Source organism: Bufo bufo, chromosome 8, assembly GCF_905171765.1.
Source record: "Bufo bufo chromosome 8, aBufBuf1.1, whole genome shotgun sequence".
Taxonomy (NCBI): Eukaryota; Metazoa; Chordata; class Amphibia; order Anura; family Bufonidae; genus Bufo; species Bufo bufo.
The window spans coordinates 168,614,097-168,902,454 of NC_053396.1; the positions used below are offsets into that span (position 1 = coordinate 168,614,097).

The following is a 288,358-nucleotide window of genomic DNA, read 5'->3' on the forward strand; positions in this document are numbered from 1 at the left end:
TGGACATAATTCACCAGTTGGACTGTCGAAAGACATCCATACTTAAAACCAACTCTTTTAGACGTGATATCGATATTTTAAATCTCAGTTGAAATAAATGCCTAATTTTACCTTTATTAAAAAATATATATTATGTAGCAACCAGATAAAGAGTGCCTGCCTATCTATTGTTTACATATTTAAAGTCTGGAGGTGGCAGCAGTATGAGGAGGCCACCGAGTGGCACAATGACAGAGTCTGGAGGTGGCGGCAGCAGCAGCATCAGTAGGATGCCACCGAGTGGCACAATGACAGAGTCTGGAGGCAGCAGCAGTATGAGGAGGCCAACAAGTGGCACAATGACAGAGTCTGGAGGTGGCGGCAGCAGCATCAGTAGAAGGCCACCGAGTGGCACAATGACAGAGTCTGGAGACAGCAGCAGTATGAGGAGGCCAACGAGTGGCACAATGACAGAGTCTGGAGTTTGCAGCAGTATGAGGAGGCCACCGAGGGGCACAATGACAGAGTGTGGAGGTGGCAGCAGCATCAGGAGACCACAGAGTGGCACAATCACAGAGCCTGCAGGTGGCGGCAGCAGCAGTAGCAGCATCAGAAGAAGGCCACCGAGTGGCACAATGACAGAGTCTGGAGTTGGCAGCAGTATGAGGAGGTCACCGAGTGGCAAAATGACCGAGTGTGGATGTGGCAGCAGCATAATGAAGTCACAGAGTGGCACAATGACAGAGTGTGGAGGTGACGGCAGCAGCAGTAGCAATATCAGGAAGGCCACCGAGTGGCACAATGACAGACTCTGGAGGTGGCAGCAGCAGTATCAGGAGAAGGCCACTGAGTGGCACAATGACACTGTGTGGAGGTGGCGGCAGCATTAGGAGACCACAGAGTAGCACAATGACAGAGCCCGGAGGTGGTGGCGGCAGCAGCAGTAGCAGCATCAGGAGAAGACCACCGAGTGGCACAATGACAGAGTCTGGAGGCAGCAGTAGTATGAGGAGGCGAACAAGTGGCACAATGACAGAGTCTGGAGGTGGCGGCAGCATCAGTAGGAGGCCACTGAGTGGCACAATGACAGAATCTGGAGGTGGCAGCAGTATGAGGAAGCCACCGAGTGGCACAATGACAGAGTGTGGAGGTGGTGGCAGCAGCAGTAGCAGCATCAGGAGAAGGCCAAAAAGTGGCACAATGACAGATTCTGGAGGTGGCAGCAGCATGAGGAGGCCACCGAGTGGCACAGTGACCAAGTGTGGATGTGACAGCAGCATGAGGAAATCAATTAGATAAATGATAACAGCTGTTATCACCTGTACCTTGATAAAGACACAGACTAGTGTCGAAACGCGCGTCACATATGGGTGACGAATAAAGAAACCTTCTTTCATCACTGGAATTACGGAGTGCTGGTCTTTCTATTGCAAGCAGCATGAGGAAGTCACAGAGTGGCAAGGTGACATAGTGTAGAGGCAGCCGGATGAGGAGGCCACAGCATGAGGAGGCCATAGAGTGGCACGACAACGTGAGATTGCTTAGGTGGCAGCAGCATGAGGGGGCCACAGAGTGGCACGACGACGAGAGATTGTGGACGTGGCAGCAGCATGAGGAGGCCACAGAGTGGTCGCTTCGTCTATTCATTTATAGGGAATATGGATCAGAACAGAAGGTTAAAATTTCTCAACTTTATAAAGTGTTTGTTAAAACACGATTTATTAATACACGTTCTCCGGCACAAAAGGCTTGGCAAATTGATTGTCCGTGAATTTCCCTCGAAGATTGGGATAATATATTGGTGAATTTAAGTTTACTTTCTTATAATTTTAAAACACATATAACTGCAGAGGGAACTGCATATATATTTTTCTTGTTTGAAAAGATATAAGCCACTAAAGGCTTTTCAACATAGCACTTGCACCCCAAGAACAAATTGCTGGAATGACAGAGCTGTATAATGGCTATTTGGATCCCCAAATAATCTTTACCTGCACTTGTAAATCGCTTTTCTAGCACTGTCCCTAGAGCCTTCTGACATCTCTCCCTGCATTAAAATTCTGTGAAATGATTCCTCCCTATCCTTTCCCTGCACTTATAAATCGTTTTTTCTGGGGGGGTTTTCACAAGGAGGTTTTTCTAATTGCTGTCCCTAGCGCCTTCTCACGTCTGTCCCTGCACTCTGAACGCTGGAAAATGTCTAAATCTAAGATGGCCGCTGTATTTATAGAGCTGTGACATCACAGGGCTGGCTGGCTGCTGATTGGCTGCATGCATGGCATTATGGGTCAGCCCGCCTTCCCAGAGTTCCTTGCCCCATGTCCTTACACGTATAGCCGCCATTTTAGGAAAAATTGCGTTTCGTTACCACAAAGAGCGAGGAAATTTGCATTCGTTGAGAATCAAATTTTTCCGGAAATTCGGATTGAATTCCACTTCATCTGATTTGATGAAGTCACTAACTTTTTACATAACTTTGCAAAAATCAATAGTACAAGAGACTACAAGAAACTATAGGGTTTGTATGTTCTCTCCGTGTTTATGTGGGTTTCCTGCGGGTACTCCGGTTTCCTCCCACACTCCAAAGTCATACTGATAGGGACCTTAGATTGTGAGCCCCATTGGGGACAGCTTGATGGTAAAGCATTGTGGAATATAGTAGCGTTATAAGTGCATAAAATAAATAAAGATAAATAAATAAAACTGTATTTTATCAGTGAGAAATGTCTAGTTCTCAGGTTAAATCTCCTTTCCTGTCATCAAAAATGTCTAGTTTACTGTCCAACTTTTCTCTCGTTTCATTTCAAGGTAATACCAGAATTGCTTGTAAATTACATATAAAAATGAGATCAGCAATAAAAGTTATAAATTGCTGGACAAGAGCCGCTTCCTGTCATTTATGCTTCCAGGGGTGTGTGCTTCCTGCCGACCAGCATGGCCTCTGGGCAGGGTTAAAAGGTTAAATTGCAGCTTCCTCTTCCAGGAAGTTGCCTGAGCATTCAGTTACTATCAGTAATAGCAAAGGTGTTCTGTTCTGATCTTCTGTGCTTGACCCAGCCTGTTTAACCATTCTGTTTGCCTGCTGCCTGCATCGACTACTAGTCCTGTCTGACCCTGGGCCTGCCTGATCCTCTGTGCCACGCTACTGTCTGATACTGGCTTCTGACCTCTGGCTTGTCTCTGATCACGCTTCAGCCTTTGTGAGTCAGATGTCAACCATATTAGCTAATCCTGTAGGTAAGGGTTCAATTTCTCTCTTGCTACATTCTGTCCTGTTTCCTGTGAGAGTGCTGAATAACACCCTAGGGGTTAGTGGTTGTCATCCCTTGGTTGACAGAGAACCCACACTCTCTGGTATTGTGATATTGTGATTTGTCCATATTGCCTCTTTTGCTGGCTTGACTCATTTTTCCATTACACTATACACCGCTCGTTCCCATGGTTATGACCACCCTTAACTTAACTTCCTAGGAATGCATTTGGCGCATGCACAGTAAAGAGATAGAGACCGCCAGACAGGTGGGTGATCTCTGCCGCTTTACTGCGCATGTGCTGAACGTGCTCCCACGAGACTTCAGGACTAGGCGTAATTATGTTTTCACTGCTTGGCCTGCCTGGCACAGCAGTGGGGGTGCAGCATAGCAGACATGGAGCAGAGCTTTTTGGTGCAACCAATCTACAGTGGCCGACTGTTTCACCTGCTGGTATGTGATGACAGGTAGGCCTTTTTAAAGCGCCATTTATTCCACAGCGCAGTACATGTGAAAAGGGGTCTGCATATATGAAGCAAAACAAGTACAATACATATGAACAAGGCAAGTAAACTGGTAAAGAAGGAGAGAGGACCCTGCCCACAAGGGCTTACAATCTACACATGACTCTGCTCTTCTACCAATTTCTGGACTGGTGTTAGGATTGTGGGCTTTTTGAGGAATTCAGCTCATCAATGATACCAGGGACTGGTCTGGGTGTTGTTGGATGGTGTGATCGCTGTTCTGGAACAGAAATATGTGTGAGGGATGAAAAAAAGTATCCAGAACGGTAGGGGACATTTTGTTATAGAACACACCAGTAGATTGTTCAATGAGGTAGAAAGAAATCACATGATTTAAGAAGGTCTCAGACATTCACACGGCATGTTTACCACTGGATGCCCCATTGTGTTTCCTACGTCTCCTTCTATATGGACACGATGTACTGTTCTCATACTGTTACCCACAGTAAATAAGGTACAACATATGTTTAATGTTTTCTAATGACAGAAATCCCAGCAAGATGTTTATAAAGCCCATTAAGCCCACAAGAGGTTAAACTAATATTCTAATTAATTCTGCAAGTCTTACTGCCAGCATGAGAGAACATTTTATTAGGAGAGAAAGTGCTTGTCTCTCTTGTATACAAGAATTTATTCTCGGTCTTGTCATGTGATTACTCAATAGTCCAGATGCCAAACTTTGGACAAGAGTGCTGAACACTAAAAATGTGCTCCTGGGGGAAATCACATAGGACTTATCGGACATTCACCAGCGATGCTTAGAAGCAGGGAATGTGAGTTTATATATAAAATGTGAACCCCATAAATATACCATTGCAATGGCCCTAAAATATGCTACAAGGCTCAGTCCTGAGAAGGTGGAGTGAGAGACACTATTTAGGCTACTTTCACACTTGCGTTCGGGGTTCCGCTTGTGAGTTTCGTTTGAAGGCTCTCACAAGCGGCCCCGAACGGATCCGTACAGCCCCAATGCATTCTGAGTGGATGCGGATCCGCTCAGAATGCATCAGTTTGGCACCGTTTGGCCTCCGTTCCGCTCAGCAGGCGGACACCCGAACGCAGCTTGCAGCGTTCGGGTGTCCGCCTGGCCGTGCGGAGCCAAACGGATCCGTCCAGACTTACAATGCAAGTTAATGGGGACGGATCCGTTTGACATTGACACAATATGGCGCAATTTCAAACGGATCCGTCCCCCATTGACTTTCAATGTAAAGTCAGGAGTCCCTATTAATATACCATCAGATCGGAGTTTTCTCCAATCCGATGGTATATTTTAACTTGAAGCGTCCCCATCACCATGGGAACGCCTCTATGTTAGAATATACCATCGGATTTGAGTAAGATCGTGAAACTCAGATCCGACAGTATATTCTAACACAGAGGCGTTCCCATGGTGATGGGGACGCTTCAAATTAGAATATACTAAAATAACTGTGTACATGACTGCCCCCTGCTGCCTGGCAGGTGCTGCCAGGCAGCAGGGGGCAGACCCCCCCTCCCTCCCCCCCCCCTGTTTTTAACTCATTGGTGGCCAGTGCAGCCGGCCCCCCCTCCCCCCCCTGTTTTTAACTCATTGGTGGCCAGTGCGGCCGGCCCCCCTCCCCCCCACTGTTTTTAACTCATTGGTGGCCAGTGCGGCCGGCCCCCCGGCGCTCCTCCTACTGGTAAGTGAAAGGTCTGTGCTATAAGCAATGCGCCGCATGGACCTGTCACTTACCAGTAGGAGGAGCGCCCGGCCGGTCACAGACATCGCAGGTAAGTATAATGCTTCTAAAATTGCTAAGTAACCATGGCAGCCAGGAATGCAGTAGCGTCCTGCTTGCCATGGTTACCGATCGGAGTCCCAGCGATTAAACTGGGACTCCGATCGGAACTCTCCGCAGCCACCAATGATGGGGGGTCGTCATTTTAATTAGGGGGGGAGGGGGGGCCGGCCGCACTGTCCACCAATGAGTTAAAAACAGGGGGGGGGGGGGCGGCCGCACTGGCCACCAATGAATTAAAAACAGGGGAGGGAGGGGGCAAGGGGGGGCAGCCGCACTGGCCACCAATGAGTTAAAAACAGGGGGGAGGGAGGGCCAGCCGCACTTGCCACCAATGAGTTAAAAACAGGGGGGGGGGGGGCCGGCCGCACTGGCCACCATTGAGTTAAATATAGGGGAGGGAGGGAGGGGGGGCCGCACTGGCCACCAATGAGTTAAATACAGGGGAGGGAGGGAGGAGGGGGGGTCTGCCCCCTGCTGCCTGGCAGCACCTGCCAGGCAGCAGGGGGCAGTCATGTACACAGTTCTTTTAGTATATTCTAACTTGAAGCGTCCCCATCACCATGGGAACGCCTCTGTGTTAGAATATACTGTCGGATCTGAGTTTTCACGTTCTGAACGGATACAAGCGTTTGCTTTATAGGAGCGGATCCGTCTGTACAGACACCAGACGGATCCGCTCCGAACGCAAGTGTGAAAGTAGCCTTATGTGGAATGATGGCCAAGATGGCTATTCTGAACTTAAACATTTCTAACTATAATCGAGTTTCTAGATGTTTCAAAATAAATTTTTAAGCTCATATCAAAATAATATAAAGTGGCGGGAAAGGAAAAAAAAAGTGGTCCACCAACCGGAGAACCTGCAGCAATGGTCTTGTTAGCAACTGGCACCAGAGACACATACTTGGGTCTTTTTCCTGGGTTCTCTTGCTGCCAGTGATCACCACATCCAAGTTCATCTGTGTCTTCCTTTGATGCCCCAGTTTTCTTTGGAGTCTACCGACACCCCCAGTCTGAAGCCATCTTGTTCAAATGGCATATTCTTTCAGTAGCTCAAATTCTGGTTTATCAAGAATTTAGTAGGTTAAAATTTTGGCTCAAGATCTACAAAACGATTGAATTAAACCATCTGGTAGACGATGAGCACTCCTTTTTGTTGTCAATGATAGTATTGAATAGTTGTATTATAGGCAACAGTGGTGTATCTATAGGTGGTGCAGAGGTAACGGTTGCTTACTGCCCCTCGACCACATAAGATGAAACAAGCAGCATATGGTACAGTGGGTGGGGGGGGGGGGTCAGATTATGCATTGGGGCTCAAGAGCCTTATGTTACACCTCTGAGAAGCGATATTGGCTAAGCAAATGAAATTGGATTATTTTTAGTAAATACAGTGGTCCCTCAAGTTACAATGGCCTCGGGATACAATATTTCCAACTTACAATGGTCTTTCCTTACCATCGTAAGTTAAAACTGGACTCAACATACAATGCTTCAGACTCAGATCCAACCTTTCAAAATAGTAATTTCTCTGGTAAAACACCTGTTTTCTAGTAGCGCCTATCTACAGTACAGTTTGGTACTACATGTTCAGTACTGCCCCGATCTGTGTCAGATGAGCTCCTCCTTTGGAGAGCCGGTGAAGACGGCGCCATTTTTTTTTTTTTGTTTACTGTGTACTATACAGGATGCCGAAGACGCTCCTGTCCTGATCATAAAAAGTTATTTACAGCTTCCAGCATCTGTTCCTGACTGTTATATGTAAGGACTTGCTTTATCATAATTATCTGCTTTTTTTTCCTGAATGTTAATGTTTGCTTATCTTGGGATGACATTTTGGAGGCTTTGAACCCAATTAGTAGTTTTCCATAGACTTATGGACTCAAGTTACAATGGTTTAAACTAGAGATGAGCGAATTTATTGAAAATTTGATTCTGTTCCTTCACCGAATTTTACCCAAAAATTTTCTTCGGAAGTAGGGGGTGCAATAACAGGGAGCTGCAATAGTGCCGCCCCCGTCATTGTACCCCTCAGATGCCACGTTCATACATGATCACGGCATCTGAGTGTAAAATTAACGATAATTCAAACCTACAAAATAGAACTTACCGCCTCCATTTGCTCGCAACAGATCTTCAAGCAAGATGGAGGCTGGCGGCCCGGCGCGAGCAAATGGAGAAGGTAAGTTTGAATTTGTATGTTTTTTATACTATTTCAGGTTAAATCGATCTGCTGACACGAAGCACGAGGAAATTCAGCTTCTAGGCAAATCGAATTTATCCTGAAATTCAGATCGAATTCCACTTCGTGGGATTCGATTTGCTCATCTCTAGTTTTAATATTGTAACTTGAGGGATCACTGTACATAATCCAATTAGGCCTCCAATAATATTTTTTGTTCTATGGGAACAAGAACAAGCTAAAATTAGACATACTATAATATAACATTTAATTAAAACCATGTTTAAGTACATGACAAAATGTGTACTCAAGGCTAGATTTGTTGTCTGCACATTTGTACAAGATGTGCTGAAATATGTTTAGGAGGAAGGTTTCTACTCCTAACATCAGCCATTTTTTCACATAAACCATATAATGAAGAGATAAAAAATTTCACATGATGTAATATTTCAAATTCACTAGGTTTGTACTTCTCATTACAAAAGTCAACCTGCCAGTTTTTAGGTGTTGTTAGAGGAAGATGAGATTTCTGATAAGAACATGCAATATGCTTTTTTTTTTTTGCTGCAGCCAATCTGTTAAGACCACACCAGTATTTTATGGTGGTCCATATCTGACTGCTGGGCCTGGTGCATGAATCAGACTAGTACAGTAGGGAAGATCGAGGCAAGGAAACCATGGTATGGGCCCTAGGGCTCATAAAAGAAGCAAGGATTAAAATGCCGGTGTAAACGGGCCTGTAAATGGGGGGACGGTTGCCTTTATCTCTGTGACCCCAGTTGGTCATGACTGACCTTCAGATCAAACCCAACCATGATACCATCCAGATCTACCCACAACACATACTCTGAAACCCTTCTTGTTCTATTGAAAATAAAATTGCTAATTGATGAGATACTGATCTGATGATAAATCATAGTTACATGTCAGAAGATTAAGTTGGTGATTGCAGATTACCACTGATTTTTAGGACAAGAAACGTCTATAGATATTTAAATGAAGAACAGTCATCTGCCTTCATAACATTTTAATCCCAGGAATATTTTAAATCCCTGCATTGTGTTGTAATTCCTAAATTAATTGCATGAAAAACAACTGGGAGCTATCACTCCCCTTGTCAATAGGATGCATCCCTATACAATCTCATACTGTCCAATCAGATCTGATAGTCCCACATTGTTTAGGAACACGGTTTCTCCATAATGAGGGTGGTAACAGCCATTTTGTCAATTTACTCATACTTTTCTGGGAGAAGGCAAAGCAAAACAGAGAATTTCTAGGCAGAAATATTCCAGAATTGGTATTTGATAAGCCATAAAAGTGTTTACTACAAGAGAGATGTCAAGAGAGAGGATGTCTCTTTTTTTAATCCCTTTGGCCCTGCTCAGAGATTTCTGTGAATCTGATACAACATAATAAGCAAAGAGCCACCGATTAGAATTTGATTTGTGTCCGATTCCCCAGTCTGTGAGCAGTGCCAAAGGGGTCTGTTTTTTTTATAGAGGTCACAAATTTCACTAATATGCTCTTCTAATATTTTTCCAAAGATGTATCAAAGCCAACTTGACACGTAAGATATTAAATACATTGCATCAAAATGTAACTTGACTTTTTCAATGGCTTTCGTTGTGCTATATGCCAAGTTTAAGTTTACCGAAACAGCATATTTAGTGTAGTAAGTGTAAAGTTAATGTTTGCTACATCTGTAAATCAGAACAAAACTTTGACTAGATTTTCTCTTTACAGCAGCTGGCACAAACAATAATTAAGACATCCATGCAAATACACAGAACCATACATAAACATATGTATTTCTTTCAGCTTCCTCAAGAACAACTCGAGGGAAGTCATTCTATACATAACAAGTCTAAAAACAATGTCATAGTAGACCTACACCGAAGACAAAGTGGCCTACAATTAGAAGTGTTACAAGGGTTGAATGAACAGCTAATACTGGAGCAGAATCTAAGGAGCTCTCCAGGCATGTGTCATCCTCATCCATGTCATCTTGGAAGCAAACCACACCATTGTGGGTGAAGACCTCTGAGGTTGTCCTGTAGGTCAATGCAAAGATGCAGTTCAAGCCTTGGATCGTTCCTTTGTAAGTTACCATCCAGTTGGCAATCCACGCCATGCTACACTCACAGCTCCACGGGTTATAGGAAAGGAAGACGCCTTTCAGCTTGGGCATACGTGAGAACAAATAGTGAGGGAGAGAGGTCAGATTATTTTTATTCAGTTGAAGGAACTGAAGCTGCTTTAAGGATGAAAACGCGTTATGTCTGATGTGCGTTATACGATTGTTATTAAGATGTAATTTTTTCAAGCGTACGAGTCCATTAAAGGAGCAGTTAATTTTATCAATCTTGTTAGCTTGTAGGTACATAATCCTTAACTGGTCTAATCCACTAAAAAGCTGATTAGGCAAATGGGATATGAAGTTATGTCCTAAATTTAGCACACTCAGCTTGTTCAGATGGTTGAAGGCTTCTTCATGAATGGCCCAAATCCGGTTTCTTTGTAGATTAAGATCTTCCAAGGCTTGTTGACATTTGAAAGAATTTTTTCCGATGGCTGCTATGTGATTATTTTCCATAGATAACCTGGTCACGTTGTGGAGTTTCCTCAGCGCCTGTGGTATGTAATTCATCTTATTGGAGCTTAAATCAAGAAATTCCAAAGATGACACATATAAGAACACAAGAGGATGGATGTCAAACACGTTGCAGTGAGACAGATCCAAAGAGATGAGGGTAACGAGGCCACGGAAGGTGTGGGCATGGAGGTAAGTCAATCTTGGGTTCCAGCTAAGATTCAATTCTTTTAGGTTGCCAAGAGCAATAAAAGCACCAGGATACAGGAACGTGAGATTGTTCTGATTGAGCCATAAGACTTGAAGAGCAGGCACATCGCGAAAAGCGTTGAAAGGAAGGATCCTTATTACATTCCCTGCAAGGTTCAGTAGCATGGATGAGGCAGGCAGATCTGGAGGTAGATTTTTAATCCCAACTTTATAGCAAAAAACTTCATCATCAGAAGAACACTTGCAGACAGCAGGGCAGGTAGCATTGCTTACATCATTGCTTGCCTTGGCAAAACACCCACAGAGGATGACAGAAATGATGGAAATTCTAGAATAGACCATAGTAAGGACCACTGGCTTGAAGGCTGGCAGCATAGTTGGGATTTGAATGTGATGTTTGGCATTTAGATAAATGTGACTGGACCACCACAAAACCACAGGTGACCAATCAAGTTGTTTGGACAGTCATAAGCAGATTACATGTCACAACGTACCCACTTGTGCGTCGCTTCCCTGTAATGTGCTGGTGACAACTTTAGGGATCATAAAACAAATGCATATTGATCCTGGATCTATGAATATATTCCTATTATATACTTTTTTGCCCCTCCGGTAAGCCCTGACAGCACCATTTGCAGTGCACTCTATAGAATGGGCACATATCATAGTCAGTCAGACTGAGAGGATGCTATGTGGCCCCCGGCTGGTGTCAATCCCTTTGCTATTGGGTGGTGAGAACCTGTACAAGACGTCCCTCTCAAGAGGACAAGGGGGTGGTGGACCAAGAGGCATGGAAATGGCAAACATACACCATGCCCTTCTGTCCTGGCTGTCAAAACCGGGTGCCATAATAGAGCCCTCTTCTATGTACCCCACTGCAAGTATGCCAGCCATTTTGTAGGTGAATAGTATGTTTTAGATGTTTCCTGTGAACAGGTTCAATAGTCATTACAATTTTAAAGGGATAGTTGAGCAATGTTAAAGGGCTATTCCCATGTCCACAGGATGTGTCATTAATGTCTGATAGGTGTGAGTCCCACCTCTTGGATCCCCTTGAGACACAGTGAAAGGTGAGGTGCCTGTGCGTGCGTTCTCTTCTTAACTTTTATGGGAGTACTGAAAATATCTGTGTTATCCCCCTGTTCTCTAGATAGGAGCGGGTGGCAGAGGTGGCAGTGGATGTGCCATATGTTCAGATGGGAATACAGCTTTAAACCGGTGGGGTTCTGACCAGGGGTGCACCACCAATGAGGCCAGGTGAGGCGATCGCCTCAGGCAGCACCAAGTAGGGGCAAGAGGGGGGTAGCCAAAGGGCCATGGGCTGAAGGGAAGGGGTTAGGTTGAGAAATTGGCATTGGGGAGAGGGGGCGCTGTTTCAGTTTTTGCCTCAGGCAGCAGAAAGGCTAGGTGCACCCCTGGGTATGACCAGATAGTCGTCTGCTTTTCCGTTCCAAATTCTCCACAGTCTAATGGTGAGAGGGTGCCCAGTAGTCAGATCCCCACCAATTTAATTTTTACCACCTATTCAGCGATGAAATGTTTGGGGCTGGAATACCTCTTGTAACCAAAAATGTTAAAGGGGAGATTTATCAAACTGGGGTAAAGTAGAACTGGCTTAGTTGCCCAAAGCAACCAATCAGATTCCACCTTTAATTTTTCAAGGCTCCTTTGGAAAATGAAAGGTAGAATCTGATTGGTTGCTATGGGCAACTAAGCCAGTTCTACTTTACACCAGTTTGATAAATGACCCCAGGGGGCAGATTTAGCTAAACTGGTGTAATGGAAAACTGGCTTAGTTGCCCATAGCAACCAATCAGATTCCACCTTAAATTTTCCAAAAGTGCTCTGAAAAATTAAAGATGAATTGTGATTGGTTGCTATGGGCATCTAAGCCAGTTATCCATTACACCAGTTTTGATAAATCTCCCCCTTAATATGTTTTTATCTCTTCGTCTACATTTCCAGCTAGTCTGATATGATAGGGAACTACTATATAATAATGTTCATCTTGATCTTCATGGTTTATGAATAAAATGCATAAACTACAGTAGAGACTGACACGCAATCAAGGCAGAAGAAGACAGAGGTGGGAATGTTACTGCATAACATAAGAATACAGATCTATATCACATAATTGTGGGATGCTGGCTGTTGATGATGATGATAGGTGGTGGTTAGTGTTGGGCGAGCATGCTCGGCCGTACACCAGTTCGGCTCGAGCATCTTTATGCTCGGCACATCACAGTGTTCGGCCGAACATCGTGTGTGCTCCAGCACGATGCTCGAGTCTCGTCCCCGCACGTTTGTTGGCTGCTACGCAGCCAATAAACATGCAGGTAAGTACTGCCCTTCACTGTAATGTCGTAGCCATGTTGGCTACTGGCATTACAGTGATTGGCTGGCCGGAACGCGTCATCGGGTGCTATATAGCACCCGATGAAACGTGCTCGGCGCAGTCTTAGGGTCCATTCACACGTCCGCAATTTTGTTCCGCATTTTGCGGAACGGAATTGCGGACCCATTCATTTCTATGGGGCAGCACGATGTGCTGCCCGGATCCGGAATTGCGGATCCGCACTTCCGGGTCCGCAATTCCGATCCCGAAAAATATAGAACATGTCCTATTCTTTTCCGCGATTGCGGACAAGAATAGGCATTTTTCTATTCGGTGACGGCGATGTGCGGTCCGCAAAATGCGGAACGCACATCGCCGATGTCCGTGTTTTGCGGATCCACACACACGGACGTGTGCATGGACCCTTAGTCAGAGAGAGCTGTGCTGAAGAAGGGACAGATAGTGTAGGGAGTGAAATAGTAATATTTTATTGAAAAAACTTGTTAGAGACCCAAAAGTCCTTTTAAGGACTATTGTTGTATCTGGCAGCAATATATATTTTTAGCGCAACATGCGCAAAATAGCTTTCAATTGTTTTGCCGCTGCAGATAGCGACATTATCTGCGCTACATCTCCTGTGTAACGTGTGCGCAGTCTAGAAATATCTGTGACATCCAGCGTACTTTTCCCGTAGACGGTGCCCGCTGCGGACAGTTACATTACCTGCGCTACATCTCCTGTATAACGTTTGCATATCCGAAATATCAGTGACATTCAGTCAAATTTTTTTGCTGCTGGTGGCAGCGACATTACCTGCACTGCATCTCTAGTATAACATTAGCGCATCCGAAATATCAGTGACATTCAGTGTAATTTTTTTTGCTGCTGGTGACAGCGACATTATCTGCGCTACATCTCCTGTGCAACCTGTGCGCAGCCTAAAAATATCTGTGACATCCAGTGTACTTTTTCCGTAGACGGTGTACATTACCTGTGCTACATCTCCTGTATAACGTTTGCCCATCCAAAATATCAGTGACATTCAGTGTAATTTTTTATTAGCTGCTGGTGGCAGCGACATTACTTGCGCTATACCTCCTGTATAACGTTTGCGCCTCCTAAATATCAGTGACATTAATTCAGTGTCATTTGTTATTAGCCACTGCGGACAGCGATATTATCGGTGCTACATCTCCAGTTTAACGTGTGCGCATCCTCAAAATATCTGTGACATTCTGTGTACTTTATTTGCGCATACACTTACAAAACCTGCGCTACTGTACGTGTGACATACAGTACAGACCAAAAGTTTGGACACACCTTCTCATTCAAAGAGTTTTCTTTATTTTCATGACTATGAAGGCATCAAAACTATGAATTAACACATGTGGAATTATATACATAACAAACAAGTGTGAAACAACTGAAAATATGTCATATTCTAGGTTCTTCAAAGTAGCCACCTTTTGCTTTGATTACTGCTTTGCACACGCTTGGCATTCTCTTGATGAGCTTCAAGAGGTAGTCCCCTGAAATGGTCTTCCAACAGTCTTGAAGGAGTTCCCAGAGATGCTTAGCACTTGTTGGCCCTTTTGCCTTCACTCTGCGGCCCAGCTCACCCCAAACCATCTCGATTGGGTTCAGGTCCGGTGACTGTGGAGGCCAGGTCATCTGGCGCAGCACCCCATCACTCTCCTTCATGGTCAAATAGCCCTTACTTTCAAAGTTTTCCCAATTTTTCGGCTGACTGACTGACCTTCATTTCTTAAAGTAATGATGGCCACTCGTTTTTCTTTACTTAGCTGCTTTTTTCTTGACATATTACAAATTCTAACAGTCTATTCAGTAGGACTATCAGCTGTGTATCCACCTGACTTCTCCTCAACGCAACTGATGGTCCCAACCCCATTTATAAGGCAAGAAATCCCACTTATTAATCCTGACAGGGCACACCTGTGAAGTGAAAAACATTTCAGGGGACTACCTCTTGAAGCTCATCAAGAGAATGCCAAGAGTGTGCAAAGCAGTAATCAAAGCAAAAGGTGGCTACTTTGAAGAACCTAGAATATGACATATTTTCAGTTGTTTCACGCTTGTTTGTTATGTATATAATTCCACATGTGTTAATTCATAGTTTTGATGCCTTCAGTTTGAATCTACAATTTTCATAGTTATGAAAATAAAGAAAACTCTTTGAATGAGAAGGTGTGTCCAAACTTTTGGTCTGTACTGTACTTGCAAGCATATATACCATTTAATATGCGCAAGGCGAGCAGTAAGGGACGGGGAAGTGACCGTGCTGCTGATGGTGCACGTAGAGGCTGTGGTCCTGGGCTCTGTGAAACAGTGCCTGCTGCCAGAGCACAAGAAACACACTCATCCACGATACCTAGCTTCATGTCCCAGTTTCCACAGCGGCACAGGACACCACTCTCGAAGTCAGTCCAGTGCGACCTGGTGGTCGGTTGGATTGCAGCAGATAATGCTTCCAGTCGGTTAAGCACCACCCTGTCTTCCACAAAGTCCAGACTCAGTAGCCAAGAGTCTGGTCAACAGAATCCTCACCCCCTGATATTCCTTCCTCCCACCATGGAGAGTCTTGGCAAACAAGTGTTCCTACACTCGGATATTCAGAGGAGCTCTTTTCATCGCCATTCTTTGATTTGGGCCTCTCGACAAGTCCCCTTGAAGAGGGACATAAGAAGATATTGTGCCCTGATACCCAAACTCTTGAGCATCCACAGTCACAAGAAGATGACGGTGGGGAATGGCAATTAGTGTTTCACGAGGTGGATGATGATGATGAGACACAGTCGCCAATAAGTCAACGGCAATTAGTGTCTCAAGAGGTTGATGATGAGGATGAGACACAGATGTCAATAACTGAGGTTGTTGTTAGGTCAACAAGTCAGGAGGATAACCAGAGTGAGGAAGTGGAAGAGGAGGTGGTGGACGATGAAGTCACTGACAGAACCTGGGAAGCCGAGCGAGGACAGCAGTACAGAGGGGGAGGGATCCGCAGCACCACAACAGGCTGAAAGAGGCAGTGGGGTGGCAAAGGAAGAAGGTGGGCTACACCAAACAGGTCCGCAACTGTTCCCCCGGAGCACCCCCTTGCGGCAATCTCCCTTGACAAGAGGTAGGTGTTCCGCAGTCTGTCGCTTTTTTGAGGAAAGTGTGGACGATAAAAGAATTGTTATTTTGAACCTGTGCCGTACCAAAATGAGCAGGGGCATGAACACTAGCAACCTCACCACCACCAGCATGATCTGCCACATGGCATCAAAGCCAGGGGCGTAACTAGAACTGACTGGGCCCCACAGCAAATTTTTTACAGGGCCCCCCTCCCTTAGGGTCCATTCAGATGTCCGCAAGTGTTTTGCGGTCCACAAAATGTCCGCAAAACATGGATACCAGCTGCGTGCGTTTCGCATTTTGATAGTTCCCTATGATAGAAATGCCTATTCTTGTCCACAATTGCAGACAAGAATAGGCCATGTTCCATCTTATTTTGCGGGGGCCGCGGAATGGAACTACGGATGCTGACAGCACACGGTGTGCTGTCCGCATCTTTTGCGGCCCTATTGAAATGAATGGGTTTGCACCTGTTCCGCAAAATTGTGGGACGGATGCGGACCCAGAACAACAGACGTGTGAATGGACCCTTACTTAAAATAAAACCTTTCAAAAAACCTCTCTTTCTCTTTGTATCACTTTTTTGACAGCTAAAACTTTTTTTTAGATTTCTGCCTAAAGAGCTGAAGCTTTTCTTCAGGTGGATGAATTGTAGTTTTTATTGGTACCCTTTTTGAATAAAAATTATTTATATTTTTTAATAGTGAAGGCATTTTTGGACATAGCAATGTTTTTTTTTATGTTTATTTACCTATATTTAAAACACTGTGAAAGGGGGTGATTGGAACTTTCATCCCAACCTCTGCCCACTCCTTCCTCTGCCAGCCTCCTGTACTATAGCATGCGGTACGTGGCAGCCTCCCTTCTCTGCCTCCGCTGCTCTGCCATGTACTAGTGCTTATTATGGCACACATATGCATGCACCCGATGCCAGCCCAGAACCATCCTGGCATCACATTTGTGTATATGTAACTTAAGAGAAAGCCATAATAAGCACTAGTACATGGCAGAGCAGTGGAGGCAGAGAGGGGAGGCTGCCATGTCCCGCATGCTATAGTACAGGAGGCTGGCAGAGGAAGCGTGGGCAGAGGTTGTGATCTGGCTACCTGGCAGCTACATGCTGAAGGCTTCAGCATGCAGCTGCCAGGGGGCGATCCCAGCATCTGCCAGCCTCCTGTACTATAACAGAAGCAGATGAATGCATTTTATTATATAGGAGGCTGGTGGGACTGGGATGGCAGCCTGTGGCAGCTATATGCTGCAGCTTGCCATGGCTGCACACTCAGAACTTTGCCTGCTGCTGTACCTGGTCTTACCTCCCCTCCTCTCCCAGTCTGTGAACTTGACAGACTGGGAGAGGAGGAAAGGGTTAACTACTTTGACTCTGCCCTGCCCTCCTCTTTCCTCATGCCCAGAGAGGCCCCAGAACCACTGTGCACTAGTGCAGGTGCAGCTGCAGCAGGCAAGGGGGGGAGGGGGGGAACATGGGGGCCCAGGCACATACCTGAAAAAACGAGTGCTGTGCATGCCTGCTGTGCCTCCCTCCGCCCTCTGCTGTGCTTCTTCTCCCAGCCTCCCCGCCCCTTGGGGAGGACTTCATTTGGGGGCGGGCTGCCACTGTGCTGCCTGAAGAGATTCATTTGCATAGTGTGCTGCCGACTTGTTCTCTGGCAAGTGTCACACTATGCAGGCAGAAGAGGCAGCGAGTCAGCAGATAATCATGGACGGAGTCGCCCGCCGAAGCAGGCCCTGTGTTAATGAATGGGGAAGTAGGATGGATGGGAGGGGGGCGGGCCCCTATGTGACCGCACCAAATGTAAAGGGGAGGGGATTTGGAGGTGTTGTTTTCGGGGGTGGGGCCGGCCTGAAAACGTAAAATGATGTACACACAGTAAGTGTGTGTGTATGAGACACTGCTCCCGGGCCCCTTGTCAGCCCGGGCCCCGAAGCAGCCGCTTCCCCTGCTTCCCTGGTAGTTACGCCACTGATCAAAGCACCCTAATAGGTTGGCCGAACACCTGGGTCCACAATCAGTGTCTGCGAGTAACACCACACCTTGTGTTACGTGCTGGCCAATCCCCTGTCCAAGACGCAGGCCCGGATGCCTCCCGCCATGCACCTGGACCTTTGCAAGCACCATCAGCTAGCACATCCACTTCTGTGTCCCAGCGCAGCGTACAGATGTCTATACCCCAGGCCTTTGAACGAAAGCGCAAATACCCAGCCACCCACCCACAGGCCATAGCACTAAATGTGCACCTTTCTAAATTGCTGGCCCTGGAAATGTTGCCATTTAGACTTGAGGACACTGAGGCTTTCCGCAGCCTGATGGCAGGGGCCGTCCCGCGTTACTCTGCCCCTTGCCGCCAATATTTTTCAAGGTGTGCAGTCCCAGCCTTACACCAGCATGTGTCCCGTAACATCACCCGTGCCCTGACCAACACAGTTATTGGGAAGGTCCACTTAGAGACTGACACATCGACGTGCTTTTGAAAGTGCTTTTGGACAGGGACGCTACATTTCCCTAACATGCACACTGGGTGAATGTTGTGGAGGTCGGGAGTGAGTCGTACCCTGGGATGGCACAGGTGCTACCGACGCCAAGGATTGCGGGCCCTACTTCTATTAGGGTTTCCGCCACCAGCTACGTTAGTGGCTGCAACTCCCCCTTTTCCTCCTCCGCCTCCTCCTCCACTTCTACCTCTGAATTATCATCTTGCAGCACCAGTCAGACATCAGTCAGTAGCTGCAAGCAGTGCAGTGGGGAAGCAGCAACAATATAAAAATATATTTAGACGGCACTCCTCTATTTCTTTTTACGGTGCTGAGCGGTAATTGCAGTAATAGAATAATAGGAATGACCACGGCACTCGTTTTATAGTTGAATCGATAATGCTTCTTTATTATCCATCCAGGAAGTAATAATTAATAAATACTGGCAGGGCCGTCTTTAATATTGATTGGACCCTGGGCAAAAATTTACTTGGGCCCCCTGGATCCCGCCTTCCCACACCTTAGCAGGCAATCACGCCCTTCACCACAACACACACACAAAAAATCAACACATCTGGTAGAGTACAGTGAATGACTGTAAATACTTCCAGTTCTGAAGACTCCAGCGGCTCAGGATCAGTGCTCTGGCCAGCTGGGCTCAGGCTGGAAGTGGGCACCGCTCTGCAGGAAGGAGACCAGGGCTCGACTCACCCTAGTCTTACAGTGCACCCCAGCACCCCACAGTATGCAGTATAGCACCCTATAGTATACAGCAACCCACAGTATGCAGTATAGCACCCTATAGTATACAGCACCACACAGTATGCAGTATAGCACCCCACACTATACAGTACCCCACAGTATATAGTAGAGCAGTATAGCAGCGCACAGTATACAGCACCTTACAGTATACAACACCTCACAGTATACAGTAGAGCAGTATAGCACCTCACCGTATACAGCACCCCAAACTATACACGATACAGCACCCCACACTATACAGCCCCAAACACTATACAGTACAGCAGTATAGCACTCCACAATATACAGCACCCACAGTATACAGCCCCCCACAGAATACAGCCCCCCACAGTATACAGCCCCCCACAGTATACAGTACAGCAGTATAGCACTCCACAATATACAGCACCCACAGTATACAGCCCCCCACAGTATACAGTACAGCAGTATAGCACTCCACAATATACAGCACCCATAGTATACAGTATACATCCCCCCACAGTATACACCCCCTCCCCCCCACAGTATACAGCCCCCCACAGTATACAGTACAGCAGTATAGCACTCCACAATATACAGCACCCACAGTATACACTATACAGCTCTCCACACTATACAGTACAGCAGTATAGCACTCTACAGTATACAGCACCCACAGTATACAGTATACAGCTCCCCACACTATACAGTACAGCAGTATAGCACTCCACAATATACAGCACCCACAGTATACAGTCCCCCACAGTATACAGGCCCCCACACTATACAGCCCCCCACAGTATACAGGCCCCCACACTATACAGCACCCCACTATACAGTAGTTTACAGTATATTAGCATAACAGCCCTTGTCACCTTTTTCTGATGTAATCTTCACAAAAAAAGCTCCACAGTTAAGGCAAACTTCTACAGCAACACTCCTGGTAGAAAGGACCTTGATGACCTCATAGCCATGTGACCAGTAATATTGCTAGGTTACTGGTCACATGGTGATGATGTCATCTAAGGTCCTAGAGAATCATAGCTCTCAAAGTAAGCTGCCTGGAGTGCCGGCAGGCATGGCATGGCAGCACCCCCTGTGTAGCTGACAGCCTGACACCCGGGGCAGTGGCTATCAGGGCTCAAGAGGCAGCTGCCTTGGGCCCCCCAGGAGCAACTGGGCCCGGGGCAGCTGCCCCTTTTGCCCCTTGTTAAAGACGGCCCTGAATACTGGCCAACATTTCGGTCTTATCACAAGACCTTGTGCACGGCCTTAGTATTAGGAACATCTTATTTGCTGGATGGCATGGCATGGGAAGCAGCAACAGGCCATGCTTAAACTGATCTGCTTAGGTGACAAACAGCACACCGCCGCAGGATAAGGGACCAGACTGAGCTGTGGCTCTCGCCACTCAACCTAGAACCAGGCATGGTTGTGTCTGATAATGGCCGTAACTTAGTGGTGGCTTTGGAGCTCGGAAAGCTCACACACATACCATGTCTAGCCCACGTGTTCAACCTAGTGGTTCAGCAGTTTCTCAAAACCTACCCCAATTTGCCTGAGCTACTGGTGAAGGTGCGCCGCGTGTGTGCCTATTTCCGAAAGTCATCGACAGCTTCCGCTGGTCTGGCAACGCTGCAGCAGCGCTTGCAATTTCCAGCTCACCGACTGTTGTGCGACGTGAGCACGCACTGGAACTCCACGTTACAAATGTTGGCCAGGCTTTGTGAGCAGCAGAGGGCAGTAGTGGAATACCAGCTGCAAAATGGTCATCGCCTTTCCAATCAGCTTCCGCTCTTCACAAGCGATGAGTGGGCATTAATGTCTGACCTCTGTGAGGTTTTACGCAACTTTGAGGAATCAACACAGATGGTGAACAGCGATAACGCAATTATCAACGTAACCATCCCACTTGTGTCTACTCAAACGCTCACTGCTCACAATTAAGGCTGACGCTTTGCATGTGGAAGAGGTGGAAATGGGGGAAGATAGTACACAGGGTAATAGCCAGACCACCCTCAGTTCGTCTTCTCAGCGTGAATTGGATAATAAGGAGGAGGAGGAGGATCAGGAGACGGTTGCCTCCGCTACAGAGGGTAGTACCCATGGAAGTTTTATTCTGTCTGTTCAGCGTGGATGGGTAGAAGAGGATGAGGAGATTGATAGTCATCCTCCTGAAGAGGACAGCGAAGTCTTGTCTGTTGGGACTCTGGCACACATGGTTGACTTTATGTTATGCTGCCTTTCCCGTGGCCCTCGCGTTGTACGCATTTTGGCCAACACCGATTACTGGTTGTTCACCCTTCTCGACCCCACTACAAAGAGAACTTCTCATCTCTCATTCCTGTGGTGGAGAGGACAAGCAAAATGGTGCAATACCAGAAGGTCCTTGTGGAAAAATTGCTCCAAAAATTTTCCAGCTGACAACTCAGGCTACAGAGTATGTAGTTCCTTGGCCAACCGAGGAGGGGGGGGGGAGGGGAACACACAGCAGTTCCAACAGAGGCAAGGCAACGCTCTCCAAGGACTGGGACAGTTTTATGACACCTCGCCAGCACCCTCAACCTGATGTGCGGCCTAGTGTCACAAGGAGGGAAAATTTTTGGAAGATGGTGAAGGAGTACGTAGCAGACCGTGTCAGCGTCATAAGTGATCACTCTGTGTCTTACAACTTTTGGGTGTCCAAGCTAGACACATGGCACGAACTGGCGTTCTACGCCTTGGAGGTGGTGGCCTTCCCCGCCGCCAGTGTTTTGTCAGAGCGTGTATTTAGTGCTGCTGGGGGAATAATAACCGATAAGCGCATCCGCCTGTCAACTGAAAATTATTATTTTTATTATTATTTATTATTAAAGAGCCATTCATTCCATAGCGCTGTACATATGAAAAGGGGTATGCATACATAATACAGACAATTGTACTAAGCATAAACAAGACGAGTTACAAACTGGTACAGAAGGAGAAAGGGCCCTGCCTGTGAGGGCTTACAATCTACATGGTATGGGAGAAGGACACAGTAGGTGAGGATGAAGTCAGTCAAGGCGGTATAGAGGCAGCAGGGTCACTGGTTGTAGGCTTGTCTGAAAAGGTGGGTTTTCAGGTTTCTTTTGAAGCATTCCACTGTAGGTGAGAGTCTGATATGTTGGAGTAGCGAGTTCCAGAGTGTGGGATGCACGGGAGAAATCTTGGAGGCAGTTGTGGGAAGAGGTGATAAAAGGAGAGGAGAGAAGGAAATCTTGTGAGGATCGGAGCGTGCATGTGGGGATGTATCGGGAAAGTAGCTCAGAGATGTAGGGAGGGGACAGGTTGTGGACGGCCTTGTATATATATGTTAGTATTTTGAAGTTAATTCGCTGGGCAATGGGGAGCCAGTGAAGGGATTGGCAGAGGGAAGAGGCAGAGGAGTAACAGGGTGAGAGGTGGATTAGTCGGGCAGCATAGTTGAGGATAGATTGGAGGGGTGTCAGAGTGCTAGATGGAAGGCCACAGAGGAGAATGTTTCAGTAGTCTAGGTGGGGGATGATGAGGGCATGTACAGCATTTTTGCAGATTCTAAGTTAAGGAAAGTGCGGATGCAGGAGATGTTTTTGAGTTGGAGGTGGCAGGTGGTGGAAAGGGCTTGGATGTGCGGTCGGAAGGAGAGGGCAGAATCCAAGGTTACTCCAAGGCAGTGGACTTGGTTGACCGGGGAGAGTGTGCAGCCATTGATAGATAGGTCTGTTGGGAGGGTTGAGCAAGATGGGGGAAAGATGATGAATTCTGTTTTATCCATGTTAAGTTTTAGAAAGCGAAGGGAGAAGAAGGATGATATAGAAGATAGACATTGTGGGATTCTGGATAGTAAGGTGTCGATGTCTGGACCAGAGAGGTAGATTTGTGTGTCGTCAGCATAAGAGTAATACTGAAAGCCATGGGACTCTATGAGATGTCCCAGGCCAAAAGTGTAGATGGAGAAGAGCAGGGGTCCTAGGACAGAGCCTTGCGGGACACCAACAGAGAGGGAATGAGACAAGGAGGTGGTGCGAGAGTGGGAGACGCTTAACGTCCGGTCTGTGAGGTATGATGTGATCCAGGAGAGGGCCAGGTCAGTGATGCCAAGAGATGAGAGAGTTAGCAACAGAAGGGAGTGGTCGACAGTGTCGAAGGCAGAGCACAGATCAAGGAAAAGGAGGACAGAGTAATGTTTTTTAGTTTTGGCTGTTTGGTTGTTAGTAGGTCATTGGTGACTTTGGTAAGGGCAGTCTCAGTCGAGTGGTGGGGTTGGAAGCCAGATTGTAGCCGGTCAAAGAGCGAGCAGGAGGAGAGGTGGGAGGACTGTTCCGAATCTACATGTTGTTCAAGTAGCTTTGAGGCATACGGAAGAAGTGATATGGGGCGATAACTGGACAAAGCAGATGGGTCAAGTGAAGGCTTTTTGAGGATGGGTGAAATGGTAGCATGTTTAAAAGCAGAGGGGAAGACACCAGATGCTGACCAGTTGACTCTTATAAAAATGAACAAGGCCTAGATTGCCCCTGACTTCTCTACTCCACCAGAGGAAAGCGGCTGAACATAAAGGCACTCTAAATGTGGCTTTTATGGTGTATTGAATACACTGTATTTCCATGCACCCCTTCCACCACTAAAAAGGGTATATGGTTCAATCTCCCTTTTCTCGTCGTCGTCCTCCTCCATCATATCAACATGCTTATTAGGCGAAAAAGATGGGGGGCACTCAATAACTAGCAATACATGGACCTCAATATACACTCACCTAAAGAATTATTAGGAACACCATACTAATACGGTGTTGGACCCCCTTTTGCCTTCAGAACTGCCTTAATTCTACGTGGCATTGATTCAACAAGGTGCTGATAGCATTCTTTAGAAATGTTGGCCCATATTGATAGGATAGCATCTTGCAGTTGATGGAGATTTTAGGGATGCACATCCAGGGCACGAAGCTCCCGTTCCACCACATCCCAAAGATGCTCTATTGGGTTGAGATCTGGTGACTGTGGGGGCCATTTTAGTACAGTGAACTCATTGTCATGTTCAAGAAACCAATTTGAAATGATTCGAGCTTTGTGACATGGTGCATTATCCTGCTGGAAGTAGCCATCAGAGGATGGATACATGTTCTCATTCTGTTTACGCCAAATTCGGACTCTACCATTTGAATGTCTCAACAGAAATAGAGACTCATCAGACCAGGCAACATTTTTCCAGTCTTCAACAGTCCAATTTTGGTGAGCTTGTGCAAATTGTAGCCTCTTTTTCCTATTTGTAGTGGAGATGAGTGGTACCCAGTGGGGTCTTCTGCTGTTGTAGCCCATCCGCCTCAAGGTTGTGCGTGTTGTGGCTTCACAAATGCTTTGCTGCATACCTCGGTTGTAACGAGTGGTTATTTCAGTCAACGTTGCTCTTCTATCAGCTTGAATCAGTTGGCCCATTCTCCTCTGACCTCTAGCATCCACAAGGCATTTTTGCCCACAGGACTGCCGCATACTGGATGTTTTTCCCTTTTCACACCATTCTTTGTAAACCTTAGAAATGGTTGTGCGTGAAAATCCCAGTAACTGAGCAGATTGTGAAATACTCAGACCGGCCCGTCTGGCACCAACAACCATGCCACGCTTAAAATTGCTTAAATCACTTTTCTTTCCCATTCTGACATTCAGTTTGGAGTTCAGGAGATTGTCTTGACCAGGACCACCCCCCTAAATGCATTGAAGCAACTGCCATGTGATTGGTTGACTAGATAATTGCATTAATGAGAAATAGAACAGGTGTTCCTAATAATTCTTTAGGTGAGTGTATATATCAATGGCATAAAACCCTTTTATTCTCAATAGAAAGTGAATAATATATAAAATGAAATAATAAAACTATAAAACAAATAAGAACAATTGAATGCGTAATCTCTACCAGACAATCCCCTATATAGAGGTATTATGAGTACTGCACAGTATAGTCCCAATTGTGTAAATGGACCCCTATTGTTGGGATATAGTCCTCCCGTAAATCTATATAGAAATTGGGGGTGCTGGACTATGCGGACTCCGGTTGAATATATAAAGAAAGTCTCAATTAGGTAAGTACCCCTTTTTTCTCGGTGTATAATCTTCCAGCGAGGTTGTCCACCTTTGTACTGCTTGAAGAAATCACTTAATGCAACAATGTACCAGGTAAGGGCTCTTTCACACTTGCGTTCTTTTCTTCCGGCATAGAGTTCCGTCGTCGGGGCTCTATGCCGGAAGAATCCTGATCAGTTTTATCCTAATGCATTCTGAATGGAGAGAAATCCGTTCAGGATGCATCAGGATGTCTTCAGTTCCGGACCGGAACGTTTTTTGACCGGAGAAAATACCGCAGCATGCTGCGCTTTTTGCTCCGGTCAAAAATCCTGAACACTTGCCGCAAGTGAAAGGCATTGATCCGGATCCGGCCTTAAGCTAAACGTCGTTTCGGCGCATTGCCGGATCCGACGTTTAGCTTTTTTAGAGTGGTTACCATGGCTGCCGGGACGCTAAAGTCCTGGCAGCCATGGTAAAGTGTAGTGGGGAGCGGGGGAGCAGTATACTTACCGTCCGTGCGGCTCCCCGGGCGCTCCAGAATGACGTCAGGGCGCCCCGCACGCATGGATGACGTGATCGCATGGACACGTCATCCATGCGCATGGGGCGCTCTGACGTCATTCTGGAGCGTCCCAGGAACCGCACGGACTGTAAGTATACTGCTCCCCCGCTCCCCACTACTACTATGGCAACCAGGACTTTAATAGCGTCCTGGGTGCCATAGTAACACTGAACGCATTTTGAAGACGGATCAGTCTTCAAATGCTTTCAGTTCACTTGCGTTTTTCCTGGTCCGGCGGGCACCTCCGGCAAATGGAGTGCACGGCGGATCCGGACAACGCAAGTGTGAAAGAGCCCTTAAATATAATATTTCTGTCCCTTGTGAGTAGGAGTAACACGTAAACCAATTGACCCTTGTGTAGTGCCCACGCCTACCTAGTGGGACACTACATATACACTATAAACAATAGGACTGTAGTAACGTGTCTCAGGCCTATAATAAAGCTCCACAAGGGCCGGAGATTGATGTTTAATGATCCGGTTTATTTATTCTCGTAAAACTGAACCTTAAACAAGTTGGAGCACTTCATTGTACTTCTGACACTTAGCGATGGGCGTAGTTTGGCTGCACCTCTGTCCTCTGGTGATTGTGAAACAGGTTTGGCAGAACACCCTGAGGAGAGACATCCGTACACAAGAATGCACGGCCGCGGACAAAAGACTGAACTGCTGAAGGAGCGCACAATACAACTCCAGAAAAATACCACTTGTGCGTTCCTTCTCAGGCTAATGTCACACACGCGGGTTTTCCATCGGGATGCGATGCGTGTTGTGAACTGAGTCCTGACCCTTTCACCTCAATGGCTCTGTGCACGTTTTTTACGCGTCATCTCTGCATTCAGGAAAAATCGTAGCATGTTCTAAATTGTGTGTTTTTTACGTGGCTCTGATCCCTTAGAAATAAATGAAGCTTGCGTGAAAAACAGAAGGCATCTGAATGAAATGCATTTTCACTAATGGTTGCTAAGAGATGGTGAGTGTTATTCTTCAGGTTTTTTTTTTACGCATCAAAAACTGATTTAATCGGTGAACGCAATGCAGACAAAACAGAATCAACCATCAGTTTTTCCCTAAAGAGTTCCTGACACAATTCGTATAGCTTGTGTGAAAGAGGCCTTAAAGGGATTATCCGGTAATTAATATTGATCACCTATCCTCAGATCTGAGGGGGTCTGATAACCCCATTACACAATTTTGGGGAATGCTACACTCTGCCAGTGATTGGTTCCAACATGGTGTTGTGAATATATGGCGTTATCTGTTGATTTCTCAGTACTAATTCACCCCCACAACCACTATATTCAGAGGTGTATATAGGTCTAACAATTGGTATAGACCTCCCACCTCTGACCGAAACACCCTGCAGCCTGATTAGTAGTTATACGTTTGGGCTACAGAAGGGGTGGCCAACCCACGGCTTGCGAGCCGCATGAGTCTCCTCGCACCTTCATTTGCGGCTCGCAGAGGAGCGCGCTCTCCTCTACATATGCGGCTCGCAGGGGAGCGGGCCAGCTATTCCTGTACTAGGGATGTCGCAGCAGGTATCGAAATATCAGCAGCACAGGGGAGAAGGAAGAAGTCCTCCCCTGTGCTGTCACCAATGAGATCACAGAGGGGTGGAGGAGGGGAGGGGCTGTGGCCACTGCCACCAAAGAAGTTAACTCACTCATTTATTCAAATACAGGAGGCGGGTGCTGGCTGCAGAATCATATAGCCCGCACCCGACCTCTATGAGAGGTAGCTGAGCATGGGCGGTCATCTGAGCAAGGGCGGTCATCTGAGCATGGGGCGGTCATCTGAGCATGGGGCGGTCATCTGAGCATGGGGCGGTCATCTGAGCATGGGGCGGTCATCTGAGCATGGGGCGGTCATCTGAGCATAGAGCAGTTATCTGAGCAAGGGCGGTCATCTGAGCATAGAGCAGTTATCTGAGCATGGGGGGTCATCTGAGCATGGGGGGTCATCTGAGCATAGAGCAGTTATCTGAGCATAGAGCAGTTATCTGAGCATAGAGCAGTTACCTGAGCAAGGGCGGTCATCTGAGCATAGAGCAGTTATCTGAGCATAGAGCAGTTATCTGAGCATGGGGGGTCATCTGAGCATAGGGCAGTTATCTGAGCATAGGGCAGTTATCTGAGCATAGGGCAGTTATCTGAGCATAGGGCAGTTATCTGAGCATGGGCGGTCATCTGAGCATGGGCAGTCATTTGAGCATGGGCGGTCATTTGAGCATAGGGCGGTCATCTGAGCATAGGGCGGTCATCTGAGCATAGGGCAGTCATCTGAGCATGAGGGTGTCATCTGTGCATGGGCGGTCATCTGAGAAATCTTGAAACACATTGTGAAAAACAAAGATTGCCAGAAGTCTCACTAAAGCTGTCTACATTACAGGTAGAAAGGTGGTTTAAATGCACTTTTGAATGTTTCATAACTCAATTGCAGTAATACTGTCGTGTGCACGCATATTTGTGTAAATGTATAGCTTGTGGCTCCTGGCAATCATACGTTTTTTTTTTTCTGGCTCTTTGTGTCTGTAAGGTTGGCCACCCCTGGGCTAAGGCCCCAGTTTTATTATAGAGAGTGGGCCATTTATATGGATACACCTTAATAAAATGGGAATGGTTGGTGATATTAACTTCCTGTTTGTGGCACATTAGTATATGTGAGGGGGAAAACTTTTCAAGATGGGTGGTGACCATGGCGGCCATTTTGAATCCAACTTTTGTTTTTTCAATAGGAAGAGGGTCATGTGACACATCAAACTTATTGGGAATTTCACACAAAAAACAATGGTGTGCTTAGTTTTAACGTAACTTTATTCTTTTATGAGTTATTTACAAGTTTCTCTTTGTTTACAGCCATTGACATGTCGCCGAGGTTAACACGTGAGGAGCGGATAGAAATTGTGTTGATGTCTGGTGAACGCAGTAACCGGGTCATTGCATCAGATTTCAATGGAAGACACCCTACGATACCACCCATCTCCCATGCTACAGTTAGCAAACTGCTTGCTAAGTTTCGTGAAACTGGTTCAGTGTTGGATTTGCCAAAATGTGGACGCATGAAATCTGTCTCTAATGAAGAAACATCAGTGGCTGTCCTAGCTTCATTCAGCAAGAGCCCACAGCGTAGCACTCGCCGCATATCACTGGAGAGTGGCATTAGTCGAACATCCCTTCGACGGATATTAGCTACTCACAAATGGCACCCTTACAAACTCCAGCTACTGCAGCATCTCAGAAGATTTAGTTCAGTGATGAGGCAAACTTTTATGTGAATGGTTAGGTTAACAAACAAAACCACCGCTATTGGTCTGACACTAACCCACATTGGATAGATCCCTCCAAGACTGTTGGAACAAAAAAATTGATGGTATGGTGTGGTATATGGGGTACAAAGATAGTGGGGCCATTCTTCATCAATGGAAACCTCAAGGCCACTGGATATGCAAAATTGCTACATGATAATGTGTTTCCCTCTTTATGCACTGAAGCTGGCACGTTCCCTGAGTTTTTCCAGCAAGATGGTGCACCACCACATTATGGGTGTCAGGTCCGAGCATTCCTAGATGAACAGTTTCCTGGAAAGTGGATTGGTCGTCGTGGGCCAGTTGAATGGCCCCCAAGGTCTCCCGATCTGACCCCCTTAGCATTTTATCTCTGGGGTCATCTGAAGGCAATTGTCTATGCTGTGAAGATACGAGATGTGCAGCACCTGAAACTACGGATACTGGAAGCCTGTGCTAGCATTTCTCCTGCGGTGTTGCTATCAGTGTGTGAAGAGTGGGAGAAGAGGGTTGCATTGACAATCCAACACAATGGGCAGCACATTGAACACATTTTATAAGTGGTCAGAAACTTGTAAATAACTCATGAAAGAATAAAGTTACGTTAAAACCAAGCACACCATTGTTTTTCTTGTGAAATTCCCAATAAGTTTGATGTGTCACATGACCCTCTTCCTATTGAAAAAACAAAAGTTGGATTCAAAATGGCCGCCATGGTCATCACCCATCTTGAAAAGTTTCCCCCCTCACATATACTAATGTGCCACAAACAGGAAGTTAATATCACCAACCATTCCCATTTTATTAAGGTGTATCCATATAAATGGCCCACCCTGTACTGTAAATTCAAACAGGGACGTCTACCTATATTTACTATATTTTCGTTTATAGGTCTGATACCCAGGACCCCCACTGATCAGTTGTTAGAAGAGGCTGGCTCTTTGTGAGTGCCGCAACTTCTTCCTAGGCCATGTGACATCAATATACATCAGTCACGTGGCCTAGTTGCACCTCAGTCCCATTGAAGTTAATGGGGCTGAGCTGCAATACCAAGCACAGCCACTTTACAATGTACAGCGCTGTGCTTGGAAAGATGGCGGGAGGCGGCAGAGCTCTGGTGAGCAAGGCAGCTCCCTGTAACAGCTGATTGGCGATGCCGGGAATTGGATCCCTGCCGGTCATCATTATCCATTCCTGGATAGCCCGTTTAAAGTCCCAGAGTTGTGGGTAATAGCTGCTTGATGAAATCTAGTAAAGAGGCCATAATGAGAGTCATACTGATTCCCACAGATTCTGAGCGGCAGAGATGATAATAATAATAATAATAATAATTATTATTATTGTTTATTTTTAAAGGGGCTGTCTCATTATAGACAATGGGGGCATATCGCTAGGATATGCTCCCATTGTCTTATACCACCTTTATTGGGAATGGAGCCCCGGAAGTGAAAGGGAGAGTACCGCGCATGAACAGCCACCAAATCCATTCACTTCTATGGGCTCTACAGAAATAGCCGAGGGCCCTACAGAAAATGATTGGAGGGTGGCTGCGCATGCACAGTGTGCCCTCCACCACTTTCGGGGCTCCGTTCTCGATACAGGTGCAGGTCCTAGCGGTGGGACCCGGACCTTTAAGACAATAGGGGCCTATCCTAGTGATATGCCCCCATTGTCTGTCATGAGACAACCCTTTTAAGAACAAATCCTAAAATCCTAAGCCTAATAATAGGTTCCTCTTCTTTGTCTGTGCATATCACATTTCAGCAGTCATTTCATTATTTCAGGCAAGATTAGAATGACATAACACAGAATCCACCATTCACAATAGGTGATATCACAGCTTATCTACTCCCTCCTGACCTCTGCACAGGTCACAAAGCATGCCTAGAAAATGGGGCACTATCAAGTCCATTGTGTTTATGGTCCATGATGGCTGCTGTAAAGCATATGTCAAAATGCTGTTAAGAACAGCTCGGGCAAGATGGCCGCCCCCCATAAGCCTGTTCAGGAAATAGAATAAAAAATCTGCAATAAGAAAATAAAAAATGTTTAGAAAAAAGGATATCTGTCATTTCTATTGTTTTAACTGGCAGAAAAAACTATGGGTGACACATTCCCTTTAAGAGAGAAAGTTTGGTGTGAAATATTACATATTGAGTTGCTAGCTTTTCTGTTTAAAGCGGTTGGAACATCTCGTATTTTGGTGGCATATCGCTAGGATAGGCTGTCAATGTAGTCCAGTAGGTGCAGGTCCCCTCTGGGACCCCCATCTATCTCTAGAATGGGACCCTCAAAGTAAATGAGGGCGCACTGCAAAAGCGCTGGTACCCTCCATTCCCTTCTTTGGGAATGCAGGCTCCGCTATTTCTGGAACTCCCAGAGAGGTGAATGGAGAGGTTGCCGCTCTTGTGAGGTGCACTCTCCATTCACTTCTATACCAGAAGTTCTATGGGAGTTGCGGAAATAGGCTTGACTCTGTGAACGGAGAGTACAGCACACATGCGTTCTACTTCGCTTTTGGGGTCCCGTTCTGGAGATAGGTGTGGGTCTCTGAGGTGGGACTCGCACTCACCTATTGGAAATTGGTGGCAAATCCTAGCGATATGCCATCAAAGTGCGAGATGGACCAACCCCTTTAATATCCAAGCAATTACCAGCTGTAAACTTAGGAGGAACATCCATGGAATAGTCAGTTAAGATTGTCACATTTTTGTCTTTTTTCTTTTCTTAAAAAAAAAAGGAGGTCCTCCTGGCTCGGCTTCGATACTTTAAGCTCGGCCTGCTCTGTGCTAACGGTGGAAAGTTACGCAATTATTAGAGTTTTACCGTCTCTTTGAGAAGGTAGTTCCAGGTTCTGCATCAGCAGAGTCGAGGAATGCTACTAGAAACATTTTTATTTAGGAGAAATCTCTCGAGGGTAAGACAATTCAAAGCCCTTGTACCAATATGAAGAGAGCAAGAACATTGTGTGCAGTAAACAATGCAAGGGGAGAATACTAAACATAGGCCGGATGACACCCAGAACGTCCTCAGATGGTGCGGGGTGAGGCGCCAGCTCAGATGAATCACGATGCAGGGGCTTCGCACGGGGAGCTGGAGAGTTTTCATAGCTTGTCAACAAGTAAAACCTTTAGTGCAAGTTGTAATCCACGAATGATGATGACGTATACTGTTGAGCGAATCGAAGTTAAACTAATTGACTTAATTTCAGGAAAAATTAGATTCGCCACAAATCCGAATTTTCTGGCGCTTTGTGGTAATGAATCTATTTTCCCTGAAATGGCGGTTAAAAACAAACAAAAACATACTCACCTCATCCATCATACTCACCTTGCCATCATGATTGAAGAAAACGCTTCAAATCTCTAGCGTGATGATGTGGTGAAGTCATCACATCAGCGTGTGCGAGATTTGGTGCGTTTTCTTCAATCAAAATGGCCGCGAGGACGTCTCTGGGAGCAAATGGATGAGGTATGTTTTTTTTAACCCCTGATTGACCCCTGAAAGGCCTCAATGTGACCCTCCGATGCCGCGATCAGCATCTGAGGAGTTCAATGACGGGAGGTGGCGCGATTGCCGTTCCCTATCATTTCGCCTGCTACATACAGTGAAATGCGAGTCTAATTTCTTGTCGAAGTTCGGCGAAGCAGACGAATCGAACTTTTTAAAACTTCACTCATCACTAATTAAGGGTACTTTCACACTTGCGTTGTTGGAGCCCGGCAGGCAGTTCCGTCGCCAAAACTGCCTGCTGGATCCGCCAATCTGTATGCAAACAGATACCCTTTGTAGACGGATCCAGATGCGGATCCATCTCACAAATGCATTGCAATAGCGGATCCAGCTCTCCGGTTGTCATCCGGAAAAACAGATCCAGTATTTATCTTTTTCACATTTTTAAAGGTCTGCGCATGTGCAGACCGCAAAACCGGATCCATTTTTCCGGAACACTTGGGGCCTGATCCGGCATTAATGCCGTCCAAAAACCGTACAGTGATTGAACTGAAGACATCCTGATGCATCCTGAACGGATTGCTCTCCATTCAGAATGCATTAGGATAAAACTGATCAGTTCTTTTCCGGTACTGAGCCCCTAGGACGGAACTCAATACTGTAAAAGTTTAACGCAAGTGTGAAAGTACCCTTAGTACTTAGCGTTCATGCACACGAACATATTTTTTGGTCTGTGTCTGTTTTTTTGTGGCCTGTATGCAGAACTATTCACTTCATTGGGTCCTCCATTCCGTTTCTGTTTGTTCGCATGGCCGTTCCGCAAAAAAAATAGAACATGTCCTATTCTTGTCTGTTTTGCAGACAAGGATAGACATGGTTATAATAGATCCGCAAAAAAAAATAAAACAGAAGTAATACGGACGTCACACAGATGTCATCCATTTTTTTTGCAGATCCGTGTTTTGTGGACCACAAAATACATACGGCTGTCTGCATGAGCCCTTATTAATATATTAGGGAGATTTGGAAAACATGGCTGCATACTTGATGATACATCTATTGACATTTTCATTCCCAGTCTTTTTGATGAATGAAGCCATTGTTCCCGGTGATCCGATAGATCAGGCTGAGTACAGTGTTTATTCATGGGATTACAGGCAGGAAGTTCAGAAAATTCCTGTCCACGACTTTATGTCACATATTTCCAGTTCTGAGACTCTCCAGAACATTTGCATACTTATGTGTGACAGATAGCAGCAGCCATGGGAGTAACTACAGGAGTAGCAGTCACATCAGCCATTGGGGGCCCTAATGCTAAAGAAGGCCATCTCAATTCTGAGGTAAGGTAGAAAATTGAACGGGGGCCCATGCCAAGTTCTGCTATGGAGCCTCATGGTTACATATTAGGTACCTGCTGTTTGCATTATGCCTCCCTTCTGTGGCATCACTTTTGGTGATATTTTTGTGTTGTGACATCACTATAAGCATTATCCCTGTCCTGTGACATCATTGTGTTCATTATTGTTATAATGACATCATTTTGTGCATTATCCCTGTACCATGACATCACTATAAACATTATTCCTATACAGTGACATCGCTGTAAGCATTATCCCTGTATCCTGACATCACTATGAGCATTATTCCTGCACAGTGGCATCGCTGTAAGCATAATCAATGTACTGTGACATCACTGTGCACATTTTCCCTGTACTGTGACATCACTATAAGCATTATTCCTGTACTGTGACATCACTATAAGCATTATTCCTGTACTGTGACATCACTATAAACATTATTCCTGTACTGTGACATCACTATAAACATTATTCCTGTACTGTGACATCACTATAAGCATTATTCCTGTACTGTGACATCACTATAAACATTATTCCTGTACTGTGACATCACTATAAACATTATTCCTGTACTGTGACATCACTATAAACATTATTCCTGTACTGTGACATCACTATACGCATTATTCCTGTATTGTGACATCACTGTGCACATTATCCCTGTACAGTGGCATCACTGTAATAATCCATGTACTGTGACATCACTATAAGCATTATTCCTGCACAGTGGCATCACTGTAAGCATAATCAATGTACTGTGACATCACTGTGCACATTATCCCTGTACTGTGACATCACTATAAGCATTATTCCTGTACTGTGACATCACTATAAGCATTATTCCTGTACTGTGACATCACTATAAGCATTATTCCTGTACGGTGAGATCACTATAAGCATTATCCCTGTCCTGTGACATCATTGTGTTCATTATTGTTATAATATGACATCATTTTGTGCATTATCCCTGTACCATGACATCACTATAAACATTATTCCTATACAGTGACATCGCTGTAAGCATATCCCTGTATCCTGACATCACTATGAGCATTATCCATGTACTGTGACATCACTATAAGAATTATCCCTGTACCTTGACATCACTGTGCACATTATCCCTGTACCGTGACATCACTATAAGCATTATTCCTGTACAGTGGCATCGCTGTAAGCATTATCCCTGTATCCTGACATCACTATGAGCGATATCCCTGTACTGTGACATCACTGTGCACATTATCCCTGTACTGTGACATCACTATAAACATTATTCCTGTACAGTGGCATCACTGTAATAATCCATGTACTGTGACATCACTATAAACATTATAGTTTATAAAATGGCCATGGCCATGTGAATGCACCCTTAAAGGGGTTATCCTGCAAAAGATAATGATGACTTGTCCTCAGGATAGGTCATCATTATTACATCAGTGGGGGTCCAAGTCCCAGCACCCCCACCGATCAGCTGTTTCAGGGAACCGCTGCGCTAACCAGAGCTCTGGTGAGTAATGTAGGACCCCAGCAACTTTCTAAGCACAGCGCTGTACATCGTATAGTGGCAGTGCTTGGTATTGCAGCTCCGCCCCATTGACTTGAACAGAGCTGAGCTGCAACTAGGCCATGTGACCAATGTACGGTGACATCAAGACCTCTTCTAACAGCTGATCGGCAGGTGTCCAGGGTGTCTCAACCCTGCAGATCTGATACTGATGATCTATCCTGAGTTGTAAATATCTTTTCCTAGATGACCCCTTTAAATTAAGCTTCCAGTGGATCAGTTTGTGTCGCACCACATAATGGGAAGAATACAGTGATGGGAGTGACTTCCAATGAGGCTGGCTCATTAGGGTACAACTACCCGGGAATGAGAGCATACTGAAAATGGTGCAACTGAATAAAAACATGCGTTGATAAACAGGATCCTGTAATAAAAAAGGTCGGAGCAGGACGTCAAGAATCTTTCTAAGGCCTCTTGCAAACGACCATATGTATTTTGCAGTCCGCAAAAAAAACGGATCTGCAAAAGATACGCTGGCCCCTAAAAGAACAGTACTATCCTTGTCCGTAATGTGGACAATAATAGGACATGTTCTATTTTTTTTGCGGCACGGAAATACGGAATGCACACGGAGTACCTTCTTTTTTTTTTTTTTTTTTTTTGCGGACTGTATACAGAACCATTCATTTCAATGGGTCCTCAAAAAAAACGGAACGGACACGGAAAGAACATACGTTTGTGTGCAAGAGGCCTAACAGGCGGTGCTTAGTCAATTAAACTGCAGCCAAATACAACACTGGTTTTCCAACTAACGTTGTTCCTTAGAACGGATGGTCTATAACTGTGGACGACCAGGTCAAGGTCCATTGTTGTATATGGGGAACAGAAGGGCAAGAGTTCAGGGTGCGAAAACGACATCACCGAGCAGTGGAAAAACATCGCCTGGTCAGATGGATCCAGATTTCTGTTGCCGCATGCTTGTGGAAGGGTCAGAACTTAGTACAGGCAGCATAAATCAATGAAGCTTTCCTTCAGGCCCCTTGCAGACGAGCGAGTATTCCGCGCGGGTGCAATGTGTGATGCGAACGCATTGCGCCCGCACAGAATCCGGACCCATTCATTTCAATGGGTCTGTGTACATGTGCGTTGTTTTTCACAAATCACTTGTGCGTTTGCGTGAAAATAGCAGCACGTTCTATATTCTGCGATTTTCACGCAACGCTGGCCCCATAGAAGTGAATGGGGCTGCATGAAAATCGCATCGCATCCGCAAGCAAGTGCAATTTTCACGGATGGTTGCTATGAAATGTTTGTAAATATTCAGTTTTTTATCACGCGCATGCAAAACACAGTACATCCAATTGCACCTGCGCGATAAAAAACTGAACAACTGAACGCAATCGCAGACAAAACTGAATGAACATTTTTCACTGAACGCATCCGGACCTATTCCGCTCACGCTCGTCTGCAAGGGGCCTTAAGGTGTCCACAGTCCAGGCTGCTGGAGGAATGGTTGGATTCATATTTACATCGCCTAGACTCCAACTTATGTAGGGGCACTCAACATTCATTTTTACAATTAGTCTAAGGCCTCATGCACACGGCCGTTGTTTTGGTCCGCATGCGAGCCGCAGTTTTGGCGGCTCGGATGCGGACCCATTCACTTCAATGGGGCCGCAAAAGATGCGGACAGCACCTTGTGTGCTGTCCGCATCCGTTGCGCGCAAAAAATTAATAAATAACCTGTCCTATTCTTGTGCGCGTTTTGCAAGAATAGGCAGTTATGTTAATGGTCGTCAATGCCGTTCCGCAAATTGCGGAACGCACACGGATGCCACCTGTGTTTTTTGCGGACCGCAAAACACACAACGGTCGTGTGCATGAGGCCTAAGACTACTGAATTGCTCTACTTCAACATATGTCTAATTTGGACTTCTAAAACTTAACTTTTACTGTCACCATTAATATTTCATTAAACACCTTGTTGCCCATTTGTTTATTTTGTGTTTTAGCAGCCCTGTACACTTGTTTCTTCTTGATCTAAGGAGGACTGCTGGTAGCCACGCGCTGGCTCTAGATTTTTCCCTAAACCCCCTTTACAACTGCCAATGTTAGCTAAGGCATCACTCCTGTCTCTAAAAACTACCCCAAACACTGCCCCCGACATGTTTCGCCAGATACCCTGGCGTCTGCCCTATCCCCTGAAGACACCAGGGTATCTGGCGAAACATGTCGGGGCTGCTAAAACACAAAATAAACAAATAGGCAAAAAGGTGTTTAATGGTCAATGAAATATTAATGGTGACCGTAAAAGTTAAGTTTTAGAAGTCAAAATAAGACATATGTTGAAGTAGGGCAATTTAGTAGTCTTAGACACTTCCGCAAAATGGGTCCGCATCCATTCCGCAATTGCGAACAAGAAAAGGCATTTTCTATGAGAGTGCCGGCGATGTGCGGTCCGCAAAATGCAGAACGCACATTGCCGGTGTCCGTGTTTTGCAGATCCGCAAAACACATACAGACGTGTGAATGGACCCCAATTGTAAAAATTAAGGGAATGTTTGGATTGGCTCTAGGACCATGACAACGAGCTTCCCTCGCTCCCCGGCTTTCACAGTCCCCAGATCTTAATCCTATAGAGCAGGAATGGCTAACCTGCGGCTCTCCAGCTGTTGTAAAACTACAATTCCCACCATGCCCTGCCATAGGCTGATAGCTGTAGGCTGTCTGGGCAGGCTGGGAGTTGTAGTTTTGCAACAGCTGGAGGGCCGCAGGTTGGCCATCCCTGCTTTAGAGCAGGGGTCATCAACCTCCTGCACTCCAGGTGTTGTCAAGCTACATCTCCCATCGTGCACACTTGCTTGGCTGTTCTCTGAGCTCCCACAGAAGTGAATGGAGCATACTGGGAGTTGTAGTTTCACAACAGCTGGAGTGACGAAGTTTGCGGATCCCTGCTATACAGTATCTCTGGGACGGTCAGTACCTCCATCTAATTTGTGGAAACCGTGAGAAGGTCTCCTGTCCACATGGGGCAATACTCCTGCAGAACAATTCCAACACTGAGTGGCATCTGACACGATGAATTGCTGCGGTTCTGAGGTCCAACAACACGAGTAGATGGGTGTCTTTATCAAAGTGTAACGGGGCACAGAGTGAAGACCAAACATGCATTTTGTTTTCTGAACACATTGCTGCGCCGTCAGCCCCAACGTTACTTTTTACACCTCTATCTCCACCTTTCTAAGATGTTGAGGTTTAGCAACCCTTGTGTAGTGTAGAGAGCAGACTATAAATTGTAGATTGTATCTCCAGGAAAAAAAAATTAAGTGACATGTGAATGGTCGCCAGATGTCTTGAATGAGTTGTCGTGTTTTAGGTCCGGGGGTGAAATATACTGGCTACCAACATGCTGGTCTGGTCAGAACGTGGACGTGTCTCAGCTGCACGTTACATGGCGATTGTGACATAACTACTGTTTATTTAGGAGTTGCGCTGTGTGGTCTCAGGTTATGATGGCAGCAATGGAGATCTCTCAGCAGCAGAGTTATGTTACCATCTGCTGCCATCTGCTGGTCATAGTGAAGAACACAGCCCAAATGCCAACTGATTAAGAATGCAGCAGTATTATTGTTAACACTTTGTATAGAGGCAAAAATCAACTGAACTAAATTAAAGGAACATTCTGTCTGTTATACTTAACGCAGACCCTACACACAAGAATTTTGCGTCATGAATCCCCCCTCCCGCCCATGCCTTTCATTAGTCATAACATTTGCCCAAAATATTCATTTAAAGGGAGTGTGCCATCAGGAAATGACTTATTGATTAAATGTACAATGAGCTCTGCACAGGTCACAGGGCGTGCCTAGAGAACTGTACCATAGAAGTAACTTAGGTCCCCTCCTGTCCGTGGTGTCCATGGACCATTGGGCTGCCGTAAAGCAATTTTTTTTAAAGCCCTATAATGCCCCCCAAATGCCAGCTGGGGTTCCGGCCACGGCATCTCCCTGACACGCGGGGGTTTAGCCAATAGTGGGCTGCGATGGGAACAAGCCTCCCTATCATGGGTGACGCTAGGGAGTCTTGTTCTCTTCACGGCCTGCTATTGGCTGCCCCAACACGGGGAGATGCAGCGGCGGCCGTGCAGGCATCAGAATCAACACGGGTGCCGGGGAGCGAGGGAAGTACAATCTGTGTGAGGGGTCCGGGCATTTGGGGGGCATTGTAGGGGTTGCATAACTCCTTTAATGCTTTGAACAGAAGAATAGCTCAGGCAAGATGGCCGCCCCCCATAATCATGTCTAGGAAACAGAATTAAAATGATAATAAAAAATAAATAAAAAAATGTATCAGACAATAAAAGTAGATTGGAATAAAAAGGAGATGTGTTGCTATCTGGTTTTAACGGGCAGATAAAAATTTTGGTGACAAATTTCCTTTAAACGCATTGCTACAAAGCATCAGAGTAAGTATGTCTTTGACTGGAGGTCAGGGCTCCAGATGGCGACCAAATGCGACCTAGAATTGCTAAATGGCGACAAGACTTTGTAGTCTTGTCGCCATTTGCGCCTAGACCCGCCGCTTTCACATTACTGACATGGAACGCGCTGCTGTCAGCACCTGCCATGTTCTTCTCAACAACACAGGGGAGACGGAGGCAGTCCCTCCCCCCCTGTACTGCTGCTGCCACCATTGGGCTGATAACAGGAGGAGGAGGGGAGGGGCTATGGCCACTGCGCCACCAATGAATATCATTTATGCCGCACCTGAGGGGTTAATAGTGGCGGATCGCAGCGCGCAGTCATAGAAGCTGGGTGCCGGGTATGGGATATGTCCGGCACCCGCAGCCTGCGTTTGTATTAAGCATAAACATTCATTGGTGGCCTAGTGCACTGAAACCCCCCCAACCCCAGTATTATAAATCAGAATCATTGGTGGCGCAGTGCGCCCCCAACCCCCCAAGAATTATCATTGGTGGCAGTTCTGATCGGAGCCCCAGCAGTGTAATCCTGGGGTTCCGATCGGTTACCATGGCAGCCAGGACGCTATTGAAGCCCTGGCTGCCATGGTCAGCTCTCTGCTGCTGTGTGCAGGGAGAGGGAAGTCCTATTCACCCTGATAGAGATCTATCAGGGTGAATAGGACAAGGGATGAAAGATCCCAGGTTCTAGCCCCTAAATAAAAAAATAAAAATAAAAAAAGGTTAAAAAAAAAAAAAAAAACAACACCAAAATATTAAGTTTAAATCACCCCCTTGCCCAATTTTACATATAAAGTATATAAACAATAAAAAAAAAATACATATCTCCACACCCAAAAAAGTGAGAACTATTAAAATATTTAAAAATATCTCCTATGCGGTGAACGCTGTAACAGAAAAAAAAAAAAAAAAAATGTGCAATTTGCCATTTTTTAGTCACCTTGTCCCGACAAAAATACTTCAATTACTCTTACCGGTAATATGTTTTCCATGAGCCCATGACAGCACCTGTGAGAGATCCTCCTCCTTCCGGACAGGAAACAGGAACTTCCCAGATCTTTAAATTGGTCCCATGCCTTCCACCTTCAGTATTTGACAAGATTCCTGGGACCAGCAACGCACCTATATATAGTAAAAACTAACATAGGCGAGAAAACATAATAGAAAAAACTCTGCGCCAAATATATGCCAGGCATATCTCTTCTTTGGCACTATACTAAAGAGTAAGTTTCTCCTTCTCTCTTTTTTTTTTTTTTTTTTCTTTTTTCCCATCATCATTCTTTATAAATAAAAGTCTTATTATTATTATATATATATATATTTTTTTTTTTTTTTTTTTAAATAAGGGAGGGAATTATGTAGGTGCTGTCATGGGCTCATGGAAAACATATTACCGGTAAGAGTAATTGAAGTATTTCCATTACGCCCCATGACAGCACCTGTGAGAGACTAGACTAGATAATTATTAGGGAGGGACTACAGCCTGCAGCACCTTTCTCCCAAAAAGACATATCCTGCACAGATGAAAGGTCCAACCTGTAGTGCTTGTAAAACGTAGAGGGAGAACTCCACGTTGCAGCCCTACAGATCTGTTCTATAGTAGCACACCCTTTTTCTGCCCAGGAAGAGGCTACTGCCCTGGTAGAATGGGCTGAAAAATCTGAAGGGACCTGACACTCTGATAGTGAATATGCCAAACCTATCGCTCTCTTGATCCATCTGGCTAAGGTACGGCTTGTAACCTTTGAGCCCCTGTTCTGACCCTGAAATTGAACAAAGAGTTGCGGGGTCTTTCTAAAGTCCTTTGTAGACTCTAAATACTCACAGACACACCTTCTAACGTCTAAAGTATGAAAAGATCTTTCTCCCTCATTCTTTGGGTCCTGACAAAAGGAAGGGAGAACTATCTCCTGAGACTTATGGAATACAGACACTACTTTGGGCAGGAATGCAGGGTCTGGTTTGAAAACAATCCTATCCTCCAGAATCTGAGTATATGGTGGGGAAGAGGACAAGGCGGACAGCTCTCCTACTCGTCTGGCAGATGTAATGGCCACTAAAAATACGGTCTTATAGGACAACATCTTTAAGGGGATGTCCCCCAGAGGCTCAAACGGAGCCTTGGTAAGAGCAGAAAGAACCAGGTTAAGGTCCCAGGGGGCTGACTTAGATCTAACTATAGGACATAGTCTAGAGGACCCCCTAATAAACCTCTTGACCCAAGGATGAGTAGCCAATCGAAAGTCAAACAGGACACTCAGAGCTGAGACCTGCACCTTGAGAGTGCTGGGTTTAAGCTTTTTGTTAAGGCCTTCCTGCAAAAAGTTCAAAATTAACGGGATGTTGGGTGAGCTCAAGTCTAAGCCTGGACCTGCAAACCGAAGGAAGGTTTTCCATACTCTCAGATAGATTTCGGAGGTGACTTTCTTCCTACTAGCTAGGAGAGTCCCGATGACCTGTTCTGATAGGCCTCTAGACCTGAAGAATGTCCTCTCAAAATCCAAGCCGTCAGGTGGAGGTTCTTGACTTCCGGATGATGTAGAGGGCCCTGATATAATAGGTCCTGTCTTTCCGGAAGCACCCAAGGATCGGCTATTGATAGTCTCCTCAACCAAGCAAACCAGACTCTTCTTGGCCAGAATGGTGCTATTAGTATCACCGTCGCCTGCTCCCCTCTGATCTTCTGGATCACTCTGGGCAATAGACTGATGGGAGGAAACGCATAGACTAGGCCTTTCCCCCACGACTGTGAGAGCGCATCTGTGCCTATCGACTGATCCTCCCTGCTGAGAGAAAAGAACTTTTTGCACTTTTTGTTTTCCACTGAGGCGAATAGATCTATCGTAGGGGATCCCCATAGGGCCTGTATTTGGTGAAACACTTCCTGATTCAGACACCAATTCGCCTGACTGAATCTGTGTCTGCTGAGAAAGTCCGCCTGGTGATTCTCTGAGCCTTTCAGGTGCACCGCTGAGAGGGACAGAACTTTCCTCTGTATCAACAAGAAAATCCTGGATGCCAGCTCCATTAGTCGATAGGATCTTGTCCCCCCTTGTTTGTTTATATAAGCCACCACCGAGGCGTTGTCTGATAGGATCCTGACATGCTTTTGGGACAAAAAAGGGAGACTTTTCTCTAGTGCGCACAGGACTGCTCTTAATTCCCTGGCATTTTGGGACTGAGCACTCTGGTCTCTTGACCAAGGACCTTGGAAAAACCCCAAAACTGAATGGGCCCCCCATCCCCAAGGGCTTGCGTCGGTGGTAATTATCAAGGAATCGTGTCTCACCCACTCTACCCCCTGACCGAGGTTCGAAGCCTTTAGCCACCAAGCTAGGGACCGGGTTACTGAACCCGGGACCACAATCTTGTGATCCAGGGATAGCGACCTCCCATCCCATCTGGATAGAATGAGCCGTTGCAGTATTCTGGACCTGAATTGGGCCCACCTCACAGCCGGAATACAAGCCGTCATCAGACCCAGAATAGACATAGCTTTTCTTAAGGGGACTTCCTTGACCTTGCTGAAAGACCTGATCTTCTGCTGAATCCCCTCCTTCTTGTCTGCTGGAAGATAAGATTTCTGAGTCTGAGAGTCTAACAGGATGCCGAGGAAAACGCATCTGGATGTTGGAATCAGGGATGATTTGTCCCAATTTATTAACCAGCCCAGGCTCATGAGGATCCCCAGGACCTTCTGTATGTGAGATTTCAACTGCTCTGGGGACTGCCCTACCAGGAGAAGGTCGTCCAGGTATGAGACTATAATGATATCCGACCTCCTTACTTCCGCCATTACCTCCGCCATCAGCTTTGTGAAGAGCCTCGGCGCCTGTGATACCCCAAAAGGAAGTGCTCTGAACTGTAAATGGACGATTGATTCCCCCATCTTCACTGCCACCCTCAGGTATTTTTGGGACGAGGGATGGATGGGCACGTGGTAGTAGGCGTCCTTTATGTCTATTGAGGCCATCACGCAGTTGGGAAACAGATGGAGGACCGTGGAGGAGATGGACTCCATCCTGAACTTCTGGTAGGACAGATACTGGTTGAGACCTTTTAAATTTATAATCAGTCTGAACGTACCGTTGGGCTTGGGGACCAGAAATAGGGTTGAATAGAAACCCTCTCCTTGTTCGTCCATGGGGACTGGGACAAGGACTGCCTTTCCCAGGAGGTTGTTTATTTCCTCCGAAAGTGCCACCTGTTTTGGAGAATTTTGATTTAAAGAAGTAACTCTGAATGTCCTGGGTGGTAGTCTCTTGAAGTCTAGGCGATAGCCTTCCTTTATAATATCCTTTACCCAGGCGCTTGCGGTAATATTTCGCCAGGCTGGAAAAAACAAAGAAAGACGACCGCCCACCTGGGGTCTGGCGTCATTGTTGAGTGGAACCTGATGTTTGAGGTCTGGGTTTAAACAGGACACTTTTTGATCTATCAGATCTCCACTCCCTCCTTTTCTTTGGATCCCCAAAAGCCTTCCTTCTTTCATTATTCCGAAATGGCTTCCCCTGTTTAGGAAAGGACGGTGCTGGAAATCCTTTCTTTTTATCGGATGCCTTATCTAAAATGTCATCTAAGGCTGATCCAAATAAAAAATCTCCTTGGCAAGGCAAGGCGCAAAGCTTAGATTTTGAAGCTACGTCGCCCCTCCACCCTTTCAACCATAAGGACCTTCTGGCTGAATTGGATAGGGCAGCCGCCCTAGCGGAAAGCCTCAATGCATCAGCAGAGGCATCAGAAATAAAGTCCACTGCCCTGGACATAGTTGGTATTGCCTCAAGCAGCTGATCCCTAGGAGTCTTATTCTCTATATGAGACTCTAATTCCTCCAACCAGAGCTTTAATGACCTAGCCACCGAGGTAGTTGCTATATTTGGCTTAAAGGCAGAGGTGGAAGCTTCCCAATTCTTCCTTAAGTATGCGTCAGCCCTTTTGTCCATGGGATCCTTAAGGGACCCTAGATCCTCAAACGGAAGGGCTGACTTTTTATTTATTTTAGCTACAGGAGCGTCTACCCTTGGTACCTCCTGCCAAGCTGAGACCTCCTGATCATCAAAGGGGTACTTTCTCTTGACCGCTCTAGGGATAAAGAATTTTTTATCGGGCTTCTCCCATTCACGTTTAATCAGGTCCTTTATACAGTCCTGAATGGGGAAAACTCTAGACCTTTTGGGCTTAAGGCTCTCAAACATCAGCTCTGGTCTAGACCTGGACTCCTTTTCCTCCCCCAGCTCCATCGTGGATCTAACCGCCTTCAATAATAGGTCCGTATCTTCAGCTCTAAACAACGGCTTCCCTGTCAAATCCCCGGAAGAGGAATCTGAGTCTACAATAGCGCCCTCCTCAGACTCGGAGTCCGTAGTATCCTCCGCTACCGCCTGGGCCTTCTTATGCCTGGATGAGCTAGGCAGGGATTTTCTAAGCTCCTCTACGGACGAACGGACTTCATTTTTTACTAAATTCTGGATACTCTGTAATAAAGATGGCGACTCCTCTGCCACTAACTTATCCAGACATGGCTGACAACATGTCTTGGAGTAAGATGAATCCAACTTCCTCTTGCAGATTCCACACTCCTTAGCTCTTTTGTGGGAAGCTTTCCTTGGGGCCTCTTTAGCCTGCATTTAATAAAACATCCCATCAGTTTAACCTGGCCAAAATAATAACTCCCCAAAGGGAGATGGTGGGGGTTAACCCCTCTTACCCCCAGGAGTACCATGCTGGGTTCCAAAAGCTGCTCCTGTCTGTCGGTGCGCTGTTGTACATCCCCTTCTTCCTGCATTATCGTGCTGTGTAAAGGGGGGCAATCGAGGGCTGTAGGTGCCGCTTGTGCCAGTCGATCCTGCTGCTACTCCCTCGACGCTGGCTGGCCGGCGTTCCCTTTTTCAAATGGGCCGCGCAGCGCCCGCCATGTTTTAGCTCCTCCCCTTCCGGCCGGTGGAACGCACGCGTCACTTCCGGCGCGACGCGCGCGTCCAGCACAGCCAGCCTCAATGAGAGGGAAGACGCAGCTCCCCCCTCATGCCGCGACTTCGCCGGCAGGCAGGGACACGAGGCAGCCCAGGCATCCCCCCATGGCTCCGAAGAAGGGAAGAAAATGCAGACGCCGGACTTCTCAGCGGCTCCTAGTGGAGACTTACGCCGACAGGTACCTCCACTAGGTTTCGTCTTAACCCTAGAGGTCCTGCAGCCACAAAATAGACCTGGAAAGAAATCCTCCTGTCCCTGGACAGGAAACAGGAAAGAACTGAAGGTGGAAGGCATGGGACCAATTTAAAGATCTGGGAAGTTCCTGTTTCCTGTCCGGAAGGAGGAGGATCTCTCACAGGTGCTGTCATGGGGCGTAATGGAAATTAGGTTAGGACTGTTGTATTATGGTCCAGACGTTCCATAAAATGTGGAATGCACGCAGCTTTTTTGGCGTTTTATTTTTTTCACGTGGTATTGAGTATCACAATACTTTTTTATGGTATCGAAATAGAGTCAAAATTTTGGTATCGACATGAGTTTTTATTTATTATACCATAATTATATGTATTTTAAATTTGGCGACTAAAAATTTTAATTTGGCTGCTAAATTTTTCAGGTTAGGAGCCAATGGCTCCTTGATATTTTTTTTTTTAGTCTGGAGCCCTGACGGAGGTACTTTACAGGGCATTCCTAAATAATCTTAAACGTAAAAGGCACAACTAAGCCCCTAGATATGTTTTGCACCTCCACCCCAAAAATACACTATGGGGGACATTTATTAAGAAATATATGCCAGTTTTTAGCGTATTTAAGGCGCAGATTTTGTTGCAAAGAGGTTTTGCAGCAAAATGAGTGACTTTTCCCCACTCATGCCACTTTTCCAAGGTGATGAAAAAAGGGGGGATAGCGTGTGAGGGGGAGAAGGCGGGCCGCCCCGTCCCATTTACCATTTTCTACGGCAGTTTATAGCATGAAAAATGGTCTTAAACTACATCAGCAATTTAAACCATGTCGCACGGCTGCGCAAGGGTATTAAGACCGGAGTATAATTCGCTGGTCTTAAAAAATTACCGCCCATATGTCTTAAGGAAACTTTTAAAACAGCAGGCTTACCTATGTGTATACCTATATATGATCGTATATATCTATATCATGAAGTCATCAAATAAGAGATACAATTTCTACGTAATGAACAGTGATCTCAGTGCAGTTACATTCAGTGGCTCACAGGTGAGGTATATTCCTTCCTCTTATTGTAGTTGTCTGCTTTTCTTTTTCTTCTCCATCTAGTCCCAGACCTCCATGAAGACTTCTTCCAGTTACGACCCATCTCTGCTGGTACCTCCCAAGCCACTACACAGAGCCCCCTTTGGTGCTTCATATAATACTAGTGCCACAAAGTTTTAGTGCCCCACACAATCATTTCCCCATTATACATACCACAAAATAATAAAGCCCTACGCACTAAAAATCCTGCTCAGTCAATATCAGATTGATGGGGGTCAAACTCCCGGCACCACTACCGAAGGGGCTGCAGTGTTTAGAAAAGCGTTGTGGTTTCTTTATAGCATACAGTGCACACCCTATAGGGGCTGCCCTGGTACTGCAGCTCAAACGCATTCTTTTTAATGGGACTTAACGGAAGAAATGCCATGTAACATAGAATGTGTCGGCAGATAAGAACCATTTGGCCCATCTGGTCTGCCCAAGATGTAACCAATGAATGCAATGTCAAAGGATGAAGAAGAGACCATAGTGCTCGCCCAAAACCATGGCTCCACAGCTGGGGGTGCTGAGTGTAGGAAAACCAGAGGTACCATATTGATAACCTATACTATGGATAGAGCACCAATATTTAAAAGGGCATCTGTCAGCAGATTTGTTTCCATTACACCCAGAGGCTCTGCTCTCTCTGCAACTGCTGCACCCTCTGCACTGATTGACAAAACCAGGCAGTGAAAACATCATGTCTGGCCTTGAGTTTTCCTAAAGTCAATCAAAGTGCAGAGGGCACAGCAGTTGCAGAGAGAGCAGAGCCTCCGGGTGTAACGGAAACACCTTGTTGCTCCTAGGGGCTCATTTGTATATATTAAAACATATTTTTTCTTAGCAATTCGGGCACATATACTCATGGGACCAACAAAGATGTCTTCAGCTGCCAAGTATGCATGCAAGTTTTCTAGGTAGAAATCTGCTGACAGATGCCCTTTAAATATTGATGCTCTATCCATAGTATAGGTTATCCATATGGTACCTCTGGTTTTCCTACTTTCAGCACCCCCAGCTGTGGAGCCATGGTTTTGTTCATAAAGGCTAATTTGCATATATTGAAACATCATTTTTCTGGCACATATGAACATGGGACCAACACAGATGCCTTTAGCTGCCAATCGCACATGTAACAGGTCAGCCAGGTTCATAGGTGGAAATCTGCTGACAGATGCCCTTTAAGTCCCAGAAAACCCCTTTAAAGGAGCTACCTAATAACCCTGGAGGAAAAGGAAAAAGCCCTGCTCTTCAATCCTTGCAGATCCAAAGCAGAAGTGCAGATGCTCCAGTGGTTCCTTGCCAGCCAATAACGTCCCACTTCAGCAAGTGATTGCAGCAATCAGTGGACTTAGTGGTCACGCACAGTGCTACAGACATCATTACAGAGGACGACCACGAGAGAATATGCGATGGATTGCAGGGGATTGAAGAGGCTGAAAAAAATGTACTGTGTTGGTGGTGGTAGATGTCAATTAGAGAATCTTGGTTTCTGTTTAAAAAGAAAAAAAAAAAATATGAAAAAAATTACACAAAAAAGCGAAGTGCCAAAACATTTTCTTTATTTGAATTCTGCTTTACCTCCATATTATCTTCATCCACAGCATAAAACAGCAGCATGATCTTAAAAGTCTAGCAAACAGTTTGCCAAAGCGATATCCTAAGTATATGTCAATAGAGATGTTAACGTAGATGTTAATTCTTTGGCCCTTCCGTCCACTTTTCCTTGATGCGAACATGTCGAACATACCGCTTATGTGCAGTGTGTGGTCTCTGGCACAAATGAACCCAGCATTTCCAGATAAAACAAGTCGGTTTTTAGAGCAGATAGAATTTTTTTAAATAAAAATTGTTACAAAAAAAATAAATGTTCATGCAGGCCTTATACAAAAAAAAAGGGAAAAAAATATTCTTTATGGTAATGCTTGAAGTTTAAACCAAGATGCAGACAAAAATGCATTCAATATTAACCAGGAATAACAGAAGGAGATGACGGCTGAGATGAAAACATACTGATGCTTTCGCCATGTATGGATCCTGATAATAAAAGGGCTTTCATAGCCAAGAATGTTCTAAGATATTTTCTGACGTAAACTCTCAGGCATCACACGGGTGTGATGTGTGCAGTTTTAGTATGGAATGAAGTTATGCCCATTGGGCACAATATGACCGCCATAGTGGGCAACGCTCTATATTTCAGTAGACAAGCCTGCTAGCGGCATGCAACATCTTATGTGATGTTCATTATTATGGTGTAGGTGGTTAAGACTGCATTGTATATAAAATAAGTCATATTGCTTGGAATTACTATGAAGGAAGATCTAAGAGTAACAGGAGGTCACAAGTGGTCCAAGGATGAATGCATTTTGGTGTGATCTTGACAGTTCAGCTTGGAAAGAGAGCACTTGAGGCGTACAGCGCTTCTTCCTGAGAACTGTTTTTTTGTTTTTTAATGTTGCAAAGCAAAACTTTGCCACCGCTAAAAAGTTCTCAACAGTGCGAAAAGGCCCCGAACTGTCAGGATTTGTAAGCCACTCTCCCTTTGGTGGATGTCACACCCCTCAGATGTCAATGTGACATTTACACCTTTTTCATTCCTCGACCCATCAAGCAAGCAAACACAGTCATGACCATTTTGGGCTTCACTTCCACGAGGTCATCAGGCAAGGCGTATACTCTTGCTCCAATTCGTCTGGCCATTGACACGGCATATCTAGAGAAGAACCGAAGAACTGACATTAGACCTCAAACACCAGGGTGACTGCAAACCGAGTGGGGGAGATTTACTAAGCTACTGTAAATGCACCAAAAAACTGACGTATGTGCCTTGCACCACATTTTATTATGCGTTTTAGACCTTTTTTGGGGCTCATTCGACAATGGCTTGTGGCCTTGTGGAAAATGGTGCAGTTTCACATAAAAGGTTGTGTGGTGTAAAGTTAGACAAAAATGTGTAAGGATGGACCAAACTTATCATCCAGAATGAGCCAATTTAATAAATCTGGTGCATCTTTAGACTTCCCGTTGTCATTTCAGATAGGATTAGTAAATCTGTCCCCATGTGACTGAGTACAATACATTCATGTATAAATGTCTGACACCCATTACTGAATATCAAAAATGAAGAAGAGACACAACCTGTATTCCCTGACTTTCTTTGCATTTAAATGGCATCTTTCAGCAGAATCAACCCAACCAAACCAGACATAATGCCTCGAAGGGTAGACCATGTTGCTAAAATAAAAAACAACATACTTTTCCCCCCGTTATTGCTGGTAAGAGAATAAGGTTTTTATAAAAATATGCAAATGAGGGCTTAGGTGCACCAAGGATGGGCCTAACGACTTGGTGCACCTTAGCGCCTCCATTCGGCTACCCTGGACACATTCACCTCTACATTAAAGCCTGGCCCTATCAATCAAGTAGTGTGGAAAAAGAAAGCAGAGCAGCGCAATTCGGTAGGACCATAAGATGGGTGGTTGTGTTTGTAGGTTGGAGAGGCTCACCTGAGAGGGTTGTACACCCAAAGCCGTAGTGTAATTATACTGAAGATGAGGGTGCAGCCAGGCTTTATCCCTCAAGACATGGCAGGTCGAGAAACAGAAGTGAAGAAGATGCGGGATAGGGGGCGTCTCACACAGGTAAGTTCCAAAACGTGGTTCTTTGAATTATCTCTTTATTGAAATAGTCTCTTTACAGGTAATGCATTTCAGGTACTATTTCTTGGACTAAAGAAGGGGGCCGGGCTTGAAACGTGTTACCTGTAAAGATCCTATTTCAATAAAGATATCATTCAAAGAACCACATTTTGGAACTTGCCTGGTTGTGCCGCTGCCTATCGCCCATCTTCTTCACTTCTAAATAAAGTAGTGTGGGGAGTGTCCAGGGAAGCGCACAGTTAGGCCCACTTTGAGTGCACTTACACCGTAATTTACATATTTTTAAAAACTATTATTTGTTCAAAACATAGCAACAGATCGGGAGAAAAAAGGTATGGATTTATTACGACTACCAGGCATTATGGCTGGTCCTGCTGACAGAAGCACATCAAAAGGGAATCGGTCACCAGTTTTTGCTTCTGTAACCAAGGGCAGCATAAACTAGTGACAGATCCCCTCAGCAAAGCGTTTAAAGCGTTCCTAAAATGACTGGGCCATTTTGCTAAAACCTTGTATTGAACAGCAACAGCGCTGGAGCTGTTCAATGCACAGCGTGAGCCAACCAGTCCAGATATCATGAAGACCCGGCGTCCCTGCTCTGCCACTGACGGCTGTATGAAAAATATGCAAATCAAAGATTGCAAATCAACTTTTTCAATATGGCACAATATTATAGTATAGGATTTTGCACTCCCTCCCCTCAATAATACTTACGTTGCATTCTCATGTTTGTCCTCATCAGAAAGGGTACCAGACTTCACCAGGTCATAATTAATACTGCCCGGCTGGATGGCATCTATCAGATCTACTACAGGAAGACTAGTGCTGATCGATTTGTCCTGAAGAACAGAAATAACGTGTGATAAGATACAGGCTTTGAGGTGGGATACATATTACATGTGAAAACAGATTTAGGCAGTGCATCCCTCCAGTTCAACTAGGACTACATGTTAACCAGATGAAGGGGACAGTTTGAGCCCCGAAACGCGTTGTTCTACACACATTTGCTTATTATGTAAATAAAGAGATCCATCTACAGAGACGTATTGCAACCAGTGATTTTGCGCCTGATCAGAATTTATTTTACTCCAGTTCAACTAGGACATCAGAATCTGCTTAGACTGATAACCAACCATAGCCTGGTGTTGAGGGAGTAAGGGTCTTTACAATACTCAATCTGAGCAGAATCCAATGGCTCAATATCTATATTAACCCATTTACAACACCAAGCATACATGTACGCCCAATGCCAGGTCTTTAAAGGGATTCTGTCATCAAGATTTTCGATATGGAGCTGTTCATATCATCCTCTCAGTCTCCATTATCTAATTAAAAATATACTAGTTTTACCCCCACCTGTCCTTTCATTTTGGATAAAAATCTGTTTTATTAATATGCTATTTACCCTACTAGCGTGCCCAAGGGGCTGTCCCTCCGGCCGTTTGTGCCCAGCCACGCCCCTTATAACGTAGCCCAGCGCCACCACACTGGTAATTATGCACTCCTCTCATCGCCGATGGTGTGCCGTAATCTCGCGCATACGCCCTAAATCCACTGGTCAGCGCCCGCGGGCGAAGTGCGCAGACAGGTGGTGCATGCGCGCTTCGTTCGCTGAGGCTGCTGCCAGGACACCACGCGGGCGCTGACCCGTGGATTTAGGGCGCATGCGCGAGATTACGGCGCACCATCGGCGATGAGACGAGTGCATAATTAGCAGTGGGGCAGCGCTGGGCTACGATATAAGGGTCGTGGCTGGGCATAAACGGCCGGAGGGACAGCCCCTTGGGCACGCTAGTAAGGTAATTAGCATATTAATAAAACTGATTTTTATCCAAAATGAAAGGACAGGTGGGGGTAAAACTAATATATTTTTAATTAGATAATGGAGACTGAGAGGATGATATGAACAGCTCCGTATCGAAAATCTTGTTGACAGAATCCCTTTAAAGATGGTCCCGCTCAGCAGCTGAGCAGGCACCACAGCTGCCAAGTGTCTACCGTTTCACATAGCAGACCTCTGGTGGAAGAGTCTGTAATCGGCGATAACATTGATCACAGACTTTTAACCTCTCAGATGACGTGGTCAATTGTGGTTATTCACCACCTGCTGTTTGCTCTTTTTCTAATTTCTCTATCCACCTCACTGAAGAATGGATGCAAATGCTCAGGTCCATCCTTCAAATGCTACCAGCTGCAGCAAACATGACGTGCCCCCGTGAGAAAGGGCACAACCCCTGAGCGGTCAGCTCGAAATAAATCTAGCAGAACAATTGGAGCAATGAATGGGGGATCTCTGGATCCATGTGAGTTTCTAGTTTTGTTAGAAAGATATTCTCATGTACTATATGATGTCCGTTTTTCATTTTTTTACGTCAATATTGGCATAATCCATTTCAAGACTCTGTGACATAGGAGTAGGAAGGTCTACTCAACATAAAGTGGTAACCATGGCTTGCAAGATGACTCTTGGACACCACTAGAGCCAAGCTTTAGGTGGGCTGAGGTAACGTGACTAGGGGTGATCTGAAAGCAGACCACCCATAAATACAGTACAGTCTAAATAAATGGGCATTACCTTAAAGTTCTGAATGGAGGAGGACTTGCCAGCTTCTGCCAAAGTTCTGTTCACCCAATTGACAATGATGTCATCATTAGCTTTCTGTCCATCTCCAAGGCCCTCCATGAGATTGAGAGTATACCTAGTGAAAAATCATTGACATAATAAATCTGGTATATATAGATCAAGGTAAAAACCATACTATGTTCTATCGGGGGCAGCCTACTTTGTATAAGGTTCACCTGACGTTATTATGATGGCAGGGTGTAACAATGCTAAAACCCCAGCAATCAGCAATACCCTGCATAGGAACCTGGCAGCAAGTGTTCAATTTCCCTGCAGCACCACCGCAGGAGAAACTAACCATTACACAGTTGTATTTGAAAACACTCTCCCGCACTGGACGACCCGTCATCTGTATGCATTGCAGGCAGACAGACAGACTCTTTGTAGCTGCTCTCTACTCTAGCTAACCCCAGCTGCTAAATCCCATGTGCAGTAGAAAAGAACAGCTCCATGACTATGGCGAATGCCCATAGACTTCTATAGACCTGCTGAAAAGCGACTATGCACATACTCCCTTTAAAAAAGTCTCACTAGAGAGTGCGCAAGCGAGGTCATCACTACCGGACTGGGGCAGTGGTTTGTCACCAATAGCAATGGCTAAAATACACAGATGAGGACACAGGGTGGAGAAGAAGTAAGATATACAGAACAGTACACAGTTTGGATTTCTAAGATGGGACTACCCCTTTACATCACAACTCTAACAGAATTTGAAGAGGAGTTTTCCAAACCAGACAACTCCTTTAAAAAGGCACCCGTCAAAAAGATCAACCGTATTAAACCAGATATACTACCTGAAAGGGTTGAAGCTGCTGTTTGAAATGATACCGGTCTTGTGAAAATCAGATGCAGCATTCTCGACAAAAAATACCTTTGTTCTTCATACAACTGAGGGTTTCAGTACACCAAGGGGTGTGGCCGACACTGGAAAGTGGAGAAGCACTGTGTGCTTAGGCCACGCCCCTCAGTGCTCCAAAGTCCTCATTTGTATAAAGAAAAAAAAGTCTCTTTCTCAGGATCTCCACAACCAATTGCCACAAGACAGGTATCATTTTAGTCACAAGGATCGACCCTACCAGATAGTATACCTGACATAATGGAGTCGCTCCTGCTGACAAGTGCTCTTTTTATAGGAAAAGCTCACACTCACTTTCTCATCAATTGCCAGACTAGCGCAAGGGTCAGTGTTGGGTTGCAATCATTCAGGTCTTGCCCACCGATACCCACGAGGGAGAACTTAGCAGTGTTTTTTCCCAAATCCACTGCATAATTACAGTTCTCAAGCTAGAAGAACAAAGAAAACCAAAGATTAGTGGGCGTCTCATCATAAAAGTAATCCCATTGTACATCTGGCTTCTACTTACTTTTTTCATGTTTGCCCCAAGTTTAGGATATGGGGGCTTGTTTACTTTGTTCCAGTCAACAGGCACTTTAATCCTTTCATACAGCTGTAGGATTACTAGGGCATCTTGTAGGTCACTGCGAAAAAAATGAAAAAAATCTTAAAGGGAACCTGTCACATTGAACTTGGTGTTTGAGCTGAAGGCAGCATGTTATAGAGCAGGAGGAGCTGAGCAGACCGAGATTATATATATATATATATATATATAAATAAATTATATATTTCATTCATATAATTTCCTGCACATTCTGGGCTTTGAAGTCCAGGAGAAGGTCATATCAGTGATTGCCACCCTGCCCTCTGACTGTGTATACAGAGATAGCTGTCAATCTCTTAGGGGTAATTTATTAAGACCCATCCCCTTCCCCGCCGCGCCCACTTTTTTAGACCTGGCATGAGCAGGGAAAAGTCGCAGCTTGCAGCGCAAACATTTGCACCGCAATCTGCACCATAAATACACCTAATATAGGTGTATTTCTGGATAGTAAATGACCAACTCCATTTTTTTGAGGCAGAGGGTAACTTCTGTCCTACGTACAACTGTTTATAGTATAGAAGAAGAGGTCCAGCAGTGTATGAAGACATGCAAATTAGAGACTCCTCCAAAAGGAAGAGACATCCATCTGCAGAAAGCTGTTCCGGGGTTCTTGCACTTTGGATTTACTAATCCTATAGATGGCGTAACCCTAGACCGGCTGTCTAGATCTGCACTAGATCTATCACAGGGCCTCAGGCTGGAAGATGAATGTGCTGCAGTACAGACACACTGACTCTATACCAACTATTGGACGGATTACTTTGAGATAGAATTTTATGCCAGAATTTTGGCACAAAACAGTGCATATTAGGCCATACCCCTTTCCAGCAAAGCCACTCCCCTTCTCGTTAAAGGGATTTTTTGGAGACTTTAATTCTGATGACCTATCCTCTGGGGGTCAGACAGGATCGCCAGTGCCTTCTCAAACAGCTGATCGTTGTGGGTCCCAGGTCTCTCACTGACCAGATACTGATGACCAATCCAGAGGACAGGTCATCAGTATTAAAGTCTTGAAAAGCCCTTTTACCTTCCCACCATTGAGAGAGTTGGGAAAAAAATCTAATCGGAGAAGCCATAGTTGTGCCACTTTTGGACAAGTTCTAAGCCCAGACACATCAGTAAATGTAGGCCACTGTCTTTAGGAGCTTGAAGAAGAAGAAGAAGGATGCAAACGGAGCAGGTAATGGTTGGGATGTGGTATCACTGGTCTGTAGAACCACCGCTGGAATGTAGGATCATATATACCGCTGAGCTCACACATGTGTATACCACATATGATCTGGCAGGCACACAATGATGGAGCTGGTTACCATACTTTTGCCACCAACTTTGCTTTTACCAGAGATATATGGACATGTGTGTTTCTAGCATTAGAACACATTGAATGACCACAGACACGTACTTGTAAATGTGATTCACATGGGGGTTCACACCAAGTGAGTTCATCCAGTTACGGAATGTCCTTTCCTCTCGAGTTTCTCCTGAAAAGGGGAAGGAAAATAAAATGTATTCCTTTTTAAGTCATTAAACCATTTACAGATCATGTAGTCTGACAACTGAATTAATAATCCTGCATATGTCCATGTTGAAAACAAAAAAAAGGAATGCATTAAATATCAAATAGACATTAATTGGCTTTTTTAATTTTTTTTTTTTACTTCTAGCACTTTTGACTTAAGCCGTAAGACAAAAGCACATGGGTTTTTGATCTACCTGGCTGGTCTATCGGAAAAAAATGAGGACCATACAGTACCAGAAGCTTCCAATAGATCGCACCAAAAGGCAAGTATGTTTGAAGCACCAATCAATGCTCTCATTGATGTTTTTTTTTCCCACAGCAATAGTCCTGCAATTAATTACAGTAGCTCTAAAGAAGCAGTGCCCTACTTTATCTGGTGTTCATATTTCAACATAAAAAGGTTCCTCGGGATTTTACATTAATAGGCTATCCTTAGGATAATCGACCAGAAAAATCAGCAAAGTTAAGGGGCAGCGGCAACGTGCAGCCTCTTCTGTTCAGTACCAGAGTTAGCTGGCACATCAACGTTTGTATAGCTCTGTCCAGTACTGCAGTGAAAAAACTACTGACGTGCATTTATCAGAATGTTGTGGCGGAAGAAAGTTGCAAACTATGCCATATTGTGACTATTGTGACTGTCAGGGCCTATCACAGTCTACTGGATTGACTACAACATAAGTCATTGCTCAACCCTAGGCCAGCCCCTAGCTGGCGCAGATTTGCATTTCTGGTACATGGAGTGCCCGAGATTGCGCCTAATACATTAAGAGACATCTGCTTCTTAGTAGTGCATCTCACTCCAGCGCAGGGCGATCAAGACTGACATATGGGAACTCCAGTCTTGACAAATCTCCCCCATTGAGTATCCGTTCTGCAGATTGGTGAGGGTCCGTGGGTGAGAGAGTTGGAACCCCAAGCAATCATACATTAAAAGGGTTGGCCTCAATTAGAAAAACACAAAGTTTTTACCGGATCCGCGCTGCCCCTTTTCTTTGACAGAAGTATTCCAAAAAGGAGAACTGCACAATCTCCTTCCTGCAGTAACTTCTGCTTGAGCAAAGATTTCTTCGTAGTCGATCACTATGGCCCCTGAGCCAACTTCTTCCAAACAGATCCCCTTCTAGATCTTAGCTCAAAGATTATAAACTCTTTCAAGCACATCTAACAAACGGTAATGCACGTTAGGGCAGTTTAATGTCATCATAACTAACTAACTTTATTATGGATGTTGCAGTTTCTGATGGTCAGAAAATAAAGTTTGTATGATATGCTAATAAGCCTACTAAGTGCCAAGTGGAGTGTGATTAAAGGTTGATGGAGCCCAAGTCCCTCTCCAAGAAGAGCCCAGGTCCACCTCTACACAAGGTCCTAGTCCCACCGTTGCTTATCCTGTGTCTCTCCAAAATCTGCCAGTCAACTGCTCTTAATGTCTGCATGCCTAACAAAATACAGAGCACCTGCCCCGATAGGGGCAACCCCGTCAGGAACCTGTCCCTATATGGGGCCTAAACCTCAATCTGTCGCTCACTTATGTCCCGACATGCAATGTTTCGTCCCACAGGGGGACTCTTCAGGGGCAATAAAAGTGAAGAGTGCACTTTAAAAAAGGACAAAAAGTAACAAAAACAAAAATGGGTTCAAAGATGCCCAAATGGGCCAAACTGTCTGCTCATATGTATAAAGCCAAAGACAGTACCACTAGGAATGTGAGGATTTTTGATCTAACAAACACTTCCTAGATAGAGAAAAACAGGAGAGTGGTCATATCAAAAGCAAAGTAACAGTGGTCCAGAAATATCCCCACCAAACCAGTCTCGCCACCAGTAGTAACAACACAGTCCACTGTCATGTTTTGCTCTCTCTGGTAAGATCTTTCCATTTACTATTCTGGAATTACTGGCTTTGAGGTGCATTTGGTTATGTCGTAGTATTCGTTTTGGCATATCTCACCGCGTTGCTAACAGTAATGTGTACACTCAATTATATTGAGTAAAAGTTATGTTTTAGAATAATAGCCCAGGTCTTTTTGGGATAATTTGTTAATATGACCGTTCATGAGTTTTGAGTGAGGAAAGGGGGCGGTATTTAAAGGATTAATGCCAGATGGACAGTTATGCCCTTGAGAAAGAAGTGCAAAACCCAGGTCTGGAGGTCTTTGGAGTGAAAAGCCTATTTTGATGGTTTTAGTGACAATCGCATGACATGTTATTCTTTGTGAATGTAATAAATCGTGTGTCTTTTAACCTGGAGTTTATAGTACGGTACGTAACTATTAGATTTCCAAACTTTTGTATTTGAGCCAAGATCTAGAAGGGGATTGTTTGGAAAAAGTTGGCTTGAGCTGAAGCACAGTAATTGACTGAGACTTGTGTGAATTTTGCTCAAGTAGAAGTTACCGCAGGAAGGAAATCATGCAGATCTCCTTTTTAGAAGTAAACAGAGTGGACCTGGTAAAAACTTTCTTGGTATAATTATTGAAGACCTACTTCAATTGGATTCTGCAGCCTTATTCAAGAGGACTACAAAAAGGATAGTGCTTTTTATAATTAGAAAAACATGGCTGCTTTCTTCCAAAAACCGTGCCACACCAGTCCATGGGTTGTGTCTGATATTGCAGCTCAACTCCATTTAATAAGAATAAAGCTTATATTAGATGTGAAGATAATTTGTACAGATCATCGCTAACAGGCGTTCTTATGAGCGCTCGTTAACAATTATCAGGCAAAGTAAATGCAGAGCAAACGCTCATTCATCAGGTAATTAGAATCTTTTAAGAGGTTTAAAAGTAATCTTTTGCCGGTGGCAGATCGTGCTGTGTATGGGGATGAGCAATGTCATTAGCGATCGCTCCTCCCCATACTGTGGAGGAGACCGCTGCATGTAAAAGCAGCGGTCTCCCCCGCTGACGAGCAGGAGATTGTCGGGAAGGAAGCATTCCTTCCTGACAATCGCCTGGATGATCTACACATCTAATATAAGCCTTAGGCTTATATCGGGTCTGGTACTGAGACTAGGACCTTTCATTCTGATAACATTGCTCACCTTCGAGGAGGGACCAGTCAATGTCCTGGTTCTCAGGCTTAGTGAGCGCTGGGTACTTATTGAACAAGTTAGCCACAAAGGCCATGTTTAATTTCGGATTTCCGCTCACAACGTCAGCAGGAGTAACAAACTGCCTGCAGCCCAGTCTATCTGCTTGCTGGAGCATGTACTCAGCCCTCTTCAGATCGTCCTTCTCCTGTTGGAACAAGAGTGACAAAAAGATTGCAACGTCAAAGCTGTATCCAGCAACGCATGTGTCTCCATGATTCACATTCAGGAGTGTGAAGCGTAACTAGGCCATCTGGACCTACTTATTTTTATACTACTGTCGCACTTCCTACCCATTTGTGGTTAAAGACACCTTTACATGGGCAAATGATTAGGGCAATTATTAGAATGGTGCATCCCTAGGAACATTCACTCCCAATAACTGCCCTGCGTAAAGGTACAGTGCAGAAACAATTAATGTGTATGGGAACGAACGATCAATCTAGCGGAGATGACTGCTGCATATAAATACGGCCGTCATCTCCTGTACAGAGCAAGCAATTATTGGGAATATACAATTTTCTTCTTGTTAATTGCCTGCTGTGCCAGCTCATAAAAAAGGGGCCTTAAAAGGGTTGGCCCACCTAGGACATTGATGGCATATTACTAGAATATACCATCAATATCATATAGGTGCTGGTCCCACCTCTGGGACCTGCTCCCATCTAAAGAGCAGGCAGTTATTGGGAATATACAATTTTCTTCTTGTTAACCACTTGCTGTGCCGGCTCATACAAAGGGGCCTTAAAAGGGACCCGCTGCCATCTCCAGAACAGGGCTCTCAAAATTAACAGAGTAGTGCGGCATGCATGGCCACATTCCATTCACCACTATGGGAGTTCTGAAAAATAGCAGAGCACTGGCTCGGCTATTTCTGGTAGTCTCATAGCAGTCAATTAAGAGGTGTCTTCACTTGCGCAGTGCACTCTCCATAAACCGTTATGGAACTCCCGAAAACAGCCGAGCATGCTCACTTCACTACTTTTGGAACTCCAATAGCAATTAATGAAGAGCAGCATGCCCTCCTTCACTTCAGGGAGGCCCAGTTCTGGAGACAGGAGCGAGTCCCAGAGGTGAGACCTGCACCTATCTGACATTGATGGCCTATCCTAGCGACATGCCACCCATGTCCCAGATGGGCCAACCCTTTTAAAGGAAAACCCAGAAATGTCCCTAAGAATAAAATAAAAAAATAAATAAATAAATGTATATTATATATATATATATATATATATATATATATATATATATATATATATCTATCTATATCTATATCTCAAGTTAATATATATATATATATCTCAAGTTAATTTAAGCAGCAGTATCTTAGTTAAAATGGTTTCAGGGAAAGCTGGGCGATACCAATATGGCTGTTATTGCAGCGCTGTGTAACAAGGCTTGTCGATCAGAACTCTAGGAAAGATAAACGGGTAACAACCCTGGTTTGGCTACTGTCACACTTGTGGCAGAGGATCCGGCAATCCGGATGCAAACGGATGGCACTTGTCAGACGGATCTGGATGCAGATCCGTCTGACAAATGCATTGAAATACCGGATCCGTTTCTCCGGTGTCACCTGGAAAAAAGGATCAGATTTTTTTTTTTTTCACAGATTTAAAGGTCTGCGCATGCGCGGACCGGAAAAACGGATCAGTCAATGCGGCAATTTTAAATGCCGGCACTAATACATTTCAATGGAAATTAACGCTGGATCCGGCATTCCTGCAAGTGTTCAGGATTTTTGGCCGGAGAGAAAACTGCAGCATGCTGCGGTATCTTCTCTGGCCAGAAAACGTAAGAGGGACTGAACTGATGCATCCTGAACGGAATGCTCCCCATTCAGAATGCATTAGGATAAAACTGATCAGTTTTTTTCCGGTATTGAGCCCAGAGGACGGAACTCAATACCAGAAAAGAAAAATGCTAGTGTGAAAGTACCCTTCGCCTGCTTTCCACGAAACTGGTGGAAAGGAGTTGTGTGAAGAAGATCCAGATGCCCTATTATGACATGACATTATAGAGAGAGTGCCTGCCCCTATTAGCTAGGGCTGAGCCGATAAGTGGACTTGCACAGCCATGTACCATTCGTTAGTATGGGCGTCATCTAACACTGCACGTGTGGCCATCCATGATTGACATCTACATTTCTGGATCTGGACCTGCAGATGATCAGCTGAGCAAGTAGGTGGTTTCTTTTCTTTTTTTTTGGGGAGGGTGGAGGGGGAAATGTCCCCTTTAACTAAGAAATTGTTGAATTTGTTCACTGGTAAGTTTTCTACTTTGCAGGAAGTACTACAATAGAATCAATTTTTTTTTTGCATTTTACATGTCTGGCCCCAAAATGGGTATTGTTTTCAAAGTAAGCTATTCCTATCCGATGAGTATATTTCCTGCCATGCCCAGAAGGTGATTACTATCCGGCATATCTACTGACCACTAACAAGCTCCCACTCCAGGAGTGCTGGAGAAGAAGCCAGCTATGAGTCACTGCCCTGCAGAGCAAGAGTTATGATAAATGCTTCCTTAGAGTGGAGTCTGCAAAAACAATTCAGTGCTTTTGATGCTGACAAAGAGGGATTTCAGCGACACGGATATGACATTAGGAACAATTCAGAAATTACATGTTTCATTTTATGCTTCCAGACAGGAGTCAGGTTAAAATACATTAAAAGGGGTTGTCCCATCAAAAAAAATATTCTACACTTTTCAAACCTGCACCTAGATCTGAATACTTTTGTAATTACATGTAATTAAAATTTTTGTATAGACCTTGAGTTATTCAATAAAATGTATCTGTATGGCGCCACCTGCTGTTTATTTTTTTCTTATTTCTTTGTCCTGCTCACTGAGATGGCCGCACATGCTCAGTTTCATCCTTCAACTGCCTCCTGAGCTGTGATAGGTAGAGCTGAGACACGCCCCCTTAACTACAGCAGAAAGGATGCTCCCCTTGAGCTGCCAGCTTGAAATAAATCTAGCAGAGCAATGAATGTGGAGATCTCTGCATCCATGTGAGGTACAGGGCTGGTTCTAGCTTTGTTAGAAAGAGCTGTCATGTACTATCGGATTTTTATTTTTTACACCAATTATGGGATAACCCTTTTAAGGGATTTTTCATAGTGAAAGTTGACTCGGAGGCCTAAGAAGATTAATAATAACAAAGCATCCCCCAGCATGAGCTACGTAACACTGCAGGAGCAAACTTACACTGAATCCAGACATGTTCATATCAATTCTCTCTTCACCTTCCTTCTGCCCTTTGGGTGCAATCTGGTTGAGCAGATGGAAATAGGCTCTTGAGTCCTGCAAAAAAAAAAAATAATAATAATAATTCTCAGTCATTTTAAAAATCCACAATTTAATAAAGAATAAGATAAGAAAAAAAAAATATTGCATATTATGGCGGTTTTCTTTTCTAGTAGCATTGCATGTGAAGTGACATAAGGGTCAGATTCCCTTTGCTTTGCAAAAAAAAAAAAATAGAGGGCACAAAATTCTGTGAAATGTGCGTATGTGCAGAAGAAAAAATGCCAGAAGCCAATTTTAGCCGCCTGGCACTCATTCAGGGCTATGGGGCGATAATCTTACCATCTTAATTATAAAACTCATTACTAAAATGGAGACTGCTGCTAACGCCTTCCACCCATCACCATGACATCAGACTTCACGTTAGCGACCCAACAAGTTCATTGTTGACTTCAAACTCTACAAAACCTGAAGGGGAACCGAGTGCACATCTTACATTTATGTGAGCCTAGGTCGGGCCCCTATGTGTTTCTGGCGCACCATATGAGCTCCTCTCTATCAATCATATACATAGGGTTTAAATTGTACCTTTACAGAGTTACCAAAGTCAGTGAGCTGAAGAGAGAGGAGCAGAAGAGACAGGCGCGAGAATCCATATGAAGCATTCAGGGAGAGACAGGCGGAATTAATTAGAGAACATCAAGAAAACCGCAATCACCAGTGCATAGCAGTCATGCCAGCATTAACACAGGAAATATGAGCATCTAGAAGCTAAGTCAACACATACAAGCACCTTAAAGGGGCTTTGCAGCCTCTTTGTATTGATGACCTATCCTCAGGATAGGTTATCAATATCTGATCGGAGGGGGTGGACACACCCGGTACCCCTGCCGATCAGCTGTCTGAAGAGGACGCGGCGCTCACATGGACATTACATTACACTTGTAATGACACTGTGCCACCACTACTAATTGTAACGTAATGAAGAGATAGCAGCGCTCACATGGAGTGCTCGCATCAGCAGGGGTGCCGGGTGTCGAGAATAGGTCATCAATATAAAAAGGTTGCAGAAATGAGGCATCTTCAAAGGTTTGAGATGTAAACTTCACGAGATTCTCCACCGATACACTCTTCTACTTCTGTTAATATCTATTATATAGCACTTATCGTGTAATAATCAGAAGCACTCCCATTAGTGGTCAATGTTCTCGTAATAACCTGGATTGTAAAATCTCCATGTCTGCACATGGACTGCAGACTGCACTATATCATCAGGTACTCAGATCAAGCATGGATTATTAAAAATTGCTTAAAAAGGTGGAACTTTACTTAAAAGCTATAAACACCATTGGGAGCAAATTTTTTATGATTGCATTTTAGTAATTTTGGGCTAAAAATCATTTTTTCAATTGGCCTTTATTAAAAATATTGATCTGTTCTGTCACAAAGGGATAACTGTTTTCCTGGCTGCGTGACTGGTACTTTTTTCAGTTGGTCTTTATTAAAGATTTTCAGCAGTTTTTGTCATAAAGGGTTAAGATTCAGCCTACATAGCTGTGAGCATCTTACTTTCACTTGGAGATGTCATCTAATGGCTACTGTACTCATTATATCTGAACTCCTGACAGCTCATAAACACTTATTTAAGCCATATTCTTATCAGTTTGAGAAGAATTGCACTATAATGAGTGTTATACCTATGAAACACAGTGTAAACAGACATGTTGCTACTAGAGAATCTCAACACTGAACAGAGAAAGGGGCTGAACATTTTTAATAAGGACCAACTGAAAAAAAAAAAAAAAGATTTTTACCTCAAAATGAGTACAATGCAATTATAAAAAGTGTTCATAGCCTTTAAGATATTAATAAAAGGAAGTGTTTGTGCTTACAAGCACTTTTTGTACATATTGGAGCATGTTCATTTCAAGGGGCCCATTCTCATTAGAGATGAGCGAATTTCAGGTTATGAAATTCATTCACGCTTCGTTTACTGGTAAAAGGTGAATTGCGTTATGGATTCCGTTACCACGGACCATAACGCAATTCTATGACGGAATGCATAATAATGCATAATGAATTCCGTCATAATAGAAGTCCATGGGCTGCAAAACGGCTCCGTCCCGTTTCCGTCACGCAGGGGAGTCCACTCCTGCATAACGGAAACAGGACAGATCCGTTTTGCAGCCCTATAGACTTCTATTATGACGGAATGAATAACGGAATGCCTCTAAAGGCATTCCGTTATGCATTCAGTCATAGAATTGCGTTATGGTCCGTGGTAACGAATCTATAACGCAATTCACCTTTTACCGGTAAACGAAGCGTGAGCGAATTTCATAACCTGAAATTCGCTCATCTCTAATTCTCATGATCAGTGGGCATCCCACTGTTAGGACCTCCATCTAACAGTTATCCCCTATCGCATCGACCAGCAGAATAAAGTTAACATATCAATTATATCGCATGGTGAATGCCATAAAACAATTGCTGAAAAGTATTTGCAGAAGTTAGGCTAGTTCCGCGCTAGCGTAAGAGATCCAGCTTGCAAATCTCTGTGCACTATGGCATTGCTGGAGGTTTGTAAGGCTCCGTCTAACCCCATTCACTATAATGGGGACTGGCGGAGATCCAGCCGCATTCTGGCAAATATGCCGAGAATAGGCTGGAAGAGAACCGTTGCACCAGTCCCCATTATAGTATATGGGGCCGGACGGAGCCTTTCAAGCCTTCGGCAATGCCAGAGTGTGCAGAGATCCAGCAAGCTGTTCCCTGCCGCAACAGCCAGCCAAATCTTTAATGCTAGTGTACAATTAGCGGAAGTCAGTTATATGTACTGTACACCAAAATAGTGCCATTGAAAAATAAATCTCAAAAATAGCACAAGAAACCAGCCCTCATATGGTTATGATAAAAAAAAAAATGTAAAAAAATTAAGGCTGGAAGGTGGGAATGAAAGACGAAAGAAATAGCCACGTCAAAGTTGAAAACTAACTGCAGTGGTAAGGGGTTAAAAAGCAATGCTGAGAACGGGAGTATAAACTTAGAGGCCTTGGCTGAAAGACACAACATGAACGAAAAATCAGTAAATGAGGCTGCATTAACGAGCTTGTGTAATGCTGACTTTCCCCAGGAGACAGAACGAGAACACATGATACATTATTAAAGAGACCTCATCCTTTATGTTGTGTCACTTATCAATGTCGCCATTTATTGGTACCTTAATATCGGAGCTGAAGTTATTGATTTTCTGCCAGCCAGCGCACTCCAGATGGAAGTTGGCCCATCTCAGGAGCAGCTCTTCTGGGGACAATTTCATCATATCTTCCAGCGTTTCTCCATCACGAAGTAATGCAGCCAAGGCTGGAAGACATCAATCAAAGCTGGAGATGAATGGAGCCGTCAAAGTGTTTTTTTTATGTTTCTTGTTAAGAACCGCTCAAGGGCAATAACAGAAAACGGGACACATGTGGGTCTGCATCATGAAATATACACTATAAGGAAACAACTCAATTAGCAATTACTTAAAGGCTATGGACACCCCTCGGACACATTTTTTATGATTGCATTTTACTCATTTTAGGCTAATAATTTTTTCAATTGGTCTTTGTTAAAAATTTCTGCAGTTTTTGTGATAAAATAACAAAATCAATCTAACTGCAGACTATCCCTCCTGAGTTCTGTCAGCTGACAATTCATTTGAAGCCTCATCTCTGATCTCCGGACTTCATAAACACTCATTTAAAGAGAAGGGGTTATCTGACCCTTTTTAACTGATGACCTACCCATCAGCATCTGATCGGTGGGGGTCCAACACCCGGAACCCCTGCCGATAATCAGTTTCAGAAAGCCCTGGCACTCCTATCAGTTTAATAAGACTTTAGCTATAATGAGCGTTTATGAGGTCAAGAGATCAGAGATCAGGCTTCACCTGAGCCATCAGCTGATGGAACTCAGGAGGGATAGTCTGCAATTCTGCAAATAGACTGACTTTTGTCTGCATGCATCACAAAAACTGCTAAAAAGTATTAATAGAGATCAATTGAAAAAATGATTTTTAGCCTAAAAAGAGTAAGGGTACTTTTACACTTGAGTTAAAGTTTCCCGATATTGAGTTCCATCACAGGGGCTCAATACCGGAAAAAAAAGGATCAGTTTTATCCTAATGCATTCTGAATGGAGAGCAATCCGTTCAGTATGCATCAGGATGTCTTCAGTTCAGTCACTCTTACGGTATTTGACCTCAGAAAATACCGGAACACTTGCTGAAATGCCGGATGCGGCATTATTTTCCGTTGAAATGCATTAATGCAGACCTTTAAAAATGCCAAAAAATAAAATAAATACCGGAACCGTTTTCCCGTCGGAGAGACGGATGCGGTGTTTCAATGCATTTGTTAGATGGATGCGCATCCATTTGCACACGGATTTCCGGATCCGGCAGGCAGTTCCAGCGACGGAACTGCCTGCCGGATCTTCACAAAGCAAGTGTGAAAGTACCCTAAAATAAAATCATAAAAAACTGCCCTAAAGGTGTCCTTAGCCTTTACTATACAAGAAATACCCGTTTTAGCAGGAAAGGAGCAGTTTGAGCCATCACCACCTAGATGATTCGATATTGATTTGCTTGGACTGGGATGAATTAATGTCCCTAGCTTCTAGTGAATTTAGATGATTAAATGCAATAAATATTTGCTTTAAAAAACAAAAGTGTACATATATATTTTTAGTCAACATTTCTTACCTTCATTCCTGCTGAGTTCAATATCTGCAAACAAACCAATCTTTATAACCTGCCACAGGAGCCCCAACGCCAGATGAGGTTTTCCAGCCTTAAGATCTTCTGCGCCAATGTTAACTACATGGCAGCCAATAGCAGAGGCAGAGTTTAACGCCAAGTTCAGATTTTCCTAAAAACAGGAGATATTGTCAGCATAAAAAAATAAAAATTAAAAAAGAGAGGAATTCCCTAAATACTATTCCATATTCTTAAGAGGGGTTGGAAATGTTTTATTTTTATTTTAAATGCATCCCATTCACTTTAATTAGAACTGAGTTGCAGTACCTAAGAACGGACACTACACTTTGTACAGAGCTTCGTACATTGATAACAGCGACTGCTGTTAACAGATGATCTGTGGGGGGTGCCTAGTGTCGGACTCCCACCGATCTGATAATGATAACCCATTCTACAGATAGGTCATCAATATGTTAGTGCTCGAAAACCCCTTTTAATGGCACTTCACTAAAATGCTGCCTATAGCCACCACTCAATTTTAAAACTGTATGCACTAAGCTCCCCCTAGTGGCAGCTGCAGGGCACCAGAATTTGATCATTTAAAGGTTCTTTCTGGCATTAAAATATTGATCTATTCTCAAGACAGGTCATCAATCTCTGATCAGTGGGAGTCTGACTTCCGGCACCCATGTCAATCAGCTCTTTGAAGTGGTGAGCACTGTGGCCTCTTCCTAGCATCATGTTCATCGGTCACATGGCCTATGTGCGGTGAATGGGCCTGGGCTGCAATACCAAGCACAAATGCTATACTATGTATGGCGCTGTCCTCATTGGAGCAGCTGCCTCTTCAAAAAGTTGATCGGAGGGGGTGCCAGGTGTTGGACCCCCACCAATGACCCCAGGTCATCAATACAGGAGTCCTGGAAAAACCCTTTAATTATATGTCCATGCTCAGCAGCTTGCCTGCCCAATGACAGCATTTCATTCACAATGTTACTCAAGCATACAATTCAATCTACAGTAAAAAAATAATAATAAAAAAATGTATTAAAAAAAAAAAGACCGCATATAGACAGTCCTACTGAAATACAAAACACATTATACAGTAGAGGTATACATATTTTATGTAGAACACATTGATTTATGCTACAGTGTGGAAATGGCTGGAAGATTAGGACCTTGTGAGTCGGGGAAGCTGACTCAGTGTGTGACAAATACATTTCCAAAACATTATAAAGCACACCTTCACTAAGTTGCCAGGGCTTGGGTGCACACATTAAATCCTCTTTGTGACTCACCTGGATAGTGAAGGGAGTCAGTTTCTTCTTGTTTATTGCCCTTTCATCAATTGTGTCAGGTACAGAGAGGTTAATCATTTTGCTGCGAATAAAGAACATTAATAATTACATTACAAAACCTTAGAACTGTGAGACACCAGGATGTGTCCACCTATGGGCTAAAACTGGTTTTCAATCTGGAATACAGGTCAGATGAGCGGGCCAATAAAGACAGTGGTGACCTGCTCGTTCATATGAACTAGTTGTACAGTAAAATTCCTTTATTACATACAGCTTACTCTTTTTATTTTACAGTCAAAATATTTTTATTGAAGTCACTCTTTTTATTTTATACCATTACAATACCGATCCCTTTCTAATTATTCCCTGAACCGAAACTCCCACCCCCACCAACACCTGTTTATCTGTTCACCAAACTCCAGCAATGTCATGTTGACACTACACATCAATGACTGGATGTAGTATTACCTCTGTGGTGTTGAGAAGTTACCGCTACAACCAGTGATTGCCTATAGTGGTGACCTCAGGGGGTCAATACATTGCTTCTACACCCAGTGATTGCCTATAGTGGTGACCTCAGGGGGTCAATACATTACTTCTATAGCCAATGACTGGCCATAGTGGTGACCTCCAGGGTGTCAATACGTTGCTTCTACAACCAGTGATTAGCCATAGTGGTGACCTCAGAAGTGTCAATACGTTACTTCTACAGCCAGTAATTGGCTGATTAGGTGACTGATGACCTCAGTGGGGGCAATACGTTACTGCTACAACCAGTGACTGGCCATAGTGGTGTTCTGAGGGGTTTCAATACGTTACTTCTAAAGCCAGTGATTGGCTGCATAGGTGACCAGTGCACTCAGTGGTGTCAATAAGTTACTTCTATGGCCAGTGATTGACCATAAGTGGTGGCCTCAGAAGTGTCAATACATTACTTCTACAGTCAGTAATTGGCTGAATAGGTGACCTTAGCGGGGGCAACACGTTATTGCTACAGCTATTGACTGGCTGAAGTCGTGACTTCTGTGGTGTCATCATCACTGGAGCTATGCAAATAGAGACAGTTGAAGAAATGGCGAAGTGTCAACATGGGAGTGGCTAGAGATTGGGAAATTATTACTCCTTTTGCTGTTTATACTATTGTGAGCTGTAGTATGGTTTCTAATCTTAAGAATATCAGGCAGTCACAAAAGTATTCATGTTTGTTTGCTGAAGGACAACTATCTATGGAATGGATCAACTGCTTTGAAAAGCTGTTTGACGACCTCTCACCAATGCGGGTGTTACATCACTGTTGTATTGCATAAATATGAGGAGATGACAACAATGCACGCCGTCACCCTCCAATATAGTCTATTTGTGAAACAAAAAGAGCCAGAAGACACGCTTGTTCTTAATAGCAACGAGTGTCCCAGTGGTCAGGTCTTCATCGCCACTTACCACAGCACAATGCCATCTCCTACAGCCCGGAATAAGTCATTGGTATTTGGATTCATGGGGAGCACATGCTTGGTGTCTGGATCGTTCTCCAATGCCTTATTTATCCAGTTGACAAAAGCATATTTTTCCTCCTCTAAAAAAAAAATAAAAAAAAAATACAAGCTTGTGAGCAACTATATTTAACAGTGACGCATACATGGTATGACTATATAAATGGGTTAATCTCTGTCTGTAATGGAAAGTCTCCGCCTTTAGTTTCTACCCAACTGAAGAAAAACATTACTCAATTTACTCACCTCAAGGCCTCAGTGCTAGATCGGGGTCCATGAGGCCACAACTGTCAAGAAGCGTACAGAAAGTTTTTCGGTCCCATTCTATTAGATTCACACATAAAAAATAAAAAAAATCCTGGCAGGCTCTACCATCCATACACTTGAAGCCATTCTCCTCTAGAAGCATTCTTCTGGAGTTTGTATAGTGTGGCTATGCTCCATGTACATGGGCTCTGCATAAGCTCAAAATAACATCAAAAATTCTATACCTCTCATGACGGCGATGCAGTGACATCATGGGGAGACTTTGATTATCTGTTTAAACAGCGATATTGTGCCATGGCCGTCTTCATTTCTCCCGAGACTAAAACCTGACATATAGAACCCGGTTAGGCTGGGTTCACACGGGCGTTGCGGGAAAATGTGCGGGTGCGTTGCAGGAACACCCGCGATTTTTCCGCGTGAGTGCAAAACATTGTAATGCGTTTTGCACTCACGTGAGAAAAATTGCGCATGTTTGGTACCCAAACCCGAACTTCTTCACAGAAGTTCGGGCTTGGCATCGGTGTTCTGTAGATTGTATTATTTCCCCTTATAACATAGTTATAAGGGAAAATAATAGCATTCTGAATACAGACTGCATAGTAAACTAGCGCTGGAGGGGTTAAAAAAAATAAAAAATAATTTAACTCACCTTAGTCCAGTTGATCGCGTAGCCCGGCATCTCCTTCTGTCTCCTTTGCTGAACAGGACCTGTGGTGAGCATTAACTACAGGTAAAGGACCTTTGGTGGCATCACTCTGGTCATCACATGATCCATCACCATGGTAAAAGATCATCTGATGGATCATGTGATGACCGGAGTGACGTCACCAAAAGGTCCTTTAACTGTAATTAATGCTCACCACAGGTCCTGTTCAGCAAAGGAGACAGAAGGAGATGCCGGGCCGCGATCAAGTGGACTAAGGTGAGTTAAATTATTATTATTATTATTTTTAACCCCTCCAGCGCTGTTTTACTATGCATTCTGTATTCAGAATGCTATTATTTTCCCTTATAACCATGTTATAAGGGAAAATAATAATGATCGGGTCTCCATCCCGATCGTCTCCTAGCAACCGTGCGTGAAAATCGCACCGCATCCGCACTTGCTTGCGGATGCTTGCGATTTTCACGCAGCCCCATTCACTTCTATGGGGCCTGCGTTGCGTGAAAAACGCAGAATACAGAGCATGCTGCGATTTTCACGGAACGCACAAGTGATGCGTGAAAATCACCGCTCATGTGAACAGCCCCATAGAAATGAATAGGTCGGTATTCAGAGCGGGTGCAATGCGTTCACCTCACGCATCGCATCCGCGCGGAATACTCGCCCGTGTGAAAGGGGCCTTAGGCTTTTAACCCTTAGTAGGCTTCAGGATAGCAGATGTCTTGGTATTACAGCTCAGCCGCACTCACTTGAATGAGCTGCAGAAAGGCTGAAACCAAATCACAGCTTCCAAAGAAGCCAGCGATTGGCTGCAATGGACAGGTATTGTCGACGTGACATCACCGCTGCAGCCAAGTAAACCAACCCAGGCTGGGAGAACTGGAGCGGTGATGGAGGATCTGCCAGGTACAGTAAATATATATTTTTTTTTATTTATTAAAGCGCCATTCATTCCATGGCACTGTACATATGATAAGGGGTATACATACATAATACAGACAATTGCACTAAGCATGAACAAGATGAGTTACAGACTGGTAAAGAAGGAGAGAGGGCCCTGCCCATGAGAGCTTACAATCTAATGATCACTTCTTTATTGCAAGCAGATCCCTTGTGTTATACAGTTTCCTCCTAAAACTGGACAACCCCTTTAAAGGACTTGTCTACCTTCAGGGGCCTTTCGATCAGACTTTAATCCAACCCCACCCCCTGCATACTTTCCTGCGCCCCACCAGCAAACTTCCTGCAGCCAATGACTGACCACAGCGGTGATGTGTCCCCCACGCATCACATGACCAAGTGACATGACGCATCTGTGGCCAGTCACTAGCCGAAAATGCCATGTGATCCCTGTAAAAGAGGAAGCAACCAGGCGGGGACCAGAGGGTGGCAGCAGCGGCAGGGGACCAAAGGAGTTGGAATCCAGAGCGGGGAGCAGGTAAGTATGCTTCCCTCCACTGGTCCTGGAATGTGTAGGGGATCTGGCAAAAAAAAACTTGAAGGTGGACAACCCCTTAAATGTGTGGTACTTTATTTCTGCACAATACAATATATTTTGCACAGGTTACACAAGCAACAAAATTCACACTTCAGTGCTGGGAAGCATTCCAGTGAAGTGCAGGGGGTTAAAAATGTGCAGATGTTTCAGTACAAGCCCTTCAGCTCCATAACTGGTTGCACTATTTGACCTCTCTAGAAATCTGGTGGTCAAGCTGGGCCACCTAATGACAGCACCCACTTTCTGAAATACATCCTTATAAATAAGCACACTGACCTACTGATCTTCACTGCAATGTCTACCTAAAGGTTTGGATGGATTGATGGGTTCAGCTTGAGCATTTAAAGATTAGATGAATAATGTTCCTGGTCTTCAAATATTTTAGTGGCCGCCCAGAGAGATTTTTGTCTGCCACTCAGACCATTATCTTTCCACAAACATACCTGAATAGGAGTGCTGGGTGCCCTCACTAGACAGTTCTGAGGTGCCTCCGATGGCACAAATTCCCTGTTTGCGGTTGATTGCTTTCCGAAAGGTTTTGGCAATGTCACTACTTTTCAACTCTTGTACAAGCTGCAGGGAAAGAAATAATGGATGAAAGGACTGAACTCTAAGCACAAAGAGGACCGCAGTGTAGCACGTTCGTGGGGACTAATGGATATTACGTCAACCTCTATATGACTTATCCCATCTGTATAAGCTCTGCTGCGAATAAGAGCCCAAGGCCAAAAATCTCCAGAATGACCATTATTCGGCCTTTTATTTGCAGAAGACATTATAAGAAGACAATTGTGAAGTGCCCCAATGTGCATGTTCGTACATACAAAGCTTTACCCACCTTCATTATATGTGTGTATACAGTGTAAATACATCTACAAATGACATTCTGCTTGGTTGCAATTTTCGGATACAAACGGAACACATCTTTGCATCCTACATATATCGCTCTATGTATATTAAGCATCTCCATGTGCATAAGTACCACCAGGGTAGGCATAAAGCAACAGTCTGCAAAGGCAAGAACCTGGGAAGAGACTGTATACTAAATGAAACTTCTTCCTTGTAGGTCTGCCACATAAAATGCTTTTATAAAAGATACTTGACTGCATCATTGTGTTTTCAAGTTCGGCGTACAAGTTTCGGGTTATCTAAGAATTCCGTTACGAATTCCGCTACCACGGAGCACAAGTTATGGTCCGTGGTAGGGGAATCCATAACGGAATGCTTAGATTACCTGAACCTTGTACGCCGAAGTTGAAAACACAAGTTCGCTCAACACTAGACATGACCAATCTGGATGTCACATCTGGGTAGTTTGGTGAGGTGGGCATGAGGAGACATCAGTGCAGTTCATGCACCCGTGTCCAATAGGTTCTATAGCTTTAGCCAATGGGAAGGGGGGTTATCAGATCTCTAACCAAAAAAAATATATAAATAAAGGTGCAAATGTTTAGTTCCCTGTCGATCCAGAGTAGATGCTAGACCACATCTAATCAGAGGTCACATGCCAATACGATTGACAACTCTGCTCACCAATGAGCCATGATCTCATTATGTATGACACACGACCGCAGAGGCCAGGGACTGGATGCAGCATTCATGTGTCCATCATCACAGAGAGATCATAAGTTTGGTTGAGCGAACCAAAGTATCTGAAGGGGACTTTGATACAAATTTCAGGGGAAATTCGATTCACCGCAAAGCCAAATTTCTTTTGTGCTTCAGGAAATCTCATGACGTATGCCGTCACCACGTTGGCCAGAGTGACACGCACCATGCTAGATTTCACGCGGGATCTTCATTCAAGATGGCAGCAGCAACCATTTCGCTCTCAAATGGATAAGGGGAATATATTTTTTTTTTAACCCCTCAAGGCCCTCGCTATTCTCAGATGCCGCGATTTAATGAACGCAGCATCTGAGGGGTTTAATAAGGGGTGGTAGGGGCCGCAATCGGCATTGCCAGTCATTGCTTCCGCTAATTAAAAAGAAATGCTCTTCGTGACGAAGTTATTCGTAATGAAGTGAATTTCTTTGTAAAATTCGGCAAAGCAGCCAAATCGAAGTTCTCATAACTTCGCTCAAACTCATCATAAGCAAACACTGGTGGAGGACCATCAGAATATTTGTGCTGATCAGCAGAGAACTGAAGAGTTAATTTGCATTTTTTTTTATTGTCTTTTTTTTATGTATCAGAGATATGGTTATTAACTTTTTACAGTTTCATCTTTATAAGAAGCTGATCACTGGGGGTCCTACTGATGGTAACCTTATGATTGGCTGCGATCTGCAAGGCAACCGTTAGGAAGTGTTTAATCTCCCTGCAGTGCCACCACAGGACAAATGAGGCATTACATGGTTCTAATTAATATGAATAAGCACGGTGTGCACTGCACAATCATGCTGGGTCCTCCAGAGAGAGACACGCTCCTTGTAACCAGTCTCTGGTCTGGTTAATTGATTTAGTCGTTTCTAAAATAGGCAACTCTTTAAACTTAAAAACTACATTACGATGATGATAATGAGTATTAGACAGGAATGTTTAATTTTATTGTACTAGGATTTTTTTTTTTTTCTACACTGATTCCTCGAAAACCACAATTAAAGCAAACCGCAACATATTTCCCTCTGAAAACCTACATATTCTGTGTTTGTTTCCACTCGAGACAAAAGAGGTCATTCCATGGAATATTCCACAAGCATTGCAGACAGAGGCCATGCTTATGCAGTCAGCAAAAGCACAATGCCAGCCAATTGTCACTGGTGGCTGAGAGGGGCAACGAACCCTGTGAGCCCTTCTGCTGGTATCTAAAGTCTCTGATCCCAGGAGGCTGAACACGATGGATTACTGTACCTGCCATATGTGCTGCACAACTAATTCCACGGGTTACATTATTTAACACCTGTAACAAAAGGGCGTACAGTCCTTTTCTTTTATTTAAGCGTTACATACAAATAAAAACTGTGCTCGTTTTATTGGGTGCCGGCTCCGCATAGTGGAGCTTATTTATGGATCATTAGTACAGATTAGGCTACATGTAGACCTTTGTCGTTCTAGGACTTCACTTCCACCAATCAGGCTACCTTCACACCTGCGTTAGGCGCGGATCCGTCTGGTATCTGCACAGACGGATCCGTACCTGTAATGCAAACGCTTGTATCCGTTCAGAACGGATCAGTTTGCATTATTCTAAAAAAAAAAAAATCTAAGTCAAAACGGATCAGTTTTGACTTACAATGAAAGTCAATGGGGGACGGATCAGTTTTCAACTGCACCATATTGTGTCAGTGAAAACGGATCCGTCCCCATTGACTTACATTGTAAGTCAGGACGGATCCGTTTGGCTCCGCATCGCCAGACGGACAACAAAATGCTGCAAGCAGCGTTTTGATGTCCGTATACAGAGCGGAGCGGAGCCAAACTGATGCATTCTGAACGTATCCTTATCCATTCAGAATGCATTGGGGCTGAACTGATCCGTTTTGGGCCGCTTGTGAGATCCCTGAAACGGATCTCACAAACGGAATTCAAAACGCCAGTGTGAAACTAGCCTCAGCTGTAACCTGTGGGGAAACCTTGCACTAAGGGTACTTTCACACTAGCGTTTTTCATTTTCGGCGCCGAGTTCCGTCCTAGGGGCTCAAAAATCCGGAAAAGAACTGATCAGTTTTATCCTAATGCATTCTGAATGGAGAGTAATCCGTTCAGGATGCATCAGGAAGTCTTCAGTTCAGTCTTTTTGACTGATCAGGCTTTTCAGAAAAACGTAGCATGTTGTATTTTTACCTCCGGCCAAAAATCCTGAAAACTTTGACTGAACGCCGGATCCGGTCTTTTTCCCATTGACTTGCATTAACGCCGGATCCGGCGCTGTGTGTTCAGTCAAACCGGATCTGCCTTTTGCATGTTAAACCCGAAAAATGTGAAAAAAAAGTTAAAGTCCATAAATGGCGGATCCGTTTTTTCCAATGCATTTTTTCATTGTGATCAAAATTCTGATCAGGATTCAAATGTAATCCGTTTTCACATGTTTTTCCGGATCCGGCGGGCAGTTCCGGTGTCGGAATTGAACGCCGGATTAAAACAACGCTAGTGTGAAAGTAGCCTAAGTGTTCCATTCCTCAGCAGCGCCACCACAGGAGAAGTTAAGAATTACACAATATTCATTTAATTCAATTGGTCGTCAGGGTGGCAAAGGATAGGGCATTCAGAGAAAAAGATGCCGGTTCTCCACTCTGACCAATAAATGAGGACCCCTCTATTATTTCAGAATTCTATAACAGAATAAATGAACATTATTTTTATGACCTGCACAACCCCAGTCAAAAGTGCATTACGGGAAAATGGGGGGAAATTTTTTTATAAATTAATTTAAAAAAATAAACCCTTAGATGGAATGTGAACTACTGTTTGAATCAAGTTTTAGGATTTTTTTTTCCACATCACTATATTATATATAATAAATAAATTGTGAACTGGTCACTAGGCCTAAAAAAAAAAAAAAAAAGTTGGAGGGGACCTCAGGCTTCTATGGGAGAGTTTTCTAGACATGCTCTGTGATCTGTGCAATGGAGGCACAAACTGTTGTGCCTGGTGCTGCTGGTCATCCCAATTCACTCCATCATTGTAGTGGGATCCAATCCTAAGACACTCCCCTGCAGGCCCCATCTAAATGCCATATTGTGCTCAGAGATGCACCCCCAAGACTATTATCCGTGGGGCTTATGTCTTATGAGGTTTTTTTGCCTTCACCTGGGTCAATGGTGGAAACCCCTGGTTGAACTTGACAGACATACAACCTTTTAAAACCATGCTATACAATTATATAACAATTCAAACCAGGTCGGTTGTAGATCTAGTTGCATTAGGGTTAGTTCCGTCTTCCTTAGGTTTGCACGACAACTCTGTGCCTGACTGAAATCACAATGTTGTCACCAGAATCTCACAGTAGTGAAGCCTCAGGCTTTGGGCCTACTAGTTCAATTAAGCATGAATCTTTTAAAAAGTACCATTTTACCCCATCACTGCAAGTGCAATGCAGGAATGAAATCCATTGTGACAAACGCCAGTGAAGACAATGAGGTAGACAAACCCTCCATTCAGCCACTAAACGCCTTGATGCAATTCTTTATATCACAGGCAATAACACATGCTCCGTGACTAAACTCACACACAAGTGCTCCAGACAGTAACACAGGTGTGTGCCTGTAGAATGGTAAGATGTCTTAATCATCCGCCAGCTTAGGTGCCTCTATGTTAAAATCTCAATACAGTCTAAGGCATTATTCACAAGTCACTGATTCACAGACGTGTGCTGTCCGTGTTCTCCACGGACAGCACACATACCAATTCATTTTAATGTGTGTATTCATACATCTGTGTTTTAGCACGGAAGCATGCCCTATTTTTGTCCATTTTTACGGATCCCTCACGCCTATTATATAGTCTATGGGTCAGTGAAAAAAAAAAAACGTTCCCAACACAGGCGCTAACCGTGTTTCAAGTACCATATATAGGAGATGCTCTAAAAAAAAAATTTTCAGCTATGCAATCTCTGTGGCACACGGATGACACATGGAGAGCAAAAAACGGACACAAAAGACCAAACACGGATTCTTAACATAAATCTTCACGGATGAATCACTGACCATCTTATCACAGATTTCATGACAGAAACGAAAGTGTGAATGAAGTCTAATACTGCAGTTACGTTGCCATTTTTCTACCCCCTACCTTTTGCTAATCTACCAACTATGGGTTGCTAAGAAGTTTGGACAAAGAAGGGAGTATGTATGAGTGCAGGATCTGACTACACAACTTGCAGTCTGTTACCATGGGGACACAAGTCAACAGAGGAGGTGTAGATAAAATAGATCACATAAAAATGTATCACAGGTCCTGACACTGTCTGAAAATCAAACAAAATAATGGTATTTTGAGAAGGTGAAGTAGAAAGGAATCCCTTTATGTGCGGTTACACCTACTGCAGCGGATATATTCCTGTGTGTCAGACACACAGAATGTGCAATGATAAGGGCATGTTCCATACATCTGAATGGGGTGGTTTCTGTAGAATGTGCAAGGTTTTCTGCAAGCACTATTCAGATGAATGTCCGAAACAAATCTGTTGCATGCAAATAAGTGCTCAGTGTGCAAAGTAATACAACAGGTGATGGTGCCGACCACACAGGAGTCACATCCAACTTACAAGGTAACTCAGAATTCAAACCCAATAGGTGAGGAACAGAATAAATAATCCAAAGGAAAATTAAAAAATAAAAATGAAGCTGTAAGATAAAAAGAAAATGCATAAAAATAACCAATACACCAAATGTGGGGCTATAAACAATGAATATATGAAACACTATGCAAACTACAATGAGAAAAACACATGGATAAAGGGTACTTTCACACTAGCGTTTTTCTTTTCTGGCACCGAGTTCCGTTAAAATGCCGGAAAAGAACTGATCAATTTTATCCCCATGCATTCTGAATGGAGAGCAATCCGTTCAGGATGCACCAGGAGGTCTTCAGTTCAGTCATTTTGACTGATCAGGCAAAAGAGAAAACCGTAGCATGTTACGGTTTTATCTCCAGCGAAAAAAAACGAAAGACTTGCCTGAATGCCGGCATTTTTTCCATAGAAGTGTACTAGTGCCGAATCCGGCATTCAAAATACCGGAATGCCGGATCCATCCTTCCGGTCTGGGGATGCACAGAACAAAAAAATGTGGGAAAAAAAATGCCAGATCTGTTTTGCCGGATGACACCGGAAAGACGGATCCGGCATTTCAATGCATTTTTTTGACTGATCAGGCATTTTTAAGACTGATCAGGATCCTGACCAGTCTTACTAATGCCATCAGTTGGCATACGTTTTACCATATCCGGCAGGCAGTTCCGGCGACGGAACTGCTTGCCGAATCACTCTGCCGCAAGTGTGAAAGTAGCCTAATACAAGCAGGCACAGCAGTAGGGTTAAACTCTTTTGGCAGAACTTTGATGTCCAGAGTTTAAAGATGGCCGCACAACTTTGGCTGAATACTTGCTGCCTGACAGCTATTCCTTCTGACCCCTCCATACACAGGTACACAGGACCCATCTCCCCCTTCTCTCAGTAAGGAGAGAAGGAATATGCCCGATTACTGTCTCTGGTGGATAGCGTTCATCAAATGTGTGTAGACACCTTAAAATTGGTTGTGTCAAGTTTAAAAGTAATCCCCTAGGATATAACCGATTGGTTAGGGTATGACTGCTGGAACCCCCACCAATCTACAGAATAAGGGCCTCATTCCCCCATATGAATATATCGCAGGTTCAACATGTACTGTACTTTATCTCCCCAGGTCCCACAGAAAATGAATAGAGTAGCAATGCCCAAAATTGACCTACGAGTTCATTCGGACAAGAGAACACGACCTACACTAATCAGATACTTATCCTGTAGATAGGGAATACGTTTTAATCTTGGCAGCATCCCTTAAAGATTGGAGCAGAAGATTTCTGCTCTGTAATTCTATAAAGGAACATATGGGGGGGGGGGGGGGGGATTATTATAGCTATACACCAGTTTTCTTGCATGGAAATGTTTGATGTTTTTCCGACACCCGCAGCACTTTTCTGTAAAGTGGGCGGAAAGAGTAGGAAAATGCAGGTTGTGGGCAGGACCAATGCACCCACCTCATTTAAAGGTAACATTTCACCATGAAAATGCAATGTAAGCTACAGGCTACGTGCTATAGAGCTGGAGGAGCTGAACAGATTGATAAATAGTTTTGTGGGAAAAGATTCAGTCTAACCTATATTTCATTCATTTAATTTCCTGCTCTTTCTGGGCTTTGAAGTCCAGGAGGCGGTCCTATCAGTGATTGACAGCCTTCCCTCTATGACTGTGTATACAGAGATAGCTGTCAGTCACTGATAGGACCGCCTCCTGGATGAATGAAATACAGGTTAGCCTGAATCTTTTCCCATAAAACTATATCAATCTGCTCAGTTCCTACTGCTCTAACGTGCTTCCTTCAGCTCAGACCCCATGTTCAATGTGACAGGTTCCCTTTAACACATACACCAGAAATGTATTCAAGCCCCTGACTGGAGTAGATTTCAGTTCTGACGCACGGCACCGCAATTATTTAGACGCAAGATTCTCTCGGTGTCACACCACCGCAGGGCTAAATAAGACCAACATACACAACATTGTTCTTAAAAAATCTGCCCCCAGAAAGTGATATAATCTTATTTAAAGGGGCTGTCTCATCACAGACAATCGGGGCATATCGCTAGGATGTGCCCTCATTGTCTTAAAAGTGCGGGTCCCAGCGGTGGGTCCCGCACCTTTATTGGGAATGGAGCCAGAGAGGTGGTGGCTGGAGGACCCCGGTCAGGCCACCACCAAGCCAACTCCCCATAGAATTGAATGGGAGCGTACCTCGCATGACCGGCCACCAAATCCATTCACTTCTATGGGCTCGACGGAAATAGCCGAAGGGCCCTATAGAAAATGATTGGAGGGTGGCTGCGCATGCAGAGTGTGCCCTCCACAACTTTCGGGGCTCCGTTCTCGATATAGGTGCGGATCCCAGCACCCATAAGACAATGGGGGCATATCCTAGCTATATTCCCCCATTGTCTATGATAAGACACCCCTTTAACTGCAGAAAAGTGCAGTCACTCATGTGAGCACCATATTGCCAAAGTCAGGAGCTGTATTGGAGGTTTCCTGACTTAGATAAGTAAACATGTTATATTTCATTGAGAAGCAACATAATAAAATGATTCTCGACAGGCAGTAAAAGTATTCATCATATATACCATTCATCACTATGGACGCATTATTAGCAATTGTTTCGGACCATCAACTACTTGGCTTTTGGCCCTGTCTGAATATGAAGCGTTAAAGCCTTGTAAAGGACAATTTCCCAGCTCAAAACCAAATACTTGGCCATGATACAGATCTCCTGCAAGGTTTACTAACCCAGAAAATAAACTCCAAGATGTACTATAAGATTACTGGAGTACACAATACCAGCACACGCCAACAGTAACCACAACACCTAAGTGAGCCTAAGGTATGCCTCACATAATAATAGTGATCATCATTCTGAGGGATCTCCAGTTAGACATTTGCATCGGCCCAAAGGGTTTGTACAGACACTCTCCTTTCCGATAAGACATTGGTCGAAGAGAGAGACACAACTGCAAGCTGGGCGGGATAGAGGTAACGTGCATGGTTCCTACTCTAGTTAATGGGACCCATACATGATAATAGCTGCTTTTGGACTGTTGCCAACATGCAGTTGTAGCTCTCCCATGCCTAATGTCACTATCGGGTAGGAGAGTATTCCAACACTTGTGGGCGAGGGGGATATATTAAGACCGTATCAGAGTTACACTGGGGACTGATGCTCATCTCAGGAAGTTTGTGCGTCAGAGCTGAAGTCTACGCCAACTCCTACTTGACGTAGATTTCAGGTATAATTTGTGGCAGTTCTTGCTGTGAAAATACCCCACAAGTAGGGCTTGTGTGAAAACGTGCAACTATTTGAAGCCAGAAAACTGGAGTAAACAGTTTAATAAATTCCCCCCTTTGGCTCCCTGCATTGCAGAGCATGCAGTTATGGATGGTTGTGGTTGATCATGAATGGTCAAATCCTACTGTTCAAACCCTGTAGAATAGAACAGCAGAGGCCTCCTTCCTCCATCACATAAATAGGAGGAAGATGCAGAGTAAGACACAATGCTCTGTTTTTAAAGCACAGAGGAAGGCAGCGGGTGACAAGGAAAATACAAGGTATGTAATCCGTCATACTCACAAAAACAAACTCTTCAAAGCAAATCTTTCCATCTTTATTCTTATCGCCATCACTCATCAGCTTCTGAATGATCTCTCGCACTTTGTATCCGGGAAGAGGAAGGTTGGCTTCTTTAAATAGATCATGGAGCTCATAATCTGATATGTATCCATTGCTGTCCAGATCTACAACCGGAACAAACAATTAATGAGAAGATGATAAAACGTCCCTCAGAACACAATGACTGAAATGGACATGTTAAAGAAGTCCATGTAATTGTTGTACATGCACAGCACATACAAAACTGTGGGAACACAAAAATTATAATTATAATAATCTCATAATATTGTGTTATGAACCTGAGCTGACAAGCCCAGAGGTCTTGCTGTGTGATGCAACTTGTATTCTAATCAATCCATAAATATCTTCCACCGCTATGCATGTCAAATTCTTGAAGTCTATTGGATGGAAATGTTATGAAACAATCACAAGTCATACAAAAAGGTGCAGTCCGCTGTAAGATTTGCTAAATGACGTTGCTTTGAGTCACACACATTGAATCAGCCCAACCTTCTGTGACATGGCTCGAACACCACAGATATCAAGTCAAACCTAAGCATATCACATAACGTACTTCAAAGGAAGTTACTTTTCGTGGTTCAAGAGACTTCATGGAAATCTCACACGAACATTCACGTGTACACTGCGCCTTGATTTAACTATGTATCCCTACGGATCATGGTCAAGCAATTGCAGAAGTCATGATACAGCGGACTACACAACAGAATGCCGAGCCGGTATGTGACCGAGCTGCCCAACTCTTGATGTCGGGCATTTATGTCAAGATAATTGCATCCCTAGAAGCCAAACTACAGCCACATGGACTAGTCATCATCTACATTGGAAGTGGAACTCCATGTATATCAGTAATGATGATCAACTAGAATGACAAGGGGTGGACAAATCCTAGCAAACTTATAACTAGATATTTGCTACTGACACCCACATTTCTGGAAAGTTTCTACTGATGTCTATGAAAGGTAACGTTGATTGGCTGCTAAAAAATTTCAAGGGTCTAAATGGCCCTTAAACTATAAACAACCATTAATAATCATTAACTAGACTACATTCGTTCAGAAGCCTAGTTTATAGTAGACTCTACAATACTTAGTAGTTAAATACTGTATGAGACATCTGAACCTTTTGGAGGAAGGAGGGTTTACAGTGGGTCACTCGTGCACCTTCTTGAGTGCAAACACATGTTCCTTGTCTGGAAAAATATTTTCCTTCTTCTCTTCAGTGAAAAAAATCTAGACACCCCAGTCCATTCTCACAGTGTCAAATGCTGGGCACCGTGCTCAAATGTAACGTTCCTTTAGAACAGACAGGGTTAAAAGTCAAACTAGTTTGAAGGGGACTGTACAGGTGGCATAAGCGGAAAACAGCGCCATGGCTTGGCTTCCTTCAAAAATGGACTTGAAATAGCTTGAAAAAACAGGATGTGAGAAAAAGTTCCATAAAAAGCTGTTCCTCCTGATCCTGATTCAGCAATGTGCAGAATACATTATGTAAATAGCATTACTAAATGCTAGTAATGTCTTTTCCAGTGAAGGAGTCACTGGGCCTACAATTGTCTCCATGAAATTATTTAGCAAAATGTTCTCATTAAAGGCCTGGATGTTCATCCTGCCGTGAACACTCGACACATTAAACATTTATGTCTCCAATGCCAAATAATGACGTATGGTCTTAGACGAAGCTGTTCTTGTACTTGCAAATAATACATATATAATGCAAAAGGCACATCATAGGACAATAATCCCCTGAAGAACACGTTCTTTCTGTTTGAGATTTGTGAACGATTATGTGGCATCATCAACCAGAACATGCTAAGGAATCATTTTTTAGTTGTTCATCATTGCCTATCTACACAGAGCAATATATGAATGCTGAGATGGATTGAACAGCAGTTTCACTGTGAATGTTGGATTCATCGTAATAAACAAAAAAAATTGCAGGTATGACATACACTCACCTAAAGAATTATTAGGAACACCATACTAATATGGTGTTGGACCCCCTTTTGCCTTCAGAATTGCCTTAATTCTACGTGGCATTGATTCAACAAGGTGCTGATGGCATTCTTTAGAAATGTTGGCCCATATTGATAGGATAGCATCTTGCAGTTGATGGAGATTTGAGGGATGCACATCCAGGGCACGAAGATCCCATTCCACCACATCCCAAAGATGCTCTATTGGGTTGAGATCTGGTGACTGTGGGGCCCATTTTACTACAGTGAACTCATTGTCATGTTCAAGAAACCAATTTGAAATGATTCGAGCTTTGTGACATGGTGCATTATCCTGCTGGAAGTAACCATCAGAGGATGGATACATGTTCTCATTCTGTTTACGCCAAATTCGGACTCTACCATTTGAATGTCTCAACAGAAATCGAGACTCATCAGACCAGGCAACATTTTTCCAGTCTTCAACAGTCCAATTTTGGTGAGCTCGTGCAAATTGTAGCCTCTTTCCTATTTGTAGTGGAGATGAGTGGTACCCGGTGGGGTCTTCTGCTGTTGTAGCCCATCCGCCTCAAGGTTGTGCGTGTCGTGGCTTCACAAATGCTTTGCTGCATACCTCGGTTGTAACGAGTGGTTATTTCAGTCAACGTTGCTCTTCTATCAGCTTGAATCAGTCGGCCCATTCTCCTCTGACCTCTAGCACCCACAAGGCATTTTTGCCCACAGGACTGCCGCATACTGGATGTTTTTCCCTTTTTACACCATTCTTTGTAAACCCTAGAAATGGTTGTGCGTGAAAATCCCAGTAACTGAGCAGATTGTGAAATACTCAGACCGGCCCATCTGGCACCAACAACCATGCCACGCTCAAAATTGCTTAAATCACCTTTCTTTCCCATTCTGACATTCAGTTTGGAGTTCAGGAGATTGTCTTGACCAGGACCACCCCCCTAAATGCATTGAATGCCCTATTACACCTCCATACAAAACTGGCATACCATCTCTGGCATCAAAAGGAACCGGCACTTGCAAATCTGGCTGACCAATTTCTCAACTGCAGACCAAAAGTGGACAGGTCCACCAAATATGCTTAAGATATGCTTAGGATCCAGTCTCTTTGTGGCATCTCCAACATTCCTGATCTAAGGACAAAACCATACGATATGACATTTTAACTGCAAAAACTGTGGTGTAGGGCTGTGATGGCTAACCTCCAGCACTCCAGCTGTGATAAAACTACAAGTTGTAGTTTCACCACAGCTGGAGTGCCGGAGGTTAGCCATCACTGGTGTAACGGAATGATGAATTTCACTCTATATGGTTAGAGGTGTACGTTAGAAAAACCTTCTCAACATCTACTGCTGATGAAGAACTCAGACACAGTCTTCACATGGCCCTAGCAATCTGCTAATTTATACTCTACATTTTTAACATTTCCCAGTAGGAAAAAAAAGTTGCAGTAAAATCCAAAATTGTCTAGGTGATGCCACATTGATAATGGACAGGAAAGTATAATTTCTGCAAAGTGAGAGTTGCTGCCTTCAGTCATTCTTGGAACGCTCCTATTTCTCAAAGGCACTGTGCTATTTAGTGGATTGCTAACAGAACACTTGAGCGCCGATTCAGATGGCAAGTGGTGAACAGAAGCACTTGGATGATCACTGAAATTCTTTATCGTTCAGGTAGCAAACGTATATTAGGATACAGTGCGACTCCATCTACAGAACCCTTCCTGAGCCCTGAAAAGAAGGAACCACGGCCTCCATTATTCACTGGGGGAGCTAGAATGCAGCAATACTGTATAACAATTTATAGTTTCCTCAATTTTTGCCAAGAGACAAAAAGTGGTCTGTAAAAATATACAAAACATTTATAATAATATTTTCCATTATTTGAAGATTTGGCCCGGCTATATTTTGAGAGAGGTTTTATGCTTCAGAAACTCCATTCAGAATTCTTAAATGAATAAAGGGAGAGTTGTCCCTTATACAGCACCTTCAACTATTAGCCAGCGTGAAGAGTGGTTACATCTCATTACATGAACAACCCGCTGATTTCAAATAGGGCTGGACAAATAATTGAGAGGAAAACAAAACAGACCATCAGCCCGATTAACCAACGGCACTTTGCCTATGGTTTTTTTTTTCCGGTTTGGTTTTTGTCTCCTTAAATGTGCGCCGTGTAGGAACATACTGGGGCGCTTCCTCTGCTAGTAGTCCCAGCTCTGTGGCATTTTTAAACTCCTGTGCGCGCTCTCTCACAAGTGCGGGCCCGTCATTGCCGCCGCCTCTGGGAACGCAAAGTGCATTCTAGCGCCAGGGTAAGAAGCCAAGCACTGCAAATATGGAGTCATTAGACACTAATTCATATATTAATAATTAAGACATTAATGTCAATATATAACCTCAAACAGCTCTTCTGTGTTTTTACTTCCGTTATTTTAACATCCTTAAAATATGCACAATTCCATTAGAAAAAAATATCACAGATTTCATATTTTAATCAAACACTATAAACTGCGCCCCCCCCCCCTCCCATATATGCCGAGCCCCTCACAGGGAATATACTTACCCCACTCCCCTCCTGCACCACCGCTTCTCCCCATGCGCCGATGAAAACATCCTGTGTCGGGGGGATTGCAGGTGGAGAATGATTAGTGATCTAAGGCTACTTTCACACTATGTCGGATCTCAATAGCAGAAAAAAACGCTACGGTTTTGTTACCATTCATTGTCAATAAGGACAAAACGTAACTGAACAGAACGGAATGCTCCAAAATGCATTCCGTTCCATTCTCAGAGCAAACCGCAACATGCTGAGGTTTTCTTTCCGTTATGGGATGCGGAGCAAGACGGATCCGTCATGACCCACAATGCAAGTCAATGGGGACGGATCAGTTTTCTCTGACACAATAGAAAACGGACCCGCCCCCCATTGACTTTCAATGGAGTTCATGACAGATGTGTCTTGGGTATGTTAAAGACATTACAACTGGATCCGTTCATAACGGATGCAGATGGTTGTATTATTAGTAACTGAAGCGGTTTTGCTGAGCCCTGCCGGATCCAGCAAAAACGTTAGGGTAAATGTAGTCTAAGACATTGATGGCATAGCACTAGGATATTTCAATGTCAGGTAGATGTGGGTCCCACCTCTGAGCCATCAATGTCAGAGGTGAGAAAACCACTTTAAGTTCTAAGAATGATTTTACGTAAGTGATGTAGCTTTGAGCCAAAGAGTTAGTACTCCATATGGATACCTACCTTCTTTACAGGTAGTCTGCAGTTTTTGAGATTGGGAGAAAGGTGGTGGTCTGATTAAACTCCAGAGACAGGTCCAGAAATTGAAATTTTTTGATGTTATACTGGATATGGTAGGACTACTAAGTTATTGTTCTGCCAAGCAGAAACTCCAAGCATGCCATGATATGACACTTGCGGCCTCTCATTCTTTTTAGTCGGTTCCTGCTATGCCACAGACCAAGAAACTGCTTGCATGTGTTTCCATTTATGTTGTGTTCGTCTCGCGTTACACCCTTACTTTGTCTCAGGACAATGGAGGCAGTCTGAATAATGTGTGTGCAGCAAGTTAATTTCCTATGCACAAGCATGTTAAAGCAACATGACGATTCGTTCATTGACTTTATACACAGGAAATTACAGAATTGTTATTCAGTGACTCACCCAAAATGACAGATATGCTGAAACTTGCTCAAAACCGAAGGTATGGTAATATAAAGCATGAAGAGTAATGAAGCGACCAGCATGAAGTAATGAAGCTACCAATTCTTATTTCTCAAAAGGGAAATTCTACATGAGATTCCCCATATCAGACAATGAGATTTGGGTAACAGGACATGAAAGAACCACTATAAATATACCACAATTAAGACAAGCTTTGATGCCAACATACAAACTCCTACGAGATTCCATGTGTCCAAGAAGGGAGTTGCTTGAACAGGGCAAACATCTACTGGACAATGCCCAAAATAGCTCAAGATCAATATTAAATGGGTACTCCGGTTAGATTAAGTTACTCACTATCCAAAAGACAGGGGGTAACTAATAGATCAGTGGGGGTCCTACCGCTGGGACCCCTTACCCCCTGCAGGCCCCCTGAAATGAACGGATCAGCCTGTCACACACTCGTGTGGCTGCTCCATTCATTCGTAAGGGAGTTCCGGAGATATACCCAAGTACAGCTCTTGACTATCTCCAGGATTCCCAGAAATGAATGGAGCGGCTGCACTAATTCCCCAATCGGCTGCTCTGATCATTTCAGGGGGCTGCAGGGGCCATAGGGCCCCCATTCTCAGGATCAGTGGGGTCACAGCAGTAGGACAACCACCAATCTAATCTAATTGAAATACTCCTTTAAAGAGTATTTCTGGTTGTAGATATTGATGACCTATACTCAAGATAGGTCATCAATGCCTGATCAGTGGAGGTTTGACACCTGGTGTAGGTTCTGTGTGTCGCCGCTTTTCACATAATGGCTGCAGGCCCTCCTGCAAACTCTGATGCAGCCATCAATGGCAAACAATAGAGTTAAATGATGGCCACATCAAAGTTCTCAGAAGGGCGGGAGAGCACCTACTACCATCATGCATAGTCTGGAGACACATAGAACGAACACAAGGTGCCATGATCTGTGGCGCCATTAGCTACCATGGCCATTCCCGTTTGGTATTCATGGAGGGAACACTGAACACGGTATGTCCAAGACATTGTAGAAACAGTCCTACTCTTTGACTTGAGAGAGGTAGTGTTCCAACAAGTTAACGCCCAACCACATACTGCCTGTTCTATACAATGTGCAGGACCCCCCTTGGTCAATCCAATCGTCAGCTCTCTCCCCCATCAAGAATATCTAGGACTGGATGGGGAGGCAGATCTCCCATGCACAGGAGCTAACAACCGCCTTGGCTGAATTACCGATCCACGTTGGAAGAGCTTGGAATGACCTACCACAGAAGGATAGCCAGCATGTGTATGACAGTTACCATGCCAGAGTGACAGAATATATAACAAGTAGGGGAGATGTCATCCAGTATTAATGTGACACTGCCTCAACATATACCCTGCTGCAGAACCCAAAATAAAGGGTGCACCACCTTGGTTATGTGAACATTGACCAAGCACCACTGGCAGTTTATACTAAACCCATGAATAGTCACTCAAATCAACAATGAAGCAGATTGTAACTCTTCCTTTACATAAGAGGCCTTGTTTAAAATATAGAATCAACCATCTTGTGTCTAAAAGTGTCTAAATCTGAAACTGTAAGAAAAAAAACACATAATGCAACAGCACTCTGCAAACGAAATAAAATACAATAATGCCATAGTAATAGAAAATATTCTGGTGCTAATCCTACGCTTATTTTGTAAATTTTAGATTCTTGGCAAATACACTTTGTACAAAATTATTTGGGCCCGTCTGCCAAACATCAAGGCCACCATAAAATGATAAAAAGCAGAGTGGACCCAGCATGCATGTGGAACCTGCACTCCCTGAATTTTATGGTGGTCGTTATGGCACATAACAGGTAGCATTTAGTGTTAAGTTCCTCCCGTCTTACAAAGATCGCCTTGACGTGTGGCAGACAGGACCAAATCATTTTGTACAAAATGTATTTGCCACGAATCTCAAATTTACAAAATACGGGTAGCATTAGCACCAGAATGTTTTCTATTACTATGGCATTATTGTACTTTATTTGGTTTGCAGAGTGCTGTTGCATTGTGTGTTTTTTTTTCTTTGTTTCTAGCCATGGCAGCGCGCACCTGCGCATTGGGATGTGGTGACTGACCCCTTTTTCTTTGCAGTAAATCTGAAACTGTGCCAGCACCAACTCATCCAGTGCAGGTTGCTGACTGAACTTGTCAGAGACACTCCTCTTCAAACTACTGGTGCAATGTAGCAATAAAGAGTTACAAGTGTCACCTAAAAAGGAGCACAGAAAACAGGTTGAGATTGACAAGAACAGAAGTTTAGATACTGCCATTCTTTCGTTTTTCCTAAGGGTCTCTGCATCACAGCACGTTCCATTTTGGAATGTTATCAGACGTGAAGAGCTTTTGAAGCCAGCTTCTAATTTACATGAGGAGAACAAATGCTGCACTAAAAAACAGAACACTCCAACAATAGAAAACACTGATAAAAACTGGAACCTGAACTACTCACCAACTCTACCAAATGCTTCCCTTAACTCTTCCAGTTCATCTTTGGAGATTTGTGTCGTGTGTGCCATCATTGGCGGCTGCAGTTTCCTACAAGACAAATAAATCTCAAAATCTGCTACACGTTAAATGAAACGTTTCCCAGCAACAGTAAAAATACAAAAATAACTTACCACTCATCTTCCCTCCAGTGTTATGCCCGGTCCTCCCTGCAGTGACGTCCCGTACACACTACATCACCAGTACAACCAATCACTGGCCTCAGCCGTCAGGTGTCGCATACTGCTAAAGTCATCGATTGGCTTCACAGTGAGCTAGTGTGTACAGGACGTCACTGCTGCAGCTAGGAAGTTAACGTTAGTGCTGCCGGAGCGTGATGCTGGAGGCAGCAGGAGAGAAAAGAGGAGAGTATAACTTCCTCTGATATTTTAGTACATTTACTACTTATGGGAAACTTTATAGGGGTTTTCCAGGGTACAGATATTGATGACCTAACCTGAGGATAAAGTCGGTGCGGATCCAGTACTCCCACTGATCAGCTTCTTCAGGCAGCTGCGGCACCAGTAATTATACAGTGTAGAAAGCTCGTACAGGGTGTAGTTTCTGGAGCCGCAGTTCTGCAGCTCATCTCCCATTCACTTGAATGGGTGCTGAGCTGCACTACAAAGTGGACGGAAACTACACTGTAAAGTTTCTTGTGCCCCAGCTGCCCAAAACAGCTGATCGGTGGGGGGGGGGGGGGGGGCGGGAACACTACTGATTTGATATTGATGACCTGTCTTGAGGATAGGTTAGCAATATCTGTAGCCTGAAAAACTTTCTAAGCCTATTTATCCACTCATTTTTTCTAAAAATACTTTTTAATACATTAATAATGATATTAAAATCAATTCTGAACGAACTATCAGTTCAGAGAAAAACCTAAAATAAATGTTCCCGCCATATATGTAAATGAACCTTAGATGAGTCCTGTCTCCTCCATGCTTCAGAGATGAGTCCAGCGTTCACTGACTCTTAGCCCAGCCACGTTCACTGTGAAGGAGCCCAGCACCGCCCCGCATCCTCCGAATCTCCTCCTTGCTCCCCGACGTCACAAAGCTAGAGCACTGTAATCTCGCGATGCGCGAGCTTACGCATGCACAGTTCTCTCCCTGAGGCTGATGCCAGCACAGGGAAGGAATACTATGCCGACACTGCGCATGAGCTAGCTCGCGCATCGCAAGATTACGGCGCTCTAGCTTTGTGCCGTCGGGGAGTAAGGAGGAGACTCGGCGGATGCGGGGCGGTGCTGGGCTCCTTCACAGTGGGCGTGCCTGGGCTCTGGAAACATTAGTTACAGCTCCTTGGGCTTCTTACTTACTTCATTTACATATATAAAATCGTTTTTTTGACACAATAAAAGCACAGAGAGCTATGGGGACTGGATATTGCAGATGTGCTAGCGGCCATCTAGCAGTCTATGTCTTCAGCTCTATACCCAAAATCCATGTGACAGGTTCCCTTTAAGGATGAGCCTCATTTTGTAATGGGAAACAAATAAACTAAAAAAAAATATTAATCATAATTGTTTTTTGAGGGGGGGAGGGAACTAATTAAATAAAAATGCAAATCCACCTCTTTTACACCATGCACAGTGATATATAAATAATAATAAAGCAGGATGGTTTTGAGGGATGGGTGAGCCTTATTTTAATGAACTTTATTTAACTTAACCTTTGTGTCTACCCAAGCAGCGATCAAGCATCTAGTATTTCAAAGAATTATTGCCGGTCTGTGTTACATCAGGCAATCTACTGTATTACCCCACGTCTCTGGCATAGCCTAAAAGGGGTTACCTAACCCCTATAATGACCCCAAAATGCCCGGCACCACATACAGGTTATACTTACCCTGCTCCCTGAAACTCGTGTTACTCCTGATGCCCACACAACAGCCGCTGTGGGTGACGCTAGGAAGGTTCATCCCCGTCGCGGAATGCTATTGGCTGCTCTTCCTGTCGCTGGATGTTTTGGGAGACTTAGCGGTGGTCATGCGAGCATCAGGAGCGACGCGGGTGTCGGGGAAAAGTATAACCTGTATGAGTTGCAAGAGCATTTTGGGAGGAATTATAGGAGGTTGGATAACCTCTTTAAAGGCCATGTATACCATTGGATGCATTTTTTTTTTTATGATGGCATTTAACTTATTTTGGGCTAAAAAAATCATATTTTCAAATTGCCTTTATTAAAAATATGAAGCTGTTCTGTCAGAAAGTTTTTCTGTGCCGGTCATCTAAGAAGCCTCATCTCTAAACTACTAAGAGGTCATAAAGACCTATTTAAGCCACAGTCTTATCAGTAACTGAGCTATAATGAGTGTTTATTAGAGATGAGCGAATTTCATATTTTGAAATTCGTTCACACTTCATTTGTTGGTTAAAGGTGTATTGAGTTATGGATTCCGTTACCACGGAATATAACACAATTCTATAACGGAATGCCTTTAGAGCAGGGATGCTCAACCTGCGGCCCTCCAGCTGTTGTAAAACTACAACTCCCACAATGCCCTGCTGTAGGCTGTGCAGGCATGCTGGGAGTTGTCGTTTTGCAACATCTGAAGGGCCGCAGGTTGGGCATCCCTGCTTTAGAGGCATTCCGTTATTCAGTCATAATAGAAGTCTATGAGCTGCAAAAGGGATCCGTCCCGTTTCCGTTATGCAGGGGAGTCCTCTCCTGCATAACGGAAACGGAATGGAACCATTCAGTTATGCATTCTGTCATAGAATTGCGTTATAGTTCGTGGTAACGGAATCCATAACGCAATTCATCTTTAACCAACAAACGAAGTGTGAACGAATTTCATAAGCGGAAATTCGCTCATCTCTAGTGTTTATAATGTGAGAGAGCAGAGATAAGAAGTCTGTCTGCTCCTCAGATGACTGAAAAGACAAAAAATAAATAAAAAAAATAAAATCGAAAAAGGTAGCTCTGTACACAAAAAAGGATTTCCTATTGTTAATAAAGATAAACTGAAAAAATTATTTTTAGCTCAAAATAAGTACAATGCAATCATTTTTAAAAATTTTCCCCAAAGGTGTACATAGCCTTTAAGACAGATTACTACAGCAGATCTGGCTAGGCCGCCGACTACTTTGGTAACCTATTGGTGCCTTTTGGGATGGCAATAAGCTGACAGAGCTGGATTCACTGCTGGACTGAAGGGGTACAACACCCAGGCCACTAGAGAGAGGTTGATTACATGGGCACAGCTACGGAGGATAGGCCATCAATATCAAAATCCCGGACAATGCCTTTAAACGTCGGACCATTCCCTATATACAAAACTGCTGAAAATACTGACGTGCTAGCTTGAGAGTTTAACAGAGAAACACATTTCCAGGAGTCTAGGGTTAATATAGGGGAATACTCTGTTCTTCACCTCTTTGAGAGTGACTATAAAAGGGGTCTATCGGGAGGTCCTGTCCTTCAAAAGGACAGATTTAAATACCTCTGGATAGGTCATCAGTATCTGATTGTGAGGGTCCGACACCTGGGACCCCCACAAATCAGCTGTTTGAGAAGACTCCGGCGCTGCTGTGGGCACCGTGGCCTTCTCCCTGCTCACCTAGTGTAGAAGATAGTTCATTAGTATTTAAGTATCGGAAAACCAGTTTAATTAGATCAATAACACATTTTAGGAATGGAAAGCGTCCAATTGTTAACGTCCCCTGTGGGGGCGCTGCATAGAAACCGTACACTGATAGGTTTCAAAATGGATTACAACTGATCTCTGGGGGTCACAGAAGGACAATTTCGGGTCCGCTTAATATAAATAGCCTTCTAACAAGTAGGGACTGGTTCCAGTGCAGAATCCCTTTAACAAGACAGTGATTGCAAGAATCAGCAAGAGACACCCAGTAAAGGCCACATACAGTACCTTCTATACAAATACAACTTACAATCAACTGTGGTAACGGAATAAAAAACTTACCCTTGTCAAAGACTTCTTATAAAAGCGCTCCCTTCAGTGTAGCTTCACACCTAGAAAAAAACAAAACTATATATATGAAAAACTCAATCGTGAACAGTTAATTTCCATAAATCTCCATACAATTTAAATACACCCAGCTTTACATTAAACAATATTATTTATGTACATGATTACATAAAAAGAGCGATTAAGAGGGTTGTCCCCATCAGGACAACCTATATCCACACGCCCTATCGGAATATGTAGAAATGGTGGACAGTCCCCAACTTGGTACCCCTTCCTTTACGAAGAGAGTGGCGCTTGCTTGGCCATACTTCGGCCATCTACACATAATTTGGACAGCCCTTTAAAGGGAATCTGTCACCTCCGGCAATCCCTAATAAGAACGCTGATACATGTATAGATCAGTCATTTGTATGTCGATACTCACCCCCATTTCCTTGCTGTGCACCTGCAAACCAACCATGTGATGCACCGAGAGGACTCCTGTGCACAAGTACAAAGCATTTCACAGCCGGTTAGTGGTCCCATCGCGGGGGATTGGGAGGTTTTGGCAGAACACGCTCATAATTCAAGCCGCATGAAAGGCAACCCCTTTACCATCTCGTGCCTCATCTATCACACCCATGTGTGCACCCAAGTAAAATTCTATGCAGTCATAAAAAGCTATAAAATGTAGTCAGTCATTCTCCTAGTTCGCCACAGTGTGATTTAAAAGCACAAACATGTAGGTGGGAAAATAAAGAAAAAAAAAAAAGTTTCCCAAAGTCTGCATAAGAAAACAAAATCTACCCACCCACACGAATACAGATTTACCGAAGGGAGGCTAAGCATTGTCTACCTGCCAAACCATCTAGATGCAACCAAGCAAAGACTGTATTTCAGGCCTTGGACACTAATTACCCAGTATCTCCCGTTTATATCCCATTTTAGCTCTTACGCCACACAGTAACAGTCAATTTACTCTCTGATTACAGCCGTGACTGGCAACGGCCATATATCTCTGGAAGATTAGCAGCTCATTTTACGAATGCAGCAACCTACAGCAACTATCAGGCTCTCCATACTTCTCGAAACATGTATCTTCACGTTCAGGCTTATACAAGCCACATTCCACACATGACGATAGAAAGAACTGTATGTAAAAGGCTCACACACCTTACAACTCAGCGTAAATTGGTCAGACATAAGACCTTTAAATCGGGTTTTCCAATTATTATTATTTTTTTTTACCAATGAACCTATCCTCTGGATAGGTCATCAGTATTTGACCGGTAGGAATCGGACACCTGGGACCCCCGCTGATCAGCTGTTTGAGAAGGCACTGGAGCTCGCAGATTACCCTAGGTCGTGTCACGTCACGTTCATCCACCGCATGGCATAGGTGCAGCTCAGCCCCACTGAAGTGAATGGGGCTGAGCTGCGATACTAGGTACAGCCGCTCCAACCTTGGGCACTCCAGCTGTTGTGAAACTACAATCCCTAGCATGCTGTAGTCATTTCCATGAGAGTTCATAGAAGAGCACAGCAAGTATGCATGCTGGGAGCTGTAGTTTCACAAAAGTTGGGGTGCCCAAGATTGCCTACGCCTGTGATACACAATGTACGGTGCTGTGCTTTGTGAGCTGAGAGAAGGACACGGTGCTACTGCGAGCTTACTAGGATCAGTAAAAAAAAAAAAACACAACTTGGAAAACCCCTTTAACAAAAATTGGAAATTACAAGGCAAAACATCACTACACTTTTGGATACGAAGGCCTTAATTGCATCCTCGCAGCCTAGAATAAAATCAGTCAGTTACACTAGTGAATTGGTTCGTAGAGCTACGTACGTACAAATCCTATCTGTTCACAGTAATTTATTTCTGGCAGGCGGACTGTCCCTCTACTGCCAGTAAATTGTATTTTTCATGAGAAAATCATCATCTCCACATGCGCTGTTAAAGTGAGAATATACTCATTAACTAATCCAAATGTGGATTCTTAATTGATTGTGGTGCTCGTCACAATTCTGGGTCTAAGTTCCTTATTATTTTCATGCATGCGCCGCTACTCACAGTAATGGCGCATGTGCAAGAGTAAGCTTTTCTCTCAAGACTTGGGACAGTTCTTCTGCCACTTGTAAATTAATGTGATGAACGAATCGGATGTAGCAGTGTGAACCGATTTGCTCATCACTAGTGTACACCAAACACCAAAAAACTGGTATAAATGATAAAATCCGGTGGAGCCAATGGCCCTGTCCACACAACGCCTTTACCATGTTCCAATTTTGGAAAGTGCCAAGAGCAAAAAAAAAAAAGCCATCTGTGAAAAAAATGTTGAAAACATGATGTTTTAAAAGTCACAAACTCAGATTTTTAAATGACACTCAATGTCCTGACACCTCATGGAATCAGGAACCAGCGCAGCTTCTCATCTGGGTTCTGAATTCAAGGGAATCGGTCAGCTCCAAAACACTTCCCAAACTAGAGTAAGCAGTGTATAGTGTAAGTGACACCAAGTCCGGTTAGGTCATTTTTATCTTCATGCTCACTTGCATTCTGACGCTGTGCTTCTACAAACCAGCAATAAAATGCATTGAGAGGACTCCTCTCCATTACGTGCACGAACTTGGAAGTCCTCTTAGTGCACTTTACTGCTGGTCAGCACACTATACACTGCTTACTCTAGTTTTGGAGTTGAAAAAATCCCTTTAAGTTAGGGGTCTGGCTTAGGTCTGATACAAATACACAGTCTGAATAGGAATGATGATATTTATACTGGGTCTGCTCTGGGGTCCGATATTAATGCAGGGGTCTGGTCCAAGATGTAATAATATGAGGCATTCTGAATATACTTAGGAGGTCTGGTCTAGGGTATGATAATACACTGGTCAAAAAAATAAAGGGAACACTTAAACAACACAATGTAACTCCAAGTCAATCCCACTTCTGTGAAATCAAACTGTCCACTTAGGAAGCAACACTGAGTGACAATCAATTTCACATGCTGTTGTGCAAATGGGATAGACAACAGGTGGAAATTATAGGCAATTAGCAAGACACCCCCAATAAAGGAGTGGTTCTGCAGCTGGTGACCACAGACAACTTCTCAGTTCCTATGCTTCCTGGCTGATGTTTTGGTCACTTTTGAATGCTGGCGGTGCTTTCACTCTAGTGGTAGCATGAGACGGAGTCTACAACCCACACAAGTGGCTCAGGTAGTGCAGCTTATCCAGGATGGCACATCAATGCGAGCTGTGGCAAGAAGGTTTGCTGTGTCTGTCAGCGTAGTGTCCAGAGCATGGAGGCGCTACCAGGAGACAGGCCAGTACATCAGGAGACGTGGAGGAGGCCGTAGGAGGGCAACAACCCAGCAGCAGGACCGCTACCTCCGCCTTTGTGCAAGGAGGAACAGGAGGAGCACTGCCAGAGCCCTGCAAAATGACCTCCAGCAGGCCACAAATGTGCATGTGTCTGCTCAAACGGTCAGAAACAGACTCCATGAGGGTGATATGAGGGCCCGACGTCCACAGGTGGGGGTTGTGCTTACAGCCCAACACCGTGCAGGACTTTTGGCATTTGCCAGAGAACACCAAGATTGGCAAATTCGCCACTGGCGCCCTGTGCTCTTCACAGATTAAAGCAGGTTCACACTGAGCACATGTGACAGACGTGACAGAGTCTGGAGACGCCGTGGAGAATGTTCTGCTGCCTGCAACATCCTCCAGCATGACCGGTTTGGCATTGGGTCAGTAATGGTGTGGGGTGGCATTTCTTTGGAGGGTCGCACAGCCCTCCATGTGCTCGCCAGAGGTAGCCTGACTGCCATTAGGTACCGAGATGAGATCCTCAGACCCCTTGTGAGACCATATGCTGGTGCGGTTGGCCCTGGGTTCCTCCTAATGCAAGACAATGCTAGACCTCATGTGGCTGGAGTGTGTCAGCAGTTCCTGCAAGACGAAGGCATTGATGCTATGGACTGGCCCGCCCGTTCCCCAGACCTGAATCCAATTGAGCACATCTGGGACATCACGTCTCGCTCTATCCACCAACGTCAAGTTGCACCACAGACTGTCCAGGAGTTGGCAGATGCTTTAGTCCAGGTCTGGGAGGAGATCCCTCCGGAGACAGTCCGCCACCTCATCAGGAGCATGCACAGGCGTTGTAGGGAGGTCATACAGGCACGTGGAGGCCACACACACTACTGAGCCTCATTTTGACTTGTTTTAAGGACATTACATCAAAGTTGGATCAGCCTGTAGTGTGTTTTTCCACTTTCATTTTAAGTGTGACTCCAATCCAGACCTCCATGGGTTGAAAAATTTGATTTCCATTTTTTAATTTTTGTGCGATTTTGTTGTCAACACATTCAACTATGTAAAGAACTAAGTATTTCAGAAGAATATTTAATTAATTCAGATCTAGAGATGTGTTATTTTGGTGTCCTTTATTTTTTTGAGCAGTGTATATGGGTTTGGTCTGGGGTGGAAAATTAATAAATGGGTTGTAAATAAATTTAGCCATACCATTTTCAATGAGCCTAACCCCTCATAAGAAAAATCTGCACTTCCAGATTAACACCTCATTATAAAATTCTAAAAGTTCCTCTAAAAAAAAAAAAACTAACATATTCAAGTTCTTCCTACTTCCAATGGGGAAAGATGCTTGAGTGCTGTCTTTGGACTCCCGGTCACCTCTACAACTTACAAGGACACCTAAAATCTTCCCTGTGTCTTCTCCCATTTCTCTGACTGATCTCATAGGAAAGCCCCATATGTTTGCGCTACTTTATTAGTAAGCAAGGGACAGGAGTTGGCACAGCCCACATTCACGCTGGGAGGCAGAAACACAAACTTAACACTCCCCTTAAAATTTACGTTTCAACATAGGTCACATCCTGGATGACGACATTTCACAGGGATAGGCAGCAGGAAATACACTTCTTTGTAATAGGGAGTGTGACAGAGGAAGGGAAAAATGTACTATCTGCACAGCTAAACCCCATCAGTACACTAGAGTTTATCATTTTATGTGTGCCATGTCTTATAGCCAACAAATACAAGTCTGGGACTACATCCTGAGGACTGCACATTGCCCTGCACTACACTGTAATCATGGCTATCGCATTTCAGTTATAATTATATGGAAATTATAGAACAAGTTTTACATAGTTTTGCAACTAAAGAGGTGGAGTAAGAATAGGGTTTTTAGCAAACCCTCCCACTTGGCCAGACCTTTAAAGGAAAAAGATTGCTTACCTGCTTCCCAGCGCTGGGACCTCGCTCCTTCTCCAGGCCTATGGTGCTCCTCTGGGCTACCTCAATGTCAACATCTGGTTTGACATCACCGCAGCCAATCACTGGACACGGCAGAGACCGGCTCCCTTTGCATTATGCGGCCAGTGATTGGGTGCAACGACGTCAAACTGGATGTTGACATCGAGAGAGCCCAGAGCAGCATTGCAGGCCTGTAGAAGAAGGAGCGGGAAGCCAGCATGTAATCTTTCCTTTACAGGTCCGGCCAAGTGGGGGTGGTTTGCCAAACAAAAAAGACAAACATTCTTTCACAACCTCTTTAAGGAGACTCCAGTGAGGTTCTATGCAAGCTCTATGACCTGTGCAGAGGTCAGGAGGGAGTAGATAAGCTATGTTATCACCTATTGTGAATAGTGAACTCTGTGTTATTTATATAAAAGGTGATAACTTTTCATCATTATCATTACAGGCAGGATTAGAATTACAGTTATCTGTACAGACCAGGAAGTGGAGCTTATTATTAGACTTCGTGGCCAGTACGCAAGCGGCAAGATTTATTTTTTTGTTTTTTATTAAATATAGATATTGCGATGGAAAATTTAAAATACCAATACAAATTCTTTAAAAATAGGTTTAACATAAGCCATGATTTAAACAATAGGTCATTTCCTGGTGACATTTCCTTTTAAAGGGCATCTACCTCCTGACACATCCTTTCGGTTTAGGTACCTACTAGACAGAACGAACCCACCAAATTCCCTTGATCTCCTGACGAGGGGACCAAAAATGGGCTCAGGCCCTCTCATTTACATACAACATGCAGAGTCCTGTGGTCTATTGGGGTATGCTCAGATACGCTGCAGATTATCCATTACGGAAAAGTGGGATTTTACCAAATTTTATCCACAGCAAAAACCATGGTGGAAAATTTCACCCCATGAGGCTGAACCCTTAGCTGGCCATACTTTATTGGGGTATCTAACACATGCCCTAAAAATAAAAGGAACTGAAAAGCAAAGGTTAAATTTTTTTAAATGAATGGAAGGTTTCAACAATTAAGAGGACGACACAATGACAAAACATAAAATACAGTAATAAAGACACCTAACGAACAGAGGAATTATAAAAGTGCATGCTGCTACACGATCAGAAATACAAAAGTTACCTCTTCTATGCTCACCACTTATGCCCTCTATATTCTCCTTCTCTGCCGACCAAGCAATGACAATGGAATACCTGAATGTGAGACACGAGTGACTGCTTCTCCACCTCTACCAGTAAAGAATGCAGTAAATGACAAATTTAGCAAAAACACACATGGTTAGCCCAGGGTGTGTCCTGTGTGAAATCACGTCACTGAACAAACTAGATCGGAATTACTGAAAACGAGGAGCATAAGGTTTGCAGACAAGCTGCAATAGTACATAGTGTACTATAATAGTCTGAGCTTATAGAGGTGGGACCATAGCCTGTTAGCCAACATGGTAAGTGGCTGTGAAGAGTGTCTCTCTGGAGGAATGAGACTGTGTAATGCCTCTATTGTCCTGGGGAGGTGCTGTAGGCAAGCAAAGTACAGGATGCCCGATTCACTCACAAATTATTGCAGATTCCAAGGGGGCCATGTTATTAGTTGAAAACAATTTGTCCATTGTAGACCACCAGTCCGTTTTTACAATCTGTACCAGCTTGCGACCGCTCCGGGCCAATCACTGGGGTTATCGAAATTTTAAAAAAAATATTCACACATTGAGCTGTGGCGACATGTCATACCCAATGTTTCCATGTTATGTCAAAGATCTCCTATTGAAATCAGACTGTATTGTATATGTTCTATACAAAAGAGGCTAATTTATACAACTTCAGATGCCCCAACCTTCGACTTGTATCAAAAGGGTATGAAGCTCGGTGATCAGTGGCGTCTTATCTCAAAGATCCTCACAAAGATCTCACTTGTCAGCATTTAAGGAGAACCTTAACTTAACACCCATACAAAAGGTATGTCTGATCACACCTATGATAATAAGTGTCCAGAAGATGTCCTAGGGTTTCAGCAGCAGAACAAGCTCCAGGCCTTATGATTTCTGCTCTGAGGATCTTTAATACAGTATACTTTACAGTGACTCATCATTTGCTTTCATCTTAACATAGGAATCTGGCAGCATACTACCCAAGCCCGTGCCTTCCCTGTGCTTACAGAAGATATAGTATCATAAAGGCAGCATTCACACGACCGTAAAAAAAAAAGCTGTCAAAAAAATGGCCATGTGAATAGTCCAATAGACCTCAATGGGTCTGAAAATGGCTGTGTGACGGGCACAAAATATGCGCATTATGAGGAGGCTAGAACACATTTCAGTGAATTGCCTGCAGAAGAATGTAAATATGGATATTTTCTATATAATGGGTAGGCCAACTGCAAAAATAACTACTGGTGACCACCTATATTATACAGAGGGTTGGTCATACAGGAGGGGAACAAGAGGCCAAACGACAGAAAAGAGGTTTTGCACATGAAACTGGCTTTAAAGGAAATGTGTCACCAAAAACGTGTTCTGTCAGTTAAATCCAGATAGCGGCACATATCTGTTTTTCCTTTTCTGATTACAGATTTTTAAAATTCAGTTTGAACATGATTATGAGGGCGGCCATCTTGCCACAGCTGTTCTTAACAGCATTTAGAAAATTGCTTTACGGCAGCTCCATGGTCCATAGACACAGTGGTCAGGAAGGGGCATCAGTGACTTCTATAGGAGAGTTTTCTGGGCATGCTCTGTGACCTGTGCAGAGGTCATTGTACAAGGAAGGAATAGATAACCTCTGACAATCACCTATTGTGAATGGCGGATCCCGTCTTATATACCTATGTTGAATATCTACTAGCCCCTGCTGTTGCCTCTTGGTGACCACAGTCTCTAATTTTCACAGGCCAGGTGTATTTGGCATGAGGCCAACTGATATACGTGCCGAGGTCTGGAGCTGGACCCGTTATTGGGAGTCTAAGCTTGCCACTGGTGAATACTGGTGGTGGTCATAAATCTGTAGCATCGTGCGTTGTATACTATATGCACTTTCTCTCCACAGGTATCTATACGGGAATCGACCTAAAAATCTACCTCGGACCCTAACACACGTCTATTCATGCATCTCTGTCTGTGACTATATGTGACATCATGCCGCAGCGCACCCCTCCCCTTAATATCTTCTATCTATCTTATTTATCTGGATAGGATCATGCAAGAGTGATTGCTGGGAATCGTGGCATTCACTTACAGTGCACCATGTATCTATAGGTGGATTCAGATGTCACGATCAGGAATCACTGTATTCAGGGACATCCACAGATTGGTCTACTGTATACGTCATTAGGACATCATCAGATGGAGTCTAGATAATAATTTTTGTTATACCTACCCCCTGATGATCCCACAGCGTGGGGGAAACGCGTCTGGGTATTATTCTAATTGTAGACCCTTTTTTCATCATTAGGGTAATTTTGGGGTATTATTCTAATTGTAGACCCTTTTTTCATCATTAGGGTAATTTTGGGGTATTATTCTAATTGTAGACCCTTTTTTCATCATTAGGGTAATTTTGGGGTAATATTCTAATTGTAGACCCCTTATTCATCAATAGGGTAATTTTGTGTGTCTTGGAGTGTTATCGGTATAATGTACGGTGTACCTAACTGGCTATAATTAGCAGTCCAAGGGTTGTATACAGAGTCCATTTTTATGCGTGTCCTTGTCGTTAATATTGTTTTACTGTCTACCATACAGCACCTATAGTATTCATCATTAACCCCTTAATTCATTTAACATTGGTTGATGAGGGACAGGCCAGGGATAGTCCAGTCTAGGTTCGAGGACAGGGAGTCCCCACCATCAGGGGGTGTCCCTGGGCTGAGTAAGACCAGGGTGAGAAAATAGGGATATCTTTCCCTCATCCCCTAGTCTCTTTCTTTTTGTCTTGGTGCGGTTGGTGACAGACTGAGTTCACTCTCAGTAAGTGTTGTCCGCAATTGATTGAATTTTTAACAAGTACTATTACAATTTATGAGTATTAATGGGTTAAATATTGCTGGAAGCTTCTGTCTTCTATATATACAATGAGGTGGTATTATTACAGGCAGGATTAGAATGATTGATGAGCAGATAACTGCAGTAAAGTGATCTGTACAGTCCAAGAAGTGGGGGGCATTATTAGGCCTAGTGGCCAGGGTGAAAACTGCAGGAATTATGTTTTTTGTTTAAAAACAGATATTAACATGGAAGATTAAAAATAACATTAAAAAAACTCTTTTAAAGTATATTAAACATAAAAATGTGATAAACAAATAATATTTTCTGATGGCACATTCCCTTTAAAGACATTTTCTCACCATGAACCTTTAATGCATAATCAATCATTCATTGTAAGAAAAAGCAGCCTTAAAAAGGGTTACCCAGGATAACAAAAATAAAAAATAAAAAAGTGTCTGCACCATACCTATCCGCAGGTTTGTGTGGTATTGCAGCTCAACCTCATTCACTTTAAAAGAGGTGAGCAGTAATACGAGACAGACGAGTGTGGTGCCACTTCTGGAAGAAAGCAGCCATGTTTTTCTAATCCTAGACATGCCCTTTTAGGCCCCTTGCAGACGAGCGTGTCCGCATGCGTCCCGATGCATTGCGGCAAACCCGCGCGAGTAGGTACGCAATTGCATTTAGTTTTGACTGCGATTGCGTTCCGATGTTTAGTTTTTATCGCGCAGATGCAATGTGTTTTGCACGCGTGTAATAAAAAACTGACTGTGGTACCCAGACCCGAACTTCTTCACAGAAGTTCAGGTTTGGGTTAGTTGTTGTATAGATTGTATTATTTCCCCTTATAACATGGTTATAAGAGAAAATAATAGCATTCTGAATACAGAATGCATAGTACAATAGGGCTGGAGGGGTTAAAAAATAATTTAACTCACCTTAATCCACTTGTTCGCGCAGCCGGCATCTCTTCTGTCTTGTTCTGTGAGGAATAGGACCTTTGATGACGTCACTACGCTCATCACATGGTCCGTCACATGACCCATCACTATGGTGATGCATGCCACCATTTATTTTATAACGTCTGTAGAAATGTCCTATCCTTGTTTGTAAAATGGAGAAGAATAGGACATGTTCTATTTTTTGGGGCAAAAAATGCGGATCGGTTGCGTGCAAAAACTACGGTCGTGTGCATAAGCCCTTACAAACTATGTGACTATGTGCATACTTGCCTGGCCCGTCTCATAAATTCAGTGTACTTCAATAGAAAGTGTCACGCCCATGGACGGACACCTCTTTAGTAATTCCCAGCATGGAAGCGAAAGAGAAATTATGCCATATCGGAGTCATAGTAAATTTTTCCGTATGAAACGTTTATCTCACCTGTTTGCAAGTCAGGTGCCATGAGGTGTCACAGCAATCTGACTTACAAATATGCCGACACAGTCATCAGCTTAAGGCTACATGCACACGACCGTGCCGTTTTTTGCGGTCCGCAATTTGCGGAACGGGCGGCCCATTGTAGACATGCCTATTCTTGTCCGCAAAACGAACAAGAATAGGACATGCTATATATTTTTTTGCAGGGCCACGGAACGGTGCAACAGATGCAGACAGCACACGGAGTGCTGTCCGCATCTTTTGCGGCCCCATTGAAGTGAATGGGTCCGCATCCAGGCCGCAAAAATGGCGGCTCGGATGCGGACCCAAACAACGGCCATGTGCATGAGGCCTAACGCTGGCAGCAGAATTGAGATGATACAAGGACATGTAAGAAGCGAAGAACATGGTGAAATCACATCCCCCTTGCAAGCAGCTTAGGGATTATCAGATATCGGCAAACGAACATCAGATCATTCATCGCTGAGTGCCAGGAATGTGGAAAATTGCGTGGTGAGCCCTCTAAAAGGGCTCTTTTTACTGCTTGTTCACTTATCCACATTAGAAAGTAATGTATTCAGAGGCCAATCGCAGCATACATAGACGGGGTTAAAAATATCCAAGTAAGATTTGGCAACAATTTAAAGGAAAACTCTATTTTCTTCTAAATAAAGGATGGACCACAAGATCTACAAATACACAGGACAAGGTAGGGGGTGCTGGTATGTATCTCATCCACAGATACAAGGAGGCTCAGGTATACAAACTGGCTTACAAAAATGAATTTGTTGCCCTTAGCAACCTCTTCAAAATGCAGAGAAAGCTGATCGCCGATTGGCTGCTTTCTAGGCCAGTACGTAAATAACACAGCTGTAACCATTCACTTTTAACTCTTTCATGACTAAGGCCTTTAATACCTTCTGCACAAGTAAAATTTCAACTTTTGGTACCACATACTCTAGGAGGGAACCTCTTTTTTGCAACCTATCCTCTGGATAGCTCATCAGAATCTGATTGGTGGGAGTCCAACACCCAGGACCCCCGCTGATCAGCTGTTTGAGAAGGCACAGATGCTCACCGTGGTCTTCTCTCAGCTCACCAAGCACAGTGCTTGGTATCGCGCTCACTCCCATTCTTCTATGGGGCTGAGCCGCACCTAGGCCATGTGGCCGATGAATGTGTCATCACTGGCCTAGGAAAAGCTGCGAGAAGGCCGCGGCGCTACCCCGAACGCCGCTGCCTTCTCAAAGAGCTGATCAGCGGGGGTCCAGGGTGCCAGACTCCTATTGATCAGATATTGATGACTAGGGATGAGCGAATCGACTCCAGATGAAAGATCCGAAGTCGATTCGCATAGAACTTTGTTCTAATATTGTACGGAGCAGGATCTCCGTACAGTATTAGAATGTATTGGCTCCGATGAGCCAAAGTAATTGCTTCGCGAAGTCTCACGAGACTTCACGCAATAACTTCATAAATTAATTTGTACAGTAAAAGAACATTTCCCGAACTCGGGAGCCAATACATCGTCATACTGTACGGAGTATTAGAACAACGTTTTATGCAAATCGACTTAGGAGGTTTCATCCGAAGTTGATTCGCTCATCTCTACTGATGACCTACTGAGGATAGGTCATCAGTATTAAAATCTCAGAAAACCCCTTTAAAAGTAAATCAATATATTAATTAGCTGAGCCTGTGCCACTCTTACTTTAGAAACCAAAGTTAAAAACTGAAAATCTGCTTCTTTACTGCCAATGGCTCAAAAATTACAACATCTTTAAGTGCCATATACTTATCATTCATGTAAGCCCCTTCTACTCATGGCTTTGAAACTGATTCTCAGAATACCCGGACATCTTCACTCTAGCAATCCTTAAGGGTCCTCGAGCCCAGACCACTAGAGATGCCAACTTTTTACTAGACAAAGATGTACATGCTATTTAAACGGAGTCTGTCACCAGGATATACACTCACCTAAAGAATTATTAGGAACACCATACTAATACGGTGTTGGACCCCCTTTTGCCTTCAGAACTGCCTTAATTCTACGTTGCATTGATTCAACAAGGTGCTGATAGCATTCTTTAGAAATGTTGGCCCATATTGATAGGATAGCATCTTGCAGTTGGAGATTTGAGGGATGTACATCCAGGGCACGAAGCTCCCGTTCCACCACATCCCAAAGATGCTCTATTGGGTTGAGATCTGGTGACTGTGGGGGCCATTTTAGTACAGTGAACTCATTGTCATGTTCAAGAAACCAATTTGAAATGATTCGAGCTTTGTGACATGGTGCATTATCCTGCTGGAAGTAGCCATCAGAGGATGGATACATGTTCTCATACTGTTTACGCCAAATTCGGACTCTACCATTTGAATGTCTCAACAGAAATCGAGACTCATCAGATCAGGCAACATTTTTCCAGTCTTCAACAGTCCAATTTTGGTGAGCTCGTGCAAATTGTAGCCTCTTTTTCCTATTTGTAGTGGAGATGAGTGGTACCCGGTGGGGTCTTCTGCTGTTGTAGCCCATTCGCCTCAAGGTTGTGAGTGTTGTGGCTTCACAAATGCTTTGCTGCATACCTCGGTTGTAACGAGTGGTTATTTCAGTCAACGTTGCTCTTCTATCAGCTTGAATCAGTCGGCCCATTCTCCTCTGACCTCTAGCATCCACAAGGCATTTTTGCCCACAGGACTGCCGCATACTGGATGTTTTTCCCTTTTCACACCGATCTTTGTAAACCCTAGAAATGGTTGTGCATGAAAATCCCAGTAACTGAGCAGATTGTGAAATACTCAGACCGGCCCGTCTGGCACCAACAACCATGCCACGCTCAAAATTGCTTAAATCACCTTTCTTTCCCATTCTGACATTCAGTTTGGAGTTCAGCAGATTGTCTTGACCAGGACCACCCCCCTAAATGCATTGAAGCAACTGCCATGTGATTGGTTGACTAGATAATTGCATTAATGAGAAATAGAACAGGTGTTCCTAATAATTCTTTATGTTAAAGGCGTTGTACTTTTACTTAGCCATCTCTAGCAGTGCCATAGAGTTAAATGGAACAGTGGACATATATTGGCGTATCTGCCTTTCAATTCAAACTAGGCGCAAGGGCCCCCATTATGGTATTATACCAGCAGTTGGGCCCCAGCCCTCGAGGTTTAACAAGAAATTTCCTGCTGACAAACTCTCTTTAAAAACTTAGAGCCAATTAAACCTGACTTTACTGCTAAAGAGAAATGTGTGGATAAAGCCACACTGAGGCCAAGTGAACGCAGCAGTTTCCAGGAACAGAGCTTCTTCAGTAAGCGCTACAGCTGGATACGTCTGTAGTTACTGATAATCTCTTCTTATAGAGGAGAGGAAGAAGTCATTAAAAATAGATCAGGAAACACAAGGCATTCTCCATCTCTGCAGTGAACCAGGCAGACCATACATTGTCCAGTAAAATGAAAGCCACCGATTTCTGGAGCATTACGTAAAATTACTTCTGGACACTGCCCCATCATTTGTTGCCTAAGGCAGTTCCCTGGGTTTAACATTTGTACAATTCATATATTAAATGTACTAGACCTGGTAAAATAAATCACTTACCAATAAGCTTTAAAGGCACACAATGCAATATTGTGGACATGGGGTGCAGGATTCAGTGAGGACAATCAGTACAATTACTCACTGGTCAGTGAGGCAGCAGTGGGTGTGGAACTACTGGGTCAACCAACTGGTTTGACTCTGGGCTAAACCTAAAGTTGTTATCCTCGCAGTCCCCTGGTATTCACCGTATAAACCCCATAGAGGGATATGGACTTCACTGCAGCGAATGCCATCTCCCGGTATGGCATTCAGCTGACCAACGGGGTCAGAGACACAGATGAAGAGCAGCAAAACTCAGTCAATAACAGGCCGAGGTCGGGGCAGGCAGAGTACATGTGAACACAGGAAACAGGTCCGAGGTCAGGATAGGCAGCAAAGGATCAGGATGGTAAACAGGCACTGGTCAGTATACGGGCAAGACAACACAGAACAAAAATGCCTCATCACCACACAAATCAAGTGTGCCACCTTTCTAAGGCTACTTTCACACTGCCGTTTCTGGGTCCGCTTGTGAGATCCGTTTCAGGGCTCTCACAATCAGCCCAAAACGGATCAGTTCAGCCCTAATGCATTCTGAATGGATAAGGATCCGTTCCATGTGTTCCCTAGCTGTAACCAGGCTATCAATTACTCTGAGGGCCCCACATTACCTTACAAGCTCTCTTCATTCTGCTTTAAAGTGTGTAAAAAAAAATCCATTATAGAAAAAAAATCTGACTGATCAATGTACCATCATGCTATTCTTTGTCTGTGATACAGTCGTTGACTTTTAGGGCATCCTGGCCCTCATGCTGGTACTTTACACTAACGAGAACAGGCTGAGGAACAAGTTGTAACTCTATTTCATTATTCATTTTACTTGCAGGACTTTATGTCTAAAAAAAACAGATCTCAGGTGGAAATGGCTAAAACTGATGCCAAATGTGCATAACTGATGTATAGGATCACAAGAACGGAAAAATAACGGTGATGTGAACTCTCCCTTAGGGTACTTTTACACTAGCGTTAAAGTTTTCCGGTGTTGAGTTCCATCACAGGGGCTCAATACTGGGGAAAAAAAACGCTTCAGTTTTATCCTAATGCATTCTGAATGGAGAGCATTCCGTTCAGGATGCATCAGGATGTCTTCAGTTCAGTCCCTCTTACGGTATTTGACCGGAGAAAATACTACAGCATGCGCAGACCTTTAAAAATGTGTAGAAAATAAATACCGGATCCGTTTTTTCCAGATGACACCGGAGAGACGGATCCAGTATTTCAATGCATTTGTCATCCGGATCTGGAAACAAATGCTATCCGTTTGCATACGGATTTCCAGATCCGGAATCCTCTAACGCAAGTATGAAAGTACCCTTACTCCACATTTTATAAGGGCAACAGGCAAAGGATGAAGGTCTTTCAAAGTTCTTTCTAATGAAGGATCATTCCTGGACCATCGACTAATGAAAGAAAAAAAATGAAAATATTTCATAATTTTAAGTGAAATTATCAATTTTTATCAACTTTACACAGTGTAAGGTGCAGAGGCAACAACCTCCTCGGCAAGCATTGTATAATGTAATCCACGTCATCTACTAGAAATGTGCAACATCCATAGTCCTAAAAGATGCCATGTGGTAAGGTTCCGAGGGGTATTCCCATCTCAGACAATGGGGGCATAACGCTAGGATATGCCCCCATTGTCCGATAGGTGCGGGTCCCACCTACAATGAGAACGAAGCAGGGAGCACTGTGGCTGGAGGACCCCGGATTTTCCAGGGTCCGTCCACCACCCAGCGCTGCTCCCATAGAAGTGAATGGGAGCGCACCACGCATGCGCGGCCCATTTTCCTATTCATTTCTATAGGGCAGATGGAAATAGCCGAGCCAGCGCTCTGCCATTTTCGGCGGCGCCATAGAAATGAATGGTGGGCGGCTGCGCATGCGCAGTGCGCCCTCCGTTCATTTCCCCATTCCGTTCTCAGCTGTGACCCGCACCTATCAGACAATGGGGGCATATCCTATAGATACGCTCCCATTGTCCGAGATGGGAAAACCCCATTAAGCATTCTGTGCATGATCAGACGAGTATGGAAGATGCCAAGCCACCAGCCCACAGATAAGGTACTGATATTGGTGTTAATACTAAGATTTGTTTGCCGGAAACAATCGTGCATGTTATAGGGATCTCTCTGTGGTTGAGAATTTAACTCTTCAAAACTGTCGGACGTCATAGGATAAAATAAATGATCTGTAAAAATGTTTGTCCTGTATTTAAATAAAGAAAATAAAAAATTCCATTACGCCAGGACCTTGTGCAAGGTATACATATATACAGCTTTTTGTTTTCCATGCTCTCTAGCTTGCTTTACATGCACTTTGCATTGCAGACAGGGTGTGGCGATTCACCTATGTGCGTCCGATAGTGTATGCCTCTCATACAAGAGACGTCATGATGAGCGCCCTGGACCAATGGAGATCACTCCTCTCGAAGGCATGTGCAAAACAAGCACTAGCATGAAAAGCCATGATAACAATGACCCTCAACAGTGCACGAAAAAAACCTTGGCAGGCGTCCCTGCTGCCCTCCAACTCATGCAACCTTCGCAGAAACCAGTTCATTCTAGAAAGGCAGATGATCCAGTTCAAGCGCAAACTGCAGCTGTCATCGAGTTCCAATATCACTGCAATAATACAAGAGTCTAGACGGAGATTATTTCTATGAATCTTAACGAAGTGGCTTCACTTCACGTTTCTAGAAATTTCAAGTTTGACTAGATCATCTCATGTTTGTCCACTGTACACCTGACTCATTCAGACGAGTGATGCCCTCGTCTGTGTGCTGTCCGAGTGTAGGAAGGACTGGACATAGACATGTTATGGTCAATAGGCCAATTCACATGTCCAATTTTCCACCGGACCATCGACTGTGCAGAGAAAATTGCAGCAGGCATTATTTGGTCCGATGTTTGCCCCAGAAGAGCTCATTTAACCGAACGGAATCGCGAAGACATCGGCACCACAAAAAATCTGTGTGCAGCCCATTAAAAAATTGTCAGTTTTCAGTGGCCGGATCATGAACGAGTTCGAAGCCTTAGGTCCCATTCACACGACAGTATTTTTGCTGCAGAACGGAAGCGGACCAATTTATTTCAATAGGGCCGCAAAAAATGTGGACAGCACACCATGTGCTGTCCACATCCGTATGTCTGTTCCACAGAGCCACAAAAAAGATAGAACATATCCTATTCTTGTCCATTGTGTGGACAAGAATAGGTATTGTTACGACGGGTCCGCAAAAATAAACAATGCAACACGGCCTATCTCAGACATTGATGGCATATCACTAGGCTATGCGATCAATGTCAGATAGATGTGGTTCCCACCCCAGGAACTCTCTCCTATCTCCAGAACTGGCCCCTCGAAGTGAAGGGAGAGCGGCCATGCTTGGGTGGTCACCCTCTGTTACCCGGTATGGGAGGTCTGAAAATAGCCGACCCATAGCTGTGAACAGAGAGGTGGTTGTGCATGCACGGGGCCCTCTCCATGATCTCTTTGGGCCTTCCAAAAATACCCAAGCCCACTCACTCAGCTGTTCTGGAACTTCCATAGCAGTGAATGAAGAGAACGCTGTGCATGCGCGGTGCTTTCCTTTACTTCAGGGGCCCTGTTCTATAGATAGGAGCGGGCCCCAGAACCATTCAGGTCTATCGTGGAGATTTATCAAAACTGGTGTAAAGGAAAACTACCTTAGTTGCCAATAGCAACCAATCAGATTGATCCTTTCATTTTATAATGGAGCTCTGAAAAATAAAAGGTGGCATTTGATTGGTTGCTATGAGCAACTAAGCCCGTTTTTCTTCGCACCAGTTTGAATAAATCTTCCCCCATGAGTCTATTCACACGCACATTTTTTATTAATGGCTCATGAATAATGGGCATCCTATTTTGTCCATTTTCACAGACAGACAGTCCTCATAAAGAGCAAAAGGGCTGCTTTTAAAGGAGTTATCTACTGATGGATAATGATGACCTATCTTCAGGGGCACAGCCGGCTCCAGGCAGCTTCCCAAGCACAGCGCCATACATTGTATAGTGGCTGTTCTTTGTATTGCAGCCCATTCACTTCAATGGGGCCGAGCTGCAACCTGGTCATGTGACCAATGTGCGGTGACGTCACATGGGCTAGGAAGAGGCCATGACGCTCATGGAGCACCTGACCTCTACTAACAGCTGATCAATGGGGACCCCAGGTGTCAGAACCCACCAATGTAATACTGACGATCTATTCTAAGTGTAGGTCATCAATAATTACCAGATACCCCTGTTGTTCAGAAAGCCATCCGTGTATAAAACAGCTGTTAAAATGGACCATTTTGCTGTTTTTAAGGCCCCTTTCACACGGGCGAGTATTCTGCGCGGGTGCAATGCATGAGTTGAACGCATTGCACCCGCACTGAATCCGGACCCATTCATTTCTATGGGGCTGTGTACATGAGCGGTGATTTTCACTCATCACTTGTGCGTTGCGTGAAAATCGCAGCATGCTCCTCTTTGTGCGTTTTTCACGTAAAGCAGGCCCCATAGAAATGAATGGGGTTGCGTGAAAATCGCAAGCATCTGCAAGCAAGTGCGGATGCGGTGCGATTTTCACGCATGGTTGCTAGGTGACGATCGGGATGGGGACCCGATCATTATTATTTCCCCTTATAACATGGTTATAAGGGAAAATAATAGCATTCTGAATACAGAATGCATAGTAAAATAGGGCTGGAGGGGTTAAAAAAATAAAATAAAATTTAACTCACCTTAATCCACTTGTTCGCGCAGCCGGCATCTATTCTGTCTTCATCTGTGAGCAATGCGTTTTTCACTGAAGCCCCATTTATTTCTATGGGCCCAGGGATGCGAGAAAAACGCAGAATATAGAACATGCTGCGTTTTTTTACGCAATGCAGAACTGATGCGTGAAAAAAAAAAACCGCTCATGTACACAGACCCATTGAAATGAATAGGTCAGGATTCAGGGTGGGTGCTGTGCGTTCACTTCACGCATTGCACACGCACGGAAAACTCTCTCGTGTGAAAGGGGCCTTAGGCTTGGTTTATGTTGGATTGTACTAGATTACTGAACAATTTCAACCTACAGGAGAAATCAAGTCAAACTTGCTCAGGGCATTAGGTAGACCTAAAACTTTGTGAAAACCAACCCACAGGCTGCAAGAAGGCATCAGCCTGCAGGATCAATGGCCGAATATAACCACACACTAAGGCCTCATGCACACGGCCGTTGGGCAGCCATTCCGTGCATTGGGGACCACAATTGCATGAGCAACATTCGTGCAGCGGGCCTAACCCATTCAACTTGAATGGGGCCGTGGTGCGTCCGCACCACAAAAAAAATATGACGACATGTCGTATTTTTTGGCGGTGCAGAACTACGGGAAGAAACACCACGGAAGCACTCCGTAGTGCTTCCGGTGTTCCGTGACTCCATTCAGCATCTCCGGAATTGCGGACCCATTCAAGTGAATGGGTCCGCATCCGTGATGCGGGGTGCACACGGCCGGCAGCCGTGGATTGCCGACCCGCCGTTTGCGGGCCGCAATACGGCTGTGTGCATGAGGCCTAAAGCTGGTTAACATCTATCTTACCTGACCACCACCCCCATTTGGCCAAGGTTTGGCCAAGTGTGCATGTGTTCTGAACGGGGAGCATTCTGCTGCGGAAAATTCCGCATGAGCTTCTCTCTCCAAGAACAAAAAGGTTGGGCATGTTGAACTTCTCAAATGCTTGAACCTTTGCTCCTGTGACATCTGCTAGTGAGGAAGAGTTGGAAGGCTTAAATACACATAGGTGATCAGTCCTGTATGGCTAGCCTTTAGCCCAATGAACTTAGCAGAGGATCCACTAATGGCACCTCTATGTACATGGCATCCATAGGAGCTTGCCATGAAGTTTTTCAGTTGGAGTCATACTGAATAGAAAAGTCAATAGTTTCTATGTGCATGTTCTCTATTTCTACATACATAAAATAAGTACAGCATGCAGGAGTCAGAACAATGACATGTTCAGTTAGGGGATAAGGAGGAACACCTTATTGTGTAATCACAGCTGTCTCACTGGAATAGCTTTGTTGAGTAATAAAAAAATAAAATAAAAATAATTCGAATGGGAAAAAGGGATAACAGGGATAGAGGATTACAAAGCGCCAGAGGAATACTCTAAGGCTGGGTTCAGACCTGAGCGTATTTGATATGCGCGTTTAATGCGCGTTTTTGTCGCGCGTTTTTATGCAATTTTTTTGCAAAAGTAAACGCACGTTTGACGCGCGTTTGACGCGCGTTTGTGTGATTGACTGCAGTGTCCTATGGCCACAAACGCGCGTCAAAACGCCCCAAAGAAGCTCAAGAACTTGTTTGAGCGTAGGGCGTTTTTCAGCGCGTTCAAACGCGCTGTAAAACGCTCAAGTGAGAACCAGGGCCATAGGGAAGCATTGGTTTTCATGTGTTGAGCGTTTTACAGCGCGTTTGAACGCGCTGTAAAACGCTCAAGTGTGAACCCAGCCTAAACGATGGAGTGGTGTGGAATTGGACACTAAGGCTGCGCCCTACGTATTCAATTCAACCCAAACGGGTGAACTGTGAATATAGAGCACGATTAAAGCTTATTTTAATTGGAATAAAGCAACCTTCTGATGCTACATCCTGTGAGGTCCCCGTTTTACCACTCTGGGATAAGGAATCCATTACATCTGTCAAGCGATCTGGGCGAGGGAGGTGGGGGTACGAGTGTACTGCGTTTATCTCGTACGCCCCTCCCTGGTAAAGTATGTATGTAGGTTTTTTTATATTTTACTTTGTAATTCTTCACTAACTAACATCTTGCTCACTGTAATAGTAGCAACCACGCCTTGTGTGCAGGCAGACTTCAGAAAAACACTTCTAAAGAAACAGTCATTTTCTTGATGATCGGCAAACAATAGGTGATGGGAAACACCTTGTGTTTATTACAGATAAAAGCTCTTGAAAGCATTACTTGCTTTATTACTTCATGGACTGATCAATTAGTAATATATCAGGATTAACTGACCTAATGGAAGCAGATGCTGCACCTGGTTCTACTGCAGAAGAAACAGCCTTCTACATGTCCTTCTCATTTACAGAATAAATCAATCACACTGGCTACAAATAGCCCACTACACCAGCAAGCACAAGAAGACTTGATCAACAAATGTACTGGCTGCACCCGCAAAAAAAAATTAATAAAATGGCAGTGCGTCTTATAATGCGAATACTAATGAACGCTTCCATTATGGAACTGGGGAGTGGTGAATATAGCGGATGCTGGCTTTACTCACCACTCCCTGGTCTTCTTGGGGCATCACGCAGTACTGTGTCCTGACAGCGTACAGCATGAGGACGTAGTTCACGCATGTGCACGCTATGACCAGACGATGTGCGCCGTCATGTCACAGTGCAGCGCTACAGGAACAGTACACTAGATCTTCGGAGTGGCAGCGCTGTCCGAAGCAGGAGAGGCAAGTTTTTATTTCTTTTTTTGGTTGATCTGAGATCTGATGAGGATTGGGGGAGGTTTGATCCGAGGTACGATTACAAATATTTGCTTCCTCCTTATTTTCCTCCTCTAAAATGTAGGGCCCTTTGATGGTGCAGGAAAGTGTATATATATATATATATATATACACACACACACACACACACACACACATACACACACATATATACACACACATACAAATATATATATACACACACACACACACAGTACAGACCAAAAGTTTGGACACACCTTCTCATTCAAAGAGTTTTCTTTATTTTCATGACTATGAAGGCATCAAAACTATGAATTAACACATGTGGAATTATATACATAACAAACAAGTGTGAAACAACTGAAAATATGTCATATTCTAGGTTCTTCAAAGTAGCCACCTTTTGCTTTGATTACTGCTTTGCACACTCTTGGCATTCTCTTGATGAGCTTCAAGAGGTAGTCACCTGAAATGGTTTTCACTTCACAGGTGTGCCCTGTCAGGTTTAATAAGTGGGATTTCTTGCCTTATAAATGGGGTTGGGACCATCAGTTGCGTTGAGGAGAAGTCAGGTGGATACACAGCTGATAGTCCTACTGAATAGACTGTTAGAATTTGTATTATGGCAAGGAAAAAGCAGCTAAGTAAAGAAAAACGAGTGGCCATCATTACTTTAAGAAATGAAGGTCAGTCGGTCAGCCGAAAAATTGGGAAAACTTTGAAAGTAAGGGCTATTTGACCATGAAGGAGAGTGATGGGGTGCTGCGCCAGATGACCTGGCCTCCACAGTCACCGGACCTGAACCCAATCGAGATGGCTTGGGGTGAGCTGGACCGCAGAGTGAAGGCAAAAGGGCCAACAAGTGCTAAGCATCTCTGGGAATTCCTTCAAGACTGTTGGAAGACCATTTCAGGGGACTACCTCTTGAAGCTCATCAAGAGAATGCCAAGAGTGTGCAAAGCAGTAATCAAAGCAAAAGGTGGCTACTTTGAAGAACCTAGAATATGACATATTTTCTGTTGTTTCACACTTGTTTGTTATGTATATAATTCCACATGTGTTAATTCATAGTTTTGATGCCTTCATAGTCATGAAAATAAAGAAACTCTTTGAATGAGAAGGGGTGTCCAAACTTTTGGTCTGTACTAATATAATATTTATAATAATAATAAAATAATATTTATAATAATAATAAAATAATATTTATAATAATAATAAAATAATATTTATAATAATAATAAAATAATATTTATAATAATAATAAAATAATATTTATAATAATAATAAAATAATATTTATAATAATAATAAAATAATATTTATAATAATAATAAAATAATATTTATAATAATAATAAAATAATATTTATAATAATAATAAAATAATATTTATAATAATAATAAAATAATATTTATAATAATAATAAAATAATATTTATAATAATAATAAAATAATATTTATAATAATAATAAAATAATATTTATAATAATAATAAAATAATATATATATATATATATATATATATATATATATATATATATATAAGCAGCTATACCCTTGGACCTAGCACCCGTCATTCTTTTTGTCCAGTGCCGCCATCGTGTTTCATTATTTTCATTTACATATAAGCGCTGCACAGGACCCTGCTCTAATTGTCCCGACCAGCAGGAGTGCCGATCCGTGATCTTTAACGATTTACATGTCGCTGGCAATGGAGCCCGCCGCATGTAAAGCGCTGACAGAGGGAGCAGACTTCCTCTGTCTCCCATCAGCACCTCGCAAATGCGATCGCGGGGTGCCGATGGGTGAAAAGGCAGGCTGGGGTCTTATGAAGGCCCCAAGCCTGACTTGAGTAGTTTCCAGCAGGCACTTGAATGGGTCCGCAAATTCAGAGATGCGGTGCAGAATGGAACGCAAGCACGAAATGGAACCCCGTGGATTGTTCTATCTTTTTGCGGAACGGATGGATAGCACACCCCATTCAAGTGAATGGGTCCGCTATCTGCATGCAGCTACCCCACGGTCGGTGCCCGTGCATTGCGGACTGCAATTTGCGGTCCGCAGCACGGGCCCGGCCAGCACACGGTCGTGTGAAAGAGGACTAAACATGCATGGTGAACTCTACCAAGCATACATGTGAGAGGGAGACCCAGCTACATACCCAAACTTACGGTATTTGGTGGTGTGGGACAGTCAGGCTTCCGCCACATATTGTATGGGTTTAAGGATTTTTTTTACAAAGGAAAATGATCGAGAACGAGCCTTTTTACAAACGTTCATTCACCCAACCATCAGTTGGTCTAAACATCCCACCGATCAGCAGACAAAAACAGCAAAAGCTCTGATCTCCTATGTTGACATAAAATCATTGTTTGTCCGCAGCACATCTCACCATGAGTACCAATAGACTTGTTAAATAATCACAAATAGTTATGGTAATTCAGAGGTGCCCCAAACAATCGAAAGTCAGACTAAACAATAAAATTACCACTAGACTGAAACGGAAGGGCCAAGAATACAGCTGGTTATTTTTAAGTTTTCTCTTCAAGTATAAATGTAACATGAGCTATTTTGAAGCATCATATTTAGGAAGAGGCACACTTCATTCCACACTAGAACAAAGCATTTATGGCAGTACTTTTTTAGAGCTAAAAATGTAATGTCACATCTTAAGGTTAAAGGCTGAAGTTAGCAGCTGGTTTTCACCCATGTATAAAATTGGTCTGTTCAGGATCTTTGCTACCGTCAAAATATATGTCTGGTCTTTCTATATGGGTTTATTTATACGTTATAGGGGTTCTGCCAGTGACCCCGGATTTAAAAGAGGTTGTCTGACTGCTGTTTTGAGCAAATTATAGTCACCTGCGTTACGCAGGGCTTGACCAATTTCCTTGGAATCTAGGAGCCAGCTAAAAAAGTTAGGAGCCAGACGGAGCCGCGTCATAAAGCCCCCAGTAGATGCCCCCATAGTGCTCCTCCCACTTCTCCATAAAGCCCCCCAATAATGCATGCCAGTACATAGGGCCCCCAGTAGATGCCCCCATAGTGCTCCTTCCCATCTTCTCCATAGTTCCCCCCATAATGGGCCAGTATACAGGGCCCCCATAATGGGCCAGTATACAGGGCCCCCATAATGGGCCAGTATACAGGGCCCCCATAATGGGCCAGTATACAGGGCCCCCATAATGGGCCAGTATACAGGGCCCCCATAATGGGCCAGTATACAGGGCCCCCATAATGGGCCAGTATACAGGGCCCCCATAATGGGCCAGTATACAGGGCCCCCATAATGGGCCAGTATACAGGGCCCCCATAATGGGCCAGTATACAGGGCCCCCATAATGGGCCAGTATACAGGGCCCCCATAATGGGCCAGTATACAGGGCCCCCATAATGGGCCAGTATACAGGGCCCCCATAATGGGCCAGTATACAGGGCCCCCATAATGGGCCAGTATACAGGGCCCCCATAATGGGCCAGTATACAGGGCCCCCATAATGGGCCAGTATACAGGGCCCCCATAATGGGCCAGTATACAGGGCCCCCATAATGGGCCAGTATACAGGGCCCCTCATAATGGGCCAGTATATAGGGCCCCTATAATGTGCCAGTGTATAGGGCCCCCATAGTGCTTCCCCTCTTCATAGTGCCCCACCCATATTGTGCCAGTATATAGGGCCCCATAGTGCTTCTCCTCTTCTCCATAGTGCCCGCATACCCTTCTTGCCACAGTATACTATAAATAATAACAATAAACTCCTACCTACCTTATGCTGCTGTCAGTGATGCGATGCAGGCCTCTCCCGGCCTGTGTCCAGCACTGTACGGCTCAGGAGGCGCGATAACGTCATCGCGCCGCCAGCACCAGCCTCTGATAGTGCCTGTAGCCTATTAGAGGAACGGGCAAGGGAGACACCTCTCCCCTGCTTCTCCGCACCATTTATCTGAATCGCTGTCCTGAGGACGGCGATACAGATGAATATGGAGCTGAGCGCTTCCACAATGGAAGCGCTCATCTCCACTCCTGCTGCCTCCGGACAGAACGGGCCCCCCCCCCTCTGGTGCTCCGCACCCGTCGACCGTGCACCTTTGAAAACGGGCTGACAAATACCCAAGCGCCAGGACCAAATTCCTGATCGCCATGGCGACATGGGATTTGTCGAGCCCTGCCATAACGTTCCTTTGATGCTCCCGTTCACCAGGTTCCCTGTCGGACTCTCCTCCCTAGTTCCCATCAACATGCAGGGAAAGACCACCTCAGCCAGTCACCAGTTGAGGTAGCTCACCACTGTGGTCCGTGATTGGTTGAGCATTTGCCCGTGTGTCCATAGGAACCAGAAAGGAGACACCATCAGGAGGGACTGTACCTCAGTATGACTTCAAATTTTACATAGGCAGACATGTTTTTTTTTGTCAGATCCAGTAGAAATCGGACAACCAAAACGATGGCATGTTCCAACAGACAGAGTTGTACTAATAAGGCTACTTTCACACTTGCGGCAGAGTGATCCGGCAAGCAGTTCCATCGCCGGCAATCCGGCGATCTGCATGCAAAAGGACAGCATTTGTAGACGGACCCGTTATATATTTTTTTCACATTTTTACAGATCCAACATTGCGGTATTTTTAATGGCATTTCAGCAACTGATTCGGAATTTTGGACGGAGATAATACCGCAGCATGCTGCGGTATTTCCTCAGTCGAAAACGCCATTCAGTGACTGAACTGAAGACATCCTGAACGGATTTCTGTCCATGCAGAATACATGGGGAGGAAACTGATCAGTTATTTTCCGGTATTGAACCCCTATGACGGAACTCAGCGCCGGAAAAGAAAAACGCTAGTGTGAAAGTAGCCTTACTCATTCCGGCTCCATGCACAGGGCTCCACTATTTGTATGGGCTCTAATGCCCACTCCAAACTGGTGCAATAAAACTATTACAGGGTAAGAAGAACATCTGAATACGAGTTAGGATGCTATACCAAATGTTCGGCTGACATCTCTCACTCCATATACAAGTATGCTTGGTTAGGAACGAGAAGATGGGAGTAAGCTTCTTCTGTCAGGCACCCATCATCTCAGCAGCTTAACTCGCCAACAACAGACAGACAGGACGTGATGAAATCCATTTGCCTGATCTTTAACTCCCGAGGCATCTGCCCTCTGAGTCAGGAGGTAACCATACACATTGAATAATCGACTGCTCACACAGATATACATCTAGTTTGTATGGCCATCTTATGGAGAGCATAAGACGACGGATACGTTATCTGAAAAAAGCGTGCCGTTCAAATTATGTAAGGAACATATCCTTCCCTACAGAACAAGCAGCTGACGCCACTGTATATACCTACAGGGAAGCAGCTGTCCAGGATGGAGCAGATACATAATGAAGGCTCAGTCCAGTAGATCACCCACTGACAAGACGCCCTGGAGGGGCCAGAAGTCAAGTCTACATTACACGAGTACTTGATCCTGGGCAGCTGCTTGGCTGCAGTTGTTGAGGATCTGGGCAGCTGCACCTACTGCCTGGCAGCAGCTCCTCCGTACACAGTACAAGCCTCTGCTAAGGCTAATAGGTGACACTTCTACATGGGCACCAGTTGTCCACTCCAGGAATATGCTAAAAACAGATATCCTGGGACAAACATCATTAATATATATGACAGGTGGCATATATACAAGAATACCCCCACCACACGTACCAAACCTGAATATAAATGATTTCACCTATTAAAAAGGGCTGCCTTTGTAGGACAACCCCATTCTACATGCTCAGTTTTGGCATATAGACATAGTAAATGGGGGTCATACACATTTCGGAACCCCCTTGAAGAGCCAGAGCTTGTGGTTATCAAAGGCTCCTACGAAAGGTAACCTGGCTCATCCACTCATTTGAATGTATTTGCACAGAATATGTATCACCTGCTTCAAGTTCCCCCAGACATCTGGTTGCGAGGAGACAACCCCTTTAAGACCTTCACAACCATGTTGGGCGGCTGATTTAACCCATGAGCGGTGCATTTACAGGGGATTCTCATAGCGTAATGTAGGTTAATGATTAGCAGCCAGCCACCTACATTCTGCACAGTACTATCTCATAACCCATTCCCTGCTGATAGCATGACACATTCAGTTAGAGAAGTCGGCTACATGACGACAGGTGTGCAAATCTGCCCAGCGGAGACACTGACAGCAGCAGTTGTGCAAACACGTGTAACAAAGGCAAAACCGCCTATAAACTTTCATGTTATCGCCATCACAATTTTATTTTATTTTTTTATTTATTTTTTTAACATACGCACTGATGCTACTGCCGGGAAGAAGACACAGTTGGGATTTATCATGAGGGTAATATTTGAAGTCCGTTTTCCTTGAGTCTGCATTGACTTACTTTCTGACAAATTTATCAAATGGCTCATGGTTCCCTTCGTCTACTCCAGTTTTCAGCACCACCACCTACTGTAGAGGCTTTGGGACTATTGTGCAACTTTTCTTTTTTTTTTTTTAAGTCCCAGTCATAAAACCAGAGATAAAACTCAATAACATGCTAACCATGCCCACTTTCCAAAACAGGAGCGAGTGGTGGGAAAAAAACACTAAAAGTAGTAGAAACTTTGTGCAAGTGAAAAAGTCACAAAAGCAATATTTTGTGATTATCTTGAAGACAGAATTCTGGAGTGCAGGGCACGACAATTTCCCCCCCCCCCCCCCATCTCTTGTAACAAACCCTACAAGACTAGTGTATACCACCTCTCAGTCATTAGCGTATTTCACATATTAGAGTAGACGTTTGTGCTCAAAAGCAGATCTTCCTACTAAAAGGTCCCCATACACAGTGTATGGTCCGCAGAACCTGCTGAGAACAACGGGTTCAGCCGACACTAACTTTTATTGGGAGCTCTCGACTCTCCTCCGACAGATGATGTATATGAATATCGATGAATATTTTCACCCGATCCTTTTGTTCCTCCGAGAGATAAGCTGTCACCAGAAGGAAGGCCTCCTGTACACGACCATAGGAGTCCCGCGCCCGTGCTGCGGACCGCATATGCGGATCTGCAATACACAGCGCTGTTCCGTGGGCATTCCGCATCTCGGATGTGAACCCATTCCCTTCAATGGGTCCGCAAATCCAGAGATGCGGAATGGTGCGGAACGGAACCCTACGGAAGCACTAGAGAGTGCTTCGGTGGGGGTTTCGTCCCGCACTTCCGCTCTCTTTTTGCGGAAAGAGCGGATCGCGGACCTATTAACGTGAATGGGTCTGCGATTCGCTGCGGCTGCCCCACGGTCGGTGTTCGTGCATTGGGGCCCGCAATTTGTGGGCTGCAGCACGGCCACAGGGCGCACACGTTCGTGTACAGGAGGCCTAATCCAGCAGCAGCTTTCTCCTCACTCAGTAATGAATACATACACAGTCAGGTCCATAAATATTGGGACATCGACACAATTCTAACATTTTTGGCTTTATACACCACCACAATGGATTTGAAATGAAACTAACAAGATGTGCTTTACCTGCAGACTGTCAGCTTTAATTTGAGGGTATTTACATCCAAATCAGGTGAACGGTGTAGGAATTACAACAGTTTGCAAACCCCAGAATTCATCCACAATGGATTTTGAACAAAACTATTCAGATGCAGGTGAAGTTCAGACTTTCAGCTTTAATTCAGTGGGTTGAACAAAATGATTGCATAAAAATGTGAGGAACTGAAGCATTTTTTTTTTAACTCAAATCCTTCATTTCAGTGGCTCAAAAGTAATTAGACAAATTAAATAATTGTAAATAAAATGTTAATGTCTAATACTTGGTTGAAAACCCTTTGTTGGCAATGACTGCCTGAAGTCTTGAGCTCATGGACATCACCAGACGCTGTGTTTCCTCCCTTTTAATGCTCGGCCAGGCCTTTACTGCAGCGGTTTGTTTGTCGGCCTTTCTGTCTGAAGTTTAGTCTTTAACAAGTGAAATGCTCTATTGGGTTCAGATCAGGTGACCGACTTGGCCATTCAAGAATATTCCACTTCTTTGCTTTAATAAACTCCTGGGTTGCTTTGGCTTTCTGTTTTGGGTCATTGTCCATCTGTATTATGAAACGCTGACCAATCAGTTTGGCTGCATTTGAGCACACAGTATGGCCTCTTGCATACGACAGTGTGTCCCCCGTGGCCGTATTGCGGCCTGCATACAGCCGGTCTGCAAAACACGGGACACCGGCCATGTGCGCATTGTATCACGGATGCGGACCCATTCACTTTAAAGGGTCCGCAAATCCGGAGATGCAGTGCAGAACGGAAAGGAACCACGGAACAGAAGCACTGTGGAGTGCTTTCGTGGGGTTCCGTTCCGCAAAAAGATAGAACTTGCCCTATCTTTTTGCAGAAAGGACAGATTGCAGACCCCATTCAAGTGAATGGGGTCGCGATCCGCTTGCGGCTGGCCCATGGTCGGTGCCCGTGCAGCACACGTTCGTGTGCAAGAGGCCTGTGTCTCTGAAAACCCCAGAATTCATCCAGCTGCCTCTGTCCTGTGTCACATCATCAATAAACACTAGGGACCCAGTGCCCGTGGTAGCCATGCAAGCCCAAGCCATCACACTGCCTCCGCTGTGTTTTACAGATGATGTGGTATGCTTTGGATGATGAGCTGTACCATGCCTTCCCCATACTTTTTTCTTTCCCTCATTCTGGTAGAGGTTGATCTTGGTTTCATCTGTCCAAAGAATGTTCTTTCAGAAGTGGGCTGGTTTTTTAAGATGTTTTTTAGCAAAGTCCAATCTAGCCTTCTTATTCTTGAGGCTTATGAGTTGTTTGCACCATGCAGTGAACCCTCTGTATTTACTTTCATGCAGTCTTCTCTTTATGGTAGATTTCCTGGAGAGAGTTGTTCACTTGGTTGGCTGTTGTGAAGGGGTGTCTCTTCACCATGGTAATTATTCTGAGATCATCCACCACTGATGGCTTGTTTCACCTGCATGAAGAGCTCCTTTGACCGCATGTTTACTTCTCTGCAAAATCTTCAAAATGCAAGCACCATACCTCAAATCAACTCCAGGCCTTTTAGGTGCTTAATCGAGAATGAAATAACAAAGGAATTGCCCACACCCGCCCATGAAACCACCTTTGAGTCAATTGTCCGATTACTTTTGGTCCCTTTAAAAACAGGGTGCCACATGTAAAGGAGCTGAAACTCCTAAACCCTCCATCCAATTTTAATGTGAATACACTGAAATGAAAGATAAAAGTCTGAACTTTATGTCCATTATATAACAAGAATATGTTTCAGTATACAGGCAATAAAAAAATAAATAATCGTGTCAGTGTCCAAATATATATGGACCCAACTGTATCTGCATGGACTTCATATGTTCTTCCCGTTCTCATGTGGGAATTCCTCTGGGTACTATGGTTTTCTCCCACACCAAAAACATACTGATAGGTTAATTGGTCCCAGTGAGTATGACATAGGAAGAAAATTAGACAGTAAGCCCCCACTGGAACAGGGACTAATGTGAGCGATGATAATATATCTGTATAGCATCACGGAATACGTTGACACCATATTCTCTACACTATTGTGATGTCGCTATGTGCAACAGGGATCAGCAACCTTTGGCACTCCAGCTGTGGAGAAACTACCACTCTCAGCATGCACAGTTGCTAGACTGTCGTCAGAACTCCTATAGAAGTGAAGGAAGCATGCTTGGGAGATGAAGTTTTACCACAGCTGCAGAGCCAGATCCGTGCCTATCCGTGCCTTAGGATATGCCATCTAGCCTACATGCCAGGCAAATATGACCAACTGTTAGCAATACCCTTATTGACTACATTAAGGGAATCAGTCACCAAGATGGCTCTAACGTTAGTTCTGTGGAGACCACACTACCACCTACACAGATCAGCAAACCTCTCTGTGGTGCCTTCATCATTACTCAACAAGCTTCTAAAAATCTTCTCTCTTATGGTTTGCGGAGAAGTTGTAAACCTTTCCATGAAAAAACAGGGAATAAGCCATATTTCTATGAGATGACGGAGTATACATGACTTTTTCTCCATCCTTTACTCATGCAATGATTTGAATCATTGAGGGACACAAGGGACTCTGGTCTGGGTAGTAGTTAGCAGGAAAGGAATTACAAAAATGCAGCAACATCAGTAATCAAACACCATTCTGTAACCCGATCATGTAGCCGCAGTAAAGGTAGCACATAGTTAGTAGAGGGGGAAACGGCCAGAGGCACAAGCACAAAGTGAGTGGAATTTGTTAACTTCGAACTCCCCAAAAGCTCTAACACCTCTGGATTACACACACCATCACAATAGACTTTGAGGCATAAGCACAAAGTCCACCGTTTTTATTCTGCTGATCAGTCACTTGTAGACAGGGGTGGGAATCAAATTTTTAACAACAGGTTCCCTACTTAACGGCGGACACGCGGCGTCACAACACATGTTTACATACACCATATATATGCAACACATATAAACACTCCATATACATGGTACACATACATGAATACACCATGTATACACTACACACATACCACCCAACTTTTAAAAAGCCTAAGGCTAGGTCTACACGACGACATTTGTCAGGCAACATCTTGTCGCACCAATGTCGCGCGAGAATTTTCATAATGGTAGTCTATGGTGTTGCACTGCGACTTGCGACTGTCGCAGTCAGTCGCAAGACGCAGTGCGATACCTCAGACTACCATTCTATTGTCGCGCGACACATGTCGTCATGAAGCCCTAGCCTAAGGCCCCTTGAAGACGAGCGTGTCAGGATTAGGTCCGGATGCGTTGCGTCTGCCATTAGGGAAAATCGTGCGAGTAGATACACAATTGCAGTCAGTTTCGTCTGCGATTGCGTTCCGATGTTCAGTTTTTATCGCGCTGGAGCTATGCGTTTTGCACGCGTGTGATAAAAAACTGACTGTGGTACCCAGACCCGAACCCGGACTTCTTCACTGAAGTTCAGGTTTGGGTTAGGTGTTCTGTATATTTTATTATTTTCCCTTATAACATGGTTATAATGGAAAATAATAGCATTCTTAATACAGAATGCTTACTAAAATGTTTGTGCTCAGATTTTTAAGCAGGTCAGAAAACTCCAGCTAAGCATTTCCAGACTGCAGTGGCCAGCCTAACACCTTGCCTTCAAGATACTCCGTGTACCAGACAGACTCCTTTCTGCCTTCCTCAAGCAGCAAACAGGAAGCCCGGCTCACATTCCAGGGGGATTATGTAACGCCCCTTACACTACAGCATTAGCAGACAAGGATGATTGTTTGCTGGTGTGTCAGTAGCAGAGCAGCGGGCACAAGGGCCAAATCCAAAACTTATATTATTACTTAAAGCACAAGAAATGGTATCAGGTCAGGGCACCTATTGTCTTGTATAGATTATGCTGGTAGATGATGCACTAGCAATGCTTGGAGGGGAGAATACCTCCTTATTACGGCACTTTTTCAGCAAGATTGCATATACCCTTAAAAAAAAAAAAAAAAACACTATGGCTGCCTCCAGATGAAATCGGAATCATATCGAAGGACAGTATAGTCCAACAGACTTCTATTGGCCGCTATCATATTGATTGAAGAGATTGTCCTATTATTCTTCTACAACTTGAGCCACACACTATATCATGCTATCACGGAGCGGGCTAGGCATTTCTTAGTGATGGAATACAATAAAAGAATTTACAATAGAGTATAGTAACCATACATGTAACACAGAGAGCTTGGCTAAACTGTTGCATATACACCAAAAAAAGAGGAGCATCCGAGGATAAAATAAAGTGGTAGCCAAGTGCCCTGGAGAGAAAGAGAGGACATAGTCCTTAGCTACCAAGGTACCAGACTGAGGACTGAGGGCAGTGTGTTCAGTCGAAAGAGTCATTTTGATACTTCTAAACTGACTGTCACGGTCCCTCAGGTGACTGATGTCAGGAAATCAAGGAGACTGGCTAAGCGCGGAGGAATCTAACAGCCTCCTTGATTTCTCTTGATTCAGTGTTGATAGGGTTAATGACCACTTCCCTTTTCTCAGCTGTGGTAAAACTACATAGCTAACCTCTGGCACTCCAGCTGTGGTAAAACTACAACTCCCAAGATGCACACTTGCTTGGCTGTTCTCAGAACTCCACAGAAATGAATTGAGCATGCTGGGAGTCATAGTTTCAACACAGCTGGAGTGCCGGAAGTTAGCTATCACAGGTCTAGGCCTATTTCAGATTTGGGAGGAATTCAGATCAACTTGGATCTAATCTGCTGCCCTTACTTGGAAAAAAGGACAATAACAGGATTGTCGAAGGCTCGGTGCAGACTGCATTCAACACCTCAATGGAAGACTGCCATATATCACTAGAGACCAGACACTGACTGCCATTGAAAAAACATATAATGCTCTGTATATGTACCACCTCAACAAAAGTCAGATGCACACTCGTTTGACCTTTGTGGGGTGAATGAAGCTAATTATATATATATATATATATATATATATATAATTTGATGTATACGCCAGGGGCTTTGTCTAAGGAGAGAAAAGTTGTGCACCACATGTACTGAAGGGAATCCAGTAAGCAATATACACTGCTCAAAAAAATAAAAGGGAACACTTAAACCACACAATGTAACTCCAAGTCAATCACACTTCTGTGAAATCAAACTGTCCACTTAGGAAGCAACACTGAGTGACAATCAATTTCACATGCTGTTGTGCAAATGGGATAGACAACAGGTGGAAATTATAGGCAATTAGCAAGACACCCCCAATAAAGGAGTGGTTCTGCAGGTGGTGACCATGGACCACTTCTCAGTTCCTATGCTTCCTGGCTGATGTTTTGGTCACTTTTGAATGCTGGCGGTGCTTTCACTCTAGTGGTAGCATGAGACGGAGTCTACAACCCACACAAGTGGCTCAGGTAGTGCAGCTGATCCAGGAAGGCACATCAATGTGAGCTGTGGCAAGAAGGTTTGCTGTGTCTGTCAGCGTAGTGTCCAGAGCATGGAGGCGCTACCAGGAGACAGGCCAGTACATCAGGAGACGTGGAGGAGGCCAACAACCCAGCAGCAGGACCGCTACCTCCGCCTTTGTGCAAGGAGGAACAGGAGGAGCACTGCCAGAGCCCTGCAAAATGACCTCCAGCAGGCCACAAATGTGCATGTGTCTGCTCAAACGGTCAGAAACAGACTCCATGAGGGTGATATGAGGGCCCGACATCCACAGGTGGGGGATGTGCTTACAGCCCAACACCGTGCAGGACGTTTGGCATTTGCCACAGAACACCAAGATTGGCAAATTCGCCACTGGCGTCCTGTGCTTCACACTGAGCACATGTGACAGACGTGACAGAGTCTGGAGACGCCGTGGAGAACGTTCTGCTGCCTGCAACATCCTCCAGCATGACCGGTTTGGCATTGGGTCAGTAATGGTGTGGGGTGGCATTTCTTTGGAGGGCCGCACAGCCCTCCATGTGCTCGCCAGAGGTAGCCTGACTGCCATTAGGTACCGAGATGAGATCCTCAGACCCCTTGTGAGACCATATGCTGGTGCGGTTGGCCCTGGGTTACTCCTAATGCAAGACAATGCTAGACCTCATGTGGCTGGAGTGTGTCACCAGTTCGTGCAAGACGAAGGCATTGATGCTATGGACTGGCCCGTCCGTTCCCCAGACCTGAATCCAATTGAGCACATCTGGGACATCATGTCTCGCTCTATCCACCAACGTCACATTGCACCACAGACTGTCCAGGAGTTGGCAGATGCTTTAGTCCAGGTCTGGGAGGAGATCCCTCAGAAGACCGTCCGCCACCTCATCAGAAGCATGCACAGGCGTTGTAGGGAGGTCATACAGGCACGTGGAGGCCACACACACTACTGAGCCTCATTTTGACTTGTTTTAAGGACATTACATCAAAGTTGGATCAGCCTGTAGTGTGTTTTTCCACTTTAATTTTGAGTGTGACTCCAAATCCAGACCTCCATGGGTTGAAAAATTTGATTTCCATTTTTTTATTTTTGTGTGATTTTGTTGTCAGCACATTCAACTATGTAAAGAACAAAGTATTTCAGAAGAATATTTAACTCAGATCTAGGATGTGTTCTTTTTGTGTTCCCTTTATTTTTTTGAGCAGTGTATATTCTGTCATGAATGGAAGTCCACCTCAGAAAAGGTGTATACCCTGAAGAGATCCTTCTTTTCCTCAGTGTCAAGTTGTCTTCACACAAACCATAATTTGTAGTCATCGTCCACCAATGTGGTCATAGGCTTTATACAGTCTCTGTTTTGGTCTGTCTCCGTGTAGGGTGTTTCATACGAACTCAATGAGAAAGCTATGAAACTGGGGCTATCACTGACAGGAAGAACCTGGAGTAAACTTACAAGTACAGTGCTAACCATTGAGGTACCATGCTGCTATTTCTATGGCTGTATACAAATGAATGGACCAAAAGTAAGAAGTGTGGTGAGCATTTATCAAGACTGGCTTTATACATCCAATATTTGGGAGAAGCAGAGTGCAGGCTCCCTTCACAATCCACTAGGAATACAGGGCAATGTTCATGTGTAATGCTGATCTGTTTCCCTCAAGTTCAGTGAACCCTATAGTTGGATCTGGTTCAAAATCATGCACCGTGTGGCTGCAAAGCCTTCACGTGCATATCACAATGTACAAGAGGTCTTACTCAACTGGCCAATGACAACACCGCACCTCTTTGAACAGCGCATGCCTTTAGGACAATGTCCATGGAGATTGACCACCATTGGAGCCCGTTTCTTTCTGGAGAATGGTGCCAGTCTAGCTGTAGGGACCAAATAAATTGACTTCCCTGATGACAAATCTAAGACAAGCCTTAACTACAACATCGATGAGCGTTGGGGCGGCTATGACTATGGCTGTAGTTATAAGTTAACCAAAGAAGGTAAAAGCTTAAACATTTTAAGAGGTGAAGTATTAAACCTGTCAGAGATAAGACAGGAATCTGAAGCTGACATAATCATCTGACACAACCTCACCTTTAGCTCACATGAAGCCACCACAATGTCACTCCAAGGGAGTACATACGCCAAGAGTAAAGAAATTCCACGATAACAAACACTCAGCCCCGGTTGTTTAAAGGGCATCTGTGATCAGGTTTGTACCTATGACACTGGCTAGCCTGTTACATGTGCGCTTGGCAGCTGAAGGCATCTGTGTTGGTCTCACGTTCTTATGTGCCCGCATGCTGCGCCCTCTCATTGATTGACAGGGTCATATATGATGACGTATACACTGCCTGGTCCTGTCAAAGTGGAGAGGACGCAACAGTTGCATGAGAGAGCAAAGCCTCTAGGTGTAACGGCTACGCCCCGTTGGTCCTAGAGGATCATTTGCTTATATTAAACATCATTTTTTCCTCAGCAATGCGGACACATATGAACATGGGACCAACACAGATGCCTTCAGCTGCCAATCGCACATGTAACAGGTCAGCCAGTGTCATAGGTACAAATCTCCTGACAGATGCCCTTTAACGTAAAACGTGACTGGCAAATGAAGGGAAGGCTGAATAGGAATGGAGGATATGAGGCTCTTATAGCAGCAGTATTACTTTACACCTGGATGGGCTGACATTAACAGGAGGTGATCAGCTTCATATTATTCTCAATAAAGGAAATGTGTCACCAAAATGTTTTTTCTGCTAGTTAAAACCAGATAGCAACACACACCTTTTTTTCCTAATCAGTTGTTATTTTGTGATTGTAGATTTTTTGTCAATTCCTGAACATGATTATGGGGGCGGCCATCTGGCATGAGTTGTTCTTAAAGGGATTCTGTCACCAGGTTTTGGGCTATAGAGATATGCACGGCTAGATCGCCGCTAACATGTCCGCTAACATGTCCTATAGGGCTGTGTGGTTTTAATTTCTTTAAAAAAAGATTTTATAGATATGTAAATTAGTCTTAAATGTGTCCAAGGGGCTGCACTAACCTTCCTGGAGCCCAGCACCGCCTATGTCCTCCGAATCTCCTCCTTTCATCACCGATAGATTGCCGCGAGCTCGCGCATGCGCAGTGCCGGTATAGTGTTCTTTCCCTGTGCTGGCATCAGCCTCAGGGAAGGAACTGCGCATCGCGAGATTACGGCAATCTATCGGTGATGAAAGGAGGAGATTCGGAGGACATAGGCGGTGCTGGGCTCCTTCACAGGCGGGCGTGGCTGGGCTCCAGGAAGGTTAGTACAGCCCCTTGGACACATTCAAGACAAATTTACATATCTATAAAATCTTTTTTTAAAGAAATTAAAACCACACAGCCCTATAGGACAGATATATTGCGGACATGCTAGCGGCAATCTAGCCGTGCACGTCCGTATCTCTATAGCCCAAAACCTGGTGACAGAATCCCTTTAACAGCATTTAGAGATATGCTTTATAGCAGCCACCATTGGACAGGAGCTGACTATGACTTCTATCAGAAAGTTTTCTAGGCATGCTGTGTGACTTGTGCAGAGGTCAGGAGGGAGTAGATAAGCTGTGGTATCACTGAATAGTGGATCCTGTGTTATCTGTATAGATAAGTGCCATCATTCTAATCCTACCTCTGATTATAGGCAGATACCAGCAGTCAAATGATCTGTACAGAGAAAGAATTGGCACCTATTTTTACGCTTAGTGGCCACTGCAAAACCTGCAGGATTTTAGGAATTAAAAAAAATATATTGAAATGGAACACAACGTATGCAGGTAGCCTAAAAGGCAGTGCTCACTTCGACTCTTAATAGTTAGATTTGGCTTTTTCCGAGGGTCACACGATCGGGCCATTGTATTTGATGACATAAAAAGCTAAGTGAACCTAAAAGTAGACAAAAGTGATGTGGTGCCAGGAGAGTGTGCTCCTAGTGACTACTCTTGGACCGGCACCAATCAGTATAGACACAGGGCTGACATCATCAGCGTTGGTCCATGCAAGACATGGGACAAGGGCATCTGACTACCAAATGATGACTTACATCAGAGCACCAGTGGTTAACTGCACATTCTGCATACAAAGTCAAGCGCTAAAACCAATGCTGCTCTCCATCCTGTAAGAGCACTGAAAAAGATCAATGATGTAATCTGTAGTGAAGATAATGTTCTTACCAGTGACTGTATTTGTGAGTTATAACCTCCCTTCTGAGTCTCAGCTGTGTCATGTGACCAACACTCTTGTCTTTCCAACTGACAGGACAAGAAGTCAGTTACTTCTCCATTCATTCTTATGAGACTGAGGCTCCCATAGGAAAAGATAGAGAAACCGGCTTCCTGTCCACACATAAGATGCTGGGTTATTTGGAGTGAGAGGGCTGGTCACATGACATAGCTGAGGATCAGAAGGGAGGGGATAACTCCCAAATACAGTCACTGGTAAGAAAACTACCTTCACTACAGTTCACATCTTAAAACTTTGTAACAGGTCAGAGAATAAAAATCTTTGTGACAGTGCTTCTTTAAAGGTGCACCCAATCTGGAAAAAGGGGGTGTTAACTAGACAACCATCAAATTAGCTGCGCAAATTGCCCATCGTGAAACTCTTAAGGTTTTTTTCCGAGACTTTCTATACCGCTGACCTATCCTCTAGATAGGTCATCAGTATCTGATTGGTGTGGTCTGACACCCGGGATCCCCTCTGGTCAGCTGTTTGTGAAGGCACCGGAGCTCCAGTGAGCACCATGGCCTTCTGCCTTTCCTAGGACGAGTGACGTTATGTTCATGTGTCAAGTGGCCTAGACAGAGCCCAGCCTCATAGAAGTGAATGGGTCCGAACGCGATACAACGTACAGCGCTGTGCTTGGTGAGCTGCGAGAAGGCCGCGACACTCACAGAAGCACCGATGCCTTCTCAAACAGCTGATTGGCAGGGGTCCCTGGGGTCTAGAGAATAGGTCATCAGTATAAAAATCTCAGAAAACCCTTTTAATCATTTAAGCACCCACTATAAAAAGGTATTCATTGAGCAAAAAAAACTAAAAAGTCATACCAAATGAAACTAATGCTATGTCTGTCCGTGGATTGGACACCGAAATCGAGTTAATTATTGCAAATCGAGTTAATTATTTGCGCATAGAATGTGTACGCCGGACAGAAGGTCCCAGAAATCTCACCAAGTGGATTATATTGATGGCTCGTCATTTGCATTGCTCAAAAATGCCACACTTTACAGGCTAAGGCTACTTTCACACTAGCGTTTTTGCTGGATCCGACAGGGTTCAGCAAAAACGCTTCAGTTACTGATAATACAACCATCTGCATCTGTTATGAACGTATCCGGTTGTATTATCTTTAACATAGCCAAGACGGATCCGTCAAGAACTCCATTGAAAGTCAACGGATCAGTTTTCTAATGTGTCAGATAGTGTCAGGGTTAAACGGATGCGTCCCCGTTGACTTGCATTGTGGGTCATGACAGATCCGTCTTGCTCTGCATCCCATGACGGAAAGAAAACCACAGCGTGCTGCGGTTTGCTCCGGTATGAGAACGCAACCAAACGGAACGGAATGCATTTTGGAGCATTCCATTCTTTTCAGTTACGTTTTGTCCCCAATGACAATGAATGGGGACAAAACGGAAGCGTTACACATAAACAAACAGCAGCCCATTGCACAAGCGCAAAGATTTTTAAAATCATAGGTGTCAGAATATTACATTGCGGGCGCTAAGAATTTTAGAAAGGTGGCTTGTCCTCCTAGGTCACGCCCAGAGCAATTGGTTTTTGTTACATCAATTGTCATACTGTCCCCCAAATCTCCAGTGAGGATGAACGACGATTCCCCCTGGCTTCTTCGGTGACCGATGCACAAAATAAACACAAGCGTCAGCTACAACCTTCAGGAGGCATCTCAATACCTTCCTATGATCCTGGAAGTCATCATGTGAGCAAGGCTTTATATCCTGTGTGTGACAGTAATTACTCATTCAAGTCCAGTACCAGCAAACCGCAGTTGGCTTACATCTACTGGTGGCAACGGGACCCTTGACCAGCTATACAACCACATCTCACAAGTTTTGACAAACGACAGGAACTCGATAGGCAAAGTAATGTGCCCTCCAAACCAGACAAAGGGATCTTCCCGTAAAGTTTCTTCCATGAATTCAACCCCATAAACACTATTGCACAATCTATGTAGCAATAGAGAAGGGACAGACGTAGCTCTGTAGACCATGGAGGCCGTATCGTCCCATGCAGGAGCCCATCAGCCTCCTCATAGTCTGAAATTCTCATACATCAATGGAAAACAGGGTAAAAAGTTAGGCGTCATGGCCAATCTGTACACGCCTTTTAGCTTAACTTCTTCAATAGGTATAATATAAAACACGCAGTCCAAATATTTGAAAAAGATGCACAATTCTCCTCATTTTTCTTACTACTACTTAGGTCCCGCTTCATCTCCCATGACCGTACAAGCATCATAGAGAACGACCGCAAATAGGAGCCATAAAAAATGAAAGCATGACCAACCCTACACAAACATACAAGTATACCATGCAAAAAAAAAAACTGTTCTCAATGTGGCTCCTGACTGGTCCATCAGATGGTAGCACCCTCCATCCCACAGTGGTATGGTCCATACTACTTACTCAGCAGAAGTTGATACTGTCATTTTGGGACTGTGAACTGATGCATTGCACCTACAGCAGCATAATAACTGAGGGCTCCATGCAGACTCATTGAGGGTCAATGCCAGAGGTGAGAGCAGCTTCCCACAGGAAAGGTCCAGCCATGCACCCAGCCAACTAATACAAAGGAAGCTGAGACTTACAGAAAGTGTGTCCTCCCTTTGCAGCCAGTCCCAGGTGTCCAGCTCCAGCCTGCACCCTGTCTCCAGCCTTCACCTCCTCTCCCCACAGCCAGCTCACAGCTCACAGACCAGCACTGCTCCAGCCAGGATCCCAGCACTCCTAGCTCCGCCCCTTCACTCCCAGCACTGGCGGCCGCCCTGGTCCTTCCTGGGCTCCGATTGGCCGCTCTAGCTGTCAGTCCGTCTCTCAGCAGGCCGCTGATTGGACCCTTTTTGCAGCCTTTTAGGGTGGGGGCCGCGAGCTGAAGAAGGGCTTGTATTGTGTGTGCGGCATTGGGACTAATGTATAGGTTATAATGTATGGAGGGGTCACCTCACGTGGTCCCGGGAGTTGTCACCCGTGGACAGTGAGGGTCAGACAAGTTTTCATAGTATCTTTACTCTAATGTCACTTCTTCTGAATAAAGTACATTGTGGTGACAGAAAAATCCTCAATGTAATGTATTTACCTCAGAAACCTGCCCAATACAACACCAGAGTCAGTCATGGGGTAATAGAGTCCCTTTAACCCTTTCAGGAGCAAGGGTCTGGGATATTTTTGCCGTTATATAGGGGAAATTGACAAGAATTGGATAAAAAAAAAATGACAATTTTTCTCTTTTTTTTACTTTACTGTGAGAATAATCAATTAAATTTACCACACAAAATAATCCTCTCATTATGGTGTAGTGATGCACTAAGTAGGCTCTGTTCACACTCGTGTTCTTGTGGCCGCTGTTTATAAAGGAAGTTACATCGCTGCGCCGGATCCGTCGGACGGACCCCCAATGGCTTTCAGACTGTCCGTCATTTTGACAAGGAAAATTGGCGCTGCATAGAAAAGGTTCTTTGGTTGCCTCTAATGAGGATGTGAACAACGCATTAGGGTCTGCAAATTGCGGATCCGTAAACTCGGATACCGGCCGTGTGTGATCCGCAATTTGCAGACCGCACATGGCTGCCACTGTGATAGAAAATGCCTATTCTTGTCTGCGATCGCGGACAAGAATAGGACATGCTCTGTCTTTTTTTTTTGTGTGGCCGCAGAACGGGACTACGGCTGCGGACAGCACACGGTGTGTTGTCCGCATCTTTTGAAGCCTCATTGAAATGAATGGGTCCACACCCGTTCTGCAAAATTGCAGAACGGATGCAGAGCCAGAATTACGGACGGGTGAATGGACCCTTAATAAGGGGTCGTGCCAAGATTTCAAGTTAGCAAAATTTTTCTGGCCAATTCTCAGCATCTTTGCCGGATTGCTTCCGGATCTCCACTGGTCCCCATTATAGTCAGTGGGGCCGGACGCCATTGATGCCGGATACAGAGAGATCAGGCAGGCTGCTCCCTAAATACTGTTTGTGTAATTTTATACCATTCATATAGTTGATTGATGTTAGACTGAAAATCAGAGCGATCTAGTACTGACAAGACATTTATCAGGTTATTCACACGACCACGCGGTCACACGTCCGTTTTGAGAACAATGGTAGTCTATGGAGGTGTTCACACGACCAGTGAACAATGGACGTCAGAAAATAAAACATGGTCTATCTTGTCCATTTTCACTGACCGACAGCCCGTGTACAATTGATCCAGACAGTTTTTAACGTCCGCCAGTGAAAAAAGGCCAGTTTACCCGTTACAAGGGATGTTTTTTTCACACTCGGGTGAATGAAACCTTAGGAAATCCTGAGTGATCTGAACATCCGGCTGTGCTCCTGACTGATGCATTTCATACACATTGTAGCTAAAGCTCTCTACAGAGGATATAATTGTAGCAACCAGACTGCTGGTATAGGACTACACGACCAGACGGCTGGTATAGGACTACACAACCAGACGGCTGGTATAGGACTACACGACCAGACGGCTGGTATAGGACTACACAACCAGACGGCTGGTATAGGACAACACAATCAGATAGCTGGTATAGGACTACACGACCAGACGGCTGGTATAGGACTACACAACCAGACGGCTGGTATAGGACTACACGACCAGACGGCTGGTATAGGACTACACAACCAGACGGCTGGTATAGGACAACACAATCAGATAGCTGGTATAGGACAACACAATCAGATAGCTAGTATAGGACTACACAATCAGACTGCTGGTATAGGACTACACAATCAGACTGCTGGTATAGGACTACACAACCAGACGGCTGGTATAGGACTACACAACCAGACGGCTGGTATAGGACAACACAATCAGATAGCTAGTATAGGACTACACAATCAGATAGCTGGTATAGGACAACACAATCAGATAGCTAGTATAGGACTACACAATCAGACTGCTGGTATAGGACTACACGACCAGACGGCTGGTATAGGACTACACAACCAGACGGCTGGTATAGGACAACACAATCAGATAGCTGGTATAGGACAACACAATCAGATAGCTAGTATAGGACTACACAATCAGACTGCTGGTATAGGACTACACAATCAGACTGCTGGTATAGGACTACACAATCAGATAGCTAGTATAGGACAACACAATCAGACGGCTGGTATAGGACTACACAATCAGAGGCCAGGTATAGGACTACACAACCAGACGGCTGGTATAGGACTACACAACCAGACGGCTGGTATAGGACTACACAACCAGACGGCTAGTATAGGACAACACAATCAGACGGCTGGTATAGGACTACACAACCAGACGGCTGGTATAGGACTACACAACCAGACGGCTAGTATAGGACTACACAACCAGACGGCTAGTATAGGACAACACAATCAGAGGGCTGGTATAGGACTACACAATTAGAGGCCAGGTATAGGACTACACAACCAGACGGCTAGTATAGGACTACACAACTAGACTGCTGGTATAGGACTACACTGTCACGACGGGGAGTGGGGGAACCCCCCATCGCGCAATGCTCTCGCTACCAGGCCGCAATGCAGGGAAAAGGGAGCTGGTCACCTCCTAACGCTTCCCTCAACAGGCCCTAGTCTCCTAACTGTATGAGGGTAAGAGGACTCATACCCACGTGCCTAGAGACCTAGGAATCCCTGCATTGCCCTACAGATGATGACAGGGCAGAGAATACCTGTGCATCCACGACATGGATGACAGGCGTCTCCAGAGGCCCAGTAGCTGACAGGATGCAAGACTATGGGTGAAACAGTACGACAGGTAAGTCACACAGCAACATAACAATGCTATAAACATTTACCTGCCGCAGCCGAGATGGACGGAGGCTCCAGGCTGGGAAACCCACAGTCTTGCCTTCGCCTAAACCCCTCCGGGAAAGCAAGCCCCTTCCGGAGCAATCACACCACCATGCGAACCTCCAAACAGGGACCACACCAAAACTACATACACCAGGTGGGGGAGGAATAACAGAAACACACCGGAGGGGACAAACTGACACAGCAAAGGAAACAGAATCACAAATAAGGGTGGCTCACACAGACATCAAACATACAGCCAGGCTGACAAGCAAACTCTGACCTCAGGCAGCAACACACCAACATATAAAGAGGCCAGAGGTCACACCCACCACAGAACATTAACCCTGTGCAAACCAAAAATGGGGAAACACCACAACCCAGGGAAAATGCCTCACATGCAAACACCGTTGCCAACGGCAACCGCACGTGTAGACACAGAGTCACGACTTAACGAAGGGTCGTGACATACACAATCAGAGGGCTGGTATAGGACTACACAACTAGACTGCTGGTATAGGACTACAGAATCAGAGGTCTGGTATAGGACTACACAATCAGAGGGCTGGTATGGGACTACTCAATCAGAGGGCTGGTATAGGACTACATAATCAGAGGGCTGGTATAGGACTACATAATCAGAGGGCTGGTATAGGACTACTCAATCAGAGGGCTGGTATAGGACTACATAATCAGAGGGCTGGTATAGGACTACATAATCAGAGGGCTGGTATAGGACTACACAATCAGAGGGCTGGTATAGGACTACACAATCAGAGGGCTGGTATGGGACTACACAATCAGAGGGCTGGTATAGGACTACACAAGTAGACGGCTAGTATAGGACTACACAACTAGACTGCTGGTATAGGACTACACAATCAGAGGGCTGGTATAGGACTACAGAATCAGAGGGCTGGTATAGGACTGCAGAATCAGAGGGCTGGTATAGGACTGCAGAATCAGAGGGCTGGTATAGGACTGCAGAATCAGAGGGCTGGTATAGGACTACACAATCAGAGGGCTGGTATAGGACTACAGAATCAGAGGGCTGGTATAGGACTGCAGAATCAGACGGCTGGTATAGGACTGCAGAATCAGATGGCTGGTATAGGACTACACAACCAGACGGCTAGTATACAGGTCACAGCACATATACAGATGACACAGCAAGACTCCTCAGATGGGGAGTCCATTCAACAACCGTATATTTGAGTCCGCATTCATTCCGCAATTTTGCGAATCAGATGTGGACCTAGTCATTTCAATGGGGCTGCAAAAGATGCAGACGGCACACTGTGTGCTGTGCGCATCAGTACTTCCGTTCCACGGCCCCGCAAAAAAGATAGAACATGTGCTATTGCTGACAAGAATAGGCATTTCTACCGTATGGCTGGCTGTTCCGTTCTGCAAAATGCGGAAACGCATGCAGCTGGTATCTGTGTTTTGTGGACCAGAAAAGCGTATACGGTTGTCTGATTGAGCCCTAAACAACACTCCTTAATAGGGAAAAATCTGCTGCAAAAATCTGAGACTTTCAGGTTTCAGGTACTTTCAGGTTTTTGCCTTGATTTTGCTTGCCGTAGAGGCTTTAGCCCCATTCAGTGAGACAAATCCACGTGTGGACACCCAGCAGTGCTGATGGTCAACAATGTGAGGTGGATTCCACGCACCTTTCAATGCTGAAATCTGCACACAAAATCCACCATGTGAATAAATTCTTAGTAGCCTGGATGCTCTGTCAGCTGTGAAGGGGTATCTTCAGACTACACAGACACACTTCTGTCACAGGGGGCGCTCCAGGCTACACAGCCACACTTCTGTCATACGGGGCGCTCCAGACTACACAGCCTCTCTGCTATTATAGAGGGAATTCCAGACTACACAGCCACACTGCTGTCATACGGGCGCTCCAGACTACACAGCCACACTGCTGTCATACGGGGCGCTCCAGACTACACAGCCACACTTCTGTCATACGGGGCGCTCCAGACTACACAGCCTCTCTGCTATTATAGAGGGAATTCCAGACTACACAGCCACACTGTTGTCACAGGGGGCGCTCTAGGCTACACAGCCACACTGCTGTCACAGGGGGCGCTCCAGGCTACACAGCCACACTTCTGTCATACGGGGCGCTCCAGACTACACAGCCACACTTCTGTCATACGGGGCGCTCCAGACTACACAGCAACACTTGTCATAGGGGGCGCTCCAGACTACACAGCCACACTTCTGTCATACGGGGCGCTCCAGACTACACAGTCTCTCTGCTATTATAGAGGGAATTCCAGACTACACAACCACACTGCTGTCACAGGGGGTGCTCCAGGCTACACAGCCACACTTGTCATAGGGGGCGCTCCAGACTACACAGCCTCTCTGCTATTATAGAAGGAATTCCAGACTACACAGCCACACTGCTGTCACAGGGGGTGCTCCAGGCTACACAGCCACACTGCTGTCACAGGGGGCGCTCCAGGCTATACAGCCACACTGCTGTCACAGGGGGCGCTCCAGGCTATACAGCCACACTTCTGTCATACGGGGCGCTCCAGGCTACACTGCTGTCATACGGGGCGCTCCAGACTACATAGCCACACTTCTGTCATACGGGGCGCTCCAGACTACACAGCCTCTCTGCTATTATAGAGGGAATTCCAGACTACACAGCCACACTGCTGTCAAAGGGGGCGCTCCAGGCTACACAGCCACACTTGTCCTTGGGGCGCGCTCCAGACTACACAGCCTCTCTGCTATTATAGAAGGAATTCCAGACTACACAGCCACACTGCTGTCACAGGGGGTGCTCCAGGCTACACAGCCACACTTCTGTCATACGGGGCGCTCCAGACTGCACAGCCACACTTCTGTCATACGGGGCGCTCCAGACTACACAGCCTCTCTGCTATTATAGAGGGAATTCCAGACTACACAGCCACACTGCTGTCACAGGGGGTGCTCCAGGCTACACAGCCACACTTGTCATAGGGGGCGCTCCAGACTACACAGCCTCTCTGCTATTATAGAAGGAATTCCAGACTACACAGCCACACTTCTGTCATACGGGGCGCTCCAGACTACACAGCCACACTGCTGTCACAGGGGGCGCTCCAGACTACACAGCCACACTGCTGTCACAGGGGGCGCTCCAGGCTACACAGCCACACTTGTCACAGGGGGCGCTCGAGACTACACAGCCTCTCTGCTATTATAGAGGGAATTCCAGACTACACAGCCACACTGCTGTCACAGGGGGCGCTCCAGGCTACACAGCCACACTTGTCATAGAGGGCGCTCCAGACTACACAGCCAGTCTGCTATTATAGAGGGAATTCCATGCTAAACAGCCAGACCACTGTTATTGGGGGGCTCCAGGCTGTTATAGGGGCCTTTGAGACTACTCAAGCACTTTAATGGCAAACTCCATTGCAATTACTAAATTAAAGGGGTTCTCTGGGCTTTTAATATTAATGACCTATCCTCAGATCAGTGGGAGTCCAACTTACAGCACCCCAGCCAATTATGTCTATGAAGGTAAGGCGCGCGCAGTGTACACGTGCCGTCTTCCTTCTTGGGGAGACGGCACATGTACACTGCGCGCGCCTTCCCTTCATATAGCTGATCTGCGGGGGTGCCGCGTGTCGGACTCCCCCAATCTGATATTGATGACCTATCCTGAGGAAGGGACATCAATATTAAAAGCCTGGAAAATCGCGTTAAACATTAGACTCCCCAATAAATTTTGAGTAGTGACAGACCTAAGCACTTTTATAATAGAAGGGGGATCCTGCAAGGTAAATCCTGTCCCATTGACTCCCCAATAGAAGAAAAGTGCATTTCACTAAGTGGAGGTTCAGTGACAGCATTTACAGCTATCCACCTCTGTAAGGCTGCTCATCCAAGGCTCCTATTTCTTATTGATCTGTATTGGGGTTAAGTCAAGAGAGATCTTAATTATTTTCTTTTCCACACATAGATGACCTGTTTCCATGTGACAGAGGAGAATAATACAATAGTCAGGAAATGAGTCAAGAAAACCACGATTCCTGCATTGTTAATCGATGTCTGACGTACTGTTACTATTCAAGAGTGACTTGTAGACATCAGCCTAGGAGGGACATTGATTTTACACATTACAACAAATATACATACAGAAAATGGTTTGGTAAATGCAAATGCTTTTATTGGATTATTGTAGTCTGTGGGGAGAAGTACTGGGAGATCCCTGAAGAGCATCAGGAACAGAAATAAGCTTAGGAAAGGGACAAAAATATCCGTGGTGAATGACAACCCCCATTAGGAAAAAAGATGATGGATGATGAGTGTATTGACCATTGACATGCTCAGTGCATGGCTGCTTGTACTTATCATTAGAGAAGTGTCTTAAGCCTCATGCACACGTCTATGGAACACGGACCGTGAGATACCGGGCGGGATTCCTGCTGAGTGCAGGAGCGCACGGCGTCATTGGTTGCTATGACGCCATGCGCTTCGTGCCGCCGCTGCTGTACAGTAATACACTGGTATAGATAATATGAGTGTATTACTGTACAGCAGCGGGCGCACGGTGTCATAGCAACCAATGACGCCGTGCGCTCCTGCACTCAGCAGGAATCCCGCCCGGTATCTCACGGTCCGTGTTCCATAGACGTCTGCATGAGGCTTTAGGGAATCAATGGCTAGAAACAACTCTCTGGACCCCTGAGTCATACAGCCTGTTCAAAGGCATCGTGTTTAAGGGAGTATTCCAGCCCAAGACATTTATCACCTAATGTATAGGTGATAAATATCACATCTGAGATCTGCAGATTCTGTCGCTTCCATAGAGTTTGAATGGAGCAGCAGCCACATGCTTGACCACAGGTCCGTTAAAACTTTGTGCCTCGGTCATGTAGCAGGGGTTGGGGATCAGTGGTTAAGCCTCAGCAATCAGGTAGCACCTATACAGTGTTCCAGCCCAGATGAGCAGATAAATATATATTATATAGTATTGTGGGTAAAGATTCAGTAACATTTGTAATTTATACATTTAAGGGCTCATGCACACATGGCCCTTGCTCGGCTGTTCCATGCATTGGGGACCGCAAATTGCGGTCCCCAATGCACGGGCAACATCCGTGCGGATTCTGCAGATGGATCCAGACCCATTCAACTTGAATGGGTCCGTGATCTGTCCGCACCGTAAAACAATAGAACATGTTCGATTTTTTTTTTTGCGGTGCGGAGGCACAGAGAGAAACCCCACGGAAGCACACCCGGATTGCGGGCCACAATACGGGCACGGCTGGGGAATGAGCTGTAAATCTCTGGTTTCCCTGACTTTAGTCACACGTGGGGGAGGTGTTACCAGTGATTGTTAGCATTCTCTGTGTAAATGTTCGGGCCAGTTATTGCCAGTGGCGGTGTAAAGGTGACAGTCAACCCTTGTTCAATCAGTTAATAGGATCGTTTGTGCGGACACCTAAATCATCAGCAGATCATGGTGTCTAAACAGCACTCTGCTGCCGGCAAGAAATGATTCTGTATGGAGACGAACAGTGGCATTAGCGATCATTCCTCCCCATACTGTAGAGGGGAATGGAAACCCTGCATGTAAATGCAGCGTTCTCCTTCGCTGATGAGCAGGCACTTGTCAGGAAAGAGGGCTTTCTTCCTGACAGTCGTCTTCTCCGTCGGCCCATGCAAAGGGACCTTAAGGCCTATTTCACATGTCAATAGAATCTCAATGGACCGCTCACATATAAATTGACTTTAAAGTGTATATTCACACATGAATGGTTTTTCGTGGACCTTGGATCTTTGGTGACACCATGGAAGCATGACCTATTTTGTCCATGATTATAGATCCCTCAAGCACATTATAGTCTATGGGTCTGCGAAAAACACGGACACAACATGGAAGTCATCCAGGTTTGGTCAATGGTTTTCATGAATTGTTGGTAGTAACCAATTTTCAGCCTGTCACTGTCAGTGGAATATGGATGACACATGGAGGGCAAAACACAGACACATCGACCAAACACGGATTCTTCATGCACAGCTACACGGATGTAACACTGACCGTTTTGTCATGGATGTTATCACGGATGTGTTAAAGAGGCCTAAGTGGGTATACAGAGATAGCTGTCAGTCACAGATAGCTGTACACAGGGTGGCTTTAAAGCCTGTATTAGACTGCCAGATTTCCTGACAGATGATTGCTAACAATCATTTGTAGTAATGCTCGTTAGCGATCATTTGGCAGTGTAATACTGCCGGCAATTACCCGATTAACAAGCAAACGTTCGATCATTTGGCACTCCAAATCTTTTCACAGGTTTAAAAATTATTGTTTGCAAGTGGCAGATCATGCTGTGTAGACACGATCTGCTGCCAGCAAAGAGTGATTCAGTATAGGGAAATGCGATGGTATAGCGATGGCTCCTCCCTATACTGAGGAGTAGTGATGGACGAACATCTGCCGGGACGGTTCGCGAACAAATGTTCACAAACCGCAAGTTCGCGGCGGGTCCCATTCATTTTAATGGCAGGCGAACCTGAAAAACCTTCAGCTCATATTTGCAGCCAAGAAATAATTACTGCACAAATAGTCCCACAACATGGACAGTGACATACCAGATGTATTATTCGAATTTGCGATCTCCATTCATTATTTTTTTCAATGCGAAATATCGGCAATATAATTTTCACATACGCACATACGCAAATGCACTATACATAGAATGTGTCGGCAGATAAGAACCATTTGGCCCATCTAGTCTGCCCAATATACTGAATACTATGGATTGCCCCTGGCCCTATCTTATATGAAGGATGCCTTCTGCCTATCCCATGCATGCTTAAACTCCTCCACTGTATTTGCAGCTACCACTTCTGCAGGAAGGCTATTCCATGCATCCACTACTCTCTCAGTAAAGTAATACTTCCTGATATTACTTTTAAACCTTTACCCCTCTAATTTAAAACTATGTCCTCTTGTAGCAGTTTTTCTTCTTTTAAATATTCTGTACTCTTTTACCTTGTTGATTCCCTTTATGTATTTAAAAGTTTCTATCATATCCCCTCTGTCTCGTCTTTCTTCCAAGCTATACATGTTAAGGTCCTTTAATCTTTCCTGGTAAGTTTTATCCTGCAATCCATGTACCAGTTTAGTAGCTCTTCTCTGAACTCTCTCCAAAGAATCAATATCCTTCTGGAGATATGGTCTCCAGTACTGCGCACAATACTCCAAATGAGGTCTCACTAGTGCTCTGTAGAGCGGCATGAGCACCTCCCTCTTTCTACTGGTAATGCCTCTCCCTATACACCCAAGCATTCTACTAGCATTTCCTGCTGCTCTATGACATTGTCTGCCTACCTTTAAGTCTTCTGAAATAATGACCCCTAAATCCCTTTCCTCAGATACTGAGGTTAGGACTGTATCACTGATTTTATATTCTGCTCTTGGGTTTTTACGCCCCAGGTGCATTATCTTGCACTTATCAACATTAAATTTTAGTTGCCAGATTTTTGACCATTCCTCTAGTTTTCCTAAATCCTTTTCCATTTGGTGTTTCCCTCAAGGAACATCAACCCTGTTACAAATCTTTGTGTCATCAGCAAAAAGACACACCTTACCATCGAGGCCTTCTGCAATTTCGCTGATAAAGATATTAAACAATATGGGTCCCAGAACAGATTTCTGAGGTACCCCACTGGTAACAAGACCTTGGTCTGAATATACTCCATTGACTACAACCCTCTGTTGCCTGTCCCTCAGCCACTGCCTAATCCATTCAACAATATGGGAGTCCAAGGCCAAAGACTGCAATTTATTGATAAGCCTTCTATGTGGGACAGTATCAAAAGCCTTGCTAAAGTCTAGATAAGCGATGTCTACTGCACCTCCGCAATCTATTATTTTAGTCACCCAATCAAAAAAATCAATAAGATTAGTTTGACATGATCTCCCTGAAGTAAACCCATGCTGTTTTTCATCTTTCAATCCATGGGATTTTTGATGTTCCACAATCCTCTCCTTAAGTATGGTTTCCATTAATTTCCCCACTATTGATGTCAGGCTTACTGGCCTATAGTTGCCCGATTCCTCCCTACTACCTTTCTTGTGAATGGGCACAACATTTGCTCATTTCCAATCTTCTGGGACGACTCCTGTTGCCAGTGATTGGTTAAATAAATCTGTTAATGGTTTTGCTAGTTCACCGCTGAGCTCTTTTAATAGCTTTGGGTGTATCCCATCAGGCCCCTGACTTAGAACCTCTTCCTCTGTAAAGACACATGCATCAAAAGATTCATTAGTCTTCTTTCCTAACTGAGGTCTTTCTCCTTCATTTTCCTTTGTAAAAACTGAACAGAAGTATTCATTGAGGCAGTCAGCTAGTTCTTTATCTTCTTCCATATACCTTCCTTCTTTTGTTTTTAATTTGGTAATTCCTTGTTTTAGTTTCCTTTTTTCATTTATGTATCTGAAGAATGCCTTATCGCCTTTTTCCCCTGACTGAGCTAATTTCTCTTCTGCCTGTGCTTTTATAACTTGTTTGGCCTCTCTGCCTAATCTTATAAATTTGCCTGTCATCCTCGTTTTTTTTTTTTTTTTTTTATAATTCCTAAATACTATCTTTTTGTTTTTAATGATTTTGGCCACTTCTGCTGAGTACCACAGTGGTATCTTCCTTTTTATGCTTTTACTGACAAGCCTAATGCAATTTTCTGTTGCCTTCAATAGTGCCACTTTTAAGTAGTCCCATTTCTCCTGGACTCAAATGAAACTGTTCACACCTCTTATGATGGAATCGCCCACCAAAAGCTGCTTACTATCAGTTCTCACCTTCTCCTTTTTGTCTTTGGCTGCAGTCTTACATACTTTAGGCATGGGAGATGATTGTTTCTCACCCACTGCGCTTGAGCCATCCTCCATGTTGCTCTTGCACTCTGAAAGTGCTACAAATGAATTATGGAGAGCCACAGACTGTGGGACATGTCTTCTATCCACAACTCTTAGTCTACCAGAACCTACAGTAACCCATCTTCCATTTCTAGGGGGCCTCTTTGGCAGTGGCATTGCAATGTTCTCAACCTGAGTTTGTTTAATGGTTAATTTACAAATCTCATATTTCAAAAAAGTAATTTCCTGCTGCATTATGAAGAGCTGTCTACAGATCAGACAGTATCCAAACCTCTGAAGAGTGGAACCTGAAATAAAAGCACAACAATTCCTGCACAGAACCAGGTCTGCCATTGTAAAGAAGGGAAAGATTTTAAACAAACAAATCTTACTTGTTTAGAATGTATCCACCTCCAGATTACCACCTGAGTATCTCCTGAATATCTCCAATGCACTTGGAAAAGCAGCAGGCTATGATTAGCAAGCTAATACTATGTTGCTATATATACACACACTCCCACAAAGGCTCCTCCCCCAACAGCAAATTAACACCTTTCTCGCCTATGCTCATTTGCAATCAGACAATAGAGATACCGTGTCTAACAAATTCCTTACCTCTTTTGAAACACAGTGTCTGAGTATCCACCAGAAACACCACTGAAGTTCTGCTACAGTGGAAAAACTCTGAGTTAGACTAAGTTAGTCTCCTGAATATCTCCAATACACTTGTAAATCAGCACTTGGAAAAGCAGCAAGCTATAATACAGCTATAATACAGTACAGTACCGAAATATACAGTACCCAAATGCACTATAAAGAAAGTATATTGGTATATAACACCCCGCTTCAATCAGTTTTTTTGGGGGGGCGACTGGTATATCACACCAGTAGAAATTATTTGTTCCAATAACGCTTGTCCCTCTTTATACCTGCAGTATCGCAGCAGAACCGCACACAACTGCCGCACAATACAAATGCACTATAATATACTTTCTAACATAGAAAGTATATTATAACATTGTACAAGGAAGGCAATCCATTAGAATATACATAAAGATAAAACGTAACCTTTAATAATTTTACTATGAGGGTCCATTCACACATCCGTAAGTGTTTTGCGGATCCGCAAAACACGGACACCGACAATGTGCATTCCGCAAATTGCGGACCGCACATCGCCGGCACTATAATAGAAAATGCCTAATCTTGTCTGCAATTGCGGACAAGAATAGGACATGTTCTATTTGTTTGCGGAAACGGAAGCACAGATGCAGAAGTGCGGATCCGCAAAAACGAACAGCACATTCCGGCCCCATTGAACATGAATGGGTCTGCACCCGTTCCGCAAAATTGCGGAACGGATGCGGACCCATTTTGCGGACGTGTGAATGGAAAAGATATCCCTCAAAATGAAAATAAATTAAATTATTAAAGTTAAGCAAAAATCATAGATGTGGTAGGCAATAACAAGTGCTCGGCGGCACCAAATCAGAAACCATATGTCCTACCACAATTCGGGGGGTTCCAGTGCACATCAATGAATCCCGGAGGGAAAGCAAAAAACATCTATCCCTGGGCTAGATGATGATGTGGTATTGAAGGACAGGGTGGGCAATGAACTGTCTCTGATATTGCCCTACAGGGGGGTGCTATTCTGGCCCTGATAGATTAACCACAGACCACCCGTCCTGATAAGAGCGACCCTGTCCGGAACTTTACCCTATATAAAAATAGCCCTAGTAAGCCTTTAGCCCCTAGACCTGGCTAAAGGACCTTTGATGACGTCACTGCGCGCATCACATGGTCCATCACCAGGGTGATGGACCATGTGATGGACCATGTGATGGGCGCAGTGACGTCATCAAAGATCCTTTAGCCAGGTCCTGAAGAAAGTATTAAAGAATAGGAGATCCACTACACGATCAAGTGGATGGGGTGAGTTAAATTTGTTTATTATTTTTAACCCCTCAATGGACATTTTACTTAGCATTCTGTATTTAGAATGCTATTATTTTCCCTTATAACCATGTTATAAGGGAAAATAATAAAATCTACAGAACACCTAACCCGAACTTCAGTGAAGAAGTCCGGGTTCGGCTCTGGGTACCAAACATGCCGATTTTTCTCACGCGTGTGCAAAATGCATTAAAACGCTTTGCACTCTTTTCCCGCACCCGCATCTTGTCCGGCCCCTTTCCCACACGCATTGCACCCGCACTGAATCCTGACCCATTCATTTCAATGGGTCTGTGTACATGAGCATTGTTTTTCACGCATTGCGTTGCATGAAAATCGCAGCATGTTCTATATTCTGCGTTTTTTACACAGCCCTGGCCCCATAGAAGTGAAAGGGGCTGCGTGAAAAATTGTGCGAGTTTCACTGAACATGTGCAAGAGGCCTTAGGCTACTTTCACACTCGCGTTTGTTGCGGATCCGTCATGGATCTGCACAAACGCATCCGTTCAGATAATACAACCGCATGCATCCGTTGAGAACGGATCCCTTTGTATTATCTTTAACATAGCCAAAACTGATCCATCCTGACACACAATGTAAGTCAATGGTGACCAATCCGTTTGGCTCAGTTTCGTCAGACGGACACAAAAACGCTGCAAGCAGCGTTTTGGTGTCCGCCTCCAAAGCGGAATGGAGGCAGAACGGAGCCAAACTGATGCATTCTGAGCGGATCCTTATCCATTCAGAATGCATTAACGGCAAAAGTGATCTGTTTTGGACCGCTTGTGAGAGCCCTGAACGGATCTCACAAATGGAAGCCAAAAACGCCAGTGTGAAAGTAGCTAAGGCCCCATAGAAATTAATTGGTCTGCGTGAAAATCGCAAGCATCCGGATGCGGTGCGATTTTCACGCATGGTTGCTAGGAGATGATGTAAGTAAATTGATAAAAGTCAATTTACTGTATTATTTTCCCTTATAACATGGTTATAAGGGAAAATAATAGCATTCTTAATGCAGAATGCTTACAAAAATGTGGCTTTAGGGGTTAAAAAAATATATATAATTAACTCACCTCATCTTGTTCTTTCTTCTTCTTTCAGGACCTGCCAAAGGACCGTTGATGACGTAATCGCGCAGGTCCTGCTAAATGAAGATATATTTCTATTTCCATGTTATAAGGGAAAATAATAAAATATACAGAACACCTAACCCAAACCCGAACTTCAGTGAAGAAATCCGGGTTCGGGTTTGGGTACCACAGGCATTGCACCCGCGCGATAAAAACTGAACATCGGAACGCAATCGCAGTCAAAACTGACTGTAATTGCGTACCTACTCGCACGATTTTCCCTGATCGCAGACGCAACGCATCCGGACTTAATCCGGACATACTCGTCTGCAAGGGACCTTAGACACTCTCCTCCGAGGAGACACTACGGTCTAGAGAGAACCAGTTGGTTCCTGTATGCTATGCTGTAGGGAGAAACAGCAGACGCGTTTCCCTGAGGGACTGAGCTCTCCATAAAATCAGACTTAGAACAACAGCAACAAGCAGAAAGGAAAGCACTTCTATTTAATATTGCTGACATAGCAGAGCTGAGTGAGTACACCACAGATTCAGCAGAGAGAAGTTTGTTCTGCAGAAGTATTTGCCTGCCAATGTCCTGCTAAAACTTGCTGGGAACCAAGACAAGTTCTGTGGATTGTTTGGATTATCGCTTATGCAAAGTAAAGCAACTGTTGAACTTCCATACAACCAAGTCTGGACTCAACTTTATTTCTACACTATCCAAGTTAACTATCCTTTTGCACTGCTTCGGACCACATCACATCCACGGATATCCAGGTAAGAAAACCGTGACCTGTGTACATAACATCTACAGAGACTGTAGGCCACCGTGCACCACCAATCCTACCCCTAGGTACCAACCTTACCATCTACAATGGGAGCCTTGAGCTTCTGCGGCTTAACCGCAGCTGGCGTCACAATTATTTGCTCTATAAGAGAGACATATTTCATAGAAACATCCTAAGGGGCAAGGGATACCCCAGACGCTGAACCCGTGGGCCAGTTGCATACGCCAGAGCACAAACAACCCATGTAACACAGACAAACAGAGAAGCATCATGGGGAGAGCAAACATTCACAGGCAGCAGTTCACAGAAGACACAGCAGCCAGCACACAGCCCCAAGCAACCAGCCTGCACAGGTGGCAGCCTGCAGGCAGTACGCGAGAGGGCATGCAGCCAGCCTACACTGACACAACTGTCACAGTGAACCACACTGTGACAATTTATAGCTCTTATATCTGATCTCTGACCTCATAAACACTTATTTAAGTCATATTCTTATCCGTTTGATATAAATTTAACTATAATGAATGTTTAAGATTATTAACCCTTGTATCTGCAGTAGCTCCAGCGCTGCAACTCAGCATCTGAACTACACAGCTCTGTCTATCGCGTAGTGAATGGAGCTGGTAACGGCAGTAGTGCTGCTCTCATTATGTATGGGAGCAGTGCTGCAGTAACCAATGCTGTCCAGTACACAGTGGACAGAGCTGTGTAGTTCCAGTGCCGCAGTTACTGCAGAACAGCCAATTGCCAGGGGTGCAGGGGTTAAAATCCTGGAAGGGCCCTTTAAATTCTAGCATGTGTAGTCTTCTTCAAGACCAAAAAATAGCATTTAATTAAGTCGAGCTAATTGACAGTCAAGTTACTGCCCTGTGTTCCAGCTTGAAGGGATAAAACTGTTGATCGAGGATGGTGCCTGTGGCTGCATCAACAAGCAAAAAAAAAAAAGGGCAATCAAGGATATACATACAGATCATTAGTTTCTGGGAGACTAGGTTTGTAGCTTGCAGTCTGCCCTGGGGTCCTTTACTCTGATGAAATGATATACCCCTAGGTTTAGTAATAGATCCGTACATAGATCAAACATCTGTGCCTCAAGCCTCTATTTCTTGGTGCACAAAAACCAAATGTCAGTGCATTCTGAAGCAGGACTGAAGATTAGGGTATTTATTTTGCATATAGATTTATGTCGCAGTCACGTTTTATGGTTCCAGGAAACGTCAGTGACCACAGCTGGCATATTATCTGGATTACCTCCTTCCAGGATATATCCAGGAGGGCAGCATGTCAGTAAAGACCATGCATTATCCAGGCAAGGCCACTGGTTGTGCGGACAGCTCTTCATCGGAAAATCTCTTTGGGTCCGTGCAAGTAAAATGCATTTAGACACGTTATCTGTTCATCAAATACTATTATTAGGGGATACTGTATCTCCTTATGGAGAGTGACTACTTAGCGTGAGGAGTCTTATAGGTCAGGCAACGCTCCTCTGGAATTCTGGGAAGAAGGGAAGCAAATAAGCTCTTAACAAGTTCTGCCTCTAATGCCAGCAGATGTAAGGTAGCTGTCCTATAGGTCAATGCTCGACCTTTTAAACAGGCCTTGACTATTCTAGTCATGTATCAAGGGCTGTTTAAAAGGTAGGATAGCTATCTTACATCTGGTAGCATCAGAGGCAGAGCTTTTTAAGAACGTATTTGCATTTCCCTCTTCCCAAATTCTATCATTAACCATGATGCCTTTATTATGGACTAGAGCCTCTTAGGCATGGCAATATAATTGCTTTACTATGTGTAATTTTCTGATGCACTGTTCTACAGGGTAGCCCAAGAAAAAGTAGCCTGCCTCCAGCAATAGCATGACAAGATGAACGAGTAGGTGGATTGTTTTTTTTTTATTACCCACAAGTAATTGTCCACATCTTTGGGCACATCTGATTATGTCGGCTAAGGGTACTTTCACACTAGCGTTATTTTTTTCCGGTGTTGAGTTCCGTCCTAGGGGCTTAATACCGGAAAAAATGGATCAGTTTAAGGCCCCTTTCACACGGGCGTTGCGGATTGGGGCTGGATGCGTTCAGGGAAAATGGTGCGATTTTGACACTAAAACAAAGTCAGTTTTCACTGCGATTGCGTTCCATGTTTGCTTTTTTTTCCGCGCGGGTGCAAAACATTGTAATGCGTTTTGCACACGCGTGAGAAAAATCGGCATGTTTGGTACCCAGACCCGAACCCGGACTTCTTCACAGAAGTTTGGGTTTGGGTTAGGTGTTCTGTAGATTGTCTTATTTTCCCTTATAACATGGTTATAAGGGAAAATAATAGCATTCTTAATACAGAATGCATAGTACAATAGGGCTGGGGGGGTTAAAAAATAAATAAAAATACACTGCTCAAAAAAATAAAGGGAACACTTAAACAACACAATGTAACTCCAAGTCAATCACACTTCTGTGAAATCAAACTGTCCACTTAGGAAGCAACACTGAGTGACAATCAATTTCACATGCTGTTGTGCAAATGGGATAGACAACAGGTGGAAATTATAGGCAATTAGCAAGACACCCCCAATAAAGAAGTGGTTCTGCAGGTGGTGACCACAGACCACTTCTCAGTTCCTATGCATCCTGGCTGATGTTTTGGTCACTTTTTAATGCTGCCGGTGCTTTCACTCTAGTGGTAGCATGAGACGAAGTCTACAACCCACACAAGTGGCTCAGGTAGTGTAGCTTATCCAGGATGGCACATCAATGCGAGCTGTGGCAAGAAGGTTTGCTGTGTCTGTCAGCGTAGTGTCCAGAGCATGGAGGCGCTACCAGGAGACAGGTCAGTGCATCAGGAGACGTGGAGGAGGCCATAGGAGGGCAACAACCCAGCAGCAGGACCGCTACCTCCGCCTTTGTGCAAGGAGAAACAGGAGGAGCACTGCCAGAGCCCTGCAAAATGACCTCCAGCAGGCCACAAATGTGCATGTGTCTGCTCAAACGGTCAGAAACAGACTCCATGAGGGTGATATGAGGGCCCGACGTCCACAGGTGGGGGTTGTGCTTACAGCCCAACACCGTGCAGGACGTTTGGCATTTGCCAGAGAACACCAAGATTGGCAAATTCGCCACTGGCGCCCTGTGCTCTTCACAGATGAAAGCAGGTTCACACTGAGCACATGTGACAGACGTGACAGAGTCTGGAGACGCCGTGGAGAACGTTCTGCTGCCTGCAACATCCTCCAGCATGACCGGTTTGGCATTGGGTCAGTAATGGTGTGGGGTGGCATTTCTTTGGAGGGCCGCACAGCCCTCCATGTGCTCGCCAGAGGTAGCCTGACTGCCATTAGGTACCGAGATGAGATCCTCAGACCCCTTGTGAGACCATATGCTGGTGCGGTTGGCCCTGGGTTACTCCTAATGCAAGAAAATGCTAGACCTCATGTGGCTGGAGTGTGTCAGCAGTTCGTGCAAGACGAAGACATTGATGCTATGGACTGGCCCGCCTGTTCCCCAGACCTGAATCCAATTGAGCACATCTGGGACATCATGTCTCGCTCTATCCACCAACGTCATGTTGCACCACAGACTGTCCAGGAGTTGGCAGATGCTTTAGTCCAGGTCTGAGAGGAGATTCCTCAGGAGACCGTCCGCCACCTCATCAGGAGCATGCACAGGCGTTGTAGGGAGGTCATACAGGCACGTGGAGGCCACACACACTACTGAGCCTCATTTTGACTTGTTTTAAGGACAATACATCAAAGTTGGATCAGCCTGTAGTGTGTTTTTCCACTTTAATTTTGAGTGTGACTCCAAATCCAGACCTCCATGGGTTGAAAAATTAGATTTCCATTTTTTTATTTTTGTGTGATTTTGTTGTCAGCACATTCAACTATGTAAAGAACAAAGTATTTCAGAAGAATATTTAATTAATTCAGATCTAGGATGTGTTATTTTTGTGTTCCCTTTATTTTTTTGAGCAGTGTATATAACTCACCTTAATCCATGGTGATGGATCATGTGACGGACCATGTGATGAGCGCAGTGACGTCATCAAAGGTCCTTTTCCTGTGCACAGCAAAGATGAAGGCAGAAGAGAAGCCGGGCTGCGTGATCAAGTGGATTAAGGTGAGTTATATTATTATTATTTTTTTTTAACCCCTCCAGCCCTATTGTACTATGCATTTTGTATTAAGAATGCTATTATTTTCCCTTATAACCATGTTATAAGGGAAAATAATAAAGATCGGGTCCCCATCCCGATCGTCCCCTAGCAACCGTGCGTGAAAATCGCACCGCATCCGCACTTGCTTGCGGATGCTTGCAATTTTCACGCAGCCCCATTCACTTCTATGGGGGCCTGCGTTGCGTGAAAAACGTAGAATATAGAACATGCTGCGATTTTCACGCAACGCACAAGTGATGCGTGAAAATCACTGCTCGTGTGTACAGCCCCATAGAAATTAATGGGTCCGGATTCAGTGCGGGTGCAATGCGTTCACGTCACGCATTGCACCCGCGCGGAAAACTCGCTCGTGTGAAGGGGGCCTAATCCTAATGCATTCTCAATGGAGAGCATTCCGTTCAGTATGCATCAGGATGCATCAGTTCACTCCCTCTTACGGTATTTGGCCTGAGAAAATTATAATATATATATTATCTCCGTCCAAAATTCCAAAACACAGACGCAGACCTTTAAAAATGTGAAAATAATAAATACCAGATCCGTTTTTCCGGATGACACCGGAGCGACGGATCCGGTATTTCAATGCATTTGTCAGACGGATCCACATCCGGATGAGTCTACAAATGATATCCGTTTGCATACGGATTTCCAGATCCGGCAGGCAGTTCTGGGACGGAACTGCCTGCCGGATCCTCACAACGCAAGTGTGAAAGTACCCTAATACTGCTTGTGAGGCTGCGGATAGCGTTGGTGATGTTTTCCTTCAGTTCACCCAGGGGATGTGGATGGTTAGCAGACACTTTGTTTTAAATTTCCGTAAACAGTTCATGAACCCGTGCCAGTGAGTTCGGTGAGGTGCGGCATGTTGCCCCAACTTGTTGGAAAAAGGAGAAAAATTTTTATCCTGCAGCATCACTGTTGAAGAGCTGCCAGCAGCATCAGCCAACATAATCCGACATGCCCAAAGATGCATAGACGTGAACGGGGACCACTTTCAGCATCTTTTGTGACTTGTTGGCAATTAAAAAAAAAACAATCCACTTGCTAGTTCCCCTTGTCATGCTATCGCTGGAGACGAGCTACTTTTTCGTGGGCTACCTGTACCTTTGGAGCCTCAGAGATCAGTAGTGGAGCTGACCTGATTTATATATAGTTTTGTGGGAAAAGATTTAGTATAAATTGAAATCCCTGCGTCTATTCTGAGGTCCATTGGGTGATCCTACTCAGTGGATTTCGGCTATCTATGTAGAGCCGTAGCCAGGGGCGTAGCTAAATGCTCACGGGCCCTTGTGCAAGAGTTCAGCTTGGGGCCCCCCGTCCCTCAGTGCTTTGTGGCCAGGTGCAGGGAAGCACATACCCTTAATGCTGCCTGAGTCAAAAATTGAAATGGCATCCCCCCATGCCAAATTCTTGACCTAACCCCTTTCCTCCAGCCAGAGGTGTAACTTGAACAACATGCACTTTCTATAATACTGGTGTCTTCTTATGTGGCACAAGGGTCTTTGGTCCCCCTCAGCCTCCTGGGCCCGGTAGCGACTGCTACCTCTGCACCCCCTATAGCTACGGCCCTGGCCGTAGCTAAAGGTTCATGGGCCCTGGTGCAAGAGTTCAGATTGGGCCCCCCTTCCCTCATTGCTTTATGGCCAGGGGCAGGGAGGCAAAAATTGAAACCGCACCCCCCCCCCCCCCCCATGCCAAATTCTTGACCTAACACCTTCCCTCCAGCCAGAGGTGTAACTTGACCAGCATGCACCTTCTATAAAACAGGTGTCTTCTCATGTGGTACAAGGGTCTTTGGGGCCCCTCAGGCTCCTGGGCCCGGTAGCGACTGCTACCTCTGCACCCCCTATAGCTACACCCCTGTATCTATGTATGCATGTTCATTAAAGGAAGGCTCTCACTTATTAACACCCCCCATTGGACTCTTAAAGGGTTTCTACCACTTCATATCACATATTTAGGTGTCAGACACTAGCGATCCGCTAGTGTCTGCTCTAACAAACCATCCTAATATAATTGCTTTTGGGGCAGCCGTTTTGCTAAAAAAATAACTTTTATTAATATGCTAATGAGCCTCTAGGTGCTATGGGGGCGTCATTAGCACCTAGAGGCTCCGTCTACCTTCACAAACTGCCGCCGCCCAGCGCGTCCCTCCAGCCCGCCCATCTCCTCCGGAATGCGATCCTCCCTGTGAGTGTATGTATTCGGCGCATGCGCAGTGAATGTCTGACCGCTTCCCTGCTCAGACATCTCCACTGCGCCTGCGCGATGACGTCATAGTGCTCCGAGGAACAGGCGCAGTGGAGATGTCTGAGCAGGGAAGCGGTCAGACATTCACTGCGCATGCGCCGAATACAGGCGCTCACAGGGAGGATCGCATTCCAGAGGAGATGGGCGGGCTGGAGGGACGCGCTGGGCGGCGGCAGTTTGTGAAGGTAGACGGAGCCTCTAGGTGCTAATGACGCCCCCATAGCACTGACAGCTAATTATGTGAAACAAAGTGGTAGAAACCCTTTAAAGAGGACCTTTCACTACTCTACAAACTAAAAACTAACTATATCAGTGGGCAGAGCGGCGCCCAGGGGCCCCCCTGCACTTACTGGTATGTCTGGGCGCCGCTCCGTTCGCCCGGTATAGGCTCCGGTGTCTGCGCTCCCTCTGACTGATTTTTTGTATGAGGCGTGTCCCTTGCTGCAGCGCTGGCCAATCGCAGCGCACAGCTCATAGCCTGGCTATGAGCTGTGCGCTGCGATTGGCCAGCGCTGCAGCAAGGGACACGCCTCATACAAGAAATCACTCCAGTACAACAGAGGGAGCGCAGACACCGGAGCCTATACCGGGCGAACGGAGCGGCGCCCAGACATACTAGTAAGTGCAGGGGGACCCCTGGGCGCCGCTCTGCCCACTGATATAGTTAGTTTTTAGTTTGTAGAGTAGTGAAAGGTCCTCTTTAAAGGGGTATTCTCAACACGCTATTTGATACTTACCTGCTCCCGGCGCGCTGTCCACTTCCTGGTTTCGGCACTCGGCAGGGGGCGGGCTCCATCTTGATTGAAGTCTTCTTCCGGCCGGGCCGCGCGCTGTACTGAACGCGCACGCCAAGGCCGCGCATGCGCCCTGGTGACTTCTTCCTGGCAAGTATACTATACTGGCCAGGAAGAAATCACCATAGCGCATGCGCGGCCTCGGCGTGCGCGTTCAGTACAGCGCGCGGCCGGCTGGGAGAAGAGAAGAAGTCGTCTGCGCACGCGTGGCCACCGCGATTCCTGAGAGGAGCGGTGGCCGTAACCAGGGGAGACGGAAGACAACAGTCAGGTAAGTATATGTTTATTTACTTCTAAGGGGTGGGAATTTGTTAATTAAATATATTTAGAAAAATGATCACTGTTAAATCATTAACAGATTTAACAGTGATCATTAAGATGAGAATACCCCTTTAAGCCCAGAATGAGCAGAGCTTTACATTCATAAAATATAACTTTTACCAAATAATTTCCTATAAATGATATAGCAGTCTGCTCAGCACCTCCTGCTCTATAGGGCATGGTTTGCAGACTTTTCAAGGTGACAGGTCCCCTTTGAATAATGTAATAAAGAATTCTTAGTCCAGGCCCCTCATTCAGAACTCTCATCTAGCGGCCAGAGTGGAGGACAGTTACAAAGAGCTGCTTTTTTCCTTCATTTCAATGAGAACAGTGTAGTGCTTTATTTCCCCTGTGGTGGCGCCGTAGAGACCATTTGCTGCTGATTTTATATTCAAGTTATAGTTTATCTCTCTAATTTGTGGCGGGACCCTGATCAGGGAGACCCTGCTAACAAAAAAGGGACTATCGCAGACAGCCAACATCAACCACCAGAGCCATTTTACTAAATTATTTTAGAAACTGTCTTATTAGCGTTTCTGTACAGCCCTTTTGGTTTATGGGTGTGAGAAAATAAATGGAATGGACATGGAAGCTATCCGATTTTTGTGAGCTTTTCTGCCGTATGCATGAGCTCTTGACATGAGCCATGGTAACACCATTGTGCTAGACAGCTACTTGTTAAAATCCTTATTACTACTTCCTCCACTTAACATCTGACCCATATGCAGTGAGCCATATAGAACTGGATCCCCTTATAATGGAGGCGATGTGGGAAACAGAACACCGTAGTCTATTTAAATATAACAGACACGCTTAATCATACATTTAGTAAATTTCTGGAACATTATATAAAAGAGGAGATACACAGGAGATATATGGTGCCCAGTCCAGATAATCCATTCAGTGAAGAACCAAATCAATGGGCTGATTCAAAGGGAATCCGTCTCCTGCAACCTCCCTATCCAGCTGTTTGCATGGACACATAGCTGTGTTTCACATAATTAAAATGCTTTTGTTGATCTGAGGCTCTGTTCCTCAGTTGTGATATTTTTTCCTAATATGCAAATTATGCCCCTTGGTGCAATGAAGGTATCAACATTGCTCTTGCTGCACCCAAGCTTCACTCATTGCAGCTCCCTGACGGCTTTGCCACCGCCTGGCCCTTTAAATCAAAGCAGATAAGGCGGAGCTGGCCTCAGAAACGAGTGGAGCTAAGGTGCAATGAGAGCAATGGTGACGCCCTCATTGGCCTAATTTACATATTGTGGGGATTCGCTCTGGTAGTTAGGACTAGCGGATGCAGTATAGAGGCAAAGTACACAGTTCTTGAATCAAACTGCGGTGTTTATTCACACATTGGTGTATAACAAATTGCAGATAAGGTGTATCACAAAACACAGGTGGCTTGGTGTTTGTTCACACACAAGGAAAGTCCATAAACAATAAAAGTCACCTTTTCTCCTGGGTTTTAATTCACTCCCTGTTAGCAGTTCAGCATCATCGAGTCCATAGGCGGCCTGTTCGCCTTTAGAGGGGCCTGAGTCCTCCAGCCCGGCTCAAACCTCAAATCCCAGCACAGCCCTCAGTTCATAGCACACAGACTCCTGAGCTCCACTGTTAGAGGGAAATAAATCCACCACACTTGGCAGTGCTGGCTGGTTGATATGCCTGGCAAAACCCGGCCTGGAACTAGGGGAGTAGTCACCCACCCAGCACTTTGACTACTCCCAGTAAGAGCCATCCCGGATCAGCTATGACAGCCATGCTAAATCTCACGGTGTCAATTAGCAATAGCTGCTGCTGGCACATAAAATACTGGCGCTTACTTCATCGAGGCCAGGAACCTTGGTGACACATACCTTCCATCCACGATGATTCCAGGTACCTTCTTACAATATTAATAAAAAGTATCATATAACTTGGGAAAGGAGCCTCAGATAAACTAAAGAAAAACTGTGTTTTAATCAGGTGAACTACAGCTATGCGTCTGTGCAAACAGTTGGATAGGGACAGATTTACTAATGTACAAGGGTAAGTTAATCTTTAATGATTGTTTTCTACTTCTTCCCTTTTCCATTAGGAAATACAGAACTGATACGTCTATAAATCAAATCACTTGTTCTAAAGTTGTTGTTTTTTTCTTTCTCATGATGCTGGTGGTAGAAAATGTGATACCTGACAAAGAAAAGGTTAGTGATTCTTCGTGTCAATAATTCATCCGACCAGAAAACTATAATTTAAGACTTTTTATCATGGCATTATGTATGATGCCGTTCAGTCTGGACCGGTAGGAGTTAATAAACATTCACCTTTCATAGCATTCAAATTAGCATTAGAGGTGAGGTGATTGCCTCGGGAGGCACCAGGTAGAGGCAAGATGGGGGCAACGGAAGGGGGATTATCTTTTTCTGCAGCACAGTACTGGGAAGCACAGTGGGCACAGTATGTGGCGCTGTATTACCCTGAATGTTTTGTAGCTCTGTATGTAATGTTTCCCAAGTGTGTCTTTAAAGGGAGTCTGTCACCTAATCTGAGCCTTTTAGACCGCTCCGATCAGATTATAGACTCCTTTGCCCTCATTACGATGGTACCTTTATTTGTTATGTCCCTCGCCGAGATCTTAAAAAAAATACTTTTTAAACTTATGCTAATGAGGTTCAGCAAGTGCCCAGGGGCGGCTGGCGATCGGCGATCTGCCCAGAAAACCACACATCTTTCACTTCTCTGGCCCGCCCTTGTTTCCTATTATTACCTCCTCCTCTCCATCCAAGATATCGCGCCTGCGCCGCTTCACACTTGTCCCGCACCTGCGCACTGCTGTGCCCATTATGGGCAGAGGAACAGGTAGTTGGACTGCTCTTGCACCGGCGGTGCAGGCGCAAGATCTTGGATGGAGAGAAGGTAATAATAGGAAACAAGGGAGGGCCAGAGGGGTGAAAGAGATGTGGCTTTCTGGGCACATTGCAGAGGGGCCTGGGCACCTGCTGCAGTAAAGCCGCCCCTGGGCACTTGCCGAACCTCATTGGCATAAGTTTAAAAAGTCTTTTTTTGAAGATCTCGGCGAGGGACAGAACAAATAAAGGTACCGTTGTAATCAGAGCAAAGGAGTCTATAACCTGATCTGAGCAGTCTAAAAGGCTCACGTTAGGCGACAGACTCCCTTTAACAGTAGGGCTGAAGGGAAGAGGTTAGATTAAGAAATTTTTATTGGGGTTAGAATGCCGTTTTAGTTTTTGCCAGAGGCAGCAGAAAGGCTAGGTGCACCCCTGCCTCCTGCGAACAAAAGTAGTGGTAACGAGGTTTCCTGGACAGGACACTAGAGCCTCATGGTAATGCCTGACACTTCAGACGTATTGGCACCGGTGCACAGCAGACATTCCGTATAATATGGGCATTGTAGGCAGTCCAAACATTACCCCCCAATAATTCAAATCTGCTGACACTCTACCACGGCGTACGCGCTGCAACGGGAAGGAGTACAGCTCCACAAGCAAGTCAAAGGAAATCCCGGCAGCTGTCAGTTGCTATTCAAAGCGCTCTTTATTTTTCTGTCATAATATTATATCTTATGACACGTTTCGGCACAATAGCCTTTGTCAACAAGGTTACAAGTGATTAATGCCATTCTTATATAACAAAGTACAAGTGATGCACAGGTGACGTCAGACACCCGGTTACGGCGGTAAACGGGTCAGCACCAGTCAGCAGTTTAGTTTCACTATGTGCAATTGCAAAACATATACACAAATAGATCAAATAAATAGAGATACCGTATTATTCATCCGCAGGATCAACGGGAAGATGTCGTCTATAAAGCAATATAAACCAATAATCAGAATCAGAAATCAATACATTATTACAAGCGCATTATCTCATAATCACGATTTAAACCTCTAGGATGCAAGGTATCCAAAGTATGGATCCAGTATGCCTCTCTCCGTGGAAGGAGCTTTTTGATGTCCCCACCTCTCCTTCGTCTCTTAATTTGCGCTAGTACCTTAGCGCTTTGAATAGCAACTGGCGGCTGCCGGGATTTCCTTTGACAAACATTACCCCCCAACAGCCAGCATTCCCGCGTAATGAGAAACTCACATTCCGGGACTCCTACACCGGCCATATTTGGTATCAGAACGATCAGCCTGATGAAATATGCATTATTAAAACATGTCGGGGCCCGAATGTCCATTAGGGTGGACGGGAAGACATGTTTTATTAATAATTCATATCTGCCAGCTGAATAAGAGAGGTGGAGCATGCACAGGTAATGAGGGTCTTCCCAGAAGGCTGGGATGAGAATAGGAGGGAGACCCCTCTCAGCTCCACCCTCTGCCAAATGGGGATAAAAATAAACGATTGGAAATCTTTCTTTGACACAATTTGGGGATCCGATCAACATTGGGTTGTGTTCCACGTCCTCCTGTTCCTGGAACCAGAATGCACTCTGATCACACAATTCATTGAGTAGTAAGAATCTTTCTGTTTCTATCCTTTTATTTTTATAACTGCTTTGTGCACGTTTATGTATGTCTCTTATTTCTTTTTATTACTTGTATGTCTCTTACGCTTTTTAATACATTAAGGCTTCATTGTTTTGGCTTGTGCCCTGAATGTGCCAGTAATCACCATTTTTGAGTGTATGCTGTTTGCATTACCGCGTATTTGCTATAAGTGTGGTCTGTGCTACTGTGAGCCTTTGTCATGGATACGGTGTGGGTGGGAAACTCCACACCGAGCACAGGAGGAAAGGGGACAGGAACTAGGACTGGAAACTAGGGTAAAGGAGAAGGTCACCTCCTAGAACAACCCTAAACCAAGTCCTGACTAACTATCCGTATGAACTGACCTTGATGGTAGGAAAGTTCATACACAGTAACCTAGAGCCCTAACGCACCCTGTAGGGCCCTGGTATAGTGACAGGACTTGAGACAACCTATTCCTCCACCAGAAGGATGAACAGGAGTCTCCCTCAGGCCTAGATACAAAAGACAGAGAAATACTACAAACAAAATACAAATAGGGAAGACGACACTTAACTTCACGTGGAGAAAAGGCAGTGCCAGGAGCTCAACCGAGATCCAACAACCAGCTAGCCCAGAGTCCAGAAACTGAAGCTATAAACCGCACTCCCAGAAGTGGGAAAGCAGTAATAAATAGGGGAAGTTAAATGACCAAACCAACAACACCTGCAAGAGGTGTGGTCATTACCTAAACAACACAGATACAAATGATCCACAAGGAACCAGTCAGATTAACCCACGTGTTGCCAGTCTCTCTGATCTCCTGGCACCTGTCTCACGAGCGTTCGTGGCAGCCTTCTTGCGAGTGTGACACTGTGGGGTATTCTATGAGCCCCTAATCAATTGGTATATTAATTTAAGTGCCATAGATGGTGGCAGCGTGTTGAAGTGCATGAAAGGCTGTGTCAGGATGTGATCTAGGTTCAATCCGAGGCCTGTGTGTAACGGCGGGAGAGATTGAGTCCGTGAAATAGATCCACCCTTGGCAGTCACACCCAGGTCATCTGACAGGCCGGTTCCCGTATGTGACAGACGTGTATATGTGTGTTTTGTTATATACTTGTATTCCCCATGAAATAATAATTCTGCAGCATCTGTTCTTAGGATACTGTGTTGTACGGCTCCTCTGTTATTCCACCTGATACGAATAAACTGGCAACCATTCCCTTTTACAAACTGAAGTACCGTACATTATTTTAATCCATGAGAGAAACAAACTCGATGTACCACCATGTAAAATCAAAGGCACGTGGAGTACTGGCCTCTAACAGGCTATGGGTGCCATACTGCAGATCAATATCAAACAAATTGGTTATAAAACCATGTGCAAAAGGTCTTATTACAAAAAAACAAGGTAAAACAGTAGAGTAATAGAAATAGTCCTGGCCCTATGTGTAATATTATATCCAATTATTCTTGGCTGTATCTATAATATTATATCCAAATATTTCTGGACTTTTCTATCTTTGCTCATTTTGGTTCTTCGCTGTTTCTGACTGTTTGCAGGTTGTAACCTCATCCTCAGAAGGAATTACCACACAGGGAAGAGATCTGGAGCACCCAACAAACCTGCAGTAGAGCTGTGCATACTCTTGCACAACCTCGCGGGTGAGCACGCTCTTTGGGGTACAAATAGTACAAAGACTACTATCACATGAAGCACCTTTATGAAAATTTGCCCATGCTACACTCGATATTATTATTTTTATTATTAAAACAAATACTTTTGTTCTTAACATGTATTCCTTGTACACTTATTCTTATTAATAAGAATCTTATTACCTAAAGGTTTTAACATGACTAGAGTAGTCCCAGGTCTTTTTGCTCCTGGCTAGGAGTAAGAAACCATTTATCCAGCATGAAAGCCATTAATCTGTGTCTGTGCTGTACAGTGAATTATATCTGACTTTAATGGATTTATAATAAGGAAGAAGATTTTATACACAGTATATCAGTGGCAGGTTTACTCTTTATTTAAATCCAGCTTGTTTCTGGATGGGCTGCCAGGAAAAAAAAGAATTAAAGACAGCCCCTGTAAACATGCCCCATTGAGATATATGAGCAGGAGCAGGGGAAGTGGACAGGAGTGGGGGTTGTATGGTTGTATGGGAGGAGGGGGTTGTGGAGAAGTTGCTGGCGGGGGTGGGGGGTTTCATTTGCAAATTTGCTGTGGGGCCCAGTCATTTCTAGTTTGGTTATGTCACTGTATTTGAGCATCACACAGGGTCTTTTGCTCAGGATCACCTCTGTTAGCTCTGGTGGACTTAGGCTGGGCATTTAATGTATGGTTGGGCTTTTATTCAAATGGCCAGTATATAAAAATGGATACAATGGATGGTCAATGGTAGCTGTCCCCATCATTAAAACATTATTAAAAAAAGGTAGGAGTAAAAAAAAAAATCTAAAAAAGAAACTGTTGCACATAGCAACCAATCACAGGAGGACGGATGCAGAACCACATTAGGTAGAGATGCACCTACATTTTAACTCCTAATATGCTAGTTTATGGTTAAATTATTAGGTAAACTACAAAGGTCACCACCATCCAGAATCACAGGCAGCAAACTCAAAAAACTGCTGGCAATCTTCATACACCACTCTGGTTAGTTGTCACTACCAGAGCTTTGGGACGTTCTCACAGCTCTGTTTCTCCACCCCTGTGATGATGTCACTACTAGAGCTGGGAGGAGTTCTCACTGCTCTGTTTACTTTTGGTTTCCTTCCTCCCAGCTGTTCCTCATACGTTTGATTTCCCTATCTTTATATCACCCCTCCTCCTATTGTAGGGCGTGGATTATAGTTCTCATTTCAGTTGTAGCTCTTGCTTTAGTATCTTCACTTGTAGCTATCAGTTCACTGGACCTGTGTTCTGCTGCAGCAAGCACTCCGGATATTGCCAGCTGTCCTTGGATCCGTCTTCTCTGCGGCTGAAAAACCTTCAGCTAAGTGTACAGACATTGTTGTGTACCAGATTATTTTCTGACTGGATCTGAGGTGGCCACGGTTCCCTCCATATACTGAGTAGGGCACCGGTGGCCGTGCCCCTTCCACTATTGTAGGGGTTACAGTGGTCATCAGTCTAAGGTACGTGGGCATGCCTCGTTCCGCCATTTGGATCCGGGCATGTGCTTAGCAGCATAGGGAGAGCTTTGAGGGTCTGACAGGGGTCACCCATTATCCTCCCTAGTTTGGGTCCGGTCAGTAGCTCTTTTACTGTGTATACTATTGTTGCTCACATTCAGCCGTGACATTATAATCCACCAAAACCGTCCTTTTTTGACATGGATCCGCTTTCTGGCCTGGTTGACCGCATGCAGGGTCTTTCTTTGGAAGTAGCGGATCTCCGTCAATCTATGACTCAGCTTCAAGCATTGGGCTCTGCTCCGGCTCATGGAGTCTGTTGCGAGCCAAAGGTCTCACTTCCGGAAACGTTCTCCAGGGGCAGTGAGAATTTTGTTCGCTTCAGAGAGGCATGCAAACTCCATTTTTGCTTGTGTCCCCACTCCTCTGGTAATGAGCAGCAGAGGGTGAGGATTGTCATCTCCCTGCTCAGGGGTAATGCTCAGACTTGGGCTTTTTCGCTGCCATCAGGGGATCCCTCCCTTCGATCCGTGGAAAGATTTTTTGTGGCCCTGGGGCAGATTTATGATGACCCGGATCGTGTTGCTCTGGCCGAATTTAACTTACGTGTTTTATGCCAGAACAAACTGTCTGCGGAGCTTTATTGTTCTGAATTTCAGAGATGTGCAGCTGATTCGGGTTGGAATGATGCTGCACTCCAGAGTCAGTTCTGTCATGGTCTCTCAGAGAGATTGAAAGATGCGTTTGCTTTCCATGAGAGACCAACGTCCTTAGAGTCTGCCATGTCATTGGCGGTACGCCTTGACAGGCGTCTAAGAGAAAGAAACGAGACCTCTCTGTCCAGCCATTGTCAGTCTAGGGGCAGTGGTGCGGACTCATTCAGTGTGCAGGGGCCTCATCCTGTCTCGCTCCCTTCTGAGGAGGAGCCCATGCAGCTAGGTCGACTTGCCCCTGATAAAAGAGGATTTAGTCCTCAGAGTATGGTGTGTTTTTGTTGTGGGGGCATAGGTCATTTGGCAAATGTTTGTCCGTCTAGGAGATTCTTGAACTGTACTAAGAGCGATAATAAGAGAAAAACCTCAAAAGGTAAATCATCAAATTCTGCTTCATCTGCTACTTTGGGCAAAGTTGATGTAGGAATTGATGCTTTTCCTCTGACCTGCAGTTCCCGTTTTCTCCTGTCTGCCAGGGTGGCGCTAGAGAGCAAAGTCATTTCTTGTGAGATTTTTGTCGATAGTGGAGCGGCCGTCAATCTTATTGACACTCAATTTGTAGCCATGCATGGTTTTCAGGTTTGCACATTAGAAAAGGATATACCTGTTTTTGCTATTGACTCTGCTCCACTCTCACAGAGATCTCTGAAGGGCATTGTTCACAATATCCGGCTAGCTGTAGGTGACACTCATGTGGAGGATATATCTTGTTTTGTCCTTAACGGATTGCCTTCTCCTCTAGTTTTGGGGTTACCCTGGCTCACTAGACATAACCCCACTATTGATTGGCAAGGAAGGCAAATAAATGAGTGGAGTGACTTTTGTAGAGAGAATTGTCTCACAGCGACTTTTGCAGAGGTGTCTACTAAAACTGTGCCATCATTTCTCTCTGATTTCTCGGACGTGTTTTCCGAGAGCGGTGTTCAGGAGCTACCTCCTCACCGGGAGTTTGACTGTCCCATTAACCTCATTCCCGGCGCCAAGCTGCCAAAAGCACGCCTCTACAATCTCTCACAACCGGAAAGAATCGCAATGCGAACTTATATCTCCGAGAGTCTCGAGAAGGGGCATATTCGTCCCTCAAAGTCACCTGTGGCCGCAGGTTTTTTTTTTGTTAAAAAAAAAGATGGCTCTCTGAGACCTTGCCTAGATTTTAGGGAGCTGAACCGTATCACGATTCGCGATCCCTATTCCCTTCCTCTGATCCCGGACCTCTTCAACCAAATTGTTGGGGCCAAGGTGTTTTCCAAATTGGATTTGAGAGGCGCGTACAACCTGGTCAGGGTCAGAGAGGGGGATGAATGGAAAACGGCCTTTAATACCCCTAACGGGCATTTCGAGAATCTCGTTATGCCTTTCGGCCTGATGAATGCTCCGGCCGTCTTTCAGCATTTTGTTAATAGTATTTTCTACCATTTAATGGGGAAATTTGTATTGGTGTATCTTGATGATATTTTGATTTTTTTCCCCTGATGTTCAGACTCATCAGGATCATCTTTTTCAGGTTCTGCAGATTCTGCGGGAAAATAAATTGTACGCCAAGCTGGAGAAATGTCTTTTTATGGTATCGGAGATTCAATTTCTGGGTTTTCTCCTCTCTGCTTCTGGTTTTCGCATGGATCCGGAGAAGGTCCGTGCTGTACTTGAGTGGGAGCTTCCTGAGAATCAGAAGGCATTGATGCGCTTTCTGGGTTTTGCGAACTATTACAGAAAGTTCATTTTGAATTATTCCTCTGTTGTCAAACCCCTTACTGACATGACAAAAAAGGGGGCGGATTTTTCCTCTTGGTCGGAGGAGGCGCTTGCAGCCTTTTCTAAGATTAAAGAGAGTTTTGCGTCTGCTCCCGTCTTGGTGCATCCCGATGTTTCCTTACCTTTTATTGTTGAGGTGGATGCTTCCGAGGTGGGTGTGGGTGCGGTTTTGTCCCAGGGCCCTTATCCTGCCAAATGGCGACCCTGTGCCTTTTTCTCTAAAAAACTCTCCCCGGCATAGAGAAACTATGATGTGGGAGATAGGGAGTTGTTGGCCATCAGGTTGGCTTTCGAGGAATGGCGACATTGGTTGGAGGGGGCCAGGCACCCTATCACCGTTTTTACCGACCATAAGAATCTGGCATACTTGGAGTCGGCCAGGCGTATGAATCCGAGACAGGCCAGATGGTCTCTGTTCTTCTCCAGATTCAATTTTGTTGTTACATTCCGACCTGGGATAAAAAATGTGAAGGCTGATGCTCTCTCTCGCTGTTTTCCGGGAGGAGGAAACTCCGAGGACCCGGGTCCCATTTTGGCGGAGGGGGTAGTTGTTTCTGCTCTATATTCCGATTTGGAGGCCGAGGTCCAGGCTGCCCAGACTGAGGCACCTGCCCGTTGTCCTTCTGGGAAGTTGTTTGTGCCTCCTGAGCTACGTCACAAACTCTTTAAGGAGCATCATGATACGGTTCTTGCTGGTCACCCCGGGAGTAGAGCCACGGTAGATCTCATTGCTCGGAGATTTTGGTGGCCGGCTCTTCGTAAGTCGGTGGAGGGTTTTGTGGCTGCTTGTGAGACGTGCGCTCGTGCTAAGGTCCCTCGTTCACGGCCTTCAGGTTCCCTTCTCCCGTTACCCATACCTTCCCGTCCTTGGACACACCTGTCCATGGACTTTATCACGGATCTTCCTCGTTCCTCGGGGAAGTCGGTGATCCTGGTGGTGGTGGACCGTTTTAGCAAGATGGCTCATTTCGTACCTTTCCCTGGTTTACCCAATGCTAAAACGTTGGCGCAAGCTTTTGTCGACCATATTGTTAAATTGCACGGCATTCCCTCTGATATTGTTTCCGATAGAGGCACGCAGTTTGTGTCCAGGTTCTGGAAGGCTTTCTGTTCTCGCCTGGGGGTTCGGCTGTCCTTCTCTTCTGCTTTTCACCCGCAGTCGAATGGTCAGACTGAGCGCCTCAATCAGAATCTGGAGACATATTTGCGCTGTTTTGTGGCAGAGAACCAGGAGGATTGGTGTTCATTTCTCCCTCTTGCTGAGTTTGCTCTGAACAACCGTCGTCAGGAATCTTCTGATAAGTCACCATTCTTTGGTGCATATGGGTTCCATCCGCAGTTTGGGACATTCTCGGGAGGGGCTCTTTCTGGTTTACCTGAGGAGGAGAGATTTTCCTCGTCTTTGTCTACCATTTGGCAAAAGATTCAGAGTAATCTTAAAAAGATGAGTGAGAGGTATAGGCGTGTGGCTGATAAGAGACGTGTGCCTGGTCCGGACCTGAATGTGGGTGATCTGGTGTGGTTGTCTACAAGAAATATTAAACTGAGGGTTCCCTCCTGGAAATTGGGTCCCAAGTTTATTTGGCCTTATAAAATCTTGTCAGTCATCAATCCTGTTGCCTTCCGTCTTGATCTTCCACGGGTTTGGAAGATACATAATGTTTTTCACAGATCTCTCTTAAAACCATATGTCCAGCCCACGGTACCCTCCTCTTTGCCTCCTCCTCCGATTTTGGTTGATGGCAATCTGGAGTTTGAGGATTCCAGAATTGTGGACTCTCGCATTGTCCGCGGTTCTCTTCAGTACCTCGTTCATTGGAAGGGTTATGGTCCTGAGGAGAGGATGTGGGTTCCGGTGTCGGACATTAAAGCCACTCGCCTCATCAGGGCATTTCATAGGGCTCATCCTGAGAAGGTGGGTCCTGGGTGTCCGGAGTCCACCCATAGAGGGGGGGGGGGGTACTGTCACTACCAGAGCTTTGGGACGTTCTCACAGCTCTGTTTCTCCACCCCTGTGATGATGTCACTACTAGAGCTGGGAGGAGTTCTCACTGCTCTGTTTACTTTTGGTTTCCTTCCTCCCAGCTGTTCCTCATGCGTTTGATTTCCCTCTCTTTATATCACCCCTCCTCCTATTGTAGGGCATGGATTATAGTTCTCATTTCAGTTGTAGCTCTTGCTTTAGTATCTTCACTTGTAGCTATCAGTTCACTGGACCTGTGTTCTGCTGCAGCAAGCACTCCGGATATTGCCAGCTGTCCTTGGATCCGTCTTCTCTGCGGCTGCAACACCTTCAGCTAAGTGTACAGACATTGTTGTGTACCAGATTATTTTCTGACTGGATCTGAGGTGGCCACGGTTCCCTCCATATACTGAGTAGGGCACCAGTGGCCGTGCCCCTTCCACTATTGTAGGGGTTACAGTGGTCATCAGTCTAAGGTACGTGGGCATGCCTCGTTCCGCCATTTGGATCCGGGCATGTGCTTAGCAGCATAGGGAGAGCTTTGAGGGTCTGACAGGGGTCACCCTTTATCCTCCCTAGTTTGGGTCCGGTCAGTAGCTCTTTTACTGTGTATACTATTGTTGCTCACATACAGCCGTGACATTAGTAGTATCAAAGGCTTCTCCAAGGGTTCACTAGAACCTGCTAGGGACCCAGATTACATCTGTGGAGTAAGGCAACAGAAAATGGGTGCAAGCTCACAGAAGACCGACCATACTGGGTGACCAAAAGGAAAGCAGAAGAGTAGTCAGCCAAGGTAAAAACCAGAGAGTACGTAGAAGCTAAATCAGTGGACAAGAGGTTATCAGTAGTGTTGGGCGCAAATATGTGTATCACAAATTTTAATCTCGAATATCTCCACTTCGAGAATGCGCAAATATTTAGAATATAGTGCTATATATTCGTATTCGCGAGTATTCTAGATTTTATTTTACTTGAACCCATGATCCCTCCCTGCTTCTTGCTTGTGGGCCAATGAGAAGGCAGCAATGTCTTTGTCAGAGCTTAGCAACATCCCTAGCAACCAATAGGAAAGTTGCCTACCCCTTACTATATAAGAACCTCCCCAGCAGCCATTTTCTGCATTTTATTGCATTTATGAGAAACAGCAGTGACATTGCTGTGCTCTGTGCTTTGCTGTGTAATTACATTGGATAGTTAGTTAGCTCATATATACTGTATAATATAGATAGTTAGTGGGAGATAGTCAGTGTAGGTTAGATCGTGATATAGTGTAGCTGATAGATTCCAGTGCAGGGTGTTAGGTAGTGTGATAGGTTCTTCTGTACATACATACATGCTACAGACATAGTGCTGTGATGTCACAAGTTCACAACAATACTTAGTGCACCAATCAGTAATATGTAGTCAGACCTGCTAAAATGTGAAGTTGCACGTATTGTGCAAAAATATTGGAGCACTATCTGCATATAAAGTTATTGTAATGTTCTGCCATGCCAACCATTTTCTCCAGTCTCAGGAAACTTCTAGCAGCTTGAAAAATTTAGCAAAAGTGACCCACACCTGTATTGCGAGCGCTTTACGCGAATATTACATTGCCGATTTTCGCAATCAAGAAAATAATCGCAAATTCTTGAATTCGCGAATTTATGATGAATATTCGCCCAAATATCGCAAATTTGAATATTGCCCCTGCCGCTAATCACTATTAATCAGGAGCCAAGCCAATAGGGTATAAGTACCAAGCACAGATGGATGAAAAAAGCCAGGACACATACAAAATCACAGGCACTGACCAAGAGCTATTTTTTTCAGGTATTTTTATACCATAAAGGAAAAAAGCCTGAAAAATAGCAGAAAAAAAAATTCGGTGACTAAAAAAGAGCATCTCTAAAAAAAAACGCTTGAAAAAACACCAGAATTTTCAGGTGATTTTTACAAAGCAAAAAAACGCTAACAAAAAGACTGTGTGGAAGAAACCTGACTGCAATATTCTGCCAATGGCTCAGAAGAGGTTTTCCTGTATTACTTTATATAACGTGTTCCCTCACATCTCAATAGTTATCAGCTCAGGGTGATCTACATTGTTTATTCAGCCATGGAAGGCAGAATAGCATCTGACAGGAGACAAGACATGTTTGGCTTCTGCTGATATCCCTTTTCAGCTGTAATGAAGCAGCTGTTCACTGAGACCTACAGAACATATGCTTCTTACAATGGTCTACACTCGAGAGATGAACTTCCCGGCACTCTTTGATGCCGGCCATAGACAAGTAATTGCTGTCATTTGCCCCATGAGTCTTTTTCATTAACCATGAAATCATGACAGAAAAGGGGAAATAACTTGTAAGATTGCATAAGGATGGCACATTTATACTATGAAGTCTTGCACTTCTGTTCCATGATTGTAATAAACTTCTCTAAAATCTAGATAGAAAGGTTGTTACTGATTGTTCGTTTCCATCTGTTTACACCCACTTATGTTTGTACAGCTTGACACATTTGATAGTGCAGGCTTCATTGGGCCAATGGATGTTAAATGATCCTCACCTTAGACCTCATTCACACGTCTGTGATGACATCTGGCATCCATGAAGATGTTTGTGAAGTATCCGTGTTTGGTACATGTATCTATTTTTTGGCCTCTGTGTGTATAGTGATGGACGAACATCGGCCGGGACGTTCGCGATCAAATGTTCACAAACCGCACGTTCGCGGCGGGCCCCATTGACTATAATGGCAGGCGAACCTGAAAAACCTTCAGGTCATATTTGCAGCCACCAAATACTTACTAGAAGTGCACAAATAGTCCCACAACATGGACAGTGACATACCAGAGGGGGATCATTGCCAAAAATTCCCACAAAAAATATGTATTTTAATCAGGGGCCATTTACCTGACAGAATTCACCTGACAGAAAAGAACTTGTGATTATATGGCTGGAGGTACATAAGGCGGTCACTGGCTAAACAATTTACTGTAGGCCAGTACAGGGCCCAAAAATTAGGCATTCACCTGACAGAAAAGAACTAGTGATTATGTGTCTGAAGGTACATTAGGCGGTCACTGGATAAAAATTTTACTGTAGGCCGTTGGAGTAGAGGCCCCAAAAATTAGGCATTCACCTGACAGAAAAGGCCTTTATGCCGCTGTATATACTGTACATAAGACAAGGACCATTCTTTGTTTTGTGTGGTGGCGGATATGTGTGGGCTGGCATGAGGAAATTCAATTACACGTGGTTGTCACAGGTGTTGAATTCCTTCGAGATCCATGCCTCATTCATTTTTCGAAATGTGAGGTAGTCCACACTGTCGTGAGCTAGGCGAGTGCACTTATCGGACAGGACACTCGACGAGGGGCAAAACAAGAGTTCCATGGCAAATTGTGCCAGCTCTGGCACCAGGCCAAGACTGCACACCCAGTAGTCCAGGGGTTCCTCGCTTCTCAGAGCGTTCACATCGGCTGTTAACCTGATGTAGTCGGACACCTGTCAGTCTAGGCGTTACCTGAGGCTGGATCCAGAGGGCGGCTGTTGATGGTTTGGATGCAAGAATGATCTCATATCCAAAGGGACCAACACATCTTCAAACCGCCCTTTTCTTACAGGCGCGGTAGGATTGGTACTCGCACCTGTTTTGCTGTGGGTGGAAATTTCTCTGCCAGCGTCCGCAACAGCAGAATGCAGTATCTCTCACAGCAAGGCCTGGAAATGCTGCATTCTGACAGCCCTCTGTGAGGCTGGTAACATGTCCCCCATTTTGTGTTTGTACTGGGGATTTAAGTACGTTGCCACCCAGTACTGGTCCTTGCCATTTTTTTACCGGGGTCCCTCTTCAAACACTGGAGCATGAAGGCCCCCATGTGCACTAAATTGGAAGCGGTGGAGTGCCCTGACTCCTGCTCATCGCCCTGGAGAATGTCATCCTCGGTCTCCTCCCCCCAGCCACAGACAACACCAGGGGTCCCCGAAAACCACAGACAAAATGAGGATGAGAGAGCCGCTGCTAAACCCCACCAGTCCTGCTGGAGGAATCAGCACACGGCGCGGCAGGCTGCGTTACTGCAGTGTTCTGCTCCAAACTCGATGTGCCCGATATGGAAACTGAGAGCAGACCAGTGCGGGCGGCGTGTGGAGCTAAATTTGTACTAATTTATTGTGGGCTTTACAAAGTTAAAATACCTTTGGAAAAAAAAAAAAAAATTCATTTTGTATGCATGGGAGCACATTCCTGCTCTAGACGAAGAACCAGCTGCTGTCAGAGGTGTCTAAGTTTTTTTGTGCGGGTGGGGGCCCATTCCTGGGAACACATTCCTGCTGCAAAGGACCTGCTGCTGTCTGTTCTGATCCTGCTGAGTTATGTGTAGGCCTTATACTCCACCGTTACCATGTACCTGCTGCTGTCTGTCCTGACCCTGCTGAGTTATGTATAGGTCTTATACTCCACCGTTTCCATTACCCACTGCTGCTGCTGTCTGTCCTGATCCTCTTGAGTTTGCCATGGACTAAAGGGGTCTTACTGCAACCTTATCGTTTAAAATTACATGAAAACATAACAGTATTAAAAAAGTAAGCACTTAACTTAACTGCAAAAAATATTTATTCAAAAGTTGGAGACAAACATGGCTCTATGGCAACTTTTTAAGTAGCACATGCAGGTCACACAACTCCTGCATCTGATTTAGTTTCAGCGCATCAAACTGCTGCACCTTCAGTGCAAGCTTCCGCTGCTGTTCATGGATCTCATTCACCTTCTTTGCCAGCTGCTGCTCCTGGATCTCCTGTATGTTTTTTTTAGTCTCCTGCTGCATCTTGTTCAAGAGTGTTTTAAATTTACTGAGTACTGTTTTGTTAGGAAAAAAAATATGAAAATTATTTGCAATTCAGATTAAAGGGTTTCTACCACCAGATTTTCACCTATTTAGCTGTCTGACACTAGCGATCTGCTAGTGTCTGCTTTACCTAACCATGTTCATGTATTACCTTTGTCTGCAGCGGTTAAGCTTAAAAACGTAGTTTTATTGATATGCAAATGAGCCTCTAGGTGCTATGGGGGCGTCTTTTCAGCACCTAGAGGCTCCGTCTACTCACTATTTCTGCCGCCCAGCGCGTCCCTCCAGCCCGCCCCTCTCCTCTAGATTGACAGCCTACTTCTCTCCATCTCGGCTGAATTCTCGCGCCTGCGCCGAATACAGAAGCACACTGTGCAGGGAGCAGTCCGACAGTCACTGCGCCTGCGCCGAATACAGAAGCACACGGCGCAGGCGCTAGAATTTGGCCGAGATGGAGAGAAGTAGGCTGTCAATCTAGAGGAGAGGGGCGGGCTAGAGGGATGCGCTGGGCGGCAGAAATAGTGAGTAGACGGAGCCTCTAGGTGCTGAAAAGACGCCCCCATAGCACCTAAAGGCTCATTTGCATATCAATAAAACTACGTTTTTAAGCTTAACCGCTCCAGACAAAGGTAATACATGAACATGGTTAGGTACAGCAGACACTAGCAGATCGCTAGTGTCAGACAGCTAAATAGGTGAAAATCTGGTGGTAGAAACCCTTTAAGAGGCAATTAGTGCATTGTGTGTAGTATTTGTTTAAGCACTGCCGATTCACATCTCAATTCGTTAGTTAGTGATATGTATGCTAATTATATAGTTGGTTAGTTAGTGATAGTTAGAGTATAATGTTATTTATTTGGTTAGTTTTGGTTTTTATGTAGATTACAGAGTTAGTGTCCAGTGTTGTTGTTTTCTATTACTGTAATTTGTTGTCCATTTTAACCCCTTCCTGACCAGCACCGTAATAGTACAGCGTAGCAGGACGCGACTTCCTGCCCAGCGCCGTACTATTACTGCGCAACGAACACCCAGCCACCAGGCATAATCGTTCAGGAACCGGGGTGCAAAGGCTGCTTTGCTGAACAGGCAGCCATGTTAACTAAGAGCTGCGGGAGGTTTTTCTGGCCCCTTGCAGCCCCGATCACTGCTATTGGCCGGATTCCTTTCACATGCGCATCGCAGCTCCGGAGCTGCAGGGGGTGGGGGGTCGGTGGGTGTCATATGGTGTGACCGACGATGAAAAAGTCATCATCTGTCTACTTCGAGGTGAGGCAGGGTGCATCAGTGTTTTGGGTCGCCTGCCAGCGCTGCTATTGGCTGGAACAATGCTCTAGCCAATGGCAGGGCTGTAGCTGTACAGGAAGAGGCAGAACTTCCCTGCATGCAGCCATTCTAGCTGGTGACTGCATGCAGAGAGGTTATGTACCTTTCTGTGCTGCTTGTGGCTTGCTTGGACTTGTGGTGCACACCACTGCAATTTAACCCCTCTTCATGCTGAAAAGAAAAAAGAAGGAAAGAAGAAGAACAATTGCTGCACAGATTTTTTTTTTTCATTTGCAGCTGTTCCAGATCAATCCCAGCTGAAGTCCCCCAAACAGCAAGAAAGGAAAGGACCCCAAAAAGATGCAGAGTGTGTTCAAAAAGGGGTATTAGGAAGGACACCATTTACCACTGCGAAACCTGCCCTGAAAAACCTGGCCTGTGCATGAAGTAGTGTTTTAAAGTCTACAACTCATCCATGGTGAATACATTTAATTCGCTCGGGTATATTTAATCTATTTCATTTAATGTTTGTGTGTGTCGTTAAAAGATATCAACACTATCCACTATAACAGTGACATCTACAGCACCCCGCCCCCTAACAGTGACCTCCAAAGCCCCCCACCCCTTAACACTGACCCCCTCACAGTGCTACATCCCTTAAAATTGGACCTCCACAGCAGCCCACCCCCTTAACTTTGACCTTTACAGCAGCCTTCCCCTTTAACAGTGACTTTCACAGCATACCACCCCCTTGACAGTGACCTCCACAGGGGCCCGCCCCCTCAACAGTGGCCTTTACTGGATCTGGGGCGTGTCCTTTTGAACAGCTCACTCTAAGACAGCAGCACATGCTGTATGAGTGTGAGCTGCAGGGAGAAAGTCACCCTCCCTCCCACCCCTGCAGCTGTCAGAAGTAGATTTTTACCTTCATTTTTAAAATCCCTGTCGGCTAAGTAGTGGAGGGGTGTTGCCTAATCAGATATGGGCGTGGCTTAGCGGGACCTAGAAGTTGATTTTTAACTTCATTTTTTCAATCTCAGTCGGCTGAGGAGTGGGAGGGGGCATAACCTAACCGGATCGAAGGGGGTGTCCTTTTGAACAGCTCCCTCTAAGGCTCCATTCACACGTCCGTAGAATTCGTCCGCATCCATTCTGCAATTATGCGGAACAGGTGCAGACCCATTCATTCTCTATGGGGAAGGAAGAGATGCGGACGGCACACAGTGTGCTGTCCGCATCCGTATTTCCGGAGCGCGGCCCCGATCTTCCATAGAGCATGTCCTATTCTTGTTCGCAATTGCGGACAAGAATAGGCATTTCTATGGGGCTGCTGGCCGGGTGTATTGCGGATCCGCAATGCACTACGGACGTCTGAATAGAGCCTAAGTGTAGTGAAGCCTAAGTGAGTGTGAGCTGCAGGGAGAAAGTCACCCTCCCTCCCACCCCTGCAGCTGACAGAAGTTGATTTTTACCTTCATTTTTTCAATCTCCGTCGGCTCAGGAGTGGGAGGGGCGTGGCCTAACCAGATCAGGGCGTGGCTTAGCAGGGCCTGGGGGCGATGTTTTAAGTCTTTTGAGGGTGGACACATTGTGGCAGGGGGCGTGTCTGGGCTCCTTCCTGCAAGAGTCACGCCCCTCTGGGCACCTTACTGGCTCATTTGCATATCAAATAAACAGGATTTTCTGAGAATAAAAACATCTATTGCTGGAACAAAGGCACATCTTGAAATAAGGTACTAAGTGCTATTAGGCCATGGATTTACTTCAATAGCGATTATACTGGTGACAGATTTCCTTTAACCCCTTAAAGGGAGTCTGTCATCAGCATTTCACTTTTTTAACCCTTCCCATAGCTCCCTAGCATGCTTACATTTAATAAAAACGTTACCTCTGGCATCAATCCTGGACTTATAGAACCATCAAAAACGATCTTTATAACTTATGCAACTGAGGGCTCACAAGTGCCCAGGGGTGGCGTTACACTCATAGGTGCCCTGCTTGCTCAGCCTTTTCATTGCGTACCCCCGCCCTTTCCTACCCTCCGCCCGCCCATACTTTCCCTCTGACCGCCTTTCTACTAACTTGTTATTCCGCCGAGATTCTGCGCCTTCACAGTCAGTCCGTCGGCCGGCGCATGCGCACTGCGATACCCATTCCTTGTATGGCATCACAGTAATTAATGCGCATGCGCCGGCTTCGCGCCATTAGCCGGCGCATGCGGACTGACTTTTATTTTTGGGGGACATTACAAGGCTTAGAAGTTTAGAAGTAAATCTTTGTGAAGCTTACATAATAGAAACCACCCAAAAATTACCCCATTCTAGAAACTACACCTCTCAAGGTATTCAAAATTGATTTTACAAACGTCGTTAACCCTTTAGGTGTTCCACAAGAATTAATGGAAAATAGAGATACAATTTCAAAATTTCACTTTTTTGGCAGATTTTCCATTTTAAGGCCTCATGCACACGACCGTTTTTTTTGCGGTCCGCAAAACGGATTTCGGTTGTTCCGTGATCCGTGACCGTTTTTTCTTCCGTGGGTCTTCCTTGATTTTTGGAGAATCCACGGACATGAAAAGTGAAAAAAAAAACTAAGTCAAGTTTGCATTGAAAATGATAGGAAAAATGGTCACGGATCACGGACATGGACCACGGATACAGATGACTATCTTGTGTGCATCCGTGATTTTTCACGGACCCATTGACTTGAATGGGTCCGTGAACCGTTGTCCGTGAAAAAAATAGGACAGGTCATATTTTTTTCACGGACTGGAAAAACTGAACAACAGCCGCGGATGCACACAACGGTTGTGTGCATGAGGCCTAATATTTTTTTTCCAGTTACAAAGCAAGGGTTAACAGCCAAACAAAACTCAATATTTATGGCCCTGATTCTGTAGTTTACAGAAACACCCCATATGTGGTCGTAAACCGCTGTACAGGCACACGGCAGGGCGCAGAAGGAAAGGAATGCCATACGGTTTTTGGAAGGCAGATTTTGCTAGACTGTTTTTTTTGACACCATGTCCCATTTGAAGCCCCCCTGATGCACCCCTAGAGTAGAAACTCCATAAAAGTGACCCCATGTAAGAAACTACACCCCTCAAGGTATTCAAAACTGATTTTACAAACATCGTTAACCCTTTAGATGTTCCACAAGAGTTATTGGCAAATGGAGATGAAATTTCAGAATTAAAATTTTTGGGCAAATTTTCCATTTTAATCCAATTTTTCCAGTAACAAAGCAAGGGTTAACAGCCAAAAAAAACTCAATATTTATGGCCCTGATTCTGTAGTTTACAGAAACACCCCATATGTGGTCGTAAACTGCTGTACGGGCACATGGCAGGGCGCAGAAGGAAAGGAATGCCATACCGTTTTTGGAAGGTAGATTTTGCTGGACTGGTTTTTTGGACACCATGTCCCATTTGAAGACCCCCTGATGCACCCCTATAGTAGAAACTCCAAAAAAGTGACCCCATTTTAGAAACTACGTGATAGGGTGGAAGTTTTGTTGGTACTAGTTTAGGGTATATATGATTTTTGGTTGCTTTATATTACACTTTTTGTGAGGCAAGAAATAGCTGTTTTGGCACCGTCATATATATTTTACGGTGTTCATCTGAGGGGTTAGGTCATGTGATATTTTTATAGAGCCGGTCGATACGGATGCGGCGATACCTAATATGTATACTTTTTTTTTATTTATGTAAGTTTTACACAATGATTTAATTTTTGAAACAAAAAAAATAATGTTTTAGTGTCTCCATATTCTGAGAGCCATAGTTTTTTCAGTTTTTAGGCGATTATCTTAGGTAGGGTATTATTTTTTGCGGGATGAGATGATGGTTTTATTGGCACTATTTTGGGGTGCATATGACTTTTTGATCGCTTGCTATTACACTTTTTGTGATGTAAGGTGACAAAAAATGGTTTATTTAGCACAGTTTTTATTTTTTATTTTTTACGGTCTTCATCTGAGGGGTTAGGTCATGTGATATTTTTATAGAGCCAGTTGATACGGACGCGGCGATACCTAATATGTATACTTTTTTTTATTTATGTAAGTTTTACACAATAATATCATTTTTGAAACAAAAAAAAAAATCATGTTTTAGCGTCTCCATATTCTGTGAGCCATAGTTTTTTCAGTTTTTGGGTGATTATCTTAGGTAGGGTCTAATTTTTTGCGGGATGAGATGGCGGTTTGATTGGCACTATTTTGGGGTGCATATGACTTTTTGATGGCTTGCTATTACACTTTTTGTGATGTAAGGTGACAAAAAATGTTTTATTTAGCACAGTTTTTATTTTTTACGGTGTTCACCTGAGGGGTTAGGTCATGTGATATTTTTATAGAGCCGGTCAATACGGACGCAGCGATACCTAATATGTATACTTTTTTTTTATTTATGTAAGTTTTACACAATAACAGCTTTTTTAAAACCAAAAAAATGATGTTTTAGTGTCTCCATATTCTGTGAGCCATAGTTTTTTCAGTTTTTGGGTGATTATCTTAGGTAGGGTCTCATTTTTTGCGGGATGAGATGACGGTTTGATTGGCACTATTTTGGGGTGCATATGACTTTTTGATCGCTTGCTATTACACTTTTTGTGATGTAAGGTGACAAAAAATTGTTTATTTAGCACAGTTTTTATTTTTTACGGTGTTCACCTGAGGGGTTAGGTCATGTGATATTTTTATAGAGCCGGTCAATAGGGACGCAGCGATACCTAATATGTATACTTTTTTTTTATTTATGTAAGTTTTACACAATAACAGCTTTTTTAAAACCAAAAAAATGATGTTTTAGTGTCTCCATATTCTGTGAGCCATAGTTTTTTCAGTTTTTGGGTGATTATCTTAGGTAGGGTCTCATTTTTTGCGGGATGAGATGACGGTTTGATTGGCACTATTTTGGGGTGCATATGACTTTTTGATCGCTTGCTATTACACTTTTTGTGATGTAAGGTGACAAAAAATGGTTTATTTAGCACAGTTTTTATTTTTTACGGTCTTCATCTGAGGGGTTAGGTCATGTGATATTTTTATAGAGCCAGTTGATACGGACGCGGCGATACCTAATATGTATACTTTTTTTTATTTATGTAAGTTTTACACAATAATATCATTTTTGAAACAAAAAAAAAATCATGTTTTAGTGTCTCCATATTCTGTGAGCCATAGTTTTTTTCAGTTTTTGGGTGATTATCTTAGGTAGGGTCTCATTTTTTGCGGGATGAGATGACGGTTTGATTGGCACTATTTTGGGGTGCATATGACTTTTTGATCGCTTGCTATTACACTTTTTGTGATGTAAGGTGACAAAAAATGGTTTATTTAGCACAGTTTTTATTTTTTACGGTATTGACCTGAGGGGTTAGGTCATGTGATATATTTATAGAGCCGGTCGATACGGACGCGGCGATACCTAATATGTATACTTTTTTTTTATTTATGTAAGTTTTACACAATAACAGCTTTTTTAAAACAAAAAAATCATGTTTTAGTGTCTCCATATTCTGAGCCATAGTTTTTTTTATTTTTTGGGCGATTGTCTCAGGTAGGGGCTCATTTTTTGAGGGATGAAGTGACGGTTAGATTGGTACTATTTTGGTGGGCGTACGCCTTTTTGATCGCTTGCTGTTGTACTTTTTGTGATGTAAGGTGCCAAAAAAATTGTTTATTTAGCACAGTTTTTATTTTTTATTTTTTACGGTGTTCATCTGAGGGGTTAGGTCATGTGATATGTTTATAGAGCTGGTCGATACAAATGCGACGATACCTAACATGTCTATATGTCTTTTCCCTATTTTTTTTTTTTACTATTTTTTTTACTTTATTTTTGGAAAAGGACGTTTTGTTTTTTTTTTACTTGAAACGTTTACATTTTTTTATAAAACTTTAATTTTATTAACTTTTTTTTTTCACTTTTATATTTGTCCCCTCTGGGACTTCAACATTACAGGGTCTGATCCCTGTTTCAATGCAGCACGATACCTCTGTATTGTGCTGTATTGAACTGTTAGGCCCCTTTTACACTGGCGAGATTTCCGCGCGGGTGCAATGCGTGAGGTGAACGAATTGCACCCGCACTGAATCCGGACCCATTCATTTCTATGGGGCTGTGCACATGAGCGGGGATTTTCACGCATCACTTGTGCGTTGCGTGAAAATCGCAGCATGCTCCTCTTTGTGCGTTTTTCACGTAATGCAGGCCCAATAGAAATGAATGGGGTTGCGTGAAAATCGCAAGCATCCGCAAGCAAGTGCGGATGCGGTGCGATTTTCACACACGGTTGCTAGATGACGATCGGGATGGGGACCCGATCATTATTATTTCCCCTTATAACATGGTTATAAGGGAAAATAATAGCATTCTGAATACAGAATGCATAGTACAATAGGGCTGGAGGGGTTAAAAAAAATATAATAATTTAACTCACCTTAATCCACTTGTTCGCGCAGCCGGCATCTCTTCTGTCTTCTTTTGTGAGGAATAGGACCTTTGATGACGTCACTACGTTCATCACATGGTCCGTCACATGATCCATCATGTTATAAGGGAAGATAATACAATCTACACTACAACTAAAGCAAACCTGAACTTCTGTGAAGAAGTTCGGGTCTGGGTACCACAGTCAGTTTTTTATCACGCGCGTGCAAAACACATTGCACCCGCGCGATAAAAACTGAACATCGGAACACAATCACAGTCGAAACTGACTGAAATTGCGTACCTTCTCGCGCGGGTTTGCCGCAATGCATCGGGACGCATCCGGACCTAATCCGGACACGCTCGTCTGCAAGGGGCCTTAGTGTCTTACACTGTAAGACGCTAGCAGTTGCCTAGGAGACCCAGCCGGGGGGCTGGGCCTCCTAGGCCTCCGTACATGCCAGGCCCCAAGCCTTGGAATGGCTTGGGGGTGCCATAGCAACCATCGAGTCCCCGCCACAGCAGCGCGGGGACCCGATGTATGAGGTGAGGGAGCGCAAACCTCCCATATGCCGCGGTCAGCGCTGACCGCAGCATATGAGGGGTTAATCCACTGGCATTATAATAACCAACGAATCTCTGCTGCTGATCGGGGAACTGCACGCGGGGAGGAGGAGCGACTGCAGGACGAGAACCCTTGTCCTTTAGCGCTAAGTGCCGGCGATTTAGGACGAGCATTCTCGTCCTGGGTCGTTAAGGGGTTAAAACTCATCTACAGCAGTGAAAATAAATGACTGGGTTGTTATGGAAACCTGGAGTAAAACTGTATGTGGAGGCTGAATTACCTGAGAGCTTCTATTGGCTGATAAAGTTCATGTGACCAAGTTTCTATTGGCTAATGCATTTTTTGGGAATATCTCAGGAACGGTACGTCCTAGAGAGCTGAGACCTGCTCTAAAACCTTCCCGGACACCTGAGGTACCTGTGTGCCAAATTTCGTGATTGTAAATGCGAAGGTGCTGATTCCTTTAGCGGCCATGCACACACACACACACACACACATACATTCAGCTTTATATTTTAGATGATCCCCGTAATATATCCCTTTATATCTCTGATTTAGTCCACCTCGCTAGCATATCCACTTTCCAACAACTAATACATAATTTTTCATGTGAGACAACTGTTAGGTCAAAAGTGCCCTTTCCAGCCCTTCAAATGTTCGTACGGGGGTGCTCTTTCCGAAAAGGGTCCCTTGTTGGGGTTTTTAATTTCTGGGGACCTCAGGAATTTATTTAATGCGACATGGCACCTAAAATACATGTCTGCCAATTCAGGCCTGTCATCAAAATTCAAGTTTGGCAGTTTTACTCTAGAGCCCTGCCATGCGCCCATATATCATTTCTTGAGCACATATGGGGTGTTGACGTATTCTGGGGAAAATGGGGAACTAAATGTGGGTTGCATTTTGTCCGGTAAACATTTGTGAAAGTGAAAAATGTAACTTTTTTATTTTTCACAGCCAAGCGTTTCCTAATTCTGTGAAATGCCTGATGGGTCAAAGTGCTCAGTATATTTCTTGAGGGGTGTAATTTCCGGAATACAGTCACTTTTTGGGGTTTGCCACTGTAGGGCCACCTCAGGGTCTTGGTGTCTTCACATGCGACATAGCTCCCAATAACCATTCAAGCTAAATACTCTCTCCTAACGCCATATGGTGCTCCTTCCACTCTGAAGCCTGCTGTGCGTCCATACATCAGTTTTTGAGCACACATGGGGTGTTTTTGTAAACTCCAGATTCAGGGTAATAGATTTTGAGTTTTGTTTGGCTGTTAACCCTTGACAGGGGCGGACACAGACAGCAGAGGGCCCCTATGCAAAGAATGTGCCTGGGCCCCCTCCCCTCCAAGCCAAGTTCTCAACATAACCAATTCCGTCCTAAGATTACTTATAGCAATACAAAACATACAGTGTCACCGTGATTTTGTAGTAAAAAGGTCACAGAGAGGCAAAGAGCATTATCAATCATGTTAATGCTCCATGTCTCTGCTATCCGGTGCGGGGCTTGGCTCTCTTTCACGCAGCGGACGACCCGCACAGGATCCGCTCGTGTGAAAGAGCTCTAAGCCCAATGCATGGCAACACCCAGTCCTAATAAAATCTGGTCCTACCTCATCCAGGATGTCACTGGCGTCGGCGTGATGTCCAAAGGATCCAGAACAAGGTCCCTGTGGTGATAGAGAAAAATAATAATCACATAAGGAAGGGATGGTGACTGCCCCTGTGAAATCGCCAGCAGGGGGCGCTGTGCTGGTCCTGTAAGACTGAGCCATGCCAATGTATAGCAGGGTAATCTAGTGCTACCATACATTACTAATGCCCACATTGTGGCCCCTCACAGTAATTAAGCCGTCACAGCAGTTATACCCAGATATGTGCCCCCTCACAGTAGTTATGCCCAGATATGTGCCCCTCACAGTAGTTATGCCCAGATATGTGCCCCTCACAGTCATTATGCTAGATATGTGCCCCCTCACATTAGTTATGCCCAGATATGTGCCTCCCTCACAGTCGTTATGCCCAGATATGTGCCTCCCTCACAGTCGTGAGCCGAGATATGTGCCACTCTCACAGTCATTATGCCCAGATATGTGCCTCCATCACAGTCGTTATGCCCAGATATGTGCCCCTCTCACAGTCGTTATGCCCAGATATGTGCCTCCCTCACAGTAGTTATGCCAGATATGTGCCCCTTCACAGTCATTATGCCAGATATGTGCCCCTCACAGTAGTTCTGGCCAGACATGTGCCTCCCTCACAGTGGTTATAGCCAGATGTGTGCCTCCTCAGTCGTTATGCCCAGATATGTGCCCCCTCAGTCGATATGGCCAGATATGTGCCTCCCTCACAGCAGTTATGCCAGATATGTGCCTCTAGTTATGCCAGATATGAGCCCCCTTACAGCAGTTTTGCCAGATGTGCCCCTCACAGTGGTTATGCTAGATATGTGCCCAGTGCCCATAGTTATGCCAGATATGAGCTGCCTTATAACAGTTATGCCAAATATGTGCCCCTCACAGTGGTTATGCCAGATATGTGCCCATAGTTATACCAGCTATGAGCTGCCTTATAACAGTTGTGCCAGATATGTGCCACTCATACTGGTTATGCCAGATATGTGCCCATAGTTATACCAGATATGAGCTGCCTTATAACAGTTATGCCAGATATGTGCCCCTCATAGTAGTTATGCCTATATATCTGTGCCCCTCACAGTAGTTGTTTTACCCAGATATGTGCCCCTCACAGTGGCTCTTTTGTGCCCCCTCACTTTAGTGGTTGCCCCTTTTTGCAGCTTTATGGGGGAAAAAAAAAACGTAATACTTACCTTCTTCCCTGATGACAGGCTCCCACACTCACATCATGCTGCTGGCTGTGCTGGAGGCAGATTCACGGGCATTCATCGCTCCTCCCACAGCCAGCAGCGCAATGTGCAGCCAGCAGGGGGAGCACCTGAGCTCTGAATATCAGTGAAGCAGGGAGCAGAGAGGTCTCCCTGCTTCACTATAGAAACTAACAGCCCGACAGTGACGAGAACTGCCGGGCAGGGTGAGTGCGCCCCCCCCCCCCCTCCTCCTTGCCTCGGCGTCACCTGTTTGAAGAGCGCTCTGACTGGGCCCGGCATTCTCACTGTACTTTATGCTGGGCCGGGTCAGAGCGCTCCCATTACCTGTACGCCCCTGCTTGGGCCCCCCAGGAGCAGCTGCCTTTGCCCCGCTTTAAAGACGGTCCTGGGAGTTGCTTACCTCCCCCTGCAGCCGTTAAGAAGGGGCCCCCTCCTGCTCTGGGCCCCTGTGCAACCGAACAGGCTGCACATGCGGTATGTCCGCCCCTGACCCTTGATGTGTTTCAGAAAAATCGAATAAAATTTTAAATCTGCTAATATAAGTAATTTTTTAGAAATGTCATTTCCATTTAATTCTCGTGGGCCACCTAAAGGGTTAACAAAGTATGTAGAATCAGTTTTGATTAGCTTGAGGGGTGTCGTTTCTAAAATGGGGTGATTTATGGGTGGTTTCCACAATGTAAGCCCCAGAAAGTGACTTCATAACTGAACTGGTCCTGAAAAAATTGGGGTTCTTAAAACTTAGGATTTGATTCTAAACTTCTAAGCCTTCTAACGTCCCCAAAAAAATAAATATCTTTTTCAAAAAGATCCAAACATGAAGTAGACATATGGGGAATGCAAAGTAATAACTATTTTTGGAGGTATTACTATCTATTATAAAAGAAGAGAAATTAAAATTTGGAAATTTGCTAATTTTTCCCAATTTTTGGTAAATTTGGTATTTTTTTATGAATACTTTTTTTTTTTTAAATCAATTTTACCACTATCATGAAGTACAATATGGCTAAGTAAAAGCTTTTTAATGTTATTACCACATAACGTGACACATGTCAGATTTGGAAAAAATTGCCTGAGCAGGACGTTGAAAACTGGGGGGGGGGGTGGAATCCGGCTGATGGGAGGGTCTTCCGCCGCCACCTCCACCACTTCGCCAACATCAGGTGGGAGAGGGGCATCCACATTCTGGGAGGGTCCTGCCTGCTCTCCCTCCTCCTCCTACTCCTCTACGGAGACCTCCACCACCTCCAAATCCTCCGTGGAACGCCTGCGGCGGACTGAGGGAACGGGAACCCCTGTAATCACACAAAATATTTATAATTTTTGCAAACAACTCATAACAAATACAAATTAAGTGGGGGATGTATCTAATGTAATGATGGACGGGGCCTTTTACTGGAATACAAAATGATGATTGCATGTTATGTATATACACACACACACACGTATATATATTTATATGTGTGTGAAACGTACGAAATCACTGGTTACATCATACATGTCTACCTCGTTATGTGTATAAATATATATATATATATATATATATACAGTCAGGTCCATAAATATTGGGACATCAACATAATTCTAACATTTTTGGCTCTATACACCACCACAATGGATTTGAAATGAAACAAACAAGATGTGCTTTAACTGCAGACTGTCAGCTTTAATTTGAGGGTATTTACATCAAAATCAGGTGAACGGTGTAGGAATTACAACAGTTTGCATATGCGCCTCCCACTTATTAAGGGACAAAAAGTAATGGGACAGAATAATAATCATAAATCAAAGTTTCACGTTTTAATACTTGGTTGCAAATCCTTTGCAGTAAATTACAGCCTGAAGTCTGGAACGCATAGACATCACCAGACGCTGGGTTTCATCCCTGGTGATGCTCTGCCAGGCCTCTACTGCAACTGTCTTCAGTTCCTGCTTGTTCTTGGGGCATTTTCCCTTCTGTTTTGTCTTCAGCAAGTGAAATGCATGCTCAATCGGATTCAGGTCCGGTGATTGACTTGGCCATTGCATAACATTCCACTTCTTTCCCTTAAAAAACTCTTTGGTTGCTTTTGTCCATCTGCACTGTGAAGCGCCGTCCAATCAGTTCTGAAGCATTTGGCTGAATATGAGCAGATAATATTGCCCAAAACACTTCAGAATTTATCCTGCTGCTTTTGTCAGCAGTCACATCATCAATAAATACAAGAGAACCAGTTCCATTGGCAGCCATACATACCCACGCCATGACACTACCACCACCATGCTTCACTGATGAGGTGGTATGCTTAGGATCATGAGCAGTTCCTTTCCTTCTCCATACTCTTCTCTTCCCATCACTCTGGTACAAGTTGATCTTGGTCTCATCTGTCCATAGGATGTTGTTACAGAATTGTAAAGGCTTTTTTAGATGTCGTTTGGCAAACTCTAATCTGGCCTTCCTGTTTTTGAGGCTCACCAATGGTTTACATCTTTTGGTGAACCCTCTGTATTCACTCTGGTGAAGTCTTCTCTTGATTGTTGACTTTGACACACATACACCTACCTCCAGGAGAGTGTTCTTGATCTGGCCAACTGTTGTGAAGGGTGTTTTCTTCACCAGGGAAAGAATTCTTCGGTCATCCACCACAGTTGTTTTCCGTGGTCTTCTGGGTCTTTTGGTGTTGCTGAGCTCACCGGTGCGTTCCTTTTTTAAAAGAATGTTCCAAACTGTTGTTTTGGCCGCGCCTAATGTTTTTGCTATGTCTCTGATGGGTTTGTTTTGTTTTTTTCAGCCTAATCATGGCTCGCTTCACTGATAGTGACAGCTCTTTGGATCTCATCTTAAGAGTTGACAGCAACAGATTCCAAATGCAAATAGCAGACTTGAAATGAACTCTGGACCTTTTATCTGCTCATTGTAATTGGGCTAATGAGGGAATAACACACACCTGGCCATGGAACAGCTGAGAAGCCAATTGTCCCATTACTTTTGGTCCCGTAACAAGTGGGAGGCACATATGCAAACTGTTGTAATTCCTACACCGTTCATCTGATTTGGATATAAATACCCTGAAATTAAAGCTGACAGTCTGCAGTTAAAGCACATCTTGATCTATTGTGGTGGTGTATAGAGCCAAAAATGTTAGAATTGTGTCCATGTCCCAATATTTATGGACCTGACTGTATATACACACTCACAGCAAGGTAGAGATGTATGATGTAAACGGCTGATTTGTTATGTGTCACACCAATTAATAAGTAATCATTTGTAAAGGGATGAAATACTTATTTGCATAACTGTATATATACATTACAGAGTGTAGGCGAGAGATACAAAAGAAATGTAAGCATTGTACCTGGGCATTTTCTGTCACGGATCTCTGTGATCCAGCCAATGTGCCTCCTCTTCAAATCTGACCAATGTTTCATGATGTCCATCGCACTATGCTTTCACTTAGGCCCCTTTCACACGGGCGAGTATTCCGCGCGGATGCGATGCGTGAGTTGAACGCATTGCACCCGCACTGAATCCCGACCCATTAATTTCTATGGGGCTGTTCACATGAGCGGTGATTTTCACGCATCACTTGTGCGTTGCGTTAAAATCGCAGCATGCTCTATATTCAGCGTTTTTCACGCAACGCAGGCCCCATAGAAGTGAATGGGGTTGCGTGAAAATCGCAAGCATCTGCAAGCAAGTGCGGATGCGGTGCGATTTTCACGCACGGTTGCTAGGAGACGATCGGGATGGAGACCCGATCATTATTATTTTCCCTTATAACATGGTTATAAGGGAAAATAATAGCATTCTGAATACAGAATGCATAGTAAAATAGCGCTGGAGGGGTTAAAAAAAAATAAAAAATTATTTAACTCACCTTAGTCCACTTGATCGCGTAGCCCGGCATCTCCTTCTGTCTTCATCTGATCTCTGTGCAGCAATAGGACCTGTGGTGACGTCACTCCGGTCATCACATGATCTTTTACCATGGTGATGGATCATGTGATGGACCATGTGACAACTGGAGTGACGTCACCAAAGGTCCTGTTCCTACAATCAGCAAAGAAGGAGACAGAAGGAGATGCCGGCAGCGCGATAAAGTGGACTAAGGAGAGTTAAATTATATATATATTTTTTTTTAACCCCTCCAGCGCTATTTTACTATGCATTCTATGTTATAAGGGAAAATAATACAATCTACAGAACTCCGATCCCAAGCACGATTTTTCTCACGCAAGTGCAAAACGCATTACAATGTTTTGCACTCGCGCAGAAAAATCGCGCGTGTTCCCGCAACGCACCCGCACATTTTCCCGCAACGCCCGTGTGAAAGAGGCCTTATACTCCCTCCTAAGCTCCTTCCTTAGATCCCTCACGATCCACTGTTTTTTATCCCCCTACAGAGAATTGTAAATATGTTCCTGAACATGTAGGATAGTAGATAGCCGCCACTGTGTTCCAATGTGTTTTGAAAGCTTTTTAATCTAATAAGAGTAGGAATCATTAATGTGATGTAAAATTATTAGAAGAGTTTTTTCCAATAAAGCAATAGCCATCTTGTCTACTAAAGACAAGGACGTTTTATGAAATGTGTCAATAATCCAAAGTAATGCTTTGTGTCAAGACTTTCCATATGTGCTGTACCTTATTGCTGGCCAAAGAATCTCTGGTGGCCAAGAACTAATTCTTCCATCTTACTACTTACCATACAGACAACTACTGACCGATTGCTCTGAGAAGTTGGTCAAACGCATTAGATTGTTGACCAAACCTGCCGCTTTTGGCAGAACCAGCTGACCATCCAGTTTGTATAGGCAATTGAACTGAGCCTTTGTTCCTAGGGATATAAGGCACTGGATGTGAATTTGCAGGGGCTTTTCCCCGTCTGCCCATTGAGAACACACACATGCTCTGCTGAGCCAATTAGGCATATGTACGGGAGAAGGGGGGGGGGGGGGGGGTCACAAGTGATAGCGAGCATTAAAGGGAATCTGTCACCTATTTTGAGCCTATAAAACCGTTAACATAGCAATGTGCAATAAAGTACCTTCATTCCAGCATGGGTCTTCTTTCTTTTATTCAACTTTTCATTCAGATGAAAAAGCGATTTTTCTGATATGCAAATTAAGTCTCAAGGTGCCCAGAGGGGCGTTATTCCTCTGCTCTAGTGCCCAGTAACGCCCCCAGAGGGCAACAGCGCTCTGATTACGTCACTGGGCTCGGCGCATGCCCAGTGACACTATTGAGGCTGTTGCCCTCAGGAGCAGGAGTATCGTACAGGCGCAGGCACTCAGCGATACTGCGCCTGCGCGGGATTTCGGAGGCCAAGAGAGGAGGAAGCAAGGACGGTGCAGTGAATAAATGAAATGATGTAGTGGAGGGGGCGGCGTCGTTCGGCAAGGATGTAGGAGTACATTTATTTCTTAGAAGGCGTGCTGGGCTTGGAAGAAAGGCGGGCTGGGCACTGCAGGGGGGCGTTACTGGGCACTAGAGGAGAGTAATAACGCCCCTCTGGGCACCTTGAGGCTTAATTTGCATATCAGAAAAATCGCTTTTTCATCTGAATGAAAAGTTGAATAAAAGAAAGAAGACACATGCTGGAATGAAGGTACTTTATTGCACATTGCTATGTTAACAGTATTATAGGCTCAAAATAGGTGACAGCTATCTAAAGTGTATGACCAGCCTAATTAGCTGTAGAGGTTGTAGAACCAGCAATGACCACTAGATAAGAATGTGCCAGTCTAAATTTTCTTGTAGTATTACATAAGACCCATTCATTAAATTACTGTGTTAGCTCAGTGTACTGTGCTCCTATAATTAGTATCTTATTTTATGGTATTCCTCCGACTTGCCTACTCATACCAGTACTTTTCTTAGGGGTAGGTGGGCTTGTGAAATGTGGACTTGGATAAGTCCAAGAGAGGCGGTATATTAATGATAGGGACCCGTCTGCAGAAGCCATCTTGACGCGTGGTGGATGGGCCTGACACAAGTTTGATCAAAATGTGCGCTAAGAGCTTCCATTGAGCCATTTATAGTAGGTATAATACCACTTGAATTTAGAATGATCCCCATTTCTCAGCTTTACTGCTTATATGTGTGTGCAGCCATAATTTTTTATCAACCATGTTTGCTTTATGGATATGCACCTATGACTATGAATAAGAATGTGCCAGTCTAAATTTTCTTGTAGTATTTATTGAGGGTAGTTCCTCTTTTAGACTGAGCAAATGCCCATCTGCCTGGGGCTTCTGAGCAAAGTACAAATGTAGCTGGTTCATACACTGCCCTGAAAATGTAGACTTGGATAAGTCCAAGAGAGGCAGTATATTAGTAATAGGGACCCCTCTGCGGAAGCCACCTTGACGCTTGGTAGATGGGCCCGACATAAGTTTGATTCAAATGTGCGCTAAGAGCTTCCATTGATCCATTTATAGTAGGTAGAATACCACTTGAATTTAGAATGATCCCCATTTCTCAGCTTTACTGCTTATATGTGTGTGCAGCCATTATTTTTTTTATCAACAAATCAGACATCTGACGGGCAGGTGGTGTCGCCGCTGAACTTCAGCAAGGCGAACCATGGCCGTGTAAGATCTCCTAAAATGGCCAGAGATTTTCCTGGCCTGCCGCAAGACGTCCTGGACCCTGGGGTATTGGGCAACGAATCGCTGCACGCCTAAGTTCAGGACATGTGCCATGCACGGCACGTGTGTCATTTTGCCCTGTTCTGGCGAGCTCAGCAGATTGGCACCGTTGTCGCACACCACTTTACCATCTGTCAAATTGTGCAGGACCGGTGTGGCTTTTGGCTTCCAGGCACAACAGCTGCAGCACATCATGGCAACGTCTCACCTGGGACATCGAATAGGTTCTGGGGAGCTTGGGGGGTGCAGCAGAAGAGGCGGTAGTAGTGGAAATGGAGGAGTCAGCCGAAGAGGAGACGGAGGATGGAGTAGGAGGAGGAGAAGAAGAGGCAGGCCTGCATGCAATCCGTGGCTGTAACACCAAATCCACATGGGAGCCACAGGTTATATGCTTGATGGCCGTCAGAAGGTTTACCCAGTAGGCAGTAAAAGTTATGTACCTTCCCTGCCCGTGTTTGCTAGACCACATGTCTGTGGTCAGATCTATCTTGGCACCGACACTGTGTGCCAGAGATATATTAACTTGCCGCTGAACGTGGCCATATAGTTCAGGGATGCCCTTCTGGGAGAAATATTTCCTTCCGGGGACCTTCCATTGCGGTGTGCCAATGGCCACAAATTTTCTAAAGGCCTTCAAGTCCATCAGTTTATATGGCAGTAGTTGGCGGGCTAGCAGTTCCGACAAGCCAGCGGTCAGCCGTTAGGCACGAGGGTTATCCAGCGTCATCAACTTTTTACGCTCAATATTTGGTGGAAACAGGTATATCAAACCCCTTAATCAGTATTTTGTGGAAGCAAGTATATCGCAGGCCTCAATAAGTATTTGGTGGAAGCAGGTATATCAAACCCCTTAATCAGTATTTTGTGTAAGCAGGTGTATCACAGGCGTCAATCAATATTTGGTGGAAGCAGGTATATCAATCCCCTTAATCAGTATTTTGTGGAAGCAGGTATATCAAACCCCTTAATCAGTATTTTGTGGAAGCAGGTGTATCGCAGTCCTCAATCAGTATTTGGTGGAAGCAGGTATATCAATCCCCTTAATCAGTATTTTGTGGAAGCAGGTGTATCGCAGTCCTCAATCAGTATTTGGTGGAAGCAGGTATATCAAACCCCTTAATCAGTATGTTGTGGAAGCAGGTATATCGCAGGCCTCAATCAATATTTGGTGGAAGCAGGTGTATCAATCCCCTTAATCAGTATTTTGTGGAAGCAGGTGTATTGCAGGCCTCAATCAGTATTTTGTGCAAGCAGGTATATCAAACCCCTTCATCAGTATTTGGTGGAAGCAGGTGTATCCCAGGCATCAATCAATATTTGGTGGAAGCAGGTATATCAACCCCCTTAATCAATATTTGGTGGAAGCAGGTATATCAAACCCCTTAATCGCTATTTGGTAAAAGCTGGTATGCCAAACCACTTAATCAGTATTTTGTGGAAGCAGGTGTATCGCAGGCCTCAATCAATATTTGGTGGAAGCAGGTATATCAACCCCCTTAATCAGTATTTTGTGGAAGCAGGTATATCAAACCCCTTCATCAGTATTTGGTGGAAGCAGGTGTATCCCAGGCATCAATCAATATTTGGTGGAAGCAGGTATATCAACCCCCTTAATCAATATTTGGTGGAAGCAGGTATATCAAACCCCTTAATCGTTATTTGGTAAAAGCTGGTATGCCAAACCACTTAATCAGTATTTTGTGGAAGCAGGTGTTTCGCAGGCCTCAATCAATATTTGGTGGAGACAGGTATATCAATCCCCTTAATCAGTATTTTGTGGAAGCAGGTATATAAAACCCCTTCATCAGTATTTGGTGGAAGCAGGTGTATCCCAGGCATCAATCAATATTTGGTGGAAGCAGGTATATCAACCCCCTTAATCAAATTTGGTGGAAGCAGGTATATCAAAGCCCTTAATCGTTATTTGGTAAAAGCTGGTATGCCAAACCACTTAATCAGTATTTTGTGGAAGCAGGTGTATCGCAGGCCTCAATCAATATTTGGTGGAAGCAGGTATATCAACCCCCTTAATCAAATTTGGTGGAAGCAGGTATATCAAAGCCCTTAATCGTTATTTGGTAAAAGCTGGTATGCCAAACCACTTAATCAGTATTTTGTGGAAGCAGGTGTATCGCAGGCCTCAATCAATATTTGGTGGAAGCAGGTATATCAATCCCCTTAATCAGTATTTTGTGGAAGCAGGTATATCACACCCCTCAATTATTTTTTTGCCACAACAGTTATATCACACCACCCTGTTTATTTGGGGCAACAGGTTACAGGTATATATCAGTATTTTGTGGAAGCAGGTATATCACACCCCTCAATCAGTTTTTTGGGGCAACAGGTATATCACACCCATTACAAATAGTTGTTCCAATAGCGCTTGTCCCTCTATATAGCTGCTGTATCGCAGCAGAACCGCACACAACTGCTGCACAATACAAATGCACTATAATATACTTTCCATGTTAGAAAGTATATTATAAATATATCACAGTATCACGCCCCTCAGTATATCACACCTATCGATAGCACACCTATACCAGTCCTTAAAAGGACTTTTGTGGCCCTATTAGCTAGCGTTTGGTGTCCCTAACAGTCTGTCCCTGCTCTACACAGCAACCTCTCCCTACACTGGCAAAACACAGAATGTAAAACGGCTGCCACATCGGGTTTTGTTATAGGGTGGGGGTGTGTCCATGTGCTGAAACATCTCAATTGGCTGTCCTGTCCCACCTGTAAAAGAATATGGCGCCGGCGGACATCGCCATATGTTTACATGTTTGGCGAATCTCGAACGCGCAAAGTTCGCTGCGAAATGACCGCCAGGCGAACCGCAAGGCCATCTCTATGTGTATTCCACCGTACACTTCTAGGCTGAAAGTTAGTTTCCAGAGCTTCTCCTGGCAATGGTCTGTGAAAATCACTCATGCCATCCGTGTTGTGGTTTTCACAGACCCATAGACTTCAATAGATGTGTTTGGTCAAATCATGGACCAAAGTAGTGCATGTCTCCATGGTTTTTCTGATGTATAAATAAACACATTAAAGTCAATGGGTATGTGTGCTGTCAGTGTCCTTGATTCACTGATGTGTGAAAGAGGCATCACATTCATCCTGAAGATCATTTTTGGCATGTTAGGAACTACAAATTTTATAGGTTGTCATAAATGACAAAAACATGGTAGCAAAAACAGCACCTTTCTTAGGGCTCATTCAGAAGGCCGTATGTTGCTTTCCGCATCTGATCCGCAATTTTTCAGATTAGATGTGGGCCCATTCACTTCTATAGGGTCCCAAAAGATGCGGACAGCACACTGTGTGCTTTTCTTCCATTTCACGGCCCCACAAAACAAATGAAACAGTGAAAATCAGGACGTGGCCGCATTGAAGTCTATGGGTCCGCCAAAATGCAATCAGTTTTTTTGCGGACATGCTGAACTGTCCCCCTAAAAAGAAAAAATGGATCCGCATTTTTGCGACAGAAAAAAAACATAGTCTTTTGAATGAGCCCTTATGCATAGGCTATGTGTGGTATTGCAATTCTAAAGCCTATTCACTTCAAAGGAGCTGAGCTGCAATTCCAGAAAACATCTGCCATGTTTTTCTAATCCAGGGCAATTCCTTTAAATTTACTATCCAAAACATTATCTACAGTGAAAATATGCATTTACATTACCATACGGTTCCTCCGCCTTCTACATGTTACAGTGTATAAAAAAAATCAGCTAAATGGGCTGTGGGACCCTCACTGATTGGATTTTAATTACCTATCCTGGAAAATCGCTTTAAGGCTTTGTAAAACTCATGGTGCAGTTTTCACCATCACATTTATTTCCAAAATTTTCTAGCATTAAATGTATAGTTCTGTATTATTTTCCATGTAATACAATATTCCCCAGTTGGAGATTTCAGGGGAACACCCCCAGTCTCAGGTGACAGCATACAGTATAGGTTAAGGCACATTTACACTGCACCAATAAACAGACGATTGTCGGGAAGGGGAGCGTTCCTTCCTGACAATTGCCTGCTTGTTAGTGGAGGTGAAGCGCTGCATTTACATGCAGTGATCACCTCCACAGTATAATGCCTCATACACACGACCGTAAGTATTTTACGGTCCGCAAAAAACGGATTCGCAAAAAATATAGATGACATCCGCGTACATTCCGTATTTTGTGGAACGGAGCAGCTGGCCCTTCATAGAACAGTACTATACTTGTCCGTAATGCGGACAATAATAGGACATGTTCTATTTTTTTGCGGAACGGAAATACGGATATTCGGAAACGGAATGCACATGGATTAACTTAAGAAAACGGAACGGACCGGGAAAGAAAATACGTTCGTGTTCATGAGCCCTAAGGATGAGCGAGGGCTATATTGTTGAGACAGCATGATCTGCTACCCAGAAACCATAACTGAAGTGTCTGCTTCAACAATCATTTCACCCGGGTGATCTGCGGCACTTTTTGACAGACAGATTATTGGGAACAAGCATTGGTAGGAGGACAACAGTCTAAACGAGGCATTCTCTTTCAATTTTCAGTGTGATTATCTGTAGAGATCTCCAACAATCATCTAGTGTGTATGGGGATCTGTCAGCAAATGTTGGGAGAAAAAAGGACCGGGCTGTTGAATTTTAACATGTCCCATCTTTTTGTTCTTAGGGGAAATATACCCCTGCCAGAGGTGTCCTCCAGCTGCTTTCTACCTTCTCTCAATTCAGAACACACGAAGCCTAGCATGCATGTGTATAGAGGGGTCAGGGGGGATAGCTATTGTTCAGCTGACAGCTTTATTTTACGTTCAAGGCACCGAGCATTATTTGCATACAATAATTTAGACCAACATGATAAGCAAGTGAAACATAGGAAACAGAAGGAAATGGGAAATATTGGGTTGTTTACTGTTTTATATTACGGTAGTTGTCCCTTAGAATAACCTTCTTATCCCTAATTCATTGACTTACTATGTTTCTATTGCAACCATATACCACTACATGTAATGTTTGGATTGCTGCTGATGTAGAAAGTGGTCAATGTAGACAAAGGACCAGTCATAAGGAAGCCTGGTGGGAAGCTGAATAAATGGCTAGTTTTAGGAACTACATACAACCCACATGTATAAATTGGTCCTTATGCAACAACATAAATGTATAACGTATAGAAAGTGGCTATAAACTCCGAAGACTGTGGGACAAAATCAGTACCTGAGCCCATAACATAACTGCCTATGACTTTATGTGTTCCATATGTATAAAGGGTATTACATTACATAAGACCCATTTATTCAATTACTGTGTTAGCTCAGTGTACTGTGCTCCTATAATTAGTATCTTATTTTATGGTATTCCTCCGATTTGCTGCTCATACCAGTACTTTTCTTAGGGGTAGGTGGGCTTTGGACCTCCAAAGGCAGTGATCTAGTGGTCATTTCTGGTTCTACAACCTCTACAGGCTGGTCATACACTTTAGATAGCTGTCAGTTTAATGCTCGCTATCACTTGTGACCCCCCCCCTTTTCCCGTACATATGCCTAATTGGCTCAGCAGAGCATGTGTGCGTTCTCAATGGGCAGAGGGGGAAAAGCCCCTGCAAATTCACATCCAGTGCCTTATATCCCTAGGAACAAAGGATCAGGCATGTTAAAATTCAAAGGTTCAATTGCCTATGCAAACTGGATGGTCAGCTGGTTCTGCCAAAAGCGGCAGGTTTGGTCAACAATCTAATGCGTTTGACCAACTTCTCAGAGCAATCGGTCAGTAGTTGACTGTATGGTGAGTAGTAAGATGGAAGAATTAGTTCTTGGCCACCAGAGATTCTTTGGCCAGGAATAAGGTACAGCACATATGGAAAGTCTTGACACAAAGCATTACTTTGAATTATTGACACATTTCATAAAACGTCCTTGTCTTTAGTAGACAAGATGGCTATTGCTTTATTGGAAAAAACTCTTCTAATCATTTTACATCACATTAATGATTCCTACTCTTATTAGATTAAAAAGCTTTCAAAACACATTGGAACACAGTGGCGGCTATCTACTATCCTACATGTTCAGGAACATATTTGCAATTCTCTGTAGGGGCTCCACTTTCATATCATACATGTTTCTTATTTGCTATGGCAGAAATGAATTAGTATTGATATTATAGAGAAAATATTGTTCCACTATATAGTAAGAGGAAAAGGAAGCACATCCTTTAGAAAACGTGCAGATTTACATACACCAAGTCCTATAATTAGACACATCTAACATACCAGATTTTACAAGGTCATAATGTAGTCAATGGTTTTCTATTTGAGGAGGTTATAGTCATGTACACGAATGAGGATTTCCTAGGCCTCAATCCTTTTTCTGCTAGTTAGACTGGGATGTAGAGTCTACAAAATTCCTGGTCTTCACCTTTATTACCAGTTCGCAGTCTCCAGAACAGTCACACAAATGAGGCAGTATCGTAGTGCAATGATAGAGTAGTTTGGAATTGAGCCAAGGGTCTTCACCAGAAGAGCAGTCCTGATGTGACAGGCCAAAGGGTGAGACAGGAGCTTAGTCAGCAATATAAGTATGGGCGGACTGGTCATAGACCCTACACGGAAATTTACGGGTGGGCCGATACTCAGAGGGCGCCCAAGACCTCCTCTTGCCCGCCATCCAGGAACATAATGATCTGATGCTCCCAGCATTAATTAATTTAGGCAGCATTTTGTGTCTCACTGTGGTATCTGGTTCTGCTGATGTAGTATTGTGTACTGCACTGTGATATTGCTGGCCCCGCCTACTTGTGTTGCGCCGCCTTCTGTCAATTTGGTCCCACCTACAACATGGGACCACTTTTAGTTTTTTTTTTTTCCAGAGCCACTTTAAGTTCCCAATCCGCCCCTGAACATAACGGTTAAGGTTGTATTACATGGGCAGATTTTCTGCCCGATGATCGCTAACGAGCGTTCGTATGCTGCAGAGGAGATCCCTGCATGTAATAAGAGCAGGCGATTTCCCGGAAGGAGTGCTTCCCTACCGACAATCGTCTGCCTGATCGGGGTGTCTAATACAGGATTAGGACAATAGGTGCAAAAAGAGGAACCTATGAAGACAGAAGTAGTATCCAGGAGCAAGGGCCAGGTCAGGTCAATCAAGAATTTATATCAGGATCAGATAACACAGGAGACAGGAATGGGTAACATCCTTAATCAACAAACAGTGCATGGTAAGACAATAACCAAGTGTTACCAACTTGCCTGTCCAAGCTCCAGTGCTGCAGTCTGGGGCTCGGACACTGCAGAGCGGTGCCAGACGTGCTGTCATTCCAAGCCCCTTGGTGACTCAGTGTTTAGGCCACACCCCTCTCGTGCATTTAGGCCATGCCCCTCTCGGCGCCGTATAGGCCATGCCCCCCTCGGGCGTCCGCGTTGGCCACGCCCCCTTAGGTCACACCTGAGCTACGCCCCCCGGTGATGTCAACGCTCAGGTGATTAGCTCCCTATTTAAGGCTGCAACTGGCAATCACCTTTGCCCGTTATAGGTTTTCCTTGCTGTGCTCTACTACCTGTGTGTATTGAACTGTTGCTTTTGGATTTAACCTCGGCTACACCTTGACTTCTCTCTCTGCCTAGCGATTCTACACCTTCTTCCTGTCCGGTATTGACCCTTGGCTTGTTATTGCTCCCTCCTTCCGCTTTGTGATTCTGTTGGTTTCTATCTTTTGGTTTGACTGCTTCTGGCTCGACATCCCTTGGCATTTGTGTGTCCTGCGTGTGAACAGGTGCCTGCGGTTTTACGGGCACTTGGATTGTATCTCTGCACTTACCAGTATAGGGAACGTCGACCAGTTGTGGACCTAACGCCTAGGACTTGTTCTGCAAATAGGCAGGGTCAGTGGGCTGGGTTCAAGTTAGGGCTTACTATGTGTGTGCATGTCCCTACCTACGGCCGTGACACCAAGGTGGCTCATTGCTTAGCACTGGTGCCTTGCTGGCTTCTAGGTTCAAATCCAACCAAGGACAACATCTACATCGAGTTTTTATGTTCTTCTCGTGACTACATGGGTTTCCTCTCAACCCCAAAGACATACTGATAGGGAACTTAGATTGTGAGCTCAATTGGAGACAGCAAGCAATGATAATATCTGTACAGTGCTATATAAGTGAGTAAAATAAATACCCATTTAAATAGGCTTGACATTTTCTTTGGGTGATTTAACTCTCTTACCTCCATTTACAGAATATCTCTAGTGTCTCTGTAAACCAGGAGCCACTGATATCTGCAGCAGGTGCCCTGCCTATATTGTCACTAAGTGACCTATAACAGCTGTACCAGGGTGGTAACCTTAGAACCCAGATGTCATTGCACTTCTGTCTGTAGCAAAGGGCACGTGTTGACCCTTTTATCTTACTCATCATTTATCTCCATGAACTTACCCTTCAGCTGCCATACTACAGTCATTCAATATTTGTAGCAGTGATTATAGTAACTTTAGATATACATCATGTGCAGGATTGTAACACAATGATGCCAGCTACAATGTAAACTTTATTGTTGAAACATCAGACACATTTCGAGATCATTAGGATCTATTCTTCAACTGTCTTCAACATCAGTTGAACCCATTTGAAGAAGGGATTCATACAATCTCCAAAAGCATCTGATGCTTCAACAATAAAGTTCCCCTCTTTGAGATAAACAGTGACAATGGACACCTCCTTTTTTCTGCCAAATATTAGGTTGTGAAATTGCATACATTTTTGGAATATATGAGACCCTTTTAATACATTGTTTAGATGTCATATTTTAGCAGTTGTACTATTACAATGCATTGAAAGATCACTGTCTGCAAAACTGATGCACTCAGTGATGCCTAGTGCCAGGCCTGAGAGAATAGTGCTAGGCACAGGCATTTAAAGAACAGCAAAGAGAGAATCCGTGTCTCATACTCATTTACAAATGTTTCACACCTGGTATTTGGCATAAATAAGTAGCAAAATTAGTCACAAAGGGCACTTGTTTCATGCCACTCTCGACACTTTAATATTACTTTAATAAAATTATTGCAACTTTTTATACTTTATTAACTCTGTTTATAGTCCTAGGGTGATCTCCCTGATCCAGGAGCAATGTTCATGCCTCTAGACCTCAAGTAGCTTGTTTTAAGATCTCCTCTCCTTACTCTCCCTCTGCTTCAGTGTTCTAAGGGGCTGAGCCTTCTTTCAGCTTCCTCTTCTCAGCTTTCTGACCCGGCACTTTATTGGGGAGGGAGACTCCCTCCACCTCAGCCAGTATATAGCATTAGAAATGTGTTTGGGGTCCTGTATTATTGAAAGCGCCAGCCTCTTTACACTGCTGTTACAGAAAACAAATGGTTCACATAGTGCAGTATGGGTCTGAGCACATAAAGGATAAGTACTCTTGACTTATTTTATGAGCTTCTGCGTATGAACTTTACATCTGGTATAATAAAACAGATTAAGCTTCTGTCACGGAAGCCAGGAAACCAGACCACATGCAAACGCAGGTAAAATAAAGTCATTTATTTAAAGGAACATAAATAAACAGTCATCAGGGACAGCGAGGTTAGGAAGAAGCCGGTCAAGTCCAATGCAGGTATTCGTCCAAGCCGGAATGAGGTCCAAATCAGGTAGTCGTCCAAGCCGGAGTCAGGTCCAAAGCGGGTAGTTGTCCAAGCCGGGGTCAGATCCAAAGCAGGTACGTCTGCCGATGCGGGGTCAAGAGCCAGAAGAAATGTCAGCCAGGCCGGATCATACGCAGGAACACACAAGGAGCTCAGACTGCCAGAAATGCACCCTGGAGCACAAACGCAAGGGCAATGAACCTGAAGCCTGAGCAGACTGATATAGTCAGGTGTTGCCACATCATCACTGTGAGAGGCAGCAGGCAAGTGATGATGCACACAGAGGTTATAAGAGACTGCAGTCTGCACATGTCTAAAATGGCTGCCACCATGAGAACAAGGTAAGATCTTGACAGTACCCTCCCCTTAATTGCCCCTCCTCCGCGGAGCAAAAAATGGTTTGTGCAGAAAGCGAGCATGGAAAGCATGGAGAAGGGCAGGCGCCCGAACATCAGCAGAGGAAACCTAGGAGCACTCCTCCGGACCATAACCTCTCCTGCGAACCAGGAATTAGACTCGACCTTGGAGCAGACGAGAATCCAGGATGCTGCTAATCTCGTACTCCTCATGATTGCCAACAGGAATGGGATGAGGGCAAGGAAGTGAGGCGGTATAGCGATTGCAAAGCAGTGGCTTCAAAAGCGACACGTGGAAGACGTTGGAGATACGCTTGCCAGGAGGAAGGTCAAGGACATAGGCAACCGGATTCACCTTACGGAAGATACGAAAAGGTCCAACAAAATGGGGGCCAGTTTCGGAGCAGGCACCTTGAGGTTGAGATTCCAAGTCAATAACCACACCCTCTCCCCAACTCAGTATGAAGGAGCAGGCAAACGCCTCCGGTCAGCCTGGAGCTTCTGACGCTGAGCAGAAACCCGTAACGACTCTTGAATCCGCACCCAAGAGGAACGGAGGTAACGAAGATGATCCTCCACAGTCGGAATGTCCTGTGGCAAGAACGACTTAGGCAACACAGAGGGCTGGAAATCAATATTCGCCATAAATGGAGACATTCCGGAGGATGAGTTGATGGCAGAGTTCCTGGAAAACTCCGCCCAAGGCAGCAGATCAACCCAATTGTCATGATGGTCAGAGATATAGCAGCAGAGAAATTGCTCCAGGGCTTGGTTCGAACACTCAGCGGCACCATTAGACTGCGAATGGTAGGCTGAGGAAAACACCCAACTGAGAACAAAAGGCACGCCAGAACCTAGAGACAAACTGGCTCCAGCGGTCTGAGAAAATCTCCTTAGACAACCCGTGTAAATGGAAGACCTCCCTGGCAAACACCGAGGCCAGCTCCTGAGCGGTAGGCAGATTCTTAAACGGAACACAGTGGGACATCTTGGAGAACCGATTGACAACCATGAGGATAACCGAGTAACCTCGGGATGCAGGAAGTTCCACAATTAAGTTCATGGCCAGGTGAGACCAGGGACGCTCCCCATTGGGAAAAGGGTGCAGTAGACCCAAGGGTAGGTGGCGGGAACATTTGTTCTGCGCACAGACAGAACACGCAGCCACATACGCGGCAACATCAGTGCGGAGAGACAGCCACCAGAACTGACGAGAAACAGCCCAGGACATCTGGTTCTTACCAGGATGACCGGCAGTCCTTGAATTGTGTACGTGCGCAGCAGCTTGATGCGCAACCCCTCTGTCACAAAACATTTGCCAGCAGGTCTCACTGTGGGTGCATTGGACTGAGCATCCAAGATCCGTTCCCCAAGAGCAGAGGTCAAGTTGGTGCAGATAGCAGCTAGGATATGATCGGAAGGTATGACTGGCGTCGGCACGAAGTCCTCCCTGGACAACTCAGAATACTGGCGAGACAAGGCATCAGCCATTAACATTCTTAACATTCTTGGAGCCGGGCAAATAGGAGACCACATAGTTAAAACGAGACAAGAATAAGGTCTGTCTAGCCTGACGGGGTGTAAGCCTCTTGGGCTCCGAGAGATACATCAGATTCTTATGGTCAGTGAGAATGATAACTGGAACTGCAGAACCTTCGAGCAAGTATCTCCACTATTTGAGAGCCAGGATGATAGACAATAGCTCTCTGTCTCCAATCTCGTAATTGCATTCTGCTGGAGACAGCTTCTTAAAGTAGAACCCACAAGGAAGCAAGGGTCCATCAGGTGTCCGACGCTGCAGCTGGAGGGCGCCTACGCCTGTCTCAGATGCATCCACCTCTAGGAAAAAGGGCAAACCAGGATTGGGATGAGACAGAATCGGAGCCGAAGCGAAAGCAGACTTGAGGCCCTCAATAGCCTGGGAAGCAGCAGGCGTCCAAATGGGGGATCACTGCTCTTCTTAGTCAGATCTGACACTAACCGAAATAGATACCTCAACCGTTAATTGAATCCACATTCAAGTAATGCCCTAGCCTATGGCAATAAATACATATAAATAACCTACATAGAAAATGCCAGACCGCTGGTACTAAATAGTTCTTTATTACAAAATCACATTAAACAACATACATGATTAAAAGAATCAGTGCAGGAGATAAAAAGCAACATCGCTGGAGGAGACATACAATGAACGGAGTCCCTATCCTTGAACATGATTGTTCAGAAAAAATTGTTATGCATACATAGAATCATACATAGTGGGGAAAAGGGACATTTACCCATACAGAGTCTCCTCCAGGATGGCGCCAACCCCAACGCGCGTTTCGGCGTACCTTCGTCTGGGGGTAGCGTCATCACTGGAGGACATGGTTTAAATACAAGTGTCAGCCAATCAACATACCGGTAATCATCAATTCATGCATCACCGGACTTCGCCGGATTTTATCAGATGGACTTCCTGGATGCCGGCATCTAAAGGAGCACGTGACCACCCGGAAACATGTGATCCGCTTCTGGTCACGTGATCCGAATGACGTCACTTGAGCGCGCACAATCTAGTCGCAGCTCAGTAGCGTCATCCAACCTTACTATATGATTCGGATCCATCATATTGGTATATCCGTGATATCCATCAGATCTGAGATGGGTTTGGCCAATGCGGAAAAGTTCCTGATAAATTTCCGATAATAGTTGGCAAACCCAAGGAAACGCTGAATGAAACGGAGACCCCTGGGGCGAGGCCATTGCAGATCAAGGCAAGTCATAATGCACACAGAGATTATAAGAGACTGCAGTCTGCATATGTCCAAAATGGCTGCCACCATGAGGACAAGGTAAGACCTTGAAAGCTTCTTTATAAACTCACTTGCCCTTTCTACTGTAATTCTGCAATAAAGCTATAATATATATGGGTCAGGTGTTTTCAAAATAAAGGTACAGAATAAAATATAGTATAACATGTGTCTGTGCATTCAGAAACTAGGAGTTATTAGTCATCCTTCATTAATAGATATGCTTTTATTCAAACCTAGTACATGATGTTTGGTTTGTTAGAAAAAGTTTAACCCCTTACCGACATATGACGTAATAGTACATCATGGCGGCAAGTGACTTGCAGCATTTTGACGTACTATTACGTCATGGTGATCGGGCGGGCACAGGAGCGGTGCCCGCCCAATCGACATATTGGAGATGTGGTCTTACAAAGTGTTTATAGATGGGTCATTTTACTTTGAAGTCACGTCCTTATTTGCTTTTGCAGCTGCTGCCTGACTTTGAGTAGCTTACTTGTAACCCGAACACCCAAGTCCTTTTCTTGTTCTGTTGTCCTCTGTGCATGCAGTACTACAATTACTCTGGTCTATGTGTATTACTTTACTGTTATCAGCCTTAAAATATTACCCATTTCAACAAACAAAAGCATAAATCTTTATTTTAATCTCTAACCGTACAAGTCCTGCAGGTTCACTCTGAAGTAGGTCATCACTCAACAACACCTTCAACTACGAAGTAGGATCCATGCTTTTTAAATCAGAATGAGGTCCTCATCCACTGATTTCCACAGAAAATCTTCCAGAATCCTTCCAAAATGCCAAACCATATAGGTAACCGTACAATGGTGGCTGTTATTATGGGCAACGACTCCACTTGCATCCCCTTCGACCTTTCTCACAGAAAAAAGGGGAGAAACCGAATAGATAAGGAATAAAAGCCAGTGAATTTATTGCACTTACAAAGATAAAATAATCAAATGCCCTGGGTGAGACAGGTTATATTGTTATATGCGTTTATTCATTTTATCTTTGTAAGTGCAATAAATCCCTTCACTTTTATTTCTCATCCGGCAGTGCTTCACTTAGGCTACTTTCACACTAGCGTTTTGTGGGTCATGACGTATCCGTCTTGCTACGCATCCCAGGATGGAAAGCAAACTACAACATTTTGCCGTTCGCTCTCCGTTATGGGAAAGCAACTAAACGGAACGGAATGCATTTTTGAGCATTCCGTTCTGTAAAGTTCAGTTTTATCCCCATTGACAATGAATGGGGACAAAACTGAAGCGTTTTTTTTTCCGGTATGGAGCACCTATGACTGAACTCAATACCGGAAAACTAAAACGCTAGTGTGAAAGTACCCTTCTTTGGTTTCTCCCCTTTCTTTTCCTGTGAGAGAGGTAGAAGGAGATCCAAGTGGAGTCGTTGCCCATATTAACAGCTACCAGCATACGGTTATCTAAATGGTAACATTTTGGAAACCTCTTAAAGTGGTTGTCTCATTATAGACATATGATGTGCCTAGCGATATGCCCCCATTGTCCATGAGGAGACAACCCCTTTAAGGTGGAAATTCGGTGAATGAAGACCTCGTTCTGATTCAAAAAGTAGCATGGATTCTGCTTCTTATTTTACTGATTAAAATTGCCCATGCTGCCAGCTTATCTAGGTCTTTCTGTAACCTCTCACCGTCCAGCTGAGTTTTAAATATCCTGCAAAGTTTTGTATCATCAGCCAAAACTGACAATTAATTCTTAATCTCATCCACAAGATCATTAATAAAGAGATGGAAAAGAACCTAAAGGTGGCCATATACATAGTTGGACTGGGGTTCCTTGGGCCCATCAGAGGAAATTAATCTCGGGGCCCAAACCTCATATCATCAATAAAGTCTAATAGTTTTTATTCAAGGAAAAATACTATTTTGGGAATTGAATGACTCTAAAGGCAGCTCCAAAGTTTTTTTCGGAACCTTTTGGGGCCCATTATGGTATCAGAGCCTGGGCCCACCAGAGGATCCTCTGGTACTCTAGTGGGCCAGTCCGAGGCTGGCCATATACATTCACTAGCTGCCAGACAAATGACCATTTGTCCAACAGCTTTTTCTCTTGACTCCTTCCTGATTGTCCCTTAAACATACATGTTGGATTCAACTGAACATGCATATGTATTGAATGGGGAGATAGTAGAAAGCCACTGCCAGACACCTCTAGCAGCAGCAGCCTATCTCCTGGCAGGGCAAAAGGATGGGGTAAAAAATATTCACTTTGCCCAATCCTTCTCATTCCCGAAATCGTCTGACAGGGGAAAATAGGGAGCTCCCTACAAACATTAGACCATCTGCCAATCTCGTCATTCTCGGCTGGCTCAGACGACAATCCACTAATATATATGAGGGACTTTACACAGATTATTGTGATACCCCAATGCTGACCTCAGCAATTTTGAATATGTACTTTGTTAAGCGGGTGCTATATAGCGCTAGTTATCAGGACACTGTAAGGCAATAATTATTTGGACACTGTATGGCAGGATTGCTATTGCCATTATCTAGCCATTATACTGTTTGTACTATGTATCTGGCAACTACATGACCCTTGGTTTTAGTCTGTCTTTGAACTCTACTCTACTGCACGCTTCTGCCAAGGATGAGATACTGCTTGATTAACAACTACATCTCTGATCACCCATCCAGTTGACAGTCCCTGTTGCTCTGGGCAGCCACTTGCTCAAATTGAATTTGTAGTTGAATTTTTGCCTTGGTCCCTGGTCCTTGTTATTAGTGAATAAAGTTTTGAAAAATTATTTTGCATCTGAGTCATGATGCTAGCAGTATATCATCAAAGTCTAAGATATAGGGAGTCAAATGAGTGAAAACTGCTATGCTGTAGGCTTTTTCCCTAATTATCTATATATATATTATCATTATAGCATTTCAGGGTTTTTATTTTGTAACTGCTGTTTGAATCATTTTGACTCACTTGTCCTTGGCCATCTTCTTGGGGTCTTGCAATAAGATGCTGCTTTCAACCACAGGAATGCTATTAAGGAGATATGTTTTACTTGTTAGACCATTCTTAATATATGACACTGAGAGGAAAGGCATTCGAGTCCTACTAAGCCTCCCTTTTGCTTGTTTGCCATTCAGTTCAGTGGCCATTATACCAGACTAGTGACTAGGAACATACTTTCTGACAATTACATTCAAAAGACTGTGATTGTCAGACATTACTTTGCTGTTCAGCTTAAATCTGTCCTGTCATTAGAGGAGGAAAGCAGTTAAAAATATATATTTAGGTGGAAAATTTCTATAAATGGATACTTCCCTTCATAGTCTGACGTCTATAAATGCAGTATCATATTGTGCTGTATGTTACTTTAGAATATTTAGGAAAGGGCTGGACCAATAAGGATTACAAGGGTTTTTCCAACAAATAATGTTATGGCATATAGGATGTGCCATAACTTTCTGATTAGTGAGGTTCAGGCCTTCGTTTAGAGGATTGAGGGATTCCAGCAGTTGGACACCTCAATGAAACTGATGAAATATCCTAATTATATCCTAAAATGCCTTTAAATCAGAAGATGTAGTTTCCTTTGACAGATTGGACTAGGTGGTGGGCAACCTGTGGCACTCTAGCTGTTGTGAAACTACAACTCCCAGAATGCCTACTTGCTCTGCTCTTGTCAGAACTCTCATCGATATAAATGGAACATGCCGGGAATTGTAGTTTCACAACAGCAGGAGTACCGCACGATGACCACCCCACTAGGTCCACAGTATCCAGACTCTACGATTGACGTATCATGACTATAAACTATTATTAGCAAAACATATGCAAAAAGCGTGTCCTGTTTGGTTAGTATATGTTGATATACCTTTGCCTCAACTGTACTGAAAAACATAGTCAAGTGTACCATTCAATACAACTTATTTTATACTAGAATGCAATGTCAGACATGTTTTAAACAGCCTTGCCACAATGATGCCCAAGCAGACTGTGTCACTAGCCTACATGTCCTTTTCAATAGGTTCCTTAGCAAAGCTGCAGAGACTATGTGGTCATTGTGAAATGTTCAGAAAGTTTTTGTGTTTCATCATTTGAAGAGTTTATCCCACGAATAGTATTACTGTACTATGCAATGAACAAGGCATTTGAAAGAAAGCTGCTGGCCCCTTGACTTCAGGAGCCTAATATATATGACGCAGGCAGAGGAATAAAAGTATTTTTTATTTTTTTGTCAATAGGTGCATCTGACACCAAGGACAAAACCAACTTTGGAAATAATTTACAGACTTCTATAAGGTAATGCTAGCTGTTCAATATGCATTGTCTATGTGAAAGGTTCCCTTTAATAAGTGAATACAGCTCTGCTACAGTACATAAAATGTTTTATAATTTGCGTTTCTTTTTTTGGCCCTGCCTGAGATTGCAGACTAGTTTAATGACATTTCTATCCTTGAAAAGAGTATATATAAAAATTCTAGAACTTTGAATGTGAGAAGTATCACATCTTGCTACTCTGAGGACTTCTTATCTCAAACTCTTTGGTTTGAATTGCCCATATCACTCAGCGAAACACTGAAATTAGTTTGGGCATGTCTAGACTTACAAAAACATTCCTCCAAAACAATTAACAGAAGCAGTCCATTACTCATCTATCCAAAAATTTGATAGTTGGCTAAGCTGTTTTTCATGTTGCCGTGCTAGTCCATATTAAAACTAGATAAAATATTACATTAGCAAAATATCCTGGAGAGATTAGAGATCTTTTAAACAGTAGGAATTAAATGCCAAGTATGGAAGCCTGTTGTCAATGGGTATGATTATCCAACAGTATAGAAAATAAAATATTCATGGCATATGTATAGTATTTATTATAATTTATGTTATATGTATATATGTACATTTAGCAACATATCTGTCAGCACAGTAGGCAGGAACACACAGATATTGAGCCCTAACTGGAACCCAGTCTTCTTTCAGTGTAGTGCAAGCCCTAGGTGGCAGGCCCGCAACTGGTCGATGTTCCCTACTCTGCTAGGTGTAGGACTGACACAGGCACAGAAGAAACTACACAAAGACGAAGTCGCACAGGAATGGGTTGGAACCGGGCAGACAATGCAGTACCAATTCAGATGACATGGGGTAGTCAGAATAGCCAAGCTGAAGTCAGAACCAGACAGAAAACACAGTACGAAATTCAGAGACAGAGAGAGGTCAAAGCAATCCAAAAGCACACAGAACAGAACTAGGAGCACAGCTAGGGAGTTAAAATCCATCACTGGCAATGGTATCTGGCCAGCAAGGGTTTTAAATAGAGCACAGAGTCCCAGGATCAGAACCTGATAGGTCATGACTCAGCGCTCCATTAGTCAGAAGACAGCACACAGGAAAAGATCAGCTGAGCAATAAACCCACTTTTAGTTTCCTCCAGCACATGCCGCCTGTTGCAGCCTGTTGCTAAAGATGCTGTCGCGTCACCAGCGGGCGTGGCTGCTCAGTGCTTCTTTCTTGGCGGAAAATCTCACCGCTGGGGCCCGGACAGGTAAGTTTTTGACAATATCCAATCAAAAGAAAATTGCTCAAAAAACATATCTATCTAGTACAGCGTATCTGTCATGTGAAGATGAAATCATGCGAGACCTGCGAGATGCCCCTTCCAATGCCTACCCTATACCAAGTATATTCTATATCCCACAATCACCTTTAAGATTTCTCCCGTACTCTGAAACTCTCTACCCCAACATATCAGACTATCACTTACCATGGAAACGTTCAAGAGAACCTGAGAACCAAACCTACCTCTTCAGACAAGCCTGCAACCTAGTAACCCTACTGCCACTATACCCCCATATGAGCAGCTTCTAACTTCACCTACTGTATCCTTCCCCCCCATCTCATGTAGATTATAAGCCATGGCGGGCAAGGTCCTCTCTCCTTCTGTACTAGTTTGTCTTGTATTGTTCATGCTTAATGAACTTGTTTTGCTTTATGTATGTGCACTCACAAATGTAGAGCGCCATGGAATAAATAGTGCTGTAATAATAAATAATAAATTGATGCATTTGCATGTGACATGTGTGAGGGACCTCATCTCCCTCAAGCTTTCTGCATCTATCTGCCTCCGCTGCTGCCCTTGTTTCTTGCCCTGCACTTGAGAAGATTTTACCAGAAATATAATTGTCAGTTTAGGCACACTCCATCAAAAAGTTTCACCACATCTAGTAAAGATAAAAACCTAAATGCTCTTTGATACCCAATAGTTCTCACCAAAGCCACAGTAGATAGATTCTCTGATTCCTGCATATCTCCTCTTTTGGCTTGATTTTTGTATAGCCTTAAAATGTCCAAGGTCTAGTAAATAAAGTGTAATAGGCAGCAATCAAGAGTATAAACAACATATTAAATGAATGAAATAAAAATGCAAGAGACATATCACCTACATGTATAACAAAATGTTAACACTGTTTTTTTTATATAGTAGCTACCATTTTGGAGGGGTTTAGCTAGTGGGGATACCAGGACATATACTCCAGCTGCTGGGTGCCAGGGTGTAGAGGGAAGTCAGGTGGGCGTATGTATATTGATATATATATGTATCTGCCCCTTCTTTGATATGTGTATATATGTGTATATATATATATGGGCCCCTTTATATGGCCAATAGGGATATATATTTCCTGTATGGCCGTGTATATATTGGCCCTAGATTCAATTCCCTATCAACTCTTATCAACAGTTCATCCCCCATGTTTAGAGAAAAACTTGTGCTGATAGCCTGTAGGATAACAGCTGATCAATATCTAGTCCTCTTTTGTTCAGGCCCTAAACAGTAGGATGGTCTCGTTTGATGGTCACCTCAGGACAAAGAGATTGCAGACTCTCTGGCACCGTTTGTCAAGGGGCTTTCTAACCAGAGACATCATGAATGTATTTCCACACCTCTGCCCCATGGCTAAACTCCATTCCTCTACTTCCAGCATTTTGGGACTAGGGGGGAGGACTCTTGGGATTTGAGGAAGGCACACTATGATGTCACATGCCTGAGGAGGGGAGGAGGTGAGCGGTTTCTGAGGCTGATATATGAGCCCCAAGCCAGGAACAGGGGCACTTGGAACTGGACTACAGAGAGAGAGAGACACATGGGAACAGGTCCCTGAAGGAAGAGAAGCCCATATGCCCCTGGAGATGGCTGAGTATACCCTGGCATGGCATTGTATCTCTGCCCTTGAAGTGCCAACCATATTTACCCCTTCCCTGCCCAGCAGCATCAACCCCTGTTGGTGAAACCCCCTGCAAATACCCTGGCACTGCATTGCATCTCTGCCCTTGCAGTACCAACCACATTTACCCCTTCCCTGCCCAGCAGCATCAACCCCTGATGGTGTAACCCCTGACCTCCCTCCCCATTATCCCTGCATTTCCCCTACCTTGCCAACCCTGTTCCCCTGCTCCGCCCTGCTATACCCCTGCAGCAGCCTTCAGCCTGGTGTATCTGTGGCCTGCATAAACCCTTGCAGGTCCCAGTAAGCCCTACTACTCACAGTCCCCTGCACCTTGTATTTCTTGTTCCCTTAGGAATAGGATTAGAACCAGGTGGGGTGGGCTGTTAATATATGAGGGTGTGTGTGTACTGTATTAGATAGCTTTGTGGGTGGAATTTGGGAACCGTGTAGTGTAGTTTAGTGCTGAATTTATAGTACTGTATTGTTAGTGTATTGCGTGCGTAGTGTACTGTAGGTATTAATAAATATCTTCTTTTATTTGTAACTATCTGTGTAACGTGGGGTTATTAGCGATAGTTAGTTCAGTAAGGCGCATGCAGCTAGTTTAGTGATTAGCGTAAGGCAAAGTGAAAGTAGTGTTATTAATAAAAAGGTAAAAATAGGCGGAGTCATCAATAGACGGCTCCTCCTATTTATGAATATTAATTATTGATATTTGCATAAATATTGGTGATTAATATTCCCCCTTTACACAGGGTATGGCAGTTCACTTTACCTTGGTCAATGTATTTAAATACAGGGCTAAGGCTACTTTCACGTCAGCGTTTTTCCTTTCCAGTATTGAGATCTCAATACCGGAGGAAAACACTTCAGCTTTGTCCCCATTCATTGTCAATGCAGAAAAAACTGAACGGAATGCACTCCGTTCCGTCTGGTTGCATTCCCCGGCATGAAACACAATGTAAGTCAATGTGGCCGGATCCCTTTTCTCGGACACAAAAGAAAACCTCATGGCTATTTTAGAGATAATACAAACAGATCCTTTCATAACGGATGCAGCCGGCTGTATTATCCTAAGGGAAGCGTTTGTGCTGATCCATGACGGATCCAGCAAAAATGCAGATGTGAAAGTAGTCTAAGACAATAAACTGAACCTTTTGTCCTGGATGAAGGAAACTCTAGTTAGAGCCTGAGTAACTTTCTTTCAAAGACTAAAGGGGTTATCCGACACTAACATATCTTCCCCCAAGTGCCGGACCCCTCTCTGCAGGTATCAGCACTGTGATATGATGTGCAGATGACAGCTATGAGATACTCAGCTTTGTCCCTGTGCTTCAGAAAGGAGTTCACCTCACCTCATACTCAAAATCTAAAGTGTGTTCTAATGAGGCTCCTCACCCACAGCACTGCATCTAGTCCACATTCCTACACCTCAACTTGTGAGCACCAGGTGAGGTGAACTCCTTTCCGAAGCACAGGAACATTGCTGAGCAGTTATCTCTGCTGTCATCTGCACATAATATCACAGTGCTGATACCGGCAGAGACTGGAGTTTACCTAGGTCTGTGCTCTGCATTCTTACAGAGGCCATACTAAAGTGTCAGGAGGACGGATTTCATGTTCATAAATCTGACAGTGGCCATTTTACCTCCTACAGTGATTGTCTCCTAGACAAAATGAGCCATTATAAATAATTAAAAGGCATTTAAGAGTTAATTTATAATAACATGTTTTTCTGTATTTTTATTTTTTTTCTTTCCTGGACAACCACTTAAATTTTTAGGGCATATAGACATCATATGGCCCTATCAGGGCATATTTATATATATATATATTTTATGCACTTATATAGCGCTAGTATATTCCGCAGCGCTTTACAGACATTAGCATCCAATTGTCCTTAATAGGGCTCACAGGCAAATAGACATCATAGTCGAGGCTCCCCCACTCAGGGCTTCCTTTTAAGAGCCAGAATGGATAGCTGTTCTGGCAAAATAGAACCATCCTTGTATTGCAAAGATAGTCATTCATCTGAATGGCCACCAGGCAATGATGCATTCCTCTCTGCAATGGACTTTGCCGAGGAAATGTCTCACTGTAGCTTCCTATGGCAAGCTTCCCAAGAGTGGGACCTGGGTCGATCAGCTGCTTGTTCTGGGTGGTGCACTCTGAAAGGGGTTGTGTCTGATAAACAAGTGATAAGATGAGATGAACAACATGTTTCATGTGTCAGCTACTGGGCCGACTATGGCTCACCTAAACCCAAACTGACTGTATCATAGGGTTTTATTATACAGTCAGTTCATATCATAAAAGTCAGTGTATCATAAAATACTGAGTAGTCATTGGGTCAGTGAAGCTGTGGTCAGCCCAGGACATGCCCAAGGTCATGTCAGTCAGCCTCTCATGAGGAAGGAGGTACATTTAATACTTCTACAGATAGCTAGTAGACTATCCTGCTGAGCCTGACCCTTTGACCAATGAGTTGTACACTTGTCACGAGGGTATCAAGAGCCACGTCTGACTCCGTTATACACGGGGTCAGGAGGTCGCAGCGGGTGGCTGCGCGCTCTATATCTAAAGATCACGTTGTTTCTTAGTGATTGTTTTCTGTGTTTGCCTTGCTATCCTTTTTGTCTCAATCAGGGATCCGTAGCTTCTCCTCCTCAGCTGTTTCTTGTCTGCCACACCCAACCTCCTTATATTCTCCCCTCACACTTCTCTATTTGCCAGTTATAGAGCTTCCTGCCTGGACATCTATACTGACCCAATGGAGTTGTGAATCCTGGTTGTCGTTCCAGAGTGCTACCCTCCGGATCCCTGTTGGGCTTCTTGTTGTCTCCTGTTGTCGCCCACCTGGGATTATATGTTGAGTTTGTATTGTCTGTCCTTCCCTTGGTGTTTTCCTTTAGAGCTAGTGGTGCGGACTAGTGTTCCCACCGCCCTGTTCACTATCTAGGGCTCAGCTTAGGGAAATCCAGGGCTTTAGGCACGTGATCGGCTTACGGGTGAGGAACCCGTCTAGGGACGTCAGGGCAGCCAGGTGCCAGCCGCTAGGTGAGTCAGGGGTCACCACCTTCCCTCTCACTTGGGCAGGGCCTTCCTTGTTCCCTCCCTCTGTGTCACGTATGTGATAGTCACGCCGACCGTGATAACACTAGAACACATTTAAAGAGGTTTTCCAAGATTTTTATACTGATGACCTATCCTCTGGTTACATCATCAGTTTCTGATTGGTGGGGTCTGACACCCAGGACCCCCACCGATCAGCTGTTTGAGAAAACACCGACCCCTGCAGTAGTGCTGCTGCCTTCCTGCAGCTTAGACTAGGCAATGTGAGGTTACATTCATTGGTCACATGGCTTAGGCGCAGCTCAGCCCCATTGGAGTTGTGGAGTTCAGATGGGGCTGAACTGCAATACTAAGTAAAGCCGCTATCAAATGGACAGCGCTGTGCTTGGTGAGCTGAGAGAACTCTGCGGCGCTACCGCGTGCACTGGTGCTTTCTGATCGGTGGGTGTCCTGGGTGTTGGACCAACACGATCAGACACTGCCATATAAAAGTCTTCGAAAACCCCTTTAAATCTGTAAAATATAAAGTACCTATCCATTATAAAGTTCTTCAACATGGCCCTGAAAATCTGTAATTTGTGTAAAGTGATAATTGCCATATTTTTTGACAATTGTGCCCTATTTTTTAAAATACCTCTATGTCACCACCAAAGAATGTGCGTTGCATAGAAAAGGTTCTACAAATCTGTAACTTGTTTCTAGTCCAGGGAACTACATTGATGTACTAATTAACAACTCTGCTGACTTACAGTTTACAACAGAGGCATCCAGTGAGCTGCCACTTAATTGTCCTTAACAGGTCATCGAAAAATAATGTACTGCATTCAAATGAAGCAAATTAATTTCCTTCATTCAAAATGTAAATGCAAACAGGCCATGACCTTGAGACAATGAATGCTTGAACAAAGTTATAAAAATTAGTGACTGGCTCAATATTAAAGGAAACGTGTCTCTGGAATAGACCTCTTTAAATCTGCAAGTGTCTAATCAGTACTCTAGATTATACTGTGATCTGGTGAAAGGCTTGTTCAGAATCTGTCACGGGTGCATGTGAGCAACGATAGTAATTCACAGTACAGAGCAACTGACTGGACCCAGAACTAGGGAGGATAAAGGGTGACCCCTGTCCGACCCTCAACGCTTTCCCTATTCTGCTAAAGCACATGCCCGGATCCAAAAGGCGGAACGAGGCATGCCCACGTGCCTAAGACTAATGACCACTGTAACCCCTACAATAGTGGAAGGGGCACGGCCACCAGTGCCCTACTCAGTATATGGAGGGAACCGTGGCCACCTCAGATCCAGTCAGAAAACAAACAGGAATACAACAATGTCTGCAGACTTAGCTGAAGGTGTTGTAGCCGCAGAGAAGATGGATCCAAGGACAGGCTGGCAAAATCCGGAGTGCTAGCTGCAGCAGAACACAGGTCCAGTGGACTGAAAGCTACAAGTGAAGAAACCAAAGCAAGAGCCACAACTGAAGTGAGAACTATAATCCACATCCTATCATAGGAGGAGGGGTGATATAAAGAGAGGGAAATCAAACACATGAAGGACAGCTGTGGTGAAAGAAACCAGAAGTAAACAGAGTAGTGAGAACGCCTCCCAGCTCTAGTAGTGACATCATCACAGGGGTGGAGAAACAGAGCTGTGAGAACGTCCCAAAGCTCTGGTAGTGACAGTACCCCCCCCTCTACGGGTGGACTCCGGACACCCAGTCCCACCTTCTCAGGATGAGCCCTATGAAATGCCCTGATGAGGCGAGTGGCTTTAATGTCCGACACCGGAACCCACATCCTCTCCTCAGGACCATAACCCTTCCAATGAACGAGGTACTGAAGAGAACCGCGGACCATGCGAGAGTCCACAATTCTGGAAACCTCAAACTCCAGATTGCCATCAACCAAAATCGGAGGAGGAGGCAAAGAGGAGGGTACCGTGGGCTGGACATATGGTTTTAAGAGAGATCTGTGAAATACATTATGTATCTTCCAAACCCGTGGAAGATCAAGACGGAAGGCAACAGGATTGATGACTGACAAGATTTTATAAGGCCCAATAAACTTGGGACCCAATTTCCAGGAGGGAACCTTCAACTTAATGTTTCTAGTAGACAACCACACCAGATCACCCACATTCAGGTCTGGACCAGGCACACGTCTCTTATCAGCCACACGCTTATACCTCTCACTCATCTTTTTAAGATTACTCTGAATCTTTTGCCAAATGGTAGACAAAGACGAGGAAAATCTCTCCTCCTCAGGTAAACCAGAAAGAGCCCCTCCCGAGAATGTACCAAACTGCGGATGGAACCCATATGCACCAAAGAATGGTGACTTATCAGAAGATTCCTGACGACTGTTGTTCAGAGCAAACTCAGCAAGAGGGAGAAATGAACACCAATCCTCCTGGTTCTCTGAAACAAAACAGCGCAAATATGTCTCCAGATTCTGATTGAGGCGCTCAGTCTGACCATTCGACTGCGGATGAAAAGCAGAAGAGAAGGACAGCCGAACCCCCAGGCGAGAACAGAAAGCCTTCCAGAACCTGGACACAAACTGCGTGCCTCTATCGGAAACAATATCAGAGGGAATGCCGTGCAATTTAACAATATGGTCGACAAAAGCTTGCGCCAACGTTTTAGCATTGGGTAAACCAGGGAAAGGTACGAAATGAGCCATCTTGCTAAAACGGTCCACCATCACCAGGATCACCGACTTCCCCGAGGAACGAGGAAGATCCGTGATAAAGTCCATGGACAGGTGTGTCCAAGGACGGGAAGGAATGGGTAACGGGAGAAGGGAACCTGAAGGCCGTGAACGAGGGACCTTAGCGCGAGCGCACGTCTCACAAGCAGCCACAAAACCCTCCACCGACTTACGAAGAGCCGGCCACCAAAATCTCAGAGCAATGAGATCCACCGTGGCTCTACTCCCGGGGTGACCAGCAAGAACCGTATCATGATGCTCCTTAAAGAGTTTGTGACGTAGCTCAGGAGGCACGAACAACTTCCCAGAAGGACAACGGGCAGGTGTCTCAGTCTGGGCAGCCTGGACCTCGGCCTCCAAATCGGAATATAGAGCAGAAACAACTACCCCCTCCGCCAAAATGGGACCCGGGTCCTCGGAGTTTCCTCCTCCCGGAAAACAGCGAGAGAGAGCATCAGCCTTCACATTTTTTATCCCAGGTCGGAATGTAACAACAAAATTGAATCTGGAGAAGAACAGAGACCATCTGGCCTGTCTCGGATTCATACGCCTGGCCGACTCCAAGTATGCCAGATTCTTATGGTCGGTAAAAACGGTGATAGGGTGCCTGGCCCCCTCCAACCAATGGCGCCATTCCTCGAAAGCCAACTTGATGGCCAACAACTCCCTATCTCCCACATCATAGTTTCTCTCTGCCGGGGAGAGTTTTTTAGAGAAAAAGGCACAGGGTCGCCACTTGGCAGGGGAAGGGCCCTGGGACAAAACCGCACCCACACCCACCTCGGAAGCATCCACCTCAACAATAAAAGGTAAGGAAACATCGGGATGCACCAAGACGGGAGCAGACGCAAAATTCTCTTTAATCTTAGAAAAGGCTGCAAGCGCCTCCTCCGACCAAGAGGAAAAATCCGCCCCCTTTTTTGTCATGTCAGTGAGGGGTTTGACAACAGAGGAATAATTCAAAATGAACTTTCTGTAATAGTTCGCAAAACCCAGAAAGCGCATCAATGCCTTCTGATTCTCAGGAAGCTCCCACTCAAGTACAGCACGGACCTTCTCGGGATCCATGCGAAAACCAGAAGCAGAGAGGAGAAAACCCAGAAATTGAATCTCCGATACCATAAAAAGACATTTCTCCAGCTTGGCGTACAATTTATTTTCCCGCAGAATCTGCAGAACCTGAAAAAGATGATCCTGATGGGTCTGAACATCAGGGGAAAAAATCAAAATATCATCAAGATATACCAATACGAATTTCCCCATTAAATGATAGAAAATACTATTAACAAAATGCTGAAAGACGGCCGGAGCATTCATCAGGCCGAAAGGCATAACGAGATTCTCGAAATGCCCGTCAGGGGTATTAAAGGCCGTTTTCCATTCATCCCCCTCTCTGACCCTGACCAGGTTGTACGCGCCTCTCAAATCCAATTTGGAAAACACCTTGGCCCCAACAATTTGATTGAAGAGGTCCGGGATCAGAGGAAAGGGATAGGGATCGCGAATCGTGATACGGTTCAGCTCCCTAAAATCTAGGCAAGGTCTCAGAGAGCCATCTTTCTTTTTAACAAAAAAAAAACCCGCGGCCACAGGTGACTTTGAGGGACGAATATGCCCCTTTTCGAGACTCTCGGAGATGTAAGTTCGCATTGCGATTCTTTCCGGTTGTGAGAGATTGTAGAGGCGTGCTTTTGGCAGCTTGGCGCCGGGAATGAGGTTAATGGGACAGTCAAACTCCCGGTGAGGAGGTAGCTCCTGAACACCGCTCTCGGAAAACACGTCCGAGAAATCAGAGAGAAATGATGGCACCGTTTTAGTAGACACCTCTGCAAAAGTCGCTGTGAGACAATTCTCTCTACAAAAATCACTCCACTCATTTATTTGCCTTCCTTGCCAATCAATAGTGGGGTTATGTCTAGTGAGCCAGGGTAACCCCAAAACTAGAGGAGACGGCAATCCGTTAAGGACAAAACAAGATATATCCTCCACATGAGTGTCACCTACAGCTAGCCGGATATTGTGAACAATGCCCTTCAGAGATCTCTGTGAGAGTGGAGCAGAGTCAATAGCAAAAACAGGTATATCTTTATCTAATGTGCAAACCTGAAAACCATGCATGGCTGCAAATTGAGTGTCAATAAGATTGACGGCCGCTCCACTATCGACAAAAATCTCACAAGAAATGACTTTGCTCTCTAGCGCCACCCTGGCAGACAGGAGAAAACAGGAACTGCAGGTCAGAGGAAAAGCATCAAATCCTACATCAACTTTGCCCAAAGTAGCAGATGAAGCAGAACTTGATGATTTACCTTTTGAGATTTTTCTCTTATTATCGCTCTTAGTACGGTTCAAGAATCTCCTAGACGGACAAACATTTGCCAAATGACCTATGCCCCCACAACAAAAACAGACCATACTCTGAGGACTAAATCCTCTTTTATCAGGGGCAAGTCGAGCTAGCTGCATGGGCTCCTCCTCAGAGGGGAGCGAGACAGGATGAGGACCCTGCACACTGAATGAGTCCGCACCACTGCCCCTAGACTGACAATGGCTGGACAGAGAGGTCTCGTTTCTTTCTCTTAGACGCCTGTCAAGGCGTACCGCCAATGACATGGCAGACTCTAAGGACGTTGGTCTCTCATGGAAAGCAAACGCATCTTTTAATCTCTCCGAGAGACCATGACAGAACTGACTCCGGAGTGCAGCATCATTCCAACCCGAATCAGCTGCCCATCTCCGAAATTCAGAACAATAATGCTCCACAGACCGTTTGTTCTGGCATAAAACACGTAGGTTAGATTCGGCCAGAGCAACACGATCCGGGTCATCATAAATCTGCCCCAGGGCCACAAAAAATCCCTCCACGGATCGAAGGGAGGGATCCCCCGATGGCAGCGAAAAAGCCCAAGTCTGAGCATTACCCCTGAGCAGGGAGATGACAATCCTCACCCTCTGCTCTTGATTACCAGAAGAGTGAGGACACAAGCAAAAATTGAGTTTGCATGCCTCTCTGAAACGAACAAAATTCTCACTGCCCCCGGAGAACGTCTCCGGAAGTGAGACTTTTGGCTCGCAACAGACTCCATGAGCCGGAGCAGGGCCCAATGCTTGAAGCTGGGTCATAGATTGACGGAGATCCGCTACTTCCAAAGAAAGACCCTGCATGCGGTCAACCAGGTCAGAAAGCGGATCCATGTCAAAAAAGGACGGTTTTGGTGGATTATAATGTCACGGGTGTATGTGAGCAACGATAGTAATTCACAGTACAGAGCAACTGACTGGACCCAGAACTAGGGAGGATAAAGGGTGACCCCTGTCCGACCCTCAACGCTTTCCCTATTCTGCTAAAGCACATGCCCGGATCCAAAAGGCGGAACGAGGCATGCCCACGTGCCTAAGACTAATGACCACTGTAACCCCTACAATAGTGGAAGGGGCACGGCCACCAGTGCCCTACTCAGTATATGGAGGGAACCGTGGCCACCTCAGATCCAGTCAGAAAACAAACAGGAATACAACAATGTCTGCAGACTTAGCTGAAGGTGTTGTAGCCGCAGAGAAGACGGATCCAAGGACAGGCTGGCAAAATCCGGAGTGCTAGCTGCAGCAGAACACAGGTCCAGTGGACTGAAAGCTACAAGTGAAGAAACCAAAGCAAGAGCCACAACTGAAGTGAGAACTATAATCCACATCCTATCATAGGAGGAGGGGTGATATAAAGAGAGGGAAATCAAACACATGAAGGACAGCTGTGGTGAAAGAAACCAGAAGTAAACAGAGTAGTGAGAACGCCTCCCAGCTCTAGTAGTGACATCATCACAGGGGTGGAGAAACAGAGCTGTGAGAACGTCCCAAAGCTCTGGTAGTGACAGATTCAGAATCAACTTTATTCGCCAAACACGACAGTCGATCGTGCTCGGAATTGGGTTAGGCACAGGTACAGGCATAATACTAGGGGGAGGGGGGGGAGGGTTATGCAATGGGCACATCAGGGGCGAGGGATTATGGGCGGGAGATGGGGCGTGGTGAGTTCAGCAGTCTGACGGCCGTTAGGAAGAAAGTGTTCAGCCTCCTCGATGTCCTTGCAGGGATGGCCTGATACCTGCGGCCGGACTTTAGACGTCTGAAGAGATGATGGCCCGGATGGGAGTGGTCATTGGATATTTTCAGAGCCCTGGAGCGCAGTCTGTTGGAGAAAATAGAGTCAAGGCCACTTGGGAACTGCTTTGTATTGGCTTTCAATCAACACTACACAGTATTTGCTGCAGTTGGGTTGATCTCATCATTTTTGGTCTACAGTTGACCCTTCTGCTTCACCCAGCACCCATGATTACATTACAGAAGATTTGTTCTGATGTCTTGCTTTTTCTTTTTGCATTAAGATTATAGTCTAACGTCTAGACTAAATGCTGGGGGGGGACTAGGAACGACACAAGGAACTGCTGCTGTAAAAGCATGAACATAAAATATTTTCAGACGTTCTTATCATTTTGAGGATTTTGTCATTCTAAAATAAATACAGAAAGCAGAAATAAAGAGAACACATTGTGCTTCTAGACGTGTTCGAAGACAAAACTCACAGAGCAATTCACTCCTTGAAATAATAAATTTTGTTTTCATTTGTAATACAAGAATTGACTTGCTCAGGCAATAAACATACTACATTGACACACAGCAGCTATATGGACCATAGGCCACAATATACATAAGGTGTTCATTGACTTTTATGGAATAGCTTTCTAGACATGCTGTGCAGAGGTCATTGTGCAGGGAGGGGGAGTAGAACCTGTAACTATTACCTTTAGTGAATGGTGTGATCCTGTGTTATTTATATAAATGTGATACCTTTTACTGTAATTCTGCCTCTGATAATGAAAAGGCTGCTGAAAAGGGATCTGTACAAAGCAAGAAGTGACACCGATTATTAGGCATAGTTGCTAGTGCAAAAATGCAGGATTTTAGGATTTTTTGTTTCAATATAGTGACATGGAAAATTAAAAATAACATCTCCAAAACCACATTTCCTTTAATTACATATATGTGTAGATGCTGATAAAACAGTGTACAGTCGTGGCCAAAAGTTTTGAGAATTACATAAATATTGGAAATTGGAAAAGTTGCTGCTTAAGTTTTTATAATAGCAATTTGCATATACTCCAGAATGTTATGAAGAGTGATCAGATGAATTGCATAGTCCTTCTTTGCCATGAAAATTAACTTAATCCCAAAAAAAACTTTCCACTGCATTTCATTGCTGTCATTAAAGGACCTGCTGAGATCATTTCAGTAATCGTCTTGTTAACTCAGATGAGAAGGTTGACGAGCACAAGGCTGGAGATCATTATGTCAGGCTGATTGGGTTAAAATGGCAGACTTGACATGTTAAAAGGAGGGTGATGTTTGAAATCATTGTTCTTCCATTGTTAACCATGGTGACCTGCAAAGAAACATGTGCAGCCATCATTGCGTTGCATAAAAATGGCTTCACAGGCAAGGATATTGTGGCTACTAAGATTGCACCTCAATCAACAATTTATATGATCATCAAGAACTTCAAGGAAAGAGGTTCAATTCTTGTTAAGAAGGCTTCAGGGCGTCCAAGAAAGTCCAGCAAGCGCCAGGATCGTCTCCTAAAGAGGATTCAGCTGCGGGATCGGAGTGCCACCAGTGCAGAGCTTTCTCAGGAATGGCAGCAGGCAGGTGTGAGCGCATCTGCACTCACAGTGAGGTGAAGACTTTTGGAAGATGGCCTGGTGTCAAGAAGGGCAGCAAAGAAGCCACTTCTCTCCAAAAAAAACATCAGGGACAGATTGATCTTCAGCAGAAAGTATGGTGAATGGACTGCTGAGGACTGGGGCAAAGTCATATTCTCCGATGAAGCCTCTTTCCGATTGTTTGGGGCATCTGGAAAAAGGCTTGTCCGGAGAAGAAAAGGTGAGCGCTACCATCAGTCCTGTGTCATGCCAACAGTAAAGCATCCTGAGACCATTCATGTGTGGGGTTGCTTCTCATCCAAGGGAGTGGGCTCACTCACAATTTTGCCCAAAAACACAGCCATGAATAAAGAATGATACCAAAACACCCTCCAACAGCAACTTCTTCCAATAATCCAACAACAGTTTGGTGAAGAACAATGCATTTTCCAGCACGATGGAGCACCGTGCCATAAGGCAAAAGTGATAACTAAGTGGCTCGGGGACCAAAACGTTGACATTTTGGGTCCATGGCCTGGAAACTCCCCAGATCTTAATCCCATTGAGAACTTGTGGTCAATCCTCAAGAGGCGGGTGGACAAACAAAAACCCACTAATTCTGACAAACGCCAAGAAGTGATTATGAAAGAATGGGTTGCTATCAGTCAGGAATTGGCCCAGAAGTTGATTAAGAGCATGCCCAGTCGAATTGCAGAGGTCCTGAAAAAGAAGGGCCAACACTGCAAATACTGACTCTTTGCATAAATGTCATGTAATTGTCAATAAAAGCCTTTGAAACGTATGAAGTGCGTGTAATTATATTTCACTACATCACAGAAACAACTGAAACAAAGATCTAAAAGCAGTTTAGCAGCAGACTTTGTGAAAACTAATATTTTTGTCATTCTCAAAACTTTTGGCCACGACATATATACACAATCAGTCTGCATTAAAGGTGTAGTCTGAGTTAGACAACCCTTTTCTGTTAGACGGGCCCCCAGATGATCACATGGAGCTCCAAAGAACAACTGTAACTTGTAAATGAATCCTACCGCAAATGTTCGGCACCACCACTGGGAAAATGTACAGCAGCATTAAATTGTTCCTGTTGAAGACATTGGGCTGTCTGTTCAGAGATAGTGTTTGTAGCCTCTCCTCATTCTGCCTAATAGTTGAGGATACTGAAGATAATATCCTTTTCTTCTCCATTAGGGCATATGGATGTCACAAAGGGGTGCCCAGTGTTCAGGACCAGCTCTGAAAGTCAATCATAGAGTGTTTTTTTAAACCAGGCGATGCCTAAAAACTAGTCTATTCAACGTATACCCACTATATTGGACATTAATGTGCAAATACAGGTGTATACATGTGTGTCCCTGCGTTCTCCAGATCTGAAGATGGGAGAAGGCTGCACTGAGATGGGAGAAGGTTGTATCATAAAATTTTAGAGCTCTCTACGGCTTTGTTCATATCACCGTTTTGTTTTGTTGATCCATCAAAAGAAGGGAAAGATAAAAATGATCCTTTATTTAGAGCATCCGTTGTGCTAATTTTGCATCCATTTGTGTCAGTTCTTTCAGAGATTTTCAGGATCTTTCACAGATTCGCGTGAAGGGCTTTTTCTCCGGTCAAAAAAACAGATCTCTGATGGAACTGACACAAACAGAAGCAAAATAAGCACAACAGATACTCAAAATAAAACAAAAAAGTGATGTCAACGAAGACCTAGAGACTTAAAGGGGTTCTGCAGTTTTTTTAAACTGATGATCTATCCTTTGGATAGATCATCAGCATCTTATCAGCGGGGGTCCAACACCCGGGACCCCTGCCGATCAGCTGTTTGAGAAGGCAGCGGCACTGGCAGTAGAGCCTTCTCGCTGTTTACCGCAAACCCAGTGACGTCTCGACTAGTATCAATGGCCTGGGCGGGGCTAAGCTCCATTCAAGTGAACAAAGCTTAGCCCCGCCCAGGCCATTGATACTAGTTGTAACGTCACTGGGCCTGCGGTAAACAGCGAGAAGGCCGCGCCGCTACTGCCAGCGCCGCTGCCTTCTCAAACAGCTGATCGGCAGGGGTCCCGGGTGTCGGACCCCCGCTGATCAGATGCTGATGATCTATCCAGAGGATAGATCAAAACATACAATGCAACAGCACTCTGCAAACCAAATAAGGTACAAAAATGAATTATATTGCTTATGCTATGCTTATAAATTAGAGATGCTTGGCAAATCATCCAGAGGATAGATCATCAGTTTTAAAAAACTGCAGAACCCCTTTAAATTTTATGATACAACCTTCCCCCATGTCAATGCAATCTCCAAATCAACTTAGGGCATTTTTGTGATAGACTGTCTGGTATGAGGCAGATCACATTACCCAATGAATCACACATTAAAAAAAAAAACTTTTCTGTTTGTCACATGCGGATTTGGAATATCTGTGTTGTGAAATATCCATATCTAAAGATTTCCTGTGAAATAATCATCTTAGCTCATTTCCATGTCTGCCATGTCTGATAAAATTGTACAGCAATGTCTCTGGGCAAGGTCATGCAGCCTCTATCCCTCTGAATTTTACTGGAGTCATATGACTGATAGGCTATTTACTAGAAAATAATTCGCTTTTTTTCTAACGTAGATTTTAATCACTTTATATAGTTTGGCAAATACATTAAGAGCGTGGTTCCTATTTCCTTTTAAATATTCGATAAAAGACACTGATTGTGATTTCTGGAATGTCAGTTATGACTATTGTCTGTAGAAGAATCCAATCGGTGACCTTTTCAGGTGAACCAATTGTCTAGGAAGTGCGTTAGAATAAATGTATGGAAATACCAATGGTGGTAGCTGTTTGGCTAATTTTTCACTTTTATCCAATGGTCAAAAGGGTTGTCCAATATTAGACAAAAAGGTCTGTTTTTTTCAGAAACAGTGCCAGATTTGTCCTTGGCTGGTGTCTGGTATTGCATTTCAATCTCATTTCAAGTGAATGGAACTGATCCGTCAAACTAGACACAGCTCATGGACAAGAAAGGTGCCCTGTCTGAGGGAAAAAGTGAGTTTTTTTTCCTAATAATCTCATCTGAATATTGGATACAAAAGTAAAACTAGCCAAAGTTTGAACAAGCTGAGCAACTCTGAAAATTGAGATACCTCTAAATGATATCGCTTGCAAACCCAGCGGACAAAGTGAAGAAGGGTGCCCTTCGAATGCGTGGCTGTCCTTCATTTGTTTCTATGGGGATTCTGAAAATAGCTGAGCGCACCACTCGGCTATTGTCGGCGGGCCAATAGGAACAATTGGTGGTGGTCACCACTTTGCTGTCTTCGTTTTAGAGACCCATTCATTTCAACCGTATGTCAGTTTTGCGGCCCTGCAAAAAAGATAGAACATGTTTTGTGGACAAGGATAAGACATTTAAGCCGGATCCGTGTTTTGTGGATTTGCAATTTGCGGACTGGAAAATGGTTAGGGTCCTGTACATGAGCCATTCTTCTTCACTGACCCATCAAAGCATCAGTAAGCATTAGGAATTTATTGTGATTCTTATTATAAGCATCTCTGGATCCATAGCTTATCAGATTTTACAGATTTTTTGATGCTTTCCATTTTTTTCATCTATTTCCCTATGATCTGATAATCCTTTATGGTCTGGCATAATTTACCTTTGTCCCAAAAGTGTAAATGTAAAGTAAATTGAAATAGCTTGCATCAAGGTTAAAATGTGTTTTATCACTTTGTACTTTGTACCTCCAGGAAGTTTCTAGTAAATTCTCAGACTAAGGCTACTTTCACACTGGCGTTTTGGCTTTCTGTTTGTGAGATCCGTTCAGGGTTCTCACAGGCGGTCCAAAACGGATCAGTTTTGCCCTAATGCATTCTGAATGGAAAAGGATCCGCTCAGAATGCATCAGTTTGCCTCCGTTCGGTCACCATTCCGCTCTGGAGGCTGCCTGCAGCGTTTTGGTGTCCGTCCTGGGATGCAGAGCGAGACGGAACCGTCCTGACACAGAATGAAAGTCAACGGGGACGGATCTGTTTTCTCTGACACAATAGAAAACGGATCCGTCCCCCATTGACTTTCAATGGTGTTCATGACGGATTCGTCTTGGATATAGAAGACAAAATACAACCAGATCTGTTCATGACGGATGCATGCGGTTGTTTTATCAGAACGGAAGCATTTTGCAGATCCATGACTGATCCGCAAACAACGCTAATGTAAAAGTAGCCTAAATTGTTACCTATATGTATTGAAGATTCAGCACAAAAATGACTGCCTCTAGTGAACTGTATACCAAATAGAAATCCAGAGGGATGAGAGAAAGTAACCTAATGAACCAAGGGCAAAGTCAAAATGATCTCTGCACAATTCAGGACCATTGTTTTACTGATATCAGAGAATATCAGAGATACTTTACAGAAATTGTGCTCAGAAGATGTCCACGTCATAAAGAGTCACTGTACGTTCATACAATTTAGTTTCATTTAATAGGGAATGGTGTATACAGCAAATTTCTAAATTGCTTCATTTAAAAAAAAAAATGCCTGCATCCACCTGAAAAAAGCCAATCATGGCCACTAGGGGTCTCTCTTCCACCTAATGTGAGTTAATTTAATTTAAAGGGGTTGTCCCACGAAATATATTCTACAGTTTTTAAACCAGCAAATGAATCTGAATACCTTTGTAACTGCATGTAATTCAAAGTTTTGTATAGCCATTGAGAAATGTATCTATAGAGTGCCAACTGCTGTTTGTTTTTTTCTTATTTCTTTGTCCGGTTCACTGAGATGGCCGCACATGCTCAGTTACATCCTTCAACTTCCTCCTGAGCTGTGATAGCTCACCTCCTGTGAGCTCCAGGGCTGAAAACAAACATAGTGGGAAGTAAAGGAAGTCACAGCCGTACAGTTCAGGCAGATTTTACAGAAGGGATATACCCCCTGCTTCTGAGTGAAATGTATCTAGATATGCAGATGAAACAGGGAATAATATGGGTGAAAAAGATTTTAGGGAAGCTCAAGAAGACTCATTCCTTCACGATTATGATTGTACAAAGAAGCACAGCTATTATGCAAACGTTTTTTTTTTAAAATAGATACGTTTTAAGACCCTTTGCCAGTTCAGGTCCCATTAGTTCTTCTTGGCAATGTTCAGTTGCAGGTGGAGAGACAGACTGGTCATAGACCAGCAATATGCTACCTATGCCTCTCCAGCTGTTGTAAAGCTACAACTCCTAGCAAGACCAGTTTTGCCAATCAGATCATGCTTGGAGTTGTAGTTTCAGAACAGCTGCTGAGCCACAGTAATACCCAGTTTTTATTTAAGAATAACAGAGGAACTACAAAATAAAGAAAAGTGCTCCAAAATATGGGGACTATACTGTACTGTACTGTACTATACCAGTGAAAAATGTCTTATTGACATGTATGATATCCCCTATAAAGTACACGGCAGCCTATTTCTGTAGACCTGCATAGAGATCTGAGAAAATAAACAAACATCAAATACAGTAATTTGCTAAACTTAGATAGTTAGCTTAAAAAAGTTCTAAAATCCCTCTGTAAGTGTCAGGTGTGTCTTTAGTATTCCTGGTAGTGGTAAGCACCAAAAACATCTTGCTCGATTTGTGACCTCGCTTGAAAGCTGGCAATCAAGGTAACCAATATAAAAAGCCATAAATATACTGTATACCAGGCACAGGGCTACATGAAATGTGGGCATTGTTTCCAAAGTTGAGCAATGATGGTCACATGGAGACGTCAGCTGCTACTCTTTGAAGCAGCAGCAACAGACAAACTTAATGACAATCTTTCAAAGCGTTGATAATTGCAGGCTTCTAGATCTCAATATATAGAATGGCCTTTTTCAGGCACACAGCTGAGGCTTACAACAACTGGTCTATGCGGGTTTCACAATGGTTTGTCTATTATTATTATTGGCATCCAAGCAAGAACTGATTAGCCCTTTTGTTTAAGGAAAATAACAGAAATAATTGCATGGAAATGACCCAGTTATCTAGAATGTGCTCATTGTAGTGGAAAAGCAATGCAAAGTCTTATGGTAGGAAATATGTATTATTATTATTATTATTATTATAATTTTTCTAAATAGCGCTTTGCACCATAACTTTGAATATGTGACATAATACATAACGTCTAATATCTCCTGCATGTGGCTGTATTACAACATGGAGCCATAACAGGGCATCCACAGAGTTGCAGGGGTCTTTACTGTACCTTTGTATACCTTCAAGTAGGCATATAGAGTTTTTTTTTTATCTTGTATTCTTAGCAAATTCGGAGCATGTGGCATACTCCTTACTTGCCATGCAGCATCCAACGGACCCATAGGGCAACACACACAGGCCCCATAGTATGAAGCTGCCAACCTTTTGCCTTACAGTAGATTTATGTAGAATGAGTAATGATAATGTCAACTTGTTTTGGATAATGGGGTATGGGTGGAAAAAAATTGTAGGAGTATATTTGCAGCAAGCCCCTGAAAAGCCTAAGCAGAGGATGGGAGTGGTAGTGACCCTGATGAGATGTAGAAGTGTTGTGTCACAGTGTATACCCTCAAGCCATCACTCCCTGGGGTTTGGTGCAGTGAATAAGTGATGTGAAGAAACCAGGCAGAGATTATAGAACAAAGAATGTGTTCCTTTACTGTGTGCAAATACAAATAGCAGAATATCCAGCAGCAGTTTGTACAAAGTGCAAATTCTCTTCCCAAATAATAGGGTATGGTGGATGGCAATGTGACAGAAGATGGCACTCAAAAATTTGCTATCTGAAAATGTCTCTCTCTTAATTCCTTTCCCTAATGCTGTGGCTGTAGATGTCCAGTGTATGATGCCAGCTTCTAGCTTTGCCTGTCTTCAACTGTGGTGGTGGTGGTGGTGTCTTAACGTGTTTCTCCTCACTTTGCAGCAGAGTCAGTATAGCTTGATTGCTTCATCACTCTGCTGACACCAATACTCCATTGTTTACAGATCTTCTATAGCCTGGGACCCTGCAGGCTGTCTGAAGTAGTGGTCCTCCCAGATAAGCTGCCTTTGTGGTCCCCGTGGCCTAGAGTAGTGAGAGCTAAATTGCAGACTCCCTCACTCCTCACTCTCTTCTTTCTTACTGCTCTAACTAGCTCTGCCCCTCCCTTAGCAGGAAGTCATACCAGCCCACTCCTACTAAGAGGGTAGGAATGGGATGGTAGGTCACATTCCTGTTTCCAACCACTGCCAGCCGTACCCCATCTGATGGTGTACAAAATGTATAGCATTACATTACATTACACATCAAACCATTTACAATAGTAGTGCCCCCAGGTCTGATGTACTACATATTCATACCCCCAATGTTTCATTGACACTTCTGAATTTCCATCAATGATTTTAGAAAGTAACAAGATCTTTTTGAAAGCTGCTCATCTATGGGTGATTTGATTTCATGTTAACAATATATTGTATCTTTATTATGTATGATTTGCTTTTTACTTTTGCTTTTTCACATTCATAAAACATTGCATACAGAAGAGGAGAAGGTAATAATTGAAACTGGCTCCTTGTGTAATTGGCTCCTGCCGACCTCAACAGCGGATCTAAAATTTGATCTCTTACTTTCCTTCTACCCAAGGCAACAGAACCACTGTGCCAGTCAGCCACCATAACGTTTGCAAATGCTGCATCTGTGGTATAACTCAGAAAGAGGGTGTAGGGTTTCACTTCAAATGACCACATGTCTTAATGCAACAGATGCAGTTCACAAACAAGTGCTTAATGCCAAGAGTACAGACATCTCTGACCCCACATGCTCCACCATGACACACACACACCCTTAGAATCATATGTCGATTTAAAAGCCACAATGGTAACAGCTGCACAGAAGTACGTCAACAACTGAACTGGCAGCAAAAATATGATCATTGTGGTGCTGAAATTATTTGATATCATCATCTAAAAATTTCGGAAACAAAGAATTTATCCTAATTCTTAACGCTTAGCCTTATCAAATTTAGAACTATAGAATTCACCTCTACAAAAAAAAAGAAAGATCAGAGAACCGAACCAGAATAGATTTGATCTACAGCAAAATGCATGCTGAGGCACATGCTAGCCATCAAAATCATGCTGGGTCTTTTATCAGTCTGTTCAAACTGGGATTGTGAATGTCAGTCACCAAAAAATCTACTGCAATTTCCTAAGGCTACACACTGACTTTTTATGTGAGGGTTACATATACAGTCAGGTCCATAAATATTGGGACATCGACACAATTCTAAAAATTTTTGCTCTATACATCACCACAATGGATTTGAAATGAAATGAACAAGATGTGCTTTAACTGCAGACTGTCAGCTTTAATTTGAGGCTATTTACATCCAAATCAGGTGAACGGTGTAGGAATTACAACAGTTTGCATATGTGCCTCCCACTTGTTAAGGGACCAAAAGTAATGGGACAATTGGCTTCTCAGCTGTTCCATGGCCAGGTGTGTGTTATACCCTCATTATTCCAATTACAATGAGCAGATAAAAGGTCCAGAGTTCATTTCAAGTGTGCTATTTGCATTTGGAATCTGTTGCTGTCAACTCTCAAGATGAGATCCAAAGAGCTGTGCCTCACACTTGTTAAGGAACCAAAAGTAATGGGACAGAATAATAATCATAAATCAAACTTTCACTTTGTAATACTTGGTTGCAAATCCTTTGCAGTCAATTACAGCCTGAAGTTTGGAACGCATAGACATCACCAGACGCTGGGTTTCATCCCTGGTGATGCTCTGCCAGGCCTCTACTGCAACTGTCTTCAGTTCCTGCTTGTTCTCGGGGCATTTTCCCTTCAGTTTTGTCTTCAGCAAGTGAAATGCATGCTCAATCGGATTCAGGTCAGGTGATTGACTTGGCCATTGTGTAACATTCCACTTCTTTCCCTTAAAAAACTCTTTGGTTGCTTTTGCAGTATGCTTTGGGTCATTGTCCATCTGCACTGTGAAGCACCGTCCAATGAGTTCTGAAGCATTTGGCTGAATAATATTGCACGAAACACTTCAGAATTCATCCTGCTGCTTTTGTCAGCAGTCACATCATCAATAAATACAAGAGAACCAGTTTCATTGGCAGCCATACATGCCTACGCCATGACACTACCACCACCATGCTTCACTGATGGATCATGAGCAGTTCCTTTCCTTCTTCATACTCTTCTCTTCCCATCACTCTGGTAAAAGTTAATCTTGGTCTCATCTGTCCATAGGATGTTGTTCCAGAACTGTCAAGGCTTTTTTAGATGTCGTTTGGCAAACTCTAATATAGCCTTCCTGTTTTTGAGGCTCACCAATGGTTAACATCTTGTGGTAAACCCTCTGTATTTACTCTGGTGAAGTCTTCTCTTGACTGTTGACTTTGACACACATACACCTACCTCCTGGAGAGTGTTCTTAATGTGGCCAACTGTTGTGAAGGGTGTTTTCTTCACCAGGGAAAGAATTCTTCGGTCATTCACCACAGTTGTTTTCCGTGGTCTTCCGGGTCTTTTGGTGTTGCTGAGCTCACCGGTGCGTTCCTTCTTTTTAAAAATGTTCCAAACAGTTGTTTTGGCCACGCCTAATGTTTATGCTATCTCTCTGATGTTTTTTTTTTTTTTTCAGCCTAAGGATGGCTTGCTTCACCGATAGTGACAGCTCTTTGGATCTCATCTTGAGAGTTGACAGCAACAGATTCCAAATGCAAATAGCACACTTGAAATGAACTCTGGACCTTTAATCTGCTCATTGTAATTGGAATAATGAGGGAATAACACACAGGGAATAACACACACAAGGCCATGGAACAGCTGAGAAGACAATTGTCCTATTACTTTTGGTCCCTTAACAAGTGGGAGGCACATATGCAAATTGTTGTAATTCCTACACCGTTCACCTGATTTGGATGTGAATAGCCTCAAATTAAAGCTGACAGTCTGCAGGTAAAGTACATCTTGTTTGTTTTATTTCAAATCCATTGTGGTGATGTATAGAGCCAAAAATGTTAGAATTGTGTCGATGTCCTAATATTTATGGACCTGACTGTACATGCAACTTTTTTTTTTCTTGGGACTGTCAGACAACAAATATAGTAAGACACATATAGGGTGAAAAAATAGGTGCGTTAAAGGTGCAGGATCAGGGGTGTTCTGCCTCTCCAGTCTAAGCATTGCAATGTGATCTCTGAACTTACAGTTCTGCTGAGATGGCGATAACCATAATCTTAGGTGAATTGGCTGACAGTAACTCGATCCAAACGACACCTTGTAGATCGTGAAGAAGTTTATTCCAAACTGTGCAGATCATACACCGATGAACAAATGGATAGGTCAAAAAATCATGCTGTGAGCAGCTAACATGAGGGGTGAAGCCAAAATCAAGAAGAGGGGAGGAGACAAGAGAGAGAGCAAAATCTAGGGGAAGAGAGAAGGGACACACATAATGAAAAGGCAAACCATGCATGTGTAACATGATACTCCCCGTCGAAATCTATGATTTCTAATAACATGAATAACAATAATAACCTTGTTCAAGTCCATGAAATATAGATGTTTTTCTACTGGAACACCTGCAACAAAGAGAACAAAGGAACATAAACAAGAAAACATTACTGCAATACTTGTAGAAAAGCTCTTGAAGAGGAACGGTAGGAAGAAGATAGTTCCGTGAGTCCATCTTCAGAGGGGAAGGAAGCAACAGCACCAGTCCTTCTTACCTCCCTTTAACAGGTTGCCTTGAAGGTCTGTCTTCAGAGGGGAAAGCAGCAACAGCACCAGTCCTTCTTACCTCCCTTTGTATCAACCTGGTGTGAGGAGTTCATCTTCCTGTTTAGTCAGAAGCATACTAGCTGATTTATGGGTCTGAAGTAGTGTCTAGCAGAACCTTCTTTCATTACCTTGACTTCTGCTTTCCGTACCTTACCCTCGTTACTTGGAATAGTCTTTGTGATAAGACCCATAGGCCAATTATTTCGATGAACGTCCTTATCCTTGAAGAGAACAATGTCTCCAACTTGCAGGTTGGGTTTGCTTACTTGCCATTTTCTGTGACTTTGAAGGCTGCAAAGGTACTCCATCTTCCAACGGCTCCAAAATGCATTAGCAAGATGTCGAACACGTTTCCATTGATGTTTGTAAACATTGGTAAAATCAAAGTCCTGAGGAGGAATACTAGCTATTCCGATTATTTTGAGTTAGAAGGGTAGATGGAGTTAGCAATACTGGAGACTCTGAGTCCGTGGAAACAGGAACCAAAGGTCTAGCATTGATTAGGGCAGACACCTCGGCAAGGAAGGTGACCAAGACTTCATGTGTAAGCTGAGATTTGTGATCCAGCAGCATAGAGTCCAGGATTTTTCTCGAAACTCCGATCATGCGTTCCCAAGAACCTCCCATGTGAGAAGAGTGAGGCGGGTTGAATTCCCACTTACACTTGTTGGTATTTAAGAAGTTCTCCATTTTCTCTGCTCCTGTAAAGTTTGTTCCGCAGTCTGATCTAATTAACTTAACAGGTTCACGTATGGAAACAAATCTTCTGAAGGCATTAATGAAGCAAGAAGAGTCCATAGTTTCTATAACTTCAATGTGCACAGCACGAATGGTCAAACAAGTGAACAGCACGGCCCAACGTTTATTATTAATGACTCCGCCACGGGTCTTACGTGTAACTATGGTCCAGGGGCCGAAAACATCAATACTGACATTGGTAAAGGGTGGTTCGGTACTCAATCTGTCTGTGGTAGCTCTGCCATTTGTTGATTTAGATGCTTTCCTCTTAGTCTTTGGCACTTGACACATTTATGGAGTATGGAGGATATACATCTTTTCATCCCGATTATCCAGAAACCAGCAGACCTCATTGCGCCTTCGGTGAAGTGCCGGCCTTGGTGTTGAACTTGCTAATGGTAATGTCTGACTATAAGAGCAGTAACGTGGTGACGGCCTGGAATGATGAGAGGATTCCGCTCTTCGCTAATCGCAGTAGACCTTGCAATGCGACCGCCAACGTGAAGTAGTTTATTCTAATCAATTATAGGATTCAACTGGTATAGAGGGCTATCCTTGGATAGGTTGAGTCCTTTTGACAAGTTGTGGATCTCTTGCGAATATACTTCATGTTGGACACATTGGATGATGACTCTTTCCGCTTGAGCAACCTCTGCAATAGTGGAGTCCTTTACAAATGTGCCACTTACGACACTCTTGATTTGTGCTATCCTTGCTTGCGAAGTGAATAAGACGTGCAGTCGCTCGTACAGCCGAAGACCACTTAGAAAACCGCTCAAATCGACGAGATTTCAGTTTTACCTTTGTTTTCTCAGAGGTGCTAAGTGTAACGGCAATGGTCTTGATTTCCTTATCAGAGTCCGGCTGGACAAGTTCAAAGATAGACTCTACAGGCCTTGAGAAGAATTCTTCATTCAAGAGTACCAGTGGGAATATCCATGATATATCCAGAAATGTAGCAGCAGGCACTGCACGACTGCCTAAGTCGGCAGGGTTAAGGTCGGTGGGTACATAGTGCCATTGCTCTGGCGTGGAGAATTTCCTGATGCGTTCCACTCGATTGCCGACATACACATGGAATTGTCTTGTTTGATTATGTATGTATCCTAGCACGATTTTGCTATCTGTGTAAAAGTCAAAGGAATCAATGTCAAGGTCTGTTTCGTGCTCTATAAGCTCAGCAATTTCAACAACTAACATGGCTGCACAGAGTTCAAGCCTTGGGATGGTATGTGCAGGTTTTGGAGTTAGCTTGGTTTTGCCCATGACGAATCCTACTCCTTTTCCACCGTTAGAGTGTACAGCTCGGAGATAAGCTACAGCAGCTATGGCTTTGATGGATGCATCCGAAAAGACATGGATCTCTAGTCTGGTGGCATTCTTCAAGGATGCAGGAGTGTAAGAGCGTGGTATCTTAAACTGTTCCAATGCTTGGAGGGACTGCCTCCAGGATTCCCACCTTTGTTGTTTCTCCTTGGGTAAAGGGGTATCCCAGTCAGTGTTCTCTGTAGTGAGTTGTCTGAGTAATATTTTACCCTGAATAGTAAAGGGTGCTATGAAACCCAAAGGGTCGTAGATACTGTTCACTGCAGACAGTACTCCTCTTTTTGTAAAGGGCTTGTCGCAAGCTGATGTTTGAAATGTGAATGTATCTTGCTTAACATCCCACAGCAATCCAAGGCTGCGTTGTGTGAGGGAAAGGTCAGACTCTGGTTGGAATTCATTGGCACTGACTGCATAATCATCGGAAGGAAATGCTCCTATTATCTTATTGCTGTTGGAGATGATTTTGTGTAGTCTGAAGTTGGCAGTGGCGAGCATGTTTTGGGTTCTGGTGAGAAGGTCAATGGCCTCTTCTTCCGTAGGTAGGGACTTAAGACCAGTGCTTGAAGTGGGCCGGAACGCGGCGGTACTCAGTACCGCCACTTCCAAAAATTGCCCTGGAGAGTACCAGCACCTCTCCGTGCGCCCAGTACGTGGGTTTCCGGTACCGGAGCGCAGCGGAGAGCTGGCAGTCAGTGGCGGATTACAATAGGGACGTTCGGGTCGGCAGCCCAAGGCCCAGCACCGCTGGGGGGCCCAGCGCCGACCCGAACGCCCACATACTGCCGGCCGTGCCGACAGCGAGGAGGCTCCTTGGCTGGTGTAGTATTTTACACAGAGTGACTGACAGAGAGAGGAGCCCGGCCCCGCCCCCAACAGCAGGCTCCAGCACAGACATTGCCCGGAGCCTGACTCCTCCCACACATGTGACTGATCACATGATCATGACATCACGGAAGGTCCTTAAGCCTGCTTGTGCAGAGCTGTCATCCGGCTGTTCAGGGGCCAGGGCTGTGTGTCAGGTAGGAGGCTGAATACAGAGAGGCTGGTGATTTTCAATATCAATAGGAGAGGGATTGTTTCAGCAGTAAAGAAAGACTTTGCATACAAAGACAGTTATGTTCGTGGTTTAGGACACATGAGGGGACATTAATAAAGTAATGCTGTGAGTCTGTGACACATAGGGCCATGAGAGGGGCCAGCAAAACATGCTATATGTGTGTCATTCACACATATAGCATCTTATGCAGGCCCCCCTCATGGCCCTATGTGTCATAGCACACATCCCCTATAACAGTGCATCATCCATACGTCCCCCATAACAGTGCCATCCACAGATCCCCCATAACAGTGTCATCCACAGATCCCCTCCATAACAGTGCCATCCACAGATCCCCTCCATAACAGTGCCATCCACAGATCCCCCATAACAGTGCCATCCACAGATCCCCCATAACAGTGCCAGCCACAGATCCCCTCAATAACAGTAGAAAAGAAGATGGCTTCGGCAGCATTCCGCAATATCAAAAATACTTTAATCGTACCTCCAGACACAGATGGCAACGAACGTTTCGACTGTGTAACAGTCTTTGTCAAGCCTAATGACACAAAATCTGATAGGCATATATATACCCCCCTCATATAAAATACACACCCCGTTACATCATTAGTGCAGATCACTACACAATAGGATACACATGTTCATACTTTAACTCACAGCTAACGACATGTCCAACGAACTCGTGTAGTTCTCCTCGGCGTTCCCTTATCTGTAATGCGCAGTCGCGTCTCAACCCATCTAAAACCCGGAAGTATCATACGTCGCCATGGCGCCCGGAGGCGCACGTGTCTCTAGCCAATGAGCTGCCAGAGGGCCTCACTGACGTCACAGACTGCGCGTCAACCTCGTAACACTCACCCAAGAGCGCACATCCGTGCGTCGATGGCGTGGGTCACATGAGGTACGCAGCCAGTAACAACATCGCGCAGGTACCGGCGCCATGACAACGAAGACGCCACGATCCACGCTGCTTACTGTGGAGTAAATATGTGCTATCCGTATCCAAAATGAACTGGTTTGTGCAACATATAGACAACACAGATAATAGCCCGATTACAGAGGGACATCAAGCCGGACTGTACATATTCATGATCATAACAGGTATAGGGCAAAAACATATCATAGCAAGTACAGATAGCAATACAAACAGTGTATCCCATGTATACTTCACATATGGATCATCATCATAGCACTTTGACATATTAATTTGGGGACCAATCCCCCGGTGGATGCGCTACATATAGGTTAAAATCATAATGTCCCTATACTAAGAGGACAAAACAATGACACACATCAATCGATGGATGAGACATTGAACTCTAGATTCAAACCAAAGGGTTGAAGGGACCTAAGGGTATGGATCCATTTAAGTTCCTTTTTCCTCAGGATTCCCTTCCTGTCCCCACCCCTTCTCAAATATCCCACGCTATCAATAGCCCGAAATCTCAATTGATTGATAGAATGTTTGCAATCAATGAAGTGTTTGGCAACCGGTTTGTCGAGTGCACCTGTTCTTATTGTACTTTTATGTTTATTAATTCTTTCCCTCAATTCCATCGTAGTCTCCCCCACATAGATCAAGCTACATGGGCACTGTATCATGTAAACCACATCTGTGGACTTACATGTATAGTGACCCTTGATTTTGAACCGTTTACCACTATAGGGATGTGTAAAACCGTCGCCTTTCATGATGCCACCACAGTTGCAACAGGAAAGGCAAGGGAAATTACCATTCCTCATTGGTGCTAGTCTTTTCTGTCTTTCGATGTCCTTACCCCCTATATCCGCTTTCACCAATCTATCCCGTAGGTTGGGGCTCCGTTTGTATGCCATCATTGGGGGAACTGAAAATTCAGTGACTGTAGGCAATCCTTTCTGCAGGATCTGCCATTCCTGACGTAGGATGGTGGCTATATTGCCGCTATCACTCCCAAAGATGGATACAAATGGAATTCGGGGGGTCTCATGTTTCTGTGGTTTCTTTACCAAAGTGGAACAACGTTCCATAGATGTAATCCTATGCTTGGTACGGTTAATCAATTTGGTGGGATAACCTCTCTTACTAAACTTATCGCACATCTCATCAACTCTGAATTCAAAGAGGGTGTCATCTGATACGATGCGACGTACTCTAAGTAATTGACTCCACGGAAGGGAGCTTACCATATTCTGAGGGTGACTACTGTCATACATTAACAAGGTGTTCTTGTCTGTAGGTTTTTGGAAGAGATCAGTACAGATCCTTCCATTGAGCACCTGAACTCGGACGTCAAGGAACTGCAGCTCACGGGCAGAATGCATCACGGTGAACTGCAGGTCCCGGACCCCAGAGTTCAGGTGCGCATGGAACTCATCCAACTCGGGCACAGTCCCCGTCCAAATCAAGAAAATGTCGTCGATGTAGCGCCACCAGCACAGGACTCTCTCAAAAAATGTGGAGTGATACACCAGCCGATCCTCCACCTCCGCCATGAAGATGTTTGCGTAGGTGGGGGCCACATTGGACCCCATCGCCACACCCCGCTTTTGCTGGTAGAAGGTGTCCCCGAAGAGAAAATAATTCCTCCTCAGGACCACCTCCAGGAGGGCGAGGATCAGCCGGCGCGCCCCAGGAGAGAGCCCTGTGCCGGCCAGGGCCACATCGACGACATTTAGACCATAAGAGTGATCAATGGATGTATACAGGGATACAACATCAAAACTCACAAGCAAAAACTCCGCCGGCAAATCAAGTGAATTCAGCTTTGTCAAGAAATGGCCAGTATCACTGATATAGGAGGGAGCCGTGGTCGCGTGGATCCGCAACACTTTGTCCAAAAAGATGGATACAGGATTAAAGATGGAACCCCTGCCCGACACTATAGGTCGGCCAGGGGGATCCACAAGACTCTTGTGGATCTTTGGTAATACATATATCACAGGGGTGATCGGATGGCTCACCCGCAGAAAGCTGTTTAGTTCATCGTCAATGACTCCTTGACTAAGAGCCTCATCCAATAACACCCCTATGATATCTGCTATGTCCCACCTCGGATCCTTGCCCAACATCTCATAGACATTAATATCTCCTACCTGTCTTTTGATCTCGTCAATATATTTACAGGTGTCCATCACGACCACGGCGCCCCCCTTGTCAGCTGGCTTGATCGTCAATTGCTTGTTGTGTTCCAGTTCAAGAACAGCCCGCCTCTCATCTTGAGATAGGTTGTGTTTGAACTGGTGGGTTCCCTCCACCCTCAATTGCTCGATCCGTTTCCTGACAAAGCTGATGTAGGTTTCAATCACATGGTTGTTTTGCGGTGGAGTAAAGTGACTTTTATTGCGTAAATCGAAGTTTTTGCACATTAAGGTATCAGTGGAAACATCAAGTTGACTAATAGGTACATCAATATTTCTAACTGAAAAAAAAGCCTTCAGTCTCAAGCGTCTAAAGAACTTTTGTAAGTCGAGCTCAAACTCGAACCAGTCCCTTGATGTTGTAGGGCAGAATGTTAGGCCACGGCTTAGCACACTAATTTGTGCTTTGTCAAGCTGGAAGGAAGAGATGTTCACGACCAGGTTCATCATTTCCGCTGTCCGCGTCTCGTTACTCTCCCCTGGATATGGGTGGGGGCCTCTATCGATATTGGGGGAAGGGTTCTTGTTGGATCGGTGGTGTTTCCTACCACCCCTTCTATATCGCCTTCCCCTCTTTTTCTGCTTGGGCCTAAAAAATTAGACGCACCTGATTCGTCAGCGGAATCAGATTCCCCAGTGCTGAAGCCAAATCTGCCTTGATCAAAGCGTTTACCCCGTCTACGCCTATTAAACCTTTGTGGCTGAGATGACTGCCAGTTGTATATTTTGCCAGACTGGTAATCATCTAAGTCTCTATGCCACTTATCTCTCTTGACGTGTTCCACTTCCAACTTATGTCGTGCAATATGTTGTGTGGTCTTGTCTTTGTATACTGTAAAATCCGGATATAGGGGGTAAGGACATCGAAAGACAGAAAAGACTAGCACCAATGAGGAATGGTAATTTCCCTTGCCTTTCCTGTTGCAACTGTGGTGGCATCATGAAAGGCGACGGTTTTACACATCCCTATAGTGGTAAACGGTTCAAAATCAAGGGTCACTATACATGTAAGTCCACAGATGTGGTTTACATGATACAGTGCCCATGTAGCTTGATCTATGTGGGGGAGACTACGATGGAATTGAGGGAAAGAATTAATAAACATAAAAGTACAATAAGAACAGGTGCACTCGACAAACCGGTTGCCAAACACTTCATTGATTGCAAACATTCTATCAATCAATTGAGATTTCGGGCTATTGATAGCGTGGGATATTTGAGAAGGGGTGGGGACAGGAAGGGAATCCTGAGGAAAAAGGAACTTAAATGGATCCATACCCTTAGGTCCCTTCAACCCTTTGGTTTGAATCTAGAGTTCAATGTCTCATCCATCGATTGATGTGTGTCATTGTTTTGTCCTCTTAGTATAGGGACATTATGATTTTAACCTATATGTAGCGCATCCACCGGGGGATTGGTCCCCAAATTTATATGTCAAAGTGCTATGATGATGATCCATATGTGAAGTATACATGGGATACACTGTTTGTATTGCTATCTGTACTTGCTATGATATGTTTTTGCCCTATACCTGTTATGATCATGAATATGTACAGTCCGGCTTGATGTCCCTCTGTAATCGGGCTATTATCTGTGTTGTCTATATGTTGCACAAACCAGTTCATTTTGGATACGGATAGCACATATTTACTCCACAGTAAGCAGCGTGGATCGTGGCGTCTTCGTTGTCATGGCGCCGGTACCTGCGCGATGTTGTTACTGGCTGCGTACCTCATGTGACCCACGCCATCGACGCACGGATGTGCGCTCTTGGGTGAGTGTTACGAGGTTGACGCGCAGTCTGTGACGTCAGTGAGGCCCTCTGGCAGCTCATTGGCTAGAGACACGTGCGCCTCCGGGCGCCATGGCGACGTATGATACTTCCGGGTTTTAGATGGGTTGAGACGCGACTGCGCATTACAGATAAGGGAACGCCGAGGAGAACTACACGAGTTCGTTGGACATGTCGTTAGCTGTGAGTTAAAGTATGAACATGTGTATCCTATTGTGTAGTGATCTGCACTAATGATGTAACGGGGTGTGTATTTTATATGAGGGGGGTATATATATGCCTATCAGATTTTGTGTCATTAGGCTTGACAAAGACTGTTACACAGTCGAAACGTTCGTTGCCATCTGTGTCTGGAGGTACGATTAAAGTATTTTTGATATTGCGGAATGCTGCCGAAGCCATCTTCTTTTCTACACGTATACGATTTGGCCTGATGGATCAAGGGCCTACGGTTAGGCTGCTGCATTGACATAGACGCATTATCCTGAGACCGCACAGTGCTGCTTCTACACTACTATTTGTCTCTACATTTGATCCGAGAGGCGTGCACTGGGGAGTTGGACGCAGTGGTGATACACATCATGGAGGGTCCCCCAGGTCCAAGTAAGAATATGGATACCTCGCCAAGACACATGTATGTATATACTGATGAGGACATACAGCGACTTATCAATGTAGATGGATGTGATGTGACATTTTTAAGCTCCCCCTCTGTTGATATCCTGAAACGTAAAGTAGAGCAGGACCTCAAGAGATTGAATACTATGGAATTACATTTGATTACCTTAAGGGAATATTACAAGCAACAGAGGATACCTAGGGGACTTAGATCTAATCTTCGCCCCAATTTATTCCCGACGAATGGTGATTTTTGTAAAGCCTTTGAAGCTATCAACAATCAATATTCTTTTGAATTAATGTTATTAAACATAGACTTTTTGCAGAAAGAGGTTGACAACCTGAGGAAAACCACAGCCGAGTTGGAAGTCCAGATCCAGGACCTCATGAGTGCTGAGGATTTTACAGTATACAAAGACAAGACCACACAACATATTGCACGACATAAGTTGGAAGTGGAACACGTCAAGAGAGATAAGTGGCATAGAGACTTAGATGATTACCAGTCTGGCAAAATATACAACTGGCAGTCATCTCAGCCACAAAGGTTTAATAGGCGTAGACGGGGTAAACGCTTTGATCAAGGCAGATTTGGCTTCAGCACTGGGGAATCTGATTCCGCTGACGAATCAGGTGCGTCTAATTTTTTAGGCCCAAGCAGAAAAAGAGGGGAAGGCGATATAGAAGGGGTGGTAGGAAACACCACCGATCCAACAAGAACCCTTCCCCCAATATCGATAGAGGCCCCCACCCATATCCAGGGGAGAGTAACGAGACGCGGACAGCGGAAATGATGAACCTGGTCGTGAACATCTCTTCCTTCCAGCTTGACAAAGCACAAATTAGTGTGCTAAGCCGTGGCCTAACATTCTGCCCTACAACATCAAGGGACTGGTTCGAGTTTGAGCTCGACTTACAAAAGTTCTTTAGACGCTTGAGACTGAAGGCTTTTTTTTTCAGTTAGAAATATTGATGTACCTATTAGTCAACTTGATGTTTCCACTGATACCTTAATGTGCAAAAACTTCGATTTACGCAATAAAAGTCACTTTACTCCACCGCAAAACAACCATGTGATTGAAACCTACATCAGCTTTGTCAGGAAACGGATCGAGCAATTGAGGGTGGAGGGAACCCACCAGTTCAAACACAACCTATCTCAAGATGAGAGGCGGGCTGTTCTTGAACTGGAACACAACAAGCAATTGACGATCAAGCCAGCTGACAAGGGGGGCGCCGTGGTCGTGATGGACACCTGTAAATATATTGACGAGATCAAAAGACAGGTAGGAGATATTAATGTCTATGAGATGTTGGGCAAGGATCCGAGGTGGGACATAGCAGATATCATAGGGGTGTTATTGGATGAGGCTCTTAGTCAAGGAGTCATTGACGATGAACTAAACAGCTTTCTGCGGGTGAGCCATCCGATCACCCCTGTGATATATGTATTACCAAAGATCCACAAGAGTCTTGTGGATCCCCCTGGCCGACCTATAGTGTCGGGCAGGGGTTCCATCTTTAATCCTGTATCCATCTTTTTGGACAAAGTGTTGCGGATCCACGCGACCACGGCTCCCTCCTATATCAGTGATACTGGCCATTTCTTGACAAAGCTGAATTCACTTGATTTGCCGGCGGAGTTTTTGCTTGTGAGTTTTGATGTTGTATCCCTGTATACATCCATTGATCACTCTTATGGTCTAAATGTCGTCGATGTGGCCCTGGCCGGCACAGGGCTCTCTCCTGGGGCGCGCCGGCTGATCCTCGCCCTCCTGGAGGTGGTCCTGAGGAGGAATTATTTTCTCTTCGGGGACACCTTCTACCAGCAAAAGCGGGGTGTGGCGATGGGGTCCAATGTGGCCCCCACCTACGCAAACATCTTCATGGCGGAGGTGGAGGATCGGCTGGTGTATCACTCCACATTTTTTGAGAGAGTCCTGTGCTGGTGGCGCTACATCGACGACATTTTCTTGATTTGGACGGGGACTGTGCCCGAGTTGGATGAGTTCCATGCGCACCTGAACTCTGGGGTCCGGGACCTGCAGTTCACCGTGATGCATTCTGCCCGTGAGCTGCAGTTCCTTGACGTCCGAGTTCAGGTGCTCAATGGAAGGATCTGTACTGATCTCTTCCAAAAACCTACAGACAAGAACACCTTGTTAATGTATGACAGTAGTCACCCTCAGAATATGGTAAGCTCCCTTCCGTGGAGTCAATTACTTAGAGTACGTCGCATCGTATCAGATGACACCCTCTTTGAATTCAGAGTTGATGAGATGTGCGATAAGTTTAGTAAGAGAGGTTATCCCACCAAATTGATTAACCGTACCAAGCATAGGATTACATCTATGGAACGTTGTTCCACTTTGGTAAAGAAACCACAGAAACATGAGACCCCCCGAATTCCATTTGTATCCATCTTTGGGAGTGATAGCGGCAATATAGCCACCATCCTACGTCAGGAATGGCAGATCCTGCAGAAAGGATTGCCTACAGTCACTGAATTTTCAGTTCCCCCAATGATGGCATACAAACGGAGCCCCAACCTACGGGATAGATTGGTGAAAGCGGATATAGGGGGTAAGGACATCGAAAGACAGAAAAGACTAGCACCAATGAGGAATGGTAATTTCCCTTGCCTTTCCTGTTGCAACTGTGGTGGCATCATGAAAGGCGACGGTTTTACACATCCCTATAGTGGTAAACGGTTCAAAATCAAGGGTCACTATACATGTAAGTCCACAGATGTGGTTTACATGATACAGTGCCCATGTAGCTTGATCTATGTGGGGGAGACTACGATGGAATTGAGGGAAAGAATTAATAAACATAAAAGTACAATAAGAACAGGTGCACTCGACAAACCGGTTGCCAAACACTTCATTGATTGCAAACATTCTATCAATCAATTGAGATTTCGGGCTATTGATAGCGTGGGATATTTGAGAAGGGGTGGGGACAGGAAGGGAATCCTGAGGAAAAAGGAACTTAAATGGATCCATACCCTTAGGTCCCTTCAACCCTTTGGTTTGAATCTAGAGTTCAATGTCTCATCCATCGATTGATGTGTGTCATTGTTTTGTCCTCTTAGTATAGGGACATTATGATTTTAACCTATATGTAGCGCATCCACCGGGGGATTGGTCCCCAAATTTATATGTCAAAGTGCTATGATGATGATCCATATGTGAAGTATACATGGGATACACTGTTTGTATTGCTATCTGTACTTGCTATGATATGTTTTTGCCCTATACCTGTTATGATCATGAATATGTACAGTCCGGCTTGATGTCCCTCTGTAATCGGGCTATTATCTGTGTTGTCTATATGTTGCACAAACCAGTTCATTTTGGATACGGATAGCACATATTTACTCCACAGTAAGCAGCGTGGATCGTGGCGTCTTCGTTGTCATGGCGCCGGTACCTGCGCGATGTTGTTACTGGCTGCGTACCTCATGTGACCCACGCCATCGACGCACGGATGTGCGCTCTTGGGTGAGTGTTACGAGGTTGACGCGCAGTCTGTGACGTCAGTGAGGCCCTCTGGCAGCTCATTGGCTAGAGACACGTGCGCCTCCGGGCGCCATGGCGACGTATGATACTTCCGGGTTTTAGATGGGTTGAGACGCGACTGCGCATTACAGATAAGGGAACGCCGAGGAGAACTACACGAGTTCGTTGGACATGTCGTTAGCTGTGAGTTAAAGTATGAACATGTGTATCCTATTGTGTAGTGATCTGCACTAATGATGTAACGGGGTGTGTATTTTATATGAGGGGGGTATATATATGCCTATCAGATTTTGTGTCATTAGGCTTGACAAAGACTGTTACACAGTCGAAACGTTCGTTGCCATCTGTGTCTGGAGGTACGATTAAAGTATTTTTGATATTGCGGAATGCTGCCGAAGCCATCTTCTTTTCTACACGTATACGATTTGGCCTGATGGATCAAGGGCCTACGGTTAGGCTGCTGCATTGACATAGACGCATTATCCTGAGACCGCACAGTGCTGCTTCTACACTACCAATTGGCCCCTCAATAACAGTGTCATCCACAGATCCCCTCCATAACAGTGTCATCCACAGATCCCCTCGATAACAGTGTCATCCACAGATCCCCCATAACAGCGCCATCCACAGATCCCCCATAACACTGCAAATAGACCTCTACCACAATTCCCTTAAAATATCGCATCGCATATCGTTATCGCATCCTGTTTGGGAAAAGCTGGTCTGCTGTGATAATATAAACAATGGGGGTTCTACAAAAGAGCTATTGTGGGGCAAAATTCATATTCGTGTTTACACACGTGTTTTAAAATGAATGCTTTCGCCTTTTATAAACAAGTAAATAACGACGCAATGCTGTGGAGCTGGTATGCAACTTTTTCCAGGGCTGGTTTTTATCCCCAGTCCGGCCCTGCGCATAGCTCCCTGTCCCGTCGCCTATCACCGCCATAGGCTTCAGGCCTAGTAGGCCTGAGGCCTATGCGGTAGTGAAATCCCGGCGCAGGCGTGCGTGATGACGTCATCACGCGCCTGTGCCGGGACACAGCACATTGACGTGTGCCTGCCTCATCCCGCTTCCGTCTGCGATCAAGTGCCTGGCCCTGGACGGTAAGTATTTAGCTTTTAATTTTGTTTTCCAATTTTAATTTTTTTATTTCATGTGCCTACTTTGGGAGACATGTGGGGGACGAGACACAGAGGAGGACATATTAGGGAAGGGACCTCGAGTACATGGGAGGGGGAATGTGGGGTTGTGTGGGGCTACATTTTTATGGGAGGGACTACTATGTGGGGGCAAATTATTATGGGAGCCGGACTACTATGTGGGGGCAAATTACTATATGGGGCAGTGTGGGGGCAAATTACTATGTGGGGGCAGTGTGGGGGCAAATTATTATGGGAGGGACTACTATGTGGGGGCAAATTACTATATGGGGGCAGTGTGGTGGAAACTATTGTGTGGGGTAATTACTATGTGGGGGCAGTGTGGGGCCAAATTATTATGGGAGGGACTACTATGTGGGGGAAACTATTGTGTGGGGACAGTGTGGGGGAAATTGCTATGTGGGGGGCAGTGTGGGGAAATTGCTATGTGGGGACAAATTACTATGTAGGGGAAACTATTGTGTGGGGGCAGTGTGGGGTAATTTCTATGTGGGGGCAAATTACTATGTAGGTGCAAATTACTATGTGGGGGCAGTGTGGGGGGAAACTATTGTGTGGGGGTAATTTCTATGTGGGGGCAGTGTGGTGTAAATTACTATGTGGGGGCAGTGTGGGTGCAAATTACTATGTGGGGGCAAATTACTATGTGGGGGAAATTACTATGTAGGGGCAGTGTGGGGCAAATTACTGTGTGGGGGCAGTTTGGGGGAAATTACTGTGTGGGGGAAAATTACAATGGGGTAATTACTATGTGGGGGCAGTGTGGTGGAAATTACTATATGGGGGTGTTGCTATTGGGGAGGCACTGTAGGGACAATTCTATTATTTCTGGGGACACTATACAGGGATTATTACCTGGAGCACAATATAGGGTGTTATTATTACTGGGGGTCTCTAGGGGACATTATAATTGCTGTGGACACTATAGGAACATTTGGGGTAATCTATCAAACTGGTGTAAAGCAGAACTGGCTTAGTTGCCCATAGCAACCAATCAGATTCCAACTTTCATATTTGACAGCTCTTTTGGAAATCCAGTTCTACTTTACACCAGTTTGATAAATGACTCCAATTATGTCTATTAGGGTCACTATTTTTTCAGCAGTATAGTACCTTGGACATTGGGGGGCAAAACGGGCACAGTATTGGGGGTGGCAGCAGGATGACACTGTGGGGACACCAGGATGAGGAGGAATTTAGAAATCTAACGTGTCTGTGTTACAAACTGTAGAGACGAGATGCGGCTGAAAGAATTTGCCATGGCGGTCTGGGTCAAATGGAGGAGAAGAGGAAAGAGAAGGTCTACATGACAGGAGATGTCACTGGATGTAAGAGGTATGTGGTGCTGTATTCTCCTCCATGTCTTTTTTATTATAATTATATGTATTTTAAATTTGGCGACCAAATTTTTCAGTTTAGGACCCAATTTGGGGTATTTTTTTTTTGTCTGAAGATGTCATATGGCCTATGAAGAGACTGTGGCGCTCATGAAGCACCACAGCCTCTTCATACAAAAAAAAACACTAAACTACAATGGGGGGGGGGGGGGGGGGGGGGGGGGAGAGTTGGTTAGACAGCCCCGGGCCTATCATGCACTTAATCCGCCCCTGCTGGCAGTATCTCCTCCCTAATGTCGTTGGCTGGGCAGCTAGTGGAGGGGGGCGGGTCGTTGCAGAGTACGGCTCAGGCTGGCGCAGGCAGGGAGTTGACCTCACGTTAGGTGACGTCAACTCCTTCCCGCGCGCCTGTGAGGAGCGATCAGTGCGGCGACCAGTGACTGGTCCTCCTTGGAGTCAGGAGTCGGACGGTGCAGCAAAGAACATCGACTTTGCTTTGGAATCCAACTTCTGAAGAGTACTGGTGAGTGACAGGCACCCCCCCTCCCCCCACACACATTAGTTCCTCTCTGTACCAGTACCCCCCCCCCCCCCCTGGCAGGGGGGTACTGGTACAGAGAGGAATTAATGTGTGTGATGAGGGGGGGGGGGGGTCTGATGTGCAGGGGGGTACTGGTACAGAGAGGAACGAATGTGCGGTGGGGGGGGGTACTGGTACATAGAGGAACTAATATATATGTGTCTGATGGGTGGGTCTGATGTGTAGGGGGCCCCTGCACATCAGACCCCCCCATCACACACATATATATTAGTTCCTCTATGTACCAGTACCCCCCCCCCCCACCGCACATTCGTTCCTCTCTGTACCAGTACCCCCCTGCACATCAGACCCCCCCCCCCTCATCACACACATTAGTTCCTCTCTTTACCAGTACCCCCCCCCCACCACCACCACACATTAGTGCCTCTCTGTACCAGTACCCCTCTGCACATCAGACCCCCCATCACACACATATATATTAGTTCCTCTATGTACCAGTACCCCCCCCCCCACCACCGCACATTCGTTCCTCTCTGAACCAGTACCCCCCTGCACATCAGACCCCCCCCTCATCACACACACACACACATTAATTCCTCTCTGTACCAGTACCCCCCTGGCAGGGGGGTACTGGTACAGAGAGGAATTAATGTGTGTGTGTGTGATGAGTGGGGGGGGGGGGGTCTGATGTGCAGGGGGGTACTGGTACAGAGAGGAACGAATGTGCGGTGGTGGGGGGGGGTACTGTACTGGTACATAGAGGAACTAATATATATGTGTGTGATGGGGGGGTCTGATGTGCAGGGGGGGGAGCACCGGCGCCTAATAGAGTACCGGCACCTCTTTTGGCCCACTTAAAGCACTGCTTAAGACCGTCATCCTCGTAGAAGTTCCTTTCCCCAAACTGACGTGCATCCGTCCCGAACTCGTGTTCGCCTTCTTGGGCAGTTTTTCTCAGTCCATAAATGGCAACTGCTGGGGAAGGGCTATTGCCAAACACGCAAACTTTCATCCGATAGTCTATGACCTCGTTGTTGACATCATTATTGCGATACCATCGGAACCTGAGGAAGTTTCTGTTATCTTCACGGACGATGAAACAATGAAACATTTGTTGAATGTCGGCCATAATGGCAATTGGCTCTTGTCTAAAGCGGAGTAGGACTCCCAAGAGGTTGTTGTTCAGATTGGGTCCAGAGAGAAGATTGTCATTGAGAGAAACGCCCTCATGGCGAGCGCTTGAGTCAAAGACCACTCTAATCTGGTCGGGCTTACGAGGATGATAGACACCAAAACACGGTAGGTACCAGCATTCTTCTCCTTGTATAAGAGGAGGTGCAGGTTCAGCATGATCTCTCTCAAACACCTTCTGCATAAAGTCGACAAAATGTTTCTACATCTCCGGTTTCCGGTTCAGGTTGCGCTCTAAAGAGATGAACCGTGACTCTGCGTGTTGTCTATTATTTGAAATTCTCTTCCTTGGAATGCGGAATGGTAGCGGCGCCACCCAGCTGTTAGAATCATCTTGATAGAACTCTTTACTCATGGTTCTCAAGAATTCCTTGTCTTCCATTGTGGCTGCTAACTCATTGTCTTTTGTGGTTACTTCAAACACTGTGTTACCAATGTTGTCATCCTGAAAGATAAATGCTTTCCTATCATTGAGTATGATGCGCTCTGGCGTACCTTTTAAAACACAGTCTTTCTTTCACACTATAGTGATGTTGTTGTCTTGGAAAGCAAGTAGTGCGTCCATTGGGCAGGACATGAGTTTTAAAGGAAGAAACCGAGAGAGGTTTCCTGGTGTTGCTACGACAGACGTTGCCAATAATGACCCAGCCTAGATCCAGACGCTGGGCGTAAGGTGCATCATGTGGGCCGTTGATTTGATGGCGCACCTTGTGCACCCTTAGGATGTCTCTCCCGAGTAGCAACAGGATATCAGCATTCTCATCAAAAGCTGGTATTTGATCAGCTATGTCTTTCAAGTGAGTATGGTGCTTGGCAGCTTCAGGAGTGGGGATCTCATCCTTGTTAGTTGGGATCTGATCACACTCAATGATAGTAGGCAAGGGTGTTTCCAAGTTGCCATTGAGAGGAGTAACTACAAGGTCACTGGCTCTTCTACCCCAGACTTCTGTAATCCCTGCACAAGTCCTTCCCCACAGACTTCAGTGCATGTTGAGAACACTGGGGTGGAGGTTGCTGTTTGTTCAGCGTGCTCCCCGCCAAGCTTGTCAGTGGATGTCAGTGGATGGAGTAGTGCTGTGTTGGTACAGATGAAGGGCTTGAACGTGGTTGTCGCTACCGCATTCTATGCACTTAATGATGGCCTTACAGTCTTTTGCCAGGTGTTCTGTGGAAGCACAGCATCTGAAACAAACTCCAAATTCCTTTAAAAGTTCCTTGCGTTCCTGTAGAGATTTCTTTCTAAAACTGATGCACTTCTTAAGTGGGTGTGGCTTGTTATGTATGGGACATTGGCGATTCGGATCCTCAAGTTTCTTGTTTTGTCCAGTCTTCGGAAGAACCGTCGAACATCAGTCCTTTTCACTGACCCTGGACCCCTGCGGTCTCTGTGCGTTATGCGCGTGTTTGCAAGTCCTGGAGAAGGTGGACTAAGAGGGTTGCAGTCACCGTAGAAGAAACTTGGGTCATTCTTAGAGTCCGCAATTTCCTTTATGAAGGTACAGAAGTAGGAAAAGGGAGGAAAGGCTACTCTATACCTTTTCTTGTAAGTAGATCCTTGACTAAGCTATTTTTCTTGGATGCCATATGGTAGCTTAAGGACAATAGGGTTGATGCCACGAGGGGTGTCAAGGTAACTAAGACCGGGTAGGTGGGTGTCAGCCTTAGCTAGTTGAAGCTCTAGTAGAAGATCACTAAGTTCTTGAAGCTTTAGATTGTCTTTAGCTGTAATCCTTGGGAAGCCTTGCAACCTTTTGAGTAAGGCATCTTCGATGGCCTCAGAGCTGCCAAAGCTACGTTCAAGTCTGTCCCAAGCAGCGTCAAGACCTGCAGCAGGATTGGAAATGTAAACGGTTTTAAGTCTCTTGATACGTTCAGCTGACTGAGGACCTAGCCACCTGATGGGTAGATCCAATTCTTCTGCAACAGTGATATCTAATTCGCTGATTGTTGCTTTAAAGGTGGATTTCCAGTCTCGATAATTTTCAGGTTTGTCAGCAAACATGGTGAGGCCCGTTCTAGTGAGTTCTCTGCGAAGGATGTACTTGGCAAACTGCAACATGTCTGTGTTTTCAGCCTTTGGGTATACAATTGCAGGCGGAACAAAGTTAGTTGCAGTAGCTGGTACATTGACGTGGAGTGACTTGGGAACATAAGATGGTGCTGAGGCGTTTAACACTGGAGCTGGTGTACAGTCCAAAGGTGTGTTGGTTTGTAGCCGTATAATAGTGGATTGGTTAGAGGGTGGCAGGTTAGTGTGGTAGGTCATTTCTATTCGTACCCGTTTCTGCCACGTGAGAAGGTGTAATAGATGTAGAGACAACACCTTGGTTGAGTTCTTTGGCTCGGATAAACACCGATTAAGAGAACACATAAGTGATCAATGTTTATGGGATAACACGTTGTTGTTTCTAGACATTTTTACTACCACCCCCGCAGCAGAATTGTGGGATTAAATCTCATGCTTACAACTTGTGCATTGCAGACAGAGAAAGTTTTCTTCACTTTGTTTTCTTTACTTTTTATTATTTCTCTGAATGATTGTGCAAGACGTCTCTAATTCCAGAGGATCCAACAAGCCAGACACCAAAATGATTTATATAAAGAGATGGCATTCAGGAAGTTTCCCACTACTGCCAAATTTCTGTAAATGTCATCCTGCAGAATTATTTGGGAAATAGAAGCGGGATATTGTAGCAGAGGCAAAGCTCCCTTTCATAGCGGCCTTTGTGCCTCTTATAAACTCTGATGATCTAACTTTGAAGTCTTTGGGCTGGTTAATGATCCTCTGCGTGGTCGTTTAGCAAATGTTACTGCATACATTTTACAATTTTGCTATCTGAGCTGACCTCCTTTTCCTCAGCAGACTCAGAGTCACAGTTAGAATCAGCAAAAGACTAAGGGGGTCATTTATTATTGGAAGTACGCCACTTTTATTTGCAGATTTGGGTGCAAAGGGGATTTTCAGCTGAATCTGCAACTTTTTCCTGCTCACGCCGCTTTTACGAGGTGGCGGAAAAAGGGGGCATGACGTGGGTGCGAAAGGGAGCGGACCAGCAGGCCCATATGATTCATTATGTTCTACGCCTGTTTTACGCCTGTAGAAAATGACTTAAACCTACGTCAGCAAGGGAGCAGGTGTAGATTTAAGCAGGTCACATGCCCACCGGTAAAGCGGCTAAGTTATGTAGAGGCCGGCGCCAGACATGGACTAAAACTGGCATCTTAATTGCCAGTCTTAGTAAATGGCTCCATAAATTCTTTCATTATGTACTTTGCATATATTAAAATGGCTTTAAGCCAGGGCAACAATTGCACAAACTGAAAGATTGTGTAAGGCAGTGGCACTGTAAGGGAGGGAGACATCTATTCTAATGATATCACATCTGGAAAGAAACGCAGTTTGCTTAGGCTTTACCATTTGGACCTAAAGGGTTTCCATGAGTTAAACACTGACTGATGACCTATCCTTAGGACAGGTATGCCTATTTAACCCCTTCCCAACATGTATGGCCGATGTCAAGTCTTTAAAGACGGCACCTGCTCAGGAGCTGAGTGGGTGCCAGAGTAGCCTGGTGCCTGCTGTTTTACAATTCTGAGCATGGAATTTTAACCCCTCAGATGTCTTTGTCAATTGCAACAATGGCATCTGTGCAATTATTTTCCAGGTGTATTGCTTTCCCAGGGACCGAACGGCTCTTCCGCCCAAAGATCAAGGGAGCCGTTTGGTTTCTATGGCAGCCTTGGGCCTTCTGGAGGCTGCGAACCCTGAACTAGTATAGATCCTATGAATCCTGGCCTATGGCAGGGCTTAATAGGAATGGACTGATTCTCCCATAGACTGCAATGTAAAGTCTATGGAAGTAGTAATTAGAAGATCGCATGTGAAAGTCCCCAAGGGGAACTAAAAATAAATGTAAAAAAAGTTAAAAATAAAATAAAAAGTAAAAAAACTAAATAAAAAGGTTAAATAATTAAATTCTAAATAAGCAGTTAAAAACGAAAGATCATAGGTATTGGACTATTGAAATCTAAAAGCATTTATTCCGTGCGTGAACACTGTAATGAAAAAAAAAATCAAAATAGCCTATTCGCCGTTTTTTGGTCACTTTACCTCACAAAAAAATGGAATAAAAAGTGATCAAAAACCATACACACCCCAAAATGGAATCACTAAAGACTGCAGATCGCTCCTTAGAAGTAAATATAAAAAAGTTATAGCAGTGCTGTAATCGTACTGACCAGCAGAATGAAGTTAACAGGTCAGTTCTATCACACACGGAACTCTGTGAAAACAGAATCCATAAAACTATGGTGGAATTGCGTTTTGTTTGTTTTTTTCAATTTCACTTCATTTGTACTTTTTCTGGCTTCCCAGTACACTGTATGCAAATTAAATGGTGCCCTTAGAAAGTACAACCTGTGCTGCAAAATAACAAGCCCTCATGCAGCTATTTCAATGGAAAAAATAAAAAGAAGTTATGGCTCTGAGGGAGTAAACGACGAAAAACGATAAAATTGTTGCAGGAGAAAGAGGTTAATGTAGAAACAAACACACTATTGTGCACATCATCCAAGGGACCCTGCCTATCAGCAGAAAAAAGGGACTGTGATGCGGCAGTGGCTCAGTGCATATGGAAAGCTATGTCTGATACTGTAGCTCAGTGCCATTTAACCACTTGCCATCTGGGCCATTTACCCCCTTCCTGACCAGGCCAAATTTTGCAAAACTGACTTGGAACGCCTTTATTTATCCAAGTCATTCAGAGATTGTTTTCTCGTGACACATTGTACTTCATGATAATCATAAATTTGAGTCAAAATATTTCACCTTTATTTATGAAAAAATCCCAAATTTACCCAAAAATTTGAAAAATTCGCAATTTTCTAAATTTCAATTTCTCTGCTTTTAAAACAGAAAGTGATACCTCATAAAATATTTATTATTTAACATTCCCCATATGTCTACTTTATGTTGGCATCATTTTGGAAATGTCATTTTATTTTTTTAGGACGTTAGAAGGCTTAGAAGTTTAGAAGCAATTCTTCAAATTTATAAGAAAATTGCCAAAACCCACTTTATAAGGACCAGTTCAGGTCTGAAGTCACTTTGTGGGGCCTACATAGTGGATACCCCCATAAATGACCCCATTGTAGAAACTACACCCCTCAAGGTATTCAAAACCGATTTTACAAACTTTGTTAACCCTTTAGGCGTTCCACAAGAATTAAAGGAAAATGGAGATCAAATTTTAAAATTTCACTTTTTTGGCAGATTTTCCATTTTAATCAATTTTTTTCTTTAACACATCGATGGTTAACAGCCAAACAAAACTCAATATTTATTACCCAGATTCTGCGGTTTACAGAAACACCCCACATGTGGTCATAAACTGCTGTATGGGCACACGGCAGGGTGCAGAAGAAAAGGAACTCCACATGGTTTTTAGATGCCATGTCCCATTTGAAGCCCCCTGATGCACCCTTACAGTAGAAACTCCCAAGAAGTGACCCCATTTTGGAAACTAGGGGATAAGGTGCCAGTTTTATTAGTACTATTTTTGGGTACATATGATTTTTTGATCATTCATTATAACACTTTATGGGGCAAGGTGACCAAAAAATTGGTTGTTTTAGCACAGTTTCTATTTATTTATTTTTACAGCGTTCATCTGAGGGGTTCAGTCAAGTGACATTTTTATAGAGCAGATCGTTACGGACGTGGCGATACCTAATATGTATACTTTTTCTCATTTATTAAAGTTTTATACAATAATAGCATTTTTGAAACAAAAAAATTATGTTTTAATGTGTCCATGTTCTGAGAGCTATAGTTTTTTTATTTTTTGAGAGATTTTCTTATGTAGGGGCTCATTTTTTGCGGGATGAGGTGACGGTTTTATTGGTACTATTTTGTGGGACATACGCATTTTTGATCACTTGGTGTTGCACCTTTTGTGATGCAAGGTGACAAAAATTGCTTGTTTTGACACAGTTTTTTTTTTTTTTTTTTTTACGGTGTTCACCCGAGGGGTTAGGTCATGTGATATTTTTATAGAGCTGGTTTTTACGGACGCGGCAATACCAAATATGTCTATTTTATTTTATTTTTTCTATTTTAAAATAATTTTTTTTATTCCTTATTTGGGAACTTTTTTTTTTTTTACATGTGAAACTTTATTTTATTACATTTTTTCAACCCTTTATTTATTTTATTTTATTTTACACTTTTCATCCCCCATAAGGTCATACAAGACCTCTGGGGGACATTTGCTTCACTTTTTCTTTTTTTTTTCTCTGTTGATTTCTCCTGTAACTGGGGCTGACATAGTAGCCCCAGTTACAGGACAAATGCACCCCTAGAGAGGCTGTACAGCAGCAATCCAGCGCTGTACAGCCTCACAGCAGGGCTGATCGAGGTCTCTGAGAGACCTCACACAGCTCCTGCACACTCCGGTCACGGCGGTCACATGACCGCCGGGCCGGAACAGGAAGCGCATAGCGCTTCCTTCTCTGCAGACACAGCGCTCGGTGAGCGCTGTGTCTGCAGCGATCGTGAAGGCAGGGACACCTGGGCACTGTCCCTGCCTCCTCTCTGGGTTGCCCTGCTGTCACTGACAGCGGGCAACCCGATCAGCAGCTGCACGATTAGCGTGCAGCTGCTATTTCTGAAAGGACGTTCTAAAACGTGCTTTCAGAAATAGACGTCCACCCATAGGACGTTTATATCCTATGGGCGGACGTGAAGCGGTTAAAGGGGTTGTCCTATATTGATGACCTATCTTCAGAATATGTCATCAATATCAGATCAGTGGGAAGAATGCAACTCTTGTGTGAGCGCTGTGCTTTCTGCACTGTTTTACCTGCCTGCCATTGATATTGCAGATGTGAGCAGTGTAATTACAGCTCCTCCATTCCCTTCAATGGGATGGCTACCTCCTATTCATTTGAAGTCGGGCCCCCCCGCTGATCTGATATTCAAGACTTATCTTGAAGATAGGTCATCGATATAGGATAAGCGGAGAACCCCTTTAAGTGAATAAGCTGCTGTATGGTGCCGAGTCTGTGTAAACCGAAGGCTGGGTCATTGATAGGTTTGTTAGATGCTAGGAACAGTGATGGCCAGTTCACAGTGTTCGCCAGCGAACACATGTGGGCTGCCATCTTTAGTAAGGTAGACTCACCCAGCTGGCGATGCACAGGTAAGCCCTTACCTGTGCCTGTGCCGCGAGCCGGTCTGAAATCAAATGCGGTCACCGGGAGCAGGCAGTTCCAAGAACAGCCCGATGAAGGACCCCGGTGGCTGTTCTCGGAACTGCCTGCTCCCGGTGAGCGCATTTGATTTCAGACCGGCTCGTGGCACAGGTAAGGGCTTACCTGTGCCTCGCTGGACTTGTGAAAAAAGATGGTAGCCCTCATATGAACTGGCCATCACTGCAGGTAAGGGCTTACCTGCGCATCGCCGGCTGGGTTAATCTAACCTTACTAAAGATGGCAGCCCGCATGTGTTCGCTGGCGAACACTGCGAACTGGCCATCACTGGCTAGGGATAATAGTGCATTTCTTTCTACATTATCAATGGAATACATTGCTCTGTTCCAGAGCATTTAGCAGTAGGTGCCTTAGAAGATTTTTTTTGCTGCATATATAGGGTGGTATACATACCCTGTGTGCAAAGGAAAACAAACTGGGTTGTTAAATTGGTTGTCACTTTTGGAAAACTAATCTTTAGTTGACCTACTAGGGAGCGGAAAAGCCCTCATCTACAGTACTAGGCCCCCTGCACACGAACGTGTGCACCCCGTTGCCGTATTGCTGACCGCATTTGTGGATCCGCAATACACGGGTGCCGTTCCGTGGGCATTCCGCATCACGGATGCGGACCCATTCACTTGAATGGGTCCGCAAATCCGGAGATGCGGAATGGTGCGGAACGGAAGCACGGAACGGAACCCTACGGAAGCACTGCGGAGTGCTTCCGTGGGGTTTTGTCCCGTACTTCCGTTCCGCAAAAAGATAGAACATGTCCTATCTTTTTGCGGAACAGCCGGATCGCGGACCTATTCAAGTGAATGGGTCCGCGATCCGCTGTGGCTGCCCCATGGACTGTGTTCGTGCATTGCGGCCCGCATTTTGTGGCCCGCAGCACGACCAAAGGGGTGCACACGTTCGTGTGCTGGGGGCCTTAACCTGCATGCAGAGGTCTTCACAGAACATCTCTCACTCTGGGGCACCAGCTGATCTATCCGTAGAGCCCACTGATTTCATTATGAACTGTGTAAAGCTTCAGTTCTCCTGTATGGCAATGTAGGGGAATTTCACACATGCTGCCACATAGAGAATTGAAAAAAATTACAGAAAAAACTAAGATAAAAACATCCTGCACGGTATGATATATAAATGTGCGGAGGTCCCTGGCCATATTATTGAAGAAAATCTCAGAAATAAGGTAATAATGCAATTAATAAAGTAGGAAGCATCATATATGACAAAGTCCTCACTCTGATGTGATAAAATCTGAGACACTTAGCTAATATATTTTGATCAAAACACATCTGTGCCCGCCTACCAAGCGCCAAGGTGGTCTCAGGTCAGGCAGGTCCTACGCTAAACCTACCTAAGCCATTGGGCTTCTATGTTCAGGAGCGCAGACCCCGCACATATGGTGTGCTGCTCCTAGTCACCTCTATGTGCATCAAGCATCCAATGGGAGGAGGAGCAAGCACACCTATATGTACCACCTAATCAAGGCGCTCTATTGGATAGGAAGGGCAAAAGTGCAAAGGAATGCTACTCCCAAGATAAAATAGGAGCGCATTCACACTTGAAGGTGCCACTCCCTTGCTTGATGCACATGGAGGTGACTAGTAGCAGCACACCTTATGTGCGGGGTCTGAGCTCCTGAACATAGAAGCCCAATGGCTTAGGTAGGTTTAGAGTAGGACCCGCCTGACCTGAGACCACCTTGGCGCTTGGTAGGCGGGCACAGATGTGTTTTGATCAAAATATATTGTCTAAGTGTCTAAGATTTTATCACATCAGAGTGAGGACTTTGTTCATATATAATGCTTTGCATCTACTTTATTAAGTGAATTTGAGTTAAGAGTTTGTGTGTTAACCCTGCTACATCTGTATAATACTAACTAATAGCCTTGAGCGAATTGTATTGCCTATGTTTCACCCGAAGTCGCGCAAGACTTCAATTAATTAATTCGGTATTCATTTCTGCATCTTTAAAAACATTTAAAATTAGGAATCCAAAGGAATATGATGTACCAGCCAGTACCAAACCCAACTTCGGATTCAATACATTTTAATGCTGTACAGAGACAGCATTAAAATCAAAGTGTTTGAACAAATTGACTTCGGATCGATGCTAACTCACCAGCACTATACTACCAGTGTAATATTTTTTCTTCCCAGCTCAGTTACATCCATACATTGGCAACTGTGTAATGTGATGCCCAGTCTGACCACTAGTCCAGAGCTTTTTGGATTTTAATATCCACTCCAATGGAAGCAGCGCTAAACCAGGTACATCCGCTAAAACGGACAGAGATGTGTAATTCCAGCGTCAGAGATGCTCTAAAACAGATCATTGTGCATTATACCTGCATGTGACATTATTATATGATTTATTTTCTGTATTATGAAACTATAAGTATAGTCCATAGTTGCCATTTGTGTAATTTCTGTGCTACTGTAGGATATTGTGGTGTGATTATCCCTGCTCTGTGATATCATTCTACTATCTCTCTAGTGTGATATCAGTCTATTACCACTGTACTCTGATATCACTCTAATATCTACTGTGATATCACTCTATTAACTCTCTACTGTGATATCACTCAATTATCTACTGTGATATCACTCTACTATCTCTCTACTGTGATATCAGTCTATTATCTACTGTGATATCACTCTATTACCACTCTACTTTGATATCACTCTACTATCTCTCTACTGTGATTATCACTCTATTACCACTGTACTCTGATATTACTCTATTATCTACTGTGATATCACTCTATTACCACTCTACTTTGATATCACTCTACTATCTCTCTACTGTGATTATCACTCTATTACCACTGTACTCTGATATTACTCTATTATCTACTGTGATATCACTCTATTATCTCTGCACTGTGATATCACTCTATTATCTCTGCACTGTGAAATCACTCTACTATCTCTCTACTGTGATATCACTCTATTACCACTGTACTCTGATATTACTCTATTATCTACTGTGATATCACTCTATTAACTCTCTACTGTGATATCAGTCAATTATCTACTGTGATATCAGTCTATTACCACTGTACTGTGATATCACTCTACTATCTCTCTACTGTGATATCATTCTATTATCTCTCTACTGTGATATCACTCTATTACCACTCTACTTTGATATCACTCTACTATCTCTCTACTGTGATTATCACTCTATTACCACTGTACTCTGATATTACTCTATTATCTACTGTGATATCACTCTATTATCTCTGCACTGTGATATCGCTCTATTATCTCTGCACTGTGAAATCACTCTACTATCTCTCTACTGTGATATCACTCTATTACCACTGTACTCTGATATTACTCTTTTATCTACTGTGATATCACTCTATTAACTCTCTACTGTGATATCAGTCAATTATCTACTGTGATATCAGTCTATTACCACTTTACTGTGATATCACTCTATTATCTCTGATCTATGATAAAACTCAGTTTATTATCTCTGCATTGTGATATCACTCTACCATCTCTGTACTGTGATATCACTGTGTTTATTGTCTTTGCACTGTGACATCACTGTCTGCATTTTGTCAATATTGTCACACTACTCTGTAAACAATTCCTGTACTGTGACATCACTTTGTGCATTAGTCCCCTTTTATCAGGTCACTGGGAGCATTATCCCTGTACTATATCATCAATTTGGGCTTTAATTCTGGAGACTAATGGGAGACTAATCATAAGATTTTCTGAACCATGCTGCTGTAAGTGGTCATGGTGGAGTGGTGCCACACGTTTTGCTAATGGGCCCCCAAACCTATGGACCTTTTACACAGGACAATGATTTGCTGCACAAATGTTTGCTTGAATGTTCATTCCTGATAACTGCCCTGTGTTAACCTGTCCAGGGATCAACTGACAGACAATAGGTGATCAGTTAAAAAGTCTGGTAAAACCCCTCTAAATCAGGGTAGAAACCATGATGTTCCCACCTTCAGACTATAACCTTTCTTCTACCACAGTGACAAATCTGCGTGTTGACTACCCTCAGTTTTACCAAGGTTTTATGTGCTAGGAAATGTTTCTAGAATTGCACTTATGGTGAGTGGCAATGGTTTTACATGAGATTTTATATGGTCTTATTTTTAATGAGGAACAATACCAGACAACCACAACAAAACGATTTCCGTGATATAAAAAAAAAATGGAAAAAAAAACTGAGTATTCTGGGTGTCATTCCTGTGTTGTGTACGTGGGACTTTTTCAAGTCCTATAATCTACAATATTTAGGATTATGCCTTAGGAAGAGACCTGCGTTGTCTCAATTCTTGTTAGCAATTAAAAGGTATCATGTTTACAAGACTAATATTTAGGAGCAATAAACTAATATTTGGGAGTCATGTTAAAATACTGCAGCAACCAAGTCACCGATGCCTCCATTTTCTCAAGATTCAGCTCTCTCCATCACTGTCCCTCCTACCTAGGAGATATACAATGCACAAATTATAACCAACAGATGTGCATATCTACCATATTGTGGGTGTACAATGCATGCGTCCTATGATAGATAAGATATAGCTGCTGTACTGAGTTAACTCCTCCATGGTTTCATCCCAGCACATGTTCTGTAGGGGCTAATATATCATTATGGGTTGACAGGAAGAGACAAGAGAACGTGGCATGATTAAAATGTGCACAAAGACACTTATTTATGGTTGGCTCACTGTCTATAATGACAAAGGGAGAAATTTATGAAATCTGGTACTCCATTGAAATGTCAGTACTGATTATTTTGAAGTTGTGCTAATTGGATATCTAGTATTGATAAATTGCCATGTTGTTGGTATTTGAACAAGAAAAATAAATGGAAAAAAATGTCACAGGGCTGGCCCATGTGACTTTTTGCTCCAGATTTTGGACCTTTTGGACTCCTGCACTAAAAATAAGGTGGGATTAAGGCCAAATGTGCAGATTATATCACTTTTAAGTCTGTGCGGCATTCACAAAAGTCGCAAAAATGTTGCAAATTCATGCCAGAAAAGCCCCAGGAGTACTTTATAAGATAGAGGCGTAAACCACATCGCACTTGCTCCAAATTCATTATTATTGTGTGCCATTTCATAAATTAGGAACAACAGCAGAAACCGAACACAGACTTAAAATTGACACACAAAACACCGCAAATAATAAATTCCCGCCAAAGGTTTTTGGGTCGAGGGCGTAATTTGGTCCTATACCCCTAGGACAAATGATTTACAAAATCCCCACTGACAAAAAAAAAATCTAGAAAACGTGATAGGACCCTCACCAATCTGATAGTTATCCCCTATCCTGTGGATAGGGGATAACTTGCACCTACCGGAATACCTCTTTAAGTATTGTAGGAAACAATATCTGAACAATTTACATTTTTAAGCAAGGGCCCTGTGGCAGCACTATCTTTATCGTCCCCTGGACTCAACTGAGTGAATCATTATCCTAGTACTAGAAAACATTTAGGATACAACCCTATGGTGCAGCTACAAGCTACCCCCACCTGTGACAACCAATGTTGGCCATTGGCTGCACAAGGTGGGCATGGCCTGGCCTCATTCAGGCCAGCCATACTGTGGAGGCATACCCTTAGGGTAAGGTCACGGGGTCAACTTTCTCTATGCAGTTTTGTCAAAACCAGCAGTGAATTAAAGAAAAGAGCATAAGTTGTTATCTGTCCTTTATACTTTCTCTCCTTTCATGTTCTGCTTTTGATTTCTGCTTCCAAAACTGCATGCAGAAGCCTGGCCTTGTGGTCATATCCTTATGGGTTCTCTGCCTATTGTTTTATTTGAAGTTGTATCTGCACTTATAGGATGGTTTGACTTCTTTTCATATATCATTTAAACCTGCCATTACAGTAAAATTTTTAGCCAGTGACCGCCTAATGTACCTCCAGCCACATCATCACAAGTTCTTTTCTGTCAGGTGAATGCCTAATTTTTGGGGCCCGTACTCCTGTGGCCTAAAATAAAACTTTTCTAGGCTACAGCAGAGCACATTTTTGAGAGTTTCCCTTTAAGACGCATAAAAATGGCCCCTGATTAAAATGCATATTTTGAAGGAGGGGATATATATAAGTGATATATTATTTGCCAAAGGTCCATAAGGACCCGATAAATCCCCCGATATCACGATAGTATCCGGGATTGAGTCTGTTATTAGTAGAGTATGTATACATCTTCCTAGAAAAATATGTAAAAATATTGGAATATTGGAAGAAAATAAGTATTTTTCTGTTGATATGTTTCTAATCACAGTTGACATGATGTCACTGTACACTATTATACCTAAGGAAGTTGGTTTGAGGGCAGTTGAGTTTTATTTGGAAAAGGATGAGGATTTTAAAGTAGACCAAATAAGATTTATTTTAGATTGTATAGAATTTTGCCTAGGACATAACTAAGTTTGGTATGGCGATGAGTTTTATCTACAGACCACAGGTACAGAGATTCGCAACAAGTTTCGCCAATTCATTTATGGCGTATTGGGAACATATGTATATAGACCCTTTGTTAAGCGGGGAGAAGGGTAATAGTAACCTGATACTGTGGAAGAGATATATAGACGACTGTCTATGCATCTGGAAGGGAGATGAAGAATCTTTGAAGGATTTTATTAGATATATTAATGATAATACCTGGAATATAAAATTCACTGAAAATATTAGCAGAAATTCTGTGAATTTTCTTGATTTGGAGATTATGGTGGAGGACGGCAAGATATATACAAAAAGTTTTTTTAAACCTACAGACCGTAATGGATATATTGATATCAATAGCTGCCACTATAATACTTCGATAGATAATATCCCCAAGGGACAGTTCCAGAGGATAAAAAGGAATTGTACAAAAATAAAACATTATGATGAGCAGAGGGAAAAAATCCTACAAAGATTCAAAGAGAAGGGATATAGAGATTAAGTATTAATTGAGTGTAAAGAAGAAATAGCAAAAGAAAATAAAGTAGTAAAAGAAAAAAACTACAAAAGATTGGGGAGAAATACAGATTTGCCTTTGCTACACAATAGTATGTTCTCAGATTAAAGAACTAATAAAAAGAAACCGGAGAACCCTTAAGAATGACCCAGTTTTAGGGCATTCCCTTCCTGAAAAACCTCCATTTATATCCAAAAGAGCACCGACAATTCAAAATAAGATCATGCATAGTTGTTTGCAGAAAGGAGAAACCCCACCCATCAGTGGCACGTTCACATGGTGCAGGTTCTGGATGTAAAAACAGACCAAAAGAAAAAAAAAAGTATGAAAACAAATAATATCACTGCAACAGTAGATAAAAAAAATCTAAAAGTGAGAGGACATCTATCTTTTGAAAGTATGAGGGTGATATACGTGCTAGAATGTCCATGCAAACTTCAATATGTGGGGGAGAACACTTAGGAAACTTAAGATAAGAATTGGTGAGCACATAAAAAATATTAGGAAGGGGCTGGAAACGCATAGTGTGTTGGCACATTTCAAAATAGATCATCAAAAAATCCGGAAGGTTTGAAGTTTATGGGGGTTAAACTTGTTCGAAATAAGTGGAGAGGAGGGGATCCAGTTAAACATATAAACAAAAGAGAAGCAGAGTGGATTTATAATATGAACACGCTGCAGCCTAAAGGGTTAAATATTGAATGGGACATTAGGTCTGTGGGTATGTATTGAAGGAGGAATTAATGAGAGTAGAGACGCCATTTAATCAGTAGGAATTTACATTCGAGTTTGGCAGTAGTGCGGTACCGGTGTTGTGTCAGAAAAATTTGTATCTATAAAGGCGACTTACTAACAGTGATATAGGAGTAATATGACATCCCCTGTACGGAGAAGAAATAAAGTATAATAATAAGTTAATAGGGGAGAAGGCGCAGTCAGAGATTGCGATCTGGTAGACTGTGCTGGGAGTGGGAAGCCGCGTACGACCCGTGGTGTGGTGATAGGAGGTACCGGTGTTGCATTAGAAAATGTTAATCTATAAAGGCGAAGCACCACTAATACAGAAGAAATATGTCATCACCCATACAGAGAAAAATAAAGTATAATATTTATGTTAGCACAGCAGAAGGTGTAGAGATAGTTTGCAATATGGCAGACCACAATGGGAGTGGGAAGCGGTTTGCAACCCTTGACGTAGTGATAGGAGGTATGCGGCAGGTTGGTGGAGAGTCAAGTATCTAAAGTGTTAGATTTGGGATCTATACCATCCGTACGCATAGAAAGAGAAGAATACAAATGGGGCGATAAGATATATTTGTGAATACGATTAGGATTATGTATTATACAGGGTGGGCCATTTATATGGATACACCTTAATAAAATGAAAATGGTTGGTGATATTAACTTCCTGTTTGTGGCACATTAGTATATGTGAGGGGGGAAACTTTTCAAGATGGGTGGTGACCATGGCGGCCATTTTGAAGTCGGCCATTTTGAATCCAACTTTTGTTTTTTCAATAGGAAGAGGGTCATGTGACACATCAAACTTATTGGGAATTTCACAAGAAAAACAATGGTCTTTCATGAGTTATTTACAAGTTTCTGACCATTTATAAAATGTGTTCAATGTGCTGCCCATTGTGTTGGATTGTCAATGCAACCCTCTTCTCCCACTCTTCACACACTGATAGCAACACCACAGGAGAAATGCTAGCACAGGCTTCCAGTATCCGTAGTTTCAGGTGCTGCACATCTCGTATCTTCACAGCATAGACAATTGCCTTCAGATGACCCCAAAGATAAAAGTCTAAGGGGGTCAGATCGGGAGACCTTGGGGGCCATTCAACTGGCCCACGATGACCAATCCACTTTTCAGGAAACTGTTCATCTAGGAATGCTCGGACCTGACACCCATAATGTGGTGGTGCACCATCTTGCTGGAAAAACTCAGGGAACGTGCCAGCATCAGTGCATAAAGAGGGAAACACATCATCATGTAGCAATTTCGCATATCCAGTGGCCAGTTGAATGGCCCCCAAGGTCTCCCGATCTGACCCCCTTAGACTTTTATCTTTGGGGTCATCTAAAGGCAATTGTCTATGCTGTGAAGATACGAGATGTGCAGCACCTGAAACTACGGATACTGGAAGCCTGTGCTAGCATTTCTCCTGCGGTGTTGCTATCAGTGTGTGAAGAATGGGAGAAGAGAGTTGCATTGACAATCCAATACAATGGCACAATGGGCAGCACATTGAACACATTTTATAAGTGGTCAGAAACTTGTAAATAACTCATGAAAGAATAAAGTTACATTAACACCAAGCACACCATTGTTTTTCTTGTGAAATTCCCAATAAGTTTGATGTGTCACATGACCCTCTTCCTATTGAAAAAAAAAAAAGTTGGATTCAAAATGGCCAACTTCAAAATGGCCACCATGGTCACCACCCATCTTGAAAAGTTTCTCCCCTCACATATACTAATGTGCCACAAACTGGAAGTTAATATCACCAACCATTCCCATTTTATTAAGGTGTATCCATATAAATGGCCCATCCTGTACATTAGACTGATATGTGTATAGAACACAGGAACTGAGATATAGTGATGGTTGTACGAGTTAAATTTTTATTTAAAAAATATTGGGCCAGGTGAGGAACAGGACCTTAATCGTGGAATAATGTTTCATGAGATCTTAAATATTTATTTAATGTGTTTTTAAAAAAGGGAAATGACGTAAGGTGTTGCATAAATAAATACCGCCCATACCTGAAAGGGCATTTTTTATATTTATATGTGAAGTTCAAGATGACAGTCCTGTGAACGTCTAAAAAGCGGGTCTATGCTATGTTTATTCTTTGAAGGTGTGACAAGAAAGATCCTGAATTGCCCGTGGATTTAAAGACACAGACGCTGTGACCGTGGAGAACAAAGGAGGAGATTAGCGGAAGTAGTGTGCTGAGAAACAACTTTACATTGTGTTACCTCTAAGACTAGTCTATTATAGCCCAGACCCTATATTTGTGTTTTGTATTGACCAAGGCCAAGAGAAAGAGAAAGTGGGCACCCAGTGCCCTGGGCACATGCCCCAGTAGTCCCCCCTATAACTATGCTCCTGAGTTAAAGGGGTTTTCTGGGATATTTTTTTATTGATGACCTATCCTCAGGATAGGTCATCATTATCAGATCGGCGGGGTCTGACACCCGGCCAATCAGCTGGTTGAGGAGAAGGCCACGTTCCCTTCATTGTTTACCTGCTCACTGTCGACATTGCAGCGATGAGCAGTGTAATTACAATCCATTCCATTCACTTCAAGTGTATAGGAATGAGCCATCCCATAGAAGTGAATCGGATGGCTTCTTTAATTACACCTGCTCACCGCAGCAATGTCGGCGGCGAGCAGGTAAACAATGAAGGGAAGGCTGTCCTGGCAAGGCACGCAGGCCTTCTCTTCAACCAGCTGATCGGCGGGGTGTCGGACTTCCGCTAATCTGATATTAATGACTTAATTAATTAATTACTACGATGACGCGGCTTCCTGTGCACTATGAAAAGGTGCCGTGACCCCGTCAATGATGGAAAGCCAGAAGAAGCGCATACATGCGCGAAACGGCTGTCGCTTACTTTCTGCTGTATCTGCAACCTCTGCACCCCCCTCCTGCCATGGAATAAAGTTACCTGCCTACTATCGGTGAGTGCCGCTCGTTTTGTTCTCTTCTTCCTTTTATCATATATGCTTACCGCAGCTACAGGCTGAGCACCTCCGTGAGGCACCACTCCTCAGTATTTGCATCCTGACAATCCTAGGTTCGGTGTAGTGCCACTGGTTTACCTGCTCTACATTTCACATGATATTAATGACCTATGCTAAGGATGGAAAATAAAGATTGTAGTCAGCGTCTTCTCTTTGCAAGTTTTATTCCAGTCCACACATAAAGACAGGCAGTTAGTGGGAGATAGTCTGTGTAGGTTATATTCTGATATAGTGTAGCTGATAGGTTCCAGTGCAGGGTGTTAGGCAGTGTGATAGATTCTGCTGTCCATACATACATGCTACAGACATAGTGCTGTGATGTCAGAACAATACTTAGTGCACCAATCAGTTAAATGTAGTGAGACCTGATAAAATGTGAAGTTTCACGTATTGCGCCAAAACATGCGCATCATTAATTGCCAATTAGCTCAATCAAGAATATATTGGAGCACTCTATCTGCATATAAAGCTATTGTAATGTTCTGCCGTGCCAACCATTTTCTCCAGTCATGAAACTTGTATCAGCTTGGTAAATGTAGCAAAAGTGACCCACGCCTGTATTGCGTGCTCTTTACGCAAATATTACATTGCCGATTTTCGCAATCAAGAAAATAATAGCGAATACTCGAATATATGACGAATATTCTACAATATATTCATGAAATATCGCGAATTCGAATATTGCCCCTGCCGGTCATCACTATTCTCTGTATAGTTTATATCGAGGGAACATAGACTGCAAATATGACCCTATAAATAATACCATACTTACATGCAAACACACACACGTACAAATTTGAAGGTGGAAATGATGCTTCAGTACACGAGAATCAGAGAGACAGATAACAACTCGTTTTACGCTTAAAATGCAGGAACGGTAATGCATCTCATAACAGTGCTCTCCAATGAGGACCAAGAGGGGGTCAGATAACCATCGTCTGATCGCTGCATTAGCCTCTTCTAATATTAGATTAACTCAAATGACATTACTGAAGCCTTCCTTTGTACTAATAACGTCTATCTTCCCTCTCAGGCTCCTCACAAGACATTCTTTGGATATGGTCACATATAATGGTTGTGGTGTTTGCAAACATGCTCCTACCAAGACTTCCAGAAGACTCCCGCAGCAACATTGTTCTGTCATGGTTAATCTTCAACGTCCTTAAAAAGGGAAGTAATCCAACATTCCTGTTTAGCCCATGATGGCAGACATTTTTATATTATTAGTAAAAAAAATCAAAGAGTTTGCTGCTGTGAAGAGCCTGTCACTTTTTTACCGATGTACTCTGGTTTACTCAGACCTCCTCATATATAATACAGAGGAAGTCTGCATTTTCTCTAGAGAGTAATTCCAGAACTGGGAACTTTATTGCAAAGCAATAAAATGTGGTGTAATATAATAATTCTTGGATAATATCAGTAATTTAAAGATTTTTTTGAGTTGTCCGATCTTTCCACGTAAATAACAAAGCCTGTGTGTGATCATATTACATATATTTCATTCATATTATATGATATATCCAGGAATAGCAAAATAAAGTCCAGCTCCTTTTCCTTAAAAACCAATGCTTTATTCTTTCACATATTCAATTAAAATCCATGTGTACAAACAGAGAAACTGTAGCACTATGTGACGCGTTTCGGGCCACTTGCGTATGGGCCCTTCGTCCAGACATGATGATATATCCTATCATTTTCTCTCAAGCATTAAAGGGGTTGTCTCACTTCAGCAAATGACATTTATGATGTAGAGAAAGTTAATACAAGGCACTTACTAATGTATTGTTATTATCTATATTGCCTCATTTGCTGGCTTGATTCATTTTTTCATTCATTATACGCTGTTCATTTCCATGGTTACGACCAGTGGCGTAACTAAAAATGACTGGGCCCCACAGCAAATTTTTCAACGGGCCCCTGACCCCCAAGCAACTTCTTCTCAACTCCCTCCTCCTGTGCTTCCACCACTCTTGCATCTAATTAAGATCGGTCTCTCAGACCAGGCCCAGCAGCCCCTCCATCCATTTCCTACAATGTCGCTGTACATAAAGTAATTTTATACTACTGTTGAGGGGGCCTTGACTATAAAATCTTTCAGTCCTCATCCTGCGGTGGGCACCTTCTGAGTACGGGCATCAAAGCCAAGTATTGACCTCAGTGGTCACTTAGAATTTCTGGGCATATCATTGCTGCAGTACCGGAAACAAGGACCATTGGGGGCACAAGAGAGGTGGAGCTGGAAATCTAAGGGGTTTGAACGGGTGAGTAAGACTAGTTTTTTTATTCCTGACCAGCTAGTTTGATTTGCTTTGGAAAAGACCTTTAATTTTCCAAAAGGGTCCACAAAACAGCCTGCTATGCATCATTGCCAATAGGTTCATGGGTGTATACCATTATATAAAAGTATCTTTTAGCAAATTTTCATACGTCTTAGAGCATGGTGCAGAGACAATAACATTTCTACCATTTTTGCTAATGGAATGAAGAAAGAAGACCAGTCATTATTATCTGACCCACAGTGAAACCTTTACTCCTAATATCAAATGAACTTTTCTTGCATGCTGGACTTGCCAACAATCGAACTGTCCCACAAACTGTACAGCAGAAGGATAGAGTCGATGGAAATTTTGCACAAAGAGGAGTGTTCTTTTGGGGATGTCCAAGGATGGAACAGAGTTTTTAGGCGTCTTACAATGTTTCCTACAAATACTGCTAAGCATGCTCCTGGTCTAGGTACAATATAGAAATGCTAGTTACACAATTACAGTTAGGGTCCATTCACACGTCGGCAAAAAACGGACACCGGCCATGTGCGTTCCGCATTTTGCGAACCACACATGGCCGGCACTTTAATAGAAATGTATTTTCTTGTCCGTGTCTGCGGACAAGAAGGACATGTTTTATTTTTTGCGCAACCGTGCAGAAGTGCGGATGCGGAACGGAAGTGCGGATGCGGACAGCACACTGTGTGCTGTCCGCATTTTTTCCGGCCCCATTGGAAATAAATGGGTCTGGATCAGTTCCGTATTCCGGATCCATTTTGCGGACGCGTGAATGGACCCTTACAGTAGTTATACAACTAGGAGCATTACAACACTTGAAACACATAAGCCATAATTCTTGGATTTTTAAACCTTTTGTGATGTGTCTAATGTGAAATAAAGCAATGGATTTTAACTGGAGTGCTTGATGGATACTTACCTTTTGGATACAATAATTATACAATTATAATATAATATAGTGAGCACTCTATATCTGCTGCTATACGTCAGGTTCAATTTATAGATTATTTATTAAGTCACACTACAGCATATTTTACACAAGATTAAAACAATATATTGATAAAATACCGCTATTACAAATCATTAAGAAGTATCACTGCTAAATATCAATATGAGTCATTATTATATATCAATAAAATTTGAACTTGTTAAGAATATAAATATAAATATATAAATATAGAAAATCCCTATTATTACTTTATATGTGCTGCGCCTGTATTGCGCTACAAAGTCTCAGTCTTATATCTAAGAGGAAAGGCTCACAGTTCCAGGCGGTATCTTCGTGAGTTTACTATTCAATATTACTCACTTTTTGGGGTCCAGCTTGTGTGTATCAGTCCGTGGTGGCGTCCCACCACAGGTTAGTGCACTCACCGGATTTCTTTATAGCGCTGTAGGTTAGCTTCCACTTGCTCCACTCTGCAGTTTCGTTATGGTAGATGAAATACCTGCTTTCAATTGACTCCTATACGCCCCACGTGTAGTTGGCGTCCTGTATTTTACCAACAATCCACGAGGTTAGGGCGTCAGGGAGTCCTCGCTTGTAGATATGTTCGAGGCTCCTATGTTTGAGTCAAGAATCTTGCTAATTACCGTCTATGCGGTTATGTCCATAACTCTGCATACTGATGATTCCGGTGTAGTGAAGTGTCTCCTTCAGTGTATGGATCCCGTCCTGCTATACGCGTTTCAAGGTCTCTGACCTCTTCCTCAGTAGCTGGTCCTGGGATCCATCTTTACTTCCTTATATATCCTGAAACAGGTTACACCTCTTTCTCTTAATTAGGGTTTACTCCAAAATTTAGCTTGGAATGAAATGCTTTTGGAGTCATTCCTTATACTGTTTAATAGGACATCTCTACTACACATATATATATCGATATATATCATATACTTTAGATAAATCTAACTCATATGTGCAATATAATTCTGTAATGAATAACATTCTATAAAAAAAAAAATATTATTATCATAAACATTTCAATAAACATTTTATATATATAAAATTATAAAATTATAAAAATTATAAAAATAGGTTTTGTAAATTTAATAAAGGGTTTTCTAAAAGAGTTTTTTTCAGAAAATGTTAAAATATTAATTTAATTAAAATATTAATATATACTCGAGATTATTCTAAATTCATCTGTGATTCATGTTTGTAGTGATGTATGGGGGGTGGGGACTCCCAGCGAAGGAGAGATCGGGGTGCCAGTTTTATAGCAAGGAACACCGATATCTCGTCCGTCAGGAGCACCCACCCCATAATCTACAGAAAACCAAATATTTCGAAATCTGCATTGAGACCCTCAGGTAATAATGTGTTAAAATCATAGATGCGTCTCGCCTCCTGTCTTGACATATTGGCAATATTATCACCACCTCTCCAATGTATATCTATTTTCTCGAATGCCATAAATTTTAGTAGGGAGGGATCCTGATTATGGTGATATTTAAAATGATTAGACAGTGAGTGCTTTTCATAACCTGTTCTAATCTTAGTCATATGTTCAGCGATCCTAACTTTTAATAGCCTTTTCGTTCGCCCTATGTATTGTTTTTTACAGGGACATTCTATCATGTATAAAACATTTGATGTATTACATGATAGGAAAGTGTCTATTTCATACGAGAATGAGTTTGATGTGGAGGAAATTGAACTTGTCTTTTTTGAGAATTTTGTTTTTTTACAATTACTACAGGTGTTACATCTGTAGAAACCCTTCAAATTGAAATAATTTTTATGAATATTTTCCTTTTTATTTTTTATAGTCGGTGCTACTTTAAGGGCCAGATTGGGTGCTTTTGTGTATACTATTTGGGAGCCATTTATTAAATACGGTCCTATTAATTTATCATTTGTAACATGATGCCAGTGTTTTTTAATAATGGCTTCAATCTTCCTATATTGCGCACTGTAAGGTAAAATAATTCTAATTGGGTCCCCAATTTTAGGGTCAATTTCTATTTTGCTCCCTATTTTTTCTTCAAAAAAAGTTTTTCTGTCCATGTCTTTCACTTCCACTAGAGCTTTTTCTATTTGTTGTGGAGGGTATTTTTTTGTTAGGAACTGTTCTTTCATAGACATAGCCTCTTTCATATAATCCTCATCTCTTGTGCAATTGCGCCGCAGTCTTCTGAATTGTCCCTTAGGGATATTCAGCAGCCATCTCGGGAGATGGCAGCTTGTATAGAGGATATAGCTGTTCCTCGCTATCTCTTTTTGATATGTTTGACAGATTAATTCTTCATCCTCCACTATAATGGTTAGATCCAAAAACTCTATTTGTTTTTTGTCAATCTTAGAACTAAATTTTATATTCTTCTCATTCTGATTTATGTGGTTCAAAAATGATGCTAAATGTTCCTCCGTTCCCCTCCAGATAAAAATCACATCATCGATGATCCTTCGCCAGAGCACCAAGTCCGCCCCCAGCATGGGTGCTACATGTTCTTCCTCCCATTGTGCCATGAACAAATTGGCATAACTGGGGGCGAACCTGGTGCCCATGGCAGTGCCCATCATCTGGAGGAAGAAATCAGAATCATATACAAAATAATTGTGATTAAGAATATGCTGTACCCCTTTCACTATGTATTCTACCTGGTCCGGCGGATATTTCCCATATGATGTCAATTGTAATGTTAGGGCTTCCAATCCCTGCTCATGTTTAATTATAGTGTATAAGGAATTGACATCAAGGATTCCAAGAATCCAATTTGATTCATATTTAAGATTCTCTATAATCTGCACTATCTGTGTGGTGTCCCTAATATAAGTGAATGTCTTCCTTACCACCGGTTGCAGTAGTTTGTCTAAATACTGGGATAGATTTGATGTATATGATCCTATACCAGAAATAATTCCTGGAGGATTCAATGGATCCTTATGAACCTTCGGTATAGTGTAAAAGACGGGTGTTCGTTTGGGTGTTCCCATAATAAATTTAGATTCCTGTGTATTCAAGAATCCCTTTGTTACACCCTGTTCTACATATCCCTCCAAGGATTCTACAAATCCTGACATAGGGTCTTTTTGTAATTTTAAATATGTTTCCTTATCCTCTAGTTGTCTTCTACATTCCATGTTATATTTACATGTATCTAGAATCACAATTGCTCCCCCTTTGTCCGCTGGGCGTATGGTTATATTATCGTTTTGTTGCAATTGTTTAATTGCATGAACTTCATGGGGTTTCAAATTGTTTAATCTTCTTGACTCCTTTTTAATTTTTCTTATATCAGCTGCTACATTCTTCTTAAATGTAATAATATCCTGTCCCATTTCTTGTCTTGGGTATGTTTTACTTTTTACTTTGAGATCCGTATGTGTATATTTTCCTTGTGTTATCCCTGTTGTATTTATAGGGTTCTTCAAAAAGTATTTTTTTAGACATAATTTACGCACAAATTTCTCTATCCCTATATATGTGTCAAATTTACTTAGTGAGGCCGTGGGGGCAAATTTCAAACCTTTGTTCAACAGTGCATGTTGTGCTGGGGTTAAAGTGACCGAACTTAAATTTATTATAGAATCATCCTCCTCAACTAGTGTCTCCTGTGATTTATCCTTTCCCTTCCTTCTCCTGTGATTTATCCTTTTCCCTTCCTGGCTACAGGTTGCCTGCTAATTTCTAGGTTCCTGGCTATTTGTTGGACTGCTGAATACTTACCTGATCCTGTTCCCTGACCATCCTTTTGCCTGCTCCTTATGTACTGCGCATCCGTCCTGGTATTGTGACCTCGGCTCCCACCTGACTACTCTCTTAGGACTCCTCTTGTACTTCTCTGCTCCTGACCATTCTTTGCTTAATCCTTTTTACTGCGTAGCTCTCTTGGTATTGACTCGGTCCGTTCACGTTCTGTTGTTTGTCTGTCTGTCATCCCTGCACTTATTCCAAGTTAGGGATTGCCGTCCAGTTGTCCCCTGTCATTAGGACTCGCGAGGCAAGTAGGCAGGGCCAGGGGTAAGGGTGGAGCGCAGTGGTCACTTCCCTTCCCCCTGTGTGTGTGTGTACGCGACCGTTACAGATTAACAGGCCCAATAACCTCTGCATTATGAATCCTCTGGTGACCCTGACTGACCATGTCTCTAATCTGACGCAGAAGGTGCAGAAGTTAGGGGAAAAACTCAGTTCTTTTGAGTTAGGGCAAGGTTCTTCCACTCCTCAGGCCTCCAGTCCGCATTTTGAGCCCCAGATTAAGCTCCCAGAACCCTTTTCTGGAGACCGGAAGAAGTTTCTCTCTTTTAAGGAGAATTGTAAACTTTACTTCCGTTTGCGCCCCGTGTCCTCTGGCCCCGAGAGTCAACGCGTGGGCATTATCATTTCCCGATTACAGGGTGATCCCCAGGACTGGGCGTTCTCTTTACCTGCTGGCGCCAATTGTTTATATTCTGTGGAGGGGTTCTTTCAGGCCCTGGGTACCCTCTATGATGAACCAGACAGGGCTCTAGTAGCCGAGACGGCTCTAAAGGCACTGGTTCAGGGCAATGTACCAGTGGAGGATTATTGCACCCAATTTAGAAGGTGGTGTGTTCCCTCAGGATGGAACGAACCAGCCCTGAAGAGTCAGTTCAGGTCAGGTCTGTCTGATAAATTAAAGGATCTTCTGGTCAGTTATCAACTTCCAGAGACCTTAGAGGAGATGATGACCCTTGTTGTCCGACTCGACCGACGGGTTAGAGAGAGACGACAGGAACAACAGTTCTCTTCCCAGATGGTGGTCCAGTCAGAGGCCTATCCCAGAGACAATGCTGAGGTCTCCACCGAGGAACCCATGCAGGTTGGCATGACTTGAGGGAATCTTCGCCGCAGACGTGGAGAATGCTTTTACTGTGGAGATCCTGACCATTGGATCAACCAGTGTCCTAAGAAGGTCCTCTCTGTCAAGTCTCCTAAGGCAAGGCAACCTAAAGACCAGGTACACCCTGAATTTTCTAAATGTAAGCTTTCGGTACCCATTACGATTTCTCTGGGAGTAGATAAATGGCCGGGTAAGGCCTTTATTGATTCTGGCTCAGCGGCTAGCTTTATTGACTCTGAGTATGCCGTAAGATTGGGTATTCCTATGTTTGCCTTACCAACTCCTATCCATGTCATGGCTATTGATGCTACTCCTCTTATTGGTGGTACGGTGAGCTTATGTACCTCGGAGATTTCTCTAACTGTGGGTGTGTGCCACTCAGAGAGATGTTCGCCTTTAGTCCTGGAGAACCTACCGGCCGAGGTGGTACTAGGATTGCCTTGGCTCCGACTACATAACCCCACTATAGATTGGTCCAATGGGGAGTTGGTGAGATGGGGGCCTAAGTGTGACTTGTGCTTGTCCGTGGTACAGGCTGGGGTCTCAGTAAAGTCTGATACTTTACCCACTGTTGTTAAAGAATATTCTGATGTATCACCAACCCCGGAGGTTCTACCCCCCCATAGACCTTATGATTGTACCATAGAGCTAGTAGAGGGGGCCAAGTTTCCTAAAGGACGAATTTATAATCTTTCTATGCCCGAACGCAAGGCCATGGAAGATTATATTAAGGAGAGCCTTGGTAAAGGGCATATTAGACCTTCTGTCTCTCCTATGGGGGCAGGGTTTTTCTTCGTTAAGAAAAAAGATGGTGGTCTTAGGCCATGTATCGATTACCGGAGATTAAATAAAATCACTGTCCAGAATAGATACTCCCTCCCATTGATTCCGGATTTATTTAACCAGGTTCTGGGGGCAACCTGGTTTTCCAAAATTGACCTAAAAGGGGCATACAATCTAATCCGAATCAAGGAGGGAGACGAATAGAAGACGGCGTTCAATACTCCGGTAGGACACTTTGAATATCAGGTGATGCCTTTTGGACTCAGCAATGCCCCACCTGTGTTCCAAAACTTCATGAATGACATTCTTAGGGAGTTCTTAGGTAAATTTGTTATTGTCTATCTTGACGACATTTTGATATTCTCTCCTGACTTCGAATCCCATGTGTCTCATGTTAAACAAGTATTAGAGGTGTTGAGGGAGAATCAGCTATCCGCTAAACAAGAGAAATGTGTTTTTGGTGTACAGGAGATTCTGTTTCTAGGGCATGTTCTGACTCCTCACGCCTTCAAGATGGATCCTGGTAAGGTACTAGCAATTAAGGAATGGGTAAGACCTTCATCCTTATAGGCCTTACAACGGTTCTTAGGTTTCGCCAATTACTATCGTAAATTTATTATGAATTTTTCCGTAATTGCTAAACCGTTGACCGACCTTACTAAGAAAGGGGCGGATTTGGAGAATTGGTCTACTGAGGCCATTTCTTCATTTGAAAAATTAAAAAAGGCATTCAGTAGTGCTCCCATTCTGATACAGCCTGATCAGGAGAAACCTTTTATTGTGGAGGTGGATGCGTCCGAGGACGGCGCAGGAGCAGTCCTTTCACAAGGTCCTGCTAGCCTCACTAATCTGAGACCATGTACCTTCTTCTCCAGGAAATTCTCTCCCACGGAGAGAAACTACAACATAGGGGATAGGAAGCTGCTGGCCATTAAATGGGCATTTGAGGAGTGGAGGCATTTTCTGGAGGGGGCAAGGCATTGTGTAACTGTTGTCACTGACCATAAAAACCTTATGTTTCTCGAGTCTGCTAAGAGGTTGAATCCCCGTCAAGCCAGATGGGCTCTGTTTTTTACTCGTTTTGATTTTTCCATTACGTTCAGGCCGGGAAGTAAAAATGTGAAGGCAGACGCATTATCTCAGAGCTTCCAGGCTTTTCAACCTACTGAGGTAGCACCTGAATCCATCCTGCCAGCAAAAATCTTCTTAGCAGCTCTTACCCAGGATATCTCGGCTCGCATTAGGTCTGAACAACATCTGGCACCGGTATCCACCCCAACAGATAAGTTGTTTGTTCCCGTACAATTTCGTCTCCAGCTGTTGGGTGAGTGTCACGATTCTGCCTTTTGTGGAGATCCGGGTGTTGAGGGCACTAAGGATCTGGTTTCTAGATCTTATTGGTGGCCCACTCTAACTAGGGATGTCAAGTCCTACGTGTCAGCCTGTGAGGTTTGTGCCAGATCCAAGACACCTAGGACTCGCCCTGCTGGTAACCTACGACCCCTACCCATTCCCAGTAGACCCTGGTCCCATATCTCGATGGACTTTATAACTGACCTACCGCCGGCGGAGGGTAAGACTGTAGTTTGGGTAGTGGTCGATAGGTTTAGCAAGATGGTCCATTTCATTCCCCTGTCTAAACTCCCGAATGCCAAAACCTTTGCGTCTATTTTTGTGAAAGAAATTGTTCGATTGCATGGTATCCCGGAAAATATTGTTTCTGACAGGGGTGTGCAGTTTGTGTCCAAATTCTGGAGGGCCTTCTGTCAAAAATGTAAAATTTCATTGTCTTTTTCCTCTGCCTACCACCCTGAGAGTAATGGGCAGACTGAACGCCTTAATCAGTCTGTCGAACAATTCTTGAGGTCGTATGTTGCTGATGACCAGCAATTATGGGTGAAATATCTTCCATTGGCTGAATTTGCTTTGAATAACCGTGTCAATTCTTCTGCTGGGGTTTAACCTTTCTTTTGTAACCATGGTTTCCATCCCCGTTTTCATTCTGGGTCATCCGTCTCCTCCTCTAACCCTGAGGCGGATAGGCTCTTCTCTGAACTGTGCACAGTTTGGGCCCGGGTTCAATCGAACTTAGAAAAGGCTCAAAGTTCTCAGAAACTCAAGGCCGATAGGAGACGTTCAAGGGGGGTGAATTTTCAGGTTGGGGATAAGGTATGGTTGTCCTCCAAGAATCTCTCTCTTAAGGTAGATTCTAAAAAGTTTGCTGGACCATATAAGATCACGGAAGTGATTAACCCGGTATCTTTTAGGTTGGAGCTGCCCGAGTCATTCCACATTCATAATGTGTTCCATAAATCTCTGCTTAAAAAATATTTTGAACCGGTAGTACCATCAAAAGCCTCGCCTCCGCCGGTTCTTGTTAATGATGCTGTCGAGTATGTGGTGTCTAAAATAGTGGATGTCAGGAAGGTGCGTAATTCCTTGCAGTACCTGATTCACTGGAAGGGGTATGGACCTGAAGAGAGATCCTGGGTACCTGCCAGGGAGGTTCATGCTCCTAGACTTGTTCGTAAATTTCATTTAGAAAACCCTGAAAAGCCATCGCCTGAAGTCTTGGGTCCAGTGGCCCCTCGTAAAAGGGGGGGTACTGTCACGGGGTTCCGAAGGTGCACTCGGTCCCCCATCGCCCGCAGACCTGTTACTTAGCTTTGGGAATGAGGATCTGTGTTTGACCTCATTCCCAGGGCGGCTTTACTAGCTGGGTGGCTCCCTGCTCCTAAGTCTGCCTTGAGCGCCGAGCTGATCACTCGGTGCTCGACTGGTTGGTCTGTCGGTCATGTGACGCTGGCCACATCACATGACCCTCACTCCCCACTATAAATACAGGCAGCCTGCTGGCTACAGGTTGCCTGTTAATTTCTAGGTTCCTGGCTATTTGTTGGACTGCTGAATACTTACCTGATCCTGTTCCCTGACCATCCTTTTGCCTGCTCCTTCTGTACTGCGCATCCGTCCTGGTATTGTGACCTCGGCTCCCACCTGACTACTCTCTTAGGACTCCTCTTGTACTTCTCTGCTCTCCTGGTATTTGACCCCGGCTTCTCCTGACCATTCTTTGCTTAATCCTTTTTACTGCGTAGCTCTCTTGGTATTGACTCGGTCCGTTCATGTTCTGTTGTTTGTCTGTCTGTCATCCCTGCACTTATTCCAAGTTAGGGATTGCCGTCCAGTTGTCCCCTGTCATTAGGACTCGCGAGGCAAGTAGGCAGGGCCAGGGGTAAGGGTGGAGCGCAGTGGTCACTTCTCTTCCCCCTGTGTGTGTGTGTACGCGACCGTTACAGATTAACAGGCCCAATAACCACTGCATTATGAATCCTCTGGTGACCCTGACTGACCATGTCTCTAATCTGACGCAGAAGGTGCAGAAGTTAGGGGAAAAACTCAGTTCTTTTGAGTTAGGGCAAGGTTCTTCCACTCCTCAGGCCTCCAGTCCGCATTTTGAGCCCCAGATTAAGCTCCCAGAACCCTTTTCTGGAGACCGGAAGAAGTTTCTCTCTTTTAAGGAGAATTGTAAACTTTACTTCCGTTTGCGCCCCGTGTCCTCTGGCCCCGAGAGTCAACGCGTGGGCATTATCATTTCCCGATTACAGGGTGATCCCCAGGACTGGGCGTTCTCTTTACCTGCTGGCGCCAATTGTTTATATTCTGTGGAGGGGTTCTTTCAGGCCCTGGGTACCCTCTATGATGAACCAGACAGGGCTCTAGTAGCCGAGACGGCTCTAAAGGCACTGGTTCAGGGCAATCTACCAGTGAAGGATTATTGCACCCAATTTAGAAGGTGGTGTGTTCCCTCAGGATGGAACGAACCAGCCCTGAAGAGTCAGTTCAGGTCAGGTCTGTCTGATAAATTAAAGGATCTTCTGGTCAGTTATCAACTTCCAGAGACCTTAGAGGAGATGATGACCCTTGTTGTCCGACTCGACCGACGGGTTAGAGAGAGACGACAGGAACAACAGTTCTCTTCCCAGATGGTGGTCCAGTCAGAGGCCTATCCCAGAGACAATGCTGAGGTCTCCACCGAGGAACCCATGCAGGTTGGCATGACCCGAGGGAATCTTCGCCGCAGACGTGGAGAATGCTTTTACTGTGGAGATCCTGACCATTGCATCAACCAGTGTCCTAAGAAGGTCCTCTCTGTCAAGTCTCCTAAGGCAAGGCAACCTAAAGACCAGGTACACCCTGAATTTTCTAAATGTAAGCTTTCGGTACCCATTACGATTTCTCTGGGAGTAGATAAATGGCCGGGTAAGGCCTTTATTGATTCTGGCTCAGCGGCTAGCTTTATTGACTCTGAGTATGCCGTAAGATTGGGTATTCCTATGTTTGCCTTACCAACTCCTATCCATGTCATGGCTATTGATGCTACTCCTCTTATTGGTGGTACGGTGAGCTTATGTACCTCGGAGATTTCTCTAACTGTGGGTGTGTGCCACTCAGAGAGATGTTCGCCTTTAGTCCTGGAGAACCTACCGGCCGAGGTGGTACTAGGATTGCCTTGGCTCCGACTACATAACCCCACTATAGATTGGTCCAATGGGGAGTTGGTGAGATGGGGGCCTAAGTGAGACTTGTGCTTGTCCGTGGTACAGGCTGGGGTCTCAGTAAAGTCTGATACTTTACCCACTGTTGTTAAAGAATATTCTGATGTATCACCAACCCCGGAGGTTCTACCCCCCCATAGACCTTATGATTGTACCATAGAGCTAGTAGAGGGGGCCAAGTTTCCTAAAGGACGAATTTATAATCTTTCTATGCCCGAACGCAAGGCCATGGAAGATTATATTAAGGAGAGCCTTGGTAAAGGGCATATTAGACCTTCTGTCTCTCCTATGGGGGCAGGGTTTTTCTTCGTTAAGAAAAAAGATGGTGGTCTTAGGCCATGTATCGATTACCGGAGATTAAATAAAATCACTGTCCAGAATAGATACTCCCTCCCATTGATTCCAGATTTATTTAACCAGGTTCTGGGGGCAACCTGGTTTTCCAAAATTGACCTAAAAGGGGCATACAATCTAATCCGAATCAAGGAGGGAGATGAATGGAAGACGGCGTTCAATACTCCGGTAGGACACTTTGACTATCAGGTGATGCCTTTTGGACTCAGCAATGCCCCACCTGTGTTCCAAAACTTTATGAATGACATTCTTAGGGAGTTCTTAGGTAAATTTGTTATTGTCTATCTTGACGACATTTTGATATTCTCTCCTGACTTCGAATCCCATGTGTCTCATGTTAAACAAGTATTAGAGGTGTTGAGGGAGAATCAGCTATCTGCTAAACAAGAGAAATGTGTTTTTGGTGTACAGGAGATTCTGTTTCTAGGGCATGTTCTGACTCCTCACGCCTTCAAGATGGATCCTGGTAAGGTACTAGCAATTAAGGAATGGGTAAGACCTTCATCCTTATAGGCCTTACAACGGTTCTTAGGTTTCGCCAATTACTATCGTAAATTTATTATGAATTTTTCCGTAATTGCTAAACCGTTGACCGACCTTACTAAGAAAGGGGCGGATTTGGAGAATTGGTCTACTGAGGCCATTTCTTCATTTGAAAAATTAAAAAAGGCATTCAGTAGTGCTCCCATTCTGATACAGCCTGATCAGGAGAAACCTTTTATTGTGGAGGTGGATGCGTCCGAGGACGGCGCAGGAGCAGTCCTTTCACAAGGTCCTGCTAGCCTCACTAATCTGAGACCATGTACCTTCTTCTCCAGGAAATTCTCTCCCACGGAGAGAAACTACAACATAGGGGATAGGAAGCTGCTGGCCATTAAATGGGCATTTGAGGAGTGGAGGCATTTTCTGGAGGGGGCAAGGCATTGTGTAACTGTTGTCACTGACCATAAAAACCTTATGTTTCTCGAGTCTGCTAAGAGGTTGAATCCCCGTCAAGCCAGATGGGCTCTGTTTTTTACTCGTTTTGATTTTTCCATTACGTTCAGGCCGGGAAGTAAAAATGTGAAGGCAGACGCATTATCTCAGAGCTTCCAGGCTTTTCAACCTACTGAGGTAGCACCTGAATCCATCCTGCCAGCAAAAATCTTCTTAGCAGCTCTTACCCAGGATATCTCGGCTCGCATTAGGTCTGAACAACATCTGGCACCGGTATCCACCCCAACAGATAAGTTGTTTGTTCCCGTACAATTTCGTCTCCAGCTGTTGGGTGAGTGTCACGATTCTGCCTTTTGTGGACATCCGGGTGTTGAGGGCACTAAGGATCTGGTTTCTAGATCTTATTGGTGGCCCACTCTAACTAGGGATGTCAAGTCCTACGTGTCAGCCTGTGAGGTTTGTGCCAGATCCAAGACACCTAGGACTCACCCTGCTGGTAACCTACGACCCCTACCCATTCCCAGTAGACCCTGGTCCCATATCTCGATGGACTTTATAACTGACCTACCGCCGGCGGAGGGTAAGACTGTAGTTTGGGTAGTGGTCGATAGGTTTAGCAAGATGGTCCATTTCATTCCCCTGTCTAAACTCCCGAATGCCAAAACCTTTGCGTCTATTTTTGTGAAAGAAATTGTTCGATTGCATGGTATCCCGGAAAATATTGTTTCTGACAGGGGTGTGCAGTTTGTGTCCAAATTCTGGAGGGCCTTCTGTCAAAAATGTAAAATTTCATTGTCTTTTTTCTCTGCCTACCACCCTGAGAGTAATGGGCAGACTGAACGCCTTAATCAGTCTGTCGAACAATTCTTGAGGTCGTATGTTGCTGATGACCAGCAATTATGGGTGAAATATCTTCCATTGGCTGAATTTGCTTTGAATAACCGTGTCAATTTTTCTGCTGGGGTTTAACCTTTCTTTTGTAACCATGGTTTCCATCCCCGTTTTCATTCTGGGTCATCCGTCTCCTCCTCTAACCCTGAGGCGGATAGGCTCTTCTCTGAACTGTGCACAGTTTGGGCCCGGGTTCAATTGAACTTAGAAAAGGCTCAAAGTTCTCAGAAACTCAAGGCCGATAGGAGACGTTCAAGGGGGGGTGAATTTTCAGGTTGGGGATAAGGTATGGTTGTCCTCCAAGAATCTCTCTCTTAAGGTAGATTCTAAAAAGTTTGCTGGACCATATAAGATCACGGAAGTGATTAACCCGGTATCTTTTAGGTTGGAGCTGCCCGAGTCATTCCACATTCATAATGTGTTCCATAAATCTCTGCTTAAAAAATATTTTGAACCGGTAGTACCATCAAAAGCCTCGCCTCCGCCGGTTCTTGTTAATGATGCTGTCGAGTATGTGGTGTCTAAAATAGTGGATGTCAGGAAGGTGCGTAATTCCTTGCAGTACCTGATTCACTGGAAGGGGTATGGACCTGAAGAGAGATCCTGGGTACCTGCCAGGGAGGTTCATGCTCCTAGACTTGTTCGTAAATTTCATTTAGAAAACCCTGAAAAGCCATCGCCTGAAGTCTTGGGTCCAGTGGCCTCTCGTAAAAGGGGGGGTACTGTCACGGGGTTCCGAAGGTGCACTCGGTCCCCCATCGCCCGCAGACCTGTTGCTTAGCTTTGGGAATGAGGATCTGTGTTTGACCTCATTCCCAGGGCGGCTTTACTAGCTGGGTGGCTCCCTGCTCCTAAGTCTGCCTTGAGCGCCGAGCTGATCACTCGGTGCTCGACTGGTTGGTCTGTCGGTCATGTGACGCTGGCCACGTTACATGACCCTCACTCCCCACTATAAATACAGGCAGCCTGCTGGCTACAGGTTGCCTGTTAATTTCTAGGTTCCTGGCTATTTGTTGGACTGCTGAATACTTACCTGATCCTGTTCCCTGACCATCCTTTTGCCTGCTCCTTCTGTACTGCGCATCCGTCCTGGTATTGTGACCTCGGCTCCCACCTGACTACTCTCTTAGGACTCCTCTTGTACTTCTCTGCTCTCTTGGTATTTGACCCCGGCTTCTCCTGACCATTCTTTGCTTAATCCTTTGTACTGCGTAGCTCTCATGGTATTGACTCGGTCCGTTCACGTTCTGTTGTTTGTTTGTCTGTCTGTCATCCCTGCACTTATTCCAAGTTAGGGATTGCCGTCCAGTTGTCCCCTGTCATTAGGACTCGCGAGGCAAGTAGGCAGGGCCAGGGATAAGGGTGGAGCGCAGTGGTCACTTCCCTTCCCCCTGTGTGTGTGTGTACGCGACCGTTACAAAATGTGAATATAATTACTGAGCAGTTACTGTTATTTTAGGTCATTTGAGATTTATCCAGAGCAGTGAGCTTCAAAGAGCTACTAAGCAATATGCCCAATATAGAGAGGAAGTTTTATTTCATTCCATCCCATTCATTACAATGGCCCAAAAACATTATTCTAATTGCTCACTAGTTACATATACGTTCAAAGAGAAATGCTCCATTTTTGGCACAGCTTCTTCTATTTAAAAAGACCATCTGGAACGTGAATCAATATTTGCATGTATTGATAAATTTATCTGCAAAACAGCTGCATGCGAGCTAAATAATAAGTATACATATGAGCTCTGGAGAACGCCAGACACTGGGTTATTGTCTCTCAGTACATACTGAGCCGTAATTGCCTGTAGTGCAGTATATTTACATAGAACTTAACTTCTTTTCTTGTCGGCAAACCTATCACCCAACACAGACGTACATACTAGCATTTCAGTCCA

The 288,358-nt window shown here is 44.3% G+C and overlaps 2 protein-coding genes across 5 annotated transcripts; both read right to left on the reverse strand.

The window, feature by feature from the left end:
• Window positions 1–9,578: 9,578 nt before the first annotated feature.
• On the reverse strand, window positions 9,579–10,877 carry LOC120978105 (insulin-like growth factor-binding protein complex acid labile subunit). Its single transcript, XM_040406334.1, has one exon. The coding sequence runs from the start codon at window positions 10,875–10,877 to the stop codon at window positions 9,579–9,581; it is 1,299 nt and encodes a 432-aa protein (XP_040262268.1).
• A 37,790-nt stretch (window positions 10,878–48,667) lies between these two features.
• PLS3 (plastin 3) lies at window positions 48,668–136,331 on the reverse strand. 4 transcript variants are annotated; one of them, XM_040406457.1, is made up of 17 exons: window positions 136,187–136,331; window positions 94,627–94,676; window positions 90,662–90,747; window positions 82,469–82,632; window positions 73,097–73,226; window positions 70,175–70,307; window positions 68,735–68,816; window positions 67,443–67,608; window positions 65,919–66,061; window positions 62,660–62,755; window positions 59,405–59,600; window positions 56,246–56,324; window positions 54,769–54,883; window positions 54,555–54,688; window positions 53,357–53,480; window positions 51,496–51,620; window positions 48,668–49,835 (listed from the first exon to the last, which is right to left on the reverse strand). In XM_040406457.1, the coding sequence occupies exons 3-17, from the start codon at window positions 90,729–90,731 to the stop codon at window positions 49,703–49,705; spliced, it is 1,890 nt and encodes a 629-aa protein (XP_040262391.1). In that variant the 5' UTR covers window positions 90,732–90,747; window positions 94,627–94,676; window positions 136,187–136,331; the 3' UTR covers window positions 48,668–49,702. The 4 variants fall into 4 exon arrangements, with proteins under 4 accessions (XP_040262391.1, XP_040262392.1, XP_040262393.1 ...); XM_040406458.1 differs by lacking the exon at window positions 136,187–136,331 and adding an exon at window positions 101,030–101,133; XM_040406459.1 differs by lacking the exon at window positions 136,187–136,331 and adding an exon at window positions 101,045–101,112.
• Window positions 136,332–288,358: the final 152,027 nt, after the last annotated feature.

Bases quoted from the DNA above. Each gene is read 5' to 3' on its own strand.
- LOC120978105 (XM_040406334.1), bottom strand. From the start codon at position 10,877: ATGCTGCCAGCCTTCAAGCCAGTGGTCCTTACTATGGTCTATTCTAGA.
- PLS3 (XM_040406457.1), bottom strand. From the start codon at position 90,731: ATGATGGCACACACGACACAAATCTCCAAAGATGAACTGGAAGAGTTA. The intron at 82,633-90,661 runs GTGAGTAGTTCA...TTCCGGTTGTAG, and splicing joins GGAAGCATTTGGTAGAGTTG to ATCTGGACAGCAATGGATAC. The intron at 56,325-59,404 runs GTGAGCAATGTT...TCCCCTTTTCAG, and splicing joins TGACTGGTCCCTCCTCGAAG to GAGAAACTCGAGAGGAAAGG.